The sequence below is a fragment of the Leucopleurus acutus genome (assembly GCF_964270905.1).
Source record: "Leucopleurus acutus genome assembly, chromosome: 2".
NCBI lineage: Eukaryota > Metazoa > Chordata > Mammalia > Artiodactyla > Delphinidae > Leucopleurus > Leucopleurus acutus.
Window position 1 is genome coordinate 176,945,280 of NC_139143.1, and position 285,019 is coordinate 177,230,298.

Here is a 285,019-nt window from a genome sequence, read left to right on the forward strand (position 1 = left end):
GGCTGTTGTGGAGATCAGCGAGGTCCCAGGGCACGTAGGTGCACCTCCATGGTCTGCACACCGAGGGGTCGGTTCCCGGGGGAGAGGGGACGGCGGGAACACGGTGGGCGGCGGCACAGGTGCCACCATTGTAGCGCGCAGGTGTGTCATGGTGGGCCGGGAGAGGCGCTGCAGTTCGCGCCGGGGATTAGGGAAAAGGCTCGTTCGGGAGGCCGCCTTCGCTCAAGTGGGGGAGTGAGGAGTGCGGGGGGCGGGGGTAACCGGAGCGCGGCCGGGAATGCAGGGCGCTTCCTCGGGGCGCGCTCGGGTCCCAGCCCTCCCCAGAAGAGACGCCCGGGGCGCTGTCCCTGGTCCTGGAGCCCGCCCGGCCCTAGCCCTGCAGTTCCCGTGGTGACCAGCTGAGGGCACCCGGGACCGCGGCGGACTCCTCAGGCCCATTTCAGAACACATGTTTAAAGAGCGTTCTTTATTCTCATGTAGTGGTATTCCCGGATAATAAGCCTACCCACACACACAATTTAAAAAACCAAACGACACGCTGCCCTAAGAGAAGTAAGAGCCCTCACTTCCACAGATAAATAGTCTGGTACGATCACACCACAGGACCTAATGAAGTAACCAAATGCTTGCCCCTGTTTGTATATTAAAAAAATTTAGATTTAAGGGTAGAAAAATCTTATCGTGGTACCTGACTTCTAGTTCAGAATGGCTCCAGTAGCTACATCTTTTGAAGACTCAGTCTGTATAAAGCCATACTAAAAAATATGTAAACCAGAGTTAAGTTGTAGGATGGGATAAACAGGCCTTTCCCCCACGTGAATATCTGGGGGGATATTTGATGCACAGCAGGTCTCCTTGGGTGGGATTCTCCCTGGCATAGCTTTCCTGGCCTCCACCCACTGAGTGACAGCGGTGACCCCCAGTAACTGCAGAGGACCAAAACCACCCTCACGTATTTCCCTAATGCCCTTCAGGGGGCAGAGCCGTCCCCGTTGAGAACCATTGCCAAGGTGGGGGCCTTGGCTGGGTGAAGAGGGGTTCACAGCATCCCTGACTGGCTGAGTGGGAGCGTGGCACCTTAAGGAACTGTCGGGGCATCCCATCCCCCATCTTACAGATGGACCAGTAGAGGCCCAAAGCAGGAAGAGATTGTGCTAGGAAAACACAATGAGTGACCAGCTGAGCTGGGAGCCGCAACCCAGATCTCCTGTCCCCCCGGTACAGGGCTCAGTCCGCCCAGCTGCCCAGGGTGGAGCTCTGGGCGTAACTAGTCTCCCTTCCAGTTCAACTTACCTGCTTCTGAAAATGGGCAGGGAGTGCCATGCCCTTAGCAGGGGGACAGGAGAGGGAGGCTGGCTGGATTCCAGCCTATAATGTGTGAGAGGGTCTTGGCTTCCCCTCTCCTTAGGGATGTAGCAGTTGCACACCACTAGAGCCCTACCTTTATTTCTTCCCAATAGTTGGCTGAGCGCTGTGTGTGTGTGTGATGTGTGTGTGCACGTGTGTCTGTGTGTATATTTTGTGTGAACATAATGTGATCTGTGTGGGCCTGTGATTTCTGTGTATGAATCTGTTGTCATTGGTGTGTATTCACATGTGTGTACAAACCCAGCCACAGTCAGTAGGTGAGCGCTCACCGATTTGGGACCTGTGTGTGTGAGTTTGATTTGACCTTAGCATGCGTGTGTGCATGTGGGTTTGTAAGTGTGGGGCTGGTGTTCATGTGAGCACGTCTGCATGCATTTGACCTTGATATGATCACTGTAGGCATTAGTTAGATGTATCTGTGCACAGTACAAGGACAAGTGCACGTGTGACCTGGTGAAGTTTCTGTGCAGGTGCGCACACAGGTCCACTACAGACTGTCTTGTTCATCCTCTACCCCTAGTTCCTGAAGAGTGTCAGACACACAGTAGGTTTCTGAATAGGCAGAGGTCTCAGGAACTCGTTGAATGGGATGGCAGTCTCAGAGTCAGGATGGCTGGTTCATTAACTTCACTGGGCAGCCACTTGGGGAGACGGTGTGAGCCAAGCCACACCCACTCCTCCCTCCTTTCCCAGGGCCTAGGGACCCTCCAGGAGAACTCCTTTTCCAGGAGCTCAGGGTTTGCAGCATCTTGGGATTGGGTGGGTGTGGCTTGGCTAGAAAGGTCATGAGCTAAGGACAATGATGCTTCGAACCTATGAAATTCTCATTTTTCCGTGATTCAGTCTCTAACCCAGCAAAGTAAAAGTGGGTGTTTTAACAGATGAACAAGCTGAGGCCCAGAGAGGAAAACTGGTTAACACAGGAGGCTGCCTGGCCGGGCAGGAAGCCCGGGATTGTCCTGCCTCCTGCCCAGGATGCCCCCAGCAGATATCGTGGTTGGGAATGACAGGGGGGAGGGAGAACAGGGGAGGTTGCTGGGGACCCTAGCAAGAATTGACCCCACCAGTCCCATCTGGAGCCCAGACCTGAGATCTTCCCAGGAGCCTGCCCCTCCCTGTGCCCTTACATTTCCATGCTGAGGGTTGGGACGTGGGAGCTGGAGGCAGGTGGGTGGAACTCCCAGAGTTCAACCCAGGGTGAACTTGGGAAGGGAGCTCTGCAACCCTCCACCCCTGCATCCTTCCCTCCTCCTTCACACAGTCTGGCACCTGTTTGGGCAACTCTGGTGCAAATCTAGGAGGGCTAGAAGGGAGGCTTCCTCCTAGAGGGAGGGCCTGGACCCTGGAGGGCAGCCTGGCTCTGGTTTCTAGGGGAGAGGCTGCAGGGAAAGGAAGAAGGGAGCTCTGTCCCACCCCAAAGACGGTAGTGGCTTCCCAGTGCCAGTCGGCAAGCACCGGTTCTGTGCTGCCTGGAGACTGTTGAGCTCCCTGTCACAGCGGCCAGTGGAGGCTGGACGTCTGGGGACTGTTAAATACGATACAGCGAGGAAATGTCAGAGCCTGGCCTGGCACCTCCGCCCTTACTGCCCCACCTCTGTGTGTGTCTGTGTGTCTGTCTTGGAGGTTGTTTCATGTGGCCACACATAGAGCTGCCCCCTTCTTTCCAACAGCTGCCTATACCGCATGGTGCACTTGAACTTTGATCTATTTATCTGGATGGCTGTTAGTTTGTTTTGGAACTCTTACTAATAAATCTTTGCTAACTCAAAAAAAAAATGGTGAGTTCACGTAGTTCGGCCTAATACAAATGATACTGCAGCGAGTGTTTTATTTAACAAGCTCATGCGATTCAAATACTATTCTCAATGCTTTGTAAGTATTAAATTAGTTAATCCTTGGCAAAACCCTTTGAAGTAGGTATTTTTATATTCATCATCAACCCTATTTTGCAGATGAAGAAATTGAGGCACAGAAAGGTGAAGTGACTTGCCTAAGGTCACACAGCCGACAAGTGGGAGAGCTGGAATTTGAACCCTGAGAGGGTTCACAAGAATGAGGATATAAGCACTTGCCTTCCTGTCTCTTGTCCTTGGCCATTTATCTTGAGACTCACCTGTGGTGACGTAGAGGGTAAATTCTCAGAAGTGGTTTTGCAGGTTCAGAAGGTGCATTTAAATTCTGCTCTTGCTGGCGGGACCGGGAGCTGGCCTGGGAGTGTCCTGAGCGTCGCCGGCTGAGGGACTGTGACACCCACACCCACCCCACCCCCAGCTCTTGCCAGTGAGGCAGCTGCAGCTGGTCAGAGCCCAAGAGTCCGGAGCCCACACTGGGCTCTTTGTCTTCGGTGGGAACCCTGCAGCCCCCATGGCCCCTCTCAAGGGCCCACTGTCCCAGCACCAGCAGGGCCTCCCGGGGGCCAGGCCCGGCTGGGAAACTTGGCACATCAGAGGCCTCTTGGCCACCCTGCCAAGTGGACATGCAGAGCCCACTCAGGAATCATTCCCACTGAAAAGAGAGCGGCGAGGCTGAGGGAAATGTCCAGGTGGGTGCACCACCCTGGATGGGGCTGGAGTCCTGGGTCGCAGCCCTGACACTGTGCACACCCCTTATGACCCAGGCCCAGTTCCCGGTCCTTGCCTCCACCCCAGCTCTCTGGGTGCCCCTGCTGCTGCTACCACTTAGGAAGGAAAGACTTTCTCCCTCTTTGGGCAAATCTCAGTGCTCCTAGGGTTTGCCCCTCAGGAGCCCTACCAGACTGCCCTGTGAGGAGTGGGCTTCCCACACTGCCCCGGAATCTGCCACCCTGCCCGGAGCAGAAGGAGCCCAGCCCTGGCTCCAGAGCACCCTGCCAAGAGACAGCCAGACCCTCCTCTGAGAACCAAACCAAGGCAGTGGTTCTAGGGCTGCGAAAATCGTGCTGGCCCTGCCCAGGCTCTGAACTCTGCAAGGGGCTCTTGAGGGCTCCTCCACCCACCAGAATGTGTGGAGAGGAGAAGGGGTCCAGGGTGGGGCAGAGAGGGGGGCTGGCGGGGGGTGGAAATCCACCAAGACAGGAATATTTGCTGTGAGCCAAGGTCTCAGTTTCTTCACATCTGAAATTAGGAGCCTGCTGTGCCCCCCATCCCCCACCTGGGTGAGGCAAACTGTGGAGGCCGGTACCCAGACCAGCCATTTCCCAGGGGAAGATGGAACTCACTGAGCCCTGGCTCAGGGCCCAGGCGGAACAGCTCCTGAGAGGCTTCTGAAGAATCCCTGCCACCCTATCGTTGTGCCCTTGGGTGTCCCTTCTCCCTCGTCCCCCCACTGCATCTGTTCCCTGCAGTCCCTCTAAACAGAAAACCCCACAGAAAACCTCAGGTTTCTAAGAAGGCCTCCCTGGGTGCAGGGGGTGGGGGCAGAGTGGGTGTTCTGGGAGGGGTGGGTGAGTCCTGGGGACAGGGGCAGTGTCCCCTGTCTCCTGACACACCTTTACTTGGGTCAGGAGAGACTGTGAGTTCTGGGTGAGTTGGGTGCAGAGGAGGGCCTCAGAGTGTTTGTTGAGTGAATGTGTGAACGGCTCTAGAACTTCGAGCCCAGTTTCCCTCCGAAGGGAAGGTTGCTGAGGAACCCAGGATGGATGATTTTCAAGAAGAGGTTGGGGCATCTCCATTCCCCCTCTTCCTCTTCACCTGGGCAAAGAAGGGCTCCTGGGAGTGGGGGATGAGAGTGGGCAATTCCTTCCTTCACTCTTTCAAGAGCAGAGCTTCGACCCACAGTGCGGGACTCTCCTAGCTGACACTTATTTAGCATTTACTGTGTCAGGCCTGGGCAGAGCGCTCCACACACATTAACTCACCACAAGGGCCCCGCGGGATTCGTCCTATTTTACAGATGAGAAATTCGAGGTACAATGCAGACCATTTTGACCCTGGATTCCAAATTCTGGACCCGGCTCACTATGAGCTTCCCCTTCGTGATGACAGGGGGACAAATCCGCCGACAGAACCGGAAGGCTCTAGGGGGGATGGAAGAGGGTGTCGCCTCCAGAAGAGGGTCTGCAGCCCGGTACGCCCTGGTCTGGGGGGTGGAGGGTTGGCCTTGTCCTAACCTCTCCCCGACCCCCGCTACCGCCCGGCCCTCCCGCCTCCCCGCCCCGAGGTCCCAGCTCGGAAAGTCCAGCAAATCCCCTGCCCCCGGCCCGAGGGCGGCGCGAACAAGCGGCCCTTTCTGCGCGCGGCTGCCGACAGCTGGACCGCAGCCCGCGGGGGCGCGGACAATCCCGGGGCTTGTGGCCGGGGGCGGGGCGGCCCGGGTTGCCAAGGTGACCCGGGCGCGGGGAGGCGGCTCCGGCTCGGCGCGGGCCGGACGGGTGGCGCGGGCGGTGGCAGCACCATGAGCGGCCGGAAGCGCAGCTTCACCTTCGGGGCCTACGGAGGGTAGGTGCGCCGGGCGGGGGCGCTCGTGCGCGCGCGGGGGTGCGCAGGGAAGGGCGGGGGGCGGGGGACGCGCGCGCCCGCGGGTGTCTGCCTTGGTTTCTGTAGTTGTGAATTTGTGCTTAGGTGTGAGGTGAGCGGTTTGATGTCAGTACGTAACTCGTAGGATTGGGAAGTCTGCGTGTGCGTGTGTGTGTGTGTGTGTGTGTGTGTGTTCCGATTGGGTGCCCCTGTGCACGCGTGGGGACGCGAGTGGCCGCGGGCATTTCTGTGTTTGTGTCTAAGTGTGTGACAGTGTTTATGTGTATGACTGTGTTTATGTGTATGACTGTGTGTGGACCGGCAGGTGGGCCTGTGTGTGTGCACTCCTGGGTGCACGTATAGGTCGTGGGGGTGGGAAAAGGCAGGTCAAGGGGAGGCCCTGCAGGGGCCCTGACTTGGGCTCTGAAGCTGCTGGGCCCCAGCAGTGAGGCTTTGGAGGAAGGGAATCTAGAAGCCATTAGGAGGCCCCCGCCCACCTCCACCCCTGGGTACCTCGCTGCCCCTATCTCAGGCTGCCTGGCTCTCAGGAACCCCCTCCTCCCAGGGCTGCTGGCTGCCTGGACCTGGAGACCTGTGGAGGCGGGGGGAGTCAGAGTGGTGTCTGGTCCATCTTGGGGTCACTGTTCCTCCTGACCCCAAGTGCCCACCCCAGAGGAGTGCAGAGGTGGGCTGGGAGGATCCTTGCCTTCGGCAGAGGTTTGGTAAATTGGAAGGAAGACTGGGTAGACAGACTGGCCAGAACCCCTTCCCTGGCTGGCCAAGTAGTGGCATAACCTTCACCAGGCCCTGCCTCCCTGTGGTCAGAGGGACCCACGGGACCCACCTTTTGGGTGCAGAGCATTTGGGGCTCACACTGTAACACTGCAGAATATGTGCTCTTTGATCTGAGGGGATTGTGTCCAAGGTACTCCCCTCTCTGGACACCCAACCTCCAAGGGGACCCCGCAGAGGGGCTGGGTGGGGTGGGAAACAAGAGGGCTGCCCTCCCTGCCTGGGGCCCTGCTAGCCATCAGGTGATGGTCCTGGGTTGAGCCCTGAGCCTCCCGGTCAGCTGACACCGAGAGGCAGCCAGGCAGTGGGGCTGCATTCTGTTGTGTGACCTTGGGCGAGTCCTGGCCTCTCTGGCCTCACTTTCCCCATCTGCAGAGTCCGCATTAGCTGATCCCTGGGAGACCCCAGTCCTGCCTCCCCAGAAGATGTCTCCTTAGCTGGCGGAGTCTGGTTTGGGGCCCCTTTCCGGTTCTCCTCTGGCCTCTGACCAGGAGGCAGGAGTTGTTTGTTGTTCCAACAGCTGCTGAGCCCCTCGGCCCCCAGCTGGGCTGGAGGCTGGAGCCCTCCCCTATCTCAAGGTGCCCTCAGAGGGTAATGGGGGGGAGCCTCTGGGAGGGGGCGCTGCCTATACACCCTCTCTAATGCCAGACCTGGAGAGAGTGGGGGAGACAAGGCCAGCGGGTGGCCCCTGAGCTCTGGGGGCTTGAGGTCTTCCTCTGGTTCTGCTCTGGGTTGGGGGTGGGTAAGGAGAGGAAGCCCCCCATGGGTCTCCTGCGCCCAGATTCCCAGGCATTTGTCCCATTGGGTGGATGTGAGTGAGCTCCAGCTCCGGGATCGAGGCAGGCCACTGGGGAAGGAGAGGGGGGTGTTCTTCCTGCCCACCTTTACAAACACCCACACCCTTCAGTCCTGTCTGGAAACACTCTAGGTTGGCTCCAGCCACACCCCTACATCCTTGCTCTGATCCCAAACTGCCGTAGTCACTGTCCCACCCCACCTGTTCCAGGACATCCCATGCTGAACCCCACCCCTACTGCCACCCCATAGCCTGGTCCTGGCCCCTGCTCCCCTGTCCCCAATCCTGTCTCTCTTCCTTTCTTCTTCACCCCACAACTTCACATGTCCCTAAACTGACATTAGGGCCCCTGCAGCCTGTGGGGGATGGTGACAGTGCGTCAGGCGCCTTAGAAACAATACCCCCTCTAGGCCCCTCTGCAAGGGCGGTGGTGAGTTAGGATTGGCCTGATGTGCTGGGCGAGGCCTGGTAAGAGGGTCTGCCCCCCTCACCTGCTGTCCCTCTTGCTGTGTTTCAGGGTGGACAAGTCCTTCACCCCTCACCGGAGTGCGTGGTGAGTACTGAGGGGCTCTCGGGAGGGGCTGGGCTGCTTGGCCGAACTTTAGAGACACTCCCAAACCATTACTGCCCCCTGTAATGCCAGGCCAGACCCCACCAACCCTCCACCCATCCTCTGCAGGCCTTGGAGTGGGCAGACCCTCTTACCAGCTCTGTCCCATCACCACAGTTCTTTCTAGAGCTCTGCCTTGGAGTCAGGCAAATCAGGTTAAATCTCAGCTCTGCCATTGCCTGTGTGACCTTCAGCAATTCACTCACCTCTCTGAACTTCAGTGCTCTAATCTGTGAAATGGGGACTAAAATGCCTATTTAACAGAGCGAAAGCTGTACCCCCCAAAAAAAGCAAAACACGGCCTGGCATATTGTAGGCCCGCAGTGAAAGGGTTTCCTTCCTTTCCTCTATTCTTTCCCATCTCATGGTGTCTCCTGGCCACTGACCCCCAAACCCTCTACTTCCACTCCATACATAGCCTTCAGGACGCCCTCCTCCAGCCCATTTCCTGTGTCTGAGGCTGCCTCTCTCTGGAGGAGGAAGTGTCTGCAGCTTCCCCAACACTGTGAGCAGTGGGTGGAGGTGCAGCCTCACCTCGGGATTCACACCCCCCAGCCCGATGCCCCAGCAGGCGGGTGCCTCCCGGCTTCCCTGGCACCGGCATCACTTGGGTCCGGCTGGCTGCTCCTGCTGCCACTTTAACTCCAGCAGGAGAGCCCCCAACTGCTCTGGCTTCTGCTTTCTGCCCCTGCTGAGGGCTTCCTGGGGTCCCCAGGCCCTGCAGTGCCCCCCAGCTGCTGGATGACTCCTATCTGGCACCATTGCCTTACCTGCTGCCAAGAGCTCCCTAGGAAGCCACACCTGGGGCGGGAGGCAAACGGGGTGCCCAGGCTGAGCTCCAGGGCCTGCCCTTTTATTTTCCTCTGATGCTCTCTGTGCCACCTGGAGCCAGTTACTCTCCCTCTCTGGGTTTTGTCTCCTGCTGCTGTGCCTCTACTACGTGCAAAGCCAGTTTGAGTCTCTACCATGTGCAAGGCCATATGCCAAGCCCAGCGCAGGGGTAGGGCGAGGAGAGATACAGATGGAGGCGAGAAAAGTGCCTTTTCTTTCAAGGAGTTCAATAATAGTATCCCAACAACTGCCATTTGTCAAGAACCTGCGGTGCACTGGGTACTGTTAGGTGCTTGAATTGCATCATCTCACGTAATCTTTCCCACATCGCTGAGTCAGGGACTATTAGCCTTAACTACAGATGAGAAGAATGGTGCATGGAAGGGGTAAGTGACTTGCCCAGGTTCACACAGCTAGTCAGTGGCAGAGCTGGGATTTGAATCTTGATCTTCCAGGCTCTGTGCAGAGCCCAGAGTCTCACTCACTCCGTCCCAGGGCCTCCAGGCCACCGGGCAGATCTGACAGATGCACCTGAGGGAAGACTTGAAGATGGAGGAGGACTCAGAAGGATGGAGGAGTGACTCAGAAAGCCCACTCTAGGGAGCCTTGAATGAAGAGTCAAAGAGACGAGGGTCTAGGACTAATAGTAACTAACCACTGTGTGACTTTGGGCAAGTCCCTTCCCCTCTCTGGTCCTCAGCTGACACATTTACAAAATAAGATTCTGGGATGACCAGGACTTGCCCATCACCCACAATGCCTTGCCCCATGCCCTCCTTGCTGGAGCTGCTGTCCTTGGTGCTAGCCCCTAGGCCCTCTCTTCCCTCATCCCCAAGCCAATTGCTTAGCCCCCAGCCTGTGCCTGGCATCTAGGTAGTGCCCTGTAAGTGGGTGGTCACTTTGACTATCAGTTATGATCTTCTGGCATTCAAGGCCTGTCTCCACCTCACCTTCCAGGCTGGGACTCACTTCTCCCATGCCTTGCATTTCCGATCAATGGGAATATGAGCACCACCTCCAGGCTTTTGCTCGCCTTGTCCCCTCCCCTTGACCTGCCCTCCCCTCCCATTTCCACACGCCCTCGCCACACCTGCAGCCCATCTTTATCACCATTTGTTGAGTGTTTGCTTTCCTGATCCCCACACCTCCTCTTTTTCTCCTTGAATGCCGTTTCTGCTGCTTACCATGCTTGTAGAGCACACAGTAGAGCTTACTCCTAGTGCAGTGGAAAGGCCATGGCCTTTGGAGCCTGACAGACATTGATTTGAATCTGCCTCTGTCACACACTAGTGGTGTGACCTTGGGCAGGTCACTTCCCCTCTCTGAGCCCCATTTGGTGCTCAGTGGTATTTAATGAATTGGATCTTTCAGCGAGTTGACCTCAGTTGAGTTGAACAAATCCACACAAGAGTGTGGTGTGAGGCAGGGTCTGAGGTCCTTGAAAGCAGAGGTTGCTTGAGTTACTTTTGACTTAGGCCCACTTTCCAGCATAAGTCCCATAAGAGCTGGGCTGTACTCTTCTCATCTCTCCATCCTCCACACAGTCTTGCCCAGCTGCTCAAACCCAGTAAATGCTTAATGAATGTTTGTGGGATTGAATTGAATGTGTCCAGAGGGTGGAAGAGGTGAAACCTTGTCAGGTAGACTGAGAGGGGGTGTGGTTTTCACCACGTATTTTTTTTTTTTTTTTTTTGCGGTACACGGGCCTCTCACTGCTGTGGCCTCTCCCATTGCGGAGCACAGGCTCCGGACGCGCAGGCTCAGCGGCCACGGCTCACGGGCCCAGCCGCTCCGCGGCATGTGGGATCTTCCCGGACCAGGGCACGAACCCGTGTCCCCTGCATCGGCAGGCGGACTCTCAACCACTGCACCACCTGGGAAGCCCTCACCGTGTATTTTTAAAAGGGATTAAGAGGTAGGGGCTTGGATCAAGGGAGCAGTGAGGCCTGGTAGAGGCCAGACGTGATCATGGCTGGATTCCCCTACCCCCTGCCTCTCATCAGCTATTATCTACAGTGAAAGAACACAGAACAAGCGTGCAAATGCCAAGGAATGAGGCCCAGTAGGGGGATTAGGAGCCAGTGGGATAGTGGGTGACTCTGGTTCCGCAGCCCTAATGGACATTACGGTGGATTCAAATGGTGGGGGGAGGAGGGAGGTGGAACAGTGTCAGAGTGGGGGAATGGCTAGGTGGAGTCGTGCAGGGAAGGTGGGTTCTGGAAATACCCTGGGAAGAGGAGGTTCAGCTTTGACCTTAAAGCTGGGCCCCTGGGAGGAGGAGCAGGACCTGGCAAGGACTCAGTGCCAGTGCCTGCTGGGCATTTTACTGTGGTGGCCTCATTAAGTCATGATGACAGTCCTGAAAGTTGGCCTTAGTGTCCCCTTTATAGAGGCCAAAACCAAGACTGAGAACGTTGAAGACTCTGGCCCAAAGTTGCACAGCTGGTGAAGGCTGGATTTGAATCCAGCTTTTCCTCCTGCCAGGGAAGGGTCCTTGGCCAGAGACAAGGAAGCCACAGGAATGAGAAAAATCCTGGTTACGCGGTGAGAGAGGAGGACGAGGAGAGTGAGATAATCCTGGAACACCTCCAAAGCAGAGGGCACTGCCCAGCCCCCTGTGTCCCACCGGGAGGGCCTCTCTGGGCACTGAGATATTTCCCCGTGATAGTAATCGTACCGGTTGCTCCCATATATGAAACATTTCCCAGGTCTCAGGCCCTGGGCTGAGAACTTCATTTAAATTATTTCATTCCATCCTCATACCAGCTTTACAAAGTAGAGACTATTGCTATCTGTCTCCCATTTTACAGATGAGGAAACTGAGGCTCAGAGAGGGGACCTGGCTGGCCCAGGGGAACACAGTCCGTGAGTGGTGAACAAGACTGGCAGCAGGGTCAGCCTGAGCCTGTACCTTTAGCTCCAGCTCTCCTGGAGGCTGCCTGTGCCGACTGGGGGTCTTGGGTGGGCAGCCCCTGTCCTCAGGTGGTTCCTTTCTGTAATCACTGAGCCAGAGGCCCTGGGCGGCGGAGGGAGCCTGTGTGCTGCTGCAGGAAGCATGAGGCTGGCCTCGTTAGTGGTTCTGAAATGCCAGGCGGGTACAGCCTGCTGGGCCTCCTTTTCTATTATGCATCTGGTGGGCAGGACCCCGGTGGGCAGCTGGCAGAGCACAGGACAGGGGAGCTAGCTACCACTTCTTGAGCCCACACCTGCCACCACACCTCTGAGCAGGGATCCCTCAAGGCGAATGCCAGGGCAGCTCCTGCCTCATTCCCCTGGCCCAGCCTGGGTGAGGGGGTTCCACGGGGGACAGGAGCGTGGATGCTGGTCCCCAGCTCATTAGTCTGCCTGTCTCAGCAGCTACTTCTGAGAGAGGCTGGGACCTTGATTGAGCTGAGAGTCATCTGGGACTAGGGTGGGCAGAGGCAGGCTGCTATAGAGTCTTAGGTGCACAGGCTCCTGGCTGCACAGCACCTCGGAGTGACGGTAGTCTTGGTCATTTATTCATCATTCATTCAGCTATAAGGAACTACCGAACACCTACTGTAAGCCAGACACAGTTCTAGGGACTGCAGATTCAGTGGAAAATGAGACAGGCACAGTCCCTATCTTCAGAGAGATTGATTTGGTCAGTTCTTCACCTCTTTGAACCTCAGTTTCCTCATGTGTAAAACAGGGAGTAGGGGAGACAGTCTATAAATAGACGCCCCCCCAAAATACCAAAAGACAAACTGATGGTTGTGCTGAATTTTAAAGCAAGAGTACATGCTAACAAGAGCTGATCCTTACTTGGAGCTTAGCCAGCATGCTGTGTTCCAAAGCCCTTTCCATATATTGATGAATTTAATCCTCACAACCCCATGAGGCAGGTACTGTCATTACTCCTGGTTTAGGGCTGAGGAAACTGAGGCATAGAGAGGCCAAGTAACTTATTCAAGGTCTCTTGGCCAGGCTGAGATTTGAACACAAGCAGCTGGGCTCCAGCTTGTGCATCACCCTGTACTGTGAAGCTGTGGGGTGATGGATGGAGTCATGGAAGGCTTTTCCGAGGAGGTGGCATTTGAACCAAAATCTGGAGAATGAGAAGAGCCACTTGAGAAAGCAGCAGATGCAAAGGCCCTGAGGCAGGAGTGAGTTTGGTGTGTCCTCAGAACAGGAAGGAGGCTGGTGTGGCTGAAGAGATGTGGGAGAGTAAAGCCAGGGGTGGATTTAGAAAGGGGGAGGGGCCAGACTGAGAGTCTCGCAGGCAGAGTAGGAGTCTGGCTACAACATCAGTGACTGACATGCAGAACCACTGAGTCTCAGACTCTTGGCTTTGTGAAATCTTAGAATCAGAGAATTTGGGCCTCCTAGAATCTTTGGAGTTGGAAGAAATGTTTGAGGCACCCTCCTATGGCCTCCCACTAAACAAGGAACCCTCCCTCGGTTCACAACCCTTTGAATATTGGAAGAAGACTGTGGGGGGCCCCTGAGGAAATCGTACCTTTATTTTCAGTGGCTTTGTAGCCCTCCTGAAGCTCATCGTCCCTGGCTGAGACCATCATGACCTTGGCAGCTCCTTGACTAGCCTTTGTCGCTCACTCCTAGTGATGGGGCGCTCACTACCCTTGAAGTATCCCATTCCATTCCTGAGCAACTCAGATGGGTTTCAAAATTCTTCCTTACTTCAAACCAGCTGCCTGAGCTAGAAGCACCTTCTGGGTGTCCCATCCCTGACAGTGGCCCTTTAGTGAGACAAGGATGGGGATTTTGTATCCCCAGGTCCACTCTTTCTTGTCTAAACAGTCCCTCATCCCAGCCCACCCTCCTTTACATCCTCTATTTAGCTCAGTTTGTGCAGGCCTCGAAGCCCCCTTAGTTGTGCCTCTCTGCCTTCCTAGGGCCAGACAATGCCCACTCCTGGGGAAGGCCACTTCTTGGGCAGGGGGGACGCCTAGGAGAGACTCCAGACCAGAGAGGCCCCCTCTTCCAGGAAAGAGGCCTCCCTAACTTAAGGAGATAAGAGAAAGTCTCCTTCAGATGGGTTTTGGTCCTGGGTCTGCTGCTATGTTTCTGTGTGACCTTGGGAAGGGAATCCCCGTCTTCGGGCAGTTTCCCCATGCCCACCTTCGGCACAATCAAGAGGCAGAGATGGGGGCCTTCCTTGGCAGTCCAGTGGTTAAGACTCCGCGCTTCCACTTCAGGGAGCATGGGTTCGATCCCTAGTCAGGGAACTAAGATCCTGCTTGCTGCGAGGTGTGGTCAAGAAAAAGGGAGGCAGAGATGGTCCTGGAGGGCACTTGCAGCTCTAAGTTTCCCAGTCTGGTTGGCCCTGCTTGCCTCTACATCCCAGCAACGCTCAGGCTTAGGTCCCTTTGTTTGGGAGGTGCAAAGAAAGATGGGGGTTCTGTTTTCAGGCAGATCTGAGTCAGATACCAACTTCAACTTTTCTTACTTGCTGTGTGGCCTTGCCCAAGCTACTTTTGCGTCTCTGAACCTCAGATTGCTCATGACAATAAGAACCAGGCTCCGTACCCCACGGGGGGCTTAGAATGAAATAAGTTCATTGTGTGCACTCAGTGGATGTTTTCCCTCTCCCTGAGCATTTGCATTTTGAGAGAAAAGACACATTAAACCAAAGAGAGACTCATTAAGATTTTAGTGCTAGAATTTTAGGCCCTGTGGAGGTGGCTTATTTGAGAAGTGATTAAGGAGGGGACCTTTCTGATATCCCTAAATCCCATAAAGACTTTCCTCTGCTCAGGGTCTCTCCCAAGACAGTCATTCCTTCATTTAGCAAATTAATTCAACAAATATTTAATGTGGGAATGCCCTCCAAGGGCCAACCAAACCCCATGCTGGACACTGGGGACGTGGCAATGGAGATGACAGACAAGGCCACTCCCCTCGTGGAGTTCAAGGGCAGGGGGGAGAATAAGGAAAGAGAGCGTTCTAAGTTGGGGGGGGGGTGATACGTGTTGATGGGGCAGATGTGGGGAGTTCTGAGAGCTCAGAGAAGGACTCCTCTCCCCTACCTGGGAATCAGGGGAGGCTTCCTGGAGGAGGTGACCCAGAAGCTGAAACTCACAAAACAAGTTGAAATGGGCCAAGTGGCAGAGTGTCTGTACGTGTGTGGTGTGGGAGGGAGGGCCAGTGCCAAGAGAGTGTTCCAAGAAGAGGAGGTGGCAGGTCAGCAACGTGGAGGAGAAAAGCATTTGGTGGCACTTGCTGGGCACAGGACAGAACTGGACCTGGCAACGGACAGTGGGAGAGGCAGCCACCAGCTCATGTCCCTGTTAGCCCCACTGGGACTTCCTGTGGGTGCCCTAGAGGGTCTGAACCCCCAAGCCACGATGGGGCAGAGGCCTGCCAGGGCTGCCCGTCACCCACTGTAAGATGGGCACTCCCCACTGTAAGGGCTGCCCTGCTCGGTGCTGTCAGTCTGGGGCTGTGTACAATGGAGGATAACTTCTCTGGGTCTTATAAACTGAAGACCATAAAAGCACCTACCCTGAAGATTGTTGTGGGGATTAAGTGAGAAATGTATGCCAAGGTCCAAAACCAAAGTGATGCCAGCGATCGTGGTCCCTGCCATGTCATCCTTACAAGCTGGTCCTTGCAGTGGGGGCAGAATCGCTCAGTGTGTGGACTCTGCCCTCTGGAAGTTCACTGCCTGCCGGGAGGCAAGACCTGCCCACACTTGAGCATGCTCCCAGCCATGGGCACTGACCTTGACACTGGCCCTGAGAATGCTGGCTTTGCAGCCAGCCAGGTCTGCACTGAGTCCTGGCTGGGTGACCTTGGGCAGTACCCCCCTGGCTGAGCCATGGTTTCTTCCTTTGTGCAGCGGGGTTATTAGTTGTCACCACCTCAGGGTGAGAGGAGTGAGGAGGTACTTTTAAAGGGCCAGCGCAGCCTAACAGTGCAGCTCTTTCAGACCATGGGAAGCCCTGGTAACCTGCAGAAACAGCACTCTCACTCTCTGAGGCTCATTTTCCTATCTATAAAATGGGAAGGTTAGCTACAAAACACTGTCGTGCTGGGGTTCTAGTGGAGTCTGATAGTCCCTAATCTTGACCTGGTCTGACTGATTGCTGTGTGACCCTGGGCTAGAGCCTTAACCTCTCTGAACCTCAGTTTCCACACCTATAAACAGGGACAATATTCACCTCACAGGATCCTTTCAAGGATTCGTTAGCCATTTGCTTGTTGTTTTTTTTTAAATAAATTTGTTTATTTTATTTATTTATTTTTGGCTACATTGGGTCTTTGTTGCTGCCCGCAGGCTTTCTCTAGTTGCGGCGAGCGGGGGCTACTCTTCGTTGTGGTGCGCAGGCTTCTCGTTGCGGTGGCTTCTCTTGTTGCGGAGCACGGGCTCTAGGCACGCAGGCTTCAGTAGTTGTGACACGCAGGCTCAGTAGTTGTGGCTCGCAGGCTCTAGAGCGTGGGCTCAGTAGTTGTGGCGCATGGGCCTAGTTGCTCCGCGGCATGTGGGATCTTCCCAGACCAGGGCTCGAACCCTTGTCCCCTGCCTTGGCAGGCAGATTCTTAACCACTGCGCCACCAGGGAAGTCCCTCGTTAGCCATTTGTTCATTCAACAAATACTTATCAAGTCCCTGCCACGTGTCGTCTAAGAATTGGGGATACAGCGGCGAACCTGAGGTGCCTGGTGTGTGGCCTCATGCAGGTCACCTTCCAATGCAGGAGACAGATGCAAAACGAGCTAATGGGCAAATAAGGTGAATTCACATGGGTAGTGGGTAGTGAGTGACAGGGTGGCTGGGGAGGGGATACCCTTTGCTAAGGGTATCGGGGAGGGCCTCTCAAGGCCTGAATGGGAAGGAACTGACTGTGGGAAGGGTGATCCAAGCAGAGGGCAGAGTATGTGTAAAGGCCTTGGGGCGGGAACAAGATTCCTTCCCTTCCCCAAATCTGGAACATTCCAGATCATCTCCTGACAGCATGTGGAAGGTGGCTGAGTAGGCAGGGGTGTTGGAGGCCCATCCTCTCTCAGAAGAACTGCTGCTCACGAGGCAGGCCTGGGGGAGGGGGGTGGGCACTGTGGGCAGGCATGCAAGACCAGGCTTGGGTTGGGCCTCCGGTGAGATGGGGCGTGTGGCAGAAGGCGGAGCCTCTGAGCCCGCAGGGGTGGGGCCGACTGCAGGGCACAGGCAGGAGGCCAGCCTGGCGACCACCTGGCTGATCCCCCTGCCCAGAAGTATTCTGGGGTCTGGTGCAGAGACCCGGGGCCTATTTCAGGAGGGGTTTGGGGGAGGGGAGCAAAGGAACTTAGGCTGGCTTTCTCTCTCTCTGCAGCCAACCTGGGCCTGAGTACCAGACATAGCGTGCTCCGGCGTTTCCCAGATCTGGCCCACCCACGGGCCAGAGGTTCTTTGAGATGCCCCGTATACACACGCACATCTTCCCTGTGCACACTCCTAGACCTGACTCTTGTCCAGGCAGCTTCGTCACGAGCATACAGCTGTATACACATTCACTCGTGTAGCATATCATAATCGGGCAGCGACTGTGTGCCAGGCCCCCAAACAGGTCGGGTCCACACCTGCAGAAGCCCCGTGATCTGATAGTCACACTGTGACAAGTGCAAACCCGGGACAGGCTTCTGGGAAAGCTGGTCAGGGTAGGGGCAACCTGACCCAGTCTGAGGAGGGGGCTCCAGAAAGACTGTATAAGAGTGTAGCATGGGGCTTCCCTGGTGGCTCAGTGGTTGAGAGTCTGCCTGCCGATGCAGGGTACATGGGTTTGAGCCCTGGTCTGGGAGGATCCCACATGCCGCGGAGCAACTAGGCCCGTGAGCCACAACTACTGAGCCTGCGCGTCTGGAGCCTGTGCTCCGCAGCCGCGATAGTGAGAGGCCCGCGCATCGCGATGAAGAGTGGCCCCCGCTTGCCGCAACTAGAGAAAGCCCTCGCACAGAAACGAGGACCCAACACAGCCAAAAATAAATAAATAAATAAAATTAAAAATGAATATCTGCTTATAAAAAAAAAAGAGTGTAGCATGTAGGTGTGATGGGGGATGACGGGGGAGGGTGGAACAGGTGGAGGGTACGGTGTGTGCAAAGGCTGGGAGGTGGGACAGACGCTCAGGGCCTCGTGGGCCACGTGAGGCAGTCGAATCTCCATCCTGCACGTGGCGGGAAGCCACGGGGGGGCTTTTAGGCAGGTGGATGACGTGATAGACACAAACATGCTTGCCTACAAACCCACGCACGCCCCAGACACAAGCGTGTTTTCTCCCACCCACACTTCACGTTCCTGCCAGGCCTCCCACCTACATCCTCACCCATGGAGTTGCACACACCCTGTCGCACCAGCAGGCAGCACTGCAGAAAACCCCGTGCCGGCTCCCAGCAAAAGTGTCAGACACTCGCCCCAGCTGCTTGCTGATTTTGTGGAGCAGCGCCCTCTGATCCAGCCCTTTGCACACTCCACATTTGCACAGATGTGCACGTGCCCCCTCCCAACCACCCCCACAGTGTGCAGGATCATAACCCTCCCCTGCACATGGAAGGTGGCTCCTAGCTTGGGCAGTACTTTCATACGCGTTATCTCACTGAATTCTCCCAGCAGCCCTGCGTGGAGGAATTATCAACACCATTTTACAGCTGAGGAAACTGAGGCTCAGAGAGGTGAAGTGACTCTCCCCAGGCCACACAGCTAGAGCTTGGCCAAGTCAGGATTTGAACTCAAGTCCATCTGGCTTCTAGATCTATCCATTGGTCCAGCCAGACTCAGGAGCACGCATCTGTGTTCCTCTCCTCTCCAGGCTTTCACTGAGAAGGCGGCAAGGAACTTAAAACGCCAGTTTCTTCCAGAAGCACGTTGATCAACTTGGAAAGTTATTTAGAGCCCCAGTGCATGCCCATCCTCCTGGCAACCTTGAGGCCTTGGGGGGGTGGTTCCAGGGGTGGGGCTGGGCACCTGCCAGCCTGCTAGCCTGGGGCAGCTCGGGGGCTGGGACCTGACGCCAGGAGCAGAGGCTTCATTATTTGCATTTGCAAATGAGGCAGACAGCCTTGTCTCCGCACAGGCTGACCGTGGCTGGCCTGGCTCCCAGGACCTGACAGCTGAGGTCCCAGGGTATAGCCCCGAGCCCAGCAGCCTGGATTGCTTCTCTCCTGCCTTCTCTCCTCCCTGCCCCTCAGAGCAGAGTGCCTTGTGTAGGAGAAAGAGCGTGGGCTTCAGAGTCAGCCAGAACGAGGGTTACAGCCCAGCTCTCTCACTGCTGCTGGGGGACCTTGGCCATGTTGTTTAACCTCCCTCTGTGTCAGCTTCTCCTTGGAATACGGAGTGAAGAGTATCTCTTTCTTAAGATGATTGAGGAAGGTAAAGGAGTCAGGTACTCAGCTGACTCAAAGGACTCAGTTGTTTTAATCTTTCTTTTTTTTTTTTTCTAATGACAAAAATAATCAGTGCTCGTTGTAAAAATCCAAACAATACAGAGAAATATATCCTGTAGAAGGCAGAAGTTCCTAGTGGTCCTGTTTCCCAGAGATAACCCATGTGAACTTTTACATGTAATTTAAAAGTTTTACAAGTGAGATTTTTGGGGGGCAACCTGTTTTTTTTTCACTTAACAGTATACCTCAAATTCCCTTTTCCGTCAGGACTAGAAACCTCCTTTGTCACCACTGCATGGTCTTCCATGGTTTGCACATGCCTTGTGTATTTAACCAACTTCCAGGTTTCAGCTGTGGCAAACCCTGCTGCAGTGAATGTCCTCTGTTCATATATTTTTGTGCTTTTTTGTAAGTATTTCTGGGGGATAAATGCCTAGAAGTGGAGTTGCTGGGCCAAAGAGTATGCACATTTTCATCCTTAATGGGTGTGGCAAGCAAACTGGCAGAGAAGTAGCAGCAATCCATGTGTCACGGGAGACCCAGGAAAGTCCATCTCCTTGAAAGAATGGGAATTTACCCACTGCCTCTGCCTTTGATCACAGACCCTGGAGTCAAGAGGAATCGATTCCACATGTGGGAGGTGCCTGGCAGGTCATCTAGTGAACCCCCATGGTCCCATTATTCTCCCTGTTCCCATACTTTGGCATCTCCCCCTTCATCCCTTCCTGCCTTTGCTTGACGGGGAGCTCAGTACCTTACACGGCTCTATTCATCACATTATTTCTCATGTTGGACTCTGGTCTACCTTCTCACGACTTTCACCCAGGAACCCTGCCTCAGTCCTCAGCAGCCTACAGAGGAAGGAAAAAAGGAAGAGAGAAGGGAAGGCCAGGAAATGCTCATGGTTAATATTTACATACTTTACATGTACGAACTCATTTAATCCTCACGACAACCCTTGGAGGTAGACACAGTTGTTATCCCCAAATTATAGATGAGGAAACTGAGGCTCAGAGAGGTTAAGTAACTTGCCCAAGTCCCACAGCTGTTAAGTGGCAGAGCTAGGATATAAACCCAGGCAGTCTGGCTCCAGGGCCCACACCTCTGACGTTATGCTGTCTCTCCGGGCAGGAGCTTGTAATTTATTGAACAACACCTACGGTATTCTCAGCTTCTGCTCACCAGTGGCCTGGAACCCATGAGGGAGCAAACCCACTGGCTAGGAGGAAGACGGATGGATTTAACAAGGCCTCAGCACTGCAGGGTTTAGCATCTGAGCAGTGAGGCCACAGAGCAGCAGGCACAGCTAGAGAACAGTCCGGGCAGTGTCACTGGGCTTTGCTTTGAGGTGGGTGAGGCCTGGCTCTGATGCCAACGCCCAGCACCATTGTCTGGCCCAGAGCGGGCGTCAGGACGTGTGTCCTGAATGAGTGACTAAGCACAGGAATGAAGGGCACATGGGGGAGTGGGTGGGTGATGGAGCGAGTGAGCGAAGGAATGCATGGAGTTCAGCAAGGGAGACCCCCTGGGCGGCAGAGACTGGGAAAGAACGATAAGGTTAAGGAGGGAGGCGGGGCGTGGGTGGCACTAAGACTGAGCAGCCGATGGGTGCTGGGAAGGCCCCTGCGCACGAGCTCCGGCCACCCTTTCCCTGGGTGCTATGGGCGGCGGCCTGTGCCGGCCCATTGGTAAGTTGTCCTGTGCCCACGTGGGCAAGGGCTAGAGCCGCTGGGTTTGGGCTTCGGGTGTGATACCATGGGCGAGTCATCAGCTCTGTCCCGGCTTCACTTTCCTTCTGTGTGGAATGGAGGTGACGAACGTTACCTGCCTTCGGTTCCTTGTGAGGCCGTAGGGAGGGTCTAGAGCAAAGGAAGTGTGTAAACTGTAAAGTGCCAGGCGGGATAAGCGGATGTTGTCATTAGGGAGCAGGAAGGCCCCCGAGGCTCGGTCACCTCAGCGTCACTCCTCCCTCCTGCCCCCGGTGCAGGGAGGGGTCGGTCCCCGGGGAGGAGGAGGGTCAGGCTTAGGCTGCTGCAGGCCTTGGGCCACCTGGGCAGGGGAGGCACTGGCGGGCAGCTGGCAGATGGGAGGCCCGGCTCCCAGGTGCTCTGCCCCGGGTGGGGGCCAGTCCCATGACCTCCTCTCGGGGCTGCCAACCTGTTGTTTGCTCAGGAGGCCGCTGCCTGGCGCAGCTCTGGGATCCGGTTGTCTCGGCGCTCAGCCAGCTCAGGGTGAGGGTGCGGTGCCCCGAGCCCCCTTCCTGCTCCCCTCTGCCCTGCCTGGGGCCTGAGATCCTCTCCTCCCGCCCCCAGGGGGGCCCTGCCAGCTCTGCAGCTGGGCGGCTGCGAGACCCCGGCCCATCTTGCAACCTAGCTGAGCCTCTGCCTCCTTATCTCTGAAATGGTGTGAGGATGACAGCAGCCTCGGTCAGAGCTGTTGTGAGGATTACAGGACACCACAGCGCTTGGCTCGCCCCCCCCTTGTCTCCTGTGCCCTCAACACTCCCTCTTGAGTCCTGGCTGAGGTCAAAGGTGCCTGGGGAAAGGAGAGCCAGGAGCAGCCATGCCTGTGTCCCCGACGCCCCTGCTCTCGCCGCCCCTCCCCGTGGCCCCAGAGGGCCAGGCCTAGCTTCAGAAACTTGCTCGCCGGCTGCCCCTGGCCACCTTCCCTGGCACCTTGGCGAGGCCAGGGGCAAGCGGTGCCAGATGGTTGAGCTCCGGAGACAATGGGCTTCTGTGGCCCCCGGGGGGAGGGGGCAGCTCCAGGGTGGCCCGTAGCCTCTGGTTTCAGGAGATTAGAGTCCCCTCAGGCCTGACCCCGCGGCTGGGAGGCACGGGCAGCCTCCCAAGCCCATCCAGAGGGCCCTCTCAGGGGACTGAAGGTTCACAGGAGTGACCCTCCGGGGCGGGACCCCTTCTCACTTTGAGGTCTGTGTCCTTTCCCCATGCCCCCGCCCCAACGTGAATCACCAGTTTGGTAGAACCGGTTGATCTCATGAAGACCAGGGAGATTCAAGGGACCCTGAGCTCTGGTGACCAGTGCTGGGCTGGCCTGGACCCCTTAGGCCCCGGTTCTGGGCTGGCCCCCGACAAATCCTTCTCAGCCTTATGTTCGTTGGTTGGCTGAGCCCCTCTTCTGCCCTCCCAACACCCCCCAGGACTGGATTCCCAACTTGTGTGTGTGCCGTCCAGCACCTGCCCGGCTACCCTGCTCCCCGTCACAGGACTCCTGCCTTGGTGGTCATGTGTCACCTGCTCTGGCCACCAGAGTTCCACCTCTTTCAATTGCATTTTAAAGCATGAATGGTTTACCGGGGAGAAAAGAAGGAAAACGGAGCTCCCAGCAAAGGGCAAAGCCTGTGCAGAGGCTCAGCCCTGGGAAACAGCGCGTTTGGAAAGCTGCCTGCAGCCCAGCCAGGTTAGGGCAGGAAGCGGCGGGTGGGGGCGGGGGGATGAGGCTGGGAGACTCAGCAGGGGTCAGACCCACCTGGGGGCCTCCGTTCAGGGCAGCTCTCTCTGAATGGCCAAAGGGCCAAGTCCTACTCACAGGATAGCTCAGCCACCCCTCTGGTGCCCTGAAAGGGTGGGTTCTCTGGGAGAGAGGCTAATAATAATAATAATGATGGCAAACACTTCTACTGGGCTTACTTGCTTACTCTAATCCGCGGCTTAGGAGGTGGGTACATTGTCTCTCATTTTGCAGATAAAAGACAGGACCCTCCCACCAACTCTCCAGCTGGTTAACAGGTGGGAAGCAACCCAGGGAGGCATCTGGTCACCTGTCCTCCGTCTTCCCTTTCTCCCCAATCACACCTGGGTCTGACCTGCAGTTTTGCAGAGTGTGGACACCCCCCTGAGAGGCCCCCCACCCCAGCGCAGCATCTGTGGCCCTGGACCGGTGGTGGCCTGGTTCTAGTTCCTAATCTGCTCCCGCCTTGCTGGGTAACTTCAAGTTGGTTGTTTAACCTCTCTGAGCCTCAGTTTACCCTTCTGGGAATGGAGGATCCTAGCGACTGCCTTATCTCCCGCTCCAGTTCCGGTGAGACTTCCAGGAGTGAGCAGATAAAGAGGGCTTTTGAAAAGTAGAAAAAGCTGTACTCACGACACTGCAATTATTACTGTTACCTCAACATGGAGATAAGGGAGGGGGAGGAGGTGCAGTGACAGTTGCCAAGTTACCGGGAGCTGTCTGCAGCAGCTTCCGGCCTGGCCCATCCCACTCAGGAGCTGGGCCACTGGGTCCCTCCCCACACACCCCGCCGCACCCTTTCCCTGGAAGAGATGGGCACTCCGAGAGGGAGGGGAGCTAGGGCCAGATGGCTGGTGGCCACACACCTGCAGGGCCGGAAGGTGACCCTGGAATGTGGCTGGCCCAGACTCCAGGTGGGCTCTGGCTTTCTGTGTGACCTTGGGCAAGTCACCTCCTTTCTGGCTGCCGCCTATTCCTGTGTCCAGGTGTCCTGTACCTACAGGCAGGTGTCCAGGCCAGACAGGGCAGCATTGGAGCTGGACCTAGAGAAGATGCTTGGCGGTGGCGGCAGGAACCTGGGGCTGTGATGGGGAGGCCGCTGGGGGCTGGGTGACAGGACTGAGGGCCTGGGTTGAGAGCGGCTGTGATGCATGTAGTAGAAGAACCCTGGGCTAGAGTGAAACCCCGGCACTGCCCTTTCCCTGGAGTGACCTTGGGCTTGTCACTTAACCTCTCTCAGCCTCAGTTTTCTTATCCGGAAAAAGGCTGATAATAATCCAACCTCACAAGACTGCCATGGTGATTGAATGAGACAATGTCTATGTGAACTGTAGAGTGCTGTGCAGCTATGACTACGGTCCTGGCCAGGGGAACGGAAAAGTGGGGAGAGTTCCCCATGTCCCAGCTGCTGCGTGTGCAGGAAGAAGGCAAAGCATTTTAAGCTGAGCCAGGCCCTAGGGTCAGGAAGGTTTCCAGAGAAATGGGGAGCGGGCAGAGACTTGGGAGGCCCCCGTGTGAACGGAAGAATGGAGGTCGGGAGGAGACAAGGGTGGGATAGGAGAGAAAGAGAGATTCAAGTTCATGGGAGGGAGGAAAATAACCAAATAGGGGGAGGTCTGCGGAGACCAGAGGCAGAGGAGAGTGCATGGTGGGCTAGAAAGGTGGGGGAGAGGTGTGTGAGAGGTGAGGAAGGCTAAGACGAGGAAGAGGAGGCATCAGGAGGGGAGGGGGGAGGGAGGGAGGCAAGAACCTGAGTTTATTCATTTCTTCAGAAGCCCTGATTGAGCAGCTACTATTTTCTAAGAGATAATAGTGTAACATTAGGGCAGCGTCTAGATCCGACGGCTGGAGGTTCAAAGCCTCTGTATTTCACTATCAGCGTGACCTTGGACACGTTGCTTAACCTCTGTGTCTTAGTTCCCTCCTCTGAAACAGAATTAAATGAGGTAATACAAGTGAAGCCATTCGCTCAGGGTCTGCACGCGGTACATCCTGCATCAGGGTTGGCTGCCCTTGCTGTTGTTACTGTTATTATTATTATTTTTTTGTGGTACGCGGGCCTCTCACTGTTGTGGCCTCTCCCGTTGCGGAGCACAGGCTCCGGACGCGCAGGCTCAGCAGCCATGCTCACAGGCCCAGCCGCTTCGTGGGCCAGGACACGAACCCGGTCTGCATCGGCAGGCGGACTCTCAACCACTGTGCCACCAGGGAAGCCCAGTTACTGTTGTTATTACGTCCCTGATGTGACGTGCTGGGTCCACAGGGCTGGCTGCCCATGCTCTGAAGTTCAGATCTTTGGCTCTGGAGTGACAAACCTGGGTTCAAATGCCTGCTCTGCCTCATTAACTGTGCGACCTTGGGCAAGTTAATATACCTTTCTGAGCCTCAGTTTCCTCATGTGTAAAGCAGGTAGATTTTGAGCACCTGCCTCACTGGGGCGCTGTGAGGATTAAGAAAACTCATGGAAGGCACAGGGAGGCTGTGGCTTTTGTCATTATTGTCCTTCTATCCCTGCAGAGCTGGGATGGATTGGGGCAGGCAGGACCTGGGGCCTCTGATTTCTGCGCTATTCTCATCCTGGAGCCCCTCACTTCCCCTGCCCCTTAGGGCCTCAGCAATGACCTTTGAGGTGGAGGGGTTGCCTGTGAGGGGCAGACTCTGGACAGCCAGGAACTGGAGAGCTGAGGGCCTTGGGCAGCACTCCAACAGAAGCAAGAGCCCCCTTGTCTTGAGAGACCTACCGAGTCCTGTGCCAACGTGAGCAGTCCTGCATGAGGGGGCACCTGGACACAGGGAAACGGAGACGGGTTCTGGAAGGGGAGCGTGTTGGGGAGCTGCTGCCAGGCTGACCTGCAGTGGCCACAGCCTGAGCCTTGGGGTATGAGAAGGGACAGACAGAAGGACAGCACCCGAATAGCTCAATCATGGGCAAAAACCTCCACTCGGCAGCCAGGGCCACCGAGACAGTGATCGCTGCCATCAAGGGGACCCAGCTTCACCTGGGCTTCAACTCCAGGGCTTCCTGGCCTTTGGACAATCTCCGCTCTCCGTGCTGACCTGGCTGTGTCAAGGGCTTGGCTTTAAATTCTGACTCTGTCACCCACTTGCTCGGGGAAGTGGCTTCATCTCTCTGAGCTTTAGTTTCTCCATCTGTGAAAAAGGGGATGAATAATGCCAGCCTCCCAGCACAGTAGTGAAGGCGTAATATGCCTGACACAGTTCCAGGCACATAGTCGGTCTCAAGGGTCCCCATGGCAGCCTCAGTGGAATTTGCCCGGACCATTTCTATGGGCCTCTCTCCACTCCCCCTTCCCCAGTCTCTCCCCGTGTCACTGTACCTTGTAATCTACAGAAACCTGTGTTTAGGCCATTGTTTTGCTCACAGACCTTTAATGCCTTCCCACTGCCAACATTCATTCATTCACTCACTCGTCCATTTAACAAATACTTAATGAGACCCTACCATGGGGAGCCAGAGTTTACCATGAATGCATGAATACCAGGGAATTCATTGAGAGAATAGCTTCTAGCTGCCCAGGCTCTATGATGAATTTTTTCTGGAAACTGAGGCTGAGAGGGGTGTGTCACTGATTTAAGGTCACACAACAGTTAAGTGCCTGGGAATATCTCCCCTACAACGATGCCATAGGCCTGAAATGTCACTGCCACCATGTCTATCCTCTGGGTCAAGCACTCCCCAGTTCAGGACCCCCTTTTAAGGTGCTGGCCCCCCTGGGAGGTGGAGAGGCAGCTGGTGCCTGCGGCAGGGCTATGGACAGTTCCTCTGAGCTGTTTCTCCCTGAGTAGCTGGGCCCAGGGGAGCCAGCAAGGGGGCTCCGAGCTTCCTCAGCGTCTCCTTCCTGGGCCAGGTTCCCACAGGCCTTTCCCCTCTTGGGGTGTGGCAGTCCCAGCTCCACCTGACTCAAGCTGGCCGTGGCCTGAATGACTCACCCTCTCAGGACCAGCCTTCGAGGGACTGGGGCGGGGGTGCAGCCACGTCAGGGTGGCCCTAGGTGGTGGGTGGAAGCCAGGACTGCTTGCCCAGCCCTGGGCCACCTGGGTCCCAGGAACCACTGGGCACTTCCTCTCCCTGACCCCAGAATGAGCCTCCTCGGCAGACTTTCTAGGGTAATAGGAGCTGACTTCACCCTCACCAGACCTGCTTCCTTTCCTCAGGGAAGGCCGTGGGTGGGTGTGGGCAAAGAGTCTGGGCTTGGTGTCAGTCAAGCGCCACTCAGATGCTGCTCTGCTGCTGACCCGCTGTGTGACCTCTGCGTGCCTCTGCGTCCTCATCTGTAAAGTGGGAATGCCAGTGTGGTGATGAGTCTGTGCCCTCAGGCCTGGAAGGAGGGGCTTGGCACGGGACCTGGCACATAGTCGGCCCAATGAGTGTCCGTTATTGTTATTGTCATTAATAATAGCAATGGCCCAGGTGGCCTCTCAGCCTTAAGGCTACTCTGTCCCTAAAGGCTCAGGGAGAGGTGCATAGAGGCTGGGCTACCTTGCTTAGTCCAGAAGCCAGGGCTCAGCCCTCTACAGCAACCCTCACTGCCCCCTGCCTCAGTCTGCCCATCTTCAGAATGGGCTGTGGACATCCTCTTGGCTGGAGTATGGGTTAGGGAGGCCTAATGGAGAGCTGGAAGTGAGACCCTGTCTACAGCTGTGATCCCTGGGGAAGGAGAGCCTGTTTGGCAGCCCTGCTCAGGAAGCCCTTCCTCTCCTGCCTCCTGGGGAACCCAGGACCCCCTCCTCTGTGAAATCTGTCCCCCTTAATGTCCCCCAACTCTGAGAGTGACTCTCCCTCCCAAAGTTCACAAATCTCCCAACTTGGGGCCCTCCCTGACCTCAGACTCTTTTTCTCTTCCAGGAGGAGTGATGGGCAGAACCAGCGCTTCCCTCAGGCACTAGACCTGCCACGAGTGGACTTAGCTCCCTCCCAGACTGCTTCACTCCACCCTAAGGTAAGTGCCCGTCTCCCCACGGCCCCTGGTCTGGAGAACCCCCCGCCCCGACCCAGGGCCAAGAGATACCTAGGACTGACTGCTGTGCAGAAGTAAAATGTTTGGGTAGATGCTGCTTGGGGTTTAGCCCCCCAACAAGGGTATACAACTCCTCGCCCCTGGGTGGGCCTGGTACAGTCTCAGAAGTTGAACCAGGGTCTGTAGCACTGTTGGGGGCAAAACAACTGGGAATAAACTGGCCAAACAGCTATTCTTCCTCATATTCGTTATCAACATCACCATCAGTTTCCTCATCTGTAAATCAGGTATAATGATAATACCCCACTTCACAGGCTACTGTGAGAGGTCGCCCTCTGAAGTGGGGTCAAGTGTGAAAAGTGATGATAAAACACTCTGTGCACAACATCTGGCACAGAGTAAGCACCCTATAAATGAGGCTATTCTTGTTGTTATCATTGAAATCAAATGTTTGCCCAGCACCTGACCTGGGTCAACTTTGTGTTGGGCACTGAGGTGCCAGAAATCAATTTGACACAGACGCTGCCCTCAGGGAGCCATAGTCCAGTTAGGAGATAAATAACTAAACAACTTATACAGGGTGTCAAATACCAGTAATAACCACTAGCATTTATTGAGATTTCCTATGTGCCAGGTGGGTACTTAATGCTTTACGTGCAGTATCTCATTTCATTCTCAAACTCTAACTACTATGTACTTACATTAGTACTCTTATTAGTCCCATTTTGCAGATAAGAAATCGAGGCTCAGAGAGGTTAGGTTACTTGCTCAAAGACACACAGGTAGGATGTGATGGGTCTAGGACCAGAACTCATGTTATCTGACCAGAGTGCCTAGTCTGGTGGCATCTCTAATGCAGAGGGTAATAAGCTGTCACTTCCGTAGTACACTTTTCAGTTTCTAAAGCACGTCCACAGATACCATGCCTCTTGGTCCTTCCATCAAACCTTGGTGGTAGGCATTCTCCAGATGAGGATCCAGATGCTCAGAGAGGGGAAGTGGTTTTCCCAAGGTCACACAGCCGGGAAATAGCAGAGGCAGGATCTGCCAAGCTCCTTTCCCAGTGCTCTGACCTGGAACAAGGGCCATATACTTCTTCTAGGCCAGGAGGGCACATGTCCAACGAATGGTGTACTTTTGGATCACCACCTCCAAGGGGGTCCAAGTGCAGCGGGTCCTAGGGATCGTATCAAGGGGTTCTTGAGATCCTCTCCTGTTGTCTGTGCCTGGGCGACAGCCCAAGACTGGGCCATGTGGATCCTGGGACCTGGCAGTAGGGAGCGACTCCATGGCAGCTGGGCTCAGAAGTGAGTCTCCCAGTCCCTCTCCCCGTAAGCATCCAGTAGGAGGCCTGGGTTCACTTCCCCTTCCTGGGCCTCAGTGTTCCTGTTGGGAAAATGAGGGTTAGAAGAGCCCATCTCCCTGAGTCCTGCCTGCTTGGCCAGCCTGGGGCTGGCCTTCTCAGATTAGCTCTGAGCTACCTCCCCTCTGCCCAGTTTGGCTAGAAGCCTCCATTTGTGCCAATACAGCCCAGCCGGCTGCGGGCTCCAAACTGCCCCATCCCAACAGCCCGCCCCCACCCCAGAATCAAGACACAGTCTGTACATCGTACTCCTTTGACAGCAAAGGAAACCAGGGCCCAGAGAGACAGGGTCCCCAGCAAACCAGTGGTGGGGCTGAGGGGTCCCAGGTCTGTGACACATTCTCCACTCCCCCTCCCCCAGCTCTGCACACGTTTATAATGTTGATGGTGGAGCCAGTGTGAGGGGCAGTTGACCTCCCTGTGCCAATGGGCACATCCCTGCCCCTCTGTGGGCCTCAGTTCTGATCTGTGATATAGAGGTGGCAGTTTCTCTTCTACCCACCTTGCCAGCTTGCAGTTGGGGGATGACTGTGAAAGTAATTTTGGAAAGTTCAAATTAGGAAGCTGAACTATTACCAGCATCATTACGTTCCCAGGGCAGGACAGAACACCCAGAAAGGACATCCCCCTCTCACTGGGAAGCCGCATTTGTATAGACACTGAGCTATCCAAGACCCTCCTACCCTGCCCTGCTGTAGGATTTTTTCTGCTTGAGGATTTAGAAATCTGCACACACGTACATACACAGCCTACCCACACCTACATACATGGGTGCATTCACATGTCTGCAGGTGTATTCAGAGACTCGCAGATGTACGCATGCATGTATATACAGATACACATGTACAAACACACAAATATGCACACCCAGGATGTCCCCATCTGATCTCAGTCACACACATCTACACAGCTGCATGCACACATGTGCACACCCTCCACTCCTGGCACACAGATGTCTCCGGTGATGCGAGCAGCTCTTTCCTCCTCCCAGTGTGGGAATGAATGTTTCTCTGGCTGCATTTCGATGGGTGCCCGGAAGCGCTCAGGCCTGGAAGTGCCTGCGTGAATCAATATTTGCTGCTGTTAATTATTAAAAACAAAGCTACACTGTGTCTGGAATACACATCTCCAGAGTTCCCACCGGCTTCCTGGGCTCCAGCTTGACCCAGGGCCAGGTCTGGGGGAAAGGAAGGTGCGGTGCTTTCCTTCCAGGAGGCCTTGGCCCTGGAGATGGAGAGTGGTGGGTAGCTGCCAACAGCTCCTTCAGGAAGCTGAAGAGAGGTTGGGTACTGAGCTGGTGGGCAGCCCTGCCCCGCAGGGTCTGAAGCAGCTGGTGTTGACTTGGCCACAGCTCAGGAAGCTATTGCTGCTTTCCCAGCATCTGTCTGGGGAGGGGATGCTGAGGCCCTGCCCCCCACTGTTCAGTGGCAGACACAGTGCAGGATCAGCTGGAAGGGCTTTCAGAGGCCTTATATTTTACAGATGGGGAACCTGAGGCCTACAGAGGTGGCAGGGACTCACTCAGGTCTACTCAGCTAGTTGTAGCAAGGCCAGAGCTAGAACCTGCATATGCTTAAGTCTTCTCCATGTGTGGGTCCTTGGCAGGCCCTGTTCCCTCCCTCTCCCAGGATCAGGGGCAGTTAGGGACAGGTATGGGCATGGGGCCTGGGGAAGGGAGGGTACAGGTCAGCCACTGGCAGGCATTAGAGGGGGGTGGAGGTGAGGAGGTGGGAGGGGAGAGAGCTCCAAGCCTTTCCCTGGATTCCTAGTTCTGCCTTTTCCAAGACGTGTGATCTTCAGCATGATATTTTATCTCTTGGAATCAGTTTTCTCTTCTGTAAAATGGGGATGACACTCGTACCTCTTGAGTTGTGGGGCGAGGATAAGACTTGCAAAGGGTCCAACATTAAGTAGATGCTTAAGAAAAGCCCTCTGTCTCCAAGGTAACCGCCCCCAACCCCTGCCACTTCCTCCCCGACTTCAAAGCCCAGCCCAAGAAGCCCATCCCTGAGGCCCTAAGGCGTGGTACCCAGAGTTTGGGAAGGTAGAGGACGCACGCTATGGGTGCGCTGAAGAGCCTCGGGGCCCAAGGGCCCGCGCCGAAAGCTCCCAACGCGCTAGCAAGAGCGCGCAGGCGCAGTGTCCGGGGCGGGGCCTCCTGTGTCCCCGCCCCGGATCCCCGAAGCCCCGCCCCGGTCCCCGCGCTGCCCGTACCTGGCGCCCCGCCCCCTCAGGGCCCGGCAGCCCGGCGAGCCCAGCGCAGGCAGCGCGCCGCGGGAGCCCGAAGCCGGGAGCGCGGAGCTCGGCGCTGCGGGGCCCGGGCCTGGGCTCGCGCGGGCCGGAGCCGGCTGGGTCAGCTAAAGCGCTGCCGGGGTGGGGGCCGGGGCCGGGCCGAGCTCAGGATGGCGCAGCCGCGGCCCCTGGAGCCCCCGGGCCGTCCTCGGAGGGGATCACTGCCCTCTGGGGCCGGCTGGCAGGTGAGGACCAGGGCGAAGGCGGCCTGGCCGAGGGGGTCTGCGGGAGACGGATCAGCCCAACTTCTTCGGAGCCCGGCAGGCTCTGCCCCAGTCAGGGCGGGTGTGCGAGGCTCCGTCATGGAGGGTGTGTTAGCTTCTGGGCTGACACACGGCCATCGAGGCCACAGGGCACACCCCTGCCCTGGGGTCCCAGGCCTTGAGCTCTTTCTGCAGCTGCCTACGGAACAGAGTGCTCGTGGTTGCACTGTGGCTCTGGGCTGCGGGGGCACTCTGTGTGTGTGTGGATGTGTGTGTGCGTGTGTGTGGATGTGTGTGTGTGGGCGCTAGCCTTAGGACCACTTCATCCATCCCCTTCCCCCTTTAGGAAGGGTCTGAATGTCACAGTGTAACTTTGCTTGGTGCCCTGGGGCACTTCACTCACAGCCTTCCATGTGTCAGAACGTCTGATGCACTAATGAGGCTGTATCTGTGGGTATCACTTGTTGCTGTGTGTGCGCTCTGGGTGACAGTACCATGTGTCAGTGTTTATGTGGCTGTGACTCCCAGTGCGTTGTTTCTGGCCATGTAAGGCCATGTTACCCTGAGTGGGGTATTCTGGGGGACATCAGTGCACCTGTATCACTGGTGCTGGGACTGTGCTGGGCTGAGGTTATGTGGCTCACCCAGGCACAGATGCTGATGTTGCTGCTGTGCAAGGTGTTGGCTGACAGGCGTGTTTGTCTACCTGGACTGCAGATGTGTGTCTATGGTCTCTGCTCTAATTGCCTGTGGAATTGTCTTCCAAGCTCAGAAGTGTTGGGTGTGGCCACAGGGGCCATGGGTCACCATCTCCTGTGGACTCCTGTCGTGCATTTTACAGGGTGGGTTTTGCCTCTGTGGACAGGCCTCACAGTGTGCACATGGGGTGTCTGTGTCTTGTGATCTTTAACAGACAGCTCCGTGTAGCGTGTGTGTGTGTGTGTGTGTGTGTGTGTGTGTGTGGTTCAGACCAATGCCCCTCATCCTTGGCGATTAACCACTTCCATAGTTGCTGCATGCTTTTCCTTTTTCTCAAAACTCATTTAATGTTATGGGATCAAGTCTGTCACGTCTGTTGTACAGGGAGTATGACTGATGGGGAAGGGTGAACTGTGCATGGCGGTGGGGCTCTGTGGCTCAGTTTCCATGAACATACCTGCCTGTGTCTGCGAGTGCATGTTATTTTGTCTCTCGGCACGTGGATGTGAGAGTAGTTTGGTGGCGTTCGTGTAGCTTCGTGTGCAATTACTGGTGCAGCTGCGCAGATCTGCATAGGGGTGGGTTTGCATTTGTGTGTGCGGCTCTTACGCGACATAGACCTGTAAGTGTGTGAGGGAATGTGCTGTTGTGTGATGTAGGACACTGACACGTGTATTTGTATGTTAGCGTGTAGCTGTAAGAATTGATGTGCACAGACCCGGTGGGTTTCTGCGTGTGGGTTTCTGTGTGTTTGCTTTCTTTGGTACAGTGAGACTGTGTTTAAATATTGGTGTGCAGGCCTGTGTGTGTTTGAGCAAGAGAGAAAGAGAGAGAGAGGGAGTGTGTGTTTCCTGGTGTACAACCCCACAGCACATGTGTGTGTGAGCTCAGGCAGTGCCCCCACTGGACAGCAGGAGCCGACTGAATTGAGGACTTGGAGGTGCTGGGGGAGGGGCGCTCTCCTAGAGACTCTGGGGGCTTCCCAGGCCCAGCCCCCAGCTCCGCCAGCCGGCAAGGATGCCGCCTTCCAGGAAGGCTCGTAGGGAGTTGGCGCTGGAGAGGCTGAAGCTGCCAAGCACAGCTGGCAGATGCCCGGATTAACCCTGTGTGTGCCCGGGCTAGCCTCAGGAGAGGCTGGCTGGAGTGTGAGGAGGGAGGAGGGAGGAGGGGGAATGTGTGGACTCAGACACAGGTATTGGGCCAATGGGACATCCCAGCATTCTCTCCCCCAACAGACGCCCAGCCCACACTGCTTGGGGGGGAGGATGGGGCCCTCCTTCCAGAGGTGAGTGGAACCACAGACTCTCCTGAGGATCCCAGCTGGGCTCGTCTCTGGAGTTGGGACCTGGGGCTCTTCTGAGGGGTCCGTGGGCCGATCCGGGCACTGCCAGTCTTGCAGTGACATGGGGGAGGTGTGTCTCTCCCCAAAGGTCAAGACCTTCTTTGTCTGAGGCAGCAGCCTCCTCCTTTGGGGAAGGGGACTGAGTGGGGTGGGCTGCCTGGGGAGGGTGCTGGACTCTGGGCAGACTTCTCCGGGCAGTTGGTCAAACTCTGCCAGTCAGTGGCACAGAGCCCCATCCTATGATGTCCCTTCCACTCCCTCTTGCTGCTTGGACAGGTCCACGGTGTTTGGTCAGAGTTGGGGCACCAGGAGGGCTGGGGCAGGTGGAGACTCCTTGGAGACTTGCAGGATCAGCTGGGCTACCCCGGTGCTGACCTGCTCTCTCCATCTCTGTTGCAGAACACAGATCTGTTTGAGATGATTGAAAAGATGCAGGTGAGGTGGGCTCTGGAGCCCGTTCTGGGGAGCCACAGAGGGGGCTGGACTGGGGGCGGGGGGCCCTTGCTGTGTCTGCAGCCCTACGTCTCTCTGAGGACGGGCCGGGAGCTCTCACAGACCGTGCCAGGAGGAGATGTTGGCAGTGTGCTGTCCAGAGCCCTTTGTCTGGGGATGGGGACTGATAGTGCCCAACTGCCTGACTGACCCAGGGCGCAGGCCCCACTTGCGTCTCTCCAGCTCCCATCCCTGTGTAGGTTGCTGGGGTCAGTGCCTCAACCCACCCCGCATACACATACCATCCCCCATCTCCCAAGAGGCATCACAGGCTCTGCAGGACCCTGTGTGGAACGGGGGGAGGGACAGATGCCAGGGCACAGGGCAACCAGAGGCTGGGCTGCAGGTCCGGGGAGGTGTTAAGGAACCGGGCAGCCCCCGCCCCCTCTGCCTGACCCCTGGCCATCCTCCACTCCCCAGCCCTGGTCTTCCAGGCCCTCGTCTGTGTTTTTCGCTTGGGTGTGTGTTAGGAGGCGGCCGGGGGACTTGAACCAACCTCAGGAGCTTTCCTGATATCGGGTCACCCTCCAAACCCCGTCTCCTGCCATCTTCCTGTTTCCCTGCCTCTCTTAGTCTTTCCATCTCCACCTCTCCCCCTCCTTCTCTCCCTCCCCCTCTCTCTCCCCATCTCCCTCTTCCTTTCTCTCTCCCTCTCCCTCTTGCTCTCAACAACACGTATCTGTGTAGAAGCAGCGGCCTCCCTCCCCAGCTCACACACAAGCGTGCACGCTGGCCCTGCCCCCACTCCCAGCAGTGACCAGAGCCCTGAGCCCTCCCTGCTGCTGCCAGCCTCCCGCAGCCCCCGTTCCCTCCAGGAGGGCCAGCCCTGCAGAGGCCTGAGTAACCCGGCAGCCAGCGCCCTGCCCTGGGAGCACCTCCACAGCACCATCTACCTGGAAGGGGTGCTGCTTCCAGCAGCAGGGAAGGGGGTGACGGGATGTGCTGCCTTCTCTTTGCAGGGAAGCAGGATGGATGAACAGCGATGCTCCTTCCCACCACCCCTCAAAGTAGGTCTGAATCTGGAACCACTCCACCCTTCTGGGGGCCTTTGGCTTCCTGAGCAGTGCTCTCCAAAGGGCTTGGGGATGGGAGGGGACGGGAAGGGGGAGGCAGACTCCCTCTCTAGGGGTGGGGGAAGTGCTGCCCCAGCCGAGCAGCCAGCCCAGGAGAATCTGCGCCCCCCTTTCGTGAAGTAGCCCTACTGCGGGCTGGTGCTGGTGCCAAGGGGGAAGCAGGGTATACCCAGCCCCTCCCCTCGAGGAGGCTAAGGTGTGGAGAACACCTCCCTGCCTGTAGGCCTTCATTCCAGCTCCTCCTCACCCCATCTGCACCACTGTAAACTCACCCTGCCTCTCCAGGCTTCCCCATCGCAAAATCGAAGCCCCATCCCTCACGATAGCCTGCCGTAAAAGGTTTTCCTTGAAGCCACTTGTGATCAGCAGTGGCAGAAAGACTCGTACCCAGGACCCAGGAGGCTTACGCTCCCCCTCTCCGTGTAGCTCCTGCCTGGGACGGCTGAGGGGGAGGGGGAGAGACGGAGAGATGGGGAGGGGTAGCCTCGTTACCCGCCAGCCTTCATGAAGAGACTAACAGGAAGCTGGGGACCAAAGGAGGCGTGAGGAGGCTCTTTAGACTCAGGATTTTCTTGGGGTGGGAGCTGCAGAGCCCCTCCAGGTAGGTACACGGTACGATGGTTGGTAATTTGGGACCCCAATCATCCCAGAATATCAGTGGCTGGGCTTAGGGGAGTGGACCCAGGGCTACAGGGATGAGGGTTAAAGTGGGGCTCATGGGCACAAGGCTGATGCTTTGTCTGGAACAGGGCTTCTCAGAGTGTGGTCCTCAGGCCAGAAGCATCGGCATCACCTGGGAGCTTGTTGGCATATAAATTCTTGGGCTCCACCCAGACGCACTGCACAAGAAACTCCGAGGGTGGGGCAAAGCAATCAGTTTAATGAGCCCTCCAGGCCATTCTGATGCACTGAGAACCACTGGTCCAGAGGTTTCTTCTGGGGATGCAGTGAGCCTCCTTTTCCCCAGGCAGGAGACCCAGAAGAGGCTGCCAGCACTCAGTGAGCTAAGCCTGCCTCAGTCCCTGCCTCGTGGGGTCAGCCCACACGGGATGGGGAGATGAGGAAGCAGCCCCAACCGCAACCCCAGCCCGGGGGTGCTGCCTGAACAGCAGGTGTTCTGGGGAGGCTGGAAGTAAAGGGTAAGGACCCCACCCCAGCTGGGCCTCTGCCCTGCTTGTGTTTTGCAGACGGAGGAGGACTACATTCCCTACCCGAGCGTCCACGAGGTAACCGACCGGATCCCACCGAGCCCATCTCCATCCCGAGCCCAGGAGGCACTCCCTCAGGGAGTCTGGACAGCCGGGTCCTCCTCCTTGTCAAGAGCCTGACCACAGGCCTTGCTCTGGGTGTTGGAGACTCAGTTTACAAGCCCAAGACTTCAGAGCCCATGTGAACCCTTAGGCCTCTGAGCCAAATATGCCAGCCTCGCGGCCAACGTCATGCTCTCAGCTTTACCTGTCCCCACACTCCCATCCTTTGAGACTGGGACATGGGGCTCTGTGCATCTGGGTCTGTGCCTGCAGTGGGAGGAGAAGGGCTGGAGCAAGTGCCTTGAAGGAGGTGGATTTGATCCCTGGGACCCACATAGGCTCTGGGCTGTCCCCTAGTACTCCTTAGCCATGGCAGAAGTGGCTCCAGGTCTGAAATGGGGGGTGTCTTGGGGCCCCCAGTGGCGTGCAGTGTGGGTGGCTCTCAGCTGTGTCCTCCTTCAGGTCCTGGGGCGAGAAGGGCCCTTCCCCCTCATCCTGCTGCCCCAGTTTGGGGGCTACTGGATTGAAGGCACCAATCACGAAATCACCAGCATCCCGGAGACAGAGCCGCTGCAGTCACCCACGGCCAAGGTGAAGCTGGAATGCAACCCCACCGCCCGCATCTACCGCAAGCACTTTCTTGGCAAGGTGTGTGGCCCGCTGGTGTTGGGGGGCTGGGCTGGCTGGGGAGTGGGTCACAGCCCAGCCCTGGGGGACGCTGGGCCTGGGAGGGAGCGGAACCGTGGGCTGGGCTGGCTGTCTGTTGCAGAGTCCAGGGAGCATGCGTAGTGGATTCACTCATTCAGTCAACAAACATTTATTGCAAAAGGCAGTGTTATGGCATAGTGGTTAACAGAGACTCTACCAGGGCTTGAATCCTGGCTCTGTCACTACATGGGACATCAGGCAAGTCACTTACCCTCTCTGTGCCTCTGTTTCTTTCTTTCTTTCTTTTTTTTAAGATGGGGAGACTGTTTTTTTGTTTTTAATACATTTATTTATTTTATTTACTTTTGGCTGCGTTGGGTCTTCGCTGCTGCGTGTGGGCTTTCTCTAGTTGCAGCAAGCGGAGGCTGCTCTTCGTTGCGATGCACGGGCTTCTCATTGCGGTGGCTTCTCTCATGGAGCATGGGCTCTAGGTGCATGGACTTCAGTAGTTGTGGCACGTGGGCTCAGTAGTTGTGGCTCGTGAGCTCTAGAGCGCAGGCTCAGTAGTTGTGGCACACGGGCTTAGTTGCTCTGTGGCATGTGGGATCTTCCCGGACCAGGGCTCGAACCCGTGTCCCCTGCATTGGCACGCAGATTCTTAACCACTGCGCCACCAGGGAAGCCCCTGCCTCTGGTTCTTCATCTGTAAAAACGGAGATGGTGATGATACCCACCTCATGCCTTTAATGCGACGATGTTTGTGAGGCATTTAGAATGGTGTCCGGCCCAAAGTGTCCGGCACAAAGGACTCAGTCAGGGTGAACAAATAATGAGCACCAGCTGTGTGCCTGGTCCTGTTCTGGGCACCAGGTATACAGCAGCAAACAAAACAGCCCCAGGCCCTGCCCTCAGGCAGCTTGAGGTGGGGAAGACAGTAATTCCATGGTGTGACCTGGATTGGTACAACCCCTGCCCCACCACCTGCCCCAGAGCCGGGACCCTGCCCAGTAACGACCTGTCCTCGTGTCACCCGATGACAACGGCATTCCAGGCAGGAGCTATTGGGTGAGGCTGTGGGAGCTGGAGGGGAGGTCACACGCTGGGACCTTGTAGGTGCCACGTTCCATGCCGAGTGCGGTCTCTGTGTCAGTTTACAAACGAGGTGGTGGCATGTAGTGTGGGCTCTGGAGTCTCATGGCCTGGGGACGCCTATTGACTCTTCTGTTTATTGATGGTGTGACCTCGGGCAAGTTAGTTAACCTTCCTGAGCCTGTTTCCTCGTCTGTAGAAATGAGGATGATAAAGGCATCGAGAACCATGTTTGGCACATAGTAAGTGCTCAGTAAACGTTAGATGTTATTATTACATCTTCATAATTACTCTGTGAGATCAGGAGCGTCCTAATTTTTACAGAAAAGGAAACTGAGGCTCAGAGAGATAAAACGACTTGGTTAAGTTCGCACAGTTACTGAGCTAGGAACTGGACATAGCTCTGGCTGACCTTCCATTAAGACACACTAAGGGAGGGGTCACGTTTCTAGTGTGTGTGCGTGCACTCGTGGGTGCTGGGAGGAGGGGTGACTCCTTGGGGTGTTGGGAAGCTGCGTGGGCTCAGTCTGGGCCCAGGGCATTAGCCTGATGCTGGTGGGTATTGGTGCTAAGGTGGGGGGACAGGTTGACTGAGACTAAACCAGCAGGCCCAGATGCAGGAGCCATTGCCTGGGGACAAACTCAGAACAGGGCAGGGGATTCCACCTGTGGGTGGAGAGAGAACTGCATCCCCGGAACCCACTGTCCAGAGGCTCTTAATTGGGTCTGGCAGGTGGTGGGGCCTGGGGGACTATGTGGGCCTAGCATATAGTTGGTGCACAGAAAAGTTTGCTGAAGAAGTGGTGAGTGATAGAATGAAGGTGGTGCCTTGGGCACTGGAGGATTGGAAGAGGCACAGGTTGGGGGGTCTTAGAGGAGGCATGATGGCCAGGGTCAGGCTGGCAGCACAGAGAGGAGGGGCCCCAGGGGCTGGCAGAGAGGCCGGGCCATTCCCGGCTCCAGGTGGGGTGCTGGGGAAGCAGTGGGCCGTGTTCTGCCAGAGGGAGGAAGTTAGGGTGACTTTGGCATTGACCCACTGGGACCCTGAGCCCACTCTCCTTGGGCTTCTCTGGGCCCAGCCAGGGGGGTCTGGGGAAACTCCGCACCCCGAGGACTTCGGTGCAGACCTCCTTGCCAAGTGCCTGCCACTCCCTCTGCACAGATAGTGCCAAGCCTTTGGGGGTTTCCATCACTCTGCCCCAGGTCCCCGCAGACTGCCCCTGAGCTGTGGATTTGTGGCGCACGTCCCCTGGCCCCTACATCTTTTTCCTCCCATCCTTTGAGCACAGCTGTTTGTATTTAAACAGGGCTTCCTTCTACGATGACTCCTGGGGTGGGTGTGGCTGAGGAGCCGGGCTGGCAGGGGAGCCCAGGGCCAGGCGGGGTGAAATCTTCTGGCACTTCCGGCTCTTGGCTCTGGGGCTTCCCCACCTGGAGGTACCAGACTGCCAGCTCCTCTCTGGGGGCGCCATCCCTGCTGCAGTTCCCCTGGGCCCTCGGGAGCATTTCTTCCCCACCCTGTGTCTTCCCCAGGTGAGGTAGGAGGGCAGGAACCAGCTCGGTCAGCCGGCCAGTGTGTTCATGAGAGGTTTCATTTCCTGATTCTCATGGGCCCTGGCTTCAGGGGCCACAAAGCAATCAGTTAAACAATCAGTCAGTTGACATATTTTTATTGAGCACCTCCTGTGTGCCCAGCTCTGAGAGGGGCGGGGGCTGGGAGACAGCCATGCAGGTACAGATGTGGTCCTGACTTTGCTGAAGACCCAGAGAGCCAAGGTTACTACAGACGTTCAGAGAACACCTACTCTGCACCGGGCACTATCTCTTTCAGTGCCTGCCACCCTCCCACAAGGTAGTGGGCCTCACTGCCATTTGATAGACTAGGAAACTGAGGCACAGAAAGGTGAGGTGACCTCCTCAGGTTACCCAGCTGGCAAGTGGCAGAGCTGGGATTTGAAAGCAGGTCTCTCTGAGGCAGACAGTGCTGTTAGCCCGGACACCTGCTGCTTGGTGAAGGACCCCCATCCGGGGGTGAGTTGGCTTTCTCGTCTGGTTTCTGAAAGCCTCAGGCTCAGCCTCACCCTCTCCCCTGGCCCCTGCCTCCCACCACAGGAGCATTTTAATTACTACTCACTGGACACCGCCCTGGGCCACCTTGTCTTCTCACTCAAGTATGATGTCATCGGGGACCAGGAACACCTGCGTCTGCTGCTCAGGTGAGGGTGGGGAGAGGGGACCTGTGACTCTCAGAACCTGAGAGCCCATCTTATTTTACCCAGAGAGGGCCAGGGATTTGCCTGAGGTTGCCCTGCAAGTTAGTGCCCAAGCCAGGCCTGACCGCCTCATCACCTCTGGACCTCCCTGGGGTCTGCCCTCTCTGGTCCTACTTGGTGTGGAGGGGCTCCCATCTCCCTTTCGCGCTGCCTCACCCCTCAGCATGGGTCTTCTCCTCCCAGGGCCAAGTGCCGGACATACCATGACGTCATCCCCATCTCCTGCCTCACTGAGTTCCCCAACGTGGTCCAGATGGCAAAGGTGAGGCCTCTGATCCTTCATGCTGAGCCCCCGTGGATATCTCAGGTGGGCACAGAGCTGGGCTGCAGCCTCGCCTTTGCACACCCTCATCTTTAGCCCCAGATCCTGGCCTGCCTGCTGTGGCCTGTCTCCGGGGTCCTGCTGCTCACGTGTTCCCATGATGCCCACCCATGTGCTGGCTGTGTGCTTTGGGCACTCTTTAGAGCACCTTTTGGAGACAGGGGCTCCAGTTCTCTGTACCCCATTCTGAGTGACAGTGGGCCTCCTTCAGCCTTGGTTGTCCCCTCTTTGTCCTCCACTGTCCTCCCCCCAGACCTTGGCCAGGGAGGCCCAGAGGCCCCACCCTCAGGCCCTCCCTTATCTGCTCCCGCAGCTGGTGTGTGAAGACGTGAATGTGGATCGATTCTATCCTGTGCTCTACCCCAAGGTATGGCTGGATCTGGGCCCTGCTCACTGGGAGTGGGTGGATAACTAGGGGGCCAAGCATTTATTGGGCACCTGCTGTGTGCAGGGCATTTTTCCTAAGTTCTCTCATTTAAACCTCACAATAACCCTGCAAAGTCCCCAGTTTGTGGAAGAGGAACCAGAGGCCCAGAAAGGGTTGGTGCCTTACCCAAGGATGCACAGCAGATAAGGAAGCCTGCGTTTGAACCTAGTGCTGTCCTCCTTGGAGGCGAGCCTTCCTTACCTCTGGAAACTCTCAGTGCCATCTGGGGACCCTCCTAAGGGTAATCTGTGGTCCTGAGCCAAGGCTCCACTGGTCTTGCCTTCTGACCCCAGAGGGGACCTGGGGAGAGAGAATAACACAGGCACCTCCGTAGGTGCCGCCCCACAGACGGCAGCTGCACTTCCAGCTCTGGTGCTGGGTGCTGGGTTTGAGGCCCTGTAACAATGTGGGATAAAGGTGAGGGACTTCTGTCTTCAGTGAGCCAGGGGGTTTCTGGAAAGAGGTGGGCCCTGAAAGACACGTACAGCCTGTGGCTCTGACTGAATTCCAGAGTGAGGTGAGGTCGCTGAAGGGCGGGTGGTCCAGGAAAGGTCCCCCGAAGGAAGGGGCCTCAGAAATCAGGCCCTGCTTCTCAGTTACCGAAGGCCCAAGGTGAGGAGGGGAACTTGCTCAAGGCTCCACAGCACATTGGTGGGACTTGGCCTGTTCTAGAACGATGAGGTGGCTTTACAGAAGAGCCGGGGAACAGGTTGGGTGTTAGAGCAGAGTAGGGGCGGGAGCTTACGAGCAGAACTCAGGAGCAGTGCGCTTAGCCTTTGGAATCCAACAGACCTGAGTTCAAGTCCCAGCTCTGCCATTTGCCAGCTGTTGACCTCAGCAAGTCAGTTCCTTAAGGTCTCGGAATGGCGGCGTCTTCATCCGTGAGATGCAGTCCGCGGGAGTGCCTCCCTCACGGGCTTGTTCTGAGGAGGAAATGAGTGGATGCATGTGGAGGGCCTGGCACAGCGCTTGGCACGTAGAGCAATAAACGGCAGCTTGAAAACGCAGCGTGTTTCACCCTGTGAAGCAGCGTGTTTCACCCATCGTCCTGTCCCCGCAGGCCTCCCGCCTCATTGTCACCTTCGACGAGCATGTCATCAGCAATAACTTCAAGTTCGGAGTCATTTATCAGAAGCTTGGGCAGGTGTGCTCACCTCCTCCTCCCTGCCCCCCACACATCTGGCCGTGTACCTGGGACCTCAGACCTTTGCCAGGGAGAGCACCTGCCGAGGGACTCAGTTTCCCAGGAGCTCAGGGGCTGCCAGAGGTCCCCTTTCCAGCCTTCCTGGGTGTGAGTGGGGGTAGGAGGCCCAGCTCGATGACCTCTGCCCTCTGTGCATCCCTAGACCTCCGAGGAAGAACTCTTCAGCACCAACGAGGAGAGCCCCGCCTTCGTGGAGTTCCTCGAATTCCTTGGCCAGAAGGTCAAACTGCAGGACTTTAAGGGGTGAGCATTGGGGGGGGACAAGCAGAGGATAATCCGACCCATGCCCTTGGGCAGGGAGGGAGCCCCCGTCCTGGCCCCGTGGAGGCCTGGCTGGGGCTGGAGACTGAGCCGTGGCCTGGGGGGCCTGGGGCAGGTTCCGAGGAGGCCTGGACGTGACCCACGGGCAGACGGGAACCGAGTCTGTGTACTGCAACTTCCGCAACAAGGAGATCATGTTTCACGTGTCCACCAAGCTGCCCTACACAGAAGGGGACGCCCAGCAGGTAGCCTGGGCACCCACCCACCTGCTTCCCACCTGTCCTCCTGTCCCCCATTTACCTACCCATTCAGTGTCCACCACACCAGACTCAGTGGGCCCTGGGATAGAGAGATGGAAATGATCTAGTCCCCCAACTTGTGGCCTCTAGTTGGGGCAGGGTGACAAGCTACTACGATGTTGTGAAAGCCTCAGTTTCCACATCTGTGAAATGGGGATAATGCACCTACCTTATAGGTGAGCATAAACGAGGGTATGCACCCAGAGTGGCTAGAACAGTATCTGGTACATAGCAGGAGCTCAGTAAATGCGAGTATTTTTACAGGAAATGAAGGGTATTGTCAGGTCACATGGGGGCACTTAGACTGGGCAGAGGTGGGAGTCAGGCAAAGCTTTCAAGATAAAGTGACTTTTAGGTGGCAAAGGAGGTAGGAGAGGGAGGAGGAGCATTCTGGGGGAAAGAGTGGCTTCCATCTTCTGCAAAGACCTGGTGATGAGGAAGTGCAAGGCATGTTCCTGGAGCTGAACTTGGAAATTTGTCACCTTGTCCTAAGCTTCCTGCAGGGCTGTCCTCCTTATTTCCCCATGCCCCCACTCCAGGGGTACAGGGGGATACAGGGGTCATGTGAGAAAAATGGAAATGCTTATTCCTTATTTTTAATGTCTTTTAATTTTCTTTTAATAGATTCTCTGTTCATTTTAACAACAAAGATATATTGAGTGGAACTTATTTGTTCAAGAGGGGCCCATGTTTGGGGTATTTAGACAGGAAGAGGGTGAGAGGTAGGGCCTGGGGACCAAGAGCCCCGGGTTCAAGTCCCCTAATTCACTGTAGGGCCTTGCAAGTCACTTCTGTCTTGGCCTCAGTTTTCTCATCTGTCACAGGATTCCAAGAAAACGAGAATAATTTTAAGACAAGCTTCTCACCACATTTTTTTGGAGGAAGCAACTCCTTAGACATGCCCTCTGCCTACCCCAAGCCCCCTGCACCTCTGTGGGCACCCTCCCCACACTCCACGGGCCCCCGGCCAGGTGGTGAAGGCTGTGGCCCTGTGCTCAGTTGCAGCGGAAGCGGCACATCGGGAACGACATCGTGGCTGTGGTCTTCCAGGACGAGAACACGCCCTTTGTGCCGGACATGATTGCATCCAACTTTCTGCATGCCTATGTGGTGGTGCAGGCCGAGAGTGGGGGCCCCGATGGCCCCCTGTACAAGGTGGGTGATCTCGGAGCTTCCCAAGGGCATCAGCCACCATCCCAGCCCCACCCTCACTCACTGTGAGGCCTCTCTGAGCCTCAGTTTTCCTAACTGTAAGTAGGGGGACTGTCCGGAGGGCTCTGAGCCCCCCTCTTGCTCTGATGATGGAGGAGTCCCATCCCACCCTCTCTGCCCCCTGAAATCCCTCCCCTCAGAGAGGCTGGTTACCCTCCTCCCCCCTTTAGCCTGCTCCTCCCTCTCCATCCTCATGACTCCTGAGACCCTCCAACCCTTCCCACCACTCAAATTCAGGACCAAGGATGGAGGAGCTGAAATCCTGGGGTTCACCCATCCAATCGGCAGTCACTGAACCTCCCCCGCCAAGGGGCAGCCCTGTGCCCAGCACGGGGCAGGATAGGGAGGCGAATCAGTGGTTTCTGGCTGGTGTGGGGACTCCATGGGGACAGCTGCCCTCCCTTCCAGGTCTCCGTCACTGCGAGAGACGACGTGCCCTTCTTCGGGCCACCCCTCCCGGACCCTGCTGTGTTCAGGAAGGTGAGGGGCAGCCCCCAGCGCCCCCCCCCCCATCATGGGCAGAGCAGGACTAAATGGGTGGGGGCTGAGAGGGTGCACATTCTGCTGTACGAGGTCCTGAAGCCCCATTGTGTGCCAGGGCAGCCGGGCTCCCCTAACTGAGCAGCTGGGGCCTGGCTTTTCTGTTCATCTTGATAAAAACTGTGACTTTATTTTACAACGTCCCAGAACAGACTATATCATTGTTTTACATTTTGTATAGCAGACTCTGTGGCCTTTCCTCACTTCTGTTGTCTTCTTGACAATTTCAACCTTCTTCTAAAATGTTTGGGGAGAGGGGCACACATCTCTCTCACCTCTCAGGAGCCCTCACTTTGAGCCTTGGCTTCAGCACCCCCTAATCCCCCAGACTGAGGCAGTGGGAGACCCCAACCCAGCTCTCCCGAGGGGTGGGCAGCCACGAAGGGCATAGGGCTCACAGGTGCCTGGACTGGGGAGCTGAGCCCAAGGAGATGCCCTTCTGGGAGTGAAGAGGGCAGCCCCCAGGGCCCAGCAGAGCGTGGCTCAGGAGCCCCAGCCCCTTGCCTCTGTGTTCGCCTGACCCCCCTTTCTCTTCTCCACGCTGGGGGCTCCCAGGGGCCTGAGTTCCAGGAATTTTTGCTGACAAAACTGATCAATGCTGAATACGCTTGCTACAAGGCAGAGAAGTTTGCCAAACTAGAGGTGAGTATGGGTTCTTGGGCTTGAATCCCCCCACCCCTCAGAATTTCAGCCCCTGGGGAGAGAAGAGCTGTGTTCAGACCTTGGCCTTAGGGAAGGCTGCCTGGGGGAGGACAGATTCGCAGATGAGCAGCATCAGGGTCAGGGGAGAGGAAGTAAGGGCGCATAAGGAGTGCTCAGGAGGGCCTTGGAGGCAGGCGGGCTGCCACAGAGGGCGCAGTGGAGGAGGGGCGTGGGGACACGAAGTCAGATCTTTGAGGGGCCGCGTCGAGCCCTGGGGGCTGCCTGTGCTGCGGAGGGGCCTGAGGGAAGCCGTCTAGGCTTCTGGAGCCCAGGCCCACTTCCCACTCAGAGAAGGTGGCCACGATTGCAAATGTGGAAAGAAGGGCTGATCCCTGGGGTCTCTCCTAACGGCCCCGGCCTGGCCCTCAGGAGCGGACACGGGCCGCCCTCCTGGAGACGCTCTATGAGGAACTGCACATCCACAGCCAGTCCATGATGGGCCTGGGTGGAGACGAGGACAAGATGGAGAACGGCGGCGGGGGCGGCGGCTTCTTCGAGTCCTTTAAGGTGAAGAGCAGGGGTCTACCTGGGTGCGGAGGGGGACGGATGTGGTTGGCTTGGAATCTGGGCACGTGGTTGGGCTAGAGTAGGGGGATGCCGTTAGCTACAAGGTGTGGGGGTGTGGCTAGAGGTGAGCTCACATTGGAGGTGGAGTCGGGTGGGGGCGTGGCTCAGGGTGGCGTCACGGGTGGAGTTAATAGGCGTGAGCTCGGACTAGGTGGGCACGCACCTGGGGTAGAGTCTGGGTGATGGTGAGCCTCTGGGTGGACCTGGGCTTTAGAGTGGGCTTAGACTTGGGGGGGGTGTGGTCTTGGCCTGGGGTAGAGCTGCGGTTGGGAGTTGTAAGGTGGGCTCTGGCTGGGGGAGGAGTTGATGGTTGGAGGCGGGGCTAAGCTTGGGGGCGGAGTCTGCCTGGGAGCTGTGCTGAAGGTTGGAGCCCTCTGGTGCCAAGGGTGGTGGCTCCCAGGTCAGCAGGCAGAGAAGAGAGGAGGAAGCCTCTGTCCTGACCGAGAGAAAGAAACAGAGGTCAGGGAAGGGAGGTGAACGAGGGGCTATAGGACAGGGACCTGGTCTGCATGACCTTAGGCCGTGTGACCCACCCTGGCTATCTCTAGCTTAGCTTAGTGTTAAGAGCATAGACACCCTGGGTTCAAATCCCAGCTCTGCCACTTACCACCAGCTTGAGCATTCTCTGAGCCTCAGGTTTTCTAATCTGTTGTTTAGGGTAATGGCAACTTACCTCATACAACTGTTGAGAAGTATTTGTGAAGCAGTTAGATCAGTGTAATCTAAGTTAAGAAGCAAAATGCAAAGCCCTGCCCATCTACCTCAGCAACTACCATCCAAAGTGAGAGGCAGAGGAGGAGAGAGTTCCTCTTCCCCCCACAGGGCCTGGACTCCCCCAGGCTGCAGGTCCCCAGGCAGTGGCCTCTTTGCCACTGTGTCCTCCACCCACAGGAGGAGGACTGCCCGTCCTCCAGGTGCCCAGCAGGCTATTGGGGCCTCACATTTACCCCAGAGCAGGCCACAAAGTTGGAGGTGTGGGTTTGCATAAGAGGATTAGCCCAGCTGCCCAGGCCTGCCTTGGGCTGAGGCGAACAGAACGTCTTTGAGAAAGAGGCTTGAAGAGAGCCCTGCCTCTGCTCACTGGAGACGGGGAGTGGGTGGGAGGAACACGGACCTGGGGTGTCTTCTCTGAGGGGGCCTCCAGTGATCCCACATCTGGTGAGTGCTGGATGGTGGACCGGGCTTAAGTTACAGACCTTCTTCGAGGCAGCGGAGCCCACGGTCAAGGGTTTGGGTTTGGCATCTGGGTTCCAGACCCACCTCTGCTTCAGTTTCATCACGTGTAAAAATGGGCTTGGTGGCAGTGCCTGCTCCCTGGGGCGGATTGAGTGAGAGCAAATGTAAAGTACCCGGCCCTGAAGTGAGCGTTCAGTGCAGATTGACTGAAAAAAGTAAGGCACGGAGGGAGGGAGGGAGGGAAGAAAAGCAAGGAAGAAACAAGCCCTGAGAGACGCTAAAAGGAGGGAACTGGGGTTTCTGGAGGTCTCTCTGTGCACGCTTTTGCTCATGACCCAGCGTCCTCTGCGGGCTTTACAACAACTGCACGACCGGTCATGAGGCTCAGAGGCTCAGAGGTGTGGGGTGGCTTTGCCCAAGGTGACCCAGGAAGTTGGTGGCAGAGTCAAGGCCCACACTACCCTTGGCACACGTGGACCTGACTCTTGTGTGGTCTCATGGGAAGGAACTTCCTGGGGTCACCGAGATTGGCGTCGGTGGCTCCTGGGTTTCCCTGAGGGGGTGGGGCCTTAGGAAACCCCTACCGCCTTCGCAGCGGGTCATCCGGAGCCGCAGCCAGTCCATGGATGCCATGGGGCTGAGCAACAAGAAGCCCAACACCGTGTCCACCAGCCACAGCGGGAGCTTTGCGCCCAACAACCCGGACCTGGCCAAGGCGGCTGGAATAGTGAGTGCCCTCCCCCAGGGGCCCCGCCTCCCCCCGCTGCCCTGCTGTCCGAGGGCTCATCCTGGGCTCTAGGCTAGGTCTAGCCACTGCCCTCCATGGGGTCAGGTGCCCAGGCTGTGACACTGGGATGCTGAGAGCCTGCAGCCCCCTCCCCAGCTCCTCGGCCCGCCCCGCCTCCTGGCCCCTTATTCAGCTGTGTCTGTTCTGGGGCAGCTTCCGTGTCCCATTCCTTATGAAGCACCTACTGTCTGTCGTATGCTGGGGATTGGGCTGCTGTGTGGACACCTCCTGTCAAGCCTTGAGTTTCTGGGAGCACCTCTTGTGTGTCAGGCTGTGGGCACGCACTGTGTGTCAGGACCTGGATTTCTGTGTGAGCATCTGCTGTGTGCCTGGCTCTGAGATGCTGGTGGGTACCGCTGTGTGTCCAGACTTGGGCTGCTGTGTGAGCACCTACTGTGTGTTAGGACCCGGGCTGCTGTGTGGACATGTACTTTGTGAGCACCTACTGTGGGCCCGGCCCTGAGATTCTGTGAGCACCTATTGTATGTCACATCCTGGGCTACTGCGTGGACCTAACTCTGTAAGTGTCTGCTGTGTGCCCAGCCCTGAGCTGCTGTATGAGAATCCACCATGTGTCAGGAAGTGGACTGCTGTGATAAGCCCTGGATATCAGTGAATACCTTCTCTGTGTCAGGAGATGAGCTGCGTGAGCACCCATTATGTGCCAGGGCCTCTGTGGTTGTGCCCACCTGTTGTGTGTCAGGACCTGGGCTTCTGTGTGAGCCTCTCCTGAGTGAGCACCTACTGTGTGATTACTTCCTGTCTGCCAGGCTCTGCGGGATTCTGCTACTAACACTCAGGGGGTGTGCTGGGCACAAAGGCTGAATAAGGCCCTCAGTTGTGGGCCAGTCTGCTTTCCACTGCCCAGTGGTCACCCCCAGCACTGCACCTACTGCTCTGCTGCCCCTTCCCCATCCATCTTTCCTTCCTTCCTTCCATCCACCCGTCCTTCCATCCATCTGTCTGTCCGTCCATCCATCCATCCACCCACCCACCCATCATTTACTGACTGACTGCTGCATGCCAAGCAAGCCCTGTGCTCGGTGCTGTGAGGCTGTGTCATGTGGCCGGAGGGACCCCCTCCACCCCACCCCTGCCCCATGGGCTGACCTGGCCAGGGAGGCAGGGTGAGTCCTCTGTGTTCCAGCAGTCACCAAGCCCACTGTCACTGGAGAAGCAGGCCCACCCTCCTCCAACCCCAATTCACTAGCCACTCCCTTCCTTCCCCGCCAGAGTGGCCCAGCCTCCTGTGGGTGGCTGTAGAGGGGCCCCAGGGACAGGGCCAGACAGCAGCACCCACCGTGGCAGTAACCAGACCCATTTCTGTTTTTGTTTTTGCACAACTGTCCCCTCTCTTCATGTTGCTTCCTTCTCCTTCCACTCTCTCCTCGTTCCTTGTTCTCCCTCCCCTTTCTCTCTTCCCCTCCTCCACCTTCTTGCACCTGTGTATTCTGTCCTTTGCACCTGTCTTTTTGCTCCCTCTCCTCTTTCAAACTGTTTTCGCCCGTGATTTTTCCTTTGTGCCTGCGCCTCCCTCTCCGTCTCTGTCCGTCTTGCTCCCCGGGTCCATCTCTGTGTCTGTCTCTCCGTGTTTCACTCTGCACCCCTTCTCATGTGACTGTCAATCTCTCTCCTCTGTTCTCTCTGTGTCTCCTCCCACCTCTTCTCTCCTTCCCTTCCCCGGCCTTGTCTCTCTCAATCCCCTGCCCCGCTCTCTTCTTTGTCCCTGTCTGTCTGTGTCTGTCTGTCTTTCCCTCCTTTCCCTGTCTCATTTCTCTGTGCCTCCCCCTCCCGCCATCTCTGTCTCTCTTGACTCTCTCTATGCCTGTCTCTCTCTCTCTGCTCCCACCCTTTGCTGCTTGCCAGTCATTGCTTATTCCTGGGAAAAGTGCGAGTAGATTCGGACGCCGGGGCAGTGCCATAGGCATAGGAACCGTGGAAGAGGTTGTCGTCCGCGGGGCCGCCGTCTCTGGAGGCTGCCTGCACGCGCTGTTCTCTGCTCGCCCTCAGGACGGAGGCCATATTGGGGACGTTGCCCCCCTCCCCCCGGGACAGGCCCGAGGGCTGGCAGGATGGAGTGCCAGCAGCTCTGATGGCGCTCAGCACCTGCTTTGGGGCCTGGCACCTGTGCCAGTGCCAGTGCCCCCCCCACCAGGGGCTCTGGCCCTGCCCTGCCCCCTGGGACTCTGGCCCAGTCCCTGCCTTTAGGATCTGGTACCTAGAGACCCTCTGTCCAGCTGCACGTCCCCCAATATCGCCAGTTCTGCATGGAGCGCCACCGCCCTCCTCTGCCCTAACTCCCTGTCCCGACCATGAACTGGCCTGGGGGTTTCTGCCCATCTGTGCCTCCATGGGGCCCACCTTCCCGCCTCCCCAGAGAAATGGGGGACATGCTTCTGGTGCCTGGGGCATCCCACCATTGTATATGTGTGACCTGGGCTCGGGGGCATCTTTCAACTGCTGGGCCAGAACCTCCCCCAGCCAGCTTGGAGATTCCGAGGTGTAGCAGGGGGCAGGGGCTTGGGTTGCCTCACCCGCTCTCTCCCCACTGCCCGTAGGCTGCAGGTCCCGTGAAGTCCTGGGGGCAAAGAGGCAGCAGTCATTCTGAGGACTTGGCCTCCTCCAGTCCCAGTCCCAGTGGCTGTCCAGCTCCCTCAGGCTTCTGCTCTTCTCCTGGACTAAGATGCTGGGTCCAGACCTGCTGTGTGACCTCAGGGGGGCCTTTGCCCTCTCTGGGCCTGTTTCCTTATCTGTAAATTAGGGTGGCCCTCTCTGGAGGTGGACAGTTCTCTCATTTTTCTTGCTCATCGTCTCTGCTTCAGGGCCTGGGCAGCAGGGCCCCAGGGTGGCATGTGGGGGGCACAGGGGCTCCTGGAGCAGGTGGGTACTGAGTTGGGACCTCTCCCCGCAGTCCCTGATTGTCCCTGGAAAGAGCCCCACCAGGAAGAAGTCGGGCCCGTTCGGCTCACGCCGCAGCAGTGCCATCGGCATTGAGAACATACAGGAGGTGCAGGAGAAAAGGTGGGTGCAGCAGAGAGGGTAGGATGGCGTCCTGCGTCTCCTCTGGCTCCCCCCGACCCCCATTCAGTGGCAAAGCACAGCAGGCAAGAGGGAGCTCCCACCCTTCTCCCCCTCTGTCCCCACCGGTGACAGCTACACGGTCAAGTCCCTGCTCTGCGTCAGGCACCACGGCCAGCTCGTCACCTAACATGAAGCGCTATCATCCAGTCCCAGCTCTGCCGGCTCCCAGGGGGTCACACCTTGCACATCAAGGAGTCACAGGTCAAGGGGTCAGGGGCCTGCCTAGGTCACACAGCTGGTGAGGGGCAGAGCTGGGATTTGAGGCCTGGTCCATGGAGGTCTGTAAGTGCATCTGTGTGGGCGGGGTGTGGACAGCACACCGTATTACCAGCAGAGAGCCTCCGGGAAGCAGAGGATAGTTCCTGGGTGTGAGTCCTGTCTCCACCACACTGGGGCTGTGTGACCTTGGGAAAGTCACTGTACCTCTCTGAGCCTCACTGTCCCAATCTGCAAAATGGGGATAAGAACACAACCAACGGCGTGGTACTGCTGCGGGGGGTGGGTGCAGTGCATGTGAAGCAGGGAGCAGGTGCACTGAGGCCTCAGGAGTGGAGCTGGCACTGTCCTCAAAGGCAAGAGAGCCCAGAATCCCATGAACCCAGGGTTCGAGTCTTGGCTTCGCCATGTCCTAGCTGCACGTCCCTGAGCAGGTTCCTTCCCATCTCTGGACTCCAGTTTCCTTATCCATAACAGGGTCTTCAGTAGGTGCTCCCACAGCACCTGCCCCCTCCTTGGCCAGGCCAGCCCAGGAGCTGCAGGGACTGCTCTGGGTCTGGCCCCTGAGGACGTAGGGTGTGGGTACAAGGCAGGAGGCACCCATGACCTCCTCTCACCACCTGGGCCTCCTTCTACCCTTGATGCCAGGCCTGGTGCTGAATCCCCCCGCTGCCCCCATGTGCCCCGCAGGGAGAGCCCCCCGGCTGGCCAGAAGACCCCAGACAGCGGGCACGTCTCACAGGAGCCCAAGTCGGAGAACTCATCCACTCAGAGCTCCCCAGAGATGCCCACGACCAAAAACAGGTTGGGGCGCGGGGCATGCTGAGCCGGGGGGCTTGGGTGTGGTGGGCCCATTCTTTCTACCCCCTGTCTGGGCCCAGGCCTGCCAGGAGTGTTGACACAGCCATACCACGGCGGCAGGGTGCCTGATTACTCTCCTAGGTCCTCCTTTGACACACACCCGCTGAGCACTTTGTGCATGCCAAGCTCTGCAAGACAGCAGTGAGCTGGACATACACGGCCCCTGCCTCGTGGAGCTGCCAGTCCAGCGTAACATAACCTAATAAGCTACTTCCAGATAGTGATGATAGAAAAATAAAGCAGAGGATATGATGAAGAATGAGTGGGGGTGGGGCGTTAGGTGGGTGCTCAGGGAAGACATCTACCAAGGGTTGGGGTTTGAATTGGGAGCTGAGTGAGGAGTCAGCCCTGTTAGGTCTGACTTACAGTGGCGTGGCAGAGGGAAGAGGGTTTCAGGTAAGAAACACGGCAAGTGCAAAGGCCCTGAGGCATGCTTGGTGCAGTTGGAGCTGAATGAGTGAGGCTGGGCCCAGGCGGACACCGGTAGTGGAGGGGATGAGGTTGGAGAGGCGGGTGGGAGCTAGGTCACGGCTTTGAAGGCCATGTGAGAACTTTGAGACTGGCAAGGAGGCTTTGGAAGATTTTCGTTAAGAGGAGTAGTGGTGCTTTAACAAGCTGACTGTGGTCACCAGGTGAAGGCTCTGAGGGTGGGGGCAGGAGCAGAAGCAGGGAGGCCAGCCAGGAGGCTGCCCCTCCGTTCAGTGCTTGTTGGCTGAGCCCCTTCTGTGTTGGCTGCCGGGGGTGAGGGGGCTGCTGAGAGGACCCGGCCTGGGCTGAAGAGTCAGGCAAGTGAACAGAGAAGCAGGAGAGGGCCACAGGGACAGGGAGAGACAAAGCTGAGCAGAGAGGGTCATTCCCACAGCAAGGAAGGATCAGTGAGGGCCTCCTTGAGTAGGCGACCCCTGGCTGGTTTTCCAAAGGTAAATTTACTTTTTTGGGATTTGAGGGAAGGAGTGAGACTCCAGGCAGGTGACACAAAGGCCCTGAGCATGGGACAAAATTGTGAGAGAGTTAAAAGAGAGTAGACTGTGGAGTTGGAAGGCCTGGGTCCTGCCGGTTCTCCCACCTATGGCTGCGTGACCTCGGGCCGTGTGCCCATCCTCTCTGTGCCTCGGTGTCTGCTCCTCTGTAAGGTGGGTCTAATAATGGTAGCAATGAGATAACTAGGGAAAATGCACTTAGAACAGTGCCTGGCACAGAGCAAACCTGCACTAGATGGCAGTATTGTTGTTAATAGTTATGATTGAGCGTCCAGCCAAGGAAGTTGGACTTTATCTGGGGCAGTGGGGACCCAGGAGAGGGAATTGAGCAGGGGAGGGGCATGATAGGGTCCGCGTGTTAGCAAGGACAGTGGCACTGGGGAGGCTCAGAGGCCCAGGGAGCTGTAAGAGGCCAAAAAGGCACTTGGCTGGCTGCAGGCTGGGCCGCCCTGGGCCGGGAGGGCAGGGGCATGGGGTCTTGGCCCAGGAGGTGCCCAGTGCGGATGCTGGCTGATAGGATGCTGTCTGTGGCAGAGCGGAGACAGCAGCTCAGAGAGCAGAAGTGCTGAAGGACTTCTCCCGCTCCTCGTCCAGTGCCAGCAGCTTCGCCAGCGTCGTGGAGGAAGCAGAGGGTGTGGACGGGGACGATACAGGACTGGTGAGAGGCCCAGGGAGGGGAGGTGCCCCACAATGGCCTGAAAGGGGTGCTCTTTGGTCCCTGGAGATGCTCTGGGTGGAAGCATGAGGCTGGGTGTGGTTGAGTTGTGATCAAGGGACTCAGCCCAGAGGAGTAATGCAGACTGACCTTCTCTTACTCTAAAGCCTTCCGTGGCTCCCCGGTACCCGCCACAGCCCAATCTCAGAGGCCGTTGAAGATCTAGCCCCTCCCTCCCCACCCTCGTCTCTTACCACTTCAGCCATTCTGCCCTCCTTTGCAGTCCCCCAAACCAACCAGGCTTACTCTACTTCTGGGCCTTTGCACATGCCATTCCTCTGTCTGGAGCGCTACCTGCTTCCTCCTTCCCACTTTGTCTGACTGACTCGCATTCATCCTTCTCAATTCAGCCTCATGTCACCTCCTCCTGAAAGCCTGCCTTCCTGGTCCCAGCGTAGGTTAGGAGCCCCCTTTACACTCTCGTAGACCCTGGGCTCTGTCCTTGGAACCTGTCTGTCTTGCTTCACTCAACAGTCCTTTGGCGAGCGCTGTTCCTTGCCACACCCCGTGCCAGGTGCTGCGTGGGCAGAGGGGACAGTGCAGACCAAGGCCCTGCCCTGTGGGGCTTGGACTAGTGTCTCTTCACAGCCCGTCTCTCCTCTCCTCTTCAAGCTCTCGGAGGGCTGGGACCTTTCCTGATTTCTCTCGGTGGCTTGGCTCACGAGAACATCAATAAATGTTTGCTGAATGAATGAATGGGAGCGCATGTGCGCGTGTGCACGCGCGCCCCTGGGTCTGTGTCTGTGCCCACTCTGTCCTCCTTTGGTCCCCCCTGGGGCAGACATTGCTGGGCCCTCATCCTCTTTGCAGAGGGGCAAGGGTGGGGGGTTGTGGATTGCAGCGGCGAGGGGCTGGTGAGGAGGGGAGAGGGCAGCCAAGCCAGTGCCATGGCCAAGGGCTGACCTCCCTCTCTCTCTCCTCCCCCATCCCCAGGAGAGTGTCTCATCCTCGGGGACGCCCCACAAGCGGGACTCCTTCATCTATAGCACGTGGCTGGAGGACAGTGTCAGCACCACAAGTGGGGGCAGCTCCCCAGGTACTGGCCAGGGCCAGCTTCCCCCGCCACAAGCAGGGCCAGTCTTGTGGTGGGCAGGGGACAGGGCTGGGCACAGAGGGTCAAAAGCAGTTCTCAGGCCCCAGGTGGTGGGTGTGTGATGGGACTGCCCCTGACATGGGGACAGTGGGCTGGTCATTATCCAGCCTAGGGTGGTTGGTGGCTTGGAGGGCTGGTGGTTTCCAGAAAGGCCTTGGAGGGTGATGCAGGAAGGGGGGGGGGCGGTAAAGAAGGGAGTTAAGGGTGGGAGTCCCAGAGGGAGGGGCTCGGTGGGGTTGGGGAGCACTGGTGCCGACCGCCCATCCATGCCCCCCGTCTCCCTGGTGCCTCCCCGCGGCCAGTGAGGTGGCTCCCTCCTGCCTCCCTCCCCAGGCCCCTCTCGGTCACCCCACCCAGACGCCGGCAAGTCGGGGGACCCTGCATGTCCCGAGATCAAGATCCAGCTGGAAGCATCTGAACAGCACACGCCCCAGCTGGTACGCACAGCCCCCAGGGGCCTGGCCACGGTGGGGACGGGTGGCCTGGAGCCTGGCCCTATGGGGAGCCCTACCTGGGAGGGAGATTGGCTGTTGGGGAGAGGCATCAAAGCGACCAGGGGTCCCCAGGGATGGGGGCTGGACCAAGGGCCCCCCTTAATCCTGGAGGGCTGGGCTCGTCCAGCCTGGGCACAGCCAGTGACTTCTGCCTGCGTGTATCTTCCATGTCGTCTGTCCTGTCACCTGCATTGCCGCCATCTCTGTGCAGGGCTGTTAGCCAGGATGCCCCTCTGAAGGTGACACTGAGCAGGTCAGTACCAGCTCCCAGCTTCTGTTTGGTGGGGAGAGGGCGGGGGTGGGCCGGCTTCTCTCTCTTCCTCTGTCACCTCTCTTGGGTGAGAGCTATGTATCTAGGTTTGAGTCCTCTGCCACTCAGTTGCTAGGTGACCGCGGGCCTCAGTTTCCCTATCTGTACAATGGGGCTAATAAATGCTGCCTCACCTCTGCCCATGAGTTTCTGGGAGGATCTGATGGGAGCCTGAAAGGGACTTGGAAATTTTTGGGAGGGAGGGGTCTAGGGGGTTCCCAGTGGGATGGAAAGACCCAGAGCCTGGAACTCCAAGGGTGGGCCCTTCCGCATCTGTCCCCCTGCTTCACGGTGCCTCCGTCTCCCCTTACCCTGCAGATGAGGCCACAGAAGCACAAGGTGAAGATGCTGTGTCAAATCCAGGCAGACGGGACCTCTGCCCCCGAGGCCAGCACCAGCCTGTGGGCTGCCCCCCGCCTCGCCAGCCCTCCTCCTGGCCCACTGTCTGGGCTGTCTCTGCAGGGCGGAGCCATCCAGACCTGGGAGCGGGGAAGCTGCTGGCACCATCCCCACCCCCTGGGCTGGGGGGCCGGCTGGGGCAGGGAGTGGTCACTTGAAACAGGACTCCAGGCCTGGCCATCCATCACCCCTGGGTGCCCCTCTGGACTCAGGGGGAGTGAGCTGGAAGGGGGGATTGAGACATCTCAGTGCATACAAAGCCTACTATGGAGGCCGTGGGGTGTGAGGTATGGTAGAATGAGCACTGGGCTGGGAGTCCTAAGTCCTAGCTTTTAATTTGGGTTCTGCTCTGTGACTATGGGCAAATCACTCTCCCTCTCTGGGCGCCTCTGCTATAAATGGACAAGATTATTTCAGAGGTCACTGAAGGCTGTGAGTCCATGCACCTGCCCCAGAATGGAGGATCGTCGTCCTAGAGACCTCCCATCACCCTACCCTGCTTCTTGGGGTTCCTGGGGCCCCCAGTGGGCCGAGGCTGTGCCCATTGCCCCTCCTGGACCCTCAGTCTCTACCGCAGATCTGCCGATGCCCTGTCCACTGCCTCCACGACAGACGAGTGACCCGCTTGTGGGGGAAGTGGGAGCTGCCTGGCTCCTCAGCCAGCACCCAGCTTAACCCCTGCCTTCCCATGCTCCTGGGCACGCCGGGCCGAGGGGTCTCAGCTGGCCTAGAGTTATGGGCCGCACCTTTGCGCCACCCTCACCCACCACGGAGGGGGCAGCCAGGCACAGCTGCTGTGGGTCCACATCCTTGTGTGCGTCTGTCCACACTTTTTAGGCGCCACGCCAAAGGCCAGCCTCCTGGCCCCAACACCCATTTTGGAAGCCCCCCGTGGCCGTGTGTATGTCAGTAACAGTTGTACAAAATAAATTCTATTTATCGCTATTGTAACCCGAGTCGGGTGTGGCTTCACGTGACCCCGCCCCCCACCCGGATCAACCCGACAGATCTCAGTGGCACCGTGGTGGCGAGGGAGAGTCTATTCACCGCCCCCCCCCCCCCCCAATCAGCAGCTGGGTCTGCGAGCACCTCCAGGGCCAAGCCGCAGGCTCCGTGACCACCAGCTCTGGCTTCCCCCCCATGGCCCTGCCCTTTCTTCCACCTCGCTCCCCTCTCCACAGCAGGGAGGACGTGGCTTTGAAGGTCCAATCAGGCAGACCTAGACTGGAGTCCTGACACGGTCTCTTTAACTCTCTGGGTGACGCTGGGAAACTTACAAGCTTCTCTGAGCCTCAGTTTCCGCTTCTGTAAAACGGAAGCGATAGTACCTCTCCCAAGGGCTCGTCCTGAGGGTTCACTGAGCTGGAGCAGGTGGAACGCCTAGCACAGCGTCGGGCACCCCGTGGGTGCTCAAGGATCGGCTTCCCTCTCTTCCTATGCCCAAGGGAAGCGCAAGGGCTTCCCCTATGTGGCCACCTGGGGGCGCCAAGGGATTGCTTACCTGGAATGATGGGGCTGGGGAGATGGCGATGAATCTGTCCAGCTGCTGGAAGGAGCTCACAGTGCAGAGCGGTTACAACAAAGGGTGACGAATGCCCTGGCGGGGGTGGGGGGCGGGGACGAGCATGAGGTCCAGCCTGGCTAAGGGAAGAATGGGGAAGGCTCCGGAACAGTGGTGCCCGGGCATCCTGGAAAGGCTTAGGATAGTGTCCCTGGGGAGCGAGCTGCAGGTGCAAAGGCAGGAGGCGCGAGAGTGCTGCTTGCAGTCGGGAAGGGAGCCAGCAGTTCTGAATGATGGGAAGGTGGTGATGGGCAGGGAGATGGGGCAGAGATGAGGCCAGAGGTCACGTGGCCTTGGGTGCCAGACCAAGGGGCTAAGGCTTTACGCTGAGGGCACTGGGGAGCCATGGAGGATGCGAAATAGCAGTAGAAAGAGAAGAGGGGGCTGCTGGTGGGGGGACTGGCTGGGCGATGTCAGCCCAAGGAGGGGAGGGCCCAGGAGGCCATTGCTGGGTGCGGAGGGTAACCAGGACAGTGGGCAGGTCTGGAAGATGCTGGGAGACTTGAGCATCTGGGCGAAGGGCCTGATGTGGCCTGATGCGATGTGGGGCTGAGGGAGGACCTGAGGAACCTTGGGGCGGGGGAGGGGGGGTTCCTGGCCTGAGTGTTGGGTGAATGGGAGGGTCTCCTCTGAGGTAGGAGCACAGGAGGAAGAGCAGGTTGGGGGATTTGGGGTCTGGGGGCGCGGGCACAGAATTGGGTTCCAGCGGGACTAACCATGGCTTGGCCTCGCCCCCTCCCCACCACAGCTCCCATGCCCTCCCCAGGACGATGTTGTGTGCACCCCAGGGGCTTTCCCGACAGGGCCCTGCTGTGACACTCAGAAGTCTGGGGCCACCCGGGGGTGGTGACTCACATCCACTCCCCAGCCCCACCCACCTGGGTTTGGCCCTGGGCAACCCTGGGCTCAGTGGGTCCCCTGGTAACCCCCTCCCCTCCTCTGCCTTGGCCCTGTTCTCTAACCCCTCCCAGGCCCTGGCTCTTCCCCACTCTGCCCCAGTCTCTTACCCCGTCCCCTCCCACCCACCACCAAGGGCCAGTAGCCCCGCTTCGGCGCCCAGATGAAGAGGTTGGCTCGGGGTCTGTCGCCTCCGGCTCCGTGACTTTGGGCCCGTGGTTTTGGCTCTCCGGGCCTCCGGGTCTTCATCTGTGCAATGGGGATGCTAACAGTCCTGCCCTTGGCACCCTGAGGTGAGGATTCAATGAGATGATACCTCAGAAAGCTCTTGGTGCTGCCCTAGCACACAGTGGGCTCAGAAAATAGTGTGTGTTGTGTGTGGGGACATGCAGTTAGCCATTAACGAGGGCCATCTCCGTGACCCGCATCAGAGGCTGTGGAGTCTCTCTCTGAATGGGAGATGAAGCAGCTGGCGCGGAGCCCGGCACAGGTGTCTGGATGCAAGGCATTGGGAATGTACAGTTATCAGTTGCTTCCCTGAACCTCAGCTTCCTGGGCTTTACTGGGGTTCATGATCCTTGTATAAAAGAAGTGGGGCACCCCTGCTTGTATCCCTTTATGATGTGCCCCACCCCACAGCTCCGGCCTGCAGCTGAGCTGGGGCGGAAGCAGGGGGCAGGCCTGATGAGCAGAACCTGCCTTTGCCCCTCGGCCTGCCCAGGTTGTGGCAGAGCCCCCGTCAGCGGGAAGGGCCGGCCTCTGGGCTGGGTTTCAGCCTGGGCCCCCGCCCCACCCCTCCAGACTCCAAGGTGGGGCTGGGGGAGGCGGAGGACGAATCTGGCCTCTGGGATCAAAGCGTCCAGCGCTGTTTCTCTTGTGCCCGCGCCAGCTCTGTGCTCGTCCTGGGTTCTGAGGTGGGGAGGGCGAGCCAGGACACTGACCCGAGGCTGAAATTAGGGCTTGGGCGGGGGGCGCCGGGCTCCGGGAAGCACAGGACTCTGCTTAGAAATAACTCTGGTGGTGGAAACGGCAGCCAAAGGTTTCTCTGGACGCAGGAGGCAAGAGGCCTCCATGGAGGGACTTGGGCGCCTGGCTGACCCGACAGCCACATCCCCCCTGCCTCAGAGCTGGGACCTTTCTCTCCAGGTCTCAGTTTCCTCACCTATGAAATGGAGGCAAAGCCCTACCTGTTGCTGTCAGGCCAAGAAGCTGTCATGGCCTCTAATGGATGTGGCATAGACCCCATGCCCAATAGGAGGGGTCCTCCCCATCCCCCAGCAGCTGGGGCATCCCTGGACATCCACGGCTAACTCTGGGGCAACGTTGCCAAAGAACCGGCCGCAGGCCCAGGCCCGCCCAGTGCCAGGGGACTGGGACCTGGACAGTCTCTGCTGCTCAGGCCACAGGGGGTACTTAACCAGGGACCCTGGAATGTGGAGGTCCCTCCCTCCTTCCCTGTATCCGCCCTGCCAAGGGGACAGTCAGGGACGGAGCCTCCTGAAATAACCAGATCTGGTTAGCAAGGCTAATTTTAAAAGCCACTCTGGCTGCCCCATAGGCCCTTCTGGGAAGCCATGAATGTCCCTGTGTTTGCCCCTGGGAGGCAGGGTGAGGGGAGAGCAGAGGGGCTGGGAGGACTCCCACCCCTGACTGCCAGTGCCGGAGACCCCAAGCTGCCTCTCAAGGCCTGCCCATCCAGGGCGCAGAGCCCTGGCCCAGTACAGGGGCTCAGGGGCCCAGCCTCTGCCCTGATCCACTCAGAATGAACCCTGGTGGGCTCTCAGGATCCTCCACCCTCTGCGCTGGTCTCCCTGAAGCAGTTCTGGGCAGGGAGCCTTAAGCTCTCTGTCTGTCTCTGTCTTGGCTATCTCCCACAGTCTCCATCTGCTTACTCTTTATGTCCCTTTATCTCTGTGTCTCTGCCTCTCTCTGTCTCTGACACTCGAGGTCCCTCTCTGCAGCTGTGACTCTATCCCCCTCTCTCTGGGTCCATCATGCAGGAGGCCCCCCGCAGCCTTCTGACAGTCTGTAGGCTGGACTGTGCACTCCAGGTAAGGGGTAAGTGTCCACCTGGGAGCTGGGGCTGCAGGTGGGTCCTGGTGGGGGAGGACAGTAGTCCTGGGGACCGACAGGAGCTGTAACTGGGCAGGCAGGGGCTCTGTCATGGCCTGGGCCATCCATCCAGGCCAGGTGCGAGCAGAAGAATTGAGCTCCAGGGGTAGGGTGGCCAGATTTAGCAAGTAGAAACACACAGAGCCCAGTTAAACTTGAATTTCAGATAAACAAGGGATGATTTTTAGTTTAAGTATACCTCATGCAATATTTGGGACATACTTAAACTAAAAATCACCCCTTGTTTATCTGAAATTCAAGTTTGACTGGACATCCTATGTTTTATCTGGCAGCCCTATCGGGGAGGCTCTAAGAATGAGAGGAGAAATTTCTTAGGAGCAGCAGGTTCTATAGACCGAGGGAGCCCCCGCCTGGCGGGGATGTCACAGCCACGCCTGGGGGAAATCCCTGTCTGATGTGGGAGGAACAGCTCCTACCCACAGGGAGCTTTCAGTTTTCTGGGGTGGGGCCAGTCCTCAGGAGTTTGGCTGGCGGGGTGCGGTGCACGTGATACACAGACACCAGTTACCTCCTCAGGGGAACCATAGACATCAGAAGGGAGGGTCTCTCCTGAGCCCTGGTGCCTCATCCAGGGCCTGGCACACAGTAGGGGCTTCATAAATATTTGTTGAATGAATGAAGGATTCTCCCAACCCATGCCCACAGCAGTGGGGTGGTGCCTGGCCAGCAGGGGCTCCAGCACCCTACCTGCCCCTCCCAAGCTCCTTGGATCCAGCGGGAGGGTGCACTGCCCTCACCCCAGGGGCTCCCCAGAGTGAGCCGTGGAGGGGAGGAGCAGGGCAGAGGGCACAGAGAGATGATGCCAGCTTTTCTCCTACCCCACCCTCACCCCAGACCCCAGTCCCAACTCAGAGTCCAGCCTGGGCAAGCATGCCGGTCGGGGCTGGGAACTAGGGCAGGGTGACCTCTGGCTTCCGGCATTGGGGGCTTTTGGGGACTAAGGTAGGGGAGCGGGTCAAAGAGGTGCTGATCAGTGCTCCTTAGGGAGACATTTGGACAGTTGGGAGATTCCTGGGACCCAGAAACTTGAGGACACTTGTTTCTGGGGAGGTAAGATTTGGATCTTTTCCTGAAGAGCATTGGTCTCAGGGGTCTTCCTGAAGGGGCCAACAAGGGAGAAGCCTGTGGTTCTCCCACACCTCCTCCAGGACAGAGTCCCTTAAACAGCCTTTGTGTTCATTCATTCATACATTCATTCATTTATTCACTTGCTGATCCCTCCCTCACTGCCTCCATTCGCTGGGATGACCCGGCTCCAGGCCAGGTGATAAAGGACTGCAGCATCTCTTCTGGTCTCAGTAGGAACATACCTGTTCCAGTGCTGGCCCTGCCACTGGCTCCCCATGTGACCTTGGGCAAGTCACTGACCACTTTGAACCTCAGTTTCCCCATCCCTACAATGGGGATGACGGTAGCAGCTCCCTCCCTGGCTACTGTGAAGGGTATGAGATGATGCCAGCCCTCAGTGAGAGAGCTTCAGAGGGGGAGCCACCATGATTATTGTTGTTATTATTATTATCAGTATCATTTTTTAAAATTTTATTTATTTTTGGCTGCATTGGGTCCTCGTTGCTGCGCGCGGGCTTCCTCTAGTCGCGGCGAGCGGGGGCTACTCTTCTTTGCGGTGCGGAGGCTTCTCATTGTGGTGGCTTCTCTTGTTGCGGGGCACGGGCTCTAGATGCACAGGCTTCAGTAGTCGTGGCTCGCGGGCTCAGTAGTTGTGGCTCTTGGGCTCTAGAGCGCAGACTCAGTAGTTGTGGCGCACGGGCTTTGTTGCTCCGCGGCATGTGAGATCTTCCCGGACCAGGGCTCGAACCCGTGTCCCCTGCACTGGCAGGCGGATTCTTAACCACTGCGCTACCAGGGAAGCCCCGTATTATCGGTATCATTTTGAGGCCCCTGTGGGTTGGGCAGGGAGTGGCTGGCCCCAAGGCCCAGGTCCCATGGCCAGTGTCACACTGAGCCATCCCGACAGGCCCGCTTCCTCTCGGGGCTTCAACCATCTTGGACCCCATCCCTCTTTTTCAAGGCATGTCAGCTCCTTCAAGGTGCCTCTGGCTTCTAGATCAGCAAGAAATCCTTCAGAGAAAAGTTAGAGTTGGGGACAGAGCTTGGAGTGGCCATCCGGTGGCAGGGCTTGGGCTGCAGTGTGAGCTGGAGCTAGTCCCTCCTGCTCTGGCCTGGTTTCCCCAGTTGTACAGTGAGGGGGCGGGGCTGGATGTCCTGCCACGGCCTGGACGGGGCCCTCTGTGTGTCATCCTGTTAGTAACGGGTTAGCTCCGAGCCTATAATCACATCTGCCCTGGGAAGAACTAACAGTGACTCTGTAAATTGAGCTCTAATTGCGGCTTTTAGTGGAGTCAGCTGCTCCCCCATTCCCCACCCCCCCGCCCTGCCCACTGCTCTGAATCAGCGAGGTTGTCCCGGCCTGCCCTGCCAGGCCCAGGAATCCCCCAGGATTGTTCTGGCTCCCACTGAGCCAGCGATGGGTCAGGGACTAATGTCCTTCCAGGACCTACTGTGCACGAGGCTCTGAGCCGGGTGCTTTCCATGCAGTGGACTCCAGGTCATGTGACTACAGCTCTGGGAGGCAGGGGCTACTGGGGCTGTTTTTGCAGAAGGGGAAACTGAGGCACAGGGCAGAAAAGTCACTTGCCCCAGGCCACTCAGCTAGGATGTGGCAGAGTCTGGATATAAACCTAGATCCGTCTGATTCCGAGGCTTTGTTCCCGGCCTGAGGCGGAGGAGACACACCCCACCCCACCCAGGGGCTCCGAGCCCCACAGCTGATGCACCTTCCCCACTGGCGTTTGCTGACAAGGTCAGAGGCAGCTCCCCTCCTCAGGCGGGGCGCAGGCCTGTGGTTTCCCTGTTTGTTCTGGAGGTCCCAGCCGCTACCCCGAGGAGACAGCTAGTGGTTCCCAGGCCACAGCCCCTCGGGCGGAGCCAGACCACGACTGGCCGGCCTGGGAACACTGCCCGCCAGCCCCACTGGGCTCCACCAGGCCCTGGCGCTGGGTGGTCTGGGCAGGGGCCGGGGAGGGCCTCGATCCTGGCCACGGGGCAGGAGCCACAACTGGTTCCAGACTCGAGGCTGCCCTGCCAGAGACCTGGAAGGGTCCTGAGGCCGGGGATGGCTAAACTGGGGGCAAACATTGCCCTGGTGGGGAGCCCAGGAGGGAAGGCCCCAGGCCCCAGTTCTCTCTGAGGACCTCAAGAGAAACATCCACCCCCTTCAGGATTGTCATTGTTGGGTGGCTGCAACTCAACCACTGAATTGGTTCAGACAGGAGCCCTCCTTAGAGGCTGGTGGAGAAGCCAGGGTTGGCAGGCAGAAGACCTAGCGTCCAGCCCTGCTCTCCTCTGGACCTCAGTTTCTCCATCTGTACAATGGGCAGGGGTCAGGACTCCATGCTTGACCAGGGCTCCACCAGCTGGGCAGGCTGTGGTTGTGGGGTGGGCAGCCCAGGCTGGAAGGATCTCAGTTGTTCCCAAAGTCATTTTCAGGGGCTTCTTCTTGCCCCCGCCCCCAAGTCTTACAGCCCCCGCCCACACCTCTGACACAGCCCCCTCTGTTCCCCTCTCCCAGGTGACTGCCTGATGGAGTGGAAAGAGCTCCCATGGGTTTTGGAGTCTGACAGAGCCCAGTTCAAATCCTGGCCACTGGCTCTCTGTGATCTTGGGCACGTTTCATCCTCTCCCTCCCCCATAGCTTTAAATGCCATTGTGACGCTCATCCTTCTATCTCCGGCCTGGGCTCCTCGCCTGAACTCCAGACTCTTTCCCAACTACCTACCAGCATGTCCACTCCAAAGTCCAATGGGCATCTCCAAGCTAACGTGATCCAAACCAACTCTCTATTTTCTCCCCAAATCTGCTCCCCCATATGCATAAATGGCATCCCACCCAGGTGCTCAGACCCCAGACTGAAGGGGCATCCCTGCTTCCGCTGTTTCCTCCGCTCCCTGCATTCAGCCCGTCAGCAAGCCCGGCTGGCTTTAATTCCCAAACGTGTCTGGGATGAAGCCCCTTCCCACCACACTTAGCTGGTCCAAGCCATCACCACCTCCACCCCCAGCAACAGAAAGGCCTCCAGACTGCCCTCCGGCATCTGCCCCTGGCATTGCTGATCCCTGCATGGCAGCCAGAGCAATCTTTCCATAAGCTGGATTGTGTCGCTCCCTGCGTCTAACCTTCCCGTGTGACAGAAGATGCAGGTGCCTATCGTGCCCCACGTGACACAGCTCCTGTCCGCCACTCCCACCTCATCCCATTCACCGTCTCCCCTTTCTCTGGGCTCCAGCCACATTGGATATTTCTGTCCCTCAAACATATTAAGAGTATTCCTGCCCCAGGGTCTTTGCACTTGCTTTATCCTACTTGGAATAATCTTTCCTCCAGCTCTTTGAAAGGCCGCCTTCTTACCGACTGGGTCTCAAACCAAGTGTCACCTCCTCAGACAAGTCCTCCCTGCCCACCAGCTACAGCAGGGCCCCCAGGCACTCTCTGGACCTTGGTTTTCTTATTTGTAAAATGGGGCCAGTGCCAGTGCCCTACCTAAGAGGGTGGAGAGAGATGGCTGGCGGGGAGGGGGTGCTGAGATGCCAGCGTGAGGCAGGCACTGGGCTCCTGTGTCTTCCTCTCTCACTGGCACCCACAGTCCCAAGGCATGGCTGACCCTGAGCTGGCTGGACCCAGGGTCAGGAGACGGGGAGAACCCTTTGCCAGAGGTGGAAGCTGGGCTCCTCTGCCCGTTTTACCGTGTGACTTCAACTTGGTCTCTGACCCTCTCTCGGCTACCTTCCTCCCTGGCCTGCAGAAGCCAACTCCAGCCCTGAGCTTTGTCTGGGTGACAATGGAAAGAGGCCTGTCCGCAGAAGATCCCTCAGGAGTGGAGGGATCAGGGCAAAAGGCCCATCCAGCACTGAATCTTGCCTTGAGGTTGGATGTCAGGACAGCACCTGTTCATACCCTGAGAACAGGCAGCAGCGGCTCAGGCCTTAGCCCTGGAAGGGCTCTGGGAGAAGAGGGAATGGTCACACCTTGAGCCTGTCCATATTCTGCCCCAGAGCCCTCTTCTCATCCTGACCCAGCCCCCATCCTCAGGGCACAGCCTCTTAGCCACCACTGTTCCCCAACCAGGTCACCTGAGTGGGCAGGAGGCTGATTACAGGGCCCTCAGCCAGAGTGTTCAAGCCCAGGCTGACCTCAGAGACCCTGGGGCCACCCGCCCTGGCCTGGGCAACGGGAGGGAGGAGGAGGGAGGGGGAGGGAGGGGGAGGGAGGGGAGGCAGGGGGAGGCAGGGGCTCTGCCTGAGGCTGCTGGGCACTCCCCACCGGGACAAGGGCACAGGCCCAAGAGGTCAGGATCTCCTGACTGACGCCGGCAGCCCTGCTCCCTCGAACCTTTGCAGAGTTACAATCCCGACTCCTGCTTTCTGCTGCTCATCCGTCCCGGTGCGCGGTCGCACTGCCTGCCTTCACATCCTTCTCATCTCCTGTTAGTTGTGGGATTTCACAGAAGTTATCAGATTTCTCTCTGCTTCCTTTTCCTCATCTGTAAACCAGAGACAGTAACAGTCCCTGCCCTCGGAGAGTGGTTGGGCGGATAAATGAGTTAAGTGTGCTGTGAAGCACTAGGAAGGATGCTGGCGCTCAGGGAGCACCGTGGAAATGTCCACGGCTGTGCCTGTAGCCAGTGTTTCCAACACCTCAGCGACTCTAAGCCTCGGTTCCAGTGGGCAGGAGGGAGAGCCAGCACTGGCCGGTGGCGGCCCCATGCCCCGCCTGCCCCTGCTGGGCTGGTGGGTCATGTGCGTGCCCCCCATCCTGAGGTTGCGGGCAGATGGCTGAGGAGCCGGAAAAGAGCCTGGAGCCATGATCAAGGCAGCATCACAAGGAGGCCCCAGGAAGCCACACAGGAACTCGGAAGCCCAAATCCTCTTCTGAGAACTTAATCCCCCACCCCACCCCCAGATCGGCTGGTACTAGATCTTGGTGGGAGGTCTCAGGGTTAGCCACCAGGGCTAATTATAAACGCTGCTGCTTTGGGGATCTCACTACCTGATCGAAGGGCTTCTGTGGCTGATGGGGCTGGGGTTGTTTTCCTTGGAGAGATTAGCGCCTCGGAGGGCCTTGGAGGAGGTGGACTGGGGGTGAGGCAGACCTGGGCTCAATTTGCAGCTGTCACTAACAAGCCATGGAACAGGTCCCTGTGCCCTGCCAAGCCTCAACTTTCTAATCTGTAAAATGGGGATGATATTGTCCAGCTCACAGGATGGTGGTGGGGTATGTGGATATGTCTAGCATCTGGGGATGCTACTAACCGTCCTACAACTTCACTGCCATGTCTGGGGTGCTTAGTAGGGTGTGCGACGCATTGTAGGTCCCCTGCTCCCTCCTGCCTTCAATCTCAGAGCAGTAAGTTTGCTGACAATCTATCCACTTACATGCTGATCCAGTTTCCTTCTTCACAAACAGGACTGAGACTCTCAGGCACAGGTTTGGGGACTGCTTCCTCCTCCCCACCTCCATGACCCCAGCTTCCCTCGCCTGGCCTCTTGCAGCAGACTTCCTTGTTGGTTTCCCAGCCTCTAATTCTTCTCAAAGCTGGCAGCCAAGATGATCTTTCAAAAATGATGCTTACGCCCCAGCTTCAGAATCTTCCTTTGCTCCCCAGGGTCTTCAAGGTCAACCCCCGGCTTCTTGGAATGGCATTTGAGGCCCTCCTGCCCATCTTTCCCACAACATTTCTCTGAATTCCCCTCTGTAGCCTCACGCCTGCCTCAGTCCTCCTCGCCTTGTCAAGCCCCAGTTCATTCTTTGCCTTCTGTCTCTGTGCCCACCCCACTTGTGCCCCCAGCTGGTTAGGTGCCCCCTCCATGCCCCCACAGTTCCTTGCCTCCCCACTGCCCTGGAATTCCCTCTGGTGGTCTCTACCATGAGACATGAACTTCCTGAGGACAGAGTCTTGGGCCTGTTCGCAGTTGTCTCCCAGGCGTGGCCCAGGCTATGGCCCAGAATAAGGCAGGGGCCACAAGCTCAGTTTCCACAATGACCAGACAAGTAACACCAGTCCAGAGGGGCTTTGCATAAGGGTACAGGGAACCCTGGGGACTGAGGCAAACAGGAGAGGTACCCCCAAGATGGGCAGCCGTCTCTCAGCTCCAGCTGACTATTGCCCTGCAGAAATGTGGGGCAGTGCCAGCACACCTTCCAATTTTTCAAAAAAAGCCAGAAATTCAAATCTTTTGTGCAAGTTCCCAATGTTCTGAAATACTGTGAGTTGGAAGGTGCCCTGAGCGTAAGTGAAGCTGAGACAAGACAACCCAAGCTTCCTACACCCCTTCCTTTCTGTGGAGCAAAGGTGCTCACTGTTGAGTGGGGTGGGGGGCAGTGGTTGCATCCCCTAGAAATCTAGTGAGGAGGGGCTGGGCATGTTGCTAACCATCCTATAATGCACAGGACAGTCCTCACAACAGAGAAGCACCCAGCCCCAAGTGCCGGTAGTGCCGCAGTTGAGAACCTGCTAGAGTTGTTGGTGGGAAACAGCCACTCAATTGAAGACTACATTTCCCAGCCTCCTTTGCATTTGATGGGATCATGTGACTAGTTCTCACCAATGCACCGTGAGTAGAAGGGACATATGTTACTTCCAGGAAGAAGTGGTTAAAAAGTGGTTCCCTCCCACCACCCCATTGGTGAGCTGGTCAGATAGACGTTCTGGTTAGATAGAACATCTGGAATTTAGAGGACAGCAGAGCCACATAGTGGAAAGAACCTGGGTCCCAGGCACCTGACCAGAGGCACCACCAGCTGTTTGAGATAGAAATAAACTCTTATTGTGTTAAGTTCTAGATTTCTCTTTAACAGAAGACAGGGTTATCTGGAGGACTAGAAGAGGATTTGTCAGCTTAGCTTCAGTCTTCCTCCCTGAGAAAGCATCTTACTGTCACCCTTAGCTTCTAGTTCTGCGGGTGGATGGGTGGAGCTGGGACCTCTGTCTGGACCCCTGGCCTGGATTAGGACTCAGAGCCACCAACAGTTGGACTAAAGGGGTGATGAGTGACGTGAAGGTGTGGGGTCCAGCCTGGGTGAGGGAGGCATGGGGAAGACTCTGGCGCCTGAGCATCCTTGATTATCCTTGAAGCAGACATCAGCCCACAGCCTGGACTCACGGCAGGAGGAGCTCCTTGTTTCTCATGGGATCCTAAAGGCTCAGTATGTGTTCAGCATGGTGCTGGGACTGTACATTCAGATGCAGGAATGGAACGTCAGCGAAGTTAAAGAACTCTCCTGAGCTCATGGCAACGAGAAAGTGATGGAGCAGAGACAGGAACCCCCATCTCTCTGACTCACAGCCCATGCTTTTGAACCCCATCCCAAAGTCTAACAGATGTGATGGTGCTTTGTTTGTATCCTTTGAGCATTTACTGTTCTAGCACATGCTTGGGAGCTTTGTCTCAGCCCTTCCAGGGGCCGGTTGGAAGGGCCAGGGTGTTCATTTTCCTGGGAGCAGCCCTCAGCCAACGAGGGATTAGAGCTGGAGAATAAATACCCCAGCTCCCTCGCCCCACAGTGGTATAACTCTGAGATACATCTTCTACACAGTCTCCTGGAGGCCCACAGTGGGACTGAGCCCTAGTTGTCCAGAATGGTAACCTGCTTAATAACATATCCTTCCCTTTCCATGCTGACTCCCCCACTCTGCCTGGTGCTTTCTGGGTTCCTTTTATAAACCAGTTGTACTCAGATCCTTGTCTCAGAGTCTGCCTCTGGAAAACCCAACCTAAGACACAAAGGATGGTTTGCATACCCCAGAGACGTGTAAATTGATTTTGGGTGGTACTGGCGAAATTTTTTAAAATTTATTTTTGGCTGCGTTGGGTCTTTGTTGCTGCACATGGGCTTTCTCTAGTTGTGGCGAGCAGGGGCTACTCTTTGTTGCAGTGCGAAGGCTTCTCGTTGCAGTAGCTTCTCTTGTTGCGGAGCACAGGCTCTAGGCATGCGGGCTTCAGTAGTTGTGGCGCACAGGCTTAGTTGCTCCACGACATGTGGGATCTTCCCGGACCAGGGCTCAAACCTGTGTCCCCTGCATTGACAGGCAGATTCTTAACCACTGTGCCACCAGGGAAGTCCCTGGCAAACTTTTAAAAACAGACTGCTTAAATGTGAATTTAAAGAAGTGTTTAGGGGGACTCCCCTGGTGGTCCAGGGGGTAAACACTCCATGCTCCCAGTGCAGGGGATGTGGGTTTGGTCCCTGGTCAGGGAACTAGATCCTGCATGTATGCCGCTACTAAGAGTTTGCATGCCCCAACTAAGAAGTCCGCATGCCACAACTAAGGATCCTGCACGCCGCCAACTAAGACCCGGTGCAGCCAAAATAAATTTAAAAAAAGAAAAAAGAAGTGTTTAGGAAATGATAGTACAGAGATACGACAAAAATTATGAGGATGGTATGAGAATAACAAATGAAAATGCTGTAATGTACAGTTGAAGATGAGGTCTCTGTCCTGGCGAGAACGTAGGCATGTAGTTTAATTTGTTATCCCAGCATCAGCTCGGCTGCGCTTCCCTTTTTGCCAGGACTGCTTGGAAACTCAAAGAGAAATCTGCTCAGCTGCATTTTCATTCTTGAAGGATGTCTGCTTCTGACATACAATTTCTCATCTTTCCAAGTTCATATTTAACTGGCCCCTGTTACGAGTCATTAGTACCGGCTGCCTCAGAGCCTGGTTGGCAGGAGGTCGGAAATGCATTATAAAGAAATAAAGCGTGTCATTAAGTATGGGAACTTTGTAATCAAATTCCAGCTCCACAACTTGAGGGACCTTGGGCACTCACATCCCCTCCTGCACCCTTGGCTTCATCATCTAGAAATGTGGATGATGGAGGCCTACTTCCTAGTGAGGATTAAATGAACTGAACGCATACAAGCATCAAGCACAGAGATCGGCAGATGGTAAATGATCAATATTAATTGTTAGGATTAGTATCATTATTGGGACTTTGATTCTAATTGAGGAAAGAGGAGCAAACTTGGGCAACTCTGTATACCCACAATGTCGGGTGTAATCTTGAGTCTGGTACCCAGGCTTGACAATCAGGAATGGAAAAATCACAATCATCTAGGCTGAAGCTCTGTGAGGACAACCACTAAATTCTTAGGACCTAGTACAGTGCCTGGCTCATACTCAATGCTTATTGAGTGAATGAATGGAGGAACAGCTACAATGGGCCAAGGTGGGCAGTTGTTTGTGAGCGCCATGCAGCAAGGGTGTCCCAGGGCCCTTGAAGGCCTTCCTGCCGTGGGTTTCAGGGCACAGAGGCAGTCTTCTTTAATCTTCATGGCAACCCCAGAGTGGACTGCCTCCCATTTTACAGATAAGGAAATGGAGAGGCAGAGACACAAAGGACTTTGTCCAAAGTCGCCCAGGTAATGAGCGGTGAAGTCCCCAGGTCAGCAGGAGACCCCTTTCTCCCCGTCCAACCCCACCTGTGCTCCTGGGCCCTGAGTCCAGTTCTTCCCAGAGAAATTATCTTATTTCAGTCTCTTCCTCACTGACCACAAAGACTCAGTCCTGTCCTCAGAAATATTTGGAAAGTTTTATTTAAATGTTTTGTGTTCCCTTTTAACCAACATCAAAAAGAGAAAAAATGTTGGCTGCTCCAAACAGGAGAGTCACTTCAGAGAGGAGCTGGCATGTGTGTTCAGAGCTGGGAAGTGTCTGCTCTGCCAGGCTGCCCTTCCCAGCCTGGGCCACCCTGGGCTGGATGGCCAGTCCCAGGAGCTGACTTCCTGGGAGCCCCAGGCGGCCTTGGAATGAGTGAGTGAGCAAACCCCCATCCTGAGGAGAAGGACTTGGTCTCCCCTGCAGTTAGGACTGGGCTTGGGGACAGGGACATGAGCCTGGTGGGGCCTGGTGGCTTCTTCCAGAGGGGAGGAGAGGGGAGTGGGAGGGTCAGATCCGGAACGTTCTGTCGAAGCCCCAAGGCCTCTGGGTCTGGAGAAATACGTCTGCTAGAAACATCAGATGCTTCGAGAAGTTCTGCAGTCTATGCTCTCTGCCTGCCCAAGGGAAACCTACCCTGTTGGCCAAAGGGGCAGCGGGTGGGGGCAGAGGCTGGAGGCCAGCAACTGGTGGAGATTTCCAGCAGGGAGCGAGGTGGGCAGCAGGCAGACTTTGGTTTCCTGGGTCCCCTTTCTGGCAGCTGCAGAGGCTGTAGAGGCCTCTGCCTCCCGCCCCTTGAGGTGTGGGCTGCCGGGGGTGGGCAGCACTTGGAGAGGGAGGCCAGCCATCTGTCGTGGGCTGGTAGATGCCCAGGCCCTGGGCCCTCAGAACAGGATGGCCAGGGGGAGCAGGGCCAGCAGGAACAGCAGAGGGCCTGGGGAGGGGCTGCCTGACAAGCTGGCGGAGGCACAGTGGTCGCGGTTGGCACCGATGCAGGCTGCGTAAGCCATCACGTGGGGGATGTAGTTCTGCTCGTGGACGCCGTGCAGCAGGTGTGCCATGGGGCCCTTGGCGAAGATGGCTACGTCCTCCCCGCCATGGGTCTCGTGGCGCAGGGGCACGGCAGACTGTGCCTGGTAGTTGTTGTGAGCTGCAGGCCAGAAGAAACACTTGCTGAGAGCCTACCAGGGGCCTGGCACTATGCAGTAGCTTCCCCGTGCCCCTTCCAGGTTGGCTTGAATGCCCCCATTTTATAGAAGAGGAAACGGAGGCTCACTGGAGGGAAGTCATTTCGCACCAGGCCACAGGATTTGGGCCTGAGTCTGTTCTGACACAGAAGCCTGCACTCTCAACCCCCAGACCTCATCCGGGCCGTCTGGATTAGAAGGGAAGAGTCAACCCAGGAGAGCCTCTTACCATTGGCTGTGCCGTTAGGCCCCCAGGGACCCCTGGGGACATCATGAACAAACATCCAACAATATGGAATTGGATAAGCAGACTGGGAAGACTCACACACTGGAATATTATTCAGCCAGTAAAAATGACAGTGTAACATAGCAAGTAGCTACACATGCCAGGCACCATGCTAAGCTCATCAGATCTATCTAGTCCTTCAGACAAACTTAGGAGGTAGATATGGAGGAAACAGAAGCTGAGGAAGGTGAAGGTATTTGCCCAAGGTCACAGAGCTGCTAGATTTTAGGAGGGATTCAAATTAAGGTTGTTCTGACTCAAGTCCTGGCTATTCTGAGACACCCCCCCGAGCCTTAACCACAGGACTACACTGTTTCCAAGCTCATCCCTAAGGGGGTGTCCTGTCCCCTCCCAACTCTGGGCCTTGCAGTCTTACCGTAGTCCACCATGGAGACATTCTCTCGCTCACCGCCTACCACCTTGTAGCCAGGCCCGTTGCCGTACAGGATGGCAGTGAAAGGCTTCTTGTCTGTGTCACTCACCATGGGGGCCAGACCTGCACAGGGAGGCACTGGTCCAGGGGTCATGTTGGAGTACAGTCCCCAGCCCCCAGCTTGGCAACCCCTGGGTCCCCTTTCAAGGAAGTCGCCTTCCAAACCCAATTTATTTCCAACCAGCCACCCTTCAGTTTTCACTGTGCCCACATCCTCCCATCTGTTGGTCTGTCCTTCCATCCTTCACATCCATCCATCCATCCTCTCCTCTCCCCTGTCCATTAATCCATCCTCCCTCTCATTTTTCTACCCATCCATCATCCAGGTGGCCACCCATACACCCACCCAGGCATCACTTCACTCCATCCCCCATCCTGTGTTCCCCCACCTGTCAGTGACTTCTCCTCCCTGCCCAATTCTGAGTCTCACACGTGCCAGGCCCTGGGCTTGCCAGGTCTCCCACCCCACTCCTGCTCCCAGAGGGCAGACCCTGGGAGTGCCCAGTGCCCACCCCAATGGAGGCCCACCTACCAAAAATAGAGTTGCCACGGGGGGTGTACCCGCCAAAGGTAAAGACGTGGGAGTGGTCGGCGGTGACAACGGTCAGCGTGTCTTCCACGGAGGTCATGGCGCCTGCCTGCCCGATTGCCCAGTCCATCTCCACCGCCTCGTGCAGTGCCTGCTTGGCTTTGCCCTCATGGTGCCCGTGGTCAATCCTTCCCCCTTGGGACACCAAGGCAAAGGCCTCCAGTGAGGGGGCGGGGAAGGAGATCTGACCCCCAATTCCCATCCCATGATGGCCAGGGGACTCCCCTGGGCCAGGCACCACACGAGGCACTTGACACAGCCATTCGACCTTCACAGCACCTCAGAAGGCGAGTTGTTGGACCACAGGCCCACGAGTGGAGAGTGCAAAGCCAGGGTTTAAAGCAGCCCCACCACCCCACTCGGCTCCCAGCACTGCTTCTTCAGCTTCTCGGGGTCCCTGAAGACCTCGGAGAGGGAGGGAAGGGACCCAACATGCCTGAATGGCTACTAGGTGCCAGGCATCATAAGCTGATGTCTTGTTTCCCTTTCACAACAACCGTGGGCAGAGATGGGTACGATTAGCCCCGTTTACAGATGGAGCAGCTGAGGCCGGGAGTGGGAAGTGATGTGTCCAAGGTGGGATCTGCTAGGATTTGATTTCAGGCGTGACTCGCTGTAAAGCCCTGTTTTTCCATCTCCGCTTTGAATACATCCCCTCCGAGGGTTAAGCACGCTCCTAAAGGGGAAAAACCCTCCATGCCTGGGCAGTGCCTACGGCAGCCTTCCATAAAGGCCCGGGGAAGCCTGCACCTCATGCCACCTCCCCAGACGAGCACAGGAGGCCTGGCGTTAAGCCTGGCTTAAAGGTCACGGCTAAGGCTGTGTGACTTCGGAGAACACCTTCCATCTCTAACAGGAAGACGATGCCTGGTGGACACTCCCATCTCCGAGGCTCCTGAGCCTGGGGGCCTGGCCGCCCTCCTTCCTGCTAGCCTGGGCCTCACCACTCTGGCCCGGCAGGCTAGCAGGGTGGGTCCCTCCTTTGTTGTGGCTCTGGGAGCAGCTGGTCTGGCAGGCCCAGTCTTGGCCGCGCTCACAAAGAAGACTGCTCCCGGGGGAGCCCGTGCTCACCACCACTGGTTCCTGGTTGGTTCTTCGGCATCAGAGGCCCGTTCAGGGCCAGGCCGAGACCGCCGTGCTTCAATGGGAACCCCGGGGCTTGGCAAGAGAGCCGCCGAGTTGGGCCGGCGGCCGCTGGCCTCCGGAGGGCGGAGGGGCCTGAGCGTGTGCGTATGTGTGGTGACAGGATGTGTGCAAATACGTCCGTGTGCGTGTGTCCATTTAGAACATGAAAGACAATAGTTGTTAGAACCTTGGAAGATTCTGGAAACTTTATCATTTCCTCTCACTTCCTATTGTGATTGACTTAGCTACTGTGTAATCATAATAATGATAATAACAGAAGCATAAAGGATTTATTCTCTTTTGGGCCCTGCTCCAAGTACATTATGTCTCTGAACTCAATGGATGCTAATAACCCTTCTTGGAGAGGGGGACTATTTTTGGCCTCATTTTACAGAAATGTACAGGTAGAGGTCACAGAGCCAGTGGGTGGCAGCATCAGGACAATGACTCCAGGGCCTCACAACAGTGCTGGGAAACCCGAGGAATGTCGGCATATGGCACCGCTGCCTCCTGAAGGGTCTGGCTCTCCCAACCCAGGGGACCCCGGGATATCCCAGGGCCCGCCCTGGGCCTTCTCCTCTCTGACCTTGTTCCTACACGGGCCCAGTAACATCAGAGGTCTGCTGTCCAGCTGCGAGGGTTCCTGCAGACCGATGGGCACCTACAGAGGAGGACCCTGGGCCGGCGTCCTTGGGCCCAGCCAGGCAGCTGCTAAGAGCACATTTGTCTACCGGGGCCTGCTGATTTGTCTTTTGGGAGGAGTGAAGCTGAGGGGCCTGCACACCCCTCCAGAGCCAGGCCTTGGGGAGGTATTTCCAAAAGGAAGAAACTTGCCTCCTCTCTCAGGAAGCCTTCCTGGACTAGTAAGCCAGATGTGCCATCTCCACGCCCAGAGGAGAGCTGCTTGTTGGGCTGGGAACTTCAGCACCGCCCCCTTTTCCCCCCTCCCTCCACAACCCATCTCCCTAAAGGAATCTCCCTGCTCATCCCCAAACTGGACAGTTCTGAGAGCTGGACCGCCCTAGCCCTGAACCCATCTGGAAGCTCCCAGGGAAGTGGCCCTGCAGTCAGGTCCTGGACCCCTACCTTCCACCAGCAAGAAGAAGCCTTTGGGGTTCTTGATCAGGATCTTGATGGCCATCTCCACCATCTCGGAGAGTGAAGGGTCAGTCACGTTGTTCCTGTTGAGCTCATACTGCATGTCCCCTGGCTCAAAGAGACCTGAGGAGGACCCGGGAGGATGTGGGTGTCTCCCCACACACAGCTTGGGGGTAAAGTGGGGGGATGGAAGCTCATCTGGGTGGCTCTTGTGGGCCTGACTTGTGCCAGGTGCTTTGGGCGCACTTCCTCCTTTCATCTTCTTAGCCACGCCATGGTGAGAGGGACCACCGTGTCCACTTCACAGAGGAGGAGACTGAGCCTCAGGTGTTTAGTACCTTGCTATTTTCAGCTGCTAAGTGGGAGACCTGGGATTCCAATCCATCAGCCCACCCTGAGCCCACAGAACCCTGGACATGGCAGAGGATTGTGTCCTGGCCTCCACAAGGCAGCCTGGGCGTGTATTTACATGTCATTTACAGGTCAGCCTTGAAGGGCTCAGTGCCCTGTGCAGTGAAACAGAAGAAGGGTTGGGGTCACTGTCCCTTCTGTTCACCGAGCTCGGTTTTTTCCCTTGTGAAGTAAGGAGAGTGATCCATTTCTTACCCATGTCACAAGATTCCACAAGTACTGGGTTGGTGCTTCCAGTCCTGGATGTCCTTCCAGAACACCTTGCCCTTCCATAATTGCACGCAGCCAAGCAAGGGCTCCGAAGAACAGAGTGCTTACTCTGTGCCACACGCTGTCCTATGCGCTTTGGAAGCACTTAGGCGCCAGCCTCCGAGATGGTGCCCAATAACCCTCCTTCCTGGAATTCATGCCCGTGTGTGCCCCTCCCTCACGGACTGGGGCTGGCCGGTGTATCCAACAGAACACTGTAGAAATGATGGCGTGTGACTTCCAGGCCAGGGCATAACACATTGCGGCCTCGGCCTTGCATACTCTTACATTTCTGGGGGAAGCCAGCCGCCATGTTGTAAGGACACTCAAGCAACTCAATGGAGAGATTCATGTGGCAAGGAGCTGAGGCCTCCTGCCAACAGACTGCACCAAGTTATGAGCCATGTGAGTGGCCCACCTCAGAAGCCCCAGCCCCAGACAAGTCTTCAGATGACTGCAATCTCACGAGAGACCCAGCTAAATCACTTGCAAACTCTCGACCCAGAGAAACTGTGAAGGAATAAATTGTTCAACAATCGTTATAAATAAAACAACTTTACAGTTGTTTTAAACTGTAAAGTTTTGGGATAATTTGTTATGCAGCAACAGGTAACTTATATATTAGCTCACTTAATCCTCATGACAACCCTGAGGTAGGCCCTATTGTTATCCCCATTTTACGGAGGATTCATTATCCTTATTTTATAGAAGAGAAAACTGTGGCACAGAGAGGAGAAATCACTTGCCCAAGGTTGCACAGCTCATGGGTGGTAGGAGCTGGATTTGAACCCAGCCCTCTGGCTCTAAGATCCATGAACAGAACTTTTTTGCTCCATGGGTACATGCATAACTCTACACAGCCAGTGTGGGGTATAGGGTGTGTGCTGTGTGAGCCAGGCAAGTAGAGAGCTGTGTGTGTATCTGAGGGATCCTCCAGGTGCCCAGCTCTAAGCCCATAACTTCCAGTGACACACCCAGGACCCAGGGGCTGTGCTCCTTGAGAAAGATTTGCAGGAGGTCTTGCCACCACTTGCTTGGCCCAATAGCCAGAAGGGAAAGAGGACCCAGATGTCTGCATGGTGGCACTCAGGGTCTCATTCCACCTGGCCTGGAGCCGCCCCCAGGCCCCACACCTGTTTCCCACTCCCTGGGGAAATGGGGGTACCCCCCCCCCCCCCCAGTCAAGACCACTGGCGACAATCTAGCTGGCTTCTGCCCTGGCAATGCAGCAGGGCTGGCTCTGGGTCCCCTTGCTCCTCAGTCTAGGATCTGTTTAAGTCCCAGCTCCAGCCAGGGTTCAAACTCACCTGCGCCCTAATTCTAACTGGCTGTGTGGCATGCCAGAGGTCGCTTCCTTTCTCTGAGCTTTGTTTCCCTTTGTGCTCAATGGAGCTATTCACCCTGCACAGCCAGCAGATTTCAGGTCTAATTCTATGAACCAGAACCCCTCCCTCACCCCTCCCAGGTCCTGGAGCCTGAGGGCGAAGGTCCCTAAGTAGCGGGGCAGCCTGGGACCTCGTCCCCGGGGCACCCAGCTGGATGTCCACTTCACCCCCCTCCACTTACCCAAGAGGTAGTCCACGGTGTAGGGGTCGAGGGCCAGGAGTTCGGTGCGGTTCCAGATATAGTGAGAGTGCTAGGAAGGAGGGCGGTGTCAGCCATGCGGGGCTGGGGAAGTCGGAAGGACTAACCCCAGCTGGTCTCAGAGTCTGCGGCATGTACTGGTTCTCTTCAGTCATTTAAAATCCCTCCCTGAAGACCCACCATCCCTGCCTTCAAGAAATGGCAAATAAATGGGAAATTTTAATGCAGGGAGATGAGAATTTGGAGACCAGAGACCACTGTGAGCCTTGAGGCAGGATCAGAGAGAGCTTCCTGATGTCCTAATGGGGCCTTGAAGGACAAGCAGGAATTGATCAGCCTGGGGCCAGGGAGCAGAGTTCCAAGCACGGGGAGGGATCAGGGAGCAAAGAGGGAGGCGCAGATCACAGGCGGCCTTGAGTGCCCACTGAGAGGTATGGGCTCTGTGTATTCTGAGAGCTGTGGAGAGCCAGGGAGGAAGCAAAGCCCTAGCTCTGCCCTGGGGACCCCATCCAAGGGGGAGATCAAGGAAGTGCTGTTTCCCCAGGGCATAGAGGCCATGGGAAGGGCTGGCCAGCTTGCCTGGTGATGGTACCATTCAGGCCTAGACCGGGGGGTCCCGAACTACCGGGAATCAGCTGTGTGTCCATTAGAGAGCCCCTTGCCTTCTCTGGCCAATGGCATTGGGATCAGAGGTTTCTGAACCTTAGGGGCTGCTTTGGGAAGGAGGGTGGGAAGGCTAAGTGGAGCTCCCCTCCTTCACTGAGATGATTCTCCTATGTTATCTCATTTGTCCCTCACATCACCCATCCAAGGTAGGTACTGTATTCTCATTTTACGGATGGGGACACTGAGACACACAGATTAGCCCATACTAAGGCACGATTTGCAAAGAATGTGTGGCTTATCTGAAACCTCAAAGTGATACCCTGTTCGGTCCAGTGATGTGGGTGCCTCTCTCCCTCTTGGTGTCTAGACTGAGTTCCAGGGTAAGCCCCCTGCCTGGGCAAGAAGAATTATAAGCTCCGGTCCCATGTTCCAGGTAGAGAAACTGAGGCTGGGAGTGGCGGTGTCTCTCTGACTCGGGCTGGGATGGGGCTCTGGTCCAGCCTGAGCTGACTCAGGAGTGGGAAAGGTTCAAAGCAGCTCAGTCCCACCCCTACCAGCCCCGGGGGGCCGTTTCCCAGCCCCTACCCCCCACCTCGCTCTTGGCCCAGCCCTATCCCACAAGGCCTCCCCGGGGGCCAGTCCTGGAACCCTCAGAAACCCAACCCCAGAGTGACATCAAAGTGGCTGCCAGGCTGCTTCCCACTGTCTTCAGCCCTGACCGCAGTCATTTCCAGACCCCAGCTGCCCCAGGCCCAGCGGCCGGCAGACGGATTTTAAGGGCCAGAGCTGCTCCAGGGAGCCAGTGCCCAGGTCTTCCCACGCTCCGGCAGGCCAGCACGTGCCCGGCCCGGCCCCTCCCTGCCACCTCTGCCTGCAAGACCCTCCCAATATTGCCTCCTCCCCCTCCTCCCCCTTGTCAGGGCTTCTCAGCCCCACCCTTGTGGTCTGTCCCCTCTGGGTTCCCGTAGCTCCTGGGCGTCTCGCCATCCAAGCACACAGCATTCCACGTTTCCTTAACCATCTGACTCATCCTTTGGACCTCATGCCTAGCCAGGGGCCCTGCACACAGTAGGGGTGCAGGTGGACTGAATGTCTCTGCAGGTTATCCTTGGCCCACTGTCCTCCTTACCGCCTGAAGGTATTTCACTGTGGTCTTGAAGGAAGGAATTGATGGGCACCTACTATGTGCCGTTCATATATCTGTAAGGCCCTCTGAGCCCGCTGAGGTAAGAATTATGACCCCATTCTACAGAAATGAACACGGATTCAGAGAGGACTCCCGCAGCCCTGCCCACTGCAGGCGTACCCTGCAGCCATCAGGCCCCCGGACAGGCTACCTTGTGTTTCGGTTTGAAGCTCTTCCAGATGTCGATGAGGTTCAGGCCGTCCAGCCTCGTGCCCCTGGCCTTCTCGTCCATCTCATACTCCACATCAGTTCTATTCTTGGGGAACATGTACTTCCGGCCGCCCCCCATGATCACCTAAAGGGGACACAGCCATGAGGAGCCCAGGGCGCCATGACATCCAGAGGCTCCAGAGGCCCCGCCTGGAGAGCTGGGCTCCTGGAGGCCCGGCGGGTGGAGTGGAAGCTTCTCCAGCATGGCGAGTCCTGGCTTCAGTCCACGCTGCCCTCCCCGAGCCTCCACGTCTCCAGCTCGGGGGCAGGGATGAAATCACGAGGCTATTGGGACTGTGATTTGGGCTTCTGGGTGAAATATTGGAGCTAACCTCCCTTACTCGGCTTTCCAGAAGCCCGACGCATAACTTGGGCTTCTGTGAGAATAATACCGTGTACAGAGTGTGTGTCAGGCACTAAGGACTTGAGATACATGATCTTATTCAACGTCATACCAAGGCTGTAAGGGAACCCGTGTCACCTGTTTTCCAAATAAAGAAATGGGTGTAGAAATGTGATTTCTTTCCCATAAGGCCACACGGCCAGTGAGGGGCAGAGCCAGGATTCAAACCCGAGCCTCCTCCAGCCCCGGCACCAGGGCCCGGCGGCGTCCATGGAGCTGAGGATGGGGACTCTGAGAGCCTCCTCCCCCCACAGCCAGGGAGGTCTTGGGGCAGCCCAGCTGGGAGCCTGGCAAACAGAGGACCAGTGCTCACGTCTGTGTAGTCACCGCCAGGCTAATTTTACCCACTGTGCTGACCCGCTTGGGCAGACGGACGCGGGACTGTTTGTTTTCCTGGGGAGTCCGTGTTTGAAGTCCTGGCTATTTTTAGAACGGAGGCCAAGAGCATACTAGCCGCCGCCCGCAGTGACCACCGCACCGGTGTCCTCCTGTCACCATGGGCGTCAGCCCAGGCCGCTGCCCCTGGCTGACACCTTGGGAGAGCAGACCCAGTGACGGCTGGCCTCAGATCCACTGGCATTTCATGGGCACCCTTCTCAACCTTCCATTCCAGCTCCCTCCTCAGAACCCAGGTTCCACAGGGTGGAGGGGGAGCCAGGAGTCCAGGCCGGTGGTACAGGTGGTACAGGTGAGGGGTACACACTGGCCCCCAGGACCAGACTGGATCCTGGGGAACCAGACAGAGCTCTGAAGTCAGACTTGGGTTTGAATCTTGACTCTCCTGCATCTTGACCAAGGGCTTGTCACTTAAGCTCTCTGCACCTCAGTTTCCTCAACTATAACATGGAAGTAACGCCCACGCACAGGACTGTCCCAGCCACTGGACTGTCCCAGGAGGAAATGCAGTGACGCAGTGCAGTCCCGGCACCTGGGGCTGGCCTCCCGTGGAAGGTATTCTCAACGGCCAGAAGTAGTAGAAATCCAAGTAGTTCCAAGTTCCTCACTGCCAGCTCCAGCCAGGAGCTCTGGGGGCAGGGCAGGCTGTTAAAAAAGGAGAAGGGGACCCCGGGTCACTGGCCCCCCACCCCCCCCAATTGTTCCCACAGAACCTGACCCCTTGGCATTTCCAGAATGGAAAATGAAGCCCCCAATCTTGTTGCCTGGAGCCTCATCATTTCCAGCCCCAGCACGCACTTCACACACTCATTAAACTCCCAAATAACAGACTTGCTGTTTGGCTTTGGGGTTTGGGTTTGTGTCTTTCATTTTTCTTTTTCTTTTTTTTTTTTTTTTTTTAGCAAAAGATATTTATTTTCAGGGCGGACACTAGGATTTTTGTTTCATGTACAGCCTGGGGGCTGGGGGGCTTTGGGGTGGTGCTGGTGCAGGGGCAGAGGGGGGAGGGAAGGACGAGGAGGCTGAGAGAGGAAAGGGAGGAGGGGCAACCCTCACAGCTGCCCCACCCCCACACTCGCGCCCTAGCCCATCCCCCAGTGGCCTCTGCGGCTCACCACCCCCCAAACCCAGTTAACACCCCTCCCCCACCGCCCCCCCCCGCAGAAGCCTTCATTTAAGCTCCTGTCCCCTTCTCAGGCTGTCGCTGCCAAATCTCTCTCAAGAGCAGCCCCGTAATTACACCCTGTGCTTGTACAACAAATGTTCTCACGTCCATGACCTCATCTCGGCCTCCAGCGGCCCTGGGAGGGGGCAGGTGGGGCTCTCAGCCCCTGTTGCACAGGTGGGGACACTGAGGCTTGGAGGGGAAGCGACTTGTCCCAGGACGTGAGTCGGGTACAGGCAAAGTCAGAACGGCGGCTTTGCCTGACACGGTCGCTAGCTAGGAGAGATCAACGGGACTACGTGTCCCGAGAGGGGCAACTCAGTCCACTGCTCAGAAAAACGAGGGGTTGGAAGAGGGGCCAGGTGGCACTTAGAAATTGGAGGGATGGCATGAGGGGGCAGAGGGTGGGTCTGGGAGCCAGGAAGTTTGTCTGGTGGGGGTAGAAACAGAGGTAAGGGGTAGGAGGGACCTGGGGGCTCTCTGAGCCTCACTGAACCCCCATTCTAGGCTTGGGGGCCGAAGTCCCCTCACTCCCTCACCAGCCCCTGGCAGTAGGTAACAAGAGTCTGAAAAGGGAACAAGCCAGAGGTTCTCATTTAAGAACAGAGAGTAGAGACCCATCTGAACATCAGGTGGACAATGCTGGGGTGCACATGTGCTGAGCCTGCCCCGTATGTCAAAGCTGGTGTTTAAGGGCCGGGACATGAGGCTGCTCGTGCATAAATGCTGCCACTTTCTGAGCACTCACTCGGCACTGGGCCCAGGGCTAAACTCTACAGGGATTATTTTATTTAGATCTTGCAATGGGCTTATAAGGTAGGTACATTTCACAAAAGGGCTGTAGAAGGGAAGGCTCAGAGAGGTTAAGTAACTGACCCAAGGTCACACAGCTAGCAAACAGCAGGGCAACGATTGGAACCCAAGTTTTAAAAGTAAGAGCTCGGGCTAACCACGGCCCACACCACCTTTTCTCTGGGCATGCTGCCTGAGTGCACGGGACGCGTGCCTGTCTGTGCATGTGGGAATGTACAGGGCAGGTACTCCCCTGAGATGGCACTGTGTCACCCCCACGCTCCAGTGCAGTGCCAGTTTCCAATTTACAGAATAATCCCTGGGCGTCTGGTTCTTGAGGTGTGGTGGCGGCCACATCAGGATTCATCCCTCAGCCCCACTGCGGAGAAATCCTACAGTGCCTCCCTGCCGCAACCGCAAATCCCCTAATGGGCTGGGAGCCCTCCCAGGTGTGTGGGGAGCCAGGCCAAACTGCTTTTCCCGGGCCAGTCTAGGCCTGAGGCCTCGGACCCACAAGCCCCTACTCTGGGTGCACTCCCGCACTCGCCTCGATGTCCCTGACGTTGTGCATGAGCTGGTAGGCGATGTCCTTGCAGCCCTGGCTAAGGGCCTCCGGGGGCATCTCGTTGTCCGAGTACCAGTCCCGGTCAGCAGAGTGGGCGTAGGCGGCGCTGGGGGTGGCGTGGTTCACTCGCGTAGTGGTCACGATGCCCACGGATTTCCCTGGGGTGTGGGAGAGGAGGGGTTGGTTTCGCCTGGAAATGGGCGTGTCCAAGCTGTCTTCCCCCTCCCTCTCCTAGCTAAAGACAGGTTAGTTCTGCTGCCTGACTGGGCCCCAGTCTCCGCATCCGTACTAAAGGTGGGGTTGGTGGCTTCCAAATATCCCGGCAGCTCAGATACTCTGCCTCTGTGACCCTCCCCTGTCCTGAGGGCCCTTGAGCTGTGAGCACCTGGGCTGGAGCCCTCCCCTCCACCAAGGACCCTGAAGAGCCCCAGCCTGCAGGAAGCGCCCCCCGCTGCCCTGCAGGAACACAAGGGCCCCTCCGAAGGGCTCTCAGGTGGAGTGTGGTTCCGTCACCTATGTCAGCCAGCCTCATAGCCTGACTCCAAAGCCCCTGGGGGCACGTGCCAGGGCCTCCTAATTCCCAGGAGGAAGGGAGAAGGGGTAGACATTTACTGGACTTCCACGGGAACAGTGCCGGGCTCGTTCCTGACCTCCCTCACACTAAACCTGGGAGGGGGCTACATTTTCATGCCCATTTCATAGTCAAAGGAATAGACTCAGGGAAATGAGCTGGGAGCAAACGCACACCTGAGTGACCCCCTAAACCACTAGCTTTCGCTGTCATGGAAAGGAATCCATGACTATTTCACAGAGGCCCAGAACCTCAGAGCTGGAAGGGCCCTGGAGAGCATCTTCTTCTACCCTCTCCCCATTGTACGGTTGGAAAGAGGCTCAGACAGGCCACAGAGCCAGGCCCGTTCCCCACCACTCGCCCCACTCACCTGCGTCCTTGGCCCAGCGCAGGATGGAGGTGACCTCGTTGCCCTGAGTGGTGTTGCACTCGGTGCGCTGGGTCGCTGCGCTCACCCCCACGGTGCCCTCGTTGGCCTTCACCCCACACAAATAGGCGGTGGCGGTGCCCGCGCTGTCAGGGACCTGAGCATTGGTGTTGTATGTCTGCAGGCGGGAAAGGAGGGTCAGAAGGTGGCCCGGCCTCGGCCCGCTCTGCTGCCCTCCGACCCCCACTCAGACCATGGGGCCTGAGCATGAGGGAGACACAGGCCTCCCGCGGCCTTGGCCGAGCCCTGCTACCCACCGAGGTCCCCCCAGAGCCACAGGATCACCTAGCTGCCTGCTTCCTGCCCACGCCCGGTGCCCTGGCAGCCAGGGTTGCAGGAAGGGGCGGGAACGCAATGTTCCAATATGTGGAGACTCGGTTGGCAGAGAAATGGGGGCTGGGTCAGCTCTCTCTGGGTCTGGGGCTGCAGAAGCCAGTAAGGGGGAGGGGGAGGCAGGTGAGCCATGGAGAAGGGAGACGGAGGGAGTTCTTGAGGGAGTGAGGGAGGCTGGGGAAGGGGAGGGAAAGTTAGGGGGAGGCAGGATCTAGGATGGGGAAATGGGGACCCCCCACTATTCAGACCTCGGGTCGGAAACTATCTGCCCATCTCCCTGCCCCACCAGCCTGAGAGCTCCTTGAAGACCAGAAAACATTACGGTCCCTGCTTTCCCCCAGAAGGGAGCCCAGGGCCTGGCCCAGAGTATCTAAAGGACCTTTATTATGTGACACCACGGCCACCAGCAATTACAACACCAGAAACAAAGCTACCACTTTCTATCTGAGCCACCTTGGGAGAGAACGAATGTAACAGAACCCCATGCAAAGAGTACACACTGCGTGAACCCATTTACGTCAAGTACAAAGGCAGGAACAGCTAAGCTATGGTGTTAGAAGTCAAGGAGCAAGGACTGGAGGGGGGTGCGGGGGGACCCCTGGCTGCTGTCATGTTCAGTTTCTCAACCTGGATATTGGTCATACAGACACGTGCCAAGTTTGTGAAAATTCACTCTGTACACCGGTGCACTTCTCTCTATGTATGTCATGTGTCAATAGATTTTGAAATCAATGAGCTGAAATCCCCAGAGTCTTAGGAAGCAGCCGCTACTGTCCTCAATTCACAGAGGGGCCACAGAGCCCCCGGGAGGGCTGACTGCATCGCCAGCAGGTTTGAGGGCTCCAGCGAATGCCATTCCCCTGCCCTTTCCTCCTGAGAGGTGGGAGGCTTGGGGCTGGAGCTCACCTTGGAGAGGGCCACGTAGGGAAACTTGTCCATCTCCAGCCTGGTCTCCTCCCCTGGGCTGTGGTGGAGCTGACCCTTGAGGATGCGGGCCGCCGTCACCGTGGAGACGCCCATCCCTGTGGCGGGGGGTGGGGAACGGGGGTCAGGGGGGCTCAGTCTCTCGGGCTCCCAGCCTCTCCAATCAGCTCTCTTGGGCACCCAGAGCTCCCTAGAGTTAGGTGCCAAGGCAGGCTGAGCAGTGGGCACCAGAGCATGACTGGGTGGTCCCTTTCCTCCTTCTCTCCCGAGACCCTTGGGGTTCACAGCCCGGCTCTCCCATCCTCTTCAACATGCCCCCAGGGCCCCAGCCTCTACAACACAGCCACCTTCACCTCTGCCTGGCTCCCTTGGCCCCCATCCAGCCCCTCCCTTTGGCCCCCAGGCCTCACCATCTCCAAGGAACATGATGATATTCTTAGCCACGTTGGTGTTGAGAGTCTGAAGCCTCAGGGCATTTTTCAGGGTCTGCTGAGCTTGGTCTCTCCAGTACTTGGGGTCTTTCTCTTTCTCTGTACCGACAGAGAGGCAGAGTTATTTGGGAGGGGGTGGGGCAGCTTCCCATCCCCAGCCACTACAGACACCGACTTCTCATTGCAGAAGGCTGCCTGGACTCGGCAGAGGAAGCAGTAGCTGTCCATCTCAGACAGCCATTGTGAGATCTGCAAAACCTATGCCAGTCCCATCCTCCAAACGAGCCTGTGGACCCTGGGTCTTCTACCTACAACTGAGACTGGAAAAACCAAGGCTCAGAGACACCAAGCGACTTGCCCAAGAAGGCCACACCGCTCTGGCAGACACTGGCAGAGCTGGGCTTCACTCCAAAGCCCACGCTCTTTCCTTCCACCCAGCAGAGAGACATTGTGCTACGGCAGCAAATGAATTGTGCTAGCACAATTAGGAGGGTGATGTTTAACTTACTCAAGAGAACAAACTACTTCCAACTGCAGGAGCCGCCAGATGTATCCAGCCATCAATTATAAACCCTGCTTGGCTTATTCATTAAAGTAGGCTCCGCAGGAACCTGACCTAGCAACAGCTATTTAGCTGTGCTGGAAAGCAAGACTTGCCTGTTGTTTAACGTATCAAACTTAAAGTAGCCAAGAACAGCCTCCCTCCTGTAAGGATAAATTAGCAAAGATGTTCTGTGTCCCTAATCTTGAGAAAAATTGGGAACCAGGAATGCCCTGTCCTCTCTCTCTCTCATGTCCATGAGTCTAGTCGTCAATTCTCCAGTGGAAAGAACACTCTAGTGCCCGACAGTCCTCAGTTAGAACCGCATCTGTGCCAAGCAGCAGCTGTGTGGACAAGTGAGTTCCCTGGACCTCAGTCTCCTCCCCGTCAGATGCAGGTGTTTGTACCTTCCTCTCGGGGTCTTCACGAGGACGGGATTTAGATAAGGAAAGCGACACACCTGACCCACAGGAGAGGATCGATGCCCCCCCACCCCAGTAAGTCCTGGAATCCCCTTTTCATACAAGCAGAGGCCCAGGATCCCTTTCCACGGGGGTGGGGGTCCCTGCCACCATCTGCTGGTTTGTCTTCTGTACTCGGGCCCCATCAAACCTGCCCATCAAAATACAGAAGCCTAGAGAGGGGAGCTCCTTGGGGATTCTCTCTTTCAGTGGCCTCCATTGCATGGAAGGAAGGCTGAGGCCAGCAGAGGTGGGAGGGTCCTGTCCAAGGCCATGTTACACATTCATAGGCTGAAGACACAGGCCTCATCCCTTGGCCCAGCTCAGGCCCATGCTGTGCGGGTGAAGAGCACAGCTCTCCTATCTTACACACTCATGGTACCCAGGCTCGTGCCAAGTGCCCCGTACACGGCAACAGTGCCTTCCCCTCCCCCCAGCCTTACAGGGTGGCTACCATTACTTCCTCCACGTTGCGGAATGAGGAAACAGGGTTCTGAGACTGAGCCGCAGGGGAACCCACACATCTCCACGGCTGTGCTCCTGCCTGGGCAGGTAGCGCAGGCAAGGAGATGGAAGGAAGCAGTTCTCCACCTCAAGCCTGGGACCTACCACGCCCCACTCCTCCCCCTAGAGGTCCCATCCCCACCCTGATCCCTTAGTCCCCCACCTTCACGCTGGCAGCCCCCCAGCGCCACATCTCTCTTCTGAAGCTCCCCAATTTCAGACCTCACGGGCGGAGGCCCCTGGCTGGAGCCCGGAGATCCCTGGCCCTTCCATCCAGCTGTGCACCTTTAGGCAAGTTCCTGCCACTCAAGTTTCTGCCCCAGAAAAACAGGAGGACATAGCTACTCGCAGGCAGTTCTAGGATCAAGTGAGGTAAAGCCTGGGCAAGTGCCCTGAGCCAGTGTTTTTTTTTTTTAAACTTGGGTTTGTTTTATTTCCAAATATAAGCTTTTCTTATAAATTTATTTATCTATTTTTAATTATTTATTTTATTTATTTTTGGGCTGAACTGGGTCTTCGTTGTTGCATGCGGGCTTTCTCTAGTTGCGGCGAGCGGGGGCTACTCTTCGTTGCAGTGTGTGGGCTTCTCATTGTGGTGGCTTCTCTTTGTTGCAGAGCACGGGCTCTAGGTGTGCGGGCTTCAATAGTTGTGGCACATGGGCTCGGAAGTTGTGGCTCACGGGCTCTAGAGTGCAGGCTCAGTAGTTGTGGCACACGGGCTTAGTTGCTCCGCGGCACATGGGATCTTCCCGGACCAGGGCTCGAACTCATGTCCCCTGTATTGGCAGGCGGATTCTTAACCACTGTGCCACCAGGGAAGTCCTATAAATTTATTTTTTAATTGAAGTATAGTTGACTTACAGTGTTGTGTTAATTTCTGCTGTACAGCAAAGTGACTCAGTTATACACATAGATACGTTCTTTTTCATATTCTTTTCCATTATGGTTTATCCCAGGATATTGAATATAGTTCCCTGTGCTATACAGTAGGACCTTGTTGTTTCTCCATTTTACATGTAACAGTTTGCATCTGCTAACTGCAAACTCCCTGGGCTAGTGGTTTTCATCAGGGATCCCACTAGCTCTGGGCGGGTTTCAATCTCCCTCCCGCCTTCCTCCCACATACCACGGTGCCAGGGCTTTGGTCAAGGAGCTTCTTTGGCCATTTGGGTGCCATCTGGGTGGTGATGAACTTCTACCCACCTTGCCCTCCCCCAGCACCTGGCACAGCACCCCCGGGGCTGGGCTGCCATCAGCCTCCCCATTCACGTTGCTACTTCTCCAGGTGAGCCCTGTTACCCGTTTGCCAGTTCCCTGCTGTGCCTGCTCCCTGAAGGACTGGGACTCGGGCAGAGCCCTTGTCTTTTTCACCAGCACCATCCCAGGGTCCGAGAAGGGTTCAGTGGGTGTCAAACTGACTTTATTGTCAGAGGACTGGTTTAAGCAATGGTGGCTCTGGACAACTGAGTATCAGGAGGCCATTGTGTTTGGAGACCATTAAATGACACTCAGAAATGCTCGTGCTGTAATGAATGCTACGTGAAGAGTGCTTGTCAGTACGTACTGTATGACTCCATTTATACGAAGCTCAAAACAGGCAAAACTCGACTAAGGTGACAGGAGTTAGCCTAGTCACTTCCTCTGGCTTGGGGCAGGGCGGGGCAGGGGCAGTGGTTGGGAGGGGCACAGGAAAGCCCTTGGTGTCCCATGATCAATATTCTTTCTTGATCCGGGTGATGGTTACATGGGTACAAAAATATGTCAAAACTCATCAAGCTATACATTTAAGATCTGTGCACTTTGCTGTAAGTTACACCTAATTTTTTAAAAAAAGTTAAAGACCATGATGTAACACCACTACACACCCATCAGAATGACTAAACTGAAACATGCAAAAAACTGAAGTGCTGAATATTTGAAGATTTTTCATTTTGTCGCTTTTTCGTCTTCTCACATTTCATCCATCTGCTCACCTTTTGCTCAGGTGGGTTGTGAGTGCTGAGAAAGCAGGGACTCGGTCCCAGAGTGACCTTGGGCCCCCAAGGACACAAGCCGAAAGGCATCATGGGATCGCAGAGGGAGCAGTGGCCTGGGGATCTAGCGGCTCAGGTTCAGTCCCCAGGGCTGCTGCTGACCTGCTGTGTGACCTGGGAGGGCCAGTCCCTTCTCTGAATCCCAATTCCCTCATCTGTTGAAATATATTCTTCCTACGAGCACCCACTCCCTGCCTGCACTGTGACTGTCCCTTATAATTCCCACAACAGCCCTAAGGAGGAGAGATTATTATCTCCACTGGACAGATGGAGAAATTAAGGTTCAGGGAGGGCAAGTGGGGACTTCCAGCCACATGATGGACTGAGCCAAGGAGGGCTCCCCTCCTACAACAGACACTAAAATGTTGAAAAAAAAAAAAAATCAAGAACAGTATATTACTTGAAAAAGGAAGAAAAGGGGGAAGGGAAACCCCCAGGAGGCAGAAATTCAGAGGGTATTCAAAACCAGAAAGGTAAACAGGAGCTGAGGCCAAAGGACCCTTGCAGTGTCAGACCAAACACAAGTCTAGGCTGAAACTTTTCAGGTACGTGTTTTGCCTGGGAGCTATGGAAGGGATGGGGACAGAAAGCCAGTCATAAAGATGTGAACTCAACTCCAAATCTGAGCCTGAATTTATAGTGTAAGAACCAAAAACTGAGAAATTAACATAAGTACTCTCATAGAATTAGTTGAAGAATCAAACACAATACTGCACTGTAGAAACACTTTTGTACGAGTTTACAACAGGAAACAAAAACAAAACAACAACAACGAAAGAACTGTTGAAGGTGAGTTTACAAGCAAGAATTACAAAATATAAGGAAATGTACTATCACGAGGGAGAGTTAAGCAGACGAAGCCAACAGGAGACTTAACATACCGCGACTTGGAAGAGTTTATAGAATAAAGTTCTATTTCAGATTCTTTGAGTTAAGAGAGAATAGAAACCCCAATTAAAGAATAATAAAAAGGGAAAAAGAGTGACCTTTCCAACACTAGCACGTGTAGAGGCTGGGATTTCCTGCTCTGAACATTTGTTTCCAGCTCTTAAATACTTTGGATGGTTCTATGACCCCGAACACAGACACTGCCGTCATCCTATCCTACCTGCACCATGTGTCCCCCTCCCTCCACCCTTGCCCCCAATCCTACCTGGCACTAAGGAGTTGGTAAGGCAGGTGCCAATGGCCAGCACTAAGAATGGTGAAATCATGGTGCACTCAAGACCTGCTTTTTCTCTGGAGCCCAGAGGTATGATGGATATGGGTGGGAAGGGTGGGCTGCCAGTGGTCAGTAGTTAATTGATGTTCCAATCCTAGAAAAAAAAAAAAAAAAAGACATGAAGGTCACAGCTCCAGAGTTCATTTGTTCATTCACTTATTTATTCGTTGATTCATTCATTATTCACCTATTACAAGAGACTAGGCATTTCGATGCAAAACCTAGGTGGTCCCTCTCTCAAGAAGCTTCATCACATAAACAGTTGTATAGGCATAAATGAGTTCCATGCTGCAAAGTGGTTCCTTCTCCTTTCCCAAGTGAATTCCCACTTTCAATCCACCTGAAGCCCAGAACCCACCAGAGTTCACGTTCTGTGTAGTGCTTCTCAAACTGCAGCATGCATCAGAATCTTCTAGAAGGATTGCTGAAACAGATTCCAGTACCCTCCACCCCTCGCCCAGAGACTCCAGCTGCATTTTCTAACAAGCTCCCAGGTGCTGCAGCTACTGCTGCTGCTGGTTCGTGGACCCCACTTTGAGAAGCACTGTTCTAGAACATCAGCCTTTAGCCTTGAATTACCCATGTCCCAAGCACATCAGAGACAAAACCAACAGTCCACCTTTTCTTACAGGGACACCTACATTTGCTCTTACAGGACAACTGTATTTGCTACGTTCTACAGCTTGTCATTTATGGCGAGAGATATAAAAACTATAGGAGGGACATACAGGAAAAGATTGTCTTATAAGTGTGGCCATTTCTGGGCAGTCACATTTTAGATGACTCATTATTTTTTCATTGTCTTTTTTGCATTTTCCAAATTTTCCTTCTGTGTTGAGATGTTACCTTTATAATTTTTTTAAAAAATGTTATTAAAAAAAAAAACTGGAAGGAAATACACCAAAATGTTAACTGGTTTTCTCTGGGCAGTAGGACTGTGAATGATTATTTCTTCTTTAATTTTTTTTTTTGAATTTTCCAAATTGCCTAAAATGAGCATGTATTAATGGCCTAAGAATGATTTTAAACTGTGGTCATCCTGTTAGGATCACATGGGATAATCCCACTGGCAGCTGCGAAATGTAAATACTAACCATGTTGTGTATAAATGTTACTGGAAGATGAGGAATTTTAAATGGTAAGAGTTTCACTGGGAAATAATGTTATTATTTCCACCAAAATCAAGATAAAAATGATCATTTCATTTGTTGTGGGAAATGGCAGTGATACACAACATTCTACCATTAGACAGAGTGGGCTGTTAGGTAAGAAACCACTCTAACTGGAAAAAGGGCTTTTGATTCAACCTTAAAAATGTGCATGGAGGGAATTCCCTGATGGTCCAGTGGTTAAGACTCTGCACTTCTACTGCAGGGGGGCACGGGTTCGATCCCTGGTTGGGGAACTAAGATCCCACATGCCACGAGGTACGGCCAAAAAAAAATTTTTTTAAGTGCACTCTGGTGCTTTTCTACTGCGTTCCTTGTTCACTTGGCTCCTTAAAAACCTGGCTTGGGGCAGGGACAGGTGGCGGGAAGGAAAGCACAGGAATTGAAAGGAAATACCTTTCATCTAACGTCTAACAGCATTTAACTCTGAGTGGTGGGATTTCAGATGACTTCTAATTCTTTAAGTCTACTTTAGTTTCCAAACATTACTAGAGTAAATTCTAACATCAGAAAAAAAGTTATTAAATTGATATACAATATCGGTACAATCACTGCATGTACCTCTTTGTTTTGGAAGTAATTCCTTCCTGGTCCATCTCACCTACCACGCTGGGAGCTTCTAAGAGCAGAGACTTTGCCTTGTTCGTTTCCACTCCAGTGCTTGGCATAGGAAGTATTTACATCATCAGTTGAAAGTCAGTGCTCTAAGAAGTGGAGGTAGGGAGGAATCACCCCCAAATCCTCCCTTTGTGTGTGAAGAAAAGTCCAAGTGTTAGCAAGGAATTGGGACTACCAGAGCATCTGTTCACTGCTGGTAGAGTGTAGATTGGTACAACCACTTTGGAAAACTGACAGTACTACCAAGGTGACACTATACACATGCCCTCTGACCCATTTAACTTCAACAGAAATGTACATGTGTTCACCAAAAGAATATATCAGAATGTTCATATCAGCCCTGTTCATAATGGCTTCAAAACTCTGTCCCACTTCAGCAGGATGGATAAATCCATTGTATGGGTTCACAAGAAGGTAATCCACACACAACAATGAGAATGAATAATTGAGAACTCTATACACCAACATGGATGAATCCTGCAAAGGTGAGGCTGAGTGAAGGAAGCTGACCCGAGAGTATATATAGTGTGATTCTAATGATATAAAGCAGGGGTCGCCAACCCCGGGCCTCGGACCGGTACTGGTCCTCAGCCTGTGAGGAACCAGGCCACACAGCAGGAGGTGAGCGGCGTGCGAGCGAGTGAAGCTTCACCTACTGCTCCCCATCGCTCGCATTCCCACCTGAACCATTTCCCCCCTCCCCGTGAAAAAACTGTCTCCCACAAAATGGGTCTCTGGTGCCAAAAAGGTTGGGGATCGTTGATATAAAGTATAAAACCCAAGGGGGGGGAGGGGCAATATAGGGGTAGGGGATCAAGAGGTACAAACTACTATGTATAAAATAAGCTACAGGGCTTCCCTGGTGGTGCCGTGGTTGGGAGTCCGCCTGCCAATGCAGGGGACACGGGTTCGTGCCCCGGTCTGGGAGGATCCCACATGCCGCGGAGCGGCTGGGCCCGTGAGCCATGGCTACTGAGCCTGCGCGTCCGGAGCCTGTGCTCCGCGGCAGGAGAGGCCACAACAGTGAGAGGCCCGCGTACCGCAAAAAAAAAAAAAAAAAAAAGTTACAAGGATATATTGTACAACATAGGGAATATTGCCTGTATTTTATAATTATAAATGGAAAATAACCTTTAAAAATTGTGAATCACTATACAGTACACCTGTAACTTACATAATATTGTACATCAACTATATACTTCAATTTAAAAGAATTTTTTAAAAAGTATAAAAACCAACTAAGGGTATTACAAGACAGGATAAAGGCAGAGGGAGATTTGACACAGAAGAGAAGGCTGAGTGAGGACAGAAGATTCATAGAAGGAAGATGCTAAGCGACTGGCTTTGAAGAAAAAGGCCACAAGCCAAAAAATACAGGAGCCTCCAGAAGCTAGAAAGGCAAGGAAGTGGATTCCCTCTGGAGCCTCCCCAGAAGGGAGCGGCCCCACCAATGTGTTGATTCTCAGCCCCAAAGACTCTCTTGGAGCTCCTGACTTCCAGAACTGAGGATAACTGTATTGTTTTAAGTCGCTGTGTTTGCGGTCATTTGTTATGGCAGCGACAAGAAAGTGAATATTGAACATCAAAAAAAAAAAAAAAGGCACTCTGCCTTATATGGGTGGGTTCAATCTGAAAATCCAACAAGCTGTCAATTGAGGATATAGACATTTTGCTGTATGTATGTTATACTTCAATAAAATGAAAACACTACTCTCTCAGAGATTATATGAACAATCCCTAAAGGACACTGATAAAATGTTCACCATAATAACTTATGTGGTAGACAGACAGAGCTGTATGATCTCCTTTGTAGATAGGAAAAACAAGGCTCTGAAAGGAAAAGTGACTCGCCCAAGGTTACGAACAAGCAGGTAGCAGAGCTGAACTCTAACCACTAAGCTGCCACTTACAGAATTAGCAACGAGGTTACCACGGTGACCCTCCAAGGGTGGGGATTCTGGTTCACCAACTACAGGATGAAGGTTCTGAAGTTTAACTCATGGATAGATTCGTGGATATGGATATCCACCACAATCAGGATAGAGAACAGTTCTGCCAGCCCAAAAAACTCTCTTGTGCTTTCGCTTTGTAGTCAGAAGCTGCCCATGCCTGTACCTGGCAGCCACAGGTCTATTCTCCATCACTATAGCTTTTTTTTTTAACTAATTAATTTATTTTATTTATTTATTTTTGGCTGCGTTGGGTTCGTTGCTATGCGTGGGCTTTCTCTAGTTGCAGGGACTGGGGGCTATTCTTTGTTGCGGTGCGCGGGCTTCTCGTTGCAGTGGCTTCTTGTTACGGAGCACAGGCTCTAGGTGCACAGGCTTCAGTAGTTGTGGCATGCAGGCTCAGTCATTGTGGCACACGGGCTTAGTTGTTCCACTGCATGTGGGATCTTCCCGGACCAGGGCTCGAACCCGTGTCCCCTGAATGGGCAGGAGGATTCTTAACCACTGTGCCACCAGGGAAGCCCCATCAGTATAGTTTTGATTGATATTGTATTAAATCTGTGGATCAATATGGGGAAGATTTGCATTTTGACAATATTCAGTCTTCCAATCATGAACACAGTATGTCTCTCTGTACGTTTAAATCTTATAGTCTTCATCATACAGATCCTGTTAGATTTATACTGTTGTATTGCACTTTGGGGGAAGCTATTAAAATAGCATTGCTTTTTTTTTTCTTTTGGCCACGCCATGCAGCATGTGGGATCTTAGTTCCCCGACCAGGGATCGAACCCCTGCCCCCTACAGTGGAAGTGCAGAGTCTCAACCACTGGACCCCCAGGGAAGCCCCTTTTCTGTTTTGTTTTCTTTTTGGCCGTGCTGCGTAGCTTGCAGGATCTTAGTTCCCTGACTAGGAACTGAACCTGGGTCCTTGCCATCTTCTGTGTAGTCAATCATGTCATTGACAAATAGGGACAGTTTTAGTTCTTCCTATCCAATCTTTATGCCTTTTATTTCTTTTTCTTGCTTTATTGTGCTGGCTAGGACTTCCAGCACCATGCTGAATAGGAGAGGGAAGAGTGGACATCCTCACCTTGTTCCTAATCTTAGAGGAAAAGCATTCAGCCTTTCAGCATTTGGGGTGGTGTTTTGAGGTGTGAGGTGGAGTAAATTTGGTGGGGAAAATCAGGAACGTGGTTTTGGACATGTTGAGTTTAACATGAAGTGGAGATGTTAAGTGGACCGTTGCATATAGGCATCTGGCAACCGGGAAAGAGTTCTTGGCTAGAGGTATACACTTGGGAACCCTGGGCATAAAGGTGGCATTTAAAACCTTAATCAAACTTACAAGATCATTTAAGAAGAGGGAATGGGAGTGTACAGAACTATATGATAAAAGCCCTCAGAAAACCAGGAATTGAAATAATATTTTTAAATTGATAAAGACTTTATATATCAAAAAACCCCTACGGAACGATCATATTTATTGAAGAAACTTTTGGCATGTTCCCTTTAACACCGGCTTATGATTAGAAGATTTGGGGGCAACCTCTAGGTCCATAACTAGGGGAAGGAAGTTATAAAGAGTGGTGGGGCAATAACTATGTGGCAGTAGTATTAAAACTAGAAGTAAAACAGTAGGATCGGTGGAGTTTAAAAACACAGGATTTCAGTAGTTCGTATGTCAGTGTAAACCACACTCATATACACAACACAGCGTTACTTGCAAGGACACTTATAAATTCAACAACATATTAAATAAAGCATATTAGCATGAAGACCTTTGGAGGGTGGTGGGATTGGTACTGGGGAGCAGGGATGAAGGGGAAAATGAACAAATAAAACAAAAACTGAGCTCATGATAGTACCCCACGTACTGAGGAATATGACTTGTTCAACCCTCTGCACCGCAGGTCCAAAACAAACACATAAATAAGGTCCAAAGCAAACACATAAATAAGGAAAAATAAAAGTGAAGCGTGGCTCCAGGAGCTCTAAAGGGCTCGTCCAGCCCTGCACGGTTATTCTCATTTGTCTCTCTTCTCTGCTAGCCCGACACTCTGTGCAAGTAAAGACCATCTCTTCTCCATCTCTGACTCCCAACCCCGTGCACATAGAATCAGCTCTGAAAATGCTAACTTAATGAAAAGCTCCATGATTCAGGCTGGAATGCTTTGAATTTTGGCCCCAGAGATGTGGCATTGAGAAGGGCCTGTTCTGGAGACACACAGGTGCCTTCTCCCATTGCCTCTGCCTGGAAAGGAGAATCTAGGAAACCCTTCAGGAGCCAGAGTCTCCCCTGCTGGCTCCTCTTCACGGCCCCCGTTCCTACTCAGAGGCTCCAGGTCCGCTCTCCGGCAGCCCTAGATGATGGGCTCCGTGGGGCCCAGCCTGGGGCTGAGGGGCCCCAGCTGCCCACCACCCTCTGCCAATGCTCCACCAGTTCATAATGGAGCCTCCGGGTGTGTGCCAGCCCCATCGCTCCCCACCTCCCAGCCGAACCATCTCTGCCAGGCTCCCAGCTACGTGCCCTGACTATTCATGACAAGTGTGCAGAAGCCCTGGCTGCGCTCTGGCCTTGGAGGAGAAACAGCCACTTGGCAGGTCAGGGGAGGGAGCGGAGGCTGGGCCTTGCCCCTGGGGACTGACTCAGCATCCTGGGACAGAGGGCACTGGAGCCCTTTGGAGCTGGGCAGAAAGCCAGCCCTGGGCTGGGTCTCAAAAGGTCCAGGACAAATGACAGAACAATAGGACTGATAAGAATCACTACCACTTCTTGGGCATCTCACTTGATCCTCACAAGTGTTATTAACTCCTGTTTTACCGTTTAGGAAACTGAGCAAAGGATCTCAGCTCGTCCATGGCCAAGTGCAATTCGATCCCAAGCTGACTCAACCTCTCTGGGCCTCAGTTTCCCCACCACGGAGAGGGAGAGAGACCGGCACCCACCTTTCCACTATCCCTCAAGAGCAAATAGAAGCCAAATGAACTTAGGGCGGGAGATCTGGCAGAGGAAGGAGTCGGGCCGGGGTGAGTTCTACCTGAGCGGCCTGGCCAGGCGGCAGGTGAAGAAGCAGACCAGGCTCAAGGTCAGCGCCAGGAGGAGAAGGCTGAGGACCGCTGTGAGGACCACGTCCATGGTGGGGAACGGGAGGGCCATCTTGGGTGAAGAGAGCCCCACGGAGTAGCCAGCACAACCTGTAACACCTAGTCACAGTAGCCTTGGATGTCCGCTCCAAAGCTCTGGGTCAGTGGCGGTGACCTGGCTTTGTTCCCTGGGGTTAATCTTTGGGGCTTAGCCCAGGAGGGGTGAAATGGGAGGGAGGACAGTCCATGGGGCTCCCCTCCCCCAGCCCAGTCCTTCCCCACCTGAAGCTTGTTCATTCCTCTTTGTCCATTTATTCTTTATTCCCAAACATTTACTGAATACTTGCTATGTACCTGGCTCTGTTCTAGGTACTAAGGACTCAGTGCAGAGGAGGACAGACACAGTCTCCCTCAGTGGGGAATGGGAGGGGAGTTGGAGGGGGTCCTGCAACATCAAACTGGGCTGCAGCAGCTGCTCGGGGAGGGAGTGCCGCTAAAGGTCAGCCCAGGAACATCTCACCTGCAGGGTCAGAGAGAGGGAACATAGAACCGCCCAGCGCCTCTGGCAAGCCTTGCTGGTCGGGACTCTGTTCATTCACTGATGGAGTCATTTATGGCTGCCATAAAGCAGCCTCTGGGTGAAGGGCTCTGGAAGGAGTGTGTGCTGGTCAGAGTAGGCTGCAGGTCAGACCCAAGAAGGGACTTCCCCAGAGGGTGCTAGGCCAGGTGCTGGCATAGAGCAAGGCTCAGACCTCCAGCCGCTGCAGACAGCACCCCATCTCGACAAAAAAACAGAGGCGGGAGCGCCTGGGGAGGCTTGGCGTCAGCCCTGCCTGCTGCCAAGCCACTGCATCTTTAGGGCTGTGATGACAAGCCAGCTGTCCCTCTGAGCACCTCCAGCCTCAGCACCTCTGCACACTGCGTTCCCTGGTCTGGAATGTTCCCTGCTGTCCACCCGATAAAGTCCTCCCATCACCCTTCCCCCTTGACCTCAGCTCTGCTGGGCTGTCCTGCAGCCCAGCCCCAGCCCAGGCGGTAGTTACAGTTCCTCCCCAGTCTCCCAAAACCCAGCCGCTCAAGACCTTGGTCACGTTTATCAGAGTCGGAGAACCATGGGGTGAGCTCCTAGAGAGCAGGGATCTTGCTCTGTGGATGCTGGCAGCCCCACGGCTGGCAGAGCCGGGTGCACAGCCGGCTGGCCGGGCAGGAATGTGGGGAGGTGGGTGGAAGGGTGGCGGGTCAATAGTGAGTGACCAAAGAGGCAGCTCGGCAGCAGGAAGCACTCTCTGGAGCCAGGGCTCCAGGCTCAGATCCTGCCTCTGCCCCTCGTGAGCTGAGTAGCTCAGGGCCAGTGACCCCACCCCTGGGGCCTCAGGTTTCTCATCTGCAAAGTGGGAGACGAATAAAATCCATAGGGTCCTTGTAAGGATTATATGAGTTAACGCACAGAAAGGCTTAAAACGGGGCCTGGGACACAGTAAGTGGGCAATGAATTCACCCAGCAGCCGTGATCACCGGGCAGGGGAGGATGGAGTGAGGGGTAAGTGGGCAGGTGAGGGGCTGGAGCTGAGAAGGGACAGACCCTTCTCTGCCCACTCGGCCAGCAGCCATTTACCCTTGTGCTCATCACAGACCTGCCCACCTGGAAGGCCCACAAGGTCTTTCCAGCTCCAAGGCTCTAGAAACCAAAAAGCTTACCTGGCTGCTATGCACCTCCACTTGGGGGAGGGGTTAATTAGGGGGTGGAGGTTCCAGTTCCTATACTCAAGGGGTGCTATGTTTCCTGAGAGGACCAGATTTTCTGTCTGCCTGTCTCTCTCTCACAGACAAACATCCCACCAGGAGGCCAGATGCCTTCTCTTCCTCTTGAAGGAGAAAGAGAAAGAGACCACCTAGGGTCAGCCGGGAAGCTTCCATGGAGTGGGTGGGAGGAGAGCCAGGCGGGAAGGATGGTAGGGTTGAGATGAACAGAGAGAGAAACAGTGCTCTCTACAGGAGAACCTGAACGTGCAAAGGCAAGGAGGTAGTAGGAATGAAGTACTTAGAGGTCGGGGAGAAAGGCAGGAGCCGACAGCTGGTGACAAAGGACAGAGAGGCAGCCGGGACCGACCACAAAGGGCTTCTTCGCTCCCTGAGCTCAGCCTGGTCAAGAGCGGGCGCTTGGCGTCCCTGCCTGACTTACACGTCTCTTGCCAGCCCATTTCACAGGTGAGGACTTTGCAGCTCAGATGGTCTGCCCCTCGCCCAAGGCCATACAGCAGAGCTGGAATCGGAAGCCTCAGCGGTCTGGGTTCCAGAGCTAAAGATCTTTCTGTGGCTTCCTGGGGTGCCTGGCCGGTCTGGATGCCACAGACTGGCTCTGTGGGCAGAGGACAGGAGCCAGTCAAGGTTCATCTGGTGGGAGGAGAGCTGGCAGCAGGGAGGCGGGGGAGGGAGATGGCAGGGCCCAGAGGCACCGTGCCTGGGGTGGCTGGAGCGCCCGGGCAGAGGGGTGTCAGGGATGGCTGTTCCACGGGCACACAGGCTCCCACCATCCCACGCAGAGGACATGTTCTGCCCCAGGCCACCCTGCTCTGAGCCAAGCCTGGGAGCTGAGTGGTGGGATCGGGGGAAGGAGCATGTGCTGTGTTTGTCATCCCCTGCACTCTGGTACCTCACCCAGCACTCCTGCAGTGGGAGCCCCTCTGGTACCAGGAGACGTCGCTATCACAGTGGACAACAAGAAAAGGAAGGCACAGAGAGGGTATACAACCTGCCCAGGGTCACACAGCAATCATCAGCAGGGATAAGTCTCCCCACTAACCGGCTAAGATTTGGGAGGCTATTACCAGAAGCACAAGGCAGTCTGTGAGGCATAGCATGGATACCAGCGTCTTGGAATTCCCGAAATCAGTGATTTCTGTCAACTGAAAAGAACATTTCAAACTGAGGCTACTCTAGAGAAACCCTTACTTGATATACTTTGTCGCTGTATTTGTACTAATAATAGCATACCTTTTACTATGTGCCAGACATTGTTCTAAACACTTTACCTATATTAACTCATTCAATCTCCACAACAGCCTACTCGGTAGGCACTATTATTATACCCACTGTACAGGCAACAAACGGAAGCACAGAGACATCGTGCTTGCTCGAGGTCACACAGCCAGAATTCAGCGTCACCTGTAGATGTTTCTGTCCCAGGGCCAAGTATAAACTCCTGAAGCAGTCGGTAAGACTGAAGACAAGCCACATTTGTTCTGTCTGCAATATGTACATTATATGTTTGTAGATGAATGGAATACACACACCTACCATTTGACTTATACACTCTTCCCAGATGTCATTTTATTGCATGTGCATCACAGCCCCCTGAGGCAGGGCTTCTTATCCCCACTTTATGGAAGAGAGGTGAGGTGACTCGCCCCAGGTCACATAGCATGAGAGTGGCCAAGGACTGACTGAGTCCAAGTCCTTGATCACAGGTGGTCTGCCCTGCGGTGTGCAGCAGAGACGGGGGGCGGGGTGGGGAAGACCTCGGCTGGAGACCTGGCTCCACCCCTGGACAGGCCAGTGACCCTGGACACACCCCTCCTCCCCCACAATCTCCTACTTCAGCTGGTCCCCATGCAGGACCCTGGACCACCGTGGCTCTTCCCCCCTCCCTGCCCCCGATGCCCCATGTGCTCTGGCAGCCTTCCCCTAGGAGATGAAACCTCCATTCCATAGCCAGCCCCACACAGGCCCTGTAAGAAGAGGCTGAGGCGGCTCTGGACTTCAGGGAAATAGGCCATGAACTTGTAACCTTCTGAGTGGCGGCCAACACAAGCAGTATCCCTGGGTGGCAAGTGCCCGGTTTCTCAAACGCCCAGCTTGCGTCAGAACAGGGAGTACACAGATGTTCCCAGAGACAGGTCTCACTGCCCTGGGCCCATGGTAACAGCACTCCTCGTATTCCCAGAGAACCTTCCAGCTGGTAGAGGCTCCTGGCACCATTACATTTGATATCCATGGTGACCCTGGGAGGTACAGGGCAGGGATGCACCCCAACCTCCAGGCAGGAAATATGGACCCACAGAGGTGAGGGTCTCACCCAAGGGCGCACAGCTGAGCAGAGCCCCCGGATTGCTTACTGGCTTTATGAACTTGGACACATCACTTCCCCTTTCTGGGCCTCAGTTTCCTCACTGGTCCAATGGGGATAATCACAGAGAGTGCCTATATCACTGTGCTATTATAAGAAGGATAATTGCACAATAAACAATGAGATCAAGGCCCAGGGCTTGGCCCATATTAAACACTCAAAATAAATGTTAGCTAGTAGTAAAGGTGATAACGAGTGTGCCAGGCACTGTTCTAAGTGCTTTCCAGGCATTCCTTCATCTACTCCTCACAACACCATGTGGTAGGTGCTATCATTGCTCCCACTGCACAGAGAAGTTAAGTAACTTGGCCAGGGTCACACAGCTATTAACAGGACACTATGAAGGAGGAAAAGGAGAAACTCAAAATGAATGAAGCCCCTATTATGTACTGGGAGCTTTTTGTTCAGCCTTCTAAGAAACCAGTCATGTGGGAATTATCAGCCTGGGTCAGAAGAGAAAACTGAGGCTCAGAAGGGAGAGGGAAGTGCGGGGTCACACAGCAACCATGTGGGAGAGCTGGGATGCAGGCCAGGCCTAACTGGCTCGGTATTCAGTGTGCTGGCTCCCCCGTCTCAGTCACATGCCAGAACAGCTTCCATCATGGTCACCATTATGGGCAGCAGACCCCAATGCCTTGGCCACCCCCGGTACAGGGAGCCCCACGTCAGTGTGTCACGTGACCTCCCTCTGCCTGTGTGGCAGCGTGCGTGTGTGAGTTTGTGTGCACGTGTATGCGCGCGCATGCCGGGGTCCTGGCAGTGAGCGAGGCAGGGCTCCCGTTGTGTGTGTGCCCAGCCCCGTGACCAGTCCTCACATCAGGCTGTTCCCTCTGCCCACAGACCAGCTCCTCCTGGGCTTTCACATGATTGCAGCTTCCTGGGGACCTCTCATATCTGGAACGGGCGCTCCCTCTGTAAAGGGAGGGCCTTCAGTCACACTGGCTCCCTCCTGCCCAGGTCAGCCCCTCTGGGTTTATAATTTTACACAAAGAGGCTGAGGTGGGTGGGGGCAGCTCGGGGTTACAAGTCAGAGTCCTGCCCAGTTACTCAAGGGCTGTTTTCTCATCTGCAAAGCAGTGATAATAAGTGCCATTCTGCTTCCAATATTGGCTTCTTAGGAGGGAAGGAACTTTGCAAACTGTAAAGTGCTATGCAGATGTTTCTATGGCTTTCTGTTGTTTCCCCTTCTGATGACTGTAGTAGATACGTGCTATAATTTTTGGCCACCCAGAATCCATTCCCCTTTCCTAACAACACCACAAAGTTTCCTTGGGAAGTGGCTCTCCCTTTTCCAGCCAACTGCTTTGGGTAGGGCTGATCCTACCTCCAGCGGCTCCAGGTGGGTCCTGACTGACTGGCTTAAGCTCAAGGCTCTCTCCACCTGGATGGTGTGTTGTGAGGAAGTGGGGCGATGGGAGGGGCACTGTGTGCAGCCTGAAGATAAGGCAAGCTCTCAGAAGGTGGAGTAGAGAGATGCAGAGAATCTGAGTCTTTGATGATGCTGCTTGAGCCCCTGGATGCAGCCACGCCTGAAGCCTGCTTCTGAACATTCAAGTTACAGGAGCTAATTAATTCCCCATATTGCTTACCTTGGATTTTCTGTTACTTGGAACACGGAGTCTGACCTCAGAACTCCAGTTCAGCCTGTTTTTCTCAGCCCCTTACATTGTAAGCAACCACATCATGTCACTCATCTAGTTGTTTCTACCAAAGGAAAAATCTTGCAAACAAGCTAAAGATGGGTCAGTAAGTTTCAAGTGCATGGTAAAATGAGGCCAACCAATACAAGCTTGGTTTTCTTCTTGGAATCTATAAACTTGTAGAATTGTAGGAGGTCCTTGGTCAGGATTTGCCTAAAAGCCCTACTGTGTGCAGGACTCGGACCCTCCCCTTCCAAGGTTGTTGTCAGTTGAGTTTAACAACTCTTTGACCACTAGGTTCCAAGTGTCTACTGTGTGGCTGGCCCTGCACTAAGGGCCGCAGGTACAACTTCTGCCTTGTAGGCCCTTCAGTCTAGTGATGATTGGTCACAATACACATTTTTACTGTATTTTACACAAAGCCCTAGGAGGCTGGCATACAGGGGGGAAACTGCTACACCCATTTCACAAGAGGAGGAAACAGAGACTCAGAGAGGTGCAGTGATTTGCCGAACATCCCTCTGGTAAAGAGGGGCAGGGCTAGGCCATAACCCCGGATCTGCCTGCCTCCAAACCCAGTGCTTTTTCTTCTAGCCTTTGTGGTGGCAGGGATGGCACTGGGACTGACATTTCTTTGAGGTAGTCTGTTCCACTTAGGGGCCATCAGAAAGGTTTAAAAAGCTAAAGAAAGCAGGGAAGCCAAGTATCATGGGCTTCCTGTTTGCCCCAAGAGTCTTGGCTCCATGAGAAGCCCCAGTACTCAGGCCCATCCAGCTTTACTCTCCTAAAGGACTCACCTCTTACAGGCTGTGGCCAGAGACGGCCCGGCCACAACCTTAAAATCCAGGCCCCAGTTGCTTTCATGGGCAGCCCTTGGCACCCCAAGTGAGCTGTCCTGGCTTCTCTCGTGCCTCTGTCCTGCATCTCTAAGATCCAACTGACACGGCCTCAACATCCCCTATCCCCTAGGGTCTTCCCTATATGTTATTCAACCAACATTCATATGACCTCTGTTTATTGGGCACCTACTATATGCCAGGGGCTGTTCTAGGTGCTCAAATCCCTGCTGGTGGGGTGAGCAGACAATAAGAAAGTAAGTAAAATCAGTAGGATGCCAGGTAGTGGTAAGTGAGATGGAGGAAAAGAAGTGGGGGAGGAGAGGTGGTATTTGCAGTTTTAAATAGAGAGATCAGAAAAGGTCTCACCACGAAGTCATCTCACTGGAGGCTTGCAATAATCCCACGCAGGCAAGAATGTGATTCCCAAACTGCAGATACGGAAACTGAGGCTTCAGGATTAAATCGAGCCTACACATGCCAATCTAATCAGCTGTGGAGCTGAGGTTCTGGTGCAGGGCTACTGCTGCTCCCCCACGTACCCTCTCCCCTACCAAATGGTACTAGCAGCCCTTTTGCAGGCTCTGAGACGTAAAGCCACGTATCCGGACCAGCAAGAGTACAGGGCGGGGCTGGAGTCAGCCCTAGTGCCACCCTCTGGAACTGCCTCTTAGCAAGACCTACATCTGCTTCCACAGGCCTCGCTCTTCAGCTTCAGCTCTGGGCTTGCTGAATCTCAGTCCTCCTCTTTGCTGACTCCGTGTCCTCCAAGATCACTGCTCTCTTTCCCAGAGCCCCTTTGGCTCTCTATCCCAGGTCACATGAGACGCTAATCGTCCAACCCACCCTTGTTCTGCCTCCTCAATTAACTTCTGGCCCATCATTAAATCTGCATTTGCATGAAACCTACAAAATACATCTTGTGGACGGCCTAGGCGCGCAGACAGCTGGCGTACATGTGTAACGGGGAGGGGAAGTTTCTCACCAAGCTTTTCCATCTGGATTTGTTCAGTAATCTCCCAAAACCCCAGACTAATTTCTGAACACTGTGGCATAGTGGAAAGGCCTTGACCATGGAGGAGCTGGGTATCGGGTTAAGTCCTGGCTGTGTAGCTTTGAAAGTGACTTTATGTTTGGGGCCGCAGGATCCTTATCCATAAAACAGGGTTACAGATCCTCATTCTGCAAGGTTGTTTTAAAGATAAAATGCAGGGACTTCCCTGGTGGCGCAGTAGTTAAGAATCCGCCTGCCAATGCAGGGGACACGGGTTTGATCCCGGTTCCGGGAAGATCCATCCCACATGCCGCGGAGCAACTAAGCCCATGCGCCACAACTACTTAGCCTGCGCTCTAGAGCTCACGAGCTACAGCTACTGAGCCTGAGTGCCACAACTACTGAAGCCCGCACACCTAGAGCCTGTGCTCCACAACAAAGAGAAGCCACCGCAATGAGAAACCCTCACTGCAACGAAGAGTAGCCCCAGCTCGCCACAACTAGAGAAAGCCTGCGCGCAGCAACAGAGACCCAACACAGCCAAAAAAAAAAAAAAAAGATAAAAGGCAAAAGAGAGTATCTGTTAAGGAATAAAATTTGGTAGAATTTAAAAAAGAATTTAGATAGAGCCTGGCAGACAAACATCAAGATTTTGTTGAATGGAATGGAGAAGTCTGTATAATGGTGAACAACCACCAACAGCACAACGACAGCTGCATTTATTGTGCTCCTACACTTGGAGGTAGGCACCCTTAATATCAACATTATTTTACAGAAGAGGGGAAAAAAAAGCACAGGGAGGCTCAGTAACTTGCCTATGGTCACACAGCAGGCAAGTGACAGAGATGGGATTATGAACCCAAATTGTCCAACCCCAAAGTATAAGCTGTTAACCATTATGCTAGGTTAGTAAATGAGCTTGAAACACAGCGATTAAGTCCAGAACTTTCTTTTTTTTTTTTTGCCATACGCGGGCCTCTCACCACTGTGGCCTCTCCCGCCGCGGAGCACAGGCTCCGGATGCGCAGGCTCAGCGGCCATGGCTCACGGGCCCAGCCGCTCTGCGGCATGTGGGATCCTCCCGGACCGGGGCACGAATCCGTGTCCCCTGCACCGGCAGGCGGACTCTCAACCACTGCGCCACCAGGGAAGCCCAGAACCTTCATTTTTAACCACTGTACCAGCTTGTCAGAGCTGAAAGGGGTTCTAGGACTAATCTAACCCAGCACTCTCATTTTTTTCCCAGCAGGAGCCGAAGGTCCAGAGAGGTAGTGTGACTTTCCCAAAGTCACACAGTCAGTTAGTTGAAGAATAGGACAAGCACCCTGGTTTCCTAACTCTCGAACCCCATGCCATCACTGAGTATCACAATGACCATGAGAGGCCTTCAGGGAAGGAGTCTCGAGGATGTACCAGAATTTTTCCAGCAGAAGTGTAGGGAAGGCAGACGAATCAGAGGGAAGAGCCCATGCAAAGGTCTGGCGGCCATGAAAGTCTTTTTTTGGAGAAGAGTGAGCTGTGAGGTGCATGCAAAGGTTGGGGCTGGAACAGATGATAAGGCTGGTTTTCATATTAAACCATATTTCATATTTCCACATGGTTCTTTTATTGTTTAACACTTTCTCATTCTGTCTTATGTTGCTAATATATTTCCTTATTTCTTTCGTATGTTTCTAATGTTAATTAAAAATTCTTGGTCTATCTGTTCTAATGTCGCTGACTCCAGCGCTATCTCAAGTCAGTTTGCTGTTTCTCTTTTGAAGCCTCTGTGCTCCAGCTGCTGATACAGTGGGGTTGAGGGTGCTGCACACACCATCCCTAGAAACAGTGAGGGAAGACATATGGCTCCCGGCCCCTCATCCTCAAATCAACACCAGAGTAACAATGGAGCAAAAACGTCACTAAGCCTAGGAAATGCTGGAGAGAAACGGAATCTCCTGGGGAGACGGAAGGGGGTTTTAACTTGGTGTGTGCAGCGCTGGAGGGTGGGAACGCAGCAGCCAGGAGAAGGGGCAGGGCCTAGTCTTTAGCAGGTGGAGAATATTGTAGAAAAGACAATCGGATTTGAGCTCTGCTCTTGCCTCTTTGCATCAAGCCTTCCCCAGCACACCTCCCCACACCCCCTGCCCCAAAACATGCCCACTTGCCCTGGAGCAGTTGAGGCCAGCATTCTCACTTGCACACGCGGGGCCCAGGCAGACGGTCCAAGTATATGGTGGAGTAAAATCAGGGCCGTGCAGCAGGCACCGTGGAATTGCAGAAATCAAGAGGGAACTAATGAGCTGACAGGCCTCCACGGTCACTCCACCACCCCTTCTCTTCTGGACCTGGAGGCTGGTGGATTCTGACCTAGGCAGACAGCCTCTCCGTTGCTGCTTCTTCCTGGCATCCAGAAAGTGAGGCTCAATCCTGTAGAGTTAGTTACTTGGTGGGGGGGCTGGGGGTGAGGGTCGTGATGACAAACCCAGGGAGGAACTATGCAGTTCTGACACCTGGGGGCCTCCACTCTGGGACTGTCATCTCCTTGGGCTCATCAGTGCTGACAGAGACCAGGGTCAGGCTTGGATTCTTACCCCAACATGCAGCACCAGACAGAATAGATGAAACCCTCCCACCCCGAGGAATGAGCTCACGGGTTACAGAACAGGGAATCCGAGGAGTACACTGGCTTCAAAAGAAAAACAAACCAATTAGAGATACCACTGGAATTGGCTGTGTTCAACAGATGGACTGAGAATTTTAAAATAAGCATTAGAAACACGCCAAAGAAATAAGGAAAGATATTAGTGAAACAAAACAGAATAAGAGAGTGTTAAAGGACCCAAGTGGAAATATTCTATATGAAAAAACAGTTGAAATAACAAACATAATAGGTAGAATTAACTGCAGAATGGATACTGCAGCTGAGGAATGAAATAGGGAACTGGGATATCAGACGGAGGAATATTTCCAGGAAGAAGCCAGGAAGGATTAAGAAATCGGAAATATGAAAGAAATGGTAAAGGATCTGTTAAAAGTTAAAACAGCAGCCCCAATCTTACTCCATTAATTTGAAATGGATCATAAACCTAATTGTACAAATCTTCTTGTTTGTTTGTTTTTTTGGCCGCAACACAAAGCATGTGGGATCTTAGTTCCCCAGCAGTGGAAACGCCGCGGCTTAACCCCTGGACAACCACGGAAGTCCCCATAATCCTAACTATAAAAGCCAGAACCATAAAGCCTCTAGAAGATAACATAAGCAGATATCTTTGTGACTTTGGGGTAAGGCAAGGAGTCCTAACTTCATTAAAAAAAATGATAATTTGGACTTCATCAAAAGTTTACATTTCTGCTCATCAAAAGATACCATTAAGAAACTGAACAGACAAGACACGTAATGGGAAAGAATACGCACAATACACATAGCTCCCAAAGGACTTGTATCCAGTAAATAAAGAATTCCTGGGCTTCCCTGGTGGCGCAGCGGTTGAGAGTCCGCCTGCCGATGCAGGGGACGCGGGTTTGTGCCCCGGTCCGGGAGGGTCCCACATGCTGCGGAGCGGCTGCGCCCGTGGGCCGTGGCCGCTGAGCCTGCGCGTCCGGAGCCTGTTGCTCTGTGGCGGGAGAGGCCACGGCGGTGAGAGGCCCGCGTACCGCAAAAAAACAAACAAAAAAAAAACGGAAAAAAAAAAAAAGAATTCCTAAAGTTGCCAATAAAATGATTAACAACCCACACACACACAGTGGGCAAGAGATGTACTCACTTCAAAATGAAAACATACGAATGACCAATAGTTCATGGTGCTCCACATAATTATCATCAGGTAAATGAAAATTAAACCCGCTTCACACCCACCAGAATGACTAAAACCAAATCAAAATGACTTGCAAAATCAAACATTGGCAAGTATGTAGAAAAACTCATGGTTATGTAATAAAGTACACTGACTTTGGAAAAGAGTTTGGCAGTTAAACCAACATACACTTATCACATTATCCAGCAATTCCACTCCTAAGTATTTGCTCAAAAGAAATGAAAATACACCCAAAGGGCTTCCCTGGTGGCGCAGCGGTTGAGAATCCGCCTGCCAATGCAGGGGACACGGGTTCGAGCCCTGGTCTGGGAAGATCCCACATGCCGCGGAGCAACTAAGCCCATGCACCACAACTGCTGAGCCGGTGTGCCACAACTACTGAAGCTCGGGCACCTAGAGCCCGCGCTCTGCAACAAGAGAAGCCACCACAATGAGAAGCCCGCACACCACAACCAAGAGTAGCCCCGCTCGCTGCAACTAGAAAAAGCCCCTGTGCAGCAATGAAGACTCAACGCAGCCCAAAATAAATAAATTTATTTAAAAAAGAAAGAAAATACACCCAAAGAGTCATACATTAAGTGTTCATAGGAACTTTATTTATAATACCCCCAAACTGGAAACACGCTATTTATTTAATTTTTGGCAGCATGGCATGTGGGATCTTAGTTCCCCGACCAGGGCTTGAAGCCATGCCCCCTGCATTGGAAGCCGCAGTCTTAACCACTGGACCACCAGGGAAGTCCCTGGAAACAGTTTAAATATTCACTAAGAGATCAATGAATAAACAATGGTGGTATATTAATTCAACGGAAAACCACTTGACTGAAAAAGGAGAGAACTATTGAGGCAACAAACAGATGAATCTCAAAAACATTATGCTAAGTGAAAGAAGCTAGACATAGAAGAGTATCTGCTGTATGATTCCACTTACATGAAACTCTAGAAAAGACCAATCTAATATATGGTAAAAGAAATCAGAATAATGATTGCAAGTTGGGAGGAAAAATAAACTGGAAACGGTTGTGAGGGAACTTGCTAGAGAGATAGAAAAAATTTTTTAATCTTATTTTAAAAATTAAAAAAAATTTTTAAATCTTATTTAAAAAATTTTTTTAATCTTATTTTTTAATCTTATAATTATTATTATTAAAATAATAATCTTATTTTAATATTATTTTGGGGTTATGGTTACAAGGTAATGTAATTGGTCAAAATACCACATTGAATTGAACACTTAAGATCTGTGCATTTTATTGAATGAAATTATACATCAACCAAAAAAAAGAGAGAGATGGAAATATAAGCACCAACACCTAGATATTAGGAGTCCCACGAGAGGAAAATAAATCAAAAGAAGAGATATTTGAAGAAATAATGAAGACAACCTTGGAACTGAAGAAAAATGATAGATCTCAGTTTGAAAGAATCCCAAATACATCAGACAGGATAGATAATGAAAAACCCACACTCAGAAATATTAGAGTGAATATCAGAAGACACATTCTCAAAGTCTAGAGAAAAACAGATCACTTACAAAGGAATAAGTAACAAATTGAATTGACCAAAGTACCAAAGGAAAAGAATTTGAACTGAGAATTTTATATCCAGCTAAACTGCCATTCAAATGTTAAAGGCTAAAAAAAAAAAAACATTCAATGGCTCAGGTTTATACAAAAAGACACCCCCCTAAAAAAAATTTTGAAGTAACTACTTCAGTAATAGAAACAAATTCCACATATGATACTAAAGATATGTGAAAGCTGAGCAAATAACTTAGTAAAGTTTAGTGTTTAAAAAAAATCCCCAGATCAAAGAGAAGAACAAGACAAATATATAATATCTAAACAACTGAGAACTGTAAAACCTAGACAGTTTTAATGTGCTGCCATCGGGGCTCAAAGGCATGTCACTGAAGAGTATAAGGGTTGAAAGGGAAGAGAGAGACCAAAGGGTATAAGAAAGTGCTAATCTTGTCTTTGCAGGGAAGAGCTACAGCTAACAATTCTTTTAAAGTAATAAAATATTAAAATGAAACAGAAAAAGCAAAATAAATTGAAATTAAAAAGTAGGATACACACATACTTTTCAGGAACACTCAAACATTTTAAAAATTAATCACATACCAGACCACAAAACAAGTCTCACATTTTAAATAACAGGTCTTCACATAGTCCACATTCTCTGACCATTAAATTTGAAGTTAGTTTTTAAAAGGACAAACAATTTTCCATACACTTAGAGATTTAAAAATCCCTAAATAACTCATAGATCAAAGAAATGTCATAGTAGAAATTAAACACCACTTAGAACTGAACGATAATAAAACACTATATATCAAAAACTGCAACGCAGCAAAGGAAGTCTAAAAATTAATGAGCTAAGTTTCCAATTTAGGAAATTAGAAAAAACAGAAACTCGAAGAAAATAAAAGGAGATTACAAAGAGCAGAAATCAACAAAACAGAAAACAAAGATTAAACTGAGAAGATCAAAGCCCGAAGTTGGTCCTTTAAAAAAGTCAATAAACTTGAGGCAAGATTAATTTTAAAAAATAAACAGAGGGAGAAAGAGATAATACCAATTATTACGGAAAAGAGGAATACAATAAGAAAATGCTATAAGCAACCTTACACTGATAAATATGAAAATGCAGATTAAATGCATACATTTCTAAAAATACATATATAACATACCAAAACTGACTCAAGAAGAAATAAGGAAACTAAATTTAAAAATTGAAACAGTAGTTAAAATCTTTCCACCAAGAAAACAGGCCAAGGTGATTTTACAGGTGAGTTCTATCAGACTTCAAGAGCAAATTATCTCAATTTTACCCAGACTTTTCCAGAAAACAGTAAAAGAGAAAATATTACCATCTACTTCTGTGAGGCCATTATTATTGCAATACCAAAGCCAGAAAAGCACAACATAAAAATGAAAATTACAGACCCATTTTATTCATGAAAACTGATAAAATAATTCTAAACAAGATATAAGAGAATAACCAATATACAAGTTAGACTTATCTTAGGACTGCAAGGATGGTTTAATATTAGAAGATCAAATAAGTAATTAACTACATGAACAGATTAAAGGAGAAAAACCATATAATCATCTCAAGATACTTTTTGAAAGCATTTAATGCAAATTAATTCAACACAAATTATTATTTTTAAAAAGCTCTCGGTAAGTTATGCATAGAAGAAAGCTTCCTTAACCTAAAAAAAGCAATTTAGGGGCTTCCCTGGTGGCGCAGTGGTTGAGAGTCCGCCTGCGGATGCAGGGAACGCGGGTTCGTGCCCCGGTCCGGGAGGATCCCACATGCCGCGGAGTGGCTGGGCCCGTGAGCCATGGCCGCTGAGCTTGCGCGTCCGGAGCTTGTGCTCCGCAACGGGAGGGGCCGCGGCAGTGAGAGGCCCGCGTACCGCAAAAAAAAAAAAAAAAAGCAATTTATAAAAAATCTGCAATACATACATATTAAATGGGGAAACATTAGAACATTATCTCTAAAATAAAAAACAAGACAAAGATACCTAATACCACCTCTTAAATTTTTAAGATTGTACTGGTAGTCCTAGACAGTGTAATAAGATGAGAAAAAAAGTTAAAAGCATAAAGATCTAAAAATACAAAAGAAAACTATCATTACTTGTAACTGATTGTCTGCATAGGATCTACAGACAAATAATTGGAAATAGAGTTTAGCAAATTAGCTTGATAAGATCAAATGCAAAAAAGCCTATTGCATTTTCATACATCAGCTACAAAGAGAACTGGAAAACATAAGAAAAAATGGGTACCCAGATGGGAAGAAAGTTGAATTGGATCCTTATCCTACACTATACACAAAATCAACTGAACATGGATCAAGGTCTTAAATGTGAAAAACAAAACTTTGAAACATTTAGTAGAAACTGTAGGTGACAGCTTTCTGATCTTGGAGTTAAGGCACACTTTCTTAAATAAGATCCAAAAAGCACTAAATATTAAATAAAACAGTGCTAGATTCGACTCTATTAAATTTTAGAATTTCAGTTTCCAAAACATCAGTAGACTCAGAAATATAAAGAACTATTACAAGGGAGTTCCCTGGTGGCCTCGTGGTTAGGATTCCGGGCTTTCACAGCCATGGTCTGGGTCCAATCCTTGGTCAGGGAACTGAGATCCTGCAAACCACACAGTGGGGGAAGGAAGGAAGGAAGGGAGGGAAGGAGGAGAAGGAGGGAGGGAGGGAGGAAGGAAGGACTATTACAGATCAATAAGAAAAGAACAAAAAAAGGACAAATAGAAAAATGGGCAAGGGACTTCCCTGGTGGTCCAGTGGTTGGGAATCCACCTTCTAGTGCAGGGGACGCGGGTTCGATCCCTGGTCAGGGAACTAAGATCCCACATGCCTTGGAGCAACTAAGTCTGCATGCCTCAACTATAGAGGAGTCTGCAAGCCTCAAGGAGGAGCTGGCGCACCGCAGCTGGGACCCGACACAGCCAAAAATAAATAAATAAATATTTTTTTAAAAAGAAAGAAAAAAATGGGCAAAAGACATCTCACACACACACATTCATACACACTTCTTCAACCTCATTGGCAATCAGGGATATGTAAATCAAATCTACAGTGAGAAATCGTTATGCTTGTTGGGTTGGAAAAAATAAGAAGTCTGACAACACTTATGGAAGATGTAGAACAACAGGATCTCTTATATGTTACTGGTGGGAGTATAAACTGATACAATCACTTTGGAAAACAGTTTGCTCTTATCTTGTGATACTGAACAAATATTCATATACCCTATGACCCCACAATTCCACTCCTAGTTATATATCAAGAGAAAATTTCTATATATATGCATTAGAAAGCAGATACATGAACACTCATAGTGCTTTTTCTACACTAGCAAAAACCTGAAAACAACCCAAATGCCATCAACAAGAAGTTGACTAAATAAAAACTGTGGTGGGAATTCCCTCGAGGTCCAGTGGTTAGGACTTGGCGCTTTCACTGCCAAGGCCCCAGGTTCAATCCCTAGTCGGGGAACTAGGATCCCACAAACAGGGCAGCACAGCCAAAAAAAAAAAAAAAATTATGGAATACTCAGTGGAATATTATACTGTAGTTAAAAAAGGAATTATAGCTACATGCAACCATTGGATCAATCTCGGCAATGTAAGATTGAGTGAAAAAAGCAAGTCCCAGGAGATTATGTAAAGCATGATACACTTTCATAAAGTAAAAAAATACATATTTTACATAATGTGTATAACACACACATATATATGATTTTAAATACTAATCAAAAAAAGGCAAAGCGAATGAGAAACTTCATATGTGTAACATGTATATCTGTGTGTGATAATAATACTAATAAAGTATTAATCAAAATTTTAAAATAATAATTTTAAAAGGCAAGGGAATGAGAAAGCCCAGACTCACGAGAGTGGTTACCCCACATGAAGAAAGGTGGGTAGGAGACAGATGGAGGAACCCAGAGGAAGATGTAAGGTATTGGATGATGGCTCATAGGCATTTAAAATTTATTTTTAATAATAAAATAGGGACTTCCCTGGCAGTCCAGTGGTTAAGACTCCACGCTCCCACTGCAGGGGACATGGGTTCGATTCCTGGTAGAGGAACTAAGATCCCACATGCCAGGCGGTGCGGCCAAAAAATAAAAATAATAAAATATACAAGAGGGCCATTATGAACCAGTGATAAATGTGCTCGAACAAGGATCATGATTAATCCATTGAAAGATCCCAGGGTCCATAAAACAACTTAAATGAAAATAAAAATGCTCAGTAAATATTCACATTTTGTCAAGCACTATAGAAACTGTTCAACACGCTTCATATCTCATTGAATCCTCAACAGTTTTACGAGCTGGAAACCATTACTGTCCCCATTTTATGAGTAAACTGAGGTTCAGTCACTCGGCCAGGGTCAATCATCTGGAACCCAGGTCACCTCCTCCTGTCAAAGTAGGCAAGATATGTAACTTTGTCGGCAAACAGTAAGTGCTTAATAAATGTTTGCCTTAATTCAGAGGGGCTGTGTGGGCATATTGGAGAGAAACTGGTTGGTGGCTAGGGGACCCAGATACAGTCCTACCACCGCCCTTCACGACCTGGGAGGGTCACTTTCCCTCTCTGTGCCTGGAGAGGGCTGGAGTGGCAAATCCCAAAGTCCATTCCTGCTTAAACAACCATTTAAGGGGCCACCCAACAAACAGGTCACCCTTACCTTACTTCTCCTGGCAGGCCCTGCTGATTCTCCCAGAGTCGGTCTGAGGTCTGCAAGCTTTGGGTCCAGCCCACCTTCTGACATCACCTCCTGGCCCCCTCCGCTCACCACTCAGACCTTCTGTGCCCTGTTCTCTTCCCTCAGGGTTTTTGCACGGCCTGTTCCCCTGCCTGGAACACTCATCCCCAAGGTCTTTGCTTGGATCACTCCTCATTCTTCAGGTCAAAGGCCACCTCCTCTGAGCTCCTACCGCACCCCAGTCCCTCACTATTTCACAACCCTGCTCATCGCCGGCTGAAATTAACCCAATTTTATTGTGTGGTCTGTCTTTTGCATTACAGAGGAGCTCCTGTATCCCCAGCGCCCAGAGCCACACCTGCCTGCAGAAGATGCTCAGTATTTGTTGGAAAGAGAGAGGAAAATAGAAAGAAGGATGCTGCCTCCCGCAGAAATGCTTTGTGGTTGTTCTGCCTGAGGCTTGGTTAGGTGGCTCCTCTGGTCCCACAGCTCTTGAACTTTCTCCTTCACCCTACACCACCTGGTGAGTGTGTCTGAATGTGTCTGTGTACATGACCATCTCCTGCACACACTGGTTGATCTTTGAAGGAAAAGCTAGACCAGATTCGTCTGCGAATTCCAGCAGCCAGCCTGGGGCCTAGAAGGCAGCTGGGCTAAGGAAATGTTTGTTGAATGAATGAATGAATGAATGTTCTGCACCCATCTTTCCCCCTTCCTGACTCTGCTCCCTCCTTTTTCCAGCCTGACAGGCGCCAAGAGGTGACACCCAGGTGAGCTGACAAGAAAGGCCACTCCAGCGTGAATTTTCTGAAGTGGGGACAGCCCCTCCTTCCACCAACCAGTAGTCACTCCAGACAGTGAGGGAACAAAGCCCAAGGTCAGCCCTGCCTCTGCCACAGGAACCATCTGGGGCCTGCCCAGCAAAGCCAATGGGACAGGCTTTTCTGTGCATCTCAGCCTCGCTGATTAGAGCGTGCTACAGGATGGGGAGGCTGGCAGGCCTGCCTCAGAGCCCCAGGGAGAGGCCGTGCCAAGTGAGCTCAGCCTGGCCAGGGGCCAGTGGGGAAATACTTGATTATTCCAATCAAGTCGCCACGCAAGAGGAAAGGATCTGCTTCCTCCAAAAGGACGAAGTGGGGCAGGCAGGCCAGTCCAGGGACTTGGGTGTCGAAGGGGGAAATTGCAGAGCACAGTTCTCACACAAACCAGTGCTCTGAGATTTGCCACCCCAGGAAGACTCTGGAAGCCTGAGATGGAACTCCAGGAGGGTCAGGTCCAAGGCCAGAGCCCTGGACTGAAGCTGGGGCCAGTCCCCCACTGAGGATTCTCAGTTAGCAGTAGCTTCAGCCAGGCCAATTACTCTGGCCTCCTTCTGACCCTGGTTCTGGAGACACCGGGACTGCCCTCCTGTGCTCCCCACCCCTGTCCGTTCCTCCCTTTGACCAGGATCGCACAAGGGTAGATAAACTCTGCATCCTCGGCTCAGGGGGCCAGGGAGTGTCCCGCAGTCTATTCCTGCCACTTGCTCAACTCCTGCCTTGCACCCCCTCTCTGAGTCAGGCTCTGGAAGAACCATCTGGTGCAAGAAGAGTTTATACATCTGACCTGCAGAGATTTATCTAATATTTATTAAGTGACTCAGGGCCCACACTCTGGAGCCAGGCTGCCCAGGTTCCAATTCTGGCTTAACTACTTATGAGCTGCATGACCTTGGGCAAGTCCCTTCCCTTTTCCGTGCTTCTCCTTTTCACCTGTAAAAGCTGGGATTGGAGTACCTACTCGGTGGGAAGTTTAAGAGGACCAAATGAAAAAGGGTGTGTAAAACACTTACTTAGCAGGCCATACATGGGGATTCAGCAAATGACAACTCTTAGTATTATTAAACAAATTAAGATTGTTTGGAGGCAAGCCTAAGTCTCTGGACCAGGCATCCCCAAGACACACAATTTTTCCCTCACCAGAGGCAAAACCAGTCAGCTCAGAGCAGACTGAAAAGCAGAGGGGAAAGCCCCCAGACTCTGGGTTCAAATCCCAGCTCCTCCACCCATCAGCTCTGCAACCCTGGGCAAGTTACTTAACCACACTGAGTCTTGTTTCTGCCTCTGTGTATTACAGACCACAGTAGTACCTCCCTCAGAACTGTCACGAATCTTCCCCATGGGGGGGATGTTAGTCCCTGTTGCTGTCGGCTCTGAGCAGTGCCAGGGAATTAGGGAGCTGACACGTGCAGGGGCTGCCCCAGGCAGGGGTAAGGTGATGGGCTGGTTTCCTTTCCTGAAAACCTCCGTCTGGGCCCAGCCTCAGGGTGTGTGTGATGTGGGGAAGGCTCCCCAGGAGGTGGGGAAACTCTCCTCCACTGCAAGGATCATGTAATATCAACGTGTACACTCACCCAGGCCTGCCTGCCAACAGCCAGCCCTGAGCAGAGGCGAGAGGAACTGACAAGCAGGAAACTTAGATGAGCCTTTCCTTACAAAAGGAGGCAGTACGGCCAGACTCCACAGCCTGATGGCTGGGATTTACACGCCGGCCTGCCAGCTGCTAACCATTTCCCGGAGCAGGTGAGTTCGTTTCTCTGTTTCCTCATCCATGGGGTGGGGATGATTAATTATGGTGCTGCCTCCCACGGCTGAAGAGTTCCTACATCTAACACACTCGGGGCAGTGTCTGCTCCTAGGAGGTATGAGCTGATGCTATTATAGTCATTCAGGACTGCTTTAATTTCTTCTGTGAAGGATCTCCCGGCTTTCTCCAGCAGACTCAGGTCTCCCTCCTGTGGGCTTCTATACCGGGCAGGATCCACGCCTGTTACACGGACGAGGATCACAAGATCTACTATGTGCTCGGCACTGTGTCTTAACACATTTTAGCATATTTTATATCCACGGAGATGTTTCCTAGTCAGGGGGCAAAACCACCACTTGACTCACCTACTACTTATGACCACAGGCTCTGGGGCAGGGGCTTCTGTGCTATGGAAAGAGGTTGGGGGAAAATGGTCACCACATTATATCACTTGGAATACATGTGCCCTGGAAGGTATGAAAATATTTGCACTTGGTACCGACTGTGTGACTTAGGAGACATTACTTAGACTCTCTGGGGCTCAGTTGTGAGGAAAAATGAATAAATATAAGTGAAACACTTAAAACAGAGCCTGGTCCATGCCATATTTAAAACAAATATCTATTGATATATATGTATCAATCACTCCTCCGAGTGGGACAGTGGACACTGTCCCTGAGAGGAGTGTGGGACACTCCTCTCAGGGACAGAGGAGGAAACAGGCACGGAGGTCATACAAGGTCTTAGTTCCTAAGAGGTGTTATTTCCTGCAAGTATTCACTCACCCATTCACCATATATGTATTGAGTGCATGCTATGTACCAGGATGCATGTTATATAGATTCGGCAAATGATGGCTGTTCCTATTTTTAAAGAAATTAAGGTTATTGGGCACTGAGGGTCCATCTGTGAACAAGAAGATTGGTCAGAGGTATGACGCTGGGGAAACTCATACCTGACTAAGGGTCTGAGCCACCAATAGGGAGACTGGATTGTCCTGCTGCCAATCATTAACCAATCATTCATGAGCTGATGTCACTGATGGAGAGAAGAAGACACCAATGCAGATGCGGGAAGGGCAGCCAGGCTCAGCCTGGAGTGGCTCAGGTGTTAAACCCAGCGGGACAGCCTTTTCAGATTTCCCCATGGGAACCAAGCCCAGTGGGCTGCGGAAACCCCTGCCAGGCGGGGCAGCCTTTCATTACGTTAACGTCATTGGACGCTTGCTGAATGAGGGTACCTTGCTAGACACTGGGATTCACGAATGGCTCAGCTGGGGTTCCTGCCCTCCAGAAACTCAACTCACACAGAGCCAGACACTACCTGGATGATCAGATTACAAAGGGCTGAAGATTTCCAAGCAAGATCTAGAAAAGCAGCCATGATGCCAACTGGCAACACAGGCAGGGAGGACACTGCAGGGGAGGGGACAGCAGGTGCAAAGGCAAAGATGGGACAGGTTGGGGGACACATTTGGGGAAAGATCTTTAGCCTGTGATCCTGACCTGAGTTTGAGGGCTGGTTCTGCCATCCACTTGACCTGAGCCTGTTTCCATTCTGCAAAATGAAGATAATACTTTATTGGGCTGTTTCAAGGATTCAGCGAGTTCATGAATAAGAAAGAGCTTTAAAAATGGAGAAGTATAAGAGTCTGGATACTGAGGCTGGCAGTATCCAGTATTAAAGTGACTATTAAATGAGTGTTAACGTGACTCATCTATGGTCCCATGGCTGATTAAAACAGGATATAGTTTTGGTTCATCCAGGATGAGGGGTCAGCAACTCAACCCCACCTCAGCTGCAACACTCCCATGTTCCCATCCCCCAACCCAGGCTCCCCTGGCCAATCCAGGGCCCAGGGATAACCATTTCCTCACCGTGTGATCCCAGGCCCAATTTTCTAACCTGCAACATGGAGATGCCATTTGCTGTGCTACTCCCATGTGTACATGGAAGGCTCTGCTTGTGGAAGAGCGCTTTCCACAGGTGAAGGAATGTCAGGGTCGCAAATGAGAGGTGATGATGGTGAGTGAGGAAGAGCCAGTGTGGAAACTGAGCCAGGGAGGGGAGCCAGCTTCAGGGCTGGACGGATGTGAAAATTCCAATCTCAGCAACTCCACTGGTTCACCAGCTGAGGACACTTGGGCAAATTATTTCACCTTCGAGTCATTTCCGTCACTTGAAAAATGGGCTGTTATAAGGATTAAAAGCATGAATGCATATAAAGCACTTAGTAGAGTGGCTTGGTGCATAACAAATATTCAGTAGCTGTTAATAACTCTTATTACTACTATTACTACTACTATGGATATTATCATGGAGGGTGGGGGAAGGGGTTAGCGGAACTCTTTCCGGGACGATCTGAAACCAGCCTCTTCCTTCTCCTTTTTACTTTAAGCCTGAGTTGTGACAGCCCCAGAAACCATTCCCCACCCTTCCTTGAGGAGTGAACCAGGGACACAGCTCCATGGAAGGTCTGTACCCTACACCAGAGGTGAGTTCTGGTACAGTCTAGCTCAGGAGTCCTCCTGCTTTCCCAGACCAGGAAAAGAAGACTGAGGAGCACAGTGACACCGACCTGGGCACCACCCTGGGCCTGTCCCTTCTCTGCCCCTGTTCACACAATGCCTAAGTCTAATTTGGTTCCGGGATGTCTTTCCATCTTGTGTGCCAATTCTAATGAGTGGATAATGGCTGCCTGTAGGACTGCATTTAGAAGGAACTTAAGGTTTAGAAGGAAAGAGAGCAGTGGTTGATTAGTCATGTCTGACATGTACAGGACAAGAGGGTGACAGCATGCATGCCAACTATTTGCCACATGTGAACTAGAAAAGTCCTAACCTTGCCTCCCTAAAACAAGCCATAGTTGTCAGGCAGGGTAACTGAAAGCCAAGAGGGAAAGGGATGTGTCCAAGGTCACACAGCTTGAAATGTCAGGGCTGGGATTCAAACCCAGGCTCCTCTGGCTTTCTGAGGATGCTTCCTGCTAGGATTGTCATTTCCTTCCTCTTGACCAGAAGAGGAGGTGTCCAGGCCAAAACCCATTGTCTGGGAGAACAGAAGCATCTATCCAACCAGGAGTGTGCCTGTGCTTGGTCCCCTCCCTCTGAGACCTCCCACATGACTTTGCAAACCCTAGAGACAGATGGTTCCACTGAAAACAAATATATACAGCAAGGTCCCCTGAGGGCTTGTATCCAGACAAAAAAATTGAATCCAGATGCTAATCTGATTGGGCAGGAAGGCATGAGACCTAAATTTGGGTCTCACTGCCTCTTTCTGGCTGTGTGACCTTGAGAAAGTTACTCAGTTTCTCTGAGCTTTAGTTTTCATCTCTATAAAATGGAGGGGACAACAAGTTAAATATAATAAGGTCCTTAAAAGTGATTTGCTCAGTTCCTGACACAGAGTAGGACCTTAAATGTTAGTTGGAAGGATGAGGTCAAGGGGAAAAATGAAAACTCACAGCATTTTCACAAAAACTACTCAGGTGATTAAGGCAAGGCTCAAATGAGCTTTTGAGAGGAACTTGTTTATCTTTGATATCCTGATAGGCTAACTGAAGCTGAAATATGAATTACTATATTTGATCATTTCAAAATAAGCAACCGTACTCTTCTAGGGAAATAGGGTGTGTCATTCATGTCACAAAGAAGGAAGCATCCTTGAGTGGGTGGATTGGCAATGGTAGGGGATGAGTGTGTATATTTCCCACTTTCAGGCTGAGTGATTTTGTGCCTCAGTCTCCTCATCTGTAATGGGATAATTGCACTTGCCACATAGGGCAGCCGTTAGACCAACTGAACAGTTCCAGGACAGGCACTGAGTACCACATGGCATGTGGCATGGCAACGTTAGCGGTGGTGTGTGGAGGTGGGAGGGGGGTGCTCGCTTAATGAGGCAGAGGAAACAGAGCAGCTATACAGGTGCTAAGAAGGAGTGAAGGAGGGGAGGGGGGTCTCAGAGTCAGCTGACACACTTTCCACCCAGAATGGTGGCAGATGAGTACGTTATTAACTCCTGTATGTTAAGAGGCCAGTAAGTCAAAGTGGGAACAGGTGGAGTAGAAAGAGACAAATGATACTCAGAGAGGCCAAGCCTGACACAGCCAGCTTAGAGGATTATAGGACATCGAACTGACAACCTCAACTTGAGGTCTGGGAGAGTGCCCACCCTGCTGTTCTGTAGACAAAGTAAAAGGTGGATCAGAGAAGGCAAGAGCTTGACTTCACAAAAAGTCACATGGCAGATCCTTTTAAAAGTGAGATTTACGGGGACTCCCCTGGTGGCACAGTGGTTAAGAAACCACCTGCCAATAGAGGTGACATGGGTTCAAGCCCTGGTCCGGGAAGATCCCACATGCCGCAGAGCAACTAAGCCCGTGCACCACAACTACTCAGCCTGTGCTCTAGAGCCCGCGAGCCACAACTACCGAGCCCGTGCGCCTAGAGCCCACGCTCCGCAACAAGAGAAGCCACCACAATGAGAGGCCCGTGCATGCAGCGAAGAGTAGCCCCCGCTCACCACAACTAGAGAAAGCCCGCATGCAACAATGAAGACCCAACGCGGCCCAAAAATAAAATTTTAAAAATTAAAAAAAAAAATTTTTTAAGTGGGATTTATGGTTTTTCAAGTAAAATCCACCTAAACACTTTTTTAAAGAACATAAAATGTTAGCTGGGCCTGGCCAGCAGCTTGCAGACCTGGCCAGCGGAAGTTCACCCACCTGAATCACAAACTGAGATCTGGGAAGATGAAGATGCTTCTCTCAAACAAGCCCTGGGTCAGTGCCTCACTACAGGGTCTCAGAGGAAATAGCCTCCCAGCTGCCATTCCCCTCTCTCCCTTCCCTGGGTCAGGGCAGGGTGACTGAGGCACCTCGGGAAGGGGTTTGGACCCAAGGTGTCCATCCCTTGAGCCTCAACTGCAAAATGGCAGGGGGTGAGGGGTAGGTGAGGTTCAAAGATGATGTGGAAAGTGCCTGGTACCCAGCAGGTGCTCACAAAATGCTACTTCCCACACAAGGTCATTCCTAGCACTCCTCTGCAGCTGCAGGGACCAGGGGCCCTGTGGCTCTGTCAGGAATCAGGGCTCCCCCTTGTTCATCTTGTACCCCGCACAACAGTTTGCTTGTGGAGACCTTCTAGGATCTCATGTTAGGCAGCTGACTCCAGAGCCTTCACCGTGAGCTTTAACCATGAGGTTTCAGGGCCTCCTACACCGCCCTTGAGCTCAGACACGGCGATTTGGAGATCTGTGCTACAGCTGGGCTATGGCCTGCCATCAATCACCAGGCCTTGGCCCCCAGCAAAGGGGGCAGAACAGAGAGCTGTGGGTTCAGAGTGCAAGACGGTGTTTCCTGTCTGCGAAGTGACACCAATGCACAGGGCTACTGGGAGCATTATGTGAGGTGGCAGATGTCAAGGGGGTCCCTCCCCTCAGGGGGCTGCATAATCTCTAGTCTGAAGCACCCCAGGTTGCCTGCCCCCTAGGGGGTGGGCCCCAGGCCCAGCTTCCTAAGCACTGACAGGCTGATGCTCTGTTAGCCCCCAAACTCTAGAGCCCTTAGCCTCTTCCTGGGACCAGAAAAGCAGAAAGGAAGCTCCCTCCTCCTGGCTGACATGTTTCAGAGATGCTGCCAGGCCCCGGAAGAGAGGTTGGTGTCTATGTGTCCCACATTCCTAACCTGAGCCTCCTGAGGGCTGGCCCAAGCCTCATGCACCTAGCCCAGAAACTGCAAACTCAGAAGGCAGGCAGGGAATGGCAATGAAGCAAATGGGCTGGGTGCGAGAGCAGGGCACAGTGGGGACTGCAGTCAAGTGGGTGGAGCAGCTGCTAATCAGCTCCAGTCATGGTGGCCAGGCAGGGATGCAGCCCAGAGTGGCCACATCTTTTGATCTTTTGAGAGAAGCCAGAAACCCTTATTTTTATGTAAAATGCAATCACCAGCAATGAAATCAACCTTTTAAAATCACTGCAGGAGACTTATAGACATCAAAAACAAGCTTATGGTTATCAAAGGGGAAACGTGGCGGGGAGGGATAAACCAGGAGCTTGGGATTAACACATGCACACTACTATATATAAGATAGATGACCGACGGGGACCTACTGCATAGCATAGGGAACTCTACCCAATATTCTGTGATAACCTATATGAGAAAAGAATCTAAAAAAGAATGAATATATGTATATGTATAACTGAATCATTTTGCTGTACACCTGAAACTAACACAACATTGTAAATCAACTATATTTCAATAAAATTTTAAAAAAATCACCGCGGGAGTCAACAATGCCCCCACCCCCACACTTTTCTGCCTCAGGAGGGCAGTTTGTGACTGACCTGCCATAACCTAAGTCACAAATGTTTGAGGACCAACTCAAATTAAATCAGACCCATTCCAAGTCTTAGGGATGTCCCAACCCCCCAACTCCTGCTCTTCAGGCAACTTGGTTTACAGATGAGGACACTGAGGCTCAGAAAGGGGAAGGGACTTGCCCAAGGTCACACAGGTAGTATATCAACAGTTCAAGGGCTTAAACTCTGCTCTGGGTTGCGGATCTTTTTCTACCAACTCACACCATCTGTATTCTCCCTTCAACAATTCTTTCTTTTTAAAAAATAGATATATTGGGCTTCCCTGGTGGCGTAGTGGTTGAGAGCCCGCCGGCTGATGCGGGGGACACAGGTTCGTGCCCCGGTCCGGGAGGGTCCCGCATGCCGCGGAGCAGCTGGGCCCGTGAGCCATGGCCGCTGAGCCTGCGCGTCCGGAGCCTGTGCTCCGCAACGGGAGAGGCCACAACAGTGAGAGGCCCGCGTACCGCAAAAAAAAAAAAAAAAAAAAAAAAGATATATTAAGGATATGCTATGGAAATGATACACACCAAAATCAAGATAGTGGTTACTTTTAGGACAGTCATGGGTGACCCTGAGCAAGCCGTTCCCCTCTCTGGACCTCAGTCTCCCTGGTCTGCAAAGCAGCCGGTTGACAGAGGCAGCCTTTAAATGCCTTCCAGGTCTGAGGAATCTATGAGGTCTCTTCTCTGGCCAGTACTTTGTGGCCTCAGATGAATATAAAATAGTAATAATAATAATAATGGGGAGGGCTAGTCCACGGTAGCCAGGAAGGAACACTACAATTTTAAGTGAAACTTGACTCCTGGTTACTGGAATTCAGAAAGAATGATCTTAATACCCAGGCAGTTTAACCACCATCCGACAGTTAAACAAAAACACATCTGGTTTAACTTCATTTTCCTCATCTCCTCCCCCCCCACCCGCTATCCTCATCTCAAATTTTACCTCTTAATTTGAGAAGTCAAATTAAATGCAAACAATTGATTTCATGCCACAGTGAGGCTGAGGATTTCAGCATGGAAAACTTTAAGCATGAAGTTTTTCTGGGAGTAATTAGTAAATGTTGGGGGGTGGTATGAGGGGGGTGGAAAAATATGGAGACTATTCTTGAATGTTCTTTGGACACTGAGCATCAGAGAAGAGTTCCTGGGGGCCTACTATGAACCCAGCACTCAGAGAGGCCAAGTGACTTGCCTCAGGTCACACAGCTAGGGATTGGAACCCAAGATGCAGATCCCAAAGCCAGCACTTTCCCTCCTGTCTAGGCCTTTGTAACCTACATAGGGCTTTTCCTCTGGCCCTTATGGATCACCTGGTAGTGGCAAAGAAACTGTCCCATAGGAAATATTAACTTCTCAACAACAATCTCCAACAGTGGGTCAGCCCCAGCTGAGCCATTCAATGGTGAAAAGCCATTTATGATTTTGCTGGCCCCACATATCAACTCTGCAAAGTACATGTTATTAACCCATATTACAGATGATTTCCTTACCTGAGGCTCAGAGAGGGAAATAAACTTGTCTAGGGTCACACAGCAGTGCTGGGAATGAACCTCCAATCTACTGCCCACAACTGCCCTCTAAAAGTGAGGCCATCTCTAAAAACAAAACAAAAAAACACACCGCACAGCTTAGCTCCAGCCTGCTGAGGATGAGGACGACGACGTAGCACGGGAAAGCTGAGTGTGCATTCCTGTGGCCACGCGGAGATTGCTGGGTGCCGGTTCTCAGCTCAGCTTGCTGACTCTCCCCGTAATGTTCTCTTCAAGCCCTGAGTTTTGTATTAATAACTCAAGGTGAGAACTCTGAGCTGTGTCACGGGATCCTACCCCTCGATTAAGAGGCCTCATCCCCAAAGATGGGTGCTCGTGAAGGTCGCTAGAGTCATCACCAGGGCTCCAGCCCCAGCTCCCCAGGTAGCATCTGTGTGTCCTTGAACAACTCACTTCCCTTCTCCAGGACTGATTCCTAGTTTGCAGGGAATGTTGGGTATGTAAGCCATGGGACAGGCAGGGCTTGAGTTTGGTTTCACCTCATTTCAAAGCTGGGACACACAGAGGCAGAAGGCACTGTGGAGATAACAGCCCCAGGCCTGTTCCCAGCAAGGACCTCCAGGCTCCTGGCCAAGGCTGAGTTTAGGATGACAGGAGGTGGCACCTGAGTGTGGGCAAGGAAGACGCCATGCCACTCCACAGCACAACCCATGAGGGAAAGGACAGGGCCTAGGCAGGGGGGTGACAGGTTTCCAGGGTTCAGGGGCAGCGACATAACCCTATGCCCAGTCTCAGGGTTGCATTTTCTGCTGAGATTAGAGCTGATTATAGGCAATATTTTCTTAGGCACAGACACCAGCTAAACACTTTGCATACATTAATCATACTATTTATTGATCTCCTCAACTTAAAGGAGGAGACTGGGGCATGACAGAGAACAGAATTTGTCCCAGGTCACACAGCTAGGTTGCCTTTTCTATTAGTGAAAACCAAAGGCTGGCTGATCAGTTTTACCCATGTTATTGCATTTTAATCTCCTTCCTTGTGAACTGCTTAATTCCAATTCTAAAGTGTCAATTTCAGAGCCTGAAAACATTCTGTTACACAAGCGTCCAGATGGCTGTTTAATTTACCCGCTGCATTCTCAGCACCTAGAACAGGGCTTGGTGCATTCACAAGTATTTGTTAAATGAAGATAGCATTTTGTTTCTGGCCTCAGTTCAGTTTTATTCCTCACAATAGTCTCATGAGAGAGGCATACTCCCTATTTTCCAGGTGGGGCCACAAATACAGACAGGGGCCATCACTCAAGTCTGTCTTACTCCAGGGGATGGGAAGTTAGGAAGCCATGTCCAGGAGCCTCTTCTGCTTAGGGAGTTCAGAGGCATGAAGTTCAGGAAGAAAAAAGGAGGCAAAGGGACAAGAAGAGCAGGGGCAGGGAGTGGAGTAGGTGGTGGTGGTGGGGAACAACACAGTGGGGAGGTCTAAAGATTTGAAGAAGGCAGGTCTAGAGCATGGGCGGAGGTAAGCCTGAGCACCAGCAGGGCCAGAAGAGGAAAGGTCAGCCCCTCATCTCTTGGGTCACATAAAGGAAGCAGGAAGGGCTTCCCTGGTGGCACAGTGGTTGAGAGTCTGCCTGCCGATGCAGGGGACACGGGTTCATGCCCCGGTCCGGGAAGATCCCACATGCCGTGGAGCGGCTAGGCCCGTAAACCATGGCCGCTGAGCCTGTACGTCTGGAGCCTGTGCTCCGCAACGGAAGAGGCCACAACAGTGAGAGGCCCGCTTACCGCAAAACAAAAAAAAAAACAAAATAAAAGGAAGCAGGGAGCTAAGGTTGTAAGGTTTAGAGTCTGGGTTCACATCCTGGTCTCATATTTACATAACTTCTCCAGGCCTCAGTCTTCCTATTTGTAAACAAGATGATGCACGTGAAGTGTTGGAGTCTGGCACACAGTAGGCATTCAATAAACAGTTGCTGTCATCTTTGCTGGTGTGGGAGCCAACCCCTTGCTTACCAGGGAAGCCCGGCCCACCGGGGGAGTCTTTCTTTCCCAGGGCCCAGAGGCCCTTTCTGGCCTGAGAATTGCCCCCTTTTGATCTCCAGGGTTTTCCCCCTCCACCCTCAGGCCTTTGTAAAGCCCCCCCTCCCCCAATCCCATTACGCTTGGAAAAAGGGTCAGAAGGGACAATGTATGGGAAGGATGGGACTTTCCTTAGCTTCCCGCCCCACCATTGTTACCATGCATTTAACACTTTCTTATCAAGACTAGGCTTGGGAACCAACCCTGAGCTATCCGCTCACCTGCACATGCCCAGAGATGGATCGCAAACTCCCTCAGCTTCCCGGGCTCCGGAGCTTTGCCCTAAGGCTGCTGTGGCCACCCCGGACTCCCAAACAGACTCCAACACGCCGGATGTCCGTTCCCCCACTCCCACCGCCCTGCGGCTCCCGGACCCAAGTAGCTCCCTCCCTCTACTGTTCCCAGCTCTGGCCCAAACTACTTTGGAGCCCACCCAGGCAGACCAGCCCCCTCCCCGACTACTGTGGCAAGATCTAGAGATTACTAGGTGGTTGGCAGTTCTGGGTGGGCAACCTGACTCGCTTGATCTCGGACACAGGGGGTTCCGTAGAAGCCGCTCAGTCACGGAGCACCGGGAGGAGGTGCCTAGACTGAAGGTGGGGGTCTCGGGCAGCGGCCTCGGAGGTAGGAGACCCCAGGGCTGCAGCAGCGGTCGCGAGAGCAGTCCCCTTGACTCGCCGGCTCCGCGAGCGCCAAGTCTGATTTCCAGCCCGGCCCAGCGCGCCCGCCGGGAGCCTCGGATGCACGCGAGCACGGGAGCGGGACAGGTGGCTGGGGGGTTCCGAATGGGCTGCCTTGGGAGGTGTCGGGGCGCAGAGGTCCCTGCCCCGCCACTGATATCCGACCTCGCCACCGTCCCCAGGCGAGGGGAGGATGTGGGAGGGGCCGGGGAATCGACCACATCCCTGGGGCCGCGGGGAGCCTGGAGCCAGCGTCGAGTCTTTACCTGCGCAGAGTTCGTGGGCGAAGGTCTGTCCTGGCACAAGCGACGAGAGGTCGGTGCGCTGGGACGGAAGGCGCGGAGTGGCGGGAGCGCGACGCTACCGGGGCCAACTCCCCCGCGGGCTTATAAAGGCAACCACGGGGCCCGAGCGCGGCCGGGGCAGCCCTCCCCTGCTCCCGACCCCGCCCCCGGCCGGGGCCCCGGCCCTCCCCGCCCCCGCCCCGCCCCCGGCCCCGGCTGGAGCGATGCCCGCCGGTCCGCAGCGTGGCCAGGGCGCCCCCTGCCGGGGAGTGGGGCACCCTCCCCCTTCCCGCGCCCCGGCTCGGCTCGGGTCCCGCGTGGGGTTGGGGAGGGCTGGGGTGCCACTGTCTCCGTGTTCTCCTGCTCTTTCCGCCTCCGCGCTTCTTTCTCTGTCTCTGTCTCTCTCTCTGTCTCTGTCTCTCTCTGTCTCTCTCTGTCTCTCTCTCTGTCTCTCTCTCTCTCTCTGTGTCTCTCTGTCTCTCTGTGTCTCTGTCTCTCTGTCTCTCTATCTCTGTCTCTCTCTCTGTCTCTGTCTCTCTGTCTCTCTGTCTCTCTCTGTCTCTGTCTCTGTCTCTCTGTCTCTCTCTCTGTCTGTCTCTCTCTCTCTCTGTGTCTCTCTGTCTCTCTGTGTCTCTGTGTCTCTGTCTCTCTGTCTCTCTGTCTCTCTATCTCTGTCTCTCTCTCTGTCTCTGTCTCTCTCTGTCTCTCTGTCTCTCTCTGTCTCTGTCTCTGTCTCTCTGTCTCTCTCTCTGTCTGTCTCTCTCTCTCTCTCTCTCTCTGTCTCTCTCTCCCTGTCTCTCTGTCTCTCTCTGTCTCGCTCTGTCTCTGTCTCTGTCTCTCTCTCTCTCTACTTTCTCTCCACGAGCTCCAGCTCTGATTCCGTCTCTGTGCACGACTCTTTGGGGTTGTCTTTAGCTTTGGATCCAACTTCCTTCTGTGTCTCTTTGTGGCTGTCTTTCTCGCGCCCTCTGTCTTGTCTGGCCCTTTCTGTGTGTCTGCCTCTGTGTCTGACAACCTGTCTCTATTTGGGTCTCTGTCTCTACCCATCTCTGTCCACGAGTCTGTCTCTCCGTCTCTGTGCACCTGTGTCTCTGACTCTCCTCACTGTTCCCTCTCGCCTTCCCACTCCAACCAGACCACTAGCCTGTCTCTCTCTCCCCTGCCCTTGGGCTGAGTCTTTCGCTAGGGGCTGAGGAAGCAGACGGAGACCTAGAAGGGGGTGGCTTCGGGGAGGGGAGCCTCCCCTAGACAGGGCCAACTCTCCTAGACAGGGACTGTTCCCTCTTTCTCCTTAGAGCCAGCTAGGGTTCCTGCAGACTGCATCCCAGCCAGATCCTGAGAACCTGTCTCCTGGGTGACCAGAGGAGGAAGCCAACACGCCCCATGCAGTAGAAACAGACAGCCCAGGTTCAAGACTCCACCCTGGTGACCTTGGGCAAATCATTTGAGCCCTGTGGCATGGCCGGCCCCTTAATAGGCAGACATGATCTCCCCTGGCTTCCCTTATCACATGCTGAGAGGCAGATTAATATGAGACAGGGTTGAAAAGTGCACAGGAAACTCTAAAGTTCTAGATAAAGGGGGTTGGAGCTGGGACTGGAGGGGATTGAGGCCAGAGCAGAGCAGAGAAGGTGTCAGCACCAGCAGAACCAATACCAGCCCAGAATTCTCTCTCTTACCTACTCCATGCCAGCTCAGAGCAAGGCATCTTGCATACTTTATCTCCCAACAACCCCATTTTAGGGAGGAGAAAACAGAGGTCCAGAGAGAACATGCAGGCGGCTTGTCAGTATAATTGGAACAAGAGCTGGGGCCTGGCACCAGAAACCAAGAATGTATTTATTTTTCTTTTTTCTTGTATTTTTAGCAACTGATACTGCTTCTTTATTTACAGGAGTGATATGAAGTTTCTTTTTTGACATAAATTTATGTTTTTAGAAAGTGAAGCAAAACATTCATTAAATATTATTTATTTATGTATTCAGTGGGTTAGATTATTATGGCAAAAATCATGGAGGTGGTAAGTGACTCAAGTTTGGGAAACAACACTTTTGCATAAGAAATTGTGGGTGAAAGCATCCAGGACGTGGGAGGGGTTCTGTAATTGCTCACAAACTCCAAGGAAGGATTTAGGGATACGAAGAGGCTTGAGATGGTGTCATCATCAGTGAGCCAGGAGTAAATCCCCAGGTATGGGAGGTCTGCCTGTCCCAGCCTGAACAGAGGCTGGGGGGCTGAGGCAACAGGGAGTTGGAAGGACCCCACTTCACCAATCTTGGGCCCCCATGCCTGCCCCTGACTTCTGAGCTCCCCAAGGCTGGGGGGGATGGACACTTCTGGTTGCACCACGTGGCCAGCATTGGGCCTCCTGTGTGTCGATGGTTTTTCCCCAGGTACCACCTTGGGAGTCCAGGGATTGGTTATGAGCAAGACGGACCACTACCTTGCCAGTCCTGCTACCTTCCTCCCTCACTCTCCCTACCCTGCTCCTGGGCTCTGTGCCCCAAGAATTCAACTGAGGTGGAGTCACCCAGCAGCCACTGCCTCCCCTGTTCCCTGGATGCCACCCCTCCTGGTGCTGTCAACACAGCAGGAAGGAGGCCCGAACTGGAAACCAGGAGCCCCATCTTCCAGCTCTGCTTCCTGGGTGAGCTGAGCAATCTCTTTCCCTGTCCAGGCATAGATTTCCTCTGGCTGGCTGGACTGGACAATCTCTAGAATTCCAGGATTCCTGGACCACTCAGCTGTGAGAAAACAGTTCATTATATTAGGTTTCTCTGCATCTACACATACCGTGTCTCTGGGGATTTGTTTCCTTCTTGAAAAAATAAGCAAATTGGACTGCGTGACCTCCAAGCTCCCTTTATTCTAAGAACTGATGATCTCATTTGATTCTTACAACAGTTTTTTAAGGTGGACAGGGAAGGCATTTATAACCCTCATTAGAGATGAGGAAACCAAAGGCCAGAGATGTTAGTTACCTAATGGTCAGGGTCAGAGCTGGGGCTTTTCCTACTCATTCATTCACTCCATGTTTATTAAATGCATGCCATGAGCCCCCTGCCTTGAGCAAGGTCTGAAGCTCACCAGGCATCAGAAACTGAGTTAGAGGTGAAAAGACCCAGGAGCTCAGAGTTTTCTCATTTCCACTAATCCTGGGGAGGTTCCTACAGGGATAAAGGCTGAGATGGAGATCACAGGGATGTCAGGTCCTCAGGGTGAAGGATGAAGGAGAAAGGATGGAGAGAGAAGAACAAAACTCCAAGGCCTATTTATGGGTGGCATCGAGGAGTCAGCTGTGGCCCAGCGCTGGAGGATGGAGCGCCTGAAATCTAGGGAGATATTTAAAGAGGAGGGAGTCTGGAAACCCTTTGTCTGTTTTTAGCCTTGGATTTGAGGGATCATTTTATCTTAAGCTTAAGCATAACCAAAGCTTCAACGATTTGACTCCCAGAGTCACCTCCAGCCTCTCCTTCAACTCAATAAAACAAGGACCCAAAAGCCTGAGATGGAAGGAACTAAGGGTGGTACTGCCCAGCGTTACTGAACGCTGACCTCATGTGAGGCTCTGACCTAATATGAGGCTTTGTACATATTAATCCAGCTAACCCTCACAACAACTTTTATTCCCACTTTACAGATGAGGAAACTGAGGCATATACGAGCTGTCATTTGCAGAAGTGCCCACCAGCCTGGTGCAAAGCTCTTCACAGGCGAGATCTCATTGGCTCCTCCCTGCAACACCGAGGCAGCATCATTAATGTCATCCTCACTTTTCTTTTCTTTTTTTTTATTAATTTATTTATTTCATTTTTGGCTGCGTTGGGTCTTTGTTGCTGTATGCAGGCTTTCTCTAGTTGTGGCGAGCAGGGGCTACTCTTCTTGTGGTGCACGGGCTTCTCATTGCAGTGGTTTCTCTTCTTGCGGAGCACGAGCCCTAGGCACGCAGGCTTCCATAGTTGTGGCGCGCGGGCTCAATAGTTGTGGCTCACGGGCTGTAGAGCGCACGCTCAGTAGTTGTGGCGCACGGGCTTAGTTGCTCCTCGGCATGTGGGATCTTCCTGGACCAGGGCTCGAACCCCTGTCCCCTGCATTGGCAGGCGGATCCTTAACCACTGTGCCACCGGGGAAGCCCTCATCCTCGCTTTTCAAATGAGAAAGCTCTCGGCTCAGAGAGACTTAACAACTTTATTCACTCAACAAATATCTGTTGGATGCCTGCTCAGTGGCAGGCACCGTGCTAGGATCCGGGGACACAAGTGAACAAGATAAAGATTTCTGTCCTCATGGAACTGACATTCTAGCTAAGGAAGACAGATAAACAATAAACATTATAATTAAGTAAATTATATAGTAAATGAGAAGATGTTAAGGGAATGAGTAAAGAACGAGCACAGATACAGGGGGAGGAGGAGTGCCAAGGGGGCCAGATGGTGGCATTAAATAGAGTGTTCAGGGGAGAGAAGATGGGATCAGAGTGAAGATGGAAGCCGAGAGAGGGCCCGCCTGAGACCACCCAGACAGTCAGGGAAGAACCCAGGCCGCCCATGGCTAAAGCCTGTGCTTTGAGCAGTATACAACATGCTCTCCCAGGACCAGCTCTAACCCCCAAGCCTCTTCCCAGCTTCCCAGCCCTGGCTGCAGCCCCAGGCCTAGACTTACCCACCCGCCCCAGTCCTGCCCTGGTCCCTGTGCTGTCCCGTCTTGAGGCTTGCCCTCGCTCAGCCATCGTCTTCTCTCTCTTAGGCCAATCTCTCAGGCAGTATTAACTCAAGCACACTTCCAGCCCCATCTGTAGTCCCAGGCCCCACCCTCCACCCCCCACCCCCACCACCCCCGCAGTCAGCTCAGTGCTCAGGCCGAGACCGGAGGGTGTCCTCCAGCCCCGGCTGCAATTAAAGGAAGTCTTCCTCACAAAGGCCTGGGCAGCCCACCCTGTGAGAAAACCCCATTGTCCGAGGAACAGTGTCCCCATTTTGCCCTTTATTTCTAAAGGGACTTGTGAGCAGGCTTCAAGCTCCAAGAGGGAGTATGTTGCTTCCTCTTCTCAGCCCTGGAGAAGGCTGCAGGCCAAAAGGAAGGGTCAAGGCTGTCTGCTGGGGGCTGGATTCCAGAGGTCAGAGCAGATTCAGGCAGGCCCAGCCATAGCAGTTCCATGGCATTTCCAGAATGAAGGCAGAAAGGAAGCCATTCTGAATAAGCAGAAAGAGAGTTTGGCCGTACGCAGGACGGCGGAGAGATCTCCTTCACCCTCGCCCCCCTCTCCCCCATGCATATAATGGCTTTTATCATCACTGATAAAACCTTCCTGAAGATTCACCCATCCTCCTGGCTGTGCATCAGTCTGTCCATCCATTTCCCTGTCTTCGATGGACACTCCTGAGATGGGCCTTGGAGATGCTGTCCCTGGGGGCTGTACCACTTTAGCATCCCACTTCCTGTTAGATGCAAATTTGGGGACCCAAGAATACTTTAGGCCTTGGGCAATGGCAGGCTGATAATGGGCAGATTGGGGATTACTTTAGCAATGTTCTAAAAGGCTCAGTAGGTGTCTGACCTATTTGCTTTTAGCCAAATACATGGAGACTTTGCCACTTATCTGTGTCTAGGACATGACCTGGGGATATTCATCTCCTGACAACTAACGTTGGGCTCAGTGCACGCCCCTGCCCTTGGTTTAATGGATGGCTTCTTCCTTGACGTGTCAGAGCCATAGCAGGTGTGGAGAGATATTGCTAATTGACCTCTTGTCCAGAGTCTGCATCCCAGCAGAAGCGTGGAGGAGGAGTTGGGTCTCCTTGTCAAACAAAGAATGCTTGGGAATTCCCTGGTGGTCCAGTGGCTAGGACTCAGCACTTTCACTGCTGCGCCCCAAGTTCAATCCCTGGCTGGGGAACGAAGATCCCGCAAGTCGCATGGTCAAAAAAAAAAAAAAAATCATCTCAGACAAAGAATGCTTAACGGGATGAGCTTGGGAAGGACCTGAGGGGTCTTCGGCTTTATCTCCTGCTAAGTCCCCCACCTCCTGCCTCTGCTTACACTAAATATAGCTGGGCATGGAGAATTCAGCTTTTTGGCTGTGATCCTGGACTCACTGTTAACATGGATCACAGGCCTCAGGTCTAAAGTGTCTAGCTCTTCTTTATCTTCTTTCAAACAGGCCAGTTTCAAAGGAACCACGCACGTCTCTTGTAGGAATTTACTAAAGACTACAAGACATGAACAACCTCCAAAATCCTGAAATTTCCCCACAAGTCTCACAAAAGAGCAGCCTTGGAGGTACCTTGGTTTGAATTCCAAGATTCGGACTACAGCCTAACTGACTTCTTCACCACCAGCTCTTTGAGAATTGCCAACCTCCCAGGCAGAAGCCCTGGCTCCGCCTACACCATACCTCCCTCCTCAGCCCCACAAGTTCTGCACCACAGGGTCTATTATTTGCCATATCCCACTTCAGGTCCCTGTTTCCTCATAGTTAGGAAGTTGTAAATAACAAAATCTAACTTCGCAAACCGGTTTTGAAAATAAAGGAAATTTACTGGCTTGTGAAACAGAAAAGTCTACGTTCAGGAGAGGCTTTTTTCCCCAGTGGTTCAGTGATGTAATCAGGACCTGGTTTCCCTCTCTTTCCATTTCTCAGCTCCTTTTCCTCTCTTTTGGCCCCAATTTCACCCAGGTGGAGGTTCCCAGGTGACATATGGATGTGTGTCACCTATAATATATCAAAAACGTGGAAATCTGTTTCCCCAGACAAACACAAGCCTTGGAATTAAGTCTCGTGCACCAAACCTCCATCACAGATTCCCTAATCAGTCACCACAATGATTGATTTAAGCCGATCCAGGCCCACCTGTGGAGATAGGATAAGGTTTCCACCTACCCAATCTGCTCCAAAAGGGGAAGAGGGAAGTGGATGTGGGAGAGGCAACTCACAAATGTCCCCCCCACATGACTCTAGGACCTGGACAAGTACTCACACTCTACATTTATGGGCTCTGTACTTGCCAAAGCACTTTGAAGTAAATAATAATAAAAATATTTTGTATGTGTAAAGTAAGATATATATATATATATATATATATATATATATATTTTTTTTTTAGCGGTACACGGGCCTCTCACTGTTGTGGCCTCTCCCATTGCGGAGCACAGGCTCAGACGTGCAGACTCAGCAGCCATGGCTCTCGGGCACAGCCGCTCCGCAGCATGTGGGATCTTCCCGGACCAGGGCACGAACCCGTGCCCCCTGCATCGGCAGGTGGACTCTCAACCACTGCGCCACCAGGGAAGCCCGTAAGATATATTTTTAAATACATAAATCATCTATGTTCATGTCAGAAAGTTTGAATCCAAAAAATAAAAAGTAAATTAAAATACCCTGTAGTCTCATCACACAGGGATATCCAATTTAACACCTTGGTATTTATCTTTCCCAATTTAAAAGCAAAACAAAACAAAAACTCTAAGAATGCGATCGTAGGATACATAGGAAACAAAAAAGTCTACATTTAGGTGAGGCTTTTCCCAGTGGCTCAGTGATGTAATCAGGACATGGTTTCTCTCACTTATTGAGGAAAGCACAAAGGCCCCCACTTTTCTCACTTAATACATAAACATTTTCCCATTATCCTATTTTCTCCTCTGGGTAGGGGTTATTATAACCCCCATTTTACAGATAACAAATCCAAGGCTTGGAGATCAAGTTAGGAGCAGGCAGCCAGGGTGCAATTCCCAGCCCAGGCCCCTCACCATGGTGGCTTCAAGTGGGAGAGAGGATGCGCTGCTGGTCATTCGGGAAGTGCCCAGAAGCAATTCTGGAAGGTGAGAGTGACCACGTGCTGCACCTCCCGAACAGTCTTGTCCGCTTTCCAGCCTCCTTCGAGGTGGTTCCAGAGGTCTCTGGGCACTCAGAGGAAGGAAGACCAATGGGTTTAATGTTTACCACCCCAAAGTGCAGTGTCATGGAAACTCAGGGACTCTGGACTCTCCCTCTACTTCTGGGGGTGGGGTAGGCAGGGCAGGGGGCAGAGGGCAAGCACTCCCCCTCAGAGGCCAACTCCTCCAGCTTGAGTTTTCTGTGTGGGTGCAGGGCTGGAATGAGCATGTGATGCGGGGGCAGCTCAGAAGGCCTGAGTCCCCACCTCCCAGCAGTCTCAAATGAAAAGACTGTCATAATGGACAGTGGCCCAGACTCTGAAGCCAGATGACCTGCGGTCAGATCTGGCTCCACTAGCTGTGTGACCTTGAGCAAGTGAACCTATCTGGGCTCAGTTTCTTCAGCTGTGAAATGGGAATAATAATACATACCCCTACAGAGTTGTTGAGGGGTTTAAATAAGATAATCTATATTAAACCCCTTGGGAGAGTGTATGGCATATAATAAGCATTCAATAAATATCAGCTATTATTATTATTATTTTATTAAATATATGTGTTAATGAGTATTCTAGTTGCAGGCAATAGAAAACCACTCCTGCTGGACTAACAGAAAAGAGGAATTTATTTATTTATTTATTTTGCGGTACGCGGGCCTCTCACTGTTGTGGCCTCTCCCGTTGCGGAGCACAGGCTCCGGACGCGCAGGCTCATCGGCCATGGCTCACGGGCCCAGCCGCTCCGCGGCATGTGGGATCTTCCCGGACCGGGGCACGAACCCATGTCACCTGCATCGGCAGGCGGACTCTCAACCACTGTGCCACCAGGGAAGCCCCAAAGAGGAATTTATTAAAGGGAAGATTGTCATGAAGGTAGGCAGCCAGGGTTCCAGAAGCGACTGGAAGCAGGGATTTTTTTTTTTTTTTTTTTTTTTTTGGCTGGGGGAAACATTCAAAAGCCTTTGTATTCAATTCTTTTTTTAATTGAGATATAGATGATGTACAATATTACATAAATTTTAGGTGTACAGCATAGTGGTTCACAATTTTTGATGTTTTACTGCATTTATATTATTGTAAAATATTGGCTAAATTCTGTGTGCTGTACAATATAACCTTGTAGCTTATTTATTTTATACATAGTAGTTTGTACCTTTTAATCCACTACCCCTATCTTACCCCTCCCTGTTTTCCTCTCCCCACTGGTAACCACTAGCTTGTTCTTTATGTGTGTGAGTCTGTTTCTTTTTTTGTTATATGCATTAGTTTGTTTTATCTTTTAGATTCCACATGTAAGAGATATCAAACAGTATTTGTCTTCTCTGTCTGACTTGTTTCACCTGGCATAATACCTTCCAAGTCCATCCATGTTGTTGCAAATGGCAAATTTTCATTCTTTTTTATAGCTGAGTAGTATTCCATTGTATATATATGTACCACATCTTTATCCATTCGTCTGTCGATGGACACTTAGGTTGCTTCCATATCTTGGCTATCATAAATAGTGCTGCTATAAACATTGGGTGCATGTATCTTTTTGAATTAGTGTTTTCATTATTTTTCAGCTATACACTCAGGAGTGGAATTGCTGGGTCATATGGTAGTTCTGTTTTTAGTTTTTTGAGAAACCTCCATACGTTTTCCACAGTGACTAGAAGCAGGGATTTGATCAGTCACCAATTCAGACCATTTTCAAACTTAGTTTCTTCTCTCTGTACCTGCTTCACTCTGCCCTCCCTGCAGACCCACTTTCTCTTCTTGCCAGTCGTTGCGGCAGGACCTGGCCCCCCAGGGCTATCTGGCAAGTGCACTGAGGCATTGCAGTGCCAGCGCCCAGGAGAGAAAATTGGATAGTCCCGTCTGGGTCACATGTCTACTCCTGGTCCAGTCAACTATGGATGGGGTCAGGGTCATGCAGTGCCAACATGGCAGCTCTTAAAGAATTGGGGACTGGCCTGTGAAGGGGTCTGTACACTCAGATGATGAGAGGCTATCATCCCACTTCCTTCTGTTACAAACCACGTTTGCTCCTTGGTTCTCAAATTGAGAGAACAAACTCTCATTCCCACTCGACCACACTTACTTAGAGGGCCTGCTTGCAACATCCCTCATCCCAGGGGAAACCCTACCACAGCATCTGTTACTCTAGGTAGCCACCACAACACACCCCTTCACACACAAACACACACACACACACACACACACACACCCCTCTGGACGTAGCTGATCAGCTCAGGTTCAGCCAATCCCTAGACTTGTCCCCTGACTCCACAATCAATCAGAATCTGAACCAAGAAGCACTAATGGGAGGGTAGTTGTTGACCACGAGAAAGGGAAGGCCAGGTTCTCCTGGGTGCCAGGGGCCATGTGGAGCTATGTGGAATCTGAGCAAGTGGAGTGTGTCCGCTGGATGAGAGGAGAAGGGAGCAGTTGCTCAGAAAGAGACTGAGGTAAGAGAGACCTGCAGCCCAAGGCACTGGGCAGGTAGCTTCAGTGTCCAACTCTCCAGTTCGCATGTCCAGCACCAGAGGGACCTGGCTGCGTTTAGCTTTTCTGGGCCCATGGAGCTCCCTGGAAATTCCAGTATGGCCTCACAATGCCCTCCAGCCAAGGTTTTGTTGCATGTCACCAAACGTGCCCTGTCCAGAAAAAATTCACTTCCTTATTTCTCCCTAAAACAAATAATCCTTGTTTCTCCGAGGAGAGAAGACGCCACAACCAACCCACCCCCTTATTTCTCCTACTTAAAGCCCCATGGACATGTGTGCATAGAGCGTGTACCAGAAACACCCATTTAAGGACACTTAGAACAATGGTTGGTGCCACAATACTCTCCTTGTCCCAACGTCACCTGACCTCCCCCAGTAGAGAGGGGACAGAAAGCAACTTTGCCAAAATGGCCAGTAGAAACAATCGTTATGACTGCCAACTCCAGATTGTGGTCATGGCATCCCTGGGGGCAGAAGGGGAAGATCCCCAGTGTGCACGGCCCTTCTCCATGCCTCAGAGCTGGGCTGGTCATGGCACGTCAAAGTGGGGCCAGAGTAGGACTTTGAGGAAAATATCTCCTCCGAAGCACCACTCTCAGTGCTTCTGCACTTAATTAGATGCAGAAGTTGTTTGTAGACTAAGCAACCATTCACTGGGAGGGAGGTGGGTTAGAATCTGCCACGGAGGCCACCTCTCTCTCTCTCTTTTTAATATATATTTTATTTATTTATTTATTTTTGGCTGCGTTGGGTCTTCGTTGCTGCGCGTGGGCTTTATCTAGGTGCGGCGAGCAGGGGCTACTCTTCGTTGCGGTGCGTAGGCTTCTCATTGCAGTGGCTTCTCTTGTTGTGGAACACGGGGTCTAGGCATGCGGGCTTCAGTAGTTGTGGCACACGGGCTCAGTAGTTGTGGCTCGCAGGCTCTAGAGCGCAGGCTCAGTAGTTGTGGCCCACGGGCTTAGTTGCTCTGCGGCATGTGGGATCTTGCCGGACCAGGGATCGAACCCGTGGTTAAGAATCCGCCCGTGGCAGGCGGATTCTTAACCACTGCAATACTGGAAGTCCCTAGAGGCCACCTCTCTCCCCACCACGTTCCCACCACGGGTAAGTAGCTCCACCAAGACCTGGTTCCACCTTCCTCTCTCCTGCAGCAAATCAGAAGATTTATTTGAATTCAGTGATGATTTTTTTTTTTTTGAGCCCATGGTGTGCTAGGACCTGCCCATGATTAAATTACACACATGCGAATTCCTCCTTGGCAGGAGACACTGTTAACACCGAAATCTTATTTCTTTATTTATAAAATGACAAGGTTGGACAAGGTATGGTCTCAGGCCCCGACTTGCTCTGATGGTCCAGAAATGAGGTATCTCATTGCTACCGTGTGTTATGACAGTGGATAGTAGACTGTTTTATTCTTGGGCCATTTTCTACACCTGTTTCCTGATCTCTTGGTGTCCCCAACACAGAGAGTCTGTGTGGAGTAAACTGATAATTGCTTGCTGAGAATCCAGCTAGTGCCTGTGAGATGAGACAGGTTCCTGTTTGGCTGGCTAAAAGCCTGATGTCAGACTGACAGCACAGAGTGATCCTGACAGGTGACATGGCAACATCCTGAGCCTAGGTGCAGCGGCAGTCCCTGGGCTGGGCCGTGTCACACTCCCACCTCATCTTGCTCCACACCCACCCTCCCTTAGCAGCTAGTGGTTAGGTGAAAAAAATGTGGCCAGGGTGCCAGAAAAGTGAAAGAAACACCCCCAGTCCAAACAATACCCGAGAACAGAAGTTCATTTCAACAATCCTATTCAAATTCTGCCATCAGTAAGTGTAAAATATGGAAATATAAGCTAATTTTAACTTTGGCATATGTGTTAGGTGTTTGTGGTTTAATGTTATTTATATTTCAAATTACACGGGAAGAAGGTAGTAAGGGGCACCACAGTGGTCAGACAACTAAAGGTCTAAAGCGGGCCCTGGTGCTGGAATTCGGGTCCACAACCTTGGAACCGGTGGCCCCAAATCATCGCTTTTCTCTTTCTCTGGGTGCACGGCCCTATCTGTTTTCTTATCACCATCTCTTAAAATATCTTAAGACCATAGTTGCAAAACAACGCTCAACTCACCCAAACAACACTTAACTAGTTGAATCCAAGTGGCTTTGTTTATATTAACTTTTTTTCCCAGGAGGAGGGGTTGGAGGGAGGAAAACGGTCCCTGCAGAAATGAATACCAAGGTTGTTAATTGTTCTTTATCCCAAGCAGGTTGAGTTGATCCCAGACCGAAAGGAAAATCCTCCATTCTCTGGAGTATTTTGGAAATAGGTGGGACAGGGATTCCACGGGATAGCCAAGAGTCTGTGGGGCTGGGCGGAGACAGCTTGTTTCCTTTTGCTTACCTCCAGGTGGCTGTTGGCCTGTGTGGGTCACCACCTGTGCTATTACTGGTTGATACGCTTCTTCAGGTGGGTGCACGCTTACATTTTTCTAAATTCCAATAGATTCATTTTAGAATTAAATCACTATTTCAAATGGGAAACCAATTTCATTTGCCATAATTAGAAGCTAACCATGACCATAGATTCAATGAATTCTAGCTTGAATCTGTTGCCTGCCAAGGGCTTTTAACAAGTGGTGGGGAGGTGGTGATGATGTATTGGCCCAGGGAGAGTGAAATAAAATTGAAAAAGGAAAGCTTTCTCAATATGTGATTTGAGGTTATTCAAGATCACATCTGGATACCACCCCAGATGTGATTATGGGTCATTTTTTTTTAACATCTTTATTGGAGTATAATTGCTTTACAACGGTGTGTTAGTTTCTGCTATATAACAAAGTGAATCAGTTATACATATACATATATCCCCATAGCTCTTCCCTCTTGCATCTCCCTCCCTCCCTGGGTCATTTTTATGAGGCTGTGAGCTCCCTGGGAGAGAGAGGTGGGTTGATGTCCTTGTTAGCAGAATGTCTTACGTATATTGAGTGCACGGTAAATATGTCTACGTGTTGGGTGCCCTGAGCACAAGGGCAGCCTGCCAGGGCTGTGACAGCCCAGGGGCCAGGTCCTCCCTCAGACTTCTAACTTGGTGAGAGGTGGAAGAGCCTATGGATAGGAGTGGGGGATGGAGCTTCACGATCTTGAACTGCCACTAGGTCCCAGGGTCTTACAAGCAGGGCAGGGCTGGGGTGAAAGTTCCCCACTTGCCTCACCCTGGTGTGACCCAAAAGGGTCTGGAGAGCTGGGTGAGGCCGACCTCTTTTCTGGGAGAACAACGCCCCAACACAATCCATGAATTGGCCTTTTGGTATTTGTAATTCTTAAAAGAACAATAATTTGTTGCCACTTTTCCTGTGGCCTCCAGCCAATGTTTGCTTTCTGCCTATTTTCAGCTTTCGCTGCTAATTTGAGGCAAATTGCCAAGTGTTTGAATAGGATGGAGTTACATTCCCAGCTTGGGAATTTTATCTCTTCCTCCACCACCCAGGAGCGGGGGAGGTGTTTTGGAACTTGAAATTCAACTTTGGCAATTATATTTCATCTTTTCAAATTTCCGAGCCCTGGGGGCTTCAGAACCAACCTTGACCTCTTTGTTCTGATACCTAGTTCCTGCCTTGGGTAGAGTATCAGCCCCGAGGCCCCCAGCCTGGAGGCTCTGGGCCCCCCTCAGCAGAGGGCCGTTGCTTACTGAACACCTACTGTGTACCAGGCACTGTGCACTGTCAGCCGGGTGGCTACTGCCAGGATATTCTTGTGCTCTTAGGAAACAGTTTCTTGGCTTCGTTCTCGCTGGCTCTGTTGTCCATCTGAGGTGTGAAGTTGATTCCAGAATGCCCAGACAAGAATGCTCCCAGATCTTAAGCAATGGAGCATTTCTAACTACCACCTCCACTCCCCACCCCACCCCTACACGCCAGCTGGAAATTTCCTCAGGCGCAGCAGGTGTTCAGAATAGCATTACCACCCATCCCCACCTCATCCTGCCATCTGGCCATAACCAGTCCCTTTACCTCGCAGAACCTTGGCTTCTTCAGCTCAGAATGGTCTCCCGACCCCTCAGGTCTGGTCCCCACTAGGAGTTCCTACCTCACTGGCGTTGCCTTTTATCCATGGCTCACACCAGTGTCCTCCCTGGCTCTTCCTCCTTATGTCCAGACCATCTCCAAATCCTGTTTGTTTTACCTGATAAATCCCTAAATATTTCTGACCACTCCCCTTCATGCCCACTACCACCATCCTGCTCCAGGAAACCAGTTCCTCACCAAGATGAGTGCAGGTCCTCCCCATGGTCTCAGGATGTGACACTGCTCTCTCTTCTCAGGGCAGATCTGATCATATCATGTTCCTGTGCTAAAGACCTGATTTCTAACTACGGCTGCCTGAGTCTTGTGAGGTCTGGCCCTCACCACCTTCAGCCACATCTGGTCCTTGCTGTAGCTACCTGGGCCTTCCTTTGGTTCCTTGAATGCACCATGCTCTTGCCTGCCACAGGGCATTTGCACATCCTGTTTCTTCTTCCTGGAAAGCCATCCTTTACTCCCCCAAAGCCTTGCTTCATTCTGTCCTATTTACTAAGTTCTTAGCTAAAGGGTCACCTCCTCCTCGATGCCCTCTCTGATCAGCAGCCCTGAGAGAGTCAGGGCCTCATTATACCCTCTCAGAGCACTGGGTACTTCTTCACCTTACTCTAATGTGGTTATTTGATTAACCATCTTCTTGACTGTAACCTTCATGAAGGGAGGGACAGTGGCTATTTAAAGTCACATTGTTGTCCCAGAGCTTAACACCTGACACACAGTAGTTGAGTGAATAAACGATCGTATGAAGGCTGTTCTGAGAATCAAATAAAGAAGAGGGAGTGGGAAATGGAGAGGGAATTAATGTTTGGAAGGTGCCCACATGGTGCCAGGTGTTTAAGATACATTGTTCTACCTAATTTTCACGAACCACCAATTTTACATCTGAGAAAACTGAGACTTAAAGATATTAGGTAACCCACCCATAGTACACAGCCAATAAATGGTAGAGTTAGGATAAGAGCATATTCTATTTAACTCCAATGCTCATGATTTCCCCTGTTCCCCAGTCTGCCTCCAAGTTAAAAACGTGAAAGAATGTGTTTTGCAAATTCTTGAGATAAATATTAGTCTTTTATGACCATCCCCAGAGCTATCATTACCATATTCATAATAGATGTGGAGGGAGGAGGGGGAGTTGTTGGAAAGAAAAACATTCGGGGTAATGGAAAGGTCTGTATTCTGTTTGGGGTGATGGTAGCACAGGTATGTATATATTTATTGTAATTCATTGAAATGTGCACCTTAGAGCTGTAAATTTTACCGTATATGAATTTTACCTCCATGCCACAGCTATGAATAGTTGGTACTACTGAGGAAATTTGACTATGTCTCCATTAGCTAATATTATTGTATCAATGCTAAATTCTGTCAAAGTTTAACCACAGAGTTACCATGTAACCCAGCAATTCACTCCTAGTACCTAAGAGAATTGAAAACACGTATACACCCACACACAAAAATTGTACATAAATGTTCATAGCAGCATATTCAGAATAGCCCCAAGGTGGAGATAACACTAATGTCCATCAGCTGACGAATAGATGAATAAAATATGTTTTTTTTAAAGTAGAAAGAACATGAACAAATAATTTTCAAAGAAAAAATCTCAACCTGAAAAAAATAAAAATGAAACAAAATGTCAGCTACATATAAAAGAATGAAATTAGAACACTTCCTAACACCATACACAAAAATAAACTCAAAATGGATTAAAAACCTAAACGTAAGGCCAGACACTATAAAACTCTTAGAGGAAAAGGTAGGAAGAACACTCTTTGACATAAATCACAGCAAGATTCTTTTTGACCCACCACCTAGAAAAATGGAAATAAAAACAAAAATAAACAAATGGGACCTAATGAAACTTAATTTGCACAGCAAAGGAAACCATAAACGAGATGAAAAGACAACCCTCAGAGAAAGTATTTGCAAATGAAGCAACTGACAAAGGATTAATCTCCAAAATATACAAACAGCTCATGCAGCTCAATATCAGAAAAACAAACAACCCAATCCAAAAATGGGCAGAAGACCTAAATAGATATTTCTTCAAAGAAGACATACAGATTGCCAAGATGCACATGAAAATCTGCTCAGCATCACTAATCATTAGAGAAATGCAAATCAAAACTACAATGAGGTATCACCTCACACTGGTCAGAATGGCCATCATCAGAAAATCTACAAACAGTAAAGGCTGGAGAGGGTGTGGAGAAAACGGAACCCTCTTGCACTGTTGGTGGGAATGTAAATTGATACAGCCACTATGGAGAACAGTATGGAGGTTCCTTAAAAAACTAAAAATAGAACTACCATATGACCCACCCATCCCCCTACTGGGCATATGCCCAGAGAAAACCATAATTCAAAAAGAGTCATGTACCACCATGTTCATTGCAGCACTATTTACAATAGGCCGGACATGCAAGCAACCTAAGTGTCCACTGACAGATGAATGGATAAAGAAGATGTGGCACAGAGAAGCAAGAAGAACTACAATCCTACAGCCTGTGGAACAAAAACCACATTCACAGAAAGAGAGACAAGATGAAAAGGCAGAGGGCTATGTACCAGATGAAGGAACAAGATAAAACCCCAGAAAAACAACTCAATGAAGTGGAGATAGGCAAACTTCCAGAAAAAGAATTCAGAATAATGATAGTGAAGATGATCCAGGACCTCGGAAAAAGAATGGAGGCAAAGATGGAGAAGATGCAAGAAATATTTAACAAAGACCTTGAAGAATTAAAGAACAAACAAACAGAGATGAAAAATACAATAACTGAAGTGAAAAATACACTAGAAGGAATAAATAGCAGAATAACTGAGGCAGAAGAACAGATAAGTGACCTGGAAGACAGAATGGTGGAATTCACTGCTGCAGAACAGAACAAAGAAAAAAGTATGAAAAGAAATGAAGACAGCCTAAGAGACCTCTGGGACAACATTAGACACAACAACATTCACATTATAGGGGTCCAAGAAGGAGAAGAGAGAGAGAAAAGACCTGAGAAAATATTTGAAGAGATTATAGTAGAAAATTTCCCTAACATGGGAAAGGAAATAGCCACCCATGTCCAGGAAGTGCACAGCGTCCCAGGCAGGATAAACTCAAGGAGAAACATGCTGAGACACAGAGTATCAAATTGGCAAAAATTAAAGACAAAGAAAAATTATTGAAAGCAGCAAGGGAAAAAAAGACAAATAACATACAAGGGAACTCCCATAAGGTTAACAGCTGATTTCTCAGCAGAAACGCTACAAGCCAGAAGGGAGTGGCATGACATATTTAAAGTGATGAAAAGGAAGAACCTACAACCCAGATTACTCTACCCGGCAAGGATCTCATTCAGATTCACTGGAGAAATCAAAAGCTTTACAGACAAGCAAAAGCTAAGAGAATTCAGCACCACCAAACCAGCTCCACAACAAATGCTAAAGGAACTTCTCTAAGTGGGAAACACAAGAGAAGAAAAGGACCTACAAAAACAAACCCATAACAAGAAAATGGTGATAGGAACATACACATCGATAATTACCTTAAACGTGAATGGATTAAATGCTCCAACCAAAAGACGCAGGCTAGCTGAATGGATACAAAAACAAGACCCATCTATATATAGGCTGTCTACAAGAGACCCACCTCAGACCTAGGGACACATACAGACTGAAAGTGAGGGAATGGAAAAAGATATTCCATGCAAATGGAAATCAAAAGAAAGCTGGGGTAGCAATACACGTATCAGATAAAATAGATTTTAAAATAAAGAATGTTACAAGAGACAAGGAAGGACACTACATAATGATCAAGGGATCAATCCAAGAAGAAGATACAACTACTGTAAATATTTATGCACCCAACATAGGAGCACCTCAATACATAAGGCAACTGCTAACAGCTATAAAAGAGGAAATCGACAGTAACACAATAATAGTGGGGGACTTTAACACCTCACTTACACCAATGGACAAATCATCCAAACAGAAAATTAATAAAGAAACACAAACTTTAAATGACACAATAGACCAGATAGATTTAATTGGTATTTATAGGACATTCCATCCAAAAACAGCAGATTACACTTTCTTCTCAAGTGCACATGGAACATTCTCCAGGATAGATCACATCTTGGGTCACAAATCAAGCCTCAGTAAATTTAAGAAAATTGAAATCATATCAAGCATCTTTTCTGACCACAATGCTATGAGATTAGAAATCAATTATGGGGAAAAAAACGTAAAAAACACAAACACATGGAGGCCAAACAATATGTTACTAAATAACCAAGAGATCCCTGAAGAAATCAAAGAGGAAATCAAAAAATACCTAGAGACAAATGACAATGAACACACAATGATCCAAAATCTATGGGATGCAGCAAAGGCAGTTCTAAGAGGGAAGTTTATAGCAATACAAGCCTCCCCAAGAAACAAGGAAAATCTCAAATAAACAATCTAACCTTACACCTAAAGGGACTAGAGAAAGAAAAACAAGCAAAGCCCAAAGTTAGCAGAAGGGAAGAAATCATAAAGATCAGAGCAGAAATTAATGAAATAGAAACAAAGAAAACAAGAGCAAAGATCAATAAAACTAAAAGCTGGTTCTTTGAGAAGATAAAATTGATAAACCATTAGCCGGACTCATCAAGAAAAAGAGGGAGAGGGCTCAAATCAATGAAATTAGAAATGAAAAAGGAGAAGTTTTTCATAGGAGAGAAAAACAAATACCATATGCTAACACATGTATATGGAATCTAAAATAATAAAAAATGGTTCTAATGAACCTAGGGGCAGGACAGGAATAAAGACACAGACGTAGAGAATGGACTTGAGGACATGGGGAGGGGGACGGGTAAGCTGGGATGAAGTGAGAGTGTAGCATTGACATATATACACTACCAAATGTAAAATAGCTAGCTAGTGGGAAGCAGCTGCATAGCACAGGGAGATCACCTTGGTGCTTTGTGACCACCTAGAGGGGTGGGTTAGGGAGGATGGGAGGGAGACGCAAGAGGGAGGGGTATGGGGACATATGTATATGTATAGCTGATTCACTTTGTTATACAGCAGAAACTAACACAACATCGTAAAGCAATTGTACTCCAATAAAGATGTTAAAAAAATGTGGTATAACTGTCTAGAGGAATATTAATTGGGAATAAAAAGAAACAAAGAGATGCGGTGAAAGCAGTGCTCAGAGGGAAATTTATACCTCTATATCCCTACACTATAAAAGAAGAAAGGTCTCAAATCAATGACCTAACCTTCCACCTTAAAGAACTAGAAACAAAGGAGCAAATTAACCCCAAAGCAAGCATGAGGAAGGAAATAAAAAAGATCACAGTGGAGGTAAATGAAATTAAAAAGGGAATAACTACAGAGAGGGTCAATGAAACCAGAAGTTGGTTCTTTGAAAAGATCAAATTTTTTGTCAAGAGGTTGGCAAAGCTTTAGCTAGACCGACCAAGAAAAAAAAAGAGAGAAGACTCAAATGACTAAAAATCAGAAATGAAACTGGGGACATTACTACCAAACTTATAGAAATAAAAAGGATTATAGGAGAATACTATCAACAAATGTATGACAATAAATTAGATAATGTAAATGAAATGGAAAAATCCTAGAAAGACACAAATTGTCAAAAAAACTAAAGATAGCACCACTATATGACCCAGCAACTCCACTCCTGGTTATGTATCCGAAGAAAATGAAAACACTAATTTGAAAAGATAGATGCACCCCAATATTCATAGCAACATTACTTACAATAGCCAAGATAGGAAGCAACCTAAGTGTCCATCAACAAATTAATAGATAAAGAAGATGTAGTATATATATATACCATGGAATATGACTCAGCCATAAAAAAGAATGAAATTCTGCTCTTTGCAATATGGATGGACCTAGAGAGTATTATGCTTAGTGAAATAAGTCAGACAGAAAAAGACAAATACTGTATGTTGCCACTGGTATGTGGAATCTAAAAAATAAAACAAACAAATGAATATAACAAAACAGAAACAGACTCACAGATACAGAGAAAAAACTAGTGGTTACCGGTGGGGAGAGAGGAGGAGGAGGGGGAGGGGCAATTATAGGGGTGGTAGATCAAGAGGTACAAACTGCTATGTATAAAATAAGTTACAAGAATATATTGTACAGCACAGGGAAATATAGCCATTATTTTATAATAATTTTAAATGGAGTATAATCTATAGAAATATTGTATTCCTATGTTATATGCCTGAAACTAATATATCAATAATATTGTAAATTAAAAAAAAATCTGAATAGATACATAGTAAGTAAGGAGATTGAGTCAGTAGTCAAAAAATTTCCGGCAAAGAAAAGTTCAGGACTAGATGGTTTTACTGTTAAATTATATCAACATTTCAAGGAAGAATTAGCCAAAATCCTTCCAAAACTCTTCCAAAAAAATAGAGGAGGAGGGAACACTTCCCAGCTCATTCTACGAGCCCAGTATTACTCTGATACCAAAGCCATTACAAGAAAAGAAAACTACAGACCAATATCCCTTATGAATATACATGCAGAAATTCTCAACAAAATACTAGTAAACCAAATACAAACCAAATATACCGTGACCAAGTGGGACTTTTCCCAGGAATGCAAGATTGGTTTAATACGCAAAAATCAATCGATGTAGGGCTTCCCTGGTGGCGCAGTGGTTGAGAGTCCGCCTGCCAATGCAGGGGACACAGGTTCGTGCCCCGGTCCAGGAGGATCCCACATGCCGCGGAGCGGCTGGGCCCGTGAGCCATGGCCGCTGAGCCTGCGCGTCCGGAGCCTGTGCTCCGCGGCGGGAGAGGCCACAACAGTGAGAGGCCCGCGTACCGAAAAAAAAAAAATCGATCTATGTAATATACCATATTAATACAATAAAGGGAGAAAACCACATGATCATCCCAACTGATGCCAAAAAAAAGCATTTGAAAAGCTCCAACATCCTTTCATGATAAAAACACTCAACAAACTAGGAAGGGAAAGAAATTTTCCTCAACCTGATAAAGGGCATCTGTGAAAAACCCACAGCTAACATCAGACTGGTGATGCTTTCCGCCTAAGATAAAGAACAAGACAAGGATGTCTGCTCTCACCACTTCTATTCAATATTGTACTGGGGGTCCTAGCCAGAGCAAATAGACAAGAAAAAGAAATAAAAAGCATACAGATTGGAAAGAAAGAAGTAGAATTATCTCTATTCTCAAATGACATGATGTTATATATGGAAAATCTTAAGGAATCCATTAAAAAAACTATTAGAACCAACAAACAAGTTCAGCAAGGTTGGAGAATACAAAATCAATATACAAAAATAAATTGTATTTCTATGTACTAAGCAATAAACAATCCAAAAATGAATAAGAAAATTCCATTTACATTTCATTGAAAAATAAAATATTTAGGAATAAACTTAACAAAGGAGATATAATATATGTATGCTAAAAGTTACAAAACATTATTAATAGAAATTTAATAACCCTTAAGTAAATAGAAAAATATCTCATGTTCATGGACTGGAAGACAATATTTATATGATGGCAATACCAGATTGATCTACAGATTCAATGCATTTCCTATGAAAATTCCACCTGATATTTTTGCAGAAATGGACAAGATAATCATAAAATTCATGTGGAAACTCAAGGGACCCAGAATAGCCAAAACAATCTCAAAAGAAAAACAGAACAAAATTGGAGAATTCACAATTCCTGATTTCAAAACTTACTACAAAGCTACAATATTCAAGACAGTGTCAAACTGGCATCATGGAACAGATCTGAGAGACCAGAAATAAACCCATAAATCTATGGTCAATTGATTTTCTACAAGAGTGCCAAGACCTTCAATAGGGAAAAATGGTCTTATCAATAAATGGTGCTGGGACAACTGGATATCCACATGCAAAAGAATGAAAATGAAGTAGAACCCTTATCTCACACCATATGCAAAAATTAAGTAAAAATTGATCAAAGACCTACACATAAGAGCTGTAAGCATAAATTCCTAGAAGAAAGCATAGAGTTAAATCTTCATGACCCTGGGTTTGGAAATGGATTCTTACATATGACACCAAAAATACAAGCAACAAAAGAAAAACTAGGTAAATTGGATCTCATCAACATTAAAAAAATTTGTGCATCAAAGGGCACCATCAAGAAAGTGAAAAGACTTAACACAACATTGTAAATCAACTATATTTCAATAAAAAAGGAAAGTGAAAAGACAATCCACAGAATGGGAGAAAATATTTGCAAATCATGTCTGATAAAGGACTAGTATCCAGAATATGTAAAGAATTCTTACAGTGCAACAACAAAAAGACAACCCAATTACAAGATGGACAAAGGACTTGAATTGACATTTCTCCAAAGAAGATATACAAATGGCCAATACCACATGAAATGATACTCGGCATCATTAGTCATTAGGGAAATGCAATTAAAAACCACGAGATGCCACTTCACACCCACTAGGATGGTTCAGGTGTAAAACATTTCTATCATCACAGAAATTTTTATTGGCCAGTGTTGATATACATAGAGATAAAGCAAGTGTGGTAAAATGTTAGCAAATGGGAAATCTCGGTGAAGCATATATAGGTGTTTCTTATATTTCTGTCAACAGAGGATAATAAAATGGCAAAGAATTTCCAAAGTTCATTCCATGGGCCCAAGCACCATGTGAATCCAAGTTCTTTGGAAATTCCGAGATCCTTGTCCCAACAGTCTGTTTTGCTTAGTAACGCGTTGTTCCCAGGAGCCTCTCCCTAAAGTGAGGTATGTGCATAGTACACAATGCTCTTTGTGCCCCTGTTCATCTACTTCCTTAGAGAGGAATTACAGGGTAGTGGTTTTGGAGCTAGTCAGACTCAGGTTTGAATTTCTGCTCTGTCACTTAATTAACTGTGTGACCTTGGTCACATTGCTTAACCTCTTAGTCATAGGTCTCTCACCTGTAAAAAGAGGCTGAGGATAGAGATTGACTCTTGCATTATGGAGGACACTTAGCTTTGGTCCTAGCACAAAGCAAGTGTTTATTACAAGCAGCTAGGCTTGCTCTAGGGTGATGGAGACATGGATCGGCTGAGACTGCGGGTTGAACTGCCATGGCTTCTTTGGTTTTTTGTTTGTTTTGTTGTTGTTTGGGCATTTTCTTGGGGTTTTTTTTGGCATTTCTTTTTTAAATTTTTATTGGAGTATAGTTGATTTACAATGTTGTGTTAGTTTTTGCTGTGTAGCAAAGTGAATCAGTTATACTAATATATATCCACTCTTTCTTAGATTCTTTTCCCATATACGTCATTACAGAGTATTGAGTAGAGTTCCCTGTGCTATACAGTAGGTCCTTATTAGTTATCTATTTTATATATAGTAGTGTGTATATGTCAGTCCCAACCTTCCAATTTATCCCTCCCTCCCTTCCCCCCCGGGTAACCATGAGATTGTTTTCTACGTCTGTGACTCTATTTTTGTTTTGTAGATAAGTTCATTTGTACCTTTTTTTTTAGATCCCACATATAAGCCATATCATACAATATCTGTCCTTCTCTGACTTACTTTACTCAGTATGAGAAACTCTAGGTCCATCCAGGTTGCTACAAGTAGCATTATTTCATTCTCTTTTAACGGCTGAATAACATTCCACTGTATATATGCACCACATCTTCTTTACCCATTCTTCTGTCAGTGGGCATTTAGGTTGCTTCCATGTCCTGGCTATTGTAACGAGTGCTGCAGTGAACATTGGGGTACATGTATCTTTTCAAATTATGGTTTTCTCTGGGTATATGCCCAGGAATGGGATTGCTGGATCATATGGTAGCTCTAATTTTAGTTTTTTAAGGAACTTCTGTACTGTTCTCCATAGTGGCTGTACCAATTTACATTCCCACCAACAATGTAGAAGGGTTCCCTTTTTTCCACACCCTCTCCAGCATTTATTTTTTTATTTTTTATATCTTTATTGGAGTATAATTGCTTTACAATGTTGTATTCATTTCTGCTGTACAACAAAATGAATCAGCTATATGTATACCTATATCCCCATATCCCCTCCTTCTTGAGCCTCCCTCCCACCCTCCCTATCCCATCCCTCTAGGTCATCACAAAGCATCGAGCTGATCTCCCTGTGCTATGCAGCAGCTTCCCACTAGCCATCCATTTTACATTTGGTAGTGTATATATGTCAATGCTACTATCTCACTTCATCCCAGCTTACCCTTCCCCCTCTGTGTCCTCAAGTCCATTCTCTATGTCTGCATCTTTATTCCTGCCCAGCCACTAGGTTCATCAGTACTGTTTTTTTAGATTCCATATATGTGTGTTAGCATACGGTATTTGTTTTTCTCTATCTGACTTACTTTACTCTGTATGACAGACTGTAGGTCCATCCACCTCAACCCAAATAACTCAATTCCATTCCTTTTTATGGCTATTCCATTGTATGTATGTGCCGCATCTTCTTTATCCATTCATCTGTCGATGGACATTTAAGTTGTTTCCTTGTCCTGGCTATTGTAAATAGTGCTGCAATGAACACGGTGGTACATGTATCTTTTTGAATTATGGTTTTCTCAGGGTATATGCCCAGTAGTGGGATTGCTGGGTCATATGGTTGTTCTATTTTTAGATTTTTAAGGAACCTCCATACTGTTCTCCATAGTGGCTGTATCAATTTACATTCCCACCAACAGTGCAAGAGGGTTCGCTTTCTCCACACCCTCTCCAGCATTTATTGTTTGTAGATTTTCTGATGATGCCCATTCTAACCAGTGTGAGGTGATACCTCATTGTAGTTTTGATTTGCATTTTTCTAATGATTAGTGATGTTGAGCATCTTTTCATGTGCATTTTGGCCATCTGTATATCTTCTTTGGAGAAATGTCTATTTAGGTCTTTTGCCCATTTTTGGATTGGGTTGTTTGTGGGTTTTTTTGATATTGAGCTGCATAAGCTGTTTGTATATTTTGGAGATTAATCCTTTGTCAGTTGCTTCATTTGCAAATGTTTTCTCCTATTCTGAGGGTTGTCTTTTCATCTTGTTTATGGTTTCCTTTGCTGTGCAAAAGCTTTTAAGTTTAATTAGGTCCCATTTGTTTATTTCCATTTTTATTCTCATTACTCTAGGAGGTGGGTCAAAAAAGATCTTGCTTCGATTTATGTCAGAGAGTGTCCTGCCTGTTTTCCTCTAAGAGTTTTATAGTATCTGGTCTTACATTTAGGTCTTTAATCCATTTGCCATGGCTTCTTACCTCAAGGAGTTTCTAGTCTAAAACAGAGGTTAGCCATCTGCCGGGGGACCAGGGTAGCTGTGCTGACAATTGAGCACATAATTTTGTCAGCAATAAAAGAACAAGTGTTATGACTATTCAATAAAATTAAGTATGCCCCTATGCTTGCATTAAAATGACCTTAATTTCTGGACAGATGGAGCTAGGTTGCCAGGAGTTGTGGTTTTTAATGACCTTATATGGCAATTCTACGTCAGTCCCTGTGTCTTTTGACACTGTACAGTCTTGTGAAATCCCAAGTCTGGGAACCACTAACTCAAAGGACACCTGAAGGGGGCTCAGTGGACAGGGAGAGCCAAACTTCCGAGTCAATAAATTGAATTCACTCAAGTATTTGCATGTTTATAACCAGTCAGTGAAGTAGTAGACGTTTGCCTGTGGGAACGAGTTCCTAGGAAGGTTTTTTTCCTTTTATCTTTTGCTTGAGCAATTGTTTCTCTGGGGCTGGCATTTCCTTCCTGTGTCTGCCTGCTCCCTGTTACCCAGATTTGGGACAGAGAAGGGCAAGGGTGAGGTGAGGCTCTGCAGAGCAGGAAAGAGGCAAGGTCAGGAGAGAAGGCTGAGCTGGACCCCAAGGTGTCAGAATCGTATCCTGGCACTCTCCTGCTTTGTGATCCAGGGAACTCACTTCACCTCTCTGGGCCTCCATTTTCTCATCCATTAAAATAACATCTCTTCCCAGTGTTGGACAGTTTCTGCTTGTATGCTCAATTTTAAGGCTCAATTTCCTCAGCTGTAAAATGGGCATAAAAATCTTACCCACCTTATAGCATGGAGGTGAGGATTAACACTTTAGCACAGTTCCTGGCACATAGTAAGTGCTCAGGAAATGCTTGCTAATGCTGGCCATTAGCTTTTACTACAGATCTACGATCCCTTATCTGCAATTTGAAATTCATAAAGCTCTGAAAACGCAAGTGTTTTTGTAACTTGGCCACCAAAACTCATTTGATGGCAGAACCTGATCTGAATTGATGCCAAGCTATTTATAGTCTTAATGGAATAACCCACTGATTGTATGTTAATGTGGTGGATTACCAGGTGTGGTCCCAGAATAGGCACCAAATCACCTTTTTACAGTCTGAAAAATTTTGAATTCTGAATCACCTCAGGCCCCTAGAGTTTAGATAGAGGACATTGAGCTTATCGTAAGGGAGATATGATAGAGACATAAAATAATGACTGGTTATAGCCAGGACTTGCTGGCTGCAGGGAGGGGGAGATCCTTTGTGCTGCAGGAGCCTTAGAAGTGAGAGAGAAGGACAACCAGGGACCTAGCAGAGGGGGGTCTTGGTTACAACAGAAACTGACTCTGGCTAATTTAAGGAGCAAGGAGACTTGTTGGAAGAGTATCGGATTCATTCCAGGGTATTGGTAGGAGGGAGAACCAGGCTCAGAGGCCTCAAGGCCAAGAAACTACCGAAATCACCCACAGAACTGGCCAGGTGGATAACAGCCGAGCCCCAGAGCCACAGCCTGCAGTGCCAATCCTGACCCACAACTGGTACCAGATGAGGGCAGCCACTTCCAGCCTAGCTGCGGCTGCCCCACTGGGCACAGTCTCTCTGTCCCTGCTTTGAATTCAAAGTGTAGAGTGGGAATATCTGATTGACAGAACCAGGTGACGTGACTATGCCCAGACTGCAAGGGAAGCTGGGAAAACAAACATCTAGAAATTTTTGCTTTTAAAATGGGAGGTAGTTCTGCCTCCTCCCACGACTCCTAAGGAAGAGACTCCTCTAGAATAGGAAAGAGGGTTCAGATGTCAGGCAGTCAAAACAAACAGGAACAGGCAAAGCCTCAAGCAACAGTTTCTCAGAGGAGGCATTGATTCTACCAGCGCCTTGAAGAGTGATCAGACTTAGTCTGGAAGGGGTATGAAGGGTGGAGGGGTTCAGACCAGGGCAGGGGCTTACGTATCTGGCTGGAGAGTGCTTACTAGATGACAGTCACTGAGCTCAGCTCTTTATTCATACCTAATTCTCACAAATGTAGGCAGCAGGGGAACTATTATTAGCAACATTTTTCAAAGAACCTGAGGGTCAAAGTTGTTAGGTCAACTTGCCCAAGATCATACAGCTAGAAGGTGGCAGAGCTGAGATCTGAATGCAGGCAATCTGACACCTGTCCCATAACCCCTACACTCTACAGGAAATAGGTTCCCTATTGAGGTCATACTCCTATCAATTGATAGTGGCTGCCTGGAGCCCTATGTTGAGAAGGATTCTGAGGTTGCCTCTGATATATAATGTAAGAAGGGCTGTGATCAATTAGTGATATTTTCTTAACAAATTTGACCTGAGAACTCAAAATTCACGTTTTCAAGTGAACATGCAATATTTATCAAAATTGGCCATATACTGGCCCATAAAAAAAGACTCAACATATTTCAAAAGATTGAAATTATTCAGACTATATTCTCTAACCACAAAGGAACTAAACTATAAATCAATAACAAAAAAGAAAAATTAAAAACCCCAAGTGCCTGGAAATTAAACATTAAACTCATCAATGGAGAAATCAGAAAACTTTTTGGACTGAATGATAATAAAGATACCTCATATTAAAACTTGAAGGATGTAGCTAATGCAGTTCTTAAAGGAAAATTTGTAGCCTCAAAATGGGTATATTAGAAAAGGAGAAAGATTTGGAAATTAGTGATTAAAGCGTCCATCTCAAGAAGCTGAAAAGTAACAGCAAAGGGAAAAAAAAGAAAAAAGGAAAGGAGAAAACAACAAAGATAAAAGCATAAATCAACAATGCTAATAGTTGGTTCTTTGAAAGTATCAATATTAACAAAAAATTGAGTAAGTCGTATCTATCATAGACAGGGTATTGAGGTAATGACAGAACATGTGCCAGAAAGTACCTATCCTTGGAACCCTCTACCTTTTATATGGTATATGCTTACAACAGTATTAGTTAAACTGAATTTGAACAAGAGCAGAGAGACACAATATTTAAGGGATGGTGAGTAATTCAGTTAAGTTGGAGTTGAAATGCTGTGAGGGAGACGAATTAGACTGGATTCTGTTGTAGGTGACAGAAGCCCATATCAAATTGGCTTAAGAAAATAAGAGACATTATTTGTTTGCATAATTGAAAAGTCCAGGGGGAAGTCTGGCTCTACGCACAGTTGGCTCTAGGTGTTTAAGTGCTGCTGCAGGAGTGGCTCTTTGTACTTTTTACCCTCATCTTTCTGTATTCATTTAGTTCTCAGGCAGACTCTCCAGCCTAGGCTGGAAGGGCAGTGAGCTACTTGGGTGTTTTCATGGTGATGGCGGAAGTGCAAGAGAACAAGGGCACAAGCATATTTCAGGCAGCTACGTGTGACTCATTTGCCAATACACTATTGGTCAAAGCAAGTCACATGACTAATCCCAAGGTCTAGGGCTTGGGAAATTCTCTCTGCCCATCCTGAGGTTGTGGCAAGGATATAAAATAAATAATTAGGAGCACTATTCAGTCTACATAGATTCTAACTCAGCATTGGGCTTTCTGAGTCATAAGGTACGTGCATGCTTAATTTCACTTACAAACTGCCTGACTGTTCTCCAGAATGGCTGCACCAGTCTACATTCCCACCAGCAATTCACAAGGGTGTCTCCCTGAATCCTCACCAATGCTCAGCATTATCCACTTCTCTCATTTTTTGCCAGCCTGATGGATGTGAAATGGCATCTCACTGATGGTTTACTTTGTGTTTCTCCGATTATGGATGCATCTAAGTATCTCTGCACCTTGTTAGTCATTTGGATTCCCTTTCTGTGAGTCGCCTATTCACATCCTTCACTCATTTGCCCTCACGTTTTGGTTCCTTTTCTTATTGATTTGCAGGAGTTCCATGTATAGTCTAGATACGAATCCCTTGTCAGCTTTTGACATTGAAAACATCTTTTACAAATCAGTTTTCCATCTGTTAATTTTGTTTACAGGGTCCTTCACTGAACAAAAATCTTTGATATAATCAAGTTCTTCTCATGGCTTTTGCTTTTTGGGTCTAGTTTAGGAGGTGCTTTCCCCCTTTCTAGATCACAAAATATTCTACATTTTTTTTCTTTCACGTCTAGGTCTTTCATACAGCTGGAATCCACGTTTGTGGTGGCCAAGGGCAAGGAGTCAGTTTTGTTCTAAAAAGTCTGTTCCTTCCTTCTTTGATTCATGGTGCCATCTTTGTTATATATCAGATCTATCTATCATTTATTTTTATCTATCTATCATCACCATCATCATTGTCATCATCTGTATCTATGTCTATCTATCTGTGTATATGATAAGACAAGTTCTCCCATTTAGTTTTTCTTTTACAAAGTTGACTTAACTCTTTGTGGGCCTTATTCTTGCATATAGAATTTAGAACAAGCTTGATGAGTTTCTCCAAAATGAAATCCATCTAGAATTATGCTTGGGATTGTACTGATTCTGTAGCTCAATTTGAGAAGAACCAGCAAATTTATGATGTTAAGTTACTCTAACCATGAGTATGGAGTAGGTATCCATTTATATCTTTTTTTATATTCTTTAATAGAATTTTAAAAATTTCACCTTAGGGATCTTTTGCATTCCTTAAGTTAATTTCTAGAGACTTTTTTTTTTTTTTTGAGGTACGCAGGCCTCTCACTCTTGTGGCCTCTCCCGTTGCGGGGCACAGGCTCCGGACGCGCAGGCTCAGCGGCTATGACTCACAGGCCCAGCCGCTCCACGGCATGTGGGATCTTCCCGGACCGGGGCACGAACCCGTGTCCCCTGCATCGGCAGGCGGACTCTCAACCACTGCGCCACCAGGGAAGTCCTAGAGACTTTTAATGTAAATCTTAGGATTTAAAATTTTTTTTAAATAATCTTAAACATACAGGAGAGTTGTAAGAACAATACAAAGAGTTTTCTTCCTGAACCATTTGAGTTTTTGTTGCCAACCTGATGCCCCATCATCCTCACATACTTTATTGGGTATTCCATACAAACAAGGACACTCTTATACATAGCCACCCTGTAACCATCAACGTTGGGAAGTTAATACTGATGCATTACTATCGTCTCATCCCCAGACCTCATTCAAGTTTCAACAATTGTCCCAATAATGTTCTTTTTCTAAAAAAATAAATTTATTTATTTTATTTATTTAGTTTTGGTTGTGTTGGGTCTTTGCTGCTGCGCGCAGGGCTTTCTCTAGTTGCAGTGAGTGGGGCCTACTCTTCTTTGCGGTGCGCGGGCTTCTCATTGCAGTGGCTTCTCTCGTTGTGGAGCAGGGGCTCTAGGCACGCGGGCTTCAGTAGTTGTGGCACGCGGGCTCAGTAGTTGTGGCTCGCGGGCTCTAGAGCACAGGCTCAGTAGTTGTGGTGCACTGTCTTAGTTGCTCCACGGCATGTGGGATCTTACCGGACCAGGGATCGAACCCGTGTCCCCCGCGTTGGCAGGCGGATTCTCAACCACGGCACCACCAGGGAATCCCCCCAATAATGTTCTTAATGGCAAAAGGAATCACATGTTCGGAACGCGTCTTGCATTTGCTTTTCATGTCTCTTTAATCTCCTTTGGTTTGGAACTGTTCCTCAGTCTTTCTTTGACTCACATGACCTTGATACTTTTGAAGATCACAGGCAAGTTATTTTACAGAATGTTCCTCAATTTAGATTTGTCTAATATTTCCTCATGATTAGATCCAGATTATGCATCTTTGGCAGGAACATCACAGAAGTGATGCTGCATTCTTCCTGTGGCATCCTACCAGATGGCACACAGTTTCAGTTTGTCCTGTTGCTAATGGTGTTTACTTTGATTGCTTGATTAAGGTGGCATCTGCCAGGTTTTGCCATTGTAAAGTTACTCTTTTTCCCTTTGTAATTAAAAGTATTTTGTGGAGTGGTACTTTAAAATTATGTAAATAATCTATTTTCATGAAACTTTCAATTTATTCATGGTTTTCATTTTATTCAGGCCTTTATTATCATTATTTATTTTGCTCTGAGTTTGTCCTGTTTTTGTCTAGTGGAAGCCCTTCCAAGTTGGACATGTCCTTTTGGCATGTCCTCATCATTCTTTGAGCCCTTCCTTGCTTTCTCTTATAACAAGATGATCTAGGCTCCTTTTCTACTTTCTCTGCCCGAAACCTGGAATCAGCGATTCATCTAAAGACACCTGGTTCCTTTTAGCGGAGAATAGTATTTAGAAACTAAGAGCTGAGAACAGGTGTGCTTATTGCTGCTGGAGTATCACTGCTCCCAGGCCCTCTCAAAGCTAGAGAATATATGTTGCTCTCTTCACCTGTCTCAGGCCCCAGCTTCTCATGCCAGGCTTGCCCCATGCTGGATGCCCTCCTCACCCCACTTGGGCCCCAACACCCCACACAGGCTGCCCCTCTGCACAGATGTCACTTTTCTGTGTGCCGCCTAATGGCTTTAGGACTGAATTTCTGGGGGAAGGGCAGGAAAACGAATAAAAAGGGAGAAGAAGCTAATTTCCCTGTTACTTTAGTATTTTATTTTCCTTTATATTTTTCAGTTGGCTATTGCTGATATGGAAAAATGCTTTCACTTTTTATAGGTAGGTCTTTTATGTGGTGATTATTGCATTGGTTTTTCTGTGTAGGTGATTAGTAAATAGTCTGCACGTAATGACGGGTTTACCTGTTATCTTCTAATCCTTACATTTCTTTTGCTTTTCTTTGTAATGTGGGCTAGAATCTCGGGGCTAAGTTATATAGTAGCTGTGATAGCAGTCACCTTTGAGTTGTTTCTGATCTTAGAGGCATCTAAAGTTTGTCCATTAAGAATATATTTGTTGGACTTCCCTGGTGGCGCAGTGATTAAGAATCTGCCTGCCAATGCTGGGGACACGGGTTCGAGCCCTGGTCTGGGAAGATCCCACATGCCGCGGAGCAACTAAGCTCGTGCGCCACAACTACTGAGCCTGTGCTCTAAGAGAGCCCATGAGCCACAACTACTGAATCCCGTGCTCCTAGAGCCCGTGCTCCACAACAAGAGAAGCCACCACAGTGAGAAGCCCGCACACCACAACGAAGAGTAGCCCCCGCTCGCGGCAACTAGAGAAAGCCCGCATGCAGCAACAAAGACCCAATGCAGCCAAAAATAAGTAAATAAGTTTATTTAAAAAAAAAGAAAGAATATATTTGTTCTAAATTTTTGGCATATAATTTTTTGTTTGTTTTGTTTTGTTTTTGTGGTACGCGGGCCTCTCACTGCTGTGGCCTCTCCCGTTGCGGAGCACAGGCTCCGGACGCGCAGGCTCAGCGGCCATGGCTCACGGGCCCAGCCTCTCCGTGGCATGTGGGATCTTCCCGAACCGGGGCACAAACCCGTATCCCCTGCATCGGCCGGACTCTCAACCACTGCGCCACCAGGGAAGCCCCTGGCATATAATTTTTATCAAAATTTGCAGGTTATTTTCTATTTCTAGTTTGTAAAGAAGAATTTTTTTTTTAAAGAAGAATTTTTTAAATCATAAATTATTGCTAAATTTATCAAACCTTTTTTTGTGTATATGTGCCTATAATGAAACAAATACGATTTTTCTCCTTCAGTCTATTAATTAACATGGAAAATTTAAAGAAATAATTTTCTGTTGGTTAATTCTCGTTTCTTTTTTTTTTTTGTGGTATGCGGGCCTCTCACTGTTGTGGCCTCTCCCGTTGCGGAGCACAGGCTTCAGACGCGCAGGCTCAGCGGCCATGGCTCACGGGCCTAGCCACTCCGTGGTATGTGGGATCTTCCCGGACCGGGGCACGAACCCGTGTCCCCTGCATCGGCAGGCAGACTCCCAACCACTGCGCCACCAGGGAAGCCCAATTCTCGTTTCTTATATGTGATAAACCCCACTTGGCTGTGATTTTATAACATCAACAACATAGGATCCAGTTAGCCAATATTTTGTTTAGGATTTTCATCTTCTTGTTCATAGGTGAAAGAACCTATAATTCTACTCTTGTTTATTTTTCCAATTTTGAAAGTAAGATTATACCACCTCATCGAATGTCTTAAACAATTTCTTCTCCCCCTTTTCTCTGATCCCTCTGCTTGAGAATTGAAACTTTGATACCCAGAAAGAGGGATGGATTTAACAAAGATCACAGAAAGAGGAGAGAGTCTGTGACGTTTTCTACCCTAAAAAAAATCCCTCTTGGACATGTCACCCACCTGGGCTCCTTTGTCAGGCAGAAGTGCTCCAACCACTGCGTGATTATCTATACTTTGTGCGACCAATCAGGTAGAACACTGGGGCCTCAGGTTCAAGTGCTTGCTTTGCCGCAGGACTTTGCCTCTATGACCTTGTGCGTTGGTTTCCTCCTCCTTAAAATGGGGACACGGGATCAGGCAACCCTGAGCCTGTTCTATCCCTGACAGTTGAGGCCTTTGTCATTCTCAGACACCCTCCTGGGGTTTTAGGCCAAGCTTCAGGGCACGAATAGAATCTGGTGAAAAGGGAAGTACTTGATGGGAGCATCCTCTCCACGGGCAGCCAGGGCCTTGTTTGTGATTCCAGTCTTGGCCGTGTGTGGATCTCCACATCTGAGAGAACGGGCTCTGGGTGATGTGTCCGCTGAGGCCATGGGCAGGGGAGTGAAGGAACCTGGGAGAAGCAGCAGGAAGAAGAACAGACTGCCTTACTACTGACTAGCAGCAGAGTCAAGCCTGCTGGAGCACCGGCCCCGCCCCAGGACCTCCCTAGCCCTTCAGAGGCCTCGTCTGGGTAGAGGAGTGCTTGAGGCCAGGGGAGGCCAGCTCAGCGGGGCTCTGGCTGCTGGGTCTGGGACTCCAGCGGAAAGCTGCCTCTGGGGCCTGACTCTCCTGGAGGCCTGATTGGTTCTCCCTGGCCCTCCTCCTTTGGCACCTCCACCATGACTCCCTGCCCTAGCTCCTGGATGCCAGCTCAGCTTTCCAACTCCCAACTGCAAAGCCCATTTCACACCCCAAGCCCCAACCCCCAAATCCCAGCCTAAACTCTGCCCTTTCAATCCCAGTACGATTCCTTCCCCCAGACTTACCTAAACAAGGTTCATTCTTAACTGAGTTCTTCATCTCATTCTCCCCAGGGTGTCCTTGGTCACCCACACAGGTCTGCTTTGGGCCCAGGGAAATATCTAGTGTTGATCTATTTCCCTCTTGACTCACCCAGGCTGCCCATGAAGCTGTCCTAGCTATTCCCAGGGACACTCCATGAGTCTACCCGCTGGCTCCCACCCCACCTGAGCTGGGGCTCCCCCTCCTCTGCCACTCCTAACCTTATTACCTACCAGACTGGGGCTCCATGCTGGCCTGGGCCCCCTCCAGCCTGGGTCATTGCCCCCTTGAGTATACTACAACCTGAAGGTTTGCACCAAGTCCTTCCCTCCATGGACATGCTGCCCCCTGCTGGTCAGTTGGTTATAAAACATGAACGGTTTTCCAGGCCCAGGGAGGCTTGCAGAGCTGCCCTGCTGCGCTCTTACCACAAGTTGTAAGCACTTAATATGCTTTATCTAATTGAATCTTCACAGCAGCTTCATGAGGAAGGTTCCGTTATTACCCCTATTTTACACATTGGGATGAATGGAGCTGGTTTTGAACCCAGTACAACTAGGAATAAGAACGAGAGCAGCTCATCAACCCAGCTCTTCCTTAGGATTCAGAACTGCTTCAGGCCTTTCCAACGTGTTGTCTCCTTAAAACTTCTCTCCCACTTTCCACAACCTGGTATCAAAGGTTCTCCATGGGCCCCACACGGCAGCCACCCCGTCCACAAACACAGCCTGCATGGTCTCCCCTGCTCTCAGCTAGGGACCCGCAAACTGCCCACAACACGTGCGAAACTCCCCACACCTGCATCCTTCCTCAACTTCCTTCCCACTACCCACCGCAGGCCAGTCTGCCTCGGTCCTCTGGGTCCTATTCCTTCCTGTCGCCAACTAATTATCCCTCTTCCTCCAGCTCCTTCCACCCCCCATCTCAACCAAAACTTTCCCGGAGACATTTAAAATGCTGAAGTCTTTCTCCTCTTAAGAATATAAGCAAACATCCCTGGTGGCACAGTGGTTGAGAGTCCGCCTGCCGATGCAGGGGACATGGGTTCACGCCCCGGTCCGGGAGGATCCCACATGCCGCGGAGCGGCTGGGCCCGTGGACCATGGCTGCTGAGCCTGCGCGTCCGGAGCCTGTGCTCTGCAATGGGAGAGGCCACAACAGTGAGAGGCCCGCATACCGCAAAAAAAAAAAAAAAAAAGCAAACAACCCCTCCGCCCCCTGCTCTTGAACTCTAGCTACCCTCCTATTTCGCCTCACAGCAAAAGTTCTGGAAGGGATGTCTACACTCACTGTGCTCATTTCATCATTTCCTCCTCATTTTTCAACCCAGGCCATTTTGGCTTTTGGCCCACAGCTTCAGCAAAGCATCCTAAGGTCACCACTCAGGGTACATTGTTCAGGCTCTGGGCACTTGACTTCTCTCTCAGCTGCGCTTAACGCTGTTGGCCACACCCTCCTCTGGCAAGAGTCCCTCACCTGTGTTTCTGGCTTCTGGTTCTCCTCCCACCTCTCAAACGTCTCCGCCCCAGCCTCCTCTGATGGCCTGTTATAATTATCTGGCCATTAGATGCTGGCGCTCCTCTATACTCGGTCCTGGACCCTCTCCTCTTTTCATCCCATTCTCTCACCCTGGGTAATCTCATCCACACCCATATAGATGCTGATGACTCCCAAGTGTATACCTCTAGCCCAGGGTCCCAACTGGGAGCAGTTTGGCCCTCCAAGGGACCTTCAGCAATGTCTGAAGACATTTGTGGTTATCACAACTGTGGAGGGATGCTACTGACATCTAGTGGGCAGAGGCCAGGGATGCTGCTAAACATCCTACAATGCACAGGACGGCCCCACAGCAAAGAACTGTCTAAGCTGCCAATGTCAGCAATACCCAGGCTGAGGACCCCATTCTAGCCTAGCCCTTCCTCTGAACCCCAGGTTTGTACATCCAACCACTTGTACCACATCTCCACTTGGATGTCTCAAACATACCTCAAACTCAACTTGTGCAAGTTGAACTCATGATCTACCCCAACCTGATTCTCTAACAATCTTCCCCACCTCAGTTGCACCCTGTTATGTGAGCTACAAACCTGGGAATGTCATCCTGGAAACCTCCCTCTCCCTCGCCTCAGTATCCAGTCCATCACCAGCTACTGCCCCTGTTCTCTTACCATCTCTCCAACACCCTACTCCAGATACCATCATCTCCTGCCTAGGCTTTTATAAAAGCATCCTGTCTGGTCTCCTGGCAATATCTCAGGGGATTCCCTCCAATCTTTTCAGCACACAGCAGCCAGAGTTGTCCACATCAAACTGCGGATCTGATTGTGACACCTCCTTGTTTGAAACACTGAAGGCTTCCCATTGCTCTTTGGATTAAGACCCAAAACCTTAACACAGCCTGCAAGGCCACATGTTCCAGACCCTGGCAATTCTCCAGCCTCTCGTAAAGCCCTTGCCCACCCCCCTCTCGGCACTCTAGTCATCATTGCTCTATTTTTCAGTTCTTCAAATCCACTGAGCTCCCTCCCACCCCAGGGCCTTTGCATATGCTGCTCCTCTGCCTGGACTCTTCTTCTGCTTCCATTCCCTTCACCTAGTCCACTCCTACTCATCCTTTAGATATATCAATAACTTCAGAGGTCACCACTTCAGGGAGATGTTACATGACCCCAGCATCTAGGTCAAGTTCTATGGTAAACCCTATCAAAGAGCCATGTTTCTTTCCTCACGAAACTTAGTTCAGCACGTAATTTCCCTGCTTACCCATGCAATGACCTGGTTAATGTCTGTCTCTCTGAGTTGATTCTGTGCCCACCAGGTGGGACCACATCTGTGCTTGTTCACCAGCCCCTAGCATAGGCCGAGCACTTAGAGGGGGTCAGTACAATCTCTGAAGGATAGAGTGAGTGAAATCTGATCTTTCCTTCTGGCAACACAGTGAATCACACCAAGAAGAAGCATCTGAGTCATCACCTTTTCTTTTCCCCTGAAAGGCATTGCTTCTATTCCTTCCTTATCACAAAAGCAATCCATGCTTATGATGGTAAAATCAGAAATACAAATAAACAAAAGGAAGAAAATATAATCCTGCTGCACGTACTATTTCGCAAACTACTTTTTAACCTGAGCAATAAAGCATGAACAATAGGTATAGAGGTGTGTCAGGAGTTACATTTCTTTATTATTGCTTTTCCTGCATAATATCCCATTATGTACAGTGTATAGATTCTTTCTCAATGGACCCGCTGCATTAGAATACCAGGAAGCTCTTTAAAATACAGATTTCAAGCTCCACGCCCAGGAGACTGATTTGGGAGGACTTGGGTGGGTCCCAGGTATTTCTACTTTAAAATTTCCCCTGCAGATTCTACTGGGCTTGCCAGGGTTGGGAACCACTAATTGAACGAATCCTATAGTTGGGGCCACAAAGGGAGCACCCAACATTTTGTTATTCCTAGTTGTGCAGCAATGAGAATCCTTATGTCTGCACTAGCAAATGACCTCAGTTTTTTCAGAAAGCTGGTTCTTGGGGTGGCCTTGCACAGTGGTAAGCCTGGCTGGGCCATGCCGCCAAACCACTTTGAGTTTTCAATCCCCTTTCTCTTGATCAGGTCTCTTCTCCAACGTCAAGTCAAGACTGACTTGATCTGGGAAGGGTAAAGCAGTGGTGGGAGAAGCATGATTTTCATTTCTTAACTTTATGCCCTTCTGAATAGTTTGATTTTGTGATGACTGGCATGTATTTTTTAAATTACTTTTACACTAAGACTTGGGATTTACTTTATTTAATTTTAAATGTTTTATTTATTTTATTTTATTTATTTATTTTTGGCTACGTTGGGTTTTCGTTGCTGCCCGTGGACTTTCTTCTAGTTGTGGTGAGTGGGGGGCTGCTCTCTGTTGCGGTGCATGGGCTTCTCATTGCGGTGGCTTCTCCGGTTGCAGAGCGTGGGCTCTAGGCACACAGGCTTCAGTAGTTGTGGCACACGGGCTCTAGAGCGCAGGCTCAGTAGTTGTGGCTCGCGGGCTGTAGAGCACAGGCTCAGCAGTTGTGGCGCACGGGCTTAGTTGCTCCGTGGCATGTGGGATCTTCCCGGACCAGGGCTCGAACCCGTGTCCCCTACATTGGCAGGCGGGTTCTTAACCACTGCGCCACCAGGGAAACCTGGCATGTATTCTTTTTGCAATTAAAAAAAAAAACAAATAGGATTTTCTGAAATGTCAAATGAGCTTCCAGCCTGGATGGATCTCTTTTGCTGAGCTCTGACCTTGCTCTCCAGATGCTTCCTCGCGACCCTCAGTTGTCGAACAGACATCTCAAAATTGACACACATGTGAAAATTAACAGAGCCAAACTCATTCTCCCCTCTCAGACCTGCTTCACCACAGTAAATGGTACCTCCGCTCACCCAGCTGCTTGGACAGAAGCAGGGAGCCCTCAGCACCCTCTCCCTCACCCCCAATATCCATCCTTCCCAAGCCCTGGGGATTCTGTCCACAGATCCCATCTCACACTGGTCCAGTTCTCTCCATCCCTACCACCATCATCTTGGTCTAAGCTGTCTTCATCACTTGCTGGACTTCTGCATCTCACCCCCAAACAAGCCATTTTACCCGTGGTAACCAGAGCGGTCTTTCAAAACCTAAGTTATATCAAGACAACCTGACTCAGGATTTTCTGATAACTTCCTGTTGTACTTAGGATGAAATCCAAGTCTTGAAGGTGGCCTACCAGCCCCATGTGGTCTGGCCCTTGCCCACCTCTTCTTACTTTACTTCTCTCTCGGCTGCAACAGCCCTGGCCTCCAGTGACTCCTCATGACAGGAGGTGAAGCTCCTTCCCACCTGAATGTCTTCATACATCTCTGGAACATTCTTCTCACCAAGCCTCACCTTCCCTTGGCTCTCAACTTGAGGGCCCTTCTCCAGCGGTTTCTCTGACCTGATCTAGGGTAGAGTCCCCCTCCACCTTCTTTCTAGCTGCTTGTGCTTCTTCATAACCCTCAGCCTCCATTGCAATGATATGTTTAGGTGTCTGATAGTTGGCTATTGTTGGCTTCACTTACTGGAATGTAAGCTCCCTGAGAGAGTAGAGACATGGCTGTTTGTTCACCGTGAATCCAGCACTAGTGCAGTACCTGACACATGTAAGTTCTAAGTACATGTTCATTAAAGACGTTGAAGGACAAGGGGTAAGAGTATCATTCTTCCTGTTTTAAAGGGGAGACAATACGGGCCTGAAATGTAAAGGGACTTACCTGATGTCATACAGCAAGTCAGTGGAGCTCAGGGAACTCACCCTGTAGACCCTGGATGCAGTGCTCCCCTACTATTTTAGGCTGCCCATCATTTAAACTCACCATAACTCTGAGAGGAAAGGGATGGTCTCCTCATGTCACAGGTAACTGTGCAAATTCAGGCCCACTGAGGTCATGTGACTTACCGAAGGTCACCGGGTTAAGAGAGTGGACACTGTACTCAAACCCAGACTGTTCTCTCTCTGTTCTTTCTCCTACAACAAACTCCAGTCCACACATTTTTACTGAGTACCTACTAAGTGCCTGGCACTGTGCTGGGAGCTGGGGAAGTGGAGTGAACCAGAAGACACATCCCTGCTCTCCTGGCACTCACATCACTGTAGAAGGAGGCAGGATAGCACCGCAGAGAAAAGCCTACTAATAATTATGAGTTGTGATATCAGGCTTAGAAACCCAGCCAAGTGCTTTAGGCATCATCCCTGCCACCACCTCTGTCTCTGGACATCTGGAAGTTCTTCTGCTCCCAGCCCTTCCCCAGGGCCTCCCTAGCTTGCCAAAGCTGGCCCCTTACCAGAAATAATAAAGGTCAGAGTGGAAATAAATGAAATAGCAACTAAAAAAAATTTAGAAAAGATCAATGAAGAGAGCTGGTTCTTTGAAAAGGTAAAAACAAAATCAACAAAACTTTAGCCAGACTAACCAAGACAAAAGAGAGAGGACTCAAATTAATAAGATAAGAACTGAAAGAGGAGAAGGTACAGCTGATAACTCAGAAATACAAAGGATCATAAGAGACTACTATGAACAATTATACACCAATAAATTGGACAAACTAGAAGAAACGGATATTTTCCTAGAAACATACAATTTTTCAAGACTGAATCATGAAAAAAGAGAAAATCTGAATAGACTGATTACTAGTAAGGGGATTGAAACAGTAATCAAAACTCTCCCAACAGCAACAACAACAAAACCCCGGACCATATGGCTTCTACTGGTGAATTCTACCAAACACTCAAAGAAAAATTAATACCAATCCTTTTCAAACTCTTCCAAAGTAGAAGAGGGGGGAATTCTTCCAAACACATTTTATGAGGTCAGCATTATCCTGATACTCAAAGCAGACAAAGATACTACAAAAAAAGAAAACTACAGGCCAATATCCTTGTTGAACATAGATGCAAAAATCCCCAAGAAAATTGAATTCAATTTGAATTCAAAATTGAATTCAAAACTGAATTCAACAATACATTAAAAGGATCATACATTATGATCAAGTGGGATTTATTCTAGGGGTGCAATGATGGTTCAGTATCCACAAATCAATTAATTTGATACATCACATTCACAAAATGAAGGAAAAAATTATGATCATCTCAATAGATACAGAAAGAGCATTTGACAATATTCAACATCCATTTATGATAAAACTCTCAACAAAGTGACTGTGGAGGAATGTACCTCACCATAATAAAAGGCACATGTAACAAACCCATAGTTAACATCATACTCAGTAGTGAAAAGCTGAGACTTTCCCTCTAAGATCAGGAACAAGACAAGGATATTCACTCTTGCCACTTGTATTCAACATAGTATTGGAAGTCCTAGCCACAGCAGTTAGGCAAGAAAAAGAAATAAAAGGCATCCAGATTGGAAAGGAAGAAGTAAAACTCACAATTTGCAGATGACAGGACTCTATGTACAGAAAACCCTAATGACCACCAAAAAATATTTAGAGCTAGTAAATGAATTCAGTAAAGGTGCAGAATAAAAAATCAATATACAGAAATACATGACATTTCTATACACTAATAATGAAATATTAGAAATTAAGAAAACAACCCCATTTACAGTTCATGAAAAAGAATAAAATGCCTGGGAATGGATTTAACCAAGGAGGTAAAAGACCTGTAAACTGAAAACTGCTAGATACTGATGAAATAATTTGAAGAAGACACACACAAAAAATGGAGAGATAGTCCATGCTCATGCATTGGAAAAATTAATATTGTTTAAAATGTCCATACTACACAAAGCAATTCACAGATTCACTGCAATCTGTATCAAAATTCCAATGGCACATTTCATGAACTAGACAAATAATTCTAAAATTTGTAGGAACCACAAAAGACCCTGAATAGCAAAAACAATCTTGAGAAAGAAGAGCAAAGCTGGAGGTACCACAATCTCTGATTTCAAACTATACTACAAAGCTATAGTAATCAAAACAGTATGGTACTGGCACAGAAACAGACACACAGATGAACGAAACAGAATTGAGAGTCCAGAAATAAACTCAAACATATATATGGACAACTAATTTACAACAAAAGAGCAAAGAGTATACAATAGAGAAAGGATAGTCTCTTCAATAAATGGTGTTGGTAAAACTAAACAGCCACATGCAAAAGAATGAAACGGGACCGTTATTTTATACCATACACAAAAACTAACTCAAAATGGATTAAAGACCTGAATGTAAGACCTGAAACCATAAAATTCCTAGAATAAAACATAGGCAGTAACCTCAATGACATTGGTCTTAGTGATGTTTTAGTGGCTCTGACTCCAAAAGCAAGGGAAACAAAAGAAAAAGTAAGCAAATGGGACTACATCAAACTAAAAATTTTGCACAGCAAAGGAAGCCATAATCAAATCAAAAAGGCAACCTACTGAATGGGAGAAGATATTTGCAAATGATATATCCAATAAGGGATTAACACCCAAAATATATAAAGAACTCACAGACTCAACAATAGAAGAACAAACAACCCTGTTAAGAAATGAGGATCTGAAATAGACAGTTTTTTCCAAAAAAGACACAGAGATGGCCAACAGGCACATGAAAAGTTGTTCAACATCACTAACTACTAGGGAAAATCAAATCAAAACCACAATGAGATATCACCTCACACCTAATAGAATAGCTATTATTGAAATGACAAGAAATAACAAATGTTGGAGAGGCTAGAAACCCTCGCACGCTGTTGGCAAGACTGTAAATTGGTGCAGCCACTATGGGAAAAGGTATGGAGATTCCTCAAAAAAAGAATAGATCTACCATATGACCCAGCTATTCCACTTCTGGGTATTTATCCCAAGAACAGGAAAACACTAATTCAAAAAGACATATGCACCCCTATGTTCATTGCAGCATTATTTACAATAGCCAAGATATGGAAACAACTTAAGTGTCCATAGATGGATGAATAGGTAAAGAAGATGTGGTATATATAAAATGAAATACTACTCAGCCATAAAAAAGAGTGAAATCCTGCCATTTGCAACAACATGGATGGAACCTGAAGGTATTACGCCAAGTGAAATAAGTCAGATGGGGAAAGACAAATACCATATGATCTCACTCATGTATGGAATCCAGGCAACAACAAACAAACAAAAACAAACTCACAGATACAGAGATCAGAGAAGTAGTTAGCAAAGAAGGGGATTGGGAGGTGGACGAAATGAGTGATGGGGGATCAGCTGTATGGTGATGGATGGTGACTAGACCTGTGGTGGTGTTCACTTTGTAGTGTATACAGATGTCAAATGATGATATTGTACACCTGAAACTTATATTAAAAAAAAAAAGCTGGTCTCTTACCCAGGTCTGTCCCCACCATCACATTCCCACATCGGACTACCACCAGGGGGCAGTTGTGCTCCATCTCAGATGGTTCCTCCACCAGCACAGCTTGGGATGGGGAGAGAGGGGGAGAGAAGCAGATACCTAGGGAACAGAAGGGAGTTAAAAGGCTGCCAGACTCCCCAGCTATCGGGTGTCTTAGGGAATCGGCTCTGCCCAGATCTAGAGGAAAGTTTCTCAATTGTTTTTCCTCCCTTGTCTCCCTCCTACTTTTATGTCTCCTCATTCATTCATTTAATAAACTTTTAAAATAGGTTTATTGAGATAATTTCTATCCCATAAAAGTTCACCCCCCTAAAGTGGACAAAACAATGATTTCTAGTACATTTACAGAGTTGTGCAACTGTTACCATAATCCAATTTCAGGACATTTTCATCCCCCAAAGAAGCCTTGTACCCATCAGCAATCACTTCCCAGCTTTCCATCCCCGGTTCCTCTCCCTCCCTGCCCTAGGAGACCACTAATCTACCTTCTGTCTCTATAGATTTACCTATTCTGGATGTCTCCTATAAATGGAATCATAGAATATGCAGCCTTTTGCGACTGGCTTCTTTCACTTAGTGTAATGTCGTCAATGTTCAACCATGTTGTAGTGTGTATCAGTACTTACTTCCTTTTTATGGCTGAAAAATATTCCATTGCATGGATAGACCACACTTTATCCATTAATCAGTTGATGGACATTTGGGTTTTTTTCTACTTTTGGGCTATCATGAATAACACTGCTATGAACATTAGCATTCCAGTTTTTTTAACTGAGGTATAATTCACATGCTATAAACTTCATCCTTTTAAAGACTACAATTCAGTGGTTCTTAGTATATTCACAAAGTTGTGCAACCGTCGCCACTACCTAATTCCAGAACATTTCATTATCCTACAAAAGACCCCATACTCATTAGCAGTCATTCCCTATTTCCCCTTCCCTCTAGACCCTGGAAACCACGAATCTACTTTCTGTCTCTGTGTATTTGTCTATTCTGGACGTTTCATGTAAATGAAATCATACAATATGTGGCCTTTTGTGTCTGCCTTTTTTACTTAGTATTTTTTCTTTTTTTTTTTTGCGGTACGCAGGCCTCTCACTGTTGTGGCCTCTCCCGTTGCGGAGCACAGGCTCCGGACGCGCAGGCTCAGTGGCCATGGCTCACGGGCTCAGCCACTCCGCGGCATGTGGGACCTTCCCGGACCGGAGCACGAACCCGTGTCCCCTGCATCGGCAGGTGGACTCTCAACCACTGCGCCACCAGGGAAGCCCAGTATATGTTTTTGAGGTTTGTCCATGTTGTAACGTGTATCATTACTTTATTCTTTTTGTTGCTGAATAATATTGCATTGTAATGATATACTACATTTTATTTATGTATTTGTCAGCTGGTAGACATTTGGGTTGTTTCCAATTTTTGGCAATTATGAATAGTGCTGCTATGAGCATTCATGAACAAGGTTTTGTGTAGGCATGTGTTTTCATTCGCTTGTGTACATACCTTGGGTTGGAATTGCAGCGTCATATGGCACACAAAACAGCCGCACCATTTTCCATTCCTACCAGCAATGTACGGAAATTCTAATTTCTCCGCATCCTCGCCCTTTTGATTCTAGCCATTCTCGTGGGTATGAAATGTTATCTCATTTACTCAATACGCTTTTACGGAGCACCGAACTATGTGTCAAGCCTGTTCTAGGTGCTAGAGATGAGCATTGAACAGGACAGAGGTGGCCCTGCCCTCATGGGGGCCCAAGACCTACTATAGATTTAGATATTCAAGGAGTAATGCATACATTAACCAGACAAGTTCAGGAAGTGCAACGATGACTTGAAGCAGAGTATGGGTGGCAGGGCAAGGGCAGTGGTGGCGGAGCTGCCTCATCCAGGGGATCAGGGGAAACGGTGCCGCTGGGAAGATGACCTTTGTGATGAGACGTAACAGGTAAGAAGGGGCCATCCTACTCAGCGCTGGAGGACAAGGTCCCGAGTACAGGGAACAGCAGGGGCAAAGGCCCTGAAACCTGATGAGTGGTGTCTTCTAGGGACAGCAGGAGAACAGTGTGGTGGGAGCTAAGTGAGCAAAGGAGAGGAGGGGAGGTGACAGGGGTTGTGCAGGAAGATCGCTCATGCCTTTGGAGGCTGCCATGAAGAGCCTGAATTTAATTCTGAGCTTGGTGAGAAGCCACTAAAGTTTTGAGAGCAGAGTATCTACATTCTCAGCATCTCCCTCTTTCTGCGTGTGGGGAAGTGGCTCTCAGGAGACAAGGGCAGAGCAGGGAGACATGAGGGCACCATTCGCACAGTGCAGGAGAAGGATGGCGGAGGCTGGGAGGGTTAGGCCTGGGTCTGGATATGCTTTGGAGGTAGAACTGAACAATTTACTGGAGGATTGCATGTGAAGGATGAAGAGAGGAGAAGCATGTTCTTTCTGACCCCTCGCATTTGACAAACGTGCAGTGAGGCCTCAGTGTACTGATTCGATCCAGTGGACCCACCGGGACCAGAAGAGGTACATCTTCTGCCTTCAGCCAGGAGAGCCAGGACTCTCCCCCACCAGAAAATTGCAGGCTGGCGGCCAGTCTTCATCAAGCTTCTGTGGCATCCTGGGTCCTACCCTTGGCACTGTGAGGGCTCAAAAGAAGACCCTTATTTTTGCCCTTAGGAGTTCAAGCCTCATGCCAACCCTACTCTAACTGCTTCTGGTCATCCAGAACACGCTGCCTAATTCATCTCCCTGGCACCATGCTCCCACCAGCTCGTCCCCGACTCGGAGCCCTTCAGTAGGTCGCTGTGCCCCTAGCTGTGTTTCCCAACTTGAGTAATGTATAAGGCAGGCTCTCCAAAAAGAAGATGGTCCTCCCATGCCAGATACTGTTGATTTAAAATGCTTTTTTATACTGTTCCTTAAGATATAAAGCTAGGTCCAAACTCCAAGGGCTCCTATACAACCATAAAACCGAGTTATAAATTCAATACAAACACAGCTACAAACGTGATAACACTCAGACGAATGTTGTTCATTTAATGTTGTTCATTTAATGGGCTGGATGATGTGGTTTTGCAGAATCAAAATCACCCCCTTGCAATTTTGAGTATTTTATTGGCTGTGCCAGTGTGGTGTTCTGTTTTGTCTTTGTTCGTTTGTTTGTTTTTACTTTGGAGCTCCTACACAACTGTGTGGGCTGAATTGATTTGCTCACTTCTTTTCTCATGTGGGTGAGGGGAACCCTCTCAAAGGGTGAGCACATAGCCTCATCGTTTGGCTCCCTTGCTGTGGCCATGTCCATTCCTCTGTGTTTTAAGCCCAGGACTGTTACAAGGACCTTCATGGGCCCCCAGAATTCTTACCTTTGGAGGCTCCACCTCACCCCCTGTCAAACATATGAACATGTACCCACACTTCACATCAACTATACTTTTCCTTTTTGCTATTAAAAGGGATTTATTTTTATAATTCTGCAGTTGAAATTATTTCAAGGAACAATGTTTGCGGGTGTGTCTGTTATTTTAGTTGTTGTTGTTTGTTACTTCAGAGTCATTAACATTCTTTTCTCAGATGTGAAACACTGTCTGGGCCCTTGGAATTCTCCCAGGCCCAAGGGCTGAGCTCACGGTGCTGGAAGATAAACCAGCCAAGCCGAGGCCTGCTTCTTTCTTTCCTCATCAGCCCAAGACTATTAAAGTGGGGCAGTTGGCACCAACCTGCTCCCAAGCACAGACCAACACGGGCATGAAAATGGGGTTGGCTGCTCTGGGTTACGAGACCTGGGTCATTCAGAGGAGTGAGAATTATGCTTATACTCGTTTTTAGATTATCAGTGAAATGAAAGCCCTAAATTATGAAAACCCTAGTGAAGCCAGATTACTGGGAACATGCCTGAGGTTCCCCAGAGGTCAGAGACCCCAGTTTGAGGCCCCTGGGCCTTCAAGGTCAAGTCGCAGCACCTTGGCCTGGGACCAGGTCCTGCACATTGTACGGCTAGTTCTCCTTTCCAGAGGTTTTGTCCTCATCACTCCCCTACCCGATACCAGATACAGGAGCTTCTCCACAGCCAGCCTTTGATCCTACTGTTGTCTCTGCTCAAAATGACCCCCTTACAGTTTTCAGACTATTTTATTTTTTTAAGGTTTTAAAACATTGTGCGGGTTATACATGTTAACTCTAGGAAAATAAGAAAATACAGGTATAGGAAAATAAAAAAATAAAAATAATCAGTGATCTCATCTCAGAGAAATAATCATGATGAACTGATTATTTGCTATATATACTCTTTAAACTTCAGTTTTCCACATGCATATATTTATATTAACAAAATATAATGAGTGTATGTATGATACTTCATGTATGAGTATATGTATATACTTCATGTATGAGTATGATACTTCATTTTTCAAATGAAGTATCATAAGTAAATAAAAACAGAGAGAGTACTATAACATGTACTCCTCACAACAGAGTTTTGACAAAACTTAACACTTTTAGCATATTTGCTTCAGCTCCTTAAAAAAAAAAAAAAAAAAAAAAACCTGACAGATGTGGCTGAAGCCCCCTCTACCCCTGACCTAGTGCTCTTTGGCAATCCCCCCCCTGCATCCCCCTACCAGAGTCAATCTCTCTTACAAATTTGGGGTTTAGTTTTCCCATCCACGCTCTAGATATTGTTAAACTTCAAATGCATTGCATTGTTGTGCATATATCCTTCTGCAATCTGCCTTTGGGTCTGACACTATGTTCTATAGGTGCGTTCGTGATGATTCATGTCACCTAGTTTGTTCATTCACACTGCCATTCACAATTCCGTGGAATGAATGGACCACAGTTTCTTTACCAGTTCCACTGATAATTGATTGTGCAGACTGTGCTACAGAACACCTTGGTACGTACAGTCTTCTTGTGTTGGGAACGTGAATTTCTCTGGGATCAATACCCAAGACAGAATTGCTGAGTTGTAGGTCACATGCAATATCATAACCTTCCTTTTTCTTACTTCACTCACAATTCATGAACAGTTTTCCATTTCAATACCTATCCCACATCAATATATTTTGTTTGTTTGTTTGTTTTGTTTTTTATAAATTTATTTATTTATTTTTGGCTGCGTTGCGTCTTTGCTGCTGCGTGCGGGCTTTCTCTAGTTGCAGTGAGCGGGGGCTACTCTTCATTGCGGTGCGTGGGCTTCTCATTGTGGTGGCTTCTCTTGTTGTGGAGCACGGGCTCTAGGCTCGCAGGCTTCAGTAGTTGTGGCATGTGGGCTCAGTAGTTGTGGCTCGCAGGCTCTAGAGCACAGGCTCAGTAGTTGTGGCGTACGGGCTTAGTTGCTCCACAGCATGTGGGATCTTCCCGGACCAGGGCTCGAACCTGTGTTCCCTTCACTGGCAGGAGGATTCTTAACCACTGCGCCACCAGGGAAGTCCTAATATATTTTTAACAGCTATAGAAGTTCTGCCCAAAATTTCTCAACATAATCAAGATAGGCATAATTAGTTTCTATTAACATCTACTCTGTGAGGGAATATCTTTGCAGCTATATTTTTATAGCATATCTTTATTTCTGTAGAAGGAATGCATAAAGGTAGAACTTCTGGGTCAAAAGGGATATGTATTTTCAAGACCAACTTCCCTGAGAATTCTTGAACCAACAACTCCTTCCGCCAGCTCCCACCTCCTACAAGGGTACGAGGGCCTGTTTCCCCTAAATCTGGCCCAGTCGCACCCTTAAAGCTTTTGCCTCTGGAAATATTGTCCTTACACCTTCACCTCTCCTGCCGCTTCTCCTCTTCCCTCGGCCAAAATCTGTCTTGCGGACTTTCAAAGCCCTTAATAACTCTTGTTTAACATTCATCACTTTCTCATTTCCTCCACAGCTATTTTGGTGTGTGATCTATCTTTGCTCCAGATATAAATATTTTAGTATCAGGAATTCTATTTTCTTCAATGTTATTCTTTCATAATTTATACACTTCCAAGTAACATATACAACATCTATAGTAAACTACACATGCAGACTGTTAAAAAATACATGGACTTCTAGAAAATATTTGATTAAAATGTTCTAAGTCAGTGAAGTTACTGCATTTCCATTCCATTCCACCCAACCAACATTTGTTGAGAAAGCTCTCCGGGTTAGGAGCTGTGCCAGGCCCCAGGGAACCAGAGGCAAATAGGCCCTTGTCCCTGTCCTCCAGGAGTTCACAGCATCCTCTCATGCAAGGCAAAAAGGGAAACATGATGTATTATCTCCAACTCATGATTAAAGAACGAAGGCTATTTCAGCTGTGAAAGACCCTTTACCCTGGTGTTAAAGTACAAGAAGGATTTATCACGTAAGTGCTGCTATAAGAACCTATGTTTTGAACAATCTCTTTAGCAGTCTTTTAGAGACAATGCAGAGATGCTCTGCTCCATGTGGATTTAATTCCTCCATCATACGTCAGAGAGGCAAGGACATACTATCAAGACATCATTCAGGTGCTTTCCTGGTGGCGCACTGGTTAAGAATCTGCCTGCCGATGCAGGGGACACGGGTTCGAGCCCTGGTCCAGGAAGATCCCACATGCCACGGAGCAACTAAGCCCGTGTGCCACAACTACTGAGCCTGCGCTCTAGAGCCTGCGTGCAACAACCACTGAAGCCCACACGCCTAGAGCCTGTGCTCCACAACAAGAGAAGCCACCGCAGTGAGAAGCCCGCGCACTGCAACGAAGAGTAGCCCCGGCTCCCCGCAACTAGAGAATGCCCGCGTGCAGCAACGAAGATCCAACGCAGCCAAAAATAAATAAATAAATATTAAAAAAAAAAGAAAGACATCATTCGGTAAAGGTCCTTCTGGGGGTTGGGGTCGGGGTTCCACCAATGTAGCCTGGGTATAAAGTGGCTTAATGTCTGCTGGCTTAATGTCAACAGCAGAGGAGGACAGCCACTGGGTGATTAGCACAGTGTTAGACGCCTAGTAGGGGTCTAACCACACGCCAGTTCAGCCAGCATTTGTTTACTCACTTATTTATCTGACTGCTCACTCTGTGCCAGGCATTCAGGCTAAATCCTGGGGACATTTTGGTAGATAAAAGACAAGTTGCCACCTCATACACTGCTGGTGGGAATGTAAAATGATATGGCCACTTTGGAAAAGAGTTTGACAGTCTCTGAGGAAGTTGAACATACACTGACCATAAAACCCAGCAATTCCATTCATAGGTATCCAGGTATTTACTCCAGCAAAATGAAAATGTGTGTCCACACGAAGACTTGTAGGCAAATGTTCATATCAGCATTATTCTATAGAGAAAACCGGAAGCAATCCAAAATTGAAAAGGCGAATGGATAAACAAAATGTAGCACAACCATGTTAGGGAATACGACTCAGCAATAAAAAGAAACAAACTTCCAATACTCGCAATGCGGATGAAGCTCAGACTTCATGGTCAGTGAAAGAAGCCAGACACAGAAGGTCTCATATTATACTGATTCCATTTATGGGACATTCCCAGAAAAGGCAAAACTGGAGAGACAGAAAGCAGATGGGTGATTGCCTGGCGATGAGGGTAAAAGCAGGGATTAACTGCAGACAGGTCTGAGGGATCTTCTGGGGGTGATGAAAGTTCGAAAACCGGATTGTGGTGATGGTCATGCAATTCTGCGAATTTACTAAGAATCATGGAATTCTACACTTAAAATGGGTGAGTTTTCTGGCATGTCTTGTAAAGAGACATGACAAAACAAAAAAGACACAGGCCCTCCATCTATGGGTTTTATCATCTAATTAGGGAGAGAGTAACCAAGCACCTAAGTACAGAATAATAAAGTCTGTCAAAGAGAAGGAAGGAGATACAGTGGGTGCAGTGACAGAGAATAAAAAGGGGAAGCTCCTTGGAGAGGTGGCCAGGGAAGGCCTATCTGAAGGGGTGTCATTTGGATAGAGACCTACAAGGAGGACAGATGGGAAGGGCACTCCAGGAGAGGGAACAGCATGGTCAAAGTCAGGGTTGGAAGCCCATGAGCTATACTTTTATGCATATTTTGTAGTGCTTCAAAGAGGTGCCCCGACCTACTAACCACATGGCGCATGAGCGATGGGGCAGGTGTTTAAAAGAAGGTCTGCCTGTGCCTTAAGTTGGCATCAGTTTTCCTGCCTGTTTGTTCCTGCAGCCGATGCGACTGCCCCAGTTACACAAAGGCTGCCCAGCATGTCCACACTGGCCTGCCGCTGCCCAGGGCTTGGGACACAGTGGGTAGTGGAGGTGCCTGGCCACATGCTAGGCAAGGAGACGGCCAAGGTATGTGTGACCTGATGCTGCCCCAGCACCTGCTTCCCAAACTGTAAGTCACGGGGCAGGGATGACTGCAGGGTCCCCTTTGACAGACTCCGCCCGGGCTCAGGCAGTCCAGAGGGCCAGGGGAGCTATAGGCCTCAAGTGGACCTGCCTGCCTGCACCTCCTCTCCATATCTAGACCTAATGGCCCTGAGGGCAGACCTGGATTCAAACTGCCACAGCGGCACTTCTGAGCTGTGTGACCTTGGACTTCACTGAGCCTTGCTCTCCTCCTTTGCAGGATGAGGACGTTGGGGTATGGGAAAGAGCAAATCTAGGATTAGAACCCACAACCACTTGGTTCTGAAGCCCTGGTTTCTCCACCATGCCAGATGCAATGGCTTCTTGCAATGGGCCTCACTGAGGGGCTATTTGGATGTTCTCAGCCCTGACCGTGCAATCAGATCACTGGGGAGTTTGATGAACTTTGGGATCCACCCTCAGGGATCAGGTTTAATTGACCTGAGGTGGGGCCCAGGTGCCAGTACATTTTAAAAGCTCTCCAGATAGTTCTAATAAATAGGCTGCCAGGGTTGAGAATCACTGATACAAGCCCTTCATTTTCTTTCCTTTTTTAAACCCCTTCATTTTAGAGATGGGGTGACTGATGCCCAGAGATTCTGAGTGGCTGGCCCCATCCCCAAGGTCCTCCAGCCATTTGAAGCTGAGCTGGAGTCTTTTGAATTCTTCCCTATGTGTGAAAGAACTATAGTGAGGACGTATAAAGCCTCAGTCAAGAGCGGGACCTCTGTAATCTGATAGAGGTGGGTTCATTTCCAAGTTGTCACTTACCTACACACTGTGTGACCTGGGGCAAGTCACTTCACCTCTCTGACCCTCAGGAACTTCATCTGTGAAAATAGGGGTTACGTGAAGTCTAAAGCAGATAGTGTATGCGGAGAGCAGGTGCTCCTTAATCAGGCGGCATCCCCTAGAAGAGACCGTCAGTACAGTTCGATAGACATTTATTGAGCACCAGCTATAGGCTGGTGCCTGTTTCTGGGGCTACAGAGCTGGGATCAGACAGGGGAGACTGACAGAGGGAACACAGGAAACAGACTGGGCTAGACAGAGCGGAGGGGCTATGTTAGCAGTAACATAGGCTGTGGGAGCACAGGCGCGGGAGCCCTAATCACACTTGAGATGGGGCAGGGGTGTAGGGTATGGGGATGGTTCCATCAAAGGCCTCTTTCCTAGTACCCTGGGTTTGGGGAAGTGAATGTTCGTTGAAATAACTACTTTACGTTAAGTTTTTTGCTTTTGTCTACTCACCTAATCTTCAAAACACCCCTTCAGGATAGGTAACATTACTTGCATTTTAGAGATGAGGTTCAGGGAAGTACGGAACCTTGGCCAAGGTCCCTCAGCTGAGGTCAGAATCCACTCAAGGAGTCTGACTCCAGAGTGGAAGCTCATCCCATGGTCCCCAGCCCTAGTCACATGGGGTTTTTGGGGGGGTCTTAGTCCACCATCCTTGGTTCTGACTGGCTGGGCAGCCCCTGGGGAGTTGTCCCCTGAGTCAGTGGGGCTGAGCAGCTGGTCTGCTTCAAGGGCACCTGGCTCGATGCTTTTCTCCTACCTGCACCTGCACCCCCAGACCAAAGTCAAAAACACCCAGGAGTGGGAAACAGCAGCTCCCTGGGAAACCTCCTGAGAACACAAATATTCAGCCCTTAGGATAAAAGACACCTCCCTGAGTGGCAAGCCCTGGCCTGGCTCTACCACTCCCAGCCCCAGCTCACCCACTGTCCTCACTTCTCTAAGCACTCCAGCCACTGGAGCCTTCTTCCTGTCCTCCAGCACCCTTCCCACTTCCGGGTCTTTGCATAGGTTGCTCCCACTGCCTGAGCCCTCTTCCCTTCTCTCTGGGTGTGTGACTCCATCCTTCACATTCAGCTACTCCCTCTCTAGTGCCCCTGACCTCCCCGCCACATGGAATATCTCCAGCACCAAGCACCTATTCCCCATGTGACCAAAGATATTTGCTAAGGGACTTCCCTGGTGGCACAGTGGTTAAGAATCCGCCTGCCAGTGCAGGGGACATGGGTTCGAACCCTGGCCTGGGAAGATCCCACATGCCGCGGAGCAAGTAAGCCTGTGTGCCACAACTACTGAGCCTGCGCTCCAGAGCCCGTGAGCCACAGCTACTGAGCCCGCGTGCCACAATTACTGAAGCCCGTGCGCCTAGAGCCCATGCTCCGCAACAAGAGAAACCACGACAATGAGAAGCCCACACACCGCAACGAAGAGTAGTCCCCGCTCACTGCAACTAGAGAAAGCCCGTGTGCAGCAACAAAGACCCAACAGAGCCAAAAATAAATAAATAAATAAATTAATTTAAAAAAAAAAGATATTTGCTAAGATGGTCTTGACGTCCTCTCCTCCCTCCTGCCTGATCCACCTTCCCCCACCTTGGCCCAGTCCAGTCCTATGCCCTATCCTATTTCTCTAGGACCCGACTCTCTCCAGTTGTCAACCAACAAATTCACATTACAGAATGTTTTTGTTTATGATCAAAATCTCCTCCATTTACAAAAATTCAGTGGAGCAGCTGCTCGGTGGTAAAGCAAACATTATAAAACATGGATTTAAAAGAGATTGAGGGCTTCTCTGGTGGTGCAGTGGTTGAGAGTCCGCCTGCCGATGCAGGGGACACGGGTTCGTGCCCCAGTCCGGGAAGATCCCACATGTCGCAGAGTGGCTGGGCCCGTGAGCCATGGCCGCTGAGCCTGCACATCCAGAGCCTGTGCTCTGCAACGGGAGAGGCCGCAACAGTGAGGGGCCTGCGTACCGCAAAAATAAATAAATAAATAAATAAATAAATAAATAAAAGAGAGATTGAAAGCTACTAGAAAGAGATAGGGAGAAATCTATCAGGCTTCTGTACCAAATTAGTAACTGAGGTTCAATATATAACTTACCTAAGAGCTTCCTAGCAGCCAAAGCAAAAGGGGAAATATACTGGGTTAGAGTAGTCTGGCTCTGGGGTGACTTGGTCTCTTGAAAAAACACATCCTTACTCCCCCCACTGAGAGGGGCTGTATATAGAAGAGCTGCTATTGGCAGGGAAGGCCTTTGAGCCTATGTCACTCAAATGCTCTTTCAAAGCTCAGCCTGCACTGTTCTTACCTCCTTGGTCCCTGCTCTAGCCTCTCCCATCCTTTCCCACCCAGCAATCTCTGCCCTTTCTCTCCTAGCTTGTTTGTTTCCCCTCCCTCCTCCTGTCACTTGGAGGGAGTGGTTTTCCATTTTCGCTGCACTCCTGTCCCTGCTGGCAGTCTCCGTGCTTGTCCCAGCTCATGCTCAGGCATTTCATCTGCTTCACCGCTCCAGCCTGGCCTACTTTCCCCCGGCTCTGGGCTCCGCAAAAGTAGTGGGTTTTCCATCAGCAGAGGTGTTCAGACCTGGGCCATGTGACCTCTGTGGGGGAAGCAGCAGAGGAGATTTATAAATGGAAAGAGGGACTAGAATAGATGACTTTTCACATCTCTTTCAGGTCCAGCCCACAGGGTCTGTGACTCTGTGCCTGGGTGACCGAGATGTAGCCCAGATCCCCACCCCAGCTCCGGCTCCTGTATGGTCCTTCAGAGAAAACACAGTTGAGTTCAAATCCCATGACACAACTTAAAAGCTGCCTTACTCTAGATTAGTGAGCATGTCCCACTCAGCTTCAGGTTCTTAACATAGAAAACAGGGGTAATACTGACCGCAGGGAGTTGTGGGGTCAACGACAGTGCATGCCTAACTTTTATTTATGTGTATTCCTGCCCAATCACAAGCAGAAAGGGGTTTGAAGCTCCTTAACAAATAAACACACAAATTACAACGACAACAAAAACTGAGCAACTACATACCAGACGATTAAAATAATGGAAAAATTATCTCATCCCAGCTCCCCCACTTGCTGGCTATGTGACCTTGGGCAAGTTGTTTCACCTCTCTGAGCCTCAGCTTCCTCATTTGTAAAATGAGATAATAGTAGTACCTGCCCCCATTGGGATATTATAGAATTAAATAAAGTAATATGGAAGAATATTTAGCACAATGCCTGGCATATAGTAAATAGTCAATACATTTTAGCAATTATTAATATTATGTAATCTCATTTTTTTGTTTATAAAAAAGTAACCTGGGTACAGCTGAGCCACTTTGACGACAGCCTCAAATCACTATTGAATTAGAAACACCAGTTCTTCCCCTCCCCCCACAGCAACAAAAAATTGAAAGGCAATTTAAAGGGCTTTTTTTTTTTTTTAATTTATTTTTGTCTGCGTTGGGTCTTTGATGCTGTGCGCAGGCTTTCTCTAGTTGCGGCAAGCGGGGGCTACTTTTCATTGTGGTGCGTGGGCTTCTCATTGCGGTGGCTTCTCTTGTTGCGGAGCACGGACTCTAGGAGAGCAGGCTTCAGTAGTTGTGGCCCACGGGCTCAGTAGTTGTGGCGCACGGGTTCAGTAGTTGTGGCACACGGGCTTAGCTGCTCCATGGCATGTGGGGTCTTCCCAGCCCAGGGCTCGAACCCATGTCCCCTTCATTGGCAGGCGGATTCTTAACCACTGCGCCATCAGGGAAGTCCAAAAGGCAATTTAAATATTTATTCAATTCTTTTGAAAATGTTAAAGGTGATTTTATTCATAATCTCAAAAAAACTTCTTAACATTCCTTTTCCTCTTTCTGTTTCTTTTTCTTGTCTTCCCTCCCACCCTCTGCAGACAGACTCCAAATCTGTATCCTGAGCCCTTCAAATGCTGTCTCAAAGCTCAGGCTGCACTGCTCTTACCTCCTTGCCCCCTGCTTCAGCCTCTCCCATCTTTTCCCACCCAGCAACCTCTGCCCTTTCTCTCTTAGCTTGTTTCCTTCCCTTCCCTCCTCCTGTTACTCAGATCCACAGAATAAAACCAGGCTGAAGCTACCTGAACTACAGAGTTTTCTTCCTCAAAGGCAGGGAGGAAAGGAGGCTATGAACAGGTGAATAATGTAATGTTCTTCCTCTCACAAAACAGACATACATCTGTTAATACAGCTAAATGCAGAATCTCATCAAGGAGTTTACAGTGGTTGATATTTGAGGAGTAGGATTATGGGGGACTTTTCCCCTATTGTATTCATTTCCATATTGTTTACACTATTTTACAGTGAGCACATATTAATTGCACTTGAACTCAGGGAAAACAGCAGAAAGAGTAAAGCAAAAGCAGGGATAATGTGAGTATCCAAAATATATTCCACTGGTCCTGTATTTAAATCATGCAAAGTGCCAACTATGGGGCCCAGCACACACTTGATAAATAGCAGCTATTGTTAGTCAAGACCTAATGGACCTCCAGCCCCTCATGGAAACTCAAACTGCCCAACTGAATCAGAATAGCTGGTGGCCCAAGGAGAAAGGGATCAGGCTGGGACATGCCGGTCCCCAGCCCCACCCCAGGCAAACTCTCTGCAGGGTTGCAGAAATAGTCTGATTGGGTCTGACAAGTTCTGCTTGCTCCTCCTGGACCAGCCTCCTAACGGGCTCTTTCTGATGCTTACCTGATTATATCCTCCTAGGCTGGCGGGTGGATGTGTGTGATGGGGGAGTCTGTTCCTGGAGAGTCTGGTGATGCCCCCAGGAGCTCTAGACTATAGCTTCAGTTCAGTTATGGAAGACAAAACAAAATAAAAAATTAAATAGTTCTCATAATGAGTCTCATCCTGTCTGCAGGCCATGGGCTGTCCAATTTGTCCAGACTCTCTCTGACTTGGTACATGGCATCAGCAACCCCCCACTCCCCCCAAAAATCAGTCAACCACTAAGGATTCTTTGGGTACCTACTGTATGCTAGACATTACTGAATGTCTACTCTGTACAAGATGATGACAGAGGCAAAGCAGAGGAAGAAGAATACCAATAATAACGGTTGCCATTTATTGAAGGCCTATGAAATGTAAGATTCTCCACAAATTCGGGAGGATTCTTCTTGGACCTTGGTGAGTCCTGAGGCTGGGATGGCTAGAAATCACAACTAGACTCAAATGCCAGGTACCTCTGAGGCCCTCACTCTCCATGGCCTGGCCAGTCAGAACCCTCGGTCACAGTGACTGGCCAAGGAATGGATACATGTCTCAGTAAGAGCCAATGAGACTTGGTTTGAGGAATGTTGTTGGAACTGTTGAGGCAAGAGTCCCTGTTTCTGTTGCAGCTGCTGAGAGACTAGGATGCCTGGCTGGTGCTGCTGGCAGCCACCCTGTGATCATGAGGAGAGAGTCTGCCAGAGGACAAGGCCAGCAGAGAGGGAAACAGTCTGGACAGACCAAGAGAATGACACTGAATCCTGACAATCATCTGAGCTCCTCAATGCAGCCATGACTAAAGCTAGCTCTACCCCTGTACTTTTCAGTTTAAGGGAGTTTTTCTGCCAGTTTGAGCCCAGATGCTCTGACTGCTGTGCCCAGAAACCTGAGTATTTGGAGGAAGCACCCTCACCATCCAGTCTATAGGAGCCTGACAAGGGAAACATGTTTCCTTCCACACAACCACCCAGGTTTCTGTCAGAGAGCACAGCAAGTCCACAGATGTCAACAGAAGCAGCATGATGCCAGCAAAGGACCAAATCTTCTTAGACTGGCTGTGCCACCTTGGGGAAGTCACTTTCCCTCTCTGAACATTAATTTTCCTCACCTGTAACATGGGGCTGGGGTGGGAATCATAGCAACTATAGAATAGAATTGTTCCTAGAAGGCTGTTTGGTGGAGGTGAGCTCTGAGGATCCTCAAGGAGCTGGAGGTTAGGGTCAGAGTTAGCAGCAAACCTTCTCACTGTTCTCCCCTGAGCAGCATAAGACAGGGCCTGTCTCTCCCAGGCAGCCTGGTGGAATGGAAGAGACCGAGCCATAGCACTAGGAGTCCTTCATTCTAGTCCTGGCTCTGCTGCCAGCCCAGGGAGTGGCTCTGGGCAAGCCCCTCCCCTGCCAATGTGCCCCCTTCAGAGGTGAGAAAGCCACACCCTTTCTCCTCTTTTCTTCATAGAGTCGGGATCACATCATGTTCACTGTTGTATCCCCAATACTCAGCCCGGTTCCTGCCTCGTTGGTAGAGTATTCCAGAATGCCCATCGTGTGAGTGAATAAAATGTGGTCAGGATGCCTGACCTTTCTTTTCTTTTTTTTGGAACATGTTGTTGTAGTATAACATATACAGAAAAAAATGCACAGATCCTAAGGCGTCTTCACAAACTGAACACAGCCCTGTCCCCAGTCCTTCCATCCCCAAACCACCTTACCAGCAGCCGGAAGTCCCCCTGTTGCCCCCTTTCCAGTCATTCCCTCCCCAAAGGCAACACTGGCCAGACTTCTGACAGTATCGAAGTGCTTTGAACTTCACATAAATGGAGAAACGCTTAACATTTTCCAGTGGTTCATAGCTTACAGAGGGCCCACGTGTACATTAACTCATTAAATCTTCACATCAGTACTGGGGGGTAGGCAGGAATTACAAATCCTATTTTACAGAGGAGAAAACTGAGGCTCAGAGAGGAGAAGGGAATCCCCCAGAATCACACCACTGGCAAGTGGAAAGCTAGCATAACTGGTTCCATTTTCGTGTCTCCCTGGATTTTAGAATGTCCCTCCAGGCATCAGGAATGGTCACGAATCTGAAACCAGGAATAGTCAGGAATCTGAAACCAGTCCAGGCCTGGGCAGCTGAGGGTATAAGCTACCAGTCCTCCAGGATGGAAAGAGGGTCTGGGCATCCAAGTCCAGAGAAGTTCTGGTCACCTTTTGGGCAGGGCCCACCCCTCCTTTCTAGTCTGTGGCACTCAACAAGCTTTGTGAATGCTGACAAGTGGCCTCCTCCCTGTCTCCCTCCCTCCACACTGGAGAATTCAGAGGGCTGTTGAATGGAAACAGGGAGAGTTATTTCCACAGCTCCCTCCCTGCCCTCCAGGTGGCCACACACACTGCCCAGGAGCAGATGGTCCCTTTGTAACCTTGTACTGTGTGCCCAGACCCCTCCTCTGCATGCTCAGAATCACTCTGGGCCAGCTCCTGACCAGGGTGGCTGGCAGTAGATGCCCTGTCTTCCAGAATCCACCTCTGTCACCCGTGACTGGTAGGCAAGATTCCCCAGGTCTTTCCTTCTGGCCTCATGAACTTCTATACATCCTTCAAAGCCCAAACACCATCTCCTCTGGAATGTCTTTGTCTCTCCTAAACATCCACTTATCATGGTCCCTGCATATTAGTTTCTCTTTCTCAACACAACATAGAGATAATCACAAAGTCACATAAACAAAACACACATTTTCACCTCACCCACAATCTTTCTCTCTCTCTTTTTTGCAAACTGGACTACACACACAGTTGTACCAAATAACAGCCTTGCCCCTCTCATGTGCACATGCTACACCACAACACCAGAGGGGTTTGGGCTCCACTTGTTTACAGCAGGGACACAAAGTCTCTTTCTACCACACCAACGTGCATGCAAAACAGGCCCCAAAAGTACAGATCACACATTCATACAAATACACAGACACACACCTCTTTCACTCAGGCAGTTACACAACCACATGTAGAGACAGTTTCTCCTCTGACATACAAACGTAAAGGCATAGAGAAACATCCATCCTTCTCTCTGCTTCCCTTCTACCTTCTCCTCTCAACCCTCTCACTCTTACACACACACACACACACACACACACACACACACACACACACACACACACACACACACACACACACACACACACACACACGGAAGCAGGCAGTAACAAACTCCCAAAATAGTCAGTCTCTGCCTTTCCGTCACACATAAACACACAGGCACGCGGGATCCATCCCCCCTCCGCTTTTTCTGTCTCCTCCTCCCCTCTTACATACACACACACACACACACACACACACACACACCACATAAACACACACACGCAGCTGCAGCACGCTGGGTCACACTCCTTGCTGGCGCCAGGCAGGAGACAAAGGTCGCCGAGGCTCCCGGCGCCGCGCACCTGACACAGCTGAGCCGCTCCCCGGGCTCCGCCAGCCCCGAGCCGGTCTCGGCGAGGTCTGGACCCCGTACCCTGAAGCCGGAGACCCAGCCCGTTTCTGCCCTCGGGGGTCAGCACGCCACCCCGGCCCCGGCCCCAGTCCCAGCGCGCAGAGGGTTAAGACGCGGGCGCGGGCGGGGCAGGCGGTCCCCGGGCGTGATTGGCTGAGCTGCCCGGGCCCCGCGCCCCGCCATTGGCCCCTCGGCTGGCCCGCCTCCTGGGACTCGGCGCCGGTGCCGCGCTTAGCCTCGGGGCCCCAGCGCGCCGCCGCGGCACGCAGCCGCGGCGTCCGAGGTGTGCGGCCGGGAATTGGTAGTGGGGCCCGGGAAGCAGCGCGGGGCCGGAGCGAAGCGCGCGAGCTATGGTGAGTGCTGCGCCCGGCCCGCCTTGACGGTCCCCCGCGGCGGCGCCGGAGTGGGACTCGGGGCCCGCCCGGCTCGCGGGGGCTGGGCGCAGGCAGCAGCCCTGGGAGGGCGTGGAGTCGGGGGGCGCGCGGGCAGGGCTCGGCTCGCCTGGCGGCGCCGCGCTCGGTCCCGTCGGGGGCGGCCGCGCCGAGCTTGGTTCTGGGCGGCTGGACCCGGCCGGGTTTGGAGGTCTTGGGGTGGCCGATTCGGTTCGGGGTCCCTTGGTGCGGTTCTGGGCTGGGGCGTCCGGAAATCCCTGGACCCGGCTGGGCTTGGAAACCCTCGGCTGGTTCCGTAAGGGGGTCGGGGGCAATCTGAAGAGGCTGTATTCGGTAGGACCTGAGTGTCCCGGGCCTCTGAGGTGGTTCCGGGGCTCGACTTGGGGCATCGTGGGTGGCGGCGCCGAGCGCATTCATAAGACTAGGTTGGGCGCCCTGGGACTGTGAATCCAGTATTCCCCTAGGGGCTTGAGAGTGGAGGCTGGGCAGCCAGGTTGCGGCTGTCAGAGTCCAGGGGCCACTTGGGGACCCTAGGCCCAGCGATCTGGTCTCCCCAGCATCTCCCGGTAATGGGTCTTCAGAGGAGGGGGTTGCTGAGACCAAGCACTGACTTGGATGGGCAGTGGTACCGGGGAGAAGGGAGCTGGGCATGGGGATTTCAGGGGGGTTTCTGAAGCCTTAGGAGAGAAACCCATTTGGTCGGGCCGGAGTTGTTGAGGCTGTGTTAGAGAGGAGGGTTGTCTCTGGAAGGAAAGCTAAGACCTTTCAATATCTCTCTGGGGCCCAGTGATCACCTCTCCATCTTGGGGGCCAAGGCCACCTACTTCTCTGTGGCTTCTTTCCCCAAGGACAGGCCCCTCTGATTCTCTCTCTAGTCCAGTTCTGTACCCTGCGGAGTGGATACAGGTCACCACGTAGGGCCTGAGGAGGGCACGTGCCAGTGATGGTGGCTGCCAGTCCTGGGGATGCAACCACCTCCACTTCTCCGTGGCAATGCTGCCAAGCCTGTGGGAGCCCGGGTGGGGGCAGGATGGGATCCCCTGTAGACTGACGAGTCCCCCCAGGGGCTCCCCAGGACCAGCCCCTACTCTGCCCAGGGCTGGAGTGCCCTTACAACATCCCTTTCATCTTCCCTCCAGGCCAGTCCCCTCTTTTCTCGCTCCACGAGTGTCCGCCTCCCCTCTACCACCTGCCTCTCCGGAGTCAGTAGTAATGCAGGTATGGCTTGACTCTGCACCCAAAGGTGCTTAGAGACCATCTTGGATCCAGCCCACCTCGTAGATCAGGAACCTGCCCCTGGATTGCTCTGCTTGGGCTCCCCGCGGACGGCACTTGATTTAAGGTCTCAGAATATGGGAAATAAAAGGGGTGTCGTTGAGGTTGAGGTCATATCATCCACTTTGCCTCCAAGCCCACCCTGACCTAAGTTACTCAGAAAGAGAACTGTTTTCTCCTTAAATATCAGTAAAGAAAGAGAGGTCACCTTGCGTTGGTGACACTTTTCAGAGCCTTACAACCTAAGAAGCCTCCCAGTCTGTCAGAGAGGCCCCTGGTTTTGGCATCAAACAGATTTGGATTTGAATTCTGGTTCCTCTACTTCCCCAGAGGGACAAATTACGTCATCACCTCCCAGTATCAGTTTCCTCATCTGTGAAACGAGATGATGGGTCTTATCTCACAGGGATGGTGTACAGATTCAGTGAGATAACCCAGTGAGAGTGCTTTGCTCAAATACAGCTAACTTTCCTTTCTTGTACAACCTTAAGCTCAAGGTGGGAAGTTCTGCCTGACATCTAACCTATTTGCTAAGTCTGGAAGAAGGATTAAAATTCATCATGTTGTGGGGAGAAGGGAAGAGTGATACTTAGAGAACGGGTCATTGGCTCATCTTTTAACAAAGATTTATTGAACATTTACTATATGCCAAGCGCTGTCTAGGGAGGGAAAAACAGTCGTAAACACTGTGTCAGGAGAGCTTCCACCAGTTCATAAATGTCCACGCAATCCTCAGGCTAGGTGGCATATCTTTAGGAGAGGTAGAGAGATCCTGCCAGGTGAGGGCTCCCTTCTGTATGGAGAGGTGAGAGAAAGCTTCACCCAGCAGGTGGCATCTGAGTTGGAAAGAACATCCCAGCTGGGGGAACCTGTGTGAGCAGGGGACCAGAGGTGTGGGAGTATGGGAGAGGCCTGAATGGGGCTTGCCTGACACCTGGGCATCAGAGAGGCAGGAGAGAGGAGAGAGAGTGGGCAAGGGATGCTGATGGGGCTGGATGGCTGGAGGCTTAGGCAGACGGAGGAGCCAGAACTCCACTGTGGACTGTTGGTCCACTGCATGTGGGTGCAGAGGAGGCTGATGTCAGGCCTCCTTGGCCGCCGTCATTTTGGTTTCCCCTAAACCCTAGTCCCTGTGCTCATTCCTGAGGTGGGGGTGATTCAGGGCCGCTAGAGTGTTTATTCCTTGGATCTCCTGCTCCATGGGTTTTAAACAATTCAGCGTTCCCTCCATCGTTGCCAAGTTTCCCCTGGCCCCTGGGTTCCTAGTGGGGCTCCTTTGGAGAGTGTGTGGGCTGTTTCCTGTTGTCCTGGCTTAAGCTCCCTGATGGTTCCAAGCTCCCCACCCAGGTCTCTAACCCCTTGGCGGGGAGTCAGCGCTGTTCTCAGAGACCAAGTAGACCCCCGCAGTGCAGGCTTGACATGAGGGTTCTCAGGAGGCACAGCAGCAGGCACAGAGGGGTGAAGGAGATTGCCCAGGGTCACACAGCAAGATAGCGCCAGAGCAGGCACAGACCTCCTAGATGTTTGGAGGGTTACCAGATGGACAGGTTGGGGGAAGGAGGCCCAACCCGGCATTGCCAGTCCACTCTTGTGGCGCCTTGAGAATGTTCCTTTACATTCCAAACTAGGGGCTGAGCACAAAGCCACAGCTGAGGGTTGGGAATCATCTTTACCGTAAGTGGCTGAGTTGAGGACAGGTCCAGCTCCTAGGTTTGAATACTGGATATACCACCAACTTGCTGCGTGACTTTGCATCAGTTATTCCCTCTTTCTACACCTCCTTTCCTACCAAGTGGGGCAGATCTGCTCCTTCTATAAGATACAATGTAGAAATGCTTCATTGCCTATTAAGCACTTGAGGGAAAAAGCATTATTAATTAAAGGTGGGAGGCCAGCCACATCCCCCCTGACCCAGTCTGTAGGGGGTTCCCGGAACACAGAAGTACCTTTCCCGGTGTGGCCAGAGCCTGTGCTCATAACTGGGTTATTGCTAACATTTTGGTAAATAGGCATGTTGTTAACTTTTGTTAAAGAATAAGTACATTGTTTCCCAGACAGAACTGGAGAGACCAGGAGAGCAGCAGGATTTGAGGAGTAAGAGGGCTACAGGGTGGATTCAGCAGAAAGTTTCAGGCGTCAGCCAAGACATAAGCAGGTTGGCTAAAGTCCACACTTCGATGACAGCGAGGGAGGAACCATCAGCAAATGTTTACGACTTTTCGTTCCCCTCAATTTTTTCTTTTTGGTTGACTAGCTAAGCACCTCGCCCCCGTCAGAGTGCTGCATTCATTCATTCGTTCATTCATTCATTCATTCACCAAACAAGTATGCGTGGCATAATGCCAGGAGCTGGGGCTGTGGGTGGTGTGAACGAGACGGGTAGGTCTGTCTTCCACAGTCTGGTGGGCAGGCAGATATGGAGCAGGAAATTACCAGTGTGATTTCTGTTACCAAGGAGACTCTCAGGGTGCCGAGGAACAGATAGGGCAACCTGGCCTGGGGATCAGAAAAGGCTCCCTGAGGACGTGACATTAAGGTTGTAGCCTAAAGAATGAACATTCTAGGCAGAGGGAGCAGTAAGTGGGAGATGGGACAAAACATGGTGCACTCGGGAGTTAATTCAGTTGCAGGCTGGGAGGTGGCCCCGGGGCAGGCGCACGCAGGGAGGGCCAGGTTAAGAATTCGGGGCTCGATCCTAAGGGCAGTGAGAGGAGTGATGTGGTCAGGTCTGCGTTTTGAGATGATGGTACAGGCTGCTTTCTGGAGAATGGGTAGGAGGGGTGAGGCTGGAGGCTGGGAGACCATTTAGGAGGCTGCCAGAGTGGCCCTAGGAGAGATGACAGTAGTCTGGACACCAGTCACTGCCCCATCCACCCCACACCACATCCCCATCATGCTGCCCAGAATGGGCAGTGAGGAGAGGAGGGAGCTGTGGCCACAGAGGTCCCACAGCCCTGTGGACATTGACCTTTCTCTTCTCATGCTTTCATGTAGATAACTAGTGGGGCTCCTGGCCTCCAAGAACTTTGACCTAAAAGAGAGAAAGGTGAAGCTTCTGAATGGCTCTGAAACAAGGTAGAAAACAGGGATGCAGCTCCAGAGTCACCCTGGCCATGGAGGTGTATCAGGGAGGTCTTCCCAGAGGAGGCGGCATCTGAGCTGCTTCATATGGCAACAGTTAGTGGAATGGAATGCTTCCTAGGAGCCAAGCTTTGGAGACATGACAACAAGGAGATACTCTCCTGTCCTTAAAGAGTTATAGTCTGGGGGGCAAAGTTTCATGAGCAAGCAACGCTGACTGAACCCCACTGCCAGTGAGAGGTGCTGGGGGTCTAGGCCCTGAGGGTTCCGCCCTTTCCCCAGCGGCCCTGAGGATGGGGTGCCTGGGATATCCGCTGGCCTGTCTCAGCTCGCTGACAAGCCTCAGAATGGCTCCCTCCTCCCCACAGGCTCCTGGCGAGGTGGGCGGTGGGGGGCGGTTTACCGACAGGGGAGATGGAAACAGAGGAACAAGTTTCTGGAGAACATTCAGGAAATTAGCTGAGGGAGGACCCAATGTCAGGGCCCAGAGATAGGGAGGTAGGCCTGGCTGCTAGATCTTCTTAAAACCTCGAATGCTTGTGTTAAAAGGGGATTTGTAACCGTCTAATTCAACGTCCCCATTTTACAGGAGGGAAGACTGAGGGGTACAATGAGCCTCTACCATGTGCCTGGCACTTAAATGTAACCCTTTTGACTTTCACACCAACCACAGGAAGTAGGTTCATCCCCATTACAGAGCTGTGAAAGCTGGTGCCCAACGGCCACTTAGGGAATTAGGAGCTGGAACTGGGCAGCGGCCTCCTGATTCCTCAAGATTCTGGCTTCAGTCCCAAACTACCACTCAATTTAGCAGAAACTTCCTTCCTGGGAAAGCCCCCTGAGGACCTGGATGGGACTCCTGGGCAGTGGCCAGAGGCATTGGGAGCTGATTGGGGCCAGGCTGGAATACTGATTATCTTTCACCTTTGCACAGCACTTGACAGTGAAGTCCTCTCCTCCCCACCAACTGTCCTTGAGTCCCACTGCCAGGCAGTGGCAGAGCTAGGACTTAAACCCAGGCCTGTGCTTCCCCGCCCAGACCCCCAGCTCCCCAGCTCCCGGCATTGCCCCAGGGGCCCTGGCCCACGCCTCCAGTGGCCCCTGACTGGAGATGTCCCAAGCTTCCTGACCACACGCGCCCGTGAGTGTGAGCCTGACACATAAGCCTCGCCTTCCCTGGGCTCCTCCCCACAAGCTCCTTTGCCTCCTTGGCTGTAGGCAGGAGCGGGGCGGGTGGCAGCCAGGAGGAGTAGGGTTACAAGTGTAAACACCGTCATGTCAATATTTACCTCTGCCCTGCAACCAGAGCCTCTGCCTCCCACACGCTGCCCCTCTGGGTGCACATGGCCTGCTCCAGGCCGCTCTGGTCACTGAAGGCAAGGCCAAGGGTGGAGATACATGTAGCTTCCAGTCCAGCTCTGCCTCTATCTTTCCGTGTGGCCCTGAGCAAGACACTCTCCCTTCCTGAGCCTTAGTTTTCCCATCTGTAAAATGACGTGGCTGGGATAGACCGATTCAAGGGGCCTTTTCAGCTGTGACCTGTAGGATCACAAGCATAATACTCTGGTTCAGAGCACAGGCGTGAAGTTGGCCAGACGAGGTTTGCATCCCAGCTCTGCCGTTTCCTCACTGTGAGATTGTGGGCAAGTCAGTTAATCCCTTTGAGCTTCGTTTCTCCATCTGTAAAATGAGATCCTAACGTACCTGTTTTGGAGGGTCATTGGTGAGGGTTAACGAGATGATGCATTAATGCGCATAGCTTTTGGCACAGGGTAAGAACTGAGTGATGGTGGTGGTGGCCGTTACTCCAGAGAAACATTTTATGATTCTCTGAATCCAGACGCTGGGTTGCGTCACTTGGGGACTGGAGCCAAGGGTGGGGACTCTAACCTCAAGCCCTCCTAGTACTCTGGGGCCACTGGCTGAGCTGGGGGAACCCAAAGGTTGGAAAAACCCCTTGGTTAACACCACACACACACAGACACACACACACACACACGGACACACACACACAGCTGAGGCTCCTTTTTTTGGATGGAGGTCCAGGACTGACCTCCGAGACTTGTGGCAGTGAGAGCAGCAAGGAAAGGTGGAGGAGGCAGAGCGGGGAGGAAGGATGCATTTCCAAAGCAGCTATTTCACAGAAGCTCCGAGTCCAGTACACACAGGACTGTTCCCTCTAGCCCCGGAGAGGAGGAGGCATGGGATGAGGCAGCTGCCGGTCAGCAGAAGTGGACCTACAGACCAGTGGGCCCAGGTTCAAGCCTGGCTCCCACGCTTTTTGCTCTGTCACTTTGGACAGCATGTCGCCTCTCTGAGCTGTGTTTTCCTCGTCGCTAATATGGAGATGCTGGGGCCTAGTTTGTACAGTAGTTGGAACAGTTTCGTCAGGTGCTGTTTCAGAAGAACCCAGCTCAGTCCTGGCACATACACGGGGCTCAGCCGGTATCAGCCTCACGAGAACCACACGCCAGTCCTGGTGCTGCTTGTGTGGGTGCTTCTTGAGGACAAGATTGTACGTTTTTTTAAAATTGTGGTATAATTTGCATAAGATGCACACATCTTGTACAGCTCAGTTTTTACAAATGTACACACCTACATAATCACCCCCTAGATCAAAATGTAGAAGCTTTCCACTGCCCCAGAAAGTTCCCATGTGCCCCCTTCTGTCAATCCCCTGCTACAGGGGGCTGCTGACCTACTTTCTATTACTCTGTTTTGCCTGATTTTTAACCTTATCTGCATGAATTCATATGTATGTACACTTGGGTCTGGTTTCCTTCAGCTTCAGTCAATACTGACCGTTTGTAGTTCTTCCGTGCTGTTGCCAGTATCTGGGCCTTTTTAGGCTCTATTGCATCCCACTGGGTAGATGTGCATGTAAATGTCCGTGGATGAGAATTTGAATTGATTCCAGTTTGGGCAGCTGTGACATTCCTGTGCGTGTCTCTTGGGTGGGTCTTAGGAGTTGAACTCCCGGGCCGTAGGGTCAGTGCGTATTTAACTTTCCTAGAAACTGCCACACAGTTCTCCAAGGAGGGTACTGTTCACCTCTTTGCCCAGGGCCCCATGGCCTAACCTAGAGTACTTTCGTGATGAATGTTTTTAGAAGCAGGATGGAATTTGAGTCCTTTCTTTGTCTTAATGCTTCAGATCCACACTGTCGGCCCTGCCTCTGCTGTCAGGACCTGGCAGCCAGGCTGGGGCTCTGCCTAGACCCTGCCTGAGCTTTATCTAGGCATCTGTCATTTCTCAGGGTAGGGAGGGGGTCCTGGCCCTGGAGACCCCAGGCCATGAGGCTCTACCACTGATTGGCTGTGTGACCTTAGGCAAGTCCCTTTCCCTTCCTGGTCCTCAGTTTCCCCTTCTGCAAAACACTGTGTGGATTGAGGTTTCCGCAGCTCCCCAGTTTCTGGTAGGCTCCCCTTATTTGGGAGCCATTTGCTCCCAATTGCTCTGTGCTTTTCCACCTCCAGTGTTGCCCCTGTGCCACCTGTGAACCCCAGCTGTCCCGTATCTCTGAGAAAGGACCATTTGGGAAGGTGTGGGTAGGCTCTTCATCTTGGTATCCTCCCTACGCACCTCACTGTGAATCAGTCCTCCCTGGGTGAAAGCCCCCCAGAGCAGGCCTCTGGCCGTGGGAGCCCCACCCATGGAGGCTTTGCAAAGGTGATGGAGCAAACCTGGGTCTGTATCCTGCCACTTTGGGCTTTGTGACCTTGGGCAAGTCTCTCCACCTCTCTGAGCTCCTGAATCCTCATCTGCAGGGTTATAAGGATGAAATGAGGTCTTGCATCATTGTGGGGACAGAGGTGGATGGGGCAGCAAAATCCCTGCCCTTAAGGAGCTACATTCTAGCAGAGGGAGCCAGAGACTAAACAGACAAACCAACCAACCAGAAAGATCACTTCAGAGAAAGGAAAGAAAAGAAAACAATGTGGCTGTGCGGTGGGGGGTGGGATACTCTAAACGGCCGGGGAAGGATGAGGAGGGGGCAGCCAGGCAAAGATGCGGGAGAGGAGAGTTCCCAACAGAAGGAACAGCAGGTGCAAAGAGCCTGAGGCAGGGACGAGGGATTTGGCACGTTGTGAGTGGCAGGAAGGCCGATGTGGCTGGGCAGAGGAAGCAAGGGGGAAGTGGGTAGGAAGAGGTGGCGTGGAGGGGCCAGGTCCTGCAGGGCCTTGTCAAGCATGGGGGGAAGCTGGCATTTCATCTTTAGAGTGACGGGAAGCCACTGCAGGGCTCCAAGTAGGGGATGACTCGCGTTTTGGTTTATGTTTTAGAAAAGCCCTGGCTGCTGTGTGGGGGAATGGCCTGTAGGGGGCAGGAGTGAGGCAGGGAGGCCAGTGTCTGGTGAGAGTGGGCCTCAGTACTTTCTCCTGTCCTGAGGGCAAGGAGGCTTGTGTTACTCTAGGAAGTGGGATTTTAGCAGCTACTTCAGAGGACGGGCGAGCAGTAGTGGGGGCATCCCAGGTGCTGCAGGATGTTCCTGGCAGCAGAGCATGGTGGGCAAAATTTGCCTTTGGAGCCAGAGAGACCTGTCTTAAAACCTCCATTTGAACTCAGCCTTCCAGGGGGAGCTTGGGACTCTCCCAAAGTGACCCCTTTCCCACCACCCCAGGCCCTGAGGACCCAGGGACATGGAGCCAGAAGGGCACAGAGCCAGGGCCTGCCTCCCCCGCTTCCGCACACCCTGCCGAGAAGTGAGGCGGAGGAAGTGATGGCCTCAAAGGCACGCCTAGCCCCTCTGCCCTCGGGCTGCTGCTCCCACGGCCCGGCTCGAGGAAATCCTGTGGCTTGGTGGTTCCTGGGTGTCCCGGGCTGGTCTGAGGCAGGAGGCGGCCACGAGAAAGCAGTACTTCATTTTTCTCTGCCCCTGAGTGGGTGGTTACGCGGTATCCTGCTGGGCTTCCGCGGGTGGAGAGAAGGAAGAGGGAGGGCATGGGAGTTCACAGAGTCTCAGAAGATCTACATGGAAGTGGGACGTAGACATCATCCAGAACAACCTCTTCGCGGGGAGACAAAGCCTCAGAAAGGGAAAGAGGCTTTGCCTGAGGCCACACGAGTTAGAAGCAGGACTTAGACCCTGACTTCCGGGACTCCTAATTCGGTGCTCTTTCTGTTAAGATGTGGGTCTCAGAGCCAGATAGACCTGGGTTCTAGTCCCAGCTCTGCCACTTAATCCTAGCTGGGTGATCTTGGGCCAGGGACTGTTTCTGAGCCTCGGTTTTCTCCCCTGTGGAATGGGATGATAGTAAGTCCTTTCTCATGGTGTTTTAAAGAGTGGTTGAAATGATTCTTGTGAAGCTCATAGGATGTGCACATAGTGGGTCCTCGGTAACGGGAGCTGTCAATAACGTAATGTTAGTAGGATTGAATAACATGGCTATTGCAGTTCTGTCATTCTGACCCTCGCGAAGAGCTGGAGAGACCTGCGGCATGCTAGGCTTCGCTTATGCTGTTTTCTAGTTCTGGTGAACACAGTTAGGCTGGGGAGGTGAGGAGATTCCCATCATCAGCCTATCTCACTGCTGGTTTATTTTACTTCCCCATATAGTTGGGAGACCCTTTAACAAGGCCCTTAATTATCACCACCACCCCAGCACATACACACACACACACACACACGTGCATGCGTGAAAGGATTAGGTGGGCTGGAACGATTCTGTCTGCCTGCAGCCTGAATAGGGAGCAGACAGGCATTAAATGCAGGCCCGGGATGGAACCCTAGGCAGCTCCCACTTTTTGCGCCAGGTCCCTACTACACACTCACTGATTCTTGTTTGTGCAGCATGGCCTTGGGGCCAAGAGCAGGGGTTGAGGTATCAATTTGAACTTGAACCCTGGCTTCACCACTTATTTGCTGTAAAGGACCTTTGAGCAGGTAAGTTTTCCTCTCTGAGCCTTGGGTTTCCCATCTGTGGTGTGGGTAAACAACCTGCTCCGGGGCGTTTGCAGACATTAAACGGGGGAAGATGTGCTCAGAGCACGTGTGGCATATTCAGCACTTGACTCTGAGAGATGAGCGTACTAATTACAACACACTTATGTATGTCCCAAACCCATTAGCCTGTTCCTCTTTCTACAGCTGTTCTCAGAAACTTTCCTGACAGTCCCCGGCCCACCCATCCCCTTTGGGGGACGAAGGAGACTGCCCCTCAGCCCCCTTCATTCCCCACCCCCGACTGCCTTCTATCAGGCTACAAGTCGCCTTGGACGGAATTTCCTGCTCTCTCTTGCCTCCTGCAGCAATGCAGATCAAGAGCCGGTCTGCTTGGGTTTGAATCCCAGCTCTGCGTTTACTTGAGCAACTTTAGGCAAATCCCTTTAGCTCTTAGCCTCTCTCTCTGCCTAACTGAAACGGGAAGAATAATAGTACTAAACTCATACAGCTGTTTAAACAAGCAGTATAGTTCCTGTAAAGAGCCAGAGTCTGCCTGCCATAATCTGGATCCATACCATAAGTGCCTAGTAGATGTTAACTGACTTTATTACTGGATGGAGTTCTGAACGAGCAGAGCCCCTACTTCTTTACATCTGTATTCCCAGCACCTGGCAGGGATGGGCTTGGAAGGGATTTGGGTTCTGTAGGGATTTGCACCGTGGGCAACAGAGAGTTGTATTGCCTTACCAGTGAATTGGGCCTCCCCGAAAAGACCTTTGTCAGGGACTCGGGTCATATTGTGAGCTTGTTTATGCCCATGTTGTGGGCAGACATTTCCCACAAGCCTACTCCGCATCACCCCATGCTCTAGACGGTGTGGGAGAAGGTGCAGACGCAGGGCTGCCTTAGTGAGCTCACAGGCCACAGGGGAAGCTAGGCACCGTGGTTCTGATCCAATTCGAGCATGGTCAGCACTGGCCAGGCAGGCTGCTTCAGAGAAGACTTCTGGGGTTGGTGACACTTGATGATTCCTTGGGAGAGATGATGTATTAACTTCTGCCTACCTTTGATTTTTCTTCCATAATCCTTTTGTTCTTTCCTGCCATAGCGTTTACTGGTCTCAGCTATTACATAAAGATAATCAGGCTATCATCAAAAAATCCACAAACAATAAATGCTGGAGAGGGTGTGGAGAGAAGGGAACCCTGCTGCACTGTTGGTGGGAATGTAAATTGATACAGCCACTATGGAGAACAGTATGGAGGTTCCTTAAAAAACCAAAAATAGAGCTACCATATGACCCTGCAATCCCACTCCTGTGCATATATCTGGAGAAAAACATGGTCTGAAAGGATACATGCACCCCAGTGTTCCTTGTAGCACTGTTTACAATAGCCAAGACATGGAAGCAACCTAAATGTCCATTGACAGAGGAATGGATAAAGAAGATGTGGTACGTATATACGATGGAATATTACTCAGCCATGAAAAAGAATGAAATAATGCCATTTGCACCAACATGAGTGGACCTAGGGGTCATCATGCTGAGTGAAGTAAGTCAGGCAGAGAAAGAGAAATACTGTATGATATCACTTATATATGGAATCTAAAAATAAATAATACAAATGAACCTGTTTACAAAACAGAAACAGACTCACAGACTAGAGAATGAACTTATGGTTGCGGGGCGGGGTGAGGGGAGCGGGGGAAGGGTGGGGGGAAGGGATAGTTAGGGAGTTTGGGATTGACATGTACACACTGCTATATTTAAAAAGGATAACCAACAAGGACCTGCTGTATAGCATAGGGAACTATGCTCAATGTTAAGTGGCAGCCTGGATGGGAGGGGAGTCTGGGGGAGAATGGATACATGTATATGTATGGTTGAGTCACTTTGCTGTGCATCTGAAACTCTCACAACATTGTTAATTGGCTCTACCCCAATATAAAAGTTAAAAAAAAAAAAGATAATCATGTTTCTTGAGTATTTACTGTGTGCCAGGCACAGTGCTAAGTGTTTTATGTTATCAGTTCTCTTAACTGATAACATCAGCCCTATGAAGTATTTATTATTATCCCCATTTTAGAGGTGGGGAAACTGAATCACAGAGAGGTAATGTATCTCTCTGAGCCAATAAGTGGTAGAGCAAGATTTGAACCCCAGACAGTTTGGCCAGAGCCCAAGTTCTTTTTTTTTTTTTTTAGGTGTTTTAGGTATTCTTTTTTTAAAAATTTATTTATGTATTATTTTTGGCTGCGTTGGATCTTCGTTGATGCGCACAGGCTTCCTCTAGTTGTGGACGGGCTTCTCATTGTGGTGGGATCCCTGTTGCGGAGCACGGGCTCCAGGCACGCGGGCTTCAGTAGTTGTGGCTCACGGGCTCCAGAGTGCAGGCCCAGCAGCTGTGGCACATGGGCTTAGTTGCTTCGCGGCACGTGGGATCCTCCCGGACCAGGGCTCGAACTCGTGTCCCCTGCATTGGCAGGCGGATTCCCAACCACAGCACCAGCAGGGAAGCCCAGAGCCCAAGTTCTTAACCACTACACTAGAGTGCTTTGTCTGTAATTGACTGTCCCCCACAGTCCTATGACTAGGCAGTCTCGCAGATCCTGACTGCTTCCCCTTCCATGGGAGTCCTTTGCAGCCAGCAAAGATTAAGAAGTTAATATGAGGTCTTTCTGTATATCCTTCCTTAAGCATCAGCTCTGGCTTGAGCTGATGTCCTTTCAGGAGAAAGGAATCTGGAAGTTGAAACCCTGGAAAACAAAGGGCTTGTATCTGAGAGAGGAACAGGGATTAGAATAGAGGCATTTAGTGGGGTGAGGAAGGGAACTCAGAAGGCTGAAAAAGTTGGAATTCAGACTGAACCAATATTTGCCGAATGCATCTTCTGTGCCAGGTATGGGGGCATCTCTGCCTTCAAGGAACTCCTAGGCCTGTGGGAGAGATAGACAAGTCAACTGGCCACAAGTGAAAGGCAACAGCCTTTAAAGGCTGGAGGAATGGATGACTAACTTGGCCCAGGGAGGTGATATTTTGAGTTGGGTCTTGAAGGATGATTAGGAGTTCACCAGCCAGGCAGAGCCAGTAGTGGCAGAGCCAAAATTTAAACCTGAAGAGTCTGTCTCCAGAGTCTGTGTTGTCACCCACCGTGGCATGCTTGGCTCCACTGCCCTGCGCGGCCTGGCCTTGGGAGAGTGATTCTTCTGGTCCTGGGCCACTCAGTGCGGGCCCTGGGCAACTGTCCAGCCATTTCCCATCCAACCCCTGCTTCTGTCCTCGCAAACCCTGCTACGCACCCCTTCTGCAAGGGTGGTGGGTGGTTGACCAGCCTTGCGTGGAGAGTCTCTGCCCTCTCTAGATGGCCAGGACTTGTGTCCTGAGAAGGACACACAGATTCCACCTCCGGTGCACCTGCGGCATCAAAAGAGGCATGAGGAGTCGGTGAAGGATTTCCTGTTTTGTTTTGCAGCTCTCCGCATCTCCCCGCCCCCCAGCACCTGAAATGAGCTTTGCATAAGGCACTTCCTCAGATCATTTCCAGCAACCCCGGCAGGTAGAGGTTGGTTGTTACCATTTTACATCTGCAGAAGGCAACAGAGAGAGGTTGAGCTGCATGTCCAGGGTCACACAGCTAGGCAAGTAGAGAGTCCAGAATTTGTTCCTCAGCTTGTCTAACTCCAAGGCCTGTGCTCATGTTTTTAAGCCATGAGGAAGCAGAACAGTTCATGATAGGCCTGTGCCTTTCTGGTGACAGATGTTCTCACTCCCATTCCACATAACCTATGGGCTCCTAATCCGGGCCCCGGGAATTGCAGGTTAGTGGTAACAGTAAGACTGCAATGACTGCAGTGCTTCTCAAGCCCAAGTGTACATGAGAATCACCAGGAATTCCGGTGACAAATGCATATTTCATTGCCCTTGTCACAGACATTCTGATTCAGTATGTTTGGAGTGGGGTACAGGAACCTACATTTCCAGTGAACTTCCTGATTCTGACGCTGGTGGGCGAATGATCACACTTTGGAAATCCTGACTTATTACACGTATGCTCTGGGCCCAGCCCTGTCCTGGGCCTTTTGTTTGGTCACTTCAGCCATCAGAACATTGCTTGGTGGGGGAAATTGATGCAAAAGGAGGTGGAGAGTCTTGAAAGAGACCTCTACCAGTCATAATAAAGACATTTGTAATCAACGTGCTGTAAGTGTTAATTTAATCTTTAGATTAATTGGCTAGGAAACTGAGGCTCAGAGAGGTTCGGTGACTTACCCAAAGCCAAAAATCTCATCGAACAGAGCTGGAATTAGAACCCAGATCCCTCAGCTGCTGATGCCTGTGTTCTTCTCAGGCCCCCACACGGCCTCTTTTGCACACTCCCCCACATAGATTCTTAGAGGCATGGAATCTAGGTAAATATGAGAAGATTGGTGGTGGTGGTAACTACCATTTATTGAGCAACTGCTCTGTGCCAGGCACAGGGTAGAATGGTGAGCACACAGAAATGGTCTTAGGTAATTGCATAGATTTCTGATTTTGAGCAGGATACTGTGTGACCTTATGTCTGAGGAGCCCGTCCCAAGCAGGGGCTGGCGGGAGAGCAGTGGCAGGGAAGACATCTCTCAGGAAGAAACATTTGAGAAGAAGTCTGAAGGGTGGGTTAAGTACTAACCAGGCAAAAAGATAGACAAGGATTCTAGGCTGAGAGAATGGCATGTGCAAAGGTCCTGAGGTGGATGACCTATAGCATGTTCAGTACAGCTGGAGTAGAAAGCGAAAGTGACCCAAGGTGAGGCTGAGGGGTCACCAGGGCCTGGGCCCCAAGGGGTTATGTGGACCAGGTGAGTGTGTGTGTGTGTGTGTGTGTGTGTGTGTGTGTGTGTGTGTGTGTTTCAAATCAATAAAGTTTAGGCTTAATTTTCTTCTACACCGAAAGACCCCACTTAAGCCTGCAAAGGAAGAAAAGGCAAACATCTATAACTGGAAGGGTGGAGGGTCCACCTGGCCCTGCAAAGGGTGCCAGCAGGGAGATGGCAGGACCTGAATTGCCTTTTTTTAAACTCTCTCTGGCTGCCGAGTGGAGATGGCCTTGGGTGAGGGGGCAGGAATGGAGGTGGGAGATGGTGGTCCAGCCCAAGCCCGTGGTAGTGGTGAGGGAGAGGCAGACAGAGACACTGAGGGGTAGAGTTGACAGTCTTGGTGATTGACTGGGGTGGGACAGGGCATCCAGCCCATTGCTTTGACAGGTGAGAACTGAGCCCAGAAGGATGCGTGAGCTGCTCTGGGTCAGGGTCACACAGCTTGGTAGTGGGCCTTCCAGCTAAACTCTGACTCAAAGCCCAGCTTCCTGCTAGCTGCTTTTGCAGCTCTTCTTCCAGGCCTTCTGGTGGCTACACCCGCTCCCTGTGCCCCTCAGCTCCCCCACTGTGGAGTCTGCTGGCTTCAGAGAAGGGGGAGGCATTATGGGCACAGATTCTGTGTTTGAAGCATCTAATGGGGGAGGAGCAGCTCTCTGCCCTCCGGATTCTTTCTCCGTGACCTCTGCACCCCGCTGCCGCCCTCCCCAGACTTTGAAGGAGTCCACAGAAGTGGGGCTGGGGTGGGGACTGGAGTCGCTGTGCCCACACGGCCCCTCACTGGGCAGGGGTGGGGGCCTTCCAAGGACCTGAGGAGGCTCCCTGCCGTGGAGAGAAAGGAAACACAAGGGCTGAAGCCTGGGCTGAAGCCGGCGAGGTTTCCCCAGAAGTAGGAGATGCCCCCTCATCCAAACCTCTTGTACTGGAAGCTGGCCCTTTAAGATTTCTGTCCCCCTCCTGCCCCCTCCTCACATTAACTCTCTGGCAAGTAAAATCTCTGAGATGTTCAGTTAAATGAATTTCTAGCTCTGCAGGCCTCTCCCCACCTCCCCATCCTGGTCTAAAGTATCCCCTCTCGGGATCCAAGATAGGCATAACTCCCCTGTCATGGACCTCATTCCCTCGGTATCGGAGCCCTCATTTTCCTCTTTGGGGCTCAGGCTCCCCCTTTTTCTCTCCAGGTTCCAGAGCCCATTTTCCCTTCAGGATCCTTTTCCCTGGGAATTGCCCCTGGACCTTGGACCCAGGCCTGATCTCCCTATGGGGACTGGGTCCCCTGCTCTCCTAGAGATGAGACACCTATACACACACACACATGCGCACGCGTGCGCTCACACACCCACACCCCAAGAACTGGCACACAGTAGGTATTCAAGAAATGTGTTCTCTTCCTCCTGCCGCCACGTTTTCCAGGCCCCCCACCCCTACATGGGTATTTTTGCTCTGGGAGCTGCATGCGGTGTGGCAGCCGGGCCTGGGAAGCAGCTACTGTTAACTCAGAACGTCGGGTGGAAGAAAAATGAGGGCTGAGAAGGGACAGGGAAAGAGCTCAATGGTACCGGCTCAGCCCCCTGGTCCTGATGTCCTGTTGGATCGGGATGAGGCAAGTTTGGGACAAGTCGGAGGAAGTCCCCTTCCCACAGCCGGGAGCTCATTGTACTGGGATCATTGCGCTGGCAGGACATGGGCAGCAGGTTTGGAAGTGAGGTGGGGGGGGCGTGGCCTAAGAGCCACTGGCGGCTTCCTGGAGAAAGAAGCCAGGATCTCCTCGAGCCTCTGGCCGCCGTCAGGAGGACAGTACCCTGACCCCTGGTTTGGTGCAGCTCTTTGTGGCACCTCTTCTCTCTGTCCTCTTTCCTGTCTGCTCCGCAGAGCAGGAGGGAGGAGCCGTAGTTTGGTGAGCGTTAACTTTGAGCCAGGCTCTGTGGCAAACGATATGTGTGCTGACTCATTTCATCAGAGTCAGATCTAAAGAGATAGGTCCTCTTATGTCCCCATTTAACAGATGAGGAAGCTGAGGCTTGGTGAGGCGAGGTGACTTGGCCAAGGCCACACAGCTTAGAGCTGTAACTCCAGAGCCAGGAGTTTTTTGCAGGCTCCTCTGGAGCGTCTAACTTCAGGGCAGGGACTGGGTGGGCTTGTGGCTCAGAAAGGCTTCAGGCAGTGAAGAGAGAGGGGCCAGCCGAGGAGGACTAGAGGAAGGTTGCTCTGGAACTCCTCCTCGGGATCTCTCTGGAGGGAAGCAGGTGGTCCCCTTCGGGGAGGGGCCAGGCAGCTGGAAGCAAGTTTCGAGCTGCATGAGGAACTGGTACTGTTCTGTCCTCCGGGCACGCTCGCCCTTTAATTGTGCCTGTTACTTCTCTGCCCCAGAGGGGAAGCCCTGGAGGGCAGAGACCCTGGCTGTCCTGGCCCACCTGCTCTCAGCAGACACCCGTGAAAGACTGAGTGGAGGGAGGGCGCCACCCCACAGGGCTGGAACAGGGGAGGGGGCGGGATGGGGAACAGCCTTCCTGTGCCAGGGCGACAGCCCTGGAGCCAGTGCATGGTTCATAGTGTCATTAGAGACATGTCTCTAAGCGTTAATGCCTGCTAACGGAGAAATAGAACTCAATATATGTAATTGCGCTTTGCAAGCAATTCTGACCCCCATCTATTGTGTAATGTGTTTCTTTAAGGAACAAAAGCTGGAACAAAATGTCAGGGAGCATTTCTGCCGGTGATCTCGGATCCCTCCATTGAAGAGGGATTTTTCCTTCTTTGGTGATTTGTGAGTTTTCTTGCTGTCCCCAAGTGCCAGTGATTCAGCCGTAAAGCTCATTCAGGAAGGTCCAGAGGAATTTTCCTTCTCCATCAGGTTCCATTTGGGCAGTGCCGGGACACCCAGTGACACACTCGAGGCTGGGTGAGGAAAGCCGGGCACACTCCACCAGCCACTTGTCTCTGCCACCTCCACCTCCATTTGTCTTCCCTTCCTGGGGCCCAGAGCCATCTCAGCTGGATCAGGCAGGCAGATCAGTGACCCAAGGGCTCTTCCAGCCTGACTCGGTACAGCCCTGGCCCTCTCTAGGGGAAAATGAGTCACTTCTTCAACCCTGACATGTTTCCCTTTATGTGGAAAGCAGTGGGGATGGGGAGAGCCCCTCTTGGTTCCCTCCAGACTTGTTTCTCTGGCCGTGGAGGGAGGGATTCCAGGGCGACTTGTTGGATGGGGCAGCCAGACCCAGTGAAGTCAATAAACCGCAGCTTTGACAGCGACCAGGGTCACCCTGGAAGGAACTGTGCTGAGCTGAGCAAATAGAACATCCCTCCCCCTTGAGTGAGGCTGATCCCTCACCCCTTCCTCTGCCCACCCAGTGCCCTCGGGGCGGGGGGCATGCCAGTCCTTTCTACCCCTTAACCGGTCTTTAACCTGGTCAGATTAAGGAGGTATATGGGGGTGGGGGGTGTTAGTTAGCAGTGACTATTCTGAGGATTTGGAAATCTGACTTCAGCAAGGGAGAGAGGTGTGATGGACTCCATCAGTTGGTGATGTCTGCCAGGGCCTGGGGGCAGGGGTGCAGGGTGGAGACAGGTGTTCCTGATCACCTTTCCTGGAGAGGAACTGATGGGCCTGGGTTCACTGCTCTCCCCCAGTTTCCCTGTTATTTCCTAGGTGACCTTAAGTAAGTCGTTTCACCTCTTTGAGACACTCTTCTCATCTGTAAAACAGGGCAAATAATACCACCCACAGTTGTGAAAAATAAATGCGAAAGCATCTACAAAGCAGCCTCATCTCCTTTGTGTTGTTACCCAGATGTCGCTTTCTCAGAGAGGCCTTCCTGGCCACACTACTGAAAATCGTCCCTCCCCCCATTTTCTGTCCCTTCCCTGCTTGACTTTTCTCGTTAGCACTCACTACAATCCAAGATACTCCGTATTTTATTTTATTTTTTTAAATTTATTTTATTTATTTATTTTTGGCTGCGTTGGGTCTTCATTGCTGCACGCGGGGGCGAGAGGGGGCTACTCTTCATCGCAGTGCGCGGGCTTCTCATTGCCGTGGCTTCTCTTGTTGCGGATCACGGGCTCCAGGCGCACGAGTTTCAGTAGTTGTGGCACGTGGGCTCAGTAGTTGTGGCTCGTGGGCTCTAGAGCGCAGGCTCAGTAGTTGTGGCGCACGGGCTTAGTTGCTCCACAGCATGTGAGATCTTCCCAGATCAGGGCTCGAACCCATGTCCCCTTCATTGGCGGGCGGATTCTTAACCACTGCGCCACCAGGGAAGCCCCTCCCTGTTTATTCATTTTATTTCCGCTGTCTCTTCCCACTAACCTATAAGGGTTTCTGTGTGTCTTGTTCCCTGGTTTAGCCACCTAGAACAGTGCTGCTACATGGGAGGCACATAAATATTGGTAAAAAGAATGAGTATGTGAAAAAAATGAATGAAAAAATGAATGAAGGCACCTGAGCCCGGGCCACAGTCTGTAGCCAGTCGTAGGGCTCGGGTACCTCTTCCTACTTCTCCAGCTGCGTTATTCTAGACAACGGAGTCCTTTCTCCCCCACTCTCCCCAGGTCAGTTGTCCACTTTTGAGGTTTCATACTTTGTATTTGAGCGTTTCATACCAGTGCACGAGATTGCCCTGGGGAGTACAGTGGGGGACATTTATAGTGAAATTAAAAGGTACTATCTTGGAGTAGAATGCAGAATTGGCATGAATTTTTAAGATTTTTGTTTAAATGAAGCTTCAACAAAGGCTTTTTATTGTGTCCTCAGACCTCCCTGGCTACAGGGTCACTCTCTGGGAACCTTTGGAAGGTGTGAGGAGACTTGGTTTTGGAAGTGACCCCAGCCTCGAAGCCCCATGAAACCATCCCTCCTGAGCCCCTGTCAGGGATTTCAGCAAACGTGCACGATTTCTACAGGGCGCAGATCCCAGCGCATCTAGTCATTCCCTGGGAATGACTTTATTTTTTGTTTTAAATAAATTTATTTATTTGTGGCTGCGTTGGGTCTTCGTTGCTGCGTGTGGGCTTTCTCTAGCTGCGGCGAGCGGTGGCTACTCTTTGTTGCAGCGCCCGGGCTTCTCATTGCAGTGGCTTCTTTTGGTTGCAGAGCACGAGCTCTAGGCACGTGGGCTTCAGTAGTTGTGGCTTGCGGGCTCTAGAAGCGCAGGCTCAGTAGTTGTGGTGCACAGGCTTAGTTGTTCCGCAGCATGTGGGACCTTCCCGGACCAGAGCTCGAACCTGTGTCCCTTGCATTGGCAGGCGGGTTCTTAACCACTGCACCACCAGGGAAGTCCCGCTGAAACCCCCTTTCTTTATTTTATTTTATTTATTTATTATTAATTAATTAAGTAATTAATTTGGGGGGGCTGATTGGGTCTTTGTTGCTGCACACAGGCTTTCTCTAGTCGCGGTGAGAGGGGGCTACTCTTCGTTGTGGTGCGCGGGCTTCTCATTGCGGTGGCTTCTCGTTGCAGAGCACAGGCTCTAGGCACGTGGGCTTCAGTAGTTGTGGCTCGCGGGCTCTAGAGCGCAGGCTCTAGAGCGCAGGCTCAGTACTTGTGGCGCACGGGCTTAGTTGCTCCGCGGCATGTGAGATCTTCCCGGACCAGGGCTCGAACCTGTGTCCCCTAAATTGGCAGGTGGATTCTTAACCACTGCGCCACTAGAGAAGTCCCCCCCCCCTTTCTTTAAATAAGCATTTTATTTTGGAATAATTGTAGGTTTACAGAAAAGTTGCAAAGATGATACAGAGTCCCTGTTTACCCCTCACCCAGCTCCCCCTAATGGTAACATCTCATATGACCATGGTAGGTTTGTCAAAACCAAGAAGCCATTATCGGTTCATTACAGTTAATTAAATCCACGCTCTGTTCCGATTTCACCAGTTTTTATACTTTTCTGTTCCAGGATCCCATGCAGAACACCACATGGCAGTTTGTCATCATGTCTCCTTAGCCTCCTCTGGTCTGTGACCGTTTCTCAGGCTTTCCTTGTTTTTCATGACCTTGACAGTATTGAGGATACTGGGCAGGTATTTTGCAGAATGTACTGTGGCCTTCCTCTCTGTCTGCTGCACACTGGAGTGGTCCCCAAAGCCATGGCCTTTTCCTCTGCCCTGGACTCCGCCCATCCTCTCTTTCACTGATGCTGTCCTTCCATGGTGAAGGCCACCTCTGCACCCGCCCTCCTGCCTCCCAAACCCGGCTTTGCCTGCCCTGCTTTCTCAGTCAGCGGCACCTCTGTGCACAGTTGCCTGCATGAAGTTCCAGGTACCAGCCAGATGCCTTCCTGCCGTAGTTCGATCAGTATTCTGCCTCCCCTCCACTTCTTTCCACCCTCGCCCTCTGTCAGCCTCCCTCTTGCCTGGATTAAGGCAAAGCCTCTTGCTTGCCCTCCCTGCCTCCAGCCTTGCCCCTCCAACCTTGCCTCCTCACTGCAGCCTTAGACAGCTTTCTGAAACACATGTCAAGCCCTGTTCGCATCCTGCTTAAACCCCTTCCAATGCCCCGCATTGTCCTGGAGGAAGTCAAACTCCTCCGTAGGAGGAGTTTTTTGTGACCTAGTCCTTGCCCGTTTCTCCAGCATCATCTCTGGCCTTTCCCTACCCTGTCCTCCCTGCTTCAGCCAAACAGAAATACAGTCTCCCCTCCCACCCCCCAGTGCAGCTTACTCTGCACTCCCACCTCTGCCTCTTTGCATAGACTGTGCCATCTTTGTCTGTTTCCTGCCATTAGAATGTGAATTTCATGAGTATATAGATCTTATCTGGCTGTTCTCCACCTTCCTGCAGTACCGTGGACAGCACCTGGCACATAGTAGGTACTTGATAAATACCTATTAATCAATATAAGAAGAGCATGGAGGTAAGAAAATTCTTTATCAAATAATCTCAGATAAGCATGAAAGTGCAGCAGTGACAAATACCATGAAGACAAGGGTCCTGATGCTGCACGTACCTGTAATAGGGGGATTTGACTAGTAAAGGTTAGAGAGGGCCTCTCTGCAGATGTGACACTCTAGCTGCAATCCGAAGGAGAGGTGGTGTAACTAGGAGGGAAGGGAAGAGCGTTCCAGGTACAGGGTGTGTGCAAAGGCCCAGTGGTTTAAGGGAATGAAGGACTACAAGAAAAGCAGAGTCGCTGGGGCCTGGGGTAGGGAGGGGGAGGGCATATTGTGAAATGAGGGTAAACAGGGTGGTGGTGCCAGAGCCTGGGGTGCTTGTAGTTTTATCTTTATCCTCGGAGCAGTATGAGGCTTTTGAATGGGCTATGAAAGAGAGAGAGAGAAAAGTAGAGGGAGAAGACAGGGAGAGAGAAAGAATCATGATCATGTCTAGGCTGTGTGACCTTGGACAAATCATTTCGTCTGCCTGAGTGTCAGCCTCCTTGTCTATAAAATGGGGACAGAACCACCTACTTTGCAGGGTCATTGGGTGCATAAAATGATATAAAGCACTTTACCGCATTATGGTGCATATTTGGGGACCGGATAATTGTCCCGTTTCTCACCTCCCTCTGTCACGCACCGCACCCCCTCCTCCCCCGCCACCCCCCACCCCACCCCCACCCCCCACCCCCCACCGCGCCAGCTGCAAGCTGTGAAAGAGACATTAACAAGCCCTGTTCACAGCCCTGCCATCCTTTGCTCATGGTCCTTCCCCTTTTCCCTCCCATCTCAGGCCACCTCCAGCCTCTGCCCTGAAGGGAGGAAGGCAATGCTTGACTGTCCCTCCCAACCCAGACCCACCTCCTGCTCTGACCAGTAAGATGCTAGGATCCCTATTGCTTGCCTCTCCCTGAGTCCTGCAGGGACCAGTGAGCTACAGGAAAGCCAGCCGATCCGTTCGGCTCACTCTGGGGTTAAGGGGTCTGGGTGTGGAAGGGCTGTTCCTGTTCTGATAACTCGGGAACCTGCCCAGCCCCTTCCGCCTGCCCACTTGCCCTCAGAGCGCCACCTGTCCTGCTCTGTGGCCACCATTTCTCAAGTCCCCTGCTGGAGATGCTCTGGAGTCATTACCCTGTTTAAGCCACAGGCATTCATGCAGGGGACGAATCAGCGTCCCCTTTTCACAGATGAGGAAACTGAGGCCCAGGGAGGTGACATGATATCCCCAGGGTCTCATAGATTATTGGTGGCAGAGATGGATTGAAAGCAGGTATACCTGACTCAGAGACCCGGTACTGTGCACTGCCTCTTGTTAGATTTGGAGGTCAAGGGCACTGGGAGGGTCCTTTGAGGTTAGCAGCCATTGCCTCTGAATGCAGGCACTCTTGGCATTTTGAGAGAGACAGTTTTTTATTATTTTGCAGGATTGTTCCACATATAGCAGGAAGTTAACAACTGTGGCCCCCAGGATTAAATGCGACTACTCCCCAGTCATTTGACAACCAAAAATGCTCCCACATATATACAAAAACCCCTTAGAGGGGCAGAACTGCCCCAAATTGAGACCTGCTGATAATTCAATAAAAAGTATGGTAATACTAATAGCAGCGAATATTATTGAGAGCCTAGTATGGGCTAAATGCTTAACCGACATATTTTCATTTAATCTTATCAGATATAGGTACCATTAATAGACCCATTTTACAGATGAGGAAATTGAAGGTCGGAAAGGTTAAGTGATTTGCCCAAGATCACTCAGCTCGTTGATGGTAGAGCCAGGATTTGAATTTACACTTCTGCTCTAAAGAGAAGGCAAATGATTTGCTCAGTGTCACACAGTAAGTGAGCATCAGGGATGGGTTTGAACTCAGGACTTCAGTGCTCTTTTCATTCCACCTGATGCTTAGAAGGACAAGATGAGCCCCACTGGCTGGCAGCTGGGAGGAGAAGCCACTGGCCTACGGTCAGGGGAGGGTGTCCACCTCTGTAGCTTGATGCCTTGGGTCCACCACTGTCCCCTTCACCCAGATGGCTTTGCTGTGTTCGCCTGCATCCCCTTTTTCTCCCTCCATCACCCCTGACCTTGTACCCTTGGGCTGGGCCCATTAAGGCCCTCCTCTAGCCTCACTTGCTCTCCTCATTCTTGGAATTTATCCTCATTTTTCGTAGAGTGGGACAGTTTAGAGGATCGGGTGACAGAACTAATGTGAAGAAGGTGCTAGTTTGATGCCAGGCATGTCCCACAGGCTCAGGCAATGCTTTCTAGCTCTGAACCCCGTTGTCCTTCTCGACTCCATTCTCTGACTGTGCCTCCGTCTGTCCTTCTTCCTCTCCTCTTCATCTCTGAGTTTTTCTGTCTTCACCTGGCTAGGTGTTTAGGCCAGTTTCCAACTCCTAGTGCCAAAACGGCACCACCTCCCTGTCTCCTATGCCAACGGTTGGCACTGTCATTTTTGTCACAGGGCCTGGGGCCTTGGGATGGAGTGCGTGGGAGGAGGGGCCCTGGCAGTCCCAGCTTGTGCCTTCGGCCTGCCCTTTGCACTGGCCAGGTGAGAAAGGCTGACTGGTCTCCTGTCCTTAGAGCATCCTCTGGTGTTTCCATGGCAGCCGTGCAGCCAGGATCCCTTGGCTCTTGCTGGACAAAGGGCCACCAAATTCCCCACACGTGCCCATGGTCCTGGAACGGAAGCATCTGTTAGGAGGCCAGAAGTGGGCAGCACTGACTGACCTGCCCCCAATTCTTGGAGAGGGAAGCAGTGCTCAGCTCAGGCGGGTTGTGGGGTCTTCTGGTTTCATCCACACACACCCCGTCCCCAGTCCATCTCACTGGGAAGCTGCCTGTGACTTCTCTCAACCTCGGTTTCCTCATCTGTAAAATGGGGATATAATGCTGATCTCAGAAGTCTTTCCAGCTGCCCACATGAGCCAGATGGGGACTGTGGTCAGTGAGCCTGGAGAAGCTGTCCTGGGAGCCTCAGACAGAGCAGGAGGGAGGCAGGACCAGACCAAAGGGACACAACTCTGTTTCATTAGGACTTGAGAATCAGACAGATCTGCCCCTTCCAAGCAGTATGGTCTTGAGGAAGCACCCTTCCTTCTCCAAGCCTCAGTTTCTCTTTCTCTAAAATGAAAATAATTCTTCCTGTATGACAGGATTGCTGGGGAAATGGCCCAGTATACAGTAGGTGCTCATTAAGTGTTGATTACCTGTGAAGGCACTGGCCAGTCACAGCCACTCAGGGCAGGGTATTCCTGTGGTCAGCCCTGTCTGCACAGACCTGGGTCTTCAACAGACCCCCTTCCTGGGCACACTGCTGGATGCCCCCAGGATGTACTCTTCCCATGGTGAATTCCTCTTGTGTTATTCATACAGACTTCCCCAGGAAGGCCCGAGCCCCTCTCTGTAAATGTCCCCAGCCCCTTATCTGGCTTTCCCTGAAGGCCTTTATCGCTTTCTGGTTTGTGTTAGGTTGTTCCTGTCCTGTCTTATCTCCCCCAGGAGACAGGGGCAGCCTGCTGAGTCAGAGTGACCTGAGTTTGAGTCCCCAGCTCTGCCACTGATTAACTGGGAGATGCTGGGCAAGTGCCTTCACCTCTTGGAACCTCAGTTTTCTCTTCTGTAAAATGGGGATGATAATCCCTCCAGCACAGGGTGGGCATGAAGATTACATGAGAAAATGTCATTCGGCGCATCGCACGGGGTAGGTGATGAGTCAGTGATAGCCCATCCCCCTCTTTTCCAAACCAGGGGCCCCGCAGCCGCGGGATCCTACAGGCTCTGACGCAGAGCCAGGGAAGAATGATCACAGATGATCAAGTCACCACCCAGGCAATGGGCAGGGGTAGCTGCACAGCTGAGCCTGCGGCTGCTGGAAGTTCCTAGTCCCATGGCCTAGAGGAGGCTGGGACCTCAGGAAGCTTCCTCAGAATGAAGGAAGGGTGGGAGGGAAGACACAGATGAGGCCCCTACAGGGATGTGGGCAAGGGTAGAGGTTAAGAGCACAGTTTCTGGATCAAGCACACACTTCCTCCACCTACCAAGGGCTGTGTCAGAGAATATAAGTGACTCGACTTATATATATAAGTGACCCCATATAAGTGACTCGACCTTTCTGACCTCAGCATTCCGCCTGTGGAACGGGTGATAATGACGCATCCCATCTCCTGGGGCTGCTGTGGAGGTGATGAGATGCTGCATGGAAAGTGCTTGGCACAGTCTGGCCAAAATTTTCCTATTATTTATTTTTAAGAAGCGCTCTCAAGGGCCCACCAACTGCTTAGCCAGACTCCTCAATTAATTACCCATAACATTTTTTTTTAATTTTAAGAGCTTATTTTTCTAGTACCTTTCAGGAGCCAGGCACTGTACTCTGTGCCGTCATCATGTCACCCCATGTAACCTTCACTGTCACCTGTTATCCCCATTTTGCAGATGAGGAAATTGAGCCTCTGAGAAGCTGGGCCTCCTGTCCAAACCCACACAGCCCTTGACTCCCAGAGCTTGGCCCTCTCTCACTTTGCCCCTGTTCTGGAGACCATCATGGCCTGGGTTAGGGTGTCTTGCCAGGTATCAGCTGGATGCAGCAAACCCCAAACATAATCCGTGGAGAGAACCTGTAAACAGAGGATCTGGAGTGGGCTGGAGGCTCCTGTGAGAGTGACGACCAGCCTGGGAGGCAAGCAGCCTGTCGGGGGCTGGAGACAGGAGCCTGTGAGCACGTGTGTTTATTCAGCCTGTTCCAGGCAGGGGGCCCTGGCTGGCCAGTGTAAACATCCGGACTGCTTGTGGGCCTGCTGAGGGAGCTGAGGCCGCCAGGGAACCAGCGTCCAGGGCCTCCTGGTGCCCGATGGGACGGCACTGCCTGAGCACCTCGTATGTGTCATGTCATTTACGCGCATCTTATCCCTTTTTGATCTCTTATTATTTTTACCTTACTGATGAGGAAACAGAGCCCCGGGAATGGCACAGCCCCAGCTGTCAAAAGCCCACAGAATCTGGTTTGCTGAGAGGGTGTTTGTAAAAGCGTAACAGTATTCCTTTGCATCTGCCTCTGCAGATACCACTCTTCCCATGCAAACTCTATTGAGACCCTAATTCACTTTCTCTCCTGCTGGCTTGTGCCCACCTGGGAGCTGTAGTTCTTGCTGTAAGTCGCCTCCTCTGGCTTAGTACTTTTTAGCGCATCCCCGTGTGTGGGACTGGCCGGGCTGCGGAAGGCCAGCTCAGGGGTTTTGCCCTCTTCTCACCCAGGAAAGGGGATTTTGCTGACTCTGGTTATGCAGCCTTGTGGAGTGAGTCTGACAGATCAATAAGACCTTAGGTATCATCCCACCCATTTTATAGATGGAGAAGCAGGAAGCCCAGAGAGGAGAAATGTTTGTCCCAAAGACTCACACTGAGTGGCCGAGGCAGAACTGACGCCCGGGTCTCCAGGGAGGATGCCCCTCGTCCTCTGTTAATGGGGGTGGGACAGGGTTAGGAAAAGGCAGGGATGAAGCAAACACGTTCCCCAGATGCTTCATGATTTCACAGCCGCCCCCCTCCCTTCTTCGGCCCTCTCCAAGCTGTGCCCCAGAAATGCCCTTGGGCTCTCGGAAACTCTGATAAATTCCTGTGCTTGTGCCAGCAGGGTGGTTTCACTTGGTTCCAGTGGCTGGAAGCCCATGCCGGGCCCCCTGCTCCCCGCCTCCTGCCACGCTCTGCCCCGGGTCTTGTCCTGCTGTATATTCACACGTTCCCCTGCCCGGGTTCGTCTTGGCGTCCAGCAGAACTGCCACTTGGGTTGTGCCAAAGCCAGAGGAATCATTTAAATGTGGCAGCAGCCTGAGCCTGGGCAGCCGGAGTGACCCATCTAACACCTGTGGGGTGCACCGGGGAGGCGCAGGTGTTCCCCGCCCCCACTGTGAGGGGGCGGCGGTGGCCCCAGTCGAAGGTTGGGACCATTGAGGTCACACCCTGCGCCTGGATTTGAACCAGGAGATGGACGCCCGGGCTCAACTCCCTTGGCCACACCTGTTGGAGCCTGGGACCTGTGGAAGTCGCTCCAGAGGGTTTGTTTGGGTACAACGTGGCTAAGACTCCACCTGGAGAATGAGGAGTAGGGTCTCGCGAGAGGCCGAGGAGAATTGGGCAGGGAGGGAGCCCAGCATTCCTGCCCAACTCACAGCAGGGACAGGCACCTAGAAGGCCAGAGACAGAGTCTGAGTAGGGGTGGGGCCCTAGAGGGAGTCCAGCCGGCCCAGGCCCATGACTTTCTTTTTGTGTCCTGGCCAAGGGACCCAGATTACCCAATCCCCAGAGCCCCATATGCGTCACCAGTTAAGAATCACTGAAGGCCAGCCTGGCCTTGGGAGGAGTAAACCCTTTTCTCCCCTTGATCTGAGGCCTGTGGACTGGCCCTTCGCCTCCGTCCATTCATTTTGGGAGACTCTCCTGAGAGCAGTAAGAACAATAACAGCTGCTGTGCACCAAGCCCCCCAACAGTGCGCCAATCCCCCCAACAGTGTGCCAAGCCCTGCGATGCGCCATGCCACCGTGTGCCAGGCCCTGCCGTGAGCCATCCTATCCCGCACTGTGCGCCAGCCCACCTGCCCCCGCACTGTGCGCCAGGCCCTTTACAAACACAACCTTGTTTGAGTCTCAGAAGAGTCGTCGTGGGAGCTAGCAGAGGGGTCTTATGATTCCCCACTTCACAGAGGAAAAAACAGCTCACACAGCAGCAAAGCCCGATTCCGGCTCTCCATCCAAGTGTGTCTGCCTCCAAAGCCCATGCCTTTTTTGGTGTGGGACAAAATATTTCAGACATATAAAAAGCATAGAGTTCAGCAAAAACAAATACTGGTGAACCCACCATCCGACTTAAGAACTAAGACATTCCAAATGCAGCTGAGTGTCCCACATGGGTCCCTCCCTGATCCCATTCCCTACCCACCCCTCTTCCAGAAGAAACTGTTTTCTTAAATGACTGCCTGCATTCTTTTACTAGATGTTTCTGTCCCCCTCAAATGATGCATAGCATTGCTCATGTGTTTTAAAACTTTAATTGGTACAAGGCTCTGTTTTTCCCTCTGCAGCTTTTCTCTCTGCATGTCGTGTTTGACTTTGTGTCCATGTCATTGCAGTGCCGTGTCATGTGTTGTGTCACATGAATCTACACAGTTATGCAGGCTGTTGAGAGGTGGCCGTTTAGGTGTTTCTCATTCACTGTTTTTTATTTTAAACTTATTTATTTTATCGTATTTATTTTTGGCTGCATTGGGTCTTTGTTGCTGTGCACAGGCTTTCTGTAATTGTGGTGAGCGGGGGCTACTCTGTTGCGGTGCGCAGGCTTCTCACTGCGGTGGCTTCTCTTGTTGTGGAGCATGGGCTCTAGGCGTGCGGGCTTCAGTAGTTGTGGCACTTGGGCTCAATAGTTGTGGCTCACGGGCTTCAGTAGTTGTGGCTCGCGGGCTCTAGGTCGCAGGCTCAGTAGTTGTGGCTCATGGGCTTAGTTGTTCCATGGCATGTGGGATCTTCCCGGACCAGGGCTCGAACCCGTGTCCCCTGCATTGGCAGGCGGATTCTTAACCACTGTGCCACCAGGGAAGCCCTCTCATTCACTATTTAGATGATGCTGTGGAGCTTCCTTGTCCATGTCCCCTGGTGACCACGGGAGAGTGTCCAAGGTGTATATATGTTATTTATGTTACGGAGGGGGATCCAATAAGTCCACTGTATCATAGGACTCTTTGCTGAGAGAACTGATCAATAATTTGAGGAGGGTTGCCCTAAGAGTTTAAAAACTGCTTAATGGGGCTTCCCTGGTGGCGCAGTGGTTGAGAGTCCGCCTGCCGATGCAGGGGACATGGGTTCGTGCCCCGGTCCGGGAAGATCCCACATGCCGCGGAGCGGCTGGGCCCGAGAGCCATGGCCGCTGAGCCTGCGCGTCCGGAGCCTGTGCTCCGCAACGGGAGAGGCCACAACAGTGAGAGGCCCGCGTACCGCAAAAAAACCAAAAAAACCAAAAACCGCTTAATGACAGGAGTGTTCCTATTTTGTCTGCTGCTGTGAACAGCACGAAGAAGAGTGTCTGGCACATAGTAGGTGCACAGTAAATATATGTTGACTGAGTAAGTGCGTGTTCCAGGCCCTGTGTGAGGCCCTTGATCTTAATCAGTCTGCTGTGAGGAAGGGTTCTTCTCACTTCACAGATGAGCTGACTAAGGCTTCAGAGGTTGAGTCATGGTTCCAATGTCCCACAGCCAGTAGCCAAGTCAGTCAGCTCCAGAGCCTGCTCTCTTTCCTAAGCCTAGGCATCCCCTGAAATTATCTGTGTAGCCAGGGAGTGGCTTCAGAGGCCGGGAGCTGCTTCTAAAGCCTAGCTGCCTGGATAGACATGCTTTTAAGGTGGTCCGGAGACTGGCAGAGTGAGGTGGGCCCAGCTGGTTGGTCCCCTTTGTCCTGGAATGCCACAGTGGGGTCGGGGTGAGTAACATCTCAGCTCTGGGGCTGATCCATGGGGGAACTACAAAGGTTGGGACCATGCTAGGCTCAGAATTCCAGTGCAGTCAGTGGGAAGGACCCATCATGGGGGAGGCAGTCTGACCCCACCAAAGAATCATTTGCGTGGGGCTTGAGCAGACCCAGATTCAAATCCCAGGACTGCCACTTATTAGCTGTGTGACTTTAGGTAAGTCTCTCAGTCTCTCTGAGCCTTATCATCTCCATCTGTTAAATGGGGATATTACCTTTCTCTTGCAGAATTATTGGTACATTTAGAATTGAGTGTAACAATCTTGCATAGAAACTACAGTGCAGGAGGGAAGGACATTCTGTTAGCAATACATACAAATCACTACAGGTGCACAGAGATGGGGCGGTTTAGGACACAGAGGAGGACTTCATGGAGGAGATGATATTTGATCTGGGTTCTGAAGGGTGAATAGGAGTTCTCCAAGCCCAGGAGTATACTGTGAGTCAAGCAACTTCTATGTGTCCTGACTAGACTTGGTGTTGAGAGGAACATCATAGTGTTGCTTGGGAAAAAAAACAAAACAAAACAAATGCGAATTGCTTACAATTTGACAGAGATACATGATCCTGTGACAGTGGTATAGACCAAGTGCTGACTACATAGACAAAGAATCAGGAATCAGTGGTATTGGGATCAGAGGAACATGTGAAAACTGTGGGCTAGGGCAGTCAGGAAGTCCTGGGGGTGAGGGGTAGGGCTTGAATGAGAAAGGAAGACAAGAGGGAGAGGGGCTGCCTGATTCTTGGTTTCCTGGCTGGGCTGGGTCAGGAAAGGGGCCTCCCCAGCCTGGCAGGGGACTAGGGACCGATCTCATGGGTTCCGGCAGAAGCTCTGCTGTGTCCATCTCACCAAGGCTTGTACTGTTTTCTCCTTTGGAAGACAAGAAAAGTTGTTCCTAATTGTTAATTGTGCAATTGCGAATTGGCTCCTGAGCCAGGCTGAGCCGAAGCCAAGACCCAGAGGGAAGGAGGAAGAGCCCAAGCTGGATGGCCACAGAGCCAGGAGTTTAGGGGCCCGGGAGGGGGTTTGGGAATGCTGCTGTGTGAGTGTCCCAGGCAGGGACAGGCCAGTCAGGCCTCCCTGCCCAGAACTCCCTCCATTCTGCAGGATCCTGTGGTGCCCAAGAGTTGGGTAGACCTGGGTTTGAATTATATCCTCACCCCAGCTATGTGACCTTGAACCAGTTACTTAACCTCTCTGTGCCTCTACTTTCAAATCTCTCACCTGCGGTTGCTGTGATGGTTAAACCAGAAAACACATGTAAAGTGCTTAGTAGCACAGGGCGTGGATGAAGTCATTGCTCAAGGAATTGGTTTTGTTGCTGCTGCTGTCATAGTTGTTGTGATTCAGCAGCAGTAACAGCAGCACCCTTGTGGCCAATACCCGCCATCACGCCTCTGTGGCCCAGGCCAGGCTGTTGCTCAGCGTGAAGCCCGGGGTCATCCCAGCTGCCCCTGCCGTCTCCTCATGAGCCGGGACATTCCTGTGCTGTCTCATTAGCGTCCAGCATCACAGCCTGTGCCCTTGGCAGTGCCCCTCTTAGGAGGAGGTGGAATTTGAGTTCCTGTGTGCCTTTTCATGGATTACCTCCTTATTTCTCACCCTGTGACGTAGGTTCAGATGACCGCATTTTATAGATGAAGAAACATACTCAGAGAGGTGAGGTGACTTGCCCAGGGTCACACAGCAGTAAATTACAGGATTCAAACCCAGGTCTCTCTGCTCTCAAACCTTTGCTCTTCCCACTCCAGGTTGGGGGAGTGGCTTGTTCCCATAGAAAATGAGCCTGGCACTCTCCCTTCCCGCAGTCACCCTCCACTCCCTTTTTTGTCATGTCCCCCCTGTCCCTGCTTCTCCACCCCCTTGGCTCTGCTCTGCGCCTGGGCACCACTCTGGGCCAAGACTGCAGATGGGGCAGCTTGTGTCTCCTGGAGCCAATACAGCCATCGCTCCCCCACTGTCAGCAGGAGCCAGGCCTCCTCTCCCCACCAGGCATTTCCTCCCGGGCTCCCTGGGAAGCGTGACACATGTGTGGTGAGGGGGGTAATGGGGACCAGATGGGAGGTTGAGCCTGGAGTGGGCTTTGTTAGGCGGACATTCCTGATCACTGAGGCAACGCCAGCTCAGTAGCATCTGGTTTGGCCGAGGGGCCACCCCGATTGGCTGGGGCTGGACTTGGGGAGTTGCCCTCCCATGAGGCCTTGGTGTGGTGGCAGGTGGGGACGAGCACTTCCTGCTGAGACAGGATTTCAGAGTCCAGGAGGGAATAACAGGGAGCAGAGGGGCAGAGAGAGAACAACAAGGAGTTCAGAGTCAGACCTGGCGCCCAGTCCTGGCTCTGTCACTTTCTGTCACTGTAACCCAAGCAAGTCACTGCCTGTCTCTGGGCTGCAGTTTTATCTTCTGCAAAATGGGAGACAGTGGTAGTACTTACCCCATGGATGCATGAGGGACTCAAATAAAAAGCACCAGCGTCAGAATGCTTTGTATATTTTAATTCCTTTCATTCTCATAGCCACCCGTGAGAGTGGTGCTGTGATGATCTCTGTTTTACTGATAAACCGAGGCACAGGAGGTCATGCCACTTGCCCAAGTCAGACTGGTAATAGGAGGCAGAGCTGGTATCTGAATCCAGGCTCCCTGGGTCCCAGGTCCACCACGCTCTGCTGCTCCACTGTCCTGCCTCTCAGTGATGTGTGTGATGACATAAGAGAAAAGTGCCGTTTCGGCGGGCGATGCCACATGGTCTTTTTCCTGCTTGCCCCAGAAGCCAGTGCCTTCGGTGGCCTGTGGGACAGGCCTGCTGAGCTCATAAGTGGGTGAACAGAGGAGTGGGTGGACGCTGGGAACATCCCTGCACGTTGGGCGACGGGAGGCACCAGGGCTGTGACTCTCAGTACCCTGTGGTCTGGGCAGCCAGTTAGACCCACTGGTTACCCTGAGAGGAACAGGGAACCCAACTCTGGAAGCAACAGCCCCCATCCCTCAGGCCCCGGCTTCACTCCACATACTTTGTCCGCGTTCTCTTCGTCTGTCATCTTGCCCAAGATCGTAACGTGTGTCTTCGGAAGAAGCTGGTTTTGAACATAAGTCCAGCTGACTGCAAAGCCAGAGCCCTTCCCCTACAGGGCACCAGTCTGGGGTCCATCTCCTGCTTTCTGAGGGATGGGTTCCAGTCTCCTTGTCAAGGAGGGTTTTTCTGAAGATGATTTTTGATGACTGTGGGTGGAGGGAGGAGGCTGCAGGGTAGGGTCAGAAGAGCCTAGACGACGATTCACATCCAGGTTGGCCCCTCGGGTGACCCCTTTTACTTCTTGAGCCTCTTTTCCCTCATTTGTTGAAAGTTGCTTACAATTAGAGGGCAGAGTTGAGTGCTAGAGGGCCCAGATGACCAGAGCCGTGGCCCTTTAAGATTCCATGGCTCAGTGGGCAGCACAGCCACATACCCAGTCCCCATGGCGTCCTGTCATCCGGTAGCAGGTGGGATCTGGTGGAGGGGTGTGCAGAGTGCCAGGGGAGCACAGAGCAAGGAAAACTTGCAGGGCCAGGGTGTCAGGGGTGATGGCGTGGACACGGGTTGTATCTGTCAGCTTCCCTCCCCACTCCGTCTGCTAACAGCAGCCCCTTCCTTTGGAAACGGCTCCTCCCCCGCTCCTTGTGCTGTCAATTGGGTGCCAATCACAGGCTCTTGCCCCATCTCTTCCCAGGGAGGGCACACGAACCAGGCCTGGCCAATCAGAGTTCTTCCCTGAGACTTTGTAATTCAACACAGGGAGAGAGAAGGGTTCTTTTCTCTAGGGCTCTTAGCTGCCAGTACGTAAGCCTGGCCTGGTTCTCTGGGCCTGAAGGATGTCTAAACTCAGGAGATAAGAAGGAGGGTAACACACAGAGGGAACTTGAGGGATGGGGTCAGACAGAGGGAGAGACCCCAGCAGCAGCATCTGAACTGGATCTCCTCCTGCCTGATGCCTGATCCTCCCTCCGTCCCCAGGCATTGCAAGCCCAGGCTTTTTCTTGAACTGAGTTACAAAACTCAGTTCAAGCTGGGTTTCTGTCACTTACAACCCTGAGGGGCCTGACTGAGGAGGCTTCACAGAGGAGATGGCATTTGAGCCACGGGTCAAAGGAGTTCTTGGGATAAACAGCAATAGTGAGGTTGTGCCAGGCAATGGAAGCTGGTGGGAAGGGCCCAGTCGCGACTTGCCTGGGCGATGGCAGAGGGTGAGGTCTGGGCAGTGCCCAGTTACGTCCTCCTAACAACCCAGTGAGGTACGCACTATTATTTTACCACTTTACAGATGGGGAAATGAAGGCACAGAGAGGTTAAGTAACTTGTTTAAGGTCACAGAGCTGGTAAATGACAGAGCTTGCATTTGAACCCAGGCGGTCTGGCTCCAGAGTTATTTTCTTAATCACAGAGTGGAAGTGACCACCCCGTGACTACAACGCCCTGACTGCAGAGTTCTTTTCGTGGAACTCCGCGTCTCATGGCCCATTGGGGGTGGAACTGCAGTGCCCATGCTTGGGATGTGGCTCCAGGACCCCAGAGCCCCAGTGTGGCCTGGGCAATGGGGAAGAGATGGGGGGGAAGGCCCTGTGGATTCTTTCAGAGGATGTGGGTGCTCTCCTGGCCCCGTTGCATCCCAGGCTAGCAAGGAGCTGGGGCTAGGTTCCTGCCAGGCGCCCTGCCGTTTCTGTGAGCTGTGATAATCTCCAGAAACAGTGAATGATGGGCTCTGGCTGTGTCCAGCTAAGCCCTCAGCAGGGGGTCAGTAACTTTAAGAAGCTCTGGCTTCTAGCCAAGGTGCTGGAGAGTTTTCAAACCACTCCCAGCAGGGGAGGCCCTGGGCGGGCAGGGAGGGAAGAAGTACTCCAAGCTGCGGCCTTTGAGAATGGAGCCCTGGGAAGCATCAGCGTCAGTCCACAGCTCCAGGTTGCCTCAGGGTCAGGCATCTCCCGTGTGTCAACAGCTTTTACCTTATACTTACAGAGTTAAGGAGCATCTGCCCCATTTTACAGGTGAGGAGGTTGAGGCTCAGCAAGGCTAAGCGACCTGCCCAGGATCACACAGCCAGAGTTCCCAGGTCTGGTCTATGTCCAGATTTCCAGGACAGCCTCACTCCTGCCTCTTTGGCCTCATCCCTGAACTCAAGGATTTCTGGAACACATGCCAGAGCTCCCTCAGGTCTCCTGGCCCTTCCCACAAGACACCTTTTTTCTTCTTACCACAGGACACCTTCCTTCTTACCACCAATTCCACAGAAGGGATTTTTTTCCCCCATGAGACAGTACTTTCCCATTCCTCCAAGGGAGGAGCCCAGCAGCCCCTGGGATTCCTACACAGGTGGCCTCTGGGGCAGAGGCTGGGGACTAAGGCTTCCAACTGTGCCCCCGTGTCCGGGCCCTGGCAGGATCTGTGAAAGGGAGCCAATCTTGCTTGTTAGACTGAAGCTCCGCGGAAGGATGACTTCAGCTGGGGACAAAGGAAAGGCCCTGTAGGCTGAGCCTCAGGTTAGCCCTTAGAGAGCAGAGCAAGGAGTGAGGCTCTCCAGGTGGAGGAAGCGGCGCAAACAAAGGTCCAGAGGTGGAGCAGTCGGTGTGCTCTAGGGGGAGGCTGGCAGCTCCCACGTGGGTGGAGGGGCTGGATTGTGGCGCCAGGCAAGAGCGGGGCAGGCACGTTTCTAGAAGGATCCAGAAGGTACGTGACCCACTGGGGTCTTAGGAAAACAGGCTCCTCTCCTGTCCTGGCCCAGATCTCTCTGCCCCACAAGGATGCTTAAGGTGGGCTCAGACCCCCAAGTGGACAGGGGCCTCTCCCCTGGGCCTGGCTGCCTTTCCCAAAGGCTTATCTGTTCCTTCCCGTTTCCTGTCGAGCCCGGAGCCCCAGAGCAGCAGCCCCCTTGTGGGCACAGCCTGGCCATCACAGCAGGTCCGGTCCCGGCCGGCAAGGCAGAGAGAGCTTCCACCTGCGGCCCTCGCTTGTTTTCCTCAGCGGTGCAAAGAACCCCAAACTGTTTGCTCTAGAACCAGAGTTGTAGACCGGGTGGGGACAGGTAACCAGAAAGGCTCCTGGGGTGCAAGGAAAGCTCTCCTGGCTGTCCTCGTGCCCCTGACCTCCTCCCATCAGCGACTGTGACGATGAGCAGTGCCCTTTCTGAAACCCCTGCTCTGTGCCTGTCCCTGCGCTTGGCACCTTCCACCCAGGGTCTCATTGGACACTCAGGACAACCCTGCCAGGAAGCCACTGCTCTCCTCCTTGTGGGGTGGGGGAGACTGCAGCTCTGAGAGGTGACGTAACTTGCTCAACATCACCGTCACTGAACAGCTAAGCCAAGTGCGTCTGACGTCAAAGTCTGTTTTCCCGTCCATGACGTGGCGATGCTAACTCCGAGCCCTCGGGGTTGCTGCGCACAGCAGAAGCAGATACAGAGGAGTGATAAAGCAGGGAGTCCAGTGTTGTGCAGCCTGGGCTGGACAAACGGGGACAGGTGTCCTGAGCAGCGAGTCCAGGAGCTGACACACTGGACCTAGAAGGAAGGCGGGGATCTGGGTGCAGGGAGACAAGGGCCCATCAGCGGCCCTCAGTCATCCTAAGCCCAAGTTGGCTCCTTCACCACCACCGAGCTCTTAGCAGCCGTGGCACAGGCATGCGGGGCTTTGGAAGGAGTGTCCAGAGGCCTGTCTCCTGGTCCTGGCTGTGCCCCTGGTGCAGCTTACTCAGGGGACTTCCTCTGGACCTCAGCTAGTTCATCTGTAGAATGGGATGGCGTGGGCATGGGGGTCGGACAAGGCTCACCCCTCCGGCCATACTGCCCTTCTTCCTACTCCTCGATCTCTGCTTGGTCCTACCTCCGGGCCTTTGCTCTGGCTGTTGCCTCTGCCTGAAGTAGCCCCCTCACTGCTGACACCCCATCATTCTGGTTTCACGTGACGTGTCACCTGCTCACAGAGGTCTTCTCCACTCCTCCGCAGAGTTCCCCACCGCACCGCCCTGCTGTCCTTTCTCTGTAACACAAGTCACTCTCTGAAATGAGGCAGTCAAGGTACTGGTTAGGGTTAGGGACTCCAGAGTCAGACTGCCTGGGTTCAAATCCCAAAGTTCACCACTTAGAGCTGGGTGATCTTGGCTGTAACCTCTCTGTGCCTCAATTTCCTCACCTATAAAACAGGGTCAATAATAATATATATTATTATTTTTGTAAGGATTAAATAAGAAATGCATTAAAAAGCACTTACAGTGCTCAGCACACAGTAAGCACTCATTACATGTTAGATGCTATTATTATAATAACTCTTAGCAACATTGTTTAGGGTCCCTCCTATTAAACTTCAAGCTCATGAGAGCAAGGACTTTGTCTTATTCAGTGATATACATCAAGCGTGGAGCCATTTCCTAGCACACAGTAGGTGCCTAATAAATATTTGTTGAATGAATGAATGGACAGATGAGCGCTGACATTCCCAGCTCTTAAGAGGCTCTGTATGGCTGGATATAGAGAAGGATGGATGCAGGGAAGACGACCCTGGGCCAGCCCCGGCTCAGGGCCCAGCCCTCTCTGCTCCCAGCAGCCCGCATGGTGGGCCCCATCCCGGCCTGCCCGGCTGGGAGTCCACCTCCTGAGGGGACAGAGGGGTCTCTGGGAATGGCGGTGGCTCCCTGTCCCAGACACCCTGACCACAGCCACGTCTGTGGGTGTCCGATGCTGGTTCCCAGCTCAGATTCCGGCAGCCGGGCATGGGGGCTAATGCAGATGTTGCCCTGTGCTCAGCAGCCCTCCCTCTCAGACCCACAGAGCTGGGCCCAGCTTGCTTTATCTTTACCACTGCCCGTGCCCACCCACCCCACCCCAGAGCATTTTCAGAAACAACCCTAACAAACAGAAATGCCCCCAGCCGCCCCTCCCACCACTCCCATGCCTCCTACTTGTTCTAGAATGTTCAGAGGGGGACTGCTGGCACATCGGTTCCCCTGCAGGCCTTTTCTTGGCTTCCGGTCCTCTGAGCACCCCGAGAACATCGGGTTAAGTGCCCAGTCCTGAGAGAGAGGGAGAGATCGCTACTGCCCTCTGTACAGACAGCACCGAGGCTCAGAGGGCAGGTTTGCTGGAGGCCCTGCAGTTGGCGAGGGCCAGGGTCAGGGTTCAAACTCAGGTCTCGCCATTTGCTGCTTCTATTCTCATTCATTCATTCAGCTCAGTTACTGAACAGCTACTGTGTGTCAGGCGCTGTGCAGCAGTGATCACAGTGCCTGCCCTGGCCTAGGGCCCAGAAGTTAGCCCAGCTACACAGCCAGCGTGTACACCAACGCTGTCCAATAGAACTCTCTGTGATACGGAAATGTTCCGTATCTGTGCTATTAACCATGTCTGACTATCGGGCACTCGAACTGTGGCTAGTGCAAAGGCAGAATTGAATTCTTCATTTTAATTTTATTTTAATTTCAGTAGCCACATGCAGCTAATGGCTACTGGGTTGGACACTATGGGTCTGAGAGTCCTTTGAGATCAGTCATTCGTGGCCTTGGACGGTAGGTCTCAAGCTCAGATGTGAGCAGGGGCACTGCGTTGATTTCCCGGGGGCGCACCTTAGGTTCTGTCTTCTTTCCCAGCTGTCAGTATATTAAACTCACAGGTGTTTGCTTCACACCCACAAAGGAGTCAGACAATGTTTTCTTTGAAACAGGAGACCCTCCTAACCCATTTTAAGTCTTCCACTTTTTTTTTTTTTTCTTACTGAGGTGTCACTTGTACAGAGTAAAATGCACGGGCCAGAAGCAAACAGTTTGACGAATTTTGACAACTGTAGACACCCGTGTAACCACAGTGGAATCAAGGTATAGGACATTTCCAGAACATTTGCATTCCCCCCGAAAGTGCCCTCATGCCCCTTTCCAGTCAGTCCTGTCCTCAGAGGCAGCTGCTGCTCTAACGTCTGTCACCATGGATTAGTTTTGCCTATTCTTAAGCCGCACAGAAATCATTTTCCCACTTTTGACTGAGGCAAGATGATAAGAAATATCTCTCTTCTCTTTGTTGAAGAAGTAGAGTACCAGCATGATGAAAAGTGGCAGCTGAGCCTGGGCTACCGTGAGGAGGAGACAAGAAATGGGGAGGGGTGGGGGGCTGTAGGACCCTGGGGATTCGTGGTCAGTCCAAAGGGCACAGCCGCCCCTCAGCTCCAGCTGGCTGTTGCCACTTGAGAATGTGGGCCCAGCACTGCCAAGTCTTTTTTTCTCTTTTTTTTTTTCTTCTGCCAAGTCTTTTTTAAAGGAAAGCTGAAAATACTGATTTTCATGTACAATCTCCTTAATGTTGGTATTTCGAAACCTATTACAACACTACAGGCCAGATACTTCACACGTGTGGGCCAGACTTGACCTGTGGACTGCCAGGGTGTGCGCTGGGCCTTGGGCTGATCAGAATGTTACTTACAATAGTAGCTGGTGTTTGTGGACTGGTTCCTTTGCTTCAGGTCCTGTTCTGAGTACTCGATGCTGTTAAGTCATCTAATCTTCCTAACAGTTTATTAATGCATCCATTTTACAGATGAGTAAGCTGAGACGTAGAGAGGAATTAAGTGACTTGGCCAAGGTTACAGAGTACTTGGCTGGCATTTGAACCCCGACTGTCTGCTTCCTGAGTCCCCGCTCTTAACCACTACAGAAGCGGGGATGGAGGGCGAAGCTGCCTGGGATGGCTATACCATTTGGGGTGCAGCTTTGCCAGCCAAGGGTGCTACCACCCTGAACGAGCGATGAGAGAGGCTTGGCCCCACCCGCTGGGACTGCCCTGGCACAGGTCGTTTTCAGGTCCAGGCACCTTGGCTGTCAGTTGATGGAGCCCCAATTTTAGGATGTGCTGGGAAAGCAGCCAGGGGTGGGGTTGGAAGGATGGAAGCGTGGCTGATGCTTGATGAGGGTGTCAGGGAGCACTGGGCAAGTGAGGACAGAAGCAGCAGGAACCTGGCAGGGAGAGGGCCCAGGCCCAGAGGGTGGCAGGGGAGAGGAGGAGGTGACAGCAGAAGAATCAGCCAGCCGGCCCAGGGCCAGGCCAGGCTGCCGCTGCGGAGAGCTGGTGGCTGGGGCATCTCCACCCACAGGCGCTTCGTTCAGACAAGCCTGTCACCTGGGGAGGTTGGAAAGGGGAATATAGGATCACCAGGCCAAACAGTGCTGCCTTTCCACTGACCTCTAGCACATCCGCGGGAGAGGAAACTGAGGCCCAGAGAGGGCACAGCCAGGACCAGACCCGGACTTCTAGCTCCCACTCCCGTGCTTTTGCTGCTCCATTTGGCCGCATTCCTCAGGACCCGGAGTTGTGGGGAAAGAAGGTCTGTGGTCACTGCAGGGAAGTGTTCCAGAAGCCTGAGGGACATGACAGGGAGAGGCCAGACCCTCCCTTCTGGCCCTTGCCTGTGTCACTGAGCCAGGACCTGTCCTGAAGTAAGTGCTAAATAAGTGTTTGCCGTTATTTTTTTTTTCCAATTAGGTCTTCACACCCACTTTTGAGAGATGTACTCTTATTATTACCCATATTACCAATGAGAAAGCCGAGGCTCAGAGAGGTAGAGATCACTTCCAGAAAGTCGTTGGTGGGATTGAATGAGTGATGAATGCAGAGTGCTCACAACCGTTCTGGTGCACAGCAAAGGGTCGTGGGCCGTGGGCTGTAGGAGGGATGACATGGCAGGGCTGGGCTGTGTTCACTGGCAGGGAAGTGTTTCGGAAGCCTGAGGGACATGACAGGGTGAGGCCAGAACACCACTACCCACCAAAACACCAAGTAACATGGGCTGGTACCCCAGGGCCCTCACAAGCCTTCCAGCAGCCTCCACACCAGGGGAGCCCCCTGGGCCTGGCTCCAGATCCTGTGCGTCATGAAGGGGCAGCCTGGACTTGAGGTGCTCATGTCACCTCTCTGAACCTCAGTTTCCTCATCTGTCAAATGGGTACAGTGCTACCTACCATGCAGGGTTATGGTGAGGGCCTGGCATATGATAGGTGCTCAATATCCAGGCATCACAGAACCTCTAGGAAACAGCTATTGAATTGAATTGGACTTTAAGGACAGAGGACAGGCATATCCCCAGTGTAGCCCGGGAAAGCTTGCTCCACGCTTCAGTGCAGAACCAAAAAATCTCAACTACAGCTTTTGAACTTGCATGCTTTACAGGGTCAAAAGGAGCCACTCACCTCTCCTCAACTATGTCTACACTGGATGAGGGCACTAGGGAGCAAGTTTGCCATTAGTTATTGTTCCCCGCACCAAGAGCAGCAGACACTTGTTGAGCACTTACTGTGTGCCAGGCACTACGCTAAGCCCTTCCTTTATGTCGTCATTTTACACAGGAGGAAACAGGCTCGATAATTGGACCCTGGGCCCTCAGCCAGTACATGGTGGCATCGAGATTTGAACCTACATAGTCTGGCTGCAGACTCTGTGCTCTTAGGAAGGGAAAATAATCTACCAGAAATAAGTGAAAATATTGATTTGGGCCAGTCTTTCACAGTTGCAAAGCCTTTACATGCATGTGGTTCAGTTTGGTCCTGATGTCGCTAGATGAGAACGATGTTATCATGCCCATCTTATAGCTGAGGACAGTGAGGCCCAGAGAGGTGATGCGACTTGACCGAGGCCATGTGGCTGGGCTGGAATGTGGGTCCATCCACCTGGTTCCAAGTCCAGTGCTCTTTCCCCTGCTTCTCAGTCACCTCTTGGGGAAACAGCTATCTAGCTTGAATGGTGACAGCCAACAGGCCCCAGTGAACTCTGCCATAGGTGTGGCCCAGTCTGTCCCACCCACACTGGGTGACACCATCCCAGCCCCAGACCACCATTGCCTGCATCCACCTCACTTTGATATCAGAGCTTTAGAACCATTAATTCTCAGAGAGAAACATAGATGAGGGATTTTTCAAACTCTCTTTCTTGGAACCTCTGAGGAAACCAGGCTCAGGGTCAGGATATGGGGTCATTGAATGCGTAAGTGGCAACTCCGCTTATATCTCTTTTGTATTTTGGGTTGCAGTGTTAAGTTTTTAAAAACAAAGGGCTCTGGGAATTCCCTGGTGGTCCAGTAGTTAGGATTCCACACTTCCACTGCAGGGGACCGGGTTTCATCCCTGGTCGGGGAGCTAAGATCCTGCAAGCCGTGTGGTGCAGCCAAAAAAAACAAAAAACAAAACAAAACAAAACAAAAACCAAAGGGCTCTACAGGACCCAGACCCACCCACCAGCAGGCCAGCAGCCCCTGCACAAGGCAGGGCCTGGTAGCCAACTGGTCCCCCACCTACCCCACCCACAGTAGTTGGCCCTACCACAACAGAAGGGCTCACACAGCCCACAGAGGGGGCATCCCTAGAGTATACAGCTCTGGTGACCAGTGGGAGTGTTCTGCTGGCTTCATAAGACATCTCCTACAAAAGGCCACTTCTCCAAGATTGGGAAATGTAATAAACCTACCTTATACATGGAAATAAAAACAGAATTATGCAAAATGAGGCAACAGAGGAATATGTTCCAAACAAAAGAACAAGATAAAACCCAAGAGGAAGAACTAAGTGAAATGGAGATAAGCAGTCTACCCAATAAAAAAATTCAAGGGAATGATCATAAAGATGCTCAATGAATTTGGAAGAAGAATGGATGTACACAGTGAGAAGTTCAAGACAGAGTTAGAAAATATAAAGAGGAACCAAAGAGCTGAAGAATACAAGAACTGAAATTAAAAATGCACTAGAAGGAATCAGCAATAGATTAGATGATTCAGGGAATGGATCAGTGAAGTGGAAGACAGAATAGTGGAAATCACCCAAGCTGAAGAGAAAAAAAAAGAAGAATTTTTTTAAAATGAGGATAGTTTAAGGAACCTCTGGAACAACATCAAGCACACTAAGATTCACATTATAGGGGTCCCAAAAGGAGAAGAGAGAGAGAAAGGGGCAGAGAACCTATTTGAAAAGGTAGTAGCTGAAAACTTCCCTAACCTGGGAAAGGAAACAGGTATCCAGGTCCAGGAGTACAGAGTCCCAAACAAGATGAACCCAAAGAGGTCCACACAAAGACACTGTAATTAAAATGGCAAAAGATAAAGAGAGAATCTTAAAAGCAGCAAGAGAAAAGCAACTATTTAAGGGAACTCCCATAAGATGATCAGCTGACTTTTCAGCAGAAACTTTGCAGGCCAGAAGGGAGTGGCATGATATATTTAAAGTAATGAAAAGAAAAACATACAACCAAGAATACTCTACCTGGCAAGGCTATCATTCAGATTTGAAGGAGAGATACAGGATTTTACAGATAAGCAAACGCTAAAGGAGTTCAGGACTACTAAACTAGCTTTACAAGAAATGTGAAAGGAACTTCTCTAATTGGTAAAAGACCACAACCAGAAATATGAAAATTCCAAGGGGAAAAATCTCACCGGTAAAAGCAAATATACATAAAGGTAGTAGACCAACCACGTATAAAGCCAGTGGGGAGGTTAACAGACAAAAGTCATATAAATCATCTATATCCACAATAAGGGATACACAAAGCAAAAAGATGTAACATATGAAGTCAAGAACATTACATGTGGGGAGCGGAAGTAAAAATGCAAGGTTTTTAGAATGCATTTGAACTTAAGAGATCATCGATTTAAAATACTCATATAAATATCATATTCATATATGTGTGTGTATGTGTGTGTGTGTGTATATGTTGTTATATATAAACCTCATGATAACCACAAACCGAAAATCTGGAATAGGTAGACACAAAAGAAGATAAAGGAATCTAAACATTAACTCTAAAGATAGTCATCAAATCATAAGGGAAGAGAGCAAAAGAAGAAGAAAGAAACAAAAAAGAACTACAAAAACAACCAGGACACAACAACAAAAAAAAATGGCAATAAGTACACACCTGTCAATAATTACTTTAAATGTAAATATCTAAATGCTCCAATCAAAAGACATAGAGTGGGGGCTTCCCTGGTGGCTCAGTGGTTGAGAGTCCACCTGCCGATGCAGGGGACATGGGTTCGTGCCCCAGTCCAGGAGGATCCCGCGTGCCACGGAGTGGCTGGGCCCGTGGGCCGTGGCCACTGGGCCTGCGCGTCCGGAGCCTGTGCTTTGCAACGGGAGAGGCCACAACAGTGAGAGGCCCACGTACAGAAAAAAAAAAAAGACATAGAGTGGCTGAATGGCTTTTTTTTTAAAAAAAGACCCATATATATGCTTCCTACAAGAGACTCACTTCAGATCTAAAGACACACAGACTGAAGGTGAGGGGATAGAAAAGATATCCATGCAAATGGAAATGGAAAGAAAGCTGGGGTGGGGAATTCCATGGTGGTCCAGCAGTTAGGACTCTGTGCTTTCATTGCTAAGGGCCTAGGTTCAATCCCTGGTCAGGGAACTAAAATCCCACAAACCATGCGGGGTGGCCAAAAACAAACAAACAAACAAGAAAGCTGAGGTGGCAATACTAATATCAAACAAAATAGACTTTAAACAGAGACTGTAAAAATTAAAGAGACACAGAAGGACATTACATAATGATAAAGGGATCAATTCATCAAGAAGATATAACAATTGTAAATATATATGCACCCAACATAGGAGTACCTAAATATATAAGGCAAATATTAACAGACATAAAAGGAGAAATTGACAGTAACACAATAATAGCAGGGACTTTAACACTCCACTTACATCAGTGGACAGATTATCCAGACAGAAAATCAATAGGGAAACACTGGCCTTAAATGACACATTAGGGCAGATGGACTTAATAGATATATATATATAGAACATTCTATGCAAAAGCAGCAGAGTATACATTTCTTTCAAGTGCTCATGGAACATTCTCTAGAACAGATCACATACTAGGCCACAAAACCAGTCTTAATAAATTTTTTTTTTTTGAGGTACGTGGGCCTCTCACTGTTGGGGCCTCTCCCGTTGTGGAGCACAGGCTCCGGACGCACAGGCTCAGCAGCCATGGCTCACGGGCCTAGCCGCTCTGCAGCATGTGGGATCTCCCCGGACCAGGCCACGAACCCGTGTCCCCTGCATCGGCAGGTGGACTCTCAACCACTGCGCCACCAGGGAAGCCCCCAGTCTCAATAAATTTAGAAACACTGAAATCATATCAAGCATCTTTTCTGATCACAATGCTATGAGACTAGAAATCAATTACAAGGAAAAAAACCTGCAAAAACCACAAACAATGGAGGTAAACAATATGCTACTAAACAACGAATGAGTCACTGAAGAAATCAAAAAAGAAATTAAAAAATACATGGAGACAAATTAAAATGGAAACACAATGATGCAAAATCTATGGGATGCAGCAAAAGCAGTTCTAAGAGAGAAGTTTATAGTGATACAAGCCTACATCAGGAAACAAGGAAAAATCTTAACCTAACCTTACACCTAAGGGAACTAGAAAAAAGACAAACAGGACCCAAAGTTAATAGAAGGAGATAAATCACAAAGATCAGAGCAGAAATAAAGAGAGACTAAAAAACAATAGAAAAGATCAATGAATACAAGATGGTTTTGAAAACATAAATGAAACTGATAAACATTTAGCCAGACTCATCCCCCCAAAAGAGAAGAGAGCCCACATACATAAAGTCGGGAATGAAAGAGGAAAAGTTACAACCAACAGCACAGAAATGGAAGGATCTTAAGAGATTACTATGAACAATTATTTGTCAATAAGATGGACAACCTAGAAGAAATGAATAGATTCCTACAATCTCCGAAGACTGAATCAGGAAGAAATAGAAAATATGAAGACCAATTACCAGTAATGAAATTGAATTAGTAGTAATAATTAAAAAAAAAAAAAAAACTCCCAACAAACAAAACTCCAGGACCAGATGGCTTCACAGGTGAATTCTACAAAACATTTAAAGAAGAGTGAACACTTATTCTTCTCAAACTATTCCAAAAACCCTTGAAGAGGAAGGAATGCTTCCAAACTCATTTTAGAGGCAAGTATCACCTTGTTACCAAAAGCAGACAATGACACTGCACAAAGGAAGGGAGGGAGGGAGGGAAGGAGGGAGGGAGGGAGTGGGGGGTAGGAAGGGAGGAAGGAAAGAAAGAAAAGAAAAAAATTATAGACCAATATCACTGATGAACATAGAAGCAAAGATCCTCAGCAAAGTATTAGCAAACCAAATGCAACAATACATCAAAAGGATCGTACACAATGATCAAGTGAGATTTATCCCAGGGATGCAAGGATGGTTCAATATTTGCAAATCAATCAATGTGATACATCGAATTAACAAATTGAAGAATAAAAATCATATGATAATCTCAATAGATGCAGAAAAAGCTTTTGACAAAATTCAACATCCATTTATGATAAAAACTCTCAATAAAGTGGGTGTAGAGGGAACATATCTCAACATAATAAAAGCCATATATGACAAGCCCACAGCTAACATCATACTCAATGTTGGAAAGCTGAAAGCATTTCCTCTAAGATCAGGAACAAGACAGGATGCCCACTCTCACCACCTTTATTCAACATAGTATTGGGAGTCCTAGCTGCAGAAATCAGGCAAGAAAAAGAAACAAAAGGAATCCAAACTGGAAAGGAAGAAGTAAAGCTGTCACTGTTTGCAGATGACATGACACCATATATAGAAAGTCCTAAAGATCTTATAAAAAACTATTAGAACTAATAAATGAATTTAGTAAAGTTGCATGATACAAAATTAATATTCAATAAACTATTGTGTTTATATGCACTAACAATGATTTATCAGAAGAAGAAATTAAGAAGACAGTCCTGTTTACAATTGCATCCAAAAGAGTAAAATACCTAGGAATAAGTTTAACCAGGGAGGTAAAAGACCTACACACTAAAAACTGTAAGACACTGATGAAATAAATTGAAGAAGACACACAAAAAATGTAAAGATATACCATGCTTATGGATTGGAAGAGTTACTGTTGTTAAAATGACCATACTGCTCAAGGCAATATACAGGTTTAATGAAATCCATATCAAAATACCAATGACATTTTTCACAGAACTGGAACAAATAATTCTAAAATTTGTATAGAAACAAAAAAGACCCCCAGATAGCCAAAACAATCTTGAAAAAGCACAAAACTAAAGATATCATGCTCCCTGATTTCAAACTATAATACAAAGCTACAGTAATCAAAACAAAGAACAAGTGTTGGCAAGGATGTGAAGAAAAGAGAACCTTCATGCACCATTAGTAGGAATATAAATTGGTATAGCCACTATGGAAAATAATACGAAGGTTCCTCAAAAATTCAAAAATAGAACTACCATATTATCCAGCAATTCCACTTCTGGGTATTTTTCTGAAGAAAACAAAAACACTAATTTGAAAAGATATATGCACTCCAGCGCTCATTGCAGCATTATTTAAAATAGTCAAGATATGGAAGCAACCTAAGTGCCCATTGATAGTTGAATGGATAAAGAAGATGTGGTGTGTGTGTGTGCGTGTGCGTGTGCGTGCATGTGTGTGTATATAAAATGGAATATTACTAAGCCATAAAAAAGAATGAAATCTTTCCATTTGCAACAACATGGATAGATCTAGAGGGTATTATGCTAAGTAAAATAAGTCAGACAGAGAAAGACAAATACAGTGTGATTTTACTTACATGTGGAATCTAAAAAACAAAACAAATGAACAAATGTAACAAAACGGAAACAGAGTCATAGATGCAGAGAGCGAACAGGTGGTTGACTGAGGGAAGGCAGGTAGGGGGATGAGTGAAATAAGTGAGGGAGATTAAGAGGTACAGACTTCTAGTGGCAAAATAAAAGAGTCACAGGAATGAAATGTACAACATGAGGAATATAGTCAATAATATTGAAATAATTTTGTATGGTGACTGATGCTAGCTGGACTTACTGTGGTGATCCTTTTGTAACGTATAGAAATATCAAATCACTATATTGTACACCTGGAACTAACATAGTGTTTAGGTCAGTTATACTTCAAAAATAAATAAAATTAAAACAAAATAAAAACTGGATGTGTTAACTAAAAATAATAAAGAGAGGGCTCTATGGGGTTAAAAAGCATATGCTTTCAAACCACTGTTTGAATCCAGTAACTACCTCCCCATTTTACAGATGGAAAAACTGACTCCAAAGCATGTGCCTTTCCCATAAATGATGATAATATTCAGGCATTGTTCTGAGTTTTTTAACTTAACCCTCACAACCCTATGAGGACAATACTGGTCTCCATTTTACAGATGAGGACACTGAGGCTTAGTTGGTTAAGTGGCTTGCCCAGAGCTTAGCATCCCAGGAGCCTAGCTCCCAAGTTCACACTCTCAGCCACTCCCAGCCTGACAGGCACACTTTCTCTTTTTGTCCTGCAGAGGGGAAGTCACTAGCTGAGGCCCAGGGTAAGGCAGTGTTGGAACTCAGTCCAGAATACAGATCTCCTGCCTCCCAGCCCAAGTCCTGATTACTTCCTTATGTCTAGGACATCACTGGGCTGGAGGGGAAGATGGGCAGGCCTGTATGGACCCTGGCTCTGTTCTTCACTGGCTGTGTGACTTTGCACAAGTGAAAGGACCTCTCTGAACCTGTTCCCTCACCCTAGAAAAGGGATAATGGGGCCCACATCATGGAGTTATCATGAAAGATAAACAGGATTATCCACATGAGTCGGTTGGCACAGGGCCTGGACAAAGTGCGAGGGCCCTGGCCACCTCTGTTTAGGGATGCAAGGAGTCCCCAAGGCTTCCTGCCCTGCCTGCTTCCTCCCCCTCATCCCAGTCGTCAGCATCCCACCTGTGTAACACAAATACTAATTATAACCAGTTCCATGAACTGCTTCCTGGCTGAGCCTAATTACTGGGCAGCTCAGTCATCACCATTATAAATATCACTAAGGGAGACAGATTAGCTTTGTCCGAAGTTTTATGTGATTATATCGACAAATGCTTGGGCATGCTTGGTCTTCCCGGCCTGGGACTTACCCAGCCTGGTCATCCTGCACAGCTTAGTGCCTGCTGCATGTTCCTGGTCTGCCTTGAACTTGGTGCTTGGCTGTAAGAGTGGACAACCCAGCCCCTTTAACCCGGCCAAGAGGTGGTGCCTGAAGTGGTAGGGATGGAGCAGGTTGGGGCTGCCATCTTATTTGTCATAATGGCAAAACCACAAGTTTTGGGAATAGATACACCTGGGCTCCAGCCCAGGCTTTGTTAGTTACCAGAAGTGTGACTTTAGGGAAGTTTTAGACCTTCCTTGTATTACAGTAGTTTTACGCTATGTAACCGGGAAGAGTCAAGGAGACCAGGCGTGGTGCCTGGCGTGTCATAGGTCCTCCCAGTTCCTCCTCTTCCCATCTTCCATCATCTTCAGTGTGACCTGAAGAGCCAGCCCTTTCTGAACCCACCGCCACACACACTAACATCTACTGAGCGCTGCTTCTCTGTGAGGCACTGGACTGAGGACTTTATGCATCTTGTTGAATATCTTTAAAAACCCTATGGAGTGGATACCATAATCATTTGATAGATGAGGAAACCAAAGCACAGGAAGCTTTGTCAAGGTCACACAGCTGCACTTGGCTTCTGGTCACTCTGGTGGGATGAGATGCTAGAAGGCTGTGTAGCTGCCTTTGGGTAGCATAGAGCAAGGGTCACAGTAAAGTCCAAGAAGGCTGCCTGTAGGAAGATGCCTGGGAGCTGAGGGGTTAGCCAGGGGAGGGAGGAGAGCAAAGGCCAGGCAGAGGCCAGTGGACATGCAAAGGCCTGGAAGAGGAAGCATGGTGTGTTTAGGGGGCTGACCATATTTCACTGAGGTTCGAGCATGTGAGGGAGGGTGAGAGAGGCTGGAGAGGCGCCAGGAGCTGATCAGGGCCTGGGGTGGGGTGGGGGGGGCAGTGCTGGAAGCCCAGCCAAGGCTCATGCTTTCTTCTGCCAGTTCCAGGAAGCCTGCGTGAGAAGGAGAGTGACTGGATCGTATCAATTAGTTTAGAAGGTTCTGCTGGAGCCAGCTGGGAGATGGCGGACTGGGGGTCTAATCAGGGAAGGCTTCCAGGCAGAGGCGGGGCAGAGCCAAGTGGGCCTGGACAGAGGGGCAGAGGTGACAGATGGAGACCATCAGGACGGTGGGGTGGAGAGAGGCATGGTAGGAGCCTTGCAGGGGGCCTGAACGGTCGGTGGTGTGGTCGGAGGGCCTACGCGGGGAAGAAGGAAGAGGTTGCTAGCCAGGTTTGGGGCTTGGGTGTGGGCGGGCCTCCTCGGCAGGTGCTGAGGCACGGTCCGTCGGCAGCACTAGGTAAGGCTCTCAGTGCCTCCGGGGCCCCCAGGCAGGTGAGTCAATACCAGGCCAAGTAGGTGAATGTTTTTCAGTTCCCGGCATGTGTAGGCAAGTCTCCCACTGCCGGCACGTTAAGGGGAGCCCAGCCTGGGACTCTGGTCCAGACTAGGGTGATCGACTCATTGGCCGGCAGGGTTGCTGCCTCCCAGGAGGAGGTGGTTAGCAGCCTTGACCTCCCATGTATGCTCTGTGCCCTTGGCCTTCCAGTCTTTCTCACCTTTAGGCCTCCCTTAACTCCTAACAAACCTCTCCTAACTGCACCCTAGCTCCTGCCCACCTTCCTGCTTTCCATGCTCAGGCCTCCAGCTCCATCTGGCACAAAGTGGAATCTCCCTTCCCAGCCCCCCACCCCCGCCGTTATATCCCTCCCTATTTCCCACATCCCGAATGGGCAGCCTACAGTCTCCAGAAGAGGTCAACCTGAAAAAGAGGAAGAGGCCCTGAGAGGGTCAGGAAGATCTGGGTTTGAGTCTCAGGTCTGCCACTAACAGGCAAGCTGCTTCCTTTCTCTGGCCTCAGTCTCCTCATCTGTAAAATGGGGATCCCTGGGCTTATTTCACAGGGTGACTGATCATGAGACACAAATAAGATGAGGGTATAAAAGAACCTTGAGAACTGGGCAGTGCTGGGCTTGTGTCAGTGCCGACAACTTTGTTTTCTGTTTTAGGGGGCAGCCAGTTATTTTTTTTAACAAATGTTTTATTTTGGAATAGTTTTAGATTTATAGCATTATTGGGAAGATAGAACAGAGAGTTCCTTTACGCCCCACACCCAGTTCCCCTATTATTAATATATGGTACATTTGTCACAATTAATGAACTGACACTGATACATTATTACTAACTAAAGTCTATACTTGATTCACTTTTCTTTAAGTTTCTGCCTAATGTCCTTTTTCTGTTCTAGGATCCCACTGAGGATACCCCATTACATTTAGCTGTCATGTCTCCTTAAGCTCCTCTTGCCTGTGGCCGTTTCTCAGACTTTTCTCGTTTTGATGACCTTGACAGTTTTGAGGAGTCCTCAGCAGATATTCTATAGGTTGTCCCTCAATTGGGATTTGTCTGATATTTTTCCTAGGGTTAGACTGGGGTAATGTGCTTTGGGGAGGAAAGCCACAGAGGTAAAGTACCATTCTTATCACATCGTATCAAGAGTACATACTATCTTTTGGTAATTAGACTTATTGCTGACGTTAGCCTCAACACCCAGGAAGTCAGTTGGTTTTGCCTGGAGTACAGCAACAGAGCTAAATTCTCGCCAAATGTCAGCTGAACTAAGGCCAAGATCAGAAAACCTGGATGAGAGCGGAAGCAAATGGGAAAGGTGACGAAGGAAAATAAAGAAAAGCAATTTATGGGGTGGGTGCTGTAGTGTGTCCCCCAGGTGCCAGGTCACTTGGGAGTGGGACACTCTATGCCAGGCAGTTTGTTTCAGCTCATTTAATCTTTACACTGAACCTTTTCATAAATGAGGAAACTGAGGCCTTAGAAGGGAAATGACATGGTCACATGAGCCAGGGAACCTGGAGTTGGGCCCAGGTCTGTCTTTATTGCCTCACTCCCACTGTTGAATAAATACTTTGAAGCTGCATTCCCAGGAGAGTGGAATAGGGAAGGTATGTTCCTGATATAGGTTTTTTTCTAATTCACTTTATTCCACAGAGGATTCCTGATGGGTTATAACTGAAACACATCCAATATAATGATATGCAATAGAAATGAAAAATCAGGAGCAGAGAAAATGGAGTGGAAAATGTGGACAAGGACAAAGCTGAACATAAAGACCAGAAAAGTGCCCATAGGTGAGCTTCTGATCTGGCTGTGAGCTTCCTCAGCCAATTCCTGTGATTCCTGTAATCAAAGAGCTAAGAGGCAATTCACTCCTCCAAGAACTTTATGGTAAATTTAAAAAGAAATTAATCACATGGAAATTTCTCATGTAAAAGACACTGAGCAATGTCACAGATAATGTAATAGTCGTAATAGATGTTACATGGCGTCATCTTCAGGAGTGATGACTATATTTTTACTATATGCCCCTTGCCCACAGTTGTCCTATTTGAATTTTACATTGTCATCAAGTAACTAAACTCCACTGTTTCTTCTTTGCTGAACTCACAGATGCCTTTGCCTTGGTGAAAATCTTGGATACAAATTAACCAGTTATCTATATACCAGGTTCTGTGCTAGACACCAGGGATGGAGGGAAATAAAATGATTGCTGCCCATCCCCCCAAGGTCCATCCCTGGGATAAAGACAGCGAGACAGAAAGGCCTGAACAAAATGCAGGTGCTATGCCGGGGGTACACCAGAGGGAAGGGCATAATTCCCTCTGACTGAGGCGGGGGACTTCATGGAGGAGGAGGTAGGCCAGTCATGGAGAGCAGTAGTTGGGGTGGAGGGGGCACAGTCTTGGGAAACATAGGTCCCTTGAGGGTAGGGACCAAATCCTGCTCAGGGCTGCCCCCTCAGCTTGCCGCACAGGGCCTGACAAACATCAAGGTCTCAGAAAACTCCTTTTGAGTGAGGGATAGATGAGGGGTCAGGGTGACGGCCACACACCTGAGAGGTACGTGGAAAGGGTGAGTCTGGAGAGGTAGGTTTGGGCCAATTGCCAGGCGGCCTTGAATGCCAGGCTAAGGAGTTTGGGTTTTGTTCTTTAGGTGGTGGGGATCTATTGCAGGCTTTTGAGCCTCGTGTTTGATAAGAATTGATGGTACAAATAACAACAGGTAACACTTGGTGGGCACATGCTGTGTGCCCAGCACTGTTCTAAGCACTTTATATTAACCATTTAAGTATCACAACAGTCCTACGAGGGAGGTGCTATTATTTTCATCCCCGTTTTACAGATGGGACAGCTGAGGCACAGAGAGCCTGAGTCACTTGCCCGGGCTCACGCGACTGGGAAGTGGCATGGTGGGGGTCTGAACTGAGGTTTGGAACTAGAGCTTTTGCTCACTCTATCATTGTGCTTGTTAAGTGTAAGTATTTAACTAACATATAACCTGAGTGTGTACTAGATGACATGCAAAGATTCAACAGATCTCAACTAATTACTGGCACGAGAGGCAAGAACTGATGGGGGCTTTGGCCACAAAGGGCAGCATCCCTAAGGAGCTGAAACTTAGAAACAGAATGTGAAAATGGCTCAGAGGATGTGGCCACGGAGTCGCAAGCCTCTGAATTTCACTTACAGCTGCCTCTGACGGGCTCCTAGATTTCTTGGAAGATAGCCCCGCCCTTGAGCAAACCAACCCCAAGAGCCATCTGAGTGACTAACATAGTCGGGGCAAATCCCCGGTGGGATCACACCCAGTGCCCTGCCCCTGGGCCAGAGGCCTTTGTCGTCAGAAACACACGAGCATTTATAATACTTCTCATTTCTGTTCACCCCAGGCCTTTGATTTGCACAGGGTGGGGTTTCCAGAGCTGGGCTTTCCTCACCTTCTCTGTGTAGTGGGAGGACTGGGGACCATGGTTCCCACTCCTCCATTCTTGGTCTCCGCCAAGCCCTTCTCACGCGAACACCAGGCCCACATTTCACATCCAGGGGCTCAGCGGAGCTGGGAGAGGAGCGAGCAGATCAAGGCAGAGACTCTCCCCAGAGCAGCAGAGGTTCTTCCCCTTCCCGGAAGCTCCCTGGCTGCAGGCATCCCCACAACTGCAAATGAGGCAATTAGGGAGAACGGCGCTGGCTGCCCTGCCACTCAGCGCCTCTGGGCTCCACGAGGTCCCACCTGAAGAAGCAGCTCCCCCTCCACAAAGAGCACGGGACCAGGGGGCCAGGACCCAGGTTTCAGGCCCAGCGCTGCCCCTCACTAGCTGAGTGCCTGGGGTTCTCTGGAGGCAGCGTGGTGAGGTCACATCCCGGCATCTCACTCTCTAGCCAGGTGACTTGGGGCAGGGGCGGGGGGGCAGTAGGGGCGGGGACGGTGTATGCCGCCACCTCCCCAGTCCTCAGTCTTCTCCTCTGTAAAGTGGAGGTGGTGATTGCCACCTCACAGGGCTTCACGGGGTCGGGAGAGATGCATTGGGCCCAGAGGCTCATTCTAGGTGTCTGGTCTGCCCAGCCCCTCTCCCTGCCTAGTCCCCTCCCACTTCTAAAAGGGAAGTGATACCTGCTGAGGTTGGGGCTCTTGGTGGGTGTGGGGATCCAGCAAGACATTGTGTGGAAGGCCCCGCCCAGAACCTGGCAGGTAAGAGATAGGGCTGCCCTGTCGTTGGAATGTCACTCGCTGACTGGGGCCCACTGTGCTCCCCATGGGGCAGAGCCAGCTGAGCCATTCCCACGTCTGAGGTGGGCTCGGTCTCACTCCCCAGCCCCGGGCCGGCAGCATTCCAGGAAGGGCCCCTCATCTTTTGTGTGCTGAAAAATAACAGCTCTTCGTCTCCGCGGATTTCTGGATTTCTGCTCGGGAGGTATGTGAGCTTCCCTCGCCACCCCTCCACGGACAGGCTGGCCTCGGCCCCTGGGATGGGCTGCCAGCCTCCTCCTTCGCTTCTCACCTTCGCTCAGACGCCTGTGGAGGCTCCAGCCCCCACTAGGCCTTTGGGGATGTAAGACCTGACGAGACCCGACCCCTGCCTTCAAGGTTCTCCTACTTAAGGTGCTGTGCGCTTTCAGTAGAAGGAAGCATGGGATGGGGGGCTTGGGGAGGCGGAGGATACAGAGCAGGAGGCCAGATGCTGCTTGGGATCAGAGAAGAATGGTCAGGAGAGCTTTCCGGAAGGGCTGACCTCTGAGCTGAGACGGAAGGAGGAGCCGTTGCTTCACTACCCCTGGGCAAGTTACTTCCCCGAGCCTCAGTTTCAGGTTCTGTAAAAGGGGCCAGGAATACCTGCTTCAGAGCCAAGAGCTTAAATGAGATGATGGATATAGAAGAACTGACAAACACCTCATACCCCTAGGTGCCTAGGAAATAGTAGCTGCTGTGCCAGGCAGTAGAGATGTTTGGTGACTTGAATTTCTTTTTCAAGGGTCTTTTCCTGGGGCAGGTAACACCTGTGGCTTAGTGTAGCTGAGAGTCCTGATTTCAGAAAAAGCCCAGCTGTAGCCCAGCATGAAATGAAGCAGCCTGGGAGCCCTTTCTCTCTCTCGGGTGGGTAATGGGAAGTCCTGCACCCAGTGGGAGTGGAGCAGAAGACCCCAGAATTCAAATTCTTCCCACGCACCCTGCCTCTCCCAGGGTGCTTAGACATGTTTCCTTTGTCTTTGGGCATTGCAAAATTAGATGCACAGGGATTCAAAGGCACTTCCCCAGAGTAATTTTCACTTCCCCTCTAATTGTTCTACCATTCATTTTAAGTTTATTGAGCACCTGTGGTATGCCAGGTGATGGGGATTCTCTGTGCCAGACAAGGTCCCAGCCCTGATGAAACTCACAATTCTGGGGAGGGGGAAGGAGATGGACCTAAAAACCAACATAAATAAATAAATAACAGAGTGCAGTAAATACTGTGAAGGGGAAAATGGGGTGCCGTAATCAAGAATTTGGGTGTCTACTTGGGATGGTTGGGATATTTGAGGAGGCGACATTTAAACTGACATCTGAAGCAGGAGCCGGCCGTGGGAGGAGTAGAGATGAGGAAAGAATGTTCCAGATAGAGGCAACAGCGCTATAAAGGTCTTGAGGGAAGGAGAAACTTGAAGAATCTGAGGAACAGAGGAAGGGCCAGAGAATTTGGGGCCTGAGTGAGTGAGGTGGGAGCAGCACAAGATGAGGGTCAGGGTGAGCAGGGGCCATGGGGGACTGGTAAAGGGACTGTCCCTGCAGAGTTTGAAGCAAGGGTAACGAGATCAGAATTTCCTGTTAAAGGCTCGCTCCGGCTGCAGAGAGGGCTATAAGAAGGCAGAAGGCGAAGCCAGGAGGCCTCAGGAGCTGTTACTGTGTCTGTGACCCTGGATGTCACCTCAGCCCTCTGTGCCTGTTCCTTCACACACATGTGACTGTGAGAGTCAAATATGGGAATGAACAGAGGCGCACTTTGGAAAGCTGAAAAAAATGTATAAATGTGGGGGATCCCAGGTCTCACTGGATACGGAGGGTCCTTTGGGAAACTGCTGGGTTAGGGTTGCCTGGGGTCTCGGGTGGGAGGGAGAGTGCCTGAGCACCCCACATCTGAGGGAAGGGTCACCTTCCTGATTTTCAACTAGGCCCCAAGCTGTTAATGTTTTGAGGGTAAGGTCACACCCGTGAGCCTGGAGACAAGCATGGGATTCCCCTCCAGCCACCCAAACGCACACACGTAACATTTTTCATTCTAGGTCAGGAGAGTTCTCTGGAATTTTCTGAGATCATCATGAACTCTGACTTAAAGACCCCTGAGCTAGAGGATGGCGGAGATGAGAGGGGAGACACATGCCTTTTTGTATACCACCTCTTTTTTTTCCCCTAATCTTTCTAGCTCCAATGGGCAAGACCGCTCTTGGGGCCCCTAAGGGACAGTGGTGAGGAACCTCTTTCTTGACTGTTGTAGGCCAAATTAGGGGCACTTTCCTAATACCTGACTTTTGGTATCTGCCATAGAGGTTTATTTGAAGGGGAGCTTAATGTTTCTGCGAAGGAGGGGTTGCTGCGAGCCCCCTTCCTGCCTGCTGGGGTAAGGCCCCTCCACCCCATCTCTGGGAAAGGGAGCAGCCTCCATCTCCCCGGGGACTCCGGCCCTGGGGTGGTCTCCCCCGCGCGGCCAGGGAGGCAACCGGAGCCGCGCCGATCAGGCCCCGCCCGCGAAGGTGGTGCGAAGCCCGGCCCAGCTTCACAGCCGGGCCCGCCCGGGCCAGACCCGAGGGCGCTCGGCGGCGGCGGCGGTGGCGGCAGCGGCGGCGGCGGCGGCGGGGATCCGGGCGTCGCGGGGGGCACCATGCGGAGCCTGTGGCCGCCGTGGCCGGTGGCCGCCGCGCTGTCGGCGCTGGGGGTGAGGCGCGGTGTTGCATAAGCGGGGAAGGGGGTGGCGGAGGGAGGCGGGAACCCCCCTCCCCCGCCGCGGGCCGGTGCGTGGGCCGGTCTCGGTGTCCCGGCCGGGGCGGGGCGCGGCAGCGGAGACGGCGGGTGGCCGCTTCCCCATTCGGGCGTGAGAGCCATGGAGGCGCTAAGAGAGTCCGTGCTGCACTTGGCCTTGCAGATGTCAACCTACAAGCGGGCTACGCTGGACGAGGAGGACCTGGTGGACTCGCTCTCCGAGGGTGACGTGTACCCAAACCACCTGCAGGTAGGAACCCGGGCCCTCTGTGAGCCCCCAGCCCAGGCCCACCAGGCAGTCGCGCTGTTGCCGCCCCCGCCCCAATCCTGCCAGTCGGGAGGCAGGGGGCCAGTGCCAGACCGGCAGCTCTGGGCTCCTTGTCGAAAAAGTCTTTCTGGATTAGAAGTGCCCCTGAGGCGCTGGACTCCCCCCACCGGCCTCCCCTCCCCAGCCCTGCACCTCCCCAAGCCCTCCCGACGACCACCTGCTACTGGGGCTACAGGCCAGGTGGCAGAGTTGAAGCATCCTGTAGAGGTGAGCTGGTCCAGTTCTCTTTTCACAGAAGAGGCCGTCCCTGAGTACTGAGAGACCTGCCCAGGGTCACACAGCCCTTTACTGGCAGAGTCTAAAACTGTCCCAGTTGTAGCATGGAAAGCCCTGGAATCCCATCAGTCCTCAGCCAGCTGGGGTGGTTGGTCACCCTGTCTGGTGGGCATTACCCCATTCTTCCTCTTTCCCCCCAGTCCCTGAGTTTGCTGGGGGTTGGAGCCCATCCTCTGCTCCCCCTTTCCCTGCCCCTTTCAGCCTACTCAGGAAGCCCAATTCCTCCCCCACCCAGGGTCTGCCCCTGTGGGATTCCAATATGCCCACTGCCTCCCTGCCTGGTAGCAGACCAGTGAGTGTCGCTTCTTTTGCTCTTCTTCCCCTTTGGGGCTGAGTTGGGACAGTCCTGACCAGGACCTCAGCCCTGGTTGGGTTTGGACTCAGGCAGGTGGATGGGAGCGAGTTGGAAATACGAAGGATGCCCAAGGGGGCCCTGTGACCTGACTTCCGAAAAACCGGCTTAAAGAGAGGCTGGAGCAGCTCAGTCCAGGAGGACTTCTGCCAGGTTGACCAAGGGGGGCATTGAGGAGAGTATAGGGGCTGCCCAGTGAACTGACAACAAATCACAACTCCTCTGAAGGGCAAACTTAGGGTGTGTGGAAACTTAGGCTGCCAGGCCCAGCCCTACTCAGGCTCTTAGAAGCTGGGATAATAATATTAGTAAAGGGAAACAGTGTTGATTGAGTCCCTCCTCCAGACTGGTTAAATAGGCCCAGGGAGATCCAAACTCATGATCCCACGTGGTCTGCCCACTGGAATAGAGCACCTTTACCTACATCATCCCACTTAATTTCAGGACCACCCCCATGAGCTATAGGGATTACTGTTCCCACTTACAGATGAGGAAACTGAGGCTCCAGCAGGGGAGACAATTTGCCTTAGGTCACAGAGCTAGAAATCTGGGAGTGAGAAATCAAACCCAGTCTGTCTAGACCCTCTTCCCCGTAGACCCTTCTTAAGAAGCTAAATCCAGCAGGAAATTAGATTTCTGTGGCAGGCACTGTTCCCTTCCCAAATCAAAACAGGGTCTAATCAGCAATCTTTTTCAGTCTCATCTTTCACAGAAGGTTCTAAATATATCAGCACAGAAGCATTTTGGAATTCACAACAAAATAATATGCTGTGTTGTCATCATCATAACAGCAGCCCACGTGGGTATAGCCTTTTTTCAGGTCACAAAGTGCATTCATCCGCCTGAGGCTGCCTGGCAGAGTGGAGGCAGCCCAGTCTCTGAAGCCGGGGGCCCATCGGGCCTGCTAGGATTCTTGTTTTTTCTTCTGGTCATGAGGTAAGGGCCCCTGTGGCTATGCTACACATGACAAAGCTGACTCTCAGAGAGGTTGGGGACATTCCTGTGGTCACACAGCTATCATGTGGTTGGAGTGCAAACTGCCACTGGTTGGCAGTACACCAAACTGCCAAACTGGGTAAATCGCCCATTTTTACTACAGGAAAAGCCAAAAAGCTTGCCCCAAGGATTTGGAGGCATTTCTGTGGGTACCCAGCCTGGCTTTCCTTGAGACTCCCCGACTTCCCTAAAGCAAACATGAACTAGCTAACAATCGTTCTTCTAAGAGTCAAGAACCTATTTATCTCATCTTACAAAGCAGAGTTTTCTAGTAATTTTATGTTTTTAATCATAGGGATTTTTTTTCCAATATAAAAACTTTGCATGCTCATTTGTGGGAAAAAAAAAAAAGAGTCAAGTTTAAAAAAAGATTTACAAAGAAACAGTAACCCCACCACTCACAGATAACCGCTTCTAGTTTTTCACATTTGCTTATATATATTTTAGAATATAGTTGAGCTCACTCTAAGTACACAGTATTTTGTCCTGCTTTTTTCATTTAGTGCCACTTCATAAGCATTTTTCTATGTTGTTAAAAACTTCGAAAACATCAACTGTACCTCAGTTTTAAAAGTACTTCCAGGGAATTCCCTGGCGGTCCAGTGGTTAGGACTCGGTGCTTTCACTGCCGAGTGCCCAAGTTTGATCCCTGGTTGGGGAACCAACATCCCGCAAGCCATGTGGTGGGACCAAAAACATAAAATGCAATAAAAAAATACTTCCAAAACATGCTACCAATAAAAATCATAATACTTTACGGTACCAATGTATAAAAGTATATTTACTCAATCTGCTACAGTTGGACAGTAGGCCCAATATCTCTAACACTGTGGGTGACCATTTTCTAGACTTTCGAATAATTTCCTGTGAGTGATTGCTAGAAACGCAACTGCTCCCTCAATTTTAGGCTTTTTAAAATGGACCCAGTCCCCCCAAATCTCCCTCTCTTGACGGGCAGCTATAAAAATCAGCTACTTGATTTTTTAAGGTTTGGAAGCCCATTGGTTCTCGGAACTTCAAAGTCATCGATACCAACACTCGTAAATGAAAACTTGCATCTTTCAGCCAAACTTGCCACCTTTTTGCCTGAACATGCTGACAAAGTGCTGTATTTAGCTGGAGCAAATTTCTACCTGTACCTCACCTGAAAGAAAGGATTTTTCTTTCCCTTGATCTCATATTTGAGGTACAAGTTAATTACAGTCAACTAAAATTAGTCACTGTGGACTGAGTACAGAATTGAAAGCCCCATCTCTAACACGGAGCCCCAGCTTCGCCTCTCGTGGGCTCTGAGACCTGAAAACTACTCACTTAAACCGCTTTTTTTGGCAAGATGGGGTTAATATTAATCCACCTCTCAGAGCTGTTGCAAAGATTGAAATGAGACAATATAAGTGAAAGCACCATGTATAATGCAACAGAAAATGCATTTGGTTGTTACCGGGATCATTATCAAAACTCACCAGGCATGATATCTCAGGGATGCCCTAAATATAATACCTTTGCCTCTGTTCTGCTCAAACTGGCTGCCTGGTCTCCCCACACCCCAGTGGCTCAAAGAGAAATAGCTAAAGATACACTTGCAGCCTAAACTGGGGAGCAGAGGGCCCCAACTGTTTACCAAAACCTTTGAAACTCATCCAGTTAATCCTAAAAATCAATTTTTTCAAGAAAAAGGAAAGCTGAGATATTGAATTTTTAGTGGTGGTTTTCTCATTTGTCTACCCCCGCCCCCCGCCATGCACAGAGCTGTCTTTAGCAGGTGATTTCAGAGACAGTCCCACTGAGTGCTTTACAGAGACCTCTTTGCTTACCAGGAGACCCTTTCAGCTCTACCTGCCTGTTAGATCTTTATGCTTCTGGCCTTCGAGTTGTTCTGGGATCTGAGCTGGTCAGACCTGGCACCTCATCCAACTTCCTCATTTTAAAAATAGGTGACTGAGGTCCAGAGGCCGCCCAGGGACGCATGAGGGATCTCGAAAAAGTCAAGGGTGACCTTTGACTTCTCGGATTGGTGCCCTTTCTCCAGTGCCGTCGTGTCATCAGCAGCTGGGTGTTTCTCTGGGAAGCAAAGAGAGCTGGAAAGTGCTTCTTTTAAATACTAGACTTTGATCCTGTTTATATATAAGGAGTCCCCTCCCTCCCAACACGTACTATACTATAAGCTGTTCTCAGTCGTTGGAAGAGAGTGAGGCACAGGGGCAGAGGGGCAGGTAGGGCTCAGGAGGGAAATGGGGAGGACAGGAGGGCATTCTAGTTTCACTCTGGCCTGGCCCCAGTGGCTCACCATATAGAAACTGTGCTAGAAGAAACTTCCCCAACCTAACACCCTGACGGAGGCAGGATATCACGCAGGGCCAGGCTGTCCTGGTCTGTCTGCTCCGAAAGGCTGACTTCAAGGCAGGCAGCCAGACCTCCCTGCCAGCCCCCACGGAGTGGTCTGGCCTTCGGGCTGCAGCGGGTGCGCTCCCTGCCAATCCTTTGGCCAGACTGACTCCTGTGCGCTGCTCCACTCAGCCAGGTCGCTGGGGGGCCAGGCGGTGACTCAGGAAAAGACTCTGCCTTCCCTCTGGAGCCCCTGTTTCCTCTGAAAGCCAGGCTCCCCGCGCCTTCTGCTGGCTTGTCTCCTGGGCCCCGGGCGTGGTGTCCCATCCTCGCCTGCAGAACTCGTTCTTGCAGAACCTTGCCGCACCAGGCCCTCACTTCTGTAACCGAATATCTGTCCCTCATCAGGGCTTTGTTCCCTTGGCTCTGGAAACCCTGGGAACTCCTGGGCTGGACAGCTAGACAGTTCCTCCCTCTTTCTCATTCTCCAGCTCTGTTTCCTTCTCGGTCTCCCTCTCCACCTGTCTTGCCAGCGCATCCTTTCCTCCCTGTTTCATTCTCTCTCTGCCTCACACGACAGTCGCTAGGATGTTAAGCCTGCCAGTGAGCTGAGCGTTCACGGTCATCCTTACCCCATCTTCCAGACGTCAGCTCTGCGCCTTAGCTGATGCCCCTTCCCTGTTACCTCTCCAGAGACCAAGAGGGCTGCCCGTCACTAACCTCCCGACCCTCCACGTCCCTGCAGACCCTCCTCTCATGATCAGCACGCCCTCATTTCCAAAAGGCCGGCTCTGAAGGAGGCAAGGTCGGGACAAGAGGGGCTCAGGGAGGAGACAGCACGGAGCCAGACGGCAGCTCAGACCCACAGCCCCGGCCCCGTCCGTTGCACCCAGGAGCTGGACAGGCTTTCCTGGAGAGGCCCCTTGATCCCGGCGCAGTCTCCCGGTGACTCCTCCTGCCGCGGGAGGATGCCTCTGGATTTCTGCCCTCAGACGTGAGGCCTGTGCAGAAACTACGAGCCCCGTCAACCTGGTCGTTCAAGTCGAGCAAAGACGGTACAGAAGCTAAAAACCCTATTTTCAAATTCCGTTTGCCATTTCTGCCTAGAAATAGGAATTTTTAATTTAATTCTGACTTAATTCTGTTTCAGTTTTGCAGGGAACACCATCTGTTTGTTTGACGTTAAACAATGAGGCTCAGCTCGGCTCGCGGCTCCTGGGGGCAGCGTGGCCCCTCGGCCGAGGCTGTGGGTTCGGGAGGGACGTGGGTTTTCTCACGCTGTCTCCTCGCCCCACTTCCTGTGTTTCTTCTGGAGCTAGTACTCATACCTACTCTTAGGGATGTTGTGAAGACAGAATAGCATCATCTAGCAACAAAATAGAATGAACGTGATGCCAGAAGCACAGAAAGCCCTCAAACAATCCCTGCCATGATTACTCTTTTTTTCCTTCCCTCCCTTTGTCTTTCATCCTCTCCCTTTTATTTCTTCTTTCTCTCCCTTTCACCTCCTCAGCTTCCCTGCACCTCGGTATTGCTCTGTCCACATAAGACAGGGTTTTCTGCTTCCCCAGCCCTGACGGCTGTGATCCTTGGCCTCCGAGGGGACGGGATACCTGTTACACCAGGATCGCTGCATCTCTTAGCTTTTCACCCCTCTCCCCCCACGAGCTGAGCCTTGGTAATGGGGGCAACTGAGAGGCCCAGAGTGGGAGGCAGAAGGTGAGACCAGCTCAGGGGCCCAGGAAAAGTAAATGTCAGCATCCCCAGACAGGGCAAGTCCTTTGGGGGCCCACTGAGATACCGGTGCCTGGGGTAAACTGCGTGAGAGAATTGATGCCTCTGAAAAAGCACTCTATAGACGTCGATTGCTGTGAGCATGTCAGCATCGTCCCAGGCTGTGCCTGCACCAGTAGCGTGGTCAGAATCTGCATGTCTCACGCTTTTAAAAAGGTTCTTATGGGATTCCAGGAGGCAACCTGCCCCGACCCCCGCCTGACACAGCTGCTTCTGTGTCCGAGCCTCCCGGACCTCCACAGCATTGTCACCAAGCCTCAAGTTCCTTTTCTCGGTTGTAGGACCCACCTTTTTTTTTTTCCACAAAAAGTTCTTGTCTTCCTCTTTCTCTAGAGCAGTAACCCCCAGTCATTTTCTTTCTTTTCTTATTTTTTTGCTGTACGCAGGCCTCTCACTGCTGTGGCCTCTCCCGTTGCGGAGCACAGGCTCCGGACACGCAGGCTCAGCGGCCATGGCTCACGGGCCCAGCCGCTCCGCGGCATGTGGGATCTTCCCGGACCAGGGCACGAACCTGTGTCCCCTGCATCGGCAGGCGGACTCTCAACCACTGCGCCACCAGGGAAGCCCCCCCAGTCATTTTCTGTTCACAAAATAGCCAGTGACGACCGTGAGGCTGTTCAGTGCCCTTCCCTAAGGTGACCAGCCTCAGATTCCCCAGGCGCCAGCGTGAGGCTCCCTGAAGGCTGTGACCTGCTCCTAGGGGCCGCCATCCCCTCAGCTGTTGGGGGGCACTCGCAGGTCAGAGGCTGGGTCTCCTCATCTCCCCTGACATCACCCCCTTCACCCCCTGGCAGGCTGTGGGTCTCCCTGCCTGCATGCCTGCTCCCCTCCAAGCCTTGCTCCTTCCACCTTGGCTTTTCCAAAGGGTAAATCTAATCGTATCACTCCAGCCCTCAGGAGGAAGTCCCCAGTCTTTCACCTGGCTTACAGCACCCCTTAGGATCCAGGCCCCCCTTTTCCCTTCCCCTCCCCATTCACCTGGCCAGCTTCTAGTTATTCTTTAAGACCCAGCCCAGGCATCCCCACCTCTAGGAAGCCTTCCCAGACTGAACCTCTGCCCACCCCAGTCTGTTTCTTTATCTGCCTCTCTGCTGGGCAGTGAGCAGCTGAAAGCAAGGGAGTCTATCTTTCCCCTCGGCCTTTCCAACGTGGCCCTGAGTTGGTGCTCGACTGTTGGCCACAATGTCACTAAACCGAACCCCACCTTCAGGGGACCCTTCCTGTCCCGCGGCCCTGGCTTTTGCAGGAAGTGCCTCGTAGTACAGAGGGGAGCCCCCAGCTGGCCTTGGGTCTGAGGGCCGGGCCGAGGACTCTGAGTGCTATAGACTGGCGGGTTCCTCCTCAGCCTGGAAGGCCCTGTCACGCCCTCCACTTCCTCCCATTGTGCCTCCTTTCCTGTTTAGCTGCTGTTAGGCTGAGGACATTTTTCCTCCCTTTGAGGACCTGCTCCAGTGGAGCTATTTCTCCATTGCATCTCCCCTGACATCTCCCAAGACTCTAATCTCTGACCCACAGGCGGGCTCTAGAATCAATACACTTGGGCTCAAATCCGAGCTCTACCCATTTAGCTGTGTGATGAGAGGCAAGGGTCTCACCTCTCCGGACTTCGGTTTCCTCATTTGTAAAAAGAAACTAAGAACACAGCCCTCATGGGGTTATGACGGTTTCGACAGCTAAGGCTGTCTGTGCCCCTGGGAAGTATGCACTGTGGTTGTGTTATCATGGGGGTTGTGTCACCCCCGGCCTGTTGAAGCTGGGGCTCTGGAGAGAGCCCAGCTGGATGTCTGCTGGATGCCTGCGAGTCCAAACATCCTGGTGTTTTTTTGAACTCCTTACTGGAGAAACAGGGAAAAACTGATCTTTTTTTTTTTCTTCTACCCGTATCAGGTGACACAAAAAACACAAGCCCAGCTGGGTTGACTGCTTAACTCGGATGTTTAGCAGCGAATCTGAGCTGCCGAGCAGGGTGCTGGTTCCTTTCCTGGATTAGGACCGATTCCATGGGAACCAGACCACCCCTGAGGCAGGAGGGGACATCAGGCAGCCCTGGTGTCTCCCCAGGGCTGGGTTCTGCCGTGGAGCCCCCTCCTCCTGGGTAGTGGGGGCCCTGGGCTCACGTTCTCCTCGCCCCGCCTGTCTCCTTCCCTACAGGTGAACTTCCGAAGCCCCCGGAGTGGCCGGAGGTGCTGGGCCGCACGGACCCAGCTGGAGAAGCGGCTGGTGATGCTGGTAGCACTTCTGGCGGCAGGAATGGTGGCCTGCTTGGCAGCGCTAGGCATCCAGTACCGGACAAGTAGGTGCACCCGTGTTGCATGATGGGCTTCACTCACTCCCGCCCCAGGCTGTGTCCACTTGTATAATGGGGCTTCCCTGCTCAAGCCAGGACTGGCCTCTGAGGCCAAGGAGAGAGCTGGGTCTGGAGGCTGGGGTTGCTGCAACAGACCAAGACCTGGGAGCTGGGCAGGTGGGTGATGTTAAGGTTTTGGGGTCAGAAGGACATGAGTTCAAATCCTGGCTGGGCAACTTATTGTCCATGTGACTTTGGACAAGCCATGCAATCTCTCAGAGCCTCTGTCTTCTCTCCTTTAAATGGAGAAAATAGTGCTCAGTTTGGGGCTGTCTCTGAGGATTCGAGATGATGTCTATCACATACCTGGTGCCCAGTAGGCCTTCTCTAGCCTTAGCTCCCGGTACTATTATTGTTAGGATGTGGGCTGGTTCGACAGAACACACGGGCTGGCCCTGTCCTCTATCCTTAGTTCCAACAAAATAGCAATAATGGCTTCCGTTTGCTGAATACTTTCCATGTACCAAATACCAGGCCTCTCCTTTACGGATGTAATCTCATTGCCTCCTCACAGCAGCCCTGTGAGGTGTGGTTGCTTCTGGCCCTGTTTTCCGCACAAGGAAACTGAGGCAGTGGCACTAAGTAACTTGCCCAAGGTCATGTGGCCAGTGCGAGAGGGAGCGGGGCAGCTGGAGTTCAACCAGCTCTGGCGGGCCCCAGAGCTCAGGCTTTGTAATTCGTGGTGCACTCCAGTGTGGGTTAGTACTCCCAGAAAAGCTGTCCTTCTGTGAGCCAGGGACCTTTGTGTACCTCTGTCATCTCATTTCTCTGTCCTGCCTTGTATATGATCAGACCCCACTTCAATCCCACTGTCCGCGGCCCGAGGCTGGTTCTCTGTGTCTGGTTGAGTGTACGTAGCAAGTGTCTTACACAGAATCAATGATCCATGAACTCTTATGGACCTGGAAAGGGCAGATCCAAGTTAAAAATAAGGATGGGAGTCCAGTCAATTCCAGGATCTCTCCCCTGGGCCCCAAGATCCAGCTTTCTCATGACAGTAGGCCACCTGGTTGAGTAGCCTCTGGGACTCTGCCAAGAGTTTAAGCCCATCCACTTGGTCACCTGGTACTCATCCCATCAGAGCCATCATGAACCTTCACAGGATCGGGGAACATCAACTGCAGGTTTTGTTGAGCCTTCTCCACTGTGAATTTCCTGGCCTGTGTGGGTGGCCATGCTGCACTGAGGAAGGGATTTGGGGGCCTGGAGGGAGGGCAGGACTTCATCTGAGTCATCCTTACATCGCTCCTGGATCAAGCACTCATTCATTCATTCATTCCTCCTTCCACAAACATTTAATGAGAACTTAATCTATGTCAGGTGCCTAAGTGGTACCTAAGAAATAATCGCTTAATTGTTTAACTGACTATTTAATAATTTGTAGATTTTTACCAAATGCGCCTAGCACAGCAGGTGATTAATGCATATCTGATTAATTAATTAATGATTCCTTAACCATATGTGCTTAGCATAGTGCCTGCATGCCATAGATGTGCAAATACTTTGCAAAATGAATAAGTAAACAATTGAATGAACGAAGAGTAAGAAGGAGGATTAAGTGGGAACAGCCTTTCTTTTTTTTTTTTTGCCACACCGCAAGGCATGTGGGATCTTAGTTCCCCTACAAGGGATCGAACACGCGCCCACTGCATTGGAAGCGCGGAGCCTTAACCACTGGACCACCAGGGAAGTCCTGCTGCAGCCGCCATCTTGCTTCATCCTAAATCAGGTTTAGTTCAGAACACCCTGCCTGGAAGTATAGGCCCTAGCCAGCCTCGTCTGCCCAGCTCTTGGCCCTGTGAATGGGGAGCAGGCTAGACTCCAGCAGGCAGTATTGCCCTGAGATTGCCCCTAGGAGTTCCCAGGCTGTTTCTCCATCAGAAACCAGAAGGGAGCCCCCAAGGCCTGGCTTCTAGTGGTTGGGCCCCAAACATTTCTTTCATTGCCAGGTGGGGCCCTCAGGGAGGAATCCTGCTTCTGTCTGTCCCTTCCACCTCGGGGCTGCAAAAGGGTTTTCCCCAGGCTGGACCTGGGTGAGGGGAATTCTTCCCCCAGGGTGGAGCTGGGCTGGGGATCCGGTGACCCTTGAGCCAATTCATGTGTCTTTATCAGCTGCCTGGGCCTGGGCAAGCAGAGGCCTCCCCAGATATTGACAATAACCTCATTACCCAGCAGCAGGTGCTGGCTGGCATCAGCCACATCTGTGCAAACATCAGTCAACGCAAATTCTGGTGATTCTGAAAGACTCACCTTTAAGTTATGTCTGGGCACTTAAATACATATTTATCCACCTTCCTGCTGCACCATCCTTTCCAGAAACTTACAGATGCTTTGCAAGCAGTGACAGCAAAACAAACGATAAATTCTCTGGAAAATACTCTGAAGTGTCTTACTTAGTGTCGAGGCCAGGCACCATCCAGATGAGTCTGTGAGCTGGATCTGGGACCTGCTCGACGGAGCATGCACGTCCTAAAGGGAAGAAATATCTTCTGCATCCACCGGTGGTGACCAAGGCCTGGACAAAGCTCTTTTATTCACTCAGCCATTCATTCATTCAACAAACATGTACTGGGGGGCTTCCCTGGTGGTGCAGTGGTTGGGAGTCCGCCTGGGGATGCAGGGGACACGGGTTTGTGCCCTGGTCCGGGAGGATCCCACATGCCGCGGAGGGGCTGGGCCCGTGAGCCATGGCTGCTGAGCCTGTGCATCTGGAGCCTGTGCTCCGCAGTGGAAGAGGCCACAACAGTGAGAGGCCCGCGTACTGCAAAACACAAAACAAAACAAAAAAACCCATGTATTGGATAGCTGCTAGGTGCCAAGTTCAATGCTGGGCAAAGGAACTATAAATGCAAGTAAGATGCTGGCTCTACCCTCAGGCTCACATTCTAGTGGGGGATGTAGACAAGGAGACGGCCATGACATAGCATGGTCTGTGCTCAGATAGCGGACACCCAGGCAGCCAAGGGGCACAGAGAAGGATGAGGGTCTGGGAAGTTTTCCCTGAGGAGAGGGAGCCTGAGCTGAGTTTTGAACGTGTTGACAGGAGATTAGGGGGCCTGGAAACCGTGTATTAATTAATCAAATGTACATTAAGCACCTGCTAGGCCAAGGATAGTTGGTAAAGCATCTACAAACCAGTAATAGTTAAATAATCAAGTGACTGTTGCTTAAGTACCACCTGGGTACCTCGCAGCGTGCCTAGCAGATTAGGTGCTTAGTGGAGAACTCAAGCCTCTCAGACTGATTCCTGGGGGCTGGCTTCTTATTTTGTTTTAAAACCAAGTCCCCCTATGATAACTACAAATACCTCTCTCTCTGACTCTCTCTCACACACACGCACATGCACACACACACCACACACACACACCACACACACATACACACACCACACACACACACACACACACACACACATTCTGATGTGTCTTGCTCCCTGAGAATCACCCTCTTAACAGCTGACTTCTGGGTTTTCCCACCAGCCAAGTATTTGTCAAGCTTTACTTCCTGCAGTTTGTTGTATAAAAACAATAGGTATTCTTTTCCTTTTCCAGATATGAAGTTATATCATAATAGTGAATAGGCTTTTTCAAACTACACAGCAATTCTTTCCCCCCATCCCCTGCCCCCGTAAAGATTCTGGTACGTTCCCTTAGTCGGGAAGTGGGGCATGCGACTCAAAGTTCTCATTTAGAGATATTTTACATGATGCCGTGTCCCCTACCACTTCCTTTCTCTATTTTCATGCCTAAGGGCTCAATGATCTTTAATTGGTGTACAGTCATCTCAAAACAAGTAATTACCTCGACATAGAGTCGCCCTGAGTTTTGTGCTGTTGTGCGACTGTTCTGAGCCCTTTGTCAGCCTTTAGGACTTTGGGTTTGTCATCAGATGTTAATAAGCACACAGGCTGCCCAGCCCCAGCTGGCATTGTGTCTCCGAGTGAGAGGAAGACCACCCTGCCAGCCCATGCATTCTCTTCTGCTCTCTGAGGATTGGCCTGGGAACACTGGACCCTAAGACTCCAGGGAGCTGAGCCCCCTGCCCAGCCATGAGATCATCATCACCGTGAAACTGGTTCTACCGTCCTTCCTCATCTCCAGATGGAGAAACCGACCCTCAGAGAGACGAGGCCACTTGCGCGAGGCCAGAAGCAGAAAGCTGGGATTTGAACCCAGGTCTAAGAAACAGCCCCTGACGCCTGCCCTGCTGCCTTCCTCCCTGTGCAGTGGGGAACTGAACGCGCCAGAAGGGCTGCAGCAGCCCCTGGCACGACTGGCCAAGGGGTGGTGAGGGAAAGTGGGAAAACCCCGGCCTTGGCATTGCCGAAGCAGCCTGGAGTGGGGTCAGCCTGGGCGCTCCCACACCACAGAGCGACCTTGTTCCGTTCACTTGCTCAGAGCCTTGGCGTCCTCATCCTCCAACGGGGGTGTCGCCCCCGTATCAGGAAACGGTCCCTCTTGTTGCCAGTCAGCTTGGGTCAACGGGCGGTGCGGCTGGGCCTGTGTGCTTAGTCACAGCCTCCATCTCCTGCAGTCAGCTTCATCTCGTCACCTGGGGCTGGGCCACGGCTAAGGCTGCCTGCCGTTTGCTTCCGTTGCTTGAGCCCACCGACCAACCTCGCCTCGGGAGTCCGGCCCCCTCCTCTTGCCTCTGCCCCATGTCCTGTGAGAACCGGCTCAAAGGAAGCTGGTTCCTCCGTGCACTGGGTTTTGGGGGCACTTGGAGGATTTGGCAGCCCTCCACGCTGCCCACCTGCGCCAGCTCCCATCCCTCCTCATGGCAGCACCTGACAGATGGGGCTGCCCTGCCTCCTGGGCCAGTCCTCACCGGGAGGGCTCCCTTCCAGGCCCATAGCAGGCATAGCAGGGAGAGGCTGGGGTTCAAACCCCAGTGGCCACCGAGCAGGGTACTTAGTCTCTCTGTGCCCCAGTTTCCTTGTATGTAAAGATGGCCTTAAAATGATCTCTTAGGGTTGTTTCATTTTTGTTTTTTTGAAGATTCAGTGAGATAACTCTGCTGCCTTGTACTCAGTGGGAATGATTTTTCATAGTTCCTTCTATTCCTAAGACTCTTTCTTTCTTCCTGAGTCCTGGCACCGTATTGTCTGCATCACCCATTTGGCATGGATTAAATATCCTCGGTCTATGTTGGTAGAATAAATGACAGACATTTCTCCTACTGTTGTCTTTTTACTTTTCTTGTATAATGTGTGTATCCCCAACTAAATTATTAACTCTTGGAGGAAAGGACTATGCCTTTTATATCCCCCCCATACACACACACCATATACACGACACACACACCATACACACACACGACACACATACCACACATACACACACACACCATACACACACATGACACACACACCATACACACACACCACACACACACACACCATACACACACACCACACATACCACACATGACACACACACCATACACACACACCACACACACACCACACACACACACGCCACACATACCACACACACACCACACACACACCACACACACACACACACACACACACACACACACATTCTGCCAAGAACCTGGAAGATACTCAGTAATTATTTTGTTGAATAAATGAATGCATGAATGGGCAAATAAATTTGTTGAACATCAGGGAATAATAAAAAAATCAATGAATATTTGTGGAAGGAAGGACTGACTAAAAGAAGCACCTTGGTTCAGGATAATTTTTAAAGCCATAGAAAGGATTTTAGGCAGCTAGACAGAAGTCTAATTTTACACATCAGGAGATCGTAAATCTCCTGAAATCTTTTCTCCGTAGTGGTCTAGTGACTGTCCAGTTCCAAATCTGTTTGGTCAGGGCTGGGGTGGGGCATGGCACCCCAGAGCCCCAGGCCACCTGCGCTATATTGCCATAGCCTCTTCCCTGCCTTCCCTTCACTGGCCTCTTGTCCTTGACCCCTGCCAGGAACCCCCTCTGTGTGCCTAAGTGACGCCTGCATCTCGGTGACCAGCTCCATCTTGAGCTCCATGGACCCTACGGTGGACCCCTGCCAGGACTTCTTCACCTATGCCTGTGGCGGCTGGATCAAAGCCAACCCCGTGCCTGACGGCCATTCACGCTGGGGGACCTTCAGCAACCTCTGGGAACACAACCAAGCCATCATCAAGCACCTCCTCGGTAAGCACCCGGCAGCGGGGCCAGTGGACGGGCTGCAGAGGACGGCTGTCCGCTAGACCTACCTGGCCAGGCCCGATTGAAGGAAGAGCTTGGCAGGATGGGGAGACGAAGGGCTGTGGAGTAGGTGAGACTGAGTTAAATGTGCCCCATCATTCACTGCGTGATCCTGAGCAAGTCACTTATCTCTGAGCCTTACTTTCTTCATCTATGAGAACAGGATTAATAATACCCAAACTGCAGAGGTTCGAGAACGAGTGAGCACATGTGTGAAGCATTGACGTGGCATGTGTGGCATGTAGTAGGTGCACAGGAACTGGTAGCTGTGGTCATTGCTCTTCTGGCTTTAAGCTCTTCCTTAGGTTTTGACTAGTACTGACTGTGAGTTTTGCAAGTTACGAGCAAAAGGAATGAACGCTGAGCACACTAGATCAGATTTTAAGGTTGTGAGCTGATCAGAGTTCTAACAACGGTTTTATCTGAGAGTTATTCATTGTAGGCAGAAGTCTTCCTTGGCCTCATGGTAATCGAGCTTGCGTGATAAGCCATCTAACCGAAGTTCTTCTCTTTATACCTTGTTAGGCCTTCAGCACCTCTAGTTGACCTTGTTGTTGGTTGTTTCATCCTCAGGTTAGAATCCCATGTTGGTCTTGTTTGAAGTTGTATCTTTAGTTAATGTCTGTTGAATTAACATCTGCCTGTTGGGTGCTTCTCCATGTGGAATCAAAACACCCTGTGCTGTAACTTATAGAGGTCCTGACTTAAACCCTTCAGGGCCGAGACCTTCACCATACCTGTCTCCTGCTGACCCCTGCCCCATCCTGGGACCCTAAATGCTGGGAGAGGCTAGGTCATGAAAAGCCAGTCAATTAATCCATCAATGACAGAACTTAGATTTGACAAATACTTATTCAGTTAAAAAAAAAAAAAAGCATCTTGATACTCAAAAGTAGGTAAATTGAAGAAGATACCTAAAAGGGGGCAGATCTTCCCAAAGGGACAGAAACCTTCCCATGAGATAGGAAAAGAGTCTAATTTGATGATTATGAATTTCAGGCAACTGTGTCTTTAAGACGAAAGTGGAAATAAGCAAACTAGGTTAAGGAGACCTTTGCTTGTTTTCCCCCACCTCAGCCCCAGGGGGCGTGGCTGCTGCGGGTGAAACCCACCCACCACTTCTTGGCCCCCAGCAGCTGCTGGGCAGGGCCCCCAGGCAGCCCCTGCTTGTCTCCCTGAGGGACAGAGCCGGGTGGTGTGTGAAGGCGGGGCTGAGGGAACCCCATATGTCAGGAGCAGCAAAGCCCCCTGTGCGCTTTGTGCTACCCAAGTGCCTTTGCAAGGGAACCCAGCCTTTTATTTCAGAACTAAAGGCAAATATGTCTGTGGTAGCCAGACTGGAACTCAGGGATGTCCCTTCCCCAGCACCTAAAGACACAGCCAGGGACTGCGCAGGGACCATCAACCAAAGCAGGGGAACAGTCCAGATAGGATAACAAGATGGGCTAGTGCCTCTGCTTCAGTCACCGGGACCTGGGTTCAAGTCCTGGTTCTGCCACTTACTGTGTGATCTTGGGTCAGTTACATAACCTCTCTGGGCTCTTGTCTCATCAGTACAATGGGAACCATGCCTCCTCCAGGTTTGGAAAATTAAATGGGAAGATATCTTTAAAGCGCTTTACCTGGGCCAGGTGTATTGTGGTGGCTGCTGTCTGTGTTGGTTTTACCATTATTATTTACCCTTGACCTTTGCCCAGTACTTTTCAGTTTACAGAGCTCTTTTGTAGATATCACCCTATGTGACCCTGTAGGGTAGGAGCTAGGAAGCTGTTGCTCACCCCGCTTCATAGACGAGGAAACTGAAATCCAGAGAGCTCCTCAAGACAGGCTAGCAGGTGGCAGAGCTGGGACTGCCTGACTCCTGGTCACGTGTCCTTTCCCTGTCCCACACCACCTCCAGCAGGTGCCAGGGGCAGTACGGCTCCCTGCCCATCTTGTTGGGGAGAGCCTGCGGGAAGCACGGAGCTCTGAGAGTCTGAAGGAAAGAAGGAAAGAGGCTGGCATTTGCTGAGTGTCTGCTATGTGCCGTGCTCTGTACCAGGCTCATCATATCCACTGCCTCCTTAATCCTCACAGCTACCCTGGGACTTAGGAACTGTGGTTCCCATTTTATGGGTGAGGAACCTGAGAAAAGTTAAGCTTGCCAAGGACACCCTGCCAGTCCAGGATGAAGAGGGTCTCCAGCCAGGGGAAGCAGTTAGCACCCAGAGGGGATGAGGGAGAAAGGCGGATGGGCCCTCTAACTCCCCAGTCAGGTCCAGAACTGCCCCTTGTGTAGGACCCCCATGGGTCCTGATCCTGCTGGTTCTAGGAGGATCTTGGGTCCTATCAGGAAGACCTTGGGTCTAGGCCAGGACCGAGCTCATCCCCCTCCCCTACCCCACAGGCAGCAGTCCTGGGCTCTGGCCTTACATCCCCGCTGTCCCTGAGGGTCAAGGTAGGGGTGGGGGAGTGCACTGAGCCGGGCATGGAGCAGCCGGAACCCTGAGCCCGGGGCCGGGGCCCAGTGGCATCAGGAGTGAGCCCTAGCGTGCTAGCTTATCACATGTGGCCTTGGACGAGTGACCCGGCTTCTCTACAACTTAGTTTCACTCTCTGTGAAATGGGAATAACGGTGCCACCTGGCACTCAGGGTTACTCTGGGTATTGTCTCACCGTGATGGGTCAGAGCGCTTAGCACAGAGTCCAGCACCTAGTAGTGCTCGGCAGAGTAGGACTGCCCTTCTCGGTGGTGGATGAGCTCCAGCCCAGACGTCTCCCTACAAGCTGTGTGACTACAGAGAGCCTGCTCAGCCGGCCTCAGCCCTTCACCTGTGGAGTGGGAACTAACGCCGAGCATTGGCAGGTGTGTTCTAAGGATTAATTGGGTGGGTGAAGAAAGAGTAATTATTGCTTATTTTATTTCTTATAGAAGCACTGATAGAGCTTCTTATCAGGAAGGGAGGGATAGGGTGTAGCCATGACTATGCTGGGTTGTTTACTTGTATTATTTTATTCACGCCATGGAGTATATGCCCATTTTACAGATGAGACTCACACCTAGGAAATGGTGGAGCTGGAATTCAGTCCCAGACCTGTGAGGCCTCAGACCTGTATTCTTTCTTTACTGATTCAGCGGTCACAGGGCAGCCCACAAGTATGGTTTGCCAACCTCCTTTCCCCAAGGCCACTTGATATTGTTCTCCAGGCCAGGCGAGACCTGGCCGAGGCCTGATGAACACAGTAGTTGGGGTCACCTCATGTCATAGTGACCGAGAGCTTCCCCACAAGGCATATCCTGGCATCCCCTCTCCCCGGGCTCACTCCTGGAAACCAGTCTGGATACGGCGCCTCACTTATGGGCCTTGATACCTGGGACTTTGATACCTGGAAACTCCCGAAGAGGCAGGAAGTAGGTGAGTGGGTGACCAAAATATGCAGGAGTGTGGGCCAGTGCATTCTTGGGCTTAAGGCCAGGCTGGTTTCAGCTCCCCCAAGACAAAGGGGTCAGCCAGCAGGCCTCAGGAGGGAGCTGGAGCTGGTGGGGATTGGAGCACACAGGGGTGCCCTGCTGTCCAGGCTGGCTTGGGGAGCAGCTTCTCTAGGAGAAGAAGGACAATTCAGAGGCGTAAGGATTGTGTCAGCTGGCCAGGCAGGACAGCTGTTACCATCAACTTGCTGTGTGACCTTGGGCAAGCCACTTCTTTCTGTGAATGGTGAGTTTACTCCGGCGCCCTCAGAGGAAATCCAGGCAGATCTGTAGCAGGTGGGTTGAACTGGGCCAGGTGCCACCGTGGCATGTTCTGGCTGCCTGCTGGCTGGAGGGGGGTGACCTCAGCTGCACGAGACACAGACGCCTCTCCCAAAAGACACTCTGCCATCCACCCAAGCTGCCAGCTTGGGCTGTCCTCGTAGGCTCTGGGGAGACAAGAGTGTCCTCACTTCATCAGAGGAAAGGTACAGCTGGACCCGTCACCCCTTAGGCTGGGCCTTGCCTTAGGGCTTTTAGCACAGACTATTCTGCCATCTGGAATACCTCCCAGTCCTTCAAGACTTTGGTCAAACCTGCTTCTCCCGTTATGCCTTCTGTGGATACCCAAGGGCCTCTCCGGCTTGAGCTACAGTTATATTTTGTGTACTTGTCATATTTACTACCTTTTATATTCTAAGATTAATCACGAAAAAAAAAATTGATGCCTGCTTGTTGTAACAATTCAAGTAACACAGACTCCATAAAGAAAAAGTTAGTGGTTTCCCTTTCTTCTACTCCTGACACCAGTCTCCCTGAGAAATACACACAGAATCATTCCAGTAGCATTGAATTTGTCCATGTGACTGTCAGTGACTTGGCAGTTAATCATGTCACGCTGTGACATCTCTTCTATTTTCATTTTGATCTTTTTCCAATATTTACTGTCTAATGTAGTTTCATCTTCCTGTACACATTGGAAATTCTACAGACAAGCTCTGCATCTGAAATGCTTTCTATCCAATATCACGCCTGCAGCAGCAGGCCTTGCTTTTTCTTTCATGCTTGGGGAGTGGTGAGATGGACTGATTGATAAATTGACCCAAGGATGGGAGTGGGTATCCAGGGCTTCTTAGGGGTGGCTGGACTGCTTCAGATCTACCTCTGGTTTCCCAAGCCAACCCGCAGAAGAGGAAAGGGAAGCAGAGAGAGCTTAGGCCTCTGCTCTGGCCTCAGCCACTCGCTGGTGTGACCTTGGACCAGTTACCCAGCTTCTTGCCTATAAATTGGCACCCGCTGGTGGAAACGGCTGTGACAAGATACACACATGCAGCCATGCCCACACACAGAGGAAGTAGCTCGTTTTCTCCGGGAGGCTTAAAAATGCGTGGGTTCAAATTCCGGCCTGCCGCCCATTAGCTCTGCCTCCATAGGCGAGTTCCTTCGTCTCCCTGGACCTCATTTTCCTTCTGTATGAAACGGGGTGGCCGTGTCCACCTCAGGGTGTCAGTGTGGTGATGAAAAGATCCCAGCACACGGCCTAACGAGCGGTAGTCGCCAGTAAATGGGAATGGTCTTATCATGATTTTTGTTCTTCTACAGAAAAAGGCACTGCCTTATCAGCTCCCCCTCTTACCCTCACCGGATGGGGCTCCTGAGGCCTGTGACTGTCTGAATTGTGTCTGTGGTTTTATCTAAAACAAACGCTGGTCCTGCCCTGATGTGGCCAGCCGGTCTGGCCGCAGCACAGGGCGGGGGGGGGGGGGGGGGGGGGCGGTGGCAGTGCCACAGAATCCCAGGAACCCCCATCTCTGTAGCCTCCCGGCTGCTGGAGCATTTGTTTCCTCCCCAGGGGTGATGTGGGAACTGGTGTTCCAATAAAAACTCCCAGAGGAAGAAGCGGGCCGATTAAATGGTATGCTGTGTTTCCTCTCTGGGACTTTGGGGAAGTGACTGAGGAAGTTTCTGGAATTTGGGGTCCCTAAAAGGAAGTACCCAGGCAGTTGGGAGTCCTATTATCTGGTCCTGGGCTGCCAGATTGTTTCCAGACCACTGGGGCCCTGGGAGTGCCACCATCTCAAACATGTGGCCCCTGCTGGGCCCTGGGCGCTGCCCTGTCCATCCCTCCAGGCGGCTCCCTACTTCTGAGAAGTAAACAGGTCGGGGGGTGTCTTAAAGGAAACCAAGCTTTTCCTCAGGAGAAAATTAACTGTGCCTGACTTCACTCTGAAACCCAGCCTCCTCCCTCAGGCTGAAGTGATGGATGCCTTTCTCTGTGGCGCTCCCAGACACGCCTTCATTCACTCTCACAACAGTTGCATACTGTCCACTAACTGTGTGCCGGCATCCCTAGGTGCCTAGGATCCTGTGAGGAACAACAGTCTTTTTTGTGTGTGGAACTTACATTCTCACAGGGGAGACAGACAATAAACAAATAAATGAGTTAATAGATAACATGGTTGTGAACGGTTAGGGCCTTGAAGAAAATCAAGTAGGATGCAGGGCCAGAGAAGGGAGAGGTCATGGTAGCCACAGTGATCAGGAAGGATGGGCCTGCAGAGAAGGGGACATTTGAGCAGAAGCTTGAATTGAGGGAGAGAAGAGACCACAAGGATGTGAGGGGAAGAGTGTGGCCGGCAGGAGGAACAGTGAGCACGGTGGCCCTGGGGTAGGAGCATGGAATCGAGAGGGGAGGAACAGAAGACAGGCTAGAGCTGGCAGCCAGGAGGTGGCAGGGCCCAAATCATCCAGGACTGTGTCTCTCAACCTTTTTTAATGACTGCTTCCTCCCTAAAATTTTAATACCACGGATATACTGTATGCTTGTTTCTGTACTGTATGTATGCATAAAAAGAATAAGATGTTTCTGGGGGACTTCCCTGGCGGTCCAGTGGTTAAGTCCCACACTTCCACTGCAGAGGGCATGGGTTCAAGCCCTGGTTGGGGAACTAAGATCCTGCATGCGGTGCGGTGCGGCCAAAAAAAAAAAAAAAAAAAAAACAGAGTAAGATGTTTCTGCCATCCAAGAACTAATTCTCTCCCCGCCTTTAGGAGCAATATTGTCCCAGTTGAGAATGCATGCTATAGGGCCTTCTAGGACATTTTAAGGAATGTGTATACTCCAGTGCCTATTTGAACTGAAAGTATGCAAGGCAACAGCTCTATAAACTCCCCCCAGGGTTCCACTTGGATGTTTAATGGACATCTCAAACTTAAAACATCTAAAACCGAATTGCTTATTCCAGTCCCCGAGCCTACCCTCCATCCCCAGTTTCTGCATCTTAGCACCCCCTTGCTCAGGCCAAGGAAGCCTGGCAGCATCTTGACTCCTGTTTCTCTCACATTCCCCCTGCTTCTCACCCCTTCTGTGCTGTCACCCTGGCCCAAGCCCCCACCATCACTCCATCGCTCACCTGGTCTGTTGCAGCGGCCTCTTACCTGGCCATCTCGCTTCGATTCCTGTCCCCCAAGGAGCCTGCCAGGTAGTAGGTGCCCTGTGAGTGAGGAGGAAGGAGAGGAGGTGGAGAATCTGCCGTGGGTTGTCCTGATGGGCACAGGAGCCAGGGGGCGGCTGTGGGGCAGTGGAGGAGCTTCACCTGCTCCTGGGGCTCCTGCCCCAGCCAGCATCAGCGTGGGACGCCGGGGTGAGGGAGCCCCTGGTGGGGCTCACACTCCTGTCCCTTCCTGCCCCACCTGCCTCATTTCCTCCCCGTGCAAGCCTCCAGCAGTACCAGGCTCATCACCCTCTCATCCCCCAGATAGGGCATCCTTCCTCATCAGAAGCAGATCCTGAGCTCTGTTCTTTCGTCAAGCGTCGCTGAGGGCCACCGTGTGCCCGCCGGTGCTGGGGAACAGGGGCGACTAGGATATGGACTAGTGGGCGAGGCAGCCCCAGCACAGCCCCCGCTGCCGCTCCACATGCAACTCATCCTTCATCCCCAGGGCTCCGGCAGGGAGTTCCCAGGCCTCCCCCTGCCATCCTCTCCAGCCCCCCTGGACCTTCTCCTTAGAGCAGTCGCCCCACGTATAATCAGATGCCTTGCGATGCTCGCACTGCTGTCCGCCTGACCCGCCAGGCTGGCCCCGTGCCCGTGGCCGTGTTGCCTGCTGCCTCCCCACACCCAGCCCGGCAGCCTCCAAACCTTCAGAACTTACTAAACATTTGTGGGAAAACAAGCGGAGGTAACAGCCAGGGTGTGGAGCTGAGAGGAAGGAAGTTTGACCTTGACAGTGAAGGAGAGAGGGAGGCGATGCATTCCCCCTCCTCTCAGCGATCATATGGGGCTTGTGTACAGGTGTCGGGGAACGGGGGTTCCGCCTGGAACTCGCTGTAATCAACACAGCCGGGCTGTTCCTTGGGAGTCTTTCTTTGGGCCTCTTATCTTGGTGGCCTTGGGGCCATGGAGGAGGGAGATGCCAGGCCCTTTCGTGGGCCAGAGCACACAGGACGCGCACATAGGACGCGCCTCCCCCGACACTGGCCTGGCATTTCAGGGTCATGGCCAGAGTCAGACGCTGCTTCTGGAGGCTGGTGAGCAGTGATGATTCTTCAAAAGCCTAGGTGATATAGCTGATTCACTTTGTTATACAGCAGAAACTAACACACCATCGTAAAGCCATTATACTCCAATAAAGATGTGGAAAATAAATAAATAAATAAAGCCTAGCTGCTGGGGGCGGGTGTTGCCACAGAAACAAGGCCCCTGGGAGGCGTTTTGCTTTCCCTCATGTTGTGCTCCGTTAGTCTGAGGCGCAGGGCGAAGTTCACCTCTCCCCACGTCTGCGCTCCCCCTCCGGAAGGCTCTTCTCGTGCTCCAGTAGGGCCTGGGGCACACTCGGGTGTTTCCGGGGCGCAGCAGTGGTTGCCTGTGGTCTCCAGGGCTGTGTGTGCCCTGCACAGACCCTCAGCACGCAGGCCCCTGGACCTCTGTCTCTGTATCTCCCTGCAACTAGCCCCAGGCTTGTCCCATCCCCTGTTGAGGGCTGTCACCCTGACTGCAGCAAGACAGGGCGCTGATGCCCTCTGACCATTGACACCAGTGATGCTGTTCGTGGTAAGAACTGGGGGGCAGAGGAACTCTCGGGAGAGGGGCTGGGAAAGCTAATTAGGCTCGTCAGGAAATGACTCCAGCCCTTTTGAAACAGGCTACACCAAACATTTCTTTTCTCCCATGCCCTTTTATGCTTCCTTGCTTTTCCTCATACTGTCCACTCCCCCCAAACCCAGTACCCTTTCCCCTCATTTCTACCTGGTGGGTAACTTTTCATCTTTCAAAACCAGCTCAAATCGTAGAACATCCTCTGGAGAAACGCCGCCCCCTGCCCTCCCCACTCCACCAAAGGGTGTGACTTTTCTCTGGGTTCCAGAACCATTTGCGTTAGTCAAAGCACTATCTTGTCTTGGGGTCATGTCTTTGCATGTATGTGTCACCATTTGACCATGAGCTCCCTGGAGGCAAGAGCGGGTCTTACTTGTGTCCATAAAACCTAGTGGCCAGCCCAGCGCCTGGCACCCATAGGTGCTCAGTGTTGAGGCCCTTCGTGAATGAACCTCTCAGGAGAAGCTTCATAGGCAAGATGGCCTCTGAGAGGCCTTGAAGGCGGAGTAGGGTTTGACAGTATCCTATGCAGAAGGCCAAGGGGAGCTCTTTCTTCATGTGTTTACTTGTTTGTTACTGGTGTCCTCACACTGGAAAGGAAGCTCCATGGAGACAGGGACGTTGTCTTTTGTGTCCCCAAAGCTGGCACAGAGCCTAATACAGAGTGACCAGCTAGTACCCACTTAGTGAATGAATGGATAAAGCTCTGCCGGAAAAGGAAAGCAAAGGAAGGGGTTTCGGGGTCCAGGAGGGATGAGAATGAAAAGAGGAAAAGTGGCCAGAGCAGCGAGGAGTTCCCCAAGGCGGGGCGGGAGCGGAGGGAACCGGGGGCCCGGCGGGGTGGGGGTCTGGAGCAGGGCTCTGACAGAAAGGCGGATCCTCTGTGCCCTGGCTGCAGATGGGACACTGCCCCCACTTGTGCCCGTGCAGGAGCGTGGCCTCAGCAGGTGGCATCCCGGCCAGGGTACCAACGACAAGGAGAAGGGACAGAGGCTCCCGGGTGTCCCGGTGTCAGGAACTGAGTTGCTGCTTGTGGGGGACGGGAAGGGACATGGCAAAGGGCCTCTGAGTCAGCTCTCGGTCTGATGAACATGCCCGGCCCCTCTGAGGAAGAAGCGGAGAGTCAGTTTGTAATGAACGAGGCCTTAAAGCTTCCGTCCAAGCCCTGTCTTTACCACAAGAAAGGTTCTATGGGATCTGAAAAAAAAAATAGACAGGTCTCTGTCCCACGCACCGGGCAGGGGTATCTGGGTCACACGCTAGCCGGCAGGGAAAGCAGACTGTCCTCCCGTTGGGTGGCCCGTGCTGCCACGCCAGGGACACGTCTGAGAACCCATCCAACAGAGGGGGAGAAGCACAGTCTCCTCTCCTTACCTGTGCTCAGCGAATGAGGAGCCCTCCAGTCTGCCCACGGCGGTCAGATGCCCACCATGGCGGTTCCTCACCTGCACTGACAGGCCCAAGTCCCAGCTCTTGTCACAGCTGAGAACACCGAGACTCCAAGAGGGACTCGCCCAGGGCCACCCAGTGTGCAAATGGGGGTGTGTTGCAAACTGCTCTCCCTTGTCGTTCCAGAAAACTCCACGGCCAGTGTAAGTGAGGCAGAAAGGAAGGCCCAGGTATACTACCGTGCATGTATGAACGAAAGCAGGATTGAGGAACTCAAGGCCAGACCCCTGATGGAGCTGATCGAGAAGGTGAGCCCCGCCCCCACCTCCTCCTGCCCCTGCCCCCATCTCCTCCTGCCCCTGCCCCATCTCCTCCTGCCCCTGCCCCGTACCCCCCATCTCCTCCTGCCCCTGCCCCCTGCCCCCATCTCCTACCCCTGCCCCCTGCCCCCATCTCCTACCCCTGCCCCCACCTCCCATCTCCTACCCCTGCCCCCTGCCCCCATCTCCTCCTGCCCTGCCCCCTACCCCCATCTCCTCCTGCCCTGCCCCCTACCCCCATCTCCTCCTGCCCCTGCCCCCATCTCCTCCTGCCCTGCCCCCACCTCCTCCTGCCCCTGCCCCCATCTCCTCCTGCCCCTGCCCCTGCCCCCATCTCCTCCTGCCCTGCCCCCTACCCCCATCTCCTCCTGCCCCTGCCCCATCTCCTCCTGCCCCTGCCCCGTACCCCCCATCTCCTCCTGCCCTGCCCCCTTCCCCCATCTCCTCCTGCCCCTGCCCCCATCTCCTCCTGCCCCTGCCCCCATCTCCTCCTGCCCCTGCCCCCTGCCCCCATCTCCTCCTGCCCCTGCCCCCTTCCCCCATCTCCTCCTGCCCCTGCCCCCTTCCCCCATCTCCTCCTGCCCCTGCCCCCTGCCCCCATCTCCTCCTGCCCCTGCCCCCATCTCCTCCTGCCCCTGCCCCCTGCCCCCATCTCCTCCTGCCCCTGCCCCCTTCCCCCATCTCCTCCTGCCCCTGCCCCCTGCCCCCATCTCCTACCCCTGCCCCCACCTCCCATCTCCTACCCCTGCCCCCTGCCCCCCATCTCCTACCCCTGTCCCCTACCCCCCATCTCCTACCCCTGTCCCCTACCCCCATCTCCTACCCCTGTCCCCTGCCCCCCATCTCCTCCTGCCCTTGCCCCCATCTCCTCCTGCCCTTGCCCCCATCTCCTCCTGCCCATGCCCCCTGCCCCCATCTCCTCCTGCCCCTGCCCCCTGTCCCCATCTCCTCCTGCCCCTGCCCCCTACCCCCATCTCCTCCTGCCCCTGCCCCCCATCTCCTCCTGCCCCTGTCCCCTGTCCCCATCTCCTCCTGCCCCTGCCCCCTACCCCCATCTCCTCCTGCCCCTGCCACTAGCCTATGCCCCTGGCTTCTGCCCCAGCTCTCAGCTGCCACCAGGGCCCAGCCACCTCACACCTCCAGCCACCTTGACCAGCTGGATCATGGAGTCTATCTGTCTGCTGACATGTGTCAGATTATCTGAGTGAGTGTGTATGTGTGTGTGTGTGTGCACATCTCTGTGTAGGTGGGAATGTCTGTATGTATTTATGTGGGGCTGTCTGTCACATGTATATGTCTCTGGGCGTCTGTGAGTGGGACAAGGGCCCTATTTACAGGGAAGATGTTTCTCTACGTTGCTACTTCCATTTCCTCAGGAGGCATGTTTGTGTGTGAGGAGGGGTGTGTTCTGGAAGGACCAACAGAAAGTCTGGGATCAGAAGCAGAGCCCTCCCTGTGAGGAGGGCCGTGCTGACCCGGGCCCCCCGTCACCCTGAGCAGAATGAGTCTTCTTCTTCCTGGGCACCTTCCAGTCAGCCTTGGATGGACTTGGGGGTCGGGGGGGCGCCCAAGGCTGGCCACACTGCCCATTTCACACAGAAGGGTGGCCGTGGGTGTTTTCGGGGGAACTGCTGCTCCCCGGAGGCCCGCCTCCTAGGTGGACTCAGGGGAGGCACTGCAGCCGGGTGGGGAGCTGTGGGCATCAGGGACGGGACAGCCCCTCCCCGCTGGCACAGGCCTCACGTGCCAGCACGTGCCCAACCAGGGAAGACTGAGGAGATGAAAAGCATCCCAACTCGGAGAGAAACTCTGATAGACCTTAACTCACCAACCTGTTAAAGAATAAGGACCCTTTTTTATAGGCACAATTGAATTTCTGCTTTAATAGGAATTACATTCATGTGATGGAGTACGCAAAAGTGAACGGAGTACAGGAAAATTCTCCTTCCCATCCCCATCCCCAGCTACCTAGGGAGCAGCCGCCATATGTTTTCATGACTGGTCGGAAACCGCTGATGAAGACAGACCAGGGGCTTCCCTGGCGGTCCAGTGGTTAGGACTCTGCGCTTCCACTGCAGGGGGCGGGGGTTCAATCCCTGGTCAGAGAACTAAGATCCCACAAGCTGCGCAACATGGCACGGCCAGAAGAAAAAGAGAGAGAGGAAGGAAGGAGGGAAAGGAGGGAAAGGAGGGAGGGAGGAAGAGAGAGAGACAGAGAGAGGGAGGAAGGAAGGAAGGGAGGGGGAGGGGGAGGGAAGGGAGGGAGGGGGAGGGAAGGAGGAAGGAAGGAAGGGAGGGGGAGGGGGAGGGGGGAGGGAGGAAGAGAGAGAGAAAGAAAAAAGAAGGAAGACAGACCAGCCCTTTCGTTTACTCCTGAGGCTCAGAGAGGTCAGAGGACTGCAGAGGGTCACAGAGCAAGTAAGCAGCAGAGTCAGAATCCACACCCAGTCTCCCCCGACCCCGCCTCATCCCCTCCCCGGCCCCCCTCCCTCCCCACAGCTCGGGGGCTGGAACATCACGGGGCCCTGGGACAAGGACAACTTCCAGGGCACGCTGCAGGTGGTGACGTCCCACTACCGCACCTCGCCCTTCTTCTCCGTCTACGTCAGCGCCGACTCTAAGAACTCCAGCAGCAATGTGATCCAGGTGAGGGGCCGGGAGGTGTGGGGCGGGGGAGAGGGCCGGGCCTGACCCCAGGGCCTGTTTTGAGTTTACCAAGCAGCGCCATGAGGGCAGACCTGCCCTTGGGCAACAGGCTTCTGGTTTCTGAGCTTGGTTATCTCTGGAGGAAAGTTGTGAAAGGGCAGGCTTGCCTTCCTTGGGTAGGTGGGGGTCACTGCAGCACAGGTGAATCTTTGGGGTTCTGACTGGTTACTGTGGGTCCCAGGAGTGATGTCAAGTCCTGGGCACAGCTGGAGTCACCTCCAGGTCACCCCAGCTCAGTCTCTGGCCTTTGTGGCTCTGCTCGGAATAGCTTTGAGTCACCTCTTCCTGCCAGAGCCTGCCCCAGACTGAGTACCAGCACACCCAGGGGACCCCAGCCCTGCTCTGCCCACCCTCAGAGGCAGAAGCAAGAAACCCGGGTTGGGCCTCCTGAAGGCTAAGTTCCCACCCACCTCTGCCACTCACTCACTGCGTGACCGTGGGCAAGTGCCTCGGCCTCCCTGAGATGCAGTTTCCTTGTCAGTCAAATGAACTACAGCAATACCTACTCTAGTTATGTCAAGGTGCGGCCCAAGGCTCTGATAGGAGCTATCAGGGATTGACCCTCCCTACCTGCCCAGCACCCAACAAGGCCCTCACTGGCACTCTCTCCTTGAATCCTCATTCCAGCTCTGCGGGTTAGTTCCCCTATTTTCCAGGTAAAGAACCTGAGGATCAGAAAGGTTCAGCAACTTGACCAAGGTGACACAGCTGTGAGTGGCTCTGGACTGCTCACCACCTTGGGAAGTGTTCAATGAAGCAGAAGTGCTCTGCAGAGCCTAGAAGGAGTTTGAAGAGGAGGGTGGTTCCGTCTGACCTTCAGAAGGGCCCCAAATCCCCACGGCTGACCACACGTGTGGGAAGGAATGTAGCCCGACACGTGTCTGTCCACTCGCTGGGGGGCCCATCCCAGGGGTGGCCTCGGCTACCAGCTTGTGCTCCTGCTGGGGCCTGAGCTGCTCCTCCATTGCCATGTGCCTGCCGTCCCTGGAGCGAACAGAGACTGCGTGCAGGTGTGCGTGCGCAGGTGTGCGAGCGCAACGGGAGATCCCCTCTCACCCCCGCCTTTCTCTTCAGGTGGACCAGTCTGGCCTGGGCTTACCCTCGAGGGATTATTACCTGAACAAAACCGAGAATGAGAAGGTAGGTGTGCCTCTTCAGAGAGTGGCTCCCGCCCAGACCACCTCTCTCCATGGTTCGTCCCCCTCGGTGTTCCCTCAGTGTACACACCTCTGCAGGTCTTTGAAGCTAGAGGAGCATAGAGGTGTCCCTTACCTGGCAGTCCCTGGCAGGGGAGGGGTATCATTTGTCCCCATTCTAGAGTAAGGCTCTTCCATATTCAGACACCGTGGGCACAGGGGACAGGTGTCATTTGTCCCCATTCTAGAGCGAGGCAGTGATAATGCCCACCTTATACACACATCACCTCTGGCCTTCCCAGTCACCCTGCAGGTACTGAACATCTCTGAACTTCATCCGCCTTATGTGTCACATGGACATTATTTTTACCTGGCCTGTTACAGAGGAGGAAATAAGGCTCAGAGATGCTAAGTGACCTTATCAAGGTCACACAGCTAGTCGTCAGTGGTGAGGCTGAGATTCTCATCCAGATCCGCTAACTCCAAAGCCCACACCTTTCCCTCCCCCTGGCTGCCTCCTGTGATGTCCCAGGGAGACCTGGCCTGAGGTTCGTTGACTGTCCATTCATGATTCCACCCACTGTATTGCGCAAGTGGCTACCAAGTGCCTGATGCTGGGGAGATAGTGGTGAACAAGACCAGCTTGGTCCCTGCCCCGTGGGGCTTCGAGTCTAGGAGGGGAGGCAGATGTTAAGTAACTAACCACCCGATTAGGGGCATGATGATAAATTGTGAGAAGGGAAGGGTGAGCTGAGAAAGTAACCTGGAGACCTAATTCAAATCTGGGGGCCTGGTAGGGCAGGCGGATCAGAAGTGCGTTCCAATAATGAGCGATGGCCCAATTGGTGGCTTCCATGTGATGGGCGTCCAGGAGGGAGTGTGGGCTGGGACAGCAGGGACCAGCCCACTTTGGGACCTTTGTGGGCTTTATCCTGAGGGCCATGGGGAACCAGGGAAGGAGTGCACTGCCAAAACCATTCTTGAAGCTAGTTTCCGGCGGGTATCCTGGATGAAACCCCCCAGCCCCCTGGCTCCCTGCGCAGGGCTGCAGCTGGCCTGCCCCACCCTGCCCCCCTTGTCCAGTGGGCAGTGGGTAGCAGCCACTGACGGATGGGGGGTGCTGGGTCCCACAGGTGCTGACGGGATACCTGAACTACATGGTCCAGCTGGGAAAGCTGCTGGGCGGAGGAGACGAGGACACCATCCGGCCCCAGATGCAGCAGATCCTGGACTTTGAGACAGCACTGGCCAACATCACCATCCCCCAGGAGAAGCGCCGGGACGAGGAGCTCCTCTACCACAAAGTGACAGCAGCCGAACTGCAGGTAGCTGAGCTCTGCTGACGTGGAGGCTGAGGCAGCACAGAACTCAGGATGGAGGGCACTAGGCTGGGGTGTTTACACCCCCTTCACCAGACCCTCAGAACAACCCCATGAAGCAGGGGTGGTTGTTGTCCCCAGTTCACAGACAGAACTGAGGCTTAGGGAATTAGAGTTGCCTGCTGAAGGCCACACAGCCGGAGACCAGCCAAAGCCAGTCTCTTGCCCTACGCCAGGCTGCTTTTCTGCAACCGCAGCTACCTGGGGAGACTCTGTGGTCGTGATAATATTGGCTCACATTGACTGGGCATTTCCAGTCTCTCAAGCTCAAGTACATCAAGCCTGGTGCACGATAAACGTGAAGGTTGTGTTCTGATGTCACCTCCCTTTTCCGAGCCGGGAGGTTAGGTGATGTGCTCAAGGCCTCTAGGCTCCTAAGTGGCAGGGGAGCTGGGACCTGGACTCAGGCTTGGCTCACTGGAGCTCTGCTTTTGACCACGACCCCTGGTGACCTCCTGGAGCTGCTACAGGGTTGGGCTCAGACGCCCTCTGCACTGGGTGTACCCATCTGAGAAGTCGATGGCTCGTCTGTAGGTCAGCCTCTATCAAAGCCTGCCCCCTGGTGGCTGCTTGGGACTTGCAGGTAGTGAGTTGATTGCCTGCCAGTTCCTTCTTTCCAGTTGGTGGCATGTTGGTGTCCAGCCTTCCCCCAGGCTCTGGGGTCACAGAGGAATCAGCAGAATGGCCTTAGTCAATCTTCCTGTTTCCTGCCATCGCCCAGGAATGCTCGGCTAGGCCGTGCTTCCCTGCTCGGAAGGATGTCCAGGCCACCTGTGTGGAGGCTTCACTCTTCCTCTGCCCAGCCGAGTCCTGCCCATCCATTAGAGTTTGGCTCATCTCTGCTGCTTTAGGGAAGAACACCTAGGTCCCTACCCCTTTTTCTCTCTCCATCCCTCCCCCCAACAGGTGTCTATGGGGCTACCTTGGGGCCTTGCTCTTGACGTGCTTCCAGGCGAGTAAGGGACACCAACGAGGAAACAAGCTCAATCTCATTGCCGAGTGCTTTGGACAAAAGAAGCAGGGCACTGGGGCCAGGGGCCGAGCTAAGTCAGGGAGGGTGAGTCTAATGAATAAGTGAGCAGGGGCCAGGCTGACTGAGTGTCCCAGGCGGAGGTGCAGCCCACACAAAGGCTGGGGATGAGGGCAAGAGAGCCTGGCCTCCTTCTGGGTCCCCAGAGAAGCTGGCATCGGGGGAGTGGTGCTGAGTGGATTGTTATGGAGATCAGCAGCCTGTGCTGGGCACCATCTGGCACTGTTTTTCCGCTCCGAGGCCAGGAAGTCGAGGGAGATGCTGTTTGTGCAACATGGTTTGGTTTGCTCCAGCTGCCCAGTTCTCAGCCCAGAAGGGCTCCAGCAGTCCCTCTCCCCCCTGCAGTGGCCACGAAGGCAACTGACAGCCCGAGAGTGGCTGAGAAAGCACAGCAGCCCTGGGCACATCTGCCCCAGCGTGGCTTCCAGGCTCTGCCCCTAGATGTCTTTTCACCATTGCTTTTGCTCTGTTCTTCCAAGCAAGCAAGGAAAGGCTTTTCCTCCCTCCCAGCTACAGAGCTCCCAAGGTGGGGAGGATTTTAGCAGAGGCAGCAGCCTGGAGTTGTGTGAGTCCTGGGCTTGGAGTCAGAAGACTGCTCTGGCCCAGCCCCACCGTGAGCCTTGGGCAAGTCACATAACCCCCTCTTTGAGTCTCGGTTTCCTTCCTTGTAAAATGGGCTTTGCGCTCATTTACACCTGCTCCGTTGCAGAACACAGAGACAAATGAGGGACAGCCCCTGCCCTCATAAGGGGCAGTGGTTCTTAACTTTAAGTCACAGAATTCTTTGAGGACAGGTTGAAAACTGTGGCGTGTCTCTCAGGAGAAATGGGCATGGTTACGTATAAAAAAATTATATCTAGTGTTTAAAGAAGTCCTGGACCCCTGAAGCCTGGTGTCCTGGATGAGAATCGGCCTGCCCTGCCCATGGGGTTGCATGACGGTGAGATAAGGCAAAGGATGAGATCTCATCTTGTAAACTGACATGCAATTCGAACATATTACAGTAATCGATCTTAGTATTATTCCTGTGTCATCGGTGATGACATCCCACGTCTCCAGCCCTAAACCAGTTTGATTCATTCCACCCTTGGACAGAGAATGTCTTTTTGTTCCCTGGTTTCTGGAAATTTGGTGTTCTTCCCAGACTCCAGGAGGCTCAGGGAAAGGCGCCGCAGCCTTTCACAGTGTGGTTCTAGGAACACACGGCAGTTCCAGGCAAGCCCCCAGCAGCAGAGTCTGAATTCAGACCCATGAATTCAACATCCTTCTGTTGCTTCTCTAGGGGCTTGAGGACCTTCCTGTTCCTTTCTAGCACCTTCCACACCAAAAATTGATTGGGAATGAGCCCCATCCTCTGCTCTAAATTCTTCAGCTGAGATAGAGCCTGGGAGCGTCCTCGTTCCTCTCCCACGTTGCAAGCCTACTTGAGCTGGGTGCTTGGTGACCAGCAGTACTCTTTGGCTGCGGGTGTGGAAAATAGAGCTCATCTGTGTGCCCCAAAGGCTTTGAGTCACAAGTGGAATGTCCTGGTTGGTTAAAACAGCCGTCTCCATGGAGATGGACCCAGGCACTCGGGTTTAAGTTAAGTGTTCACTAAATCAGTAAAGATTGAAAATGTGAAAATCCTGGTATTCAACACGCACTCTGTTTCAGAGTTGCGGGAATTTACCTGCACAGAACACCTGCTCTCCCGAAAGGAACAGGCTTGTGTTAAGTATACGGGGATTTATCATCCCCTGTATCTGTACCCCGATCAGAGAGTTCCAATCACCTGCAGTTTATGAAGCTCTTGTTAATTGTATAAACAGCGACATTTTGTAAACTTGGCGATTTTCCCGGGGGGCTTTGCCAGCAGGTCACACTGTCAGGTAGCTCTAAGTGTTGAGCCCTGTTTGACCATCTCACCTGGACACCTTCAAGTTTTGCAGCCACAGAAATTTGATGGGGAGCCTCAGAGGTCACCTGTTTAAGGAGCTCTTGCCAGGAAGAGAGGGAGGAATGGACAAGCTACGGGAAACAAGAAGCTCGATTTATTGTATAAGCTGTCCCGAGAGGCACAGAGTAGCCCATCCTTGGCAGGGATTTTTTTTAAATTTTATTTTTATTTTATCTGTGGCTGCATCAGCTTTTTTTTTAAATTAATTAATTTATTTATTATTTTTGGCTGTGTTGGGTCTTCGTTTCTGTGCGAGGGCTTTCTCCAGTTGTGGCGAGTGGGAGCCACTCTTTATGGCAGTGCGCGGGCCTCTCACTGTCGTGGCCTCTTGTTGCGGAGCACAGGCTCCAGACGCGCAGGCTCAGGAGTTGTGGGCCCAGTTGCTCGGCGGCATGTGGGATCCTCCCAGACCAGGGCTCGAACCCGTGTCCCCTGCATTGGCAGGCGGACTCTCAACCACTGCGCCGCCTGGGAAGCCCCTTGGTAGGGATTTTTGTCTCCATTTGAGAGAAGGCTGCAAAGTGACTTGAGGTCCAGAGCTGGTTCATGGTGGGGACCCCAATCTAGGTCTTCTCCAAAACAGGGCTCTTCCCAGCTCACCTTGGTGCCAGGCAGATGGGGATGTATTGGGGCCAACTGAGCACAGCTCTTCCCAACTCTGTGGGTAGTTTGCAATAGGTCATGGTGGGAATGCAAATTATCCGGCATCACTGAGAGCCAGTTGTTAAATGTTTACCAGCACACCACTGCCCATGGGACCTGCCCTCCTCAGTCCTTTGAGGTCCTTGCTCCCCAGCAGCTGAGCTGCCCTTTAAAACCAGAGAGACTGTCAAGTGGGAGGTTTTTATGGCTGCCTCTGTCACTGAGGACATTATAAGTATTTACCAGCAGGTTATAGATTCATCGATGTCACAGATTGACTTTACGTTCTTAATTGATCTTCCTGTATGAAGGCCATTTATAAGGCATCTCTCGCTTCCTTTATTTGTCTCACATTTTGCCCGTTTTCAAGGAAACAAAGGTCAGAATTTGGAATCAGTCCCAGGACCACTCTTGGGAGACTTTGAGCAGTGATTACAATAGCTCATCAATGATTATAATAGCTAACACTGATTGCTTGCTAAATGCCAGATACCATGGACGTTACAGGCATTTTTGCTGTAACACAGTATATGCAGTCCTGAAAAACCTTCCATCCTGTAAAACTACAGGACTGAAAAGAACTAAAAACAACAGAACATATGGGGAAAATAGGACTAGAGCAGTCCATTCAAAAGTTGTGTAAGTTGAGGACATTATGCTAAGTTAAATAAGCCAGTCCCAAGGACAAATAGATTGCATGGTTCCACTTAGATGAGGCACATAGAGTAGTCGGGTTCACAGACAGAAAGTAGAATGGTGGTTGTCTAGGGCTGAGGGAGGGGGATGGGGGAGTTATTTTTAATAGATTCAGAGTTTCAGTTTTGCAAGATGAACTCTGTGGATGGATGGTGGTGATGGTTGCATAACGTGAGTATATTATACTTAATGCCACTGAACTGTACACTTAAACATGGCTAAGGTGGTAAATTTTATGTTACCACAATTTTTTTTTAAAGTTGTGCCACTTGGTCATCAAAACACTCACAAGACAGTAATTGGAACCTTGAGAAATAGCTCGCATGGCTGGAGGCTGCCTGGTGGGAAATGGAACTCCTGGCTGTGGACCCGGAGACCCCGAAGATAGACAGATGGGAGCTCTATGCAGTGGGGCTGCCGTTAAGCGGGCCAAGGGCAAGTGCAGCCCTCTGGGAGCTGGGAGTTATGCAAAGTGGCATGTGCCTCTGTGGGGAGGGTTGTGTGCAGGTGCTCCTTTTAAATTATCTTAAAATAGAGCTGACTGGCTTCCTGTGTGGGCATGGGCTGAGCGGAGGGCTTTTCCTCTCTTGCTGGGGTTATCATCCTATGCTTGCTTTTCCAGATCCCATGCCTGAGAAAGACCTCCTGTGGACCAGAGAATTCTATGCACTCTACTGCTGTTATTCTTGTAGTTACCAATCATACAGAAGACTGATCATATAGAACCTAGTTGATGTTACAGGACCACATGTTGAGTAGGACAGACAGGATTCCTTGTTTAATTCTCACACTAACCCTGTGGGGTGGGTTTTATGATGATGATGAGCCTCACTTTTCAGATGAGATCCCGAGGCACAGAGGGGCTCATCCACTTACTCCAGGTCACACAGCTAGTAAGCATATGGACCCAGGCAGTTGGCTCCCGATTCTACACACATCCATTGCAGATCCCTCTGAGGCTCAGTTTCTCCATCAGTAAAATGGGGATGATGGTACCTACCGCCTAGGCTGGTCGTGAGGTCCAACTGAGAGAAGATGTGTGTCACTGATGGTGGCCCCTGGCCCTGGAGGGGCTTGACCAGCAGTGGCTGCCACTGCTGTCACTGTGTCTCCTCTTATTCCATTTCGAGTTACAGTTTGGTGTTTGGTGCCTTTCGGTTCTATACGTACAGCGTCCCTGACAACAGCCAGCCAGCCTGGGTTTGACATCGCATCTGCCCGGTGCACCGTCAGCCAGCGCCCAGCTCTGCTTTGTCTGCGGTGAGGGCTCAATGGCGCCTTCTTCAGAAGAACGACCTAGAGTCCTGGGCTCTGAGGAGAAGCAGCCCAGCCAGAGTCACGCTGTCTGCTTCCCTTCCAGGCCTTGGCGCCCGCCATCAACTGGCTGCCCTTCCTCAACACCATCTTCTACCCCGTGGAGATCAACGAATCCGAGCCTATAGTCGTCTATGACAAAGAGTACCTGAGCCAGGTCTCCACCCTCATCAACATCACAGACAAATGGTAAGGGCACCCGGCCAGGACGGGGGCCACACTGACTAGGAACATGGGCCCTGGGCTGGCTTCTGTGAGAGGCTGCAGGGTACCCAGGCTCCTCCGCCCGCCAGCTTGGTAGCCTTGGGCACGTTTCTTTCCCTTTTTCGGGTTCGTTTTCCTCATCCATAAAATGGGGATACAAATACAGAGAACTGAGTGAAATAATCTGTGTGAAGTATTTTAACACAGTGCCTGACACTGAACGGGACTCAGTAAATGTTAGCTAATAATTTAGTTAATATTTATGATTTTTTAAAAATATTTATTTAGTGGGCTTCCTTGGGGGTGCAGTGGTTAGGAGTCCGCCTGCCAGTGGAGGGGGACGTGGGTTTGAGCCCTGGTCCGGGAAGATACCACATGCCGCAGAGCAACTAGGCCTGTGTGCCACAACTACTGAGCCTGTGCTCTAGAGCCCGCGAGCCACAACTACTGAGCCCGTGTGCCACAACTCTTGAAGCCCGCGCACCTAGAGCCCGTGCTCTGCAACAAAACAAGCCACCACAATGAGAAGCCCGCGCCCCACAATGAAGAGTAGCCCCCGCTCGCCGCAACTAGAGAAAGCCCACGCACAGCAATGAAGACCCAACGCAGCCAAAAATAATAAATAATTTTTTAATTATTTATTTATTTGGCTGCGTCAGGTCTTAGTTGCGGCACACGGGCTCTCTAGTTGTGGCATGCAGGCTCTAGAGCACACAGGCTTAGTTGCCCCCCGGCATGTGGAATCTTAGTTCCCCGACCAGGGATTGAACCTGCGTCCCCTGCATTGGAAGGCAGATTCTTAACCACTGGACCACCAGGGAAGTCCTATGATTTTTTTAATTGTAAAGATTTGTTGCAGAAATGTTTTTAACTACAGAAAAAGATTCAAATTACCCAAAACACTCATGTTGATCTTTTGGGATGTGTATGTGTGTTTGTAGAGAGAAGCAGGTATATGAGAGAGAGAGCAAGAGGTGGATTTTCTAATACATGGTTCCTTTTTTCGCCATCATCGTGACCACGTGTATAGTCTGCTTTTACCTTGACCTTTACCATAAGCACCTTCCCCATGTCGTCCCAGACCCTCTGCAGGTCTCATTTTTCATGGCTACATAATATTCCATCAAGTATAAATATGATTATTTACTTACTGTTCCCCACTTGTCAGACTTTCAGGTTGGTTCCAGTTTGAGGCTGGATGTTCACCATAG

At 51.6% G+C, this 285,019-nt stretch overlaps 3 protein-coding genes across 7 annotated transcripts in view; 2 read left to right on the forward strand and 1 right to left on the reverse strand.

Moving 5' to 3' along the window:
* Window positions 1-5,739: 5,739 nt before the first annotated feature.
* RAP1GAP (RAP1 GTPase activating protein) lies at window positions 5,740-56,607 on the forward strand (the record flags this gene model as incomplete). Its single annotated transcript, XM_082859967.1, has 26 exons — window positions 5,740-5,783; window positions 7,907-7,942; window positions 27,506-27,599; window positions 33,916-33,951; window positions 34,968-35,015; window positions 36,269-36,307; window positions 36,794-36,979; window positions 40,181-40,284; window positions 40,525-40,603; window positions 40,977-41,030; window positions 42,151-42,234; window positions 42,437-42,537; window positions 42,671-42,800; window positions 43,854-44,009; window positions 44,475-44,546; window positions 45,162-45,248; window positions 45,678-45,815; window positions 47,647-47,778; window positions 49,705-49,959; window positions 50,750-50,859; window positions 51,826-51,939; window positions 53,511-53,634; window positions 54,625-54,727; window positions 55,118-55,221; window positions 55,907-56,136; window positions 56,553-56,607. The coding sequence occupies 26 exons, from the start codon at window positions 5,740-5,742 to the stop codon at window positions 56,605-56,607; spliced, it is 2,715 nt and encodes a 904-aa protein (XP_082716093.1).
* A 14,595-nt stretch (window positions 56,608-71,202) lies between these two features.
* On the reverse strand, window positions 71,203-128,795 carry ALPL (alkaline phosphatase, biomineralization associated). 4 transcript variants are annotated; one of them, XM_082865019.1, is made up of 12 exons: window positions 128,682-128,795; window positions 90,695-90,857; window positions 85,982-86,101; window positions 85,554-85,669; window positions 84,258-84,432; window positions 83,299-83,474; window positions 79,937-80,080; window positions 77,976-78,045; window positions 75,738-75,872; window positions 73,470-73,661; window positions 72,881-73,000; window positions 71,203-72,181 (listed from the first exon to the last, which is right to left on the reverse strand). In XM_082865019.1, the coding sequence occupies exons 2-12, from the start codon at window positions 90,753-90,755 to the stop codon at window positions 71,916-71,918; spliced, it is 1,575 nt and encodes a 524-aa protein (XP_082721145.1). In that variant the 5' UTR covers window positions 90,756-90,857; window positions 128,682-128,795; the 3' UTR covers window positions 71,203-71,915. The 4 variants fall into 4 exon arrangements, with proteins under 4 accessions (XP_082721145.1, XP_082721147.1, XP_082721148.1 ...); XM_082865021.1 differs by lacking the exon at window positions 128,682-128,795 and adding an exon at window positions 99,769-99,925; XM_082865022.1 differs by lacking the exon at window positions 128,682-128,795 and adding an exon at window positions 97,541-97,698.
* A 61,167-nt stretch (window positions 128,796-189,962) lies between these two features.
* ECE1 (endothelin converting enzyme 1) overlaps window positions 189,963-285,019 on the forward strand; it is a gene marked incomplete at its 5' end in the record, with an annotated part of 112,759 nt that continues 17,702 nt past the window's right edge. Inside the window, 9 exons of one of the 2 annotated variants that reach the window (XM_082834626.1) lie at window positions 189,963-190,063; window positions 248,044-248,130; window positions 256,103-256,244; window positions 262,243-262,455; window positions 272,632-272,753; window positions 275,265-275,411; window positions 276,546-276,611; window positions 277,741-277,932; window positions 283,651-283,793. In XM_082834626.1, the coding sequence (XP_082690752.1) occupies window positions 190,061-190,063; window positions 248,044-248,130; window positions 256,103-256,244; window positions 262,243-262,455; window positions 272,632-272,753; window positions 275,265-275,411; window positions 276,546-276,611; window positions 277,741-277,932; window positions 283,651-283,793 (1,115 nt within the window). Of the gene's footprint in view, window positions 190,064-248,001; window positions 248,131-256,102; window positions 256,245-262,242; window positions 262,456-272,631; window positions 272,754-275,264; window positions 275,412-276,545; window positions 276,612-277,740; window positions 277,933-283,650; window positions 283,794-285,019 lie in introns of those variants that run through there. The other variant, XM_082834625.1, reaches the window with a different exon arrangement.

Bases quoted from the DNA above. Each gene is read 5' to 3' on its own strand.
- ALPL (XM_082865019.1), bottom strand. From the start codon at position 90,755: ATGATTTCACCATTCTTAGTGCTGGCCATTGGCACCTGCCTTACCAAC. The intron at 80,081-83,298 runs GCGAGTGCGGGA...TGTCCCCTTTAG, and splicing joins ACAACGTCAGGGACATCGAG to GTGATCATGGGGGGCGGCCG. The intron at 78,046-79,936 runs GTAGCCTGTCCG...CCTCCTTCCTAG, and splicing joins GCTTCAAACCGAAACACAAG to CACTCTCACTATATCTGGAA.